This window comes from Pseudophryne corroboree, chromosome 12 (genome assembly GCF_028390025.1).
Source record: "Pseudophryne corroboree isolate aPseCor3 chromosome 12, aPseCor3.hap2, whole genome shotgun sequence".
NCBI classification, from domain to species: Eukaryota; Metazoa; Chordata; class Amphibia; order Anura; family Myobatrachidae; genus Pseudophryne; species Pseudophryne corroboree.
This window is the reverse complement of record NC_086455.1, coordinates 147958137-148246494: the sequence shown is the minus strand read 5'-3', so window position 1 is coordinate 148246494 and position 288358 is coordinate 147958137. Positions and strand designations below refer to the sequence as shown.

General features: G+C 45.0%; 1 protein-coding gene across 4 annotated transcripts; it reads right to left on the bottom strand.

Moving 5' to 3' along the window:
• Nucleotides 1-98177: 98177 nt before the first annotated feature.
• NOVA1 (NOVA alternative splicing regulator 1) lies at nucleotides 98178-221340 on the bottom strand. Of its 4 annotated transcripts, none has more exons than XM_063948159.1 (5): nucleotides 220395-221340; nucleotides 218434-218577; nucleotides 107199-107365; nucleotides 105248-105319; nucleotides 98178-102219 (listed from the first exon to the last, which is right to left on the bottom strand). In XM_063948159.1, exons 1-5 carry the CDS (start codon nucleotides 220528-220530, stop codon nucleotides 101212-101214), a joined length of 1527 nt encoding a protein of 508 aa, XP_063804229.1. In that variant the 5' UTR covers nucleotides 220531-221340; the 3' UTR covers nucleotides 98178-101211. The 4 variants fall into 4 exon arrangements, with proteins under 4 accessions (XP_063804229.1, XP_063804232.1, XP_063804230.1 ...); XM_063948162.1 differs by lacking the exon at nucleotides 220395-221340 and adding an exon at nucleotides 219571-219676; XM_063948160.1 differs by lacking the exon at nucleotides 220395-221340 and adding an exon at nucleotides 219413-219563.
• Nucleotides 221341-288358: the final 67018 nt, after the last annotated feature.

Genomic DNA, 288358 nt, shown 5'->3' with positions numbered 1-288358 from the left:
CCTACAAGATCTAGTGTGCAATCAACAAAGTTACCTGAAAGACTCAATGGCAGTACTCCAACTCATCAAAGACATGGAATGGTGCGAGAACTATATACTATGCACATGTGATGTTAAATCTCTCTACACATGCATTTCCCATGACATCGGACAAGAAGCTACCCGACATTTCCTATCTACCAGCACCAATTTACAAAATGCACAGATTAATTTCATCATGAGGAGCATAGAATTAATTCTACATAAGAACTATTTTTGGAATGAAGGTACCTTCTTCAATCAAGTAAAAGGCACAGCAATGGGTTCTTCAATGGCACCAAGTTATGTAAATCTCTTCGTCGCAAAATGGGAGGAAGAAAACATTTGGAGCAACAACCCCTATAAAGAGAATCTTTTCATCTGGAAAAGATATATAGATGACTTGTTGTTCATTTGGAATGGAACTGAAGAAAATTTAAAGAACTTCCTAGAACACATGGAGAAGAATACATATGGCTTGGAATTTACTTCTACATTCAGTAAAGAAATGGTAGTCTATCTGGATCTAGAAATTTTCATAACTCAACACACTACACACAAGGACCCACAGAAAAACGGTTAGCAGTAACAGTATTCTTGCAGGGAATAGCAACCATCACGCAAACTGGACCAAGAATATCCCAGGAGGACAATTCAGACGTATGAAAAGGAACTGCTCGAAAGAAGAAGATTTCATCACACAAGTCGACCAACTAAAACAGCAGTTTGCAGAAAAAGGATATAAGGACACAAGTCTTCAACAAGAAATAGAAAAACTCAGAAGCATAGAAAGAAATGATTTAATTCAATATAAACCAAAACAGGAATCAAATGAGTTTCAAATGGCATTTATCACTCAGTACAATAGCCAACATCGTTGTTTTGAAAACATCTTACATAAACATTGGCACATATTACAATTAGATACACAGCTTGCAGAATTCCTCCCCGAGAAGCCAAAGGTAATCTACAGAAGAGCAAGAAACCTCAAACAGGAATTGACCAAAAGTTATATACCGTCAACTACAACAAATCAAAGAATAGCAAAAAACGTGGGGCACAGCTTTTGCTTAAACTGTTCAGCTTGCAAGACAACCAATAGCACATCCACACGTTCAGAGAAACTATTTTCATCTAATGTTTCAAAAAAAACAATATAAAATAAAAGATGCTATTAGTTGTAATACAGAAGGAGTCATATATCTGCTGGAGTGCCCTTGTCACTTGCAATATGTAGGCCAAACCAAAAGAAAACTAAAAACTCGAATTATGGAACACATAAATAACATAAAGAAAGGACTACAAACACATAGTGTTTCAAAACACTTTCTGGACCACCACAACAAAAATTCTTGGGAATCCAAAAAATTCAACCATTTTGGAGAGGAGGAAACATCTCGGTTTCATTAAAAAAGAAAGAAACAGAGTGGATTTTCAATCTCCAAACCCTACAACCTGCTGGTCTCAATGTGGATATAGAATTTAATGTTTTTTTAAAAAAATAAAAAAATAAAAAATTCATAAAAAAATATATACTTTTATTATATACAAATTTTTTATAAAAAATGTTTTTTGCTAAAAACATTTATAATCTATTTTTCCATAATAAAATGAAAACCACATAATCCCGGTTTTTAATGCAATATGTCTTTTTTATTCTTTATTTTTCTTATATAAATTTTTTACAGCTTTATCACATTATTCAAGTGCAATACCTGATAATTTTTAACTGGGCCATGTGCAACCCGCTTTTTTCTACCTCATTTCCGGGGAGGGACTCCCGGTTTTTTAAACAATTGTTCAATAAAGTTTTTCTTATAAATAACAAGATAGGCTAAACCAGTGACATCCTCGATAAAGGGCGTGCAGCCCGAAACGCGTTGGAAGCAAACCACGGTCCGTGCACTCTCATCTATACAGAGCGCACAGAAGAAACACATCCACCCGTCCGTCTTACAAGCCGGGATCCCGAGCGGCCGCAGCAGTACAGTACGGCACACAGGAGACGCGGCTGAAGCAAGTAGCGTCTGCGGAGAAGAAATACCCAGCCGCCCGGAGTCAAGATCCCGTCCCACCACTGCTGAGCATAAGGTGGGTAGTTTAGGGAGAGACAGGGTTTTGGACCATCCCGCACAGAGACACTAGCGGGACAAAGAGCCGGCAGCACAAAAATCCGGCAGGACCGAAAATAAACAAATAAAGGGCTGTAAACAATTACTAATCCTTTTTTTTTTAAGGTATTGCACTACAGTATTGCAACATTTAATTGCTGCAAAACACATTACACATTGTCAATAGCGCCTTGTTCCTAACACATCTGTTAGTATCCATTTAATTATCTTTTTGCTCAGGGCAGCTTAAACACATAAATCCCGGCATCAGCGCGGTTTTTTCCTCTTTTTAAACAAAATATATCTACACTGTTGTGATGAACTTAAGACTGTGTATATGAAGATGGGATACGCCTTAGGGGGTAATTCAGACCTGATCGCTGCACTACATTTTTTGCTGCCCTGCGATCAGAAAGTCGCCGCCTACAGGGGGAGGGTGAATTCGTTGAGCAAGTGTGCGTTCGGATGTGTAGCAGAGCTGCACAAACTGATTTTGTGCAGTCTCTGCTCAGCCCAGGACTTACTCAGCCGCTGCGATTGCTTCTTGCTGATCGGGGCCGGAGCTGACGTCAGACAACCTCGCTTCAAACGCTTTGACACGCCTGCGTTTGTCCGATCACTCCCTGGAAACGGTCAGTTGCCACCCACAAACGGCCTCCTCCTTGCGAACACCCGTGCAATCGGATTTATTGCACCATCCCGTCGCTGACCGGCGATCCCCGTTGTTGCGGTCCGTCGCACCTGCGTGTTGCGGTGCATGCGCACGTGCAGTTCAGATCTGATTGCACGCTGTGGGAAAATACACAACATCGATCAGGTCTGAATTGCTAGTTTGGTTGAAAAGTGACATTTAGGAGCTGGTTGGTTGTTACTTTATAACCGTCCACTTTATCTCTCTCCAATACTTAGTAAATAGGCCCCTAATGCTTTCCATCATGCACATTTTCAAATATTATTATCCTTTATTTACAGTATATGGCGCCACGTGGGATCCGCAGCGCCCAGTTACAGAGTACATAAACAAATAAGCAAAACAAGAAAACAGTGACTTACAGTTTAAGACAATATAGGACAAGTACAGGGTATATAAACATAGCTGCGTCAGCAGACGACACTGAAACTGGGGGATTTGGTGCCGCCAAAGGGAGTATTGAAAAGAAGATTTAGTCAGAAATGGAAAAGCACATGAGGGAAGAGGGCCCTGCTCGTGGAAGCTTATATTCTAAAGAAGAAGGGGGCACACAGACGGGGGGCGGGATGTATTAAGATACATCGCCGCCCCTCGCCGCTTATCGCAGCGATGTTGATCGCATATGTACTAGCATATGCGATCAATATCGCAATGCGGTGATGGAGGCCCCCCGCGATACCTGTGAGGTGGTCTGCGGGGGGTCTCCGTCACCTCCCAGGGGTCTCCACACTGAGTGCATGCCGGGAAGCAGCAGCAGGCTGCCCCCGGCACCTCCCCCCCCCCCCCTGCAGCCGGAAGGACCTCCGGCTGCGTTGCTAGGGGGAGGTGCATATTACCTTCCGGTATGTGGAGGAAGGCATGCCGAGGGGGGGGGGAGGCATCTGCGGCGGGGGCGGTGGAGGCGGCGGTCGGCGATAAGAAGCCCATAGGCTTCTATAGGGTATCGCCATACAAAGATGGCGATACCCTGGTCGGCAAAAAACCGGCGGTAGGGTCTTAGTAAATTTAAAAATGCAGTAAAACTCCCATTTTCGGGGGTTTTACCGCATTTTTCCTTTAGTACATCTCGCCCAGGGTCTTTCTGTAGTCCCTTATTTTCACAGAAGTAAGCACAAACTGATTTTACATTGGCAGTTCCAAAAGCAAGGCATGCACCTTGTGTGCACGAGGCAGACAAATCATACTTGCAGCATGTTGCATGGACCTCCCTACGATATGGGTGTGATATAATAAATCAACACTGTTATGGTCGCCAGGCAATATGTCAACAACAAATGTTCAACATGCATTAGGCAGACAGGTACAAAAGTTTCAAAGATGAAAGGTCGACAGAAGTTAAGGTCAACATGCACAAAAGGTCAAAGGGTTCAAAAAGTCAAATGTAGACTGGTTACTATTCCCAATAGATGCCATGTGGATATGGGGCGGGGCGATCTATCGCAAATCGCATCATCGCCCCACCCACATGTCCTGTGTGTTGGGATGCCGCGGGAGTGTGGGTGGTGGTGAGTGGGGGGAGCAGCAGTGGGGGAGCAGGATGCGTGAGACTTGCCCACTCCCTCGGGGAGAAGGGAGTGCCACACGATTTTCGGGAGCTTCCCGACTTTCCAAGAGAGTAGGCAAGTATGCTTTACAGCCTTGTTGTTAATCTGTCTCTGGAAATAAATTAGGTCTTTGTGGCCCAACCAACTGTAAAATGTCGCAATTCACAACATACGGAATACACTTAAGAAATATGGTGGTGGTACTCAGTACCACCAGCCCACCACTGGGGCATAATTTATAAGGGGCATTTTTGTGTGTGGGACATAAAATGGTGTCAGTGGCATAACTGTGTGTGGCATAAAATGTAATAGGCATTACGATGTATGGTATAATATGTAAGACATTGCGGTGTGGCATAATGTGTAATGGGCATTACGGTGTGTGGCATAATGTGTAATAAGCATTACGGTGTGTGGCATGTGTAATGAGCATTACAATGTGCGGCATAATGTGTAATGGGCATTACGGTGTTTGGCATAATGTGTTAGGGGCTATAGATTGTAAGCTTGCGAGCAGGGCCTTCCTACCTCTATGTCTGTCTGTTTTTACCCAGTTTTGTTCTATTACTGTTGCTCTAATTGTAAAGCGCAACGGAATATATTGCGCTATATAAGAAACTGTTAATAAATTAATAAATTACGGTGTGTGGCATAATGTGTAATGGGTATTACGGTGTTTGGCATAATGTGTTAGGGGCATTATGGTGTGTGGCATAATGTGTAATGGGCTTTACGGTGTTTGGCATAATGTGTTAGGGGCATTACAGTGTGTGGCATAATGTGGCCATGCCCGTTTTGTCATGTAGCCACTCCTCTAGTTTCATGTTACCATGCCCCCTCATGACACGTGATCACACCAATTTTTACTATCAGTACCACTAAGAAAAGATTTCTCCTTGCACCACTGGCCACAATGACGAGATATCGCAGAGCCATGATCCCAGACCTGGGACATGGTTGTCAAAAAATCAACCAGAATCGGGCACTTTTTGCATTTTGCAAATGCCCCTTGGGGAGAGTCTGACCTACTAAACATACACCGCTTTTCTGATGGGAGGCTTTTGATATGCCGGCTGTCGGGATCCTGGCACTCAGCATAGCGGCGCCGGGATCCCCACAGCCAGCATACCGACAACTATTCTCCCTCTTGGGGTGTCCGTGCCCGCAGTGTGGCGAGCGCAGCGTGCCCGCAAGGGGCTCTTTTGTGCTCACCCCGCTGCCTGCACACTGGTGGTCGGGATCACTGCGACGGTATGCTGGGCACCGGGATCCCAAGCGCCGGCGTAACGTAGTAGACCTATTCTGATAACTACAGATGGGTCTATGTCACGAACCGGTCTCTCACCTTTGCGGGTTCTGGGGTTCATCCGTTGCCAGTGCGGTTGCTCGCGGTGCTGTGCGCCCATGTGGGGACACGGCGTGATCAATGGCACAGGTAATGCAGAGTCTGGGAACTGTGAGTGCGGGGACCAGATGGCCTAAGGCACTGCGGTGTGTCTGCTGTATAGGAGGTGGCCATGTTGGAGACCAAATAGCTAATACAGAGCACTTGTGAAAACACCTGTGGGCAGGTGTAAGCCAATCCCGTGCTTGTGCTGCCTTTAAGTAGGCTGGGATTATGTTACTCTGGGCCAGTGCTTTGTTGTATCAAAGCTGTGCTCTAGCTCTGAGCTCTCTCCGTGCATTCCTGTGTGATTCCCGTGGTCCAGATATCGCCTCCGTTCCCAGAGGTCCGTCTGCAGCCTTCACTGCTGAAAGATCCACCGGCTCTCCGCTGTGCTGTCAGTTAATTGCACTCCTATTGGAAATAGTTGGATTCCCAGTGTCCTGCATGAGGTTACCTTGTCAGTCTGCCTATCATTCAAAGTCTGGAGGATTCCGTTTCTCTCAGCTGTTCGTTTGTTCAACTCTGCATTTAACCCATTCATCACCTTGTCTTCTACTACAGTTTCACAGTGATCTCCGGAACCCGCAAGTAACCCAATTCAGTACTTTTATTTGCTATGTTGTCATTACAAGGATAATTCATCACAGTCTCTCAGTTAACTCTCAAAACTCCATTGCCAATTCTTACAGTTAATTCTCCATGTCTGCATTAACCAGTTAAACACAATCTGCAGTTCAGCATCAAAGCTTGTTTATATTTGCTATGTTGTCATAACAAGGATAATTCTTCACAGTCTCTCAGTTAACTCTCAAAACTCCATTGCAAATCCTTACAGTTATCTCTTCATGTCTGCATTATCCAGTTAATCACATTCTGCAGTTCAGCATCAAAGCTTGTTTATATTTGGACAATCCAACATTTATTCATCAGCTTGTTTTGCATATGTTTCCATGAACATTTCTTTTATTTATTTTTGAGTTTTCTCTTGCATATTATTCCTGCAATACTTCAGTATAATATGATGATTAACAACTTGTCAGTTAACCCTTTACTGAATTGTTATTTTGAATAAATATATGAATCGGAACTTTCTTCGTCCTCCCTGCTTTCTTCATAGCCCAGCACCTACACCTGTGGTTGGTTCCGGGTTAACGGATTCACAAAAACACCCGGACCTGACAGTAAGCACTGGCCACATGGATCCGTCAAGTGACCAATTCGCAGGAGGCGGTGCTACGTCAGATATCCTTTCCCGTCTGGAAAACCAGGAGTCTATACAGACACAAATAGTGCAGTTTATGCAAACTATGGCAGACCGTTTAGAGACTCTTCATACGGCTATTAAAACGTCCCAAGTCCAGAGTCTAACCCCGGATGTCCCAGTTACCACTACAGCTTCTCCTGTGACGCTGCCTACGTCCCGCTTGCAGTTACCCTCTCCGAGTAAGTTTGACGGAACTCCAAAACTTTGCAGAGGATTCCTGAATCAATGCGAGATCCAGTTTGAACTGATGTCTGCCAGTTTCCCATCAGCTCGTTCTAAGGTTGCATATATTATTGCCCTCCTCTCCGGTCAGGCTCTGGAGTGGGCATCACCATTATGGGAGAGAGGGGATCCTATCTTCTCTAATTACAAAGAGTTCGTATCTTCCTTCCGGAGAATCTTTGACGAACCAGGCAGGACCACCTCAGCATCCTTGGAGATTCTCCGTCTACGTCAAGGTTTACGTCCTGTCAGTCAATATACTATTCAGTTTCGCACGTTGTCTTCAGAGTTAAACTGGAATGAGGAGGCCCTGATCGCCGCGTTTTGGAATGGACTTTCAGAAAGAATCAAGGATGATTTAACTATCCGGGATGTGCCAATTAAACTGGATGAATTGATTTCTCTCTGTAACAAACTTGACCTACGCTACAGGGAGCGATGTTTAGAGAAATCCAGGGCAGAGCGATCCAGTCCACGTGATCATCCTAGACCTCGACAAGATTCTTCATCACAGTCTCTAGTAATGACTGAAGAACCTATGCAGATTGGGCGCTCTCGCCTCACAGAGGAGGAACGACTTCGTCGTCGACAGGGTAACCTCTGCATGTACTGTGGGTCCTCCGAACATTTAGTTAAATTCTGCAAACTCCGACCGGGAAACTCTCGCCTCCTAGCTTATTCAAGAGAGGTTAAGCTAGGAGTTACTTTAGAATCACGTTCTGGGAAAGAGCCGACCTTGTCTATTCAATTAGAAGTTCCAAGTTCTACAGTGAAAGTTTCAGCTCTCCTAGATTCCGGGGCAGCCGAGAACTTCATCTCCTCAGCCTTTGTCATACGGTCTAAAGTTCAAACCATGCCTCTGGAAGCAGCAGTTGCCGTTACAGCAGTGGATGGAAGTCGAATTCCAGATGGTATAATTACTCATCGAACCGTATGTCTCAAGGTGAAAGTTGGTGAGCTCCATTCCGAATACCTCTCCTTTTACGTGATTCCCAAAGCCTCTCAAGATGTGATACTTGGTTTACCTTGGCTGCAGAAACATAATCCTCAACTTAATTGGCAAACCATGGAAGTCCTTTCATGGGGGAAATCTTGTACCAAGGACTGTGTAGCTACAATTGTACCTCTTCGGTCAATTAGCCTTTCCGATCTACCTCCGGTGTATCAACCCCTTGCGGATGTTTCCAGTAAGCAAGCAGCAGACTCTCTACCTCCTCATCGTGAATGGGACTGCCCAGTCGTCCTGGTTCCGGGCAAGACCCCTCCTAGGGGACAAATTCATCCGCTATCCATCCCAGAGACGCGAGCTTTCCGGGATTGGTCCACTCCTACAACTCTCAAGGGGATTCAGCGATTTCTTGGCTTTGCTAATTTCTATAGGAGATTCATTAAGAATTATTCTACGTTAGCTGCTCCTATCACAGCCCTAACTCGCAAGGGAGCAAATCCTACGAACTGGTCTTCTGAAGCAATCAAAGCCTTCTCTGATTTAAAGCAAGCCTTTGTGTCAGCCCCCATTCTTCGACAGCCTGATTTGAATCGTCCCTTTCTACTAGAGGTGCATGCATCTACAGAAGCAGTAGGAGCTGTGTTGTCACAAGTCTTTGAAGATAAAAAGGTCCATCCCTGCGGATATTTCTCCCGTAAGTTCCTCCCGGCAGAACGTAATTATGCAATCGGTGAGCAAGAGTTACTTGCCATCAAGTTGGCATTTGAGGAGTGGAGATACCTTCTAGAAGGAGCTCAACATCGCATTACAGTTTATACTGATCATAAGAATCTTCTGTATCTGCAGTCAGCTCAGTGTTTGAATCCACGACAAGCTCGATGGGCGCTTTTCTTCTCACGATTTGATTTCAAACTCACCTATCGTCCAGGGTCTCAGAACAAAAAGGCAGATGCCCTTTCCCGGTCCTTTGCTTCTTCTGAATTAAATGATGCTACCACGAATCAAGCCATTGTGAATCCTACGTCCTTTATAATGACTCGAACCTCTCCAGTTCCTCCGCCTGGCAAGACCTTTGTCGCCACAAGTCTCCGAAAACGGCTGCTTACCTGGGCTCACTCTTCTTCTTTCATGGGTCATCCTGGGGTTCTAAAGACTCTCAAATTTATTCAACAGTCTTATTGGTGGCCACGTCTCAAAGCCGATGTCCAAGAGTTTATAGCAGCATGTCCTAAATGTGCCCAACATAAGAGTCCAAGAAGTTCTCCACCAGGGTTTCTTCCATTGCCAGCCCTAGAGGTTCCAGCAGCAGATCAAGAGCTTCAACGTCTATCTAGCATCTGAAGTTGTGTACGTAAGTCCTTGGTCAAAACTTTCGCTCGTTATAAATCTTTTGTAGATAGAAAACGTAAAACTGTACCGAATTACAAAGTGGGAGACCAAGTTTGGATTTCTACGCGCAATCTCAAGTTCAAAGTTCCTTCTAAGAAATTTGCTCCCAAGTTCATTGGTCCATTTCCCATTGTAAAGGTACTCAACCCTGTGTCATACAAAGTCAAGTTGCCACCGTCTTTGAGAATTCCTAACGCCTTTCATACATCTTTACTGAAGCCTTTGATTCTCAATAAGTTCCGTACTACCCAGTCCAAATCTCCTAAAGTTCACTCTTTGCAGAATGAGGAATTTGAAGTTAAAGAGATTGTGGACTTACGTTTCCGATATGGACGTTTACAGTTTCTGGTCGACTGGAAGGGTTACGGTCCGGAGGAGAGATCCTGGGTTTTCTCTGAAGATGTTCAAGCTCCAAGTCTGGTACAGAAATACTTCTCCAAAAATCCTGACAAGGTTCAAAGGTGTTCGGAGACCACCCGTAGAAGAGGGGGTACTGTCACGAACCGGTCTCTCACCTTTGCGGGTTCTGGGGTTCATCCGTTGCCAGTGCGGTTGCTCGCGGTGCTGTGCGCCCGTGTGGGGACACGGCGTGATCAATGGCACAGGTAATGCAGAGTCTGGGAACTGTGAGTGCGGGGACCAGATGGCCTAAGGCACTGCGGTGTGTCTGCTGTATAGGAGGTGGCCATGTTGGAGACCAAATAGCTAATACAGAGCACTTGTGAAAACACCTGTGGGCAGGTGTAAGCCAATCCCGTGCTTGTGCTGCCTTTAAGTAGGCTGGGATTATGTTACTCTGGGCCAGTGCTTTGTTGTATCAAAGCTGTGCTCTAGCTCTGAGCTCTCTCCGTGCATTCCTGTGTAATTCCCGTGGTCCAGATATCGCCTCCGTTCCCAGAGGTCCGTCTGCAGCCTTCACTGCTGAAAGATCCACTGGCTCTCCGCTGTGCTGTCAGTTAATTGCACTCCTATTGGAAATAGTTGGATTCCCAGTGTCCTGCATGAGGTTACCTTGTCAGTCTGCCTATCATTCAAAGTCTGGAGGATTCCGTTTCTCTCAGCTGTTCGTTTGTTCAACTCTGCATTTAACCCATTCATCACCTTGTCTTCTACTACAGTTTCACAGTGATCTCCGGAACCCGCAAGTAACCCAATTCAGTACTTTTATTTGCTATGTTGTCACTACAAGGATAATTCATCACAGTCTCTCAGTTAACTCTCAAAACTCCATTGCCAATTCTTACAGTTAATTCTCCATGTCTGCATTAACCAGTTAAACACAATCTGCAGTTCAGCATCAAAGCTTGTTTATATTTGCTATGTTGTCATAACAAGGATAATTCTTCACAGTCTCTCAGTTAACTCTCAAAACTCCATTGCAAATCCTTACAGTTATCTCTTCATGTCTGCATTATCCAGTTAATCACATTCTGCAGTTCAGCATCAAAGCTTGTTTATATTTGGACAATCCAACATTTATTCATCAGCTTGTTTTGCATATGTTTCCATGAACATTTCTTTTATTTATTTTTGAGTTTTCTCTTGCATATTATTCCTGCAATACTTCAGTATAATATGATGATTAACAACTTGTCAGTTAACCCTTTACTGAATTGTTATTTTGAATAAATATATGAATCGGAACTTTCTTCGTCCTCCCTGCTTTCTTCATAGCCCAGCACCTACACCTGTGGTTGGTTCCGGGTTAACGGATTCACAAAAACACCCGGACCTGACAGTCTACCTTTATCTTGACTTCTTTGCTATGCCTAAGTACACCATGGTTTATTAACATAAACCCTTCATCTATTGTTCTCAGATGCAATACAATACAGAGAACAATACAGCAGGGGATTAAGTCATTACAGCAGGGGATTAAGCCTGACTGACCTGGCTCAATTAATCCTATTAAAGGCCAAGATAAATGTGGACCCATCTGTACTGTCAGGATTCTGCTGCTCTTATGTTTCTGCCAGTTGCTGAAGACCATTAATGTCGATACTGAGAAGCCACTGTATTTTATAATCTGCTACTTAATCTTCTATATAAAGCTCTCTGACGTTAAAGAGACATTGTTTCCTAGAAGAGGAAAATAAAAGGACTTTTTGTTTGAATTTACTTGTTTTGTCCTGTCACCAATTATTTTGCCATGGCACACACATCCGCAATATACATATAACTAGAAGATTTATTTCCCTTCTAGAAAAGCATTTGAAATACTCTCAATACCGGCAGCAGCAGCTTCTGCAAAACTTCAGTGATGAAAGGCCGCGAGTTCCCAGGGAAACTAATTTTCATATAGATTTATAGCTGATCCTAGCTGGTATCTTTTATATTATCGCTCTGTTAAGGAGAAGCTATTAAATTGCACAAACCCACAGAACTCTTCCAGACCTGTATATTTTATTTGTGCTTGGGGAATGGCCTCATAATATCAACATGACAATAATGTTGCTTTATTTTGTGTATTCCTGCAGTGTCTTTGTGTCCTGAGATGTTTTTAAACGTGAGAGGAATTTAGAGAAGTATTTATCATAAGCAAATATTCAGTTTGATCATAATATGACATTATTTCCATCTGGGAATTATAAGATACAAGGAATATTACCACCCAAAGCTGAATATTCAGTGTTGGATTGAAGATCATATCCCAGCCCAAAAATGTGCTTTGCAACAATGGCATAAACAGGTTATGAGGAGGGTGAGCAAACGGTAAAAATGGGCGCCAACTGAGTCAGAAGGGCAGATTCACGGCTTATTCAGCATGGAACGCTTCTGCCCCAGCGTTCGCATGCTGGTGCAGTGTGCGCCCGTGCAGAAGCTTCACTGCAAGTGCGCACACAGTGAGATGCGGCGGCAGAGGATTTCGTGAGGTGGGAGGGGCATGGTGGCCGTGTTGGGGAGGTTTGCGGGGCAGGCTGTGGCAGCTGTATGACGTCACACGCAGCCCCTGTGACCAAAAAGATGGTAGGTTGCCGTCTGCCTTTGTAGCTAGGCTGCGTAGGCAGAGTGTAACCCTAAACATGCGATGCATCGCATGTTTGTGGGGGGGGGGGGCAGGACCTGGCATGTGCGGTGGACTTGCCCTGTTGCTGGGCTTCCCCCGCATGTCAGTGCAATGGGTCGTAGATGTGCCATTTTTCACACATCTACGACCCATGCTGAATTAGGCCCTCAGTTAGGCGCAGGGTTTGCCATTTAGGCAATACCTCAGTGTTTCACTACTGGAGCTATTTAATAACCCGCCATTTTCCCAGCGTGATAAACCATGGTTCAGTGCACAGGAAGACAGAAATTCCACGCAAAGTGCAGGAATCTATGGGTTTTCCCCGCATGTTAAAATGCAGAGTCTGCATTTTAATGCAGATATTCTCTCGCAGCTCCTGAGGCTGAGGGGAAAATCCATCCCTCTGGGGCTTAGCACGCAGGGTTTGTCACAGCTATTTGAATCAGACAAGGAGTTCAGCAGGGCTGTCTTAACAGCATTGTAGGCCCTGGTCAAAGCATAGCACTGAGGCCCGAGAACCCCCATTCACGGGAACCAATTATTAAAAATCATAACATTCCCCTCCTGTGGTCCAGTGCCATCTCTCCAAATGCTTCCATAAAGTAAATGGCTGTCAGCACTCTGATTGGTGGATAGCACCAGCAATCCACCAATTAGCATGCTGACAGCCATTTACTGTCTGGCTGCAGGCTGGGAGGCAGGTAGAATTGTGGGACCCTGGGCAGCTGACCAATGTGCCTATACGGTATCTATATCAAAAAACAAACGTCCAGGAAAGCACTGATAGTGTACTATTTTTGGCTATTAAAATACATGTATATGTGTATTCAGTGTTATTTTTCAGCAGCAACCAGCAGGAACTGAGTTCCTGAACCTCTCATTAAATATGACATAATCAGGAACTGAGTTCCTGAACCTGACCTGGGCCAAGATGTATTTTCCATAAAATAAGTTTTATTTTAAAGTCCATTTTGAGCCTTTTTTTCTAAAAACTATCTATCTGTCTATTCATCATCTATTTATCTAAAAACTTTTTTTAATAGTTCCACCCCCAGACCAGTAGTTCCTGACACTTTTTTCCAGAAAAAACAGTAAATCTTTATTTATGCGTATCTGTTTTTCATTCAATAGAATCTCCAATGGATTCCTTCACTAGATGCACCTGTAATATACCCACATACTAGAGAGACAACAGGGTAATGTAATGCCAATAGAGTATTATCTTATAATTCTAGACGTATACTGTAATATCTAGGTAATAAAATAAGCTTTATCTATTATTATCTGTAATATGTAATTCCTGCATACCAGATACACCCAACACGACCATTAGAAAAGCTAGTGTAGTACACAGGCGAGTCATATTATTATGACCACCAGCTAATAGCCAGAGTAACCGCTTCGTAGCCCCATACGCAGCAGGGTGTGCTGGACTGTCGTTTGCCCCCAGATTAATTTTGGCGGTGAGCTGCTCTACTGTAGCCTGTCTGTCGGCGCTCACACACCTACGTAGCCAACATTCACCTCTCACATCAATGGCACGTGGTGCTCTGCAGTTTCCACGTCAGTTATTCGCAATGGTGCCATTTGTCCAGTCACAATGCACCTTCACCACAGCAACACGCGAACAGGTCACATACTGCGCTGTTTCAGAAATACTGCCACCCTTGGAACGACACATACTTCATGGTTCATCGTTGCTGACGTCAAATGTAGGAGGTGGTCATAAAAATGTGACACGACCGTGTATAATGTAGTATATTGTTAATACAGGCATACTTTAAAAACATACTAAACAGCTTATCTGACACTGGTTGTAGTCCTGTACAAGTGTGGACCACCAAACCTGCTGCATCCAGTCCTGAGTGTGAGCTTCCAGCTGAAGATTTGTGGGGGTAATTCCAAGTTGATCGCAGCAGGATTTTTGTTAGCAATTGGGCAAAACCATGGAGGTCATTCTGAGTTGTTCGCTCGGTAAAAATCTTCGCATCGCAGTGATTTTCCGCTTAATGCGCATGCGCAATGTCCGCACTGCGACTGCGCCAAGTAAATTTGCTATGCAGTTAGGATTTTTACTCACGGCTTTTTCATCATTCTGGCGATCGTAATGTGATTGACAGGAAATGGGTGTTACTGGGCGGAAACAGGCCGTTTTATGGGCGTGTGGGAAAAAACGCTACCGTTTCCGGAAAAAACGCAGGAGTGGCCGGAGAATCGGAGGAGTGTCTGGGCGAACGCTGGGTGTGTTTGTGACGTCAAACCAGGGACGACAAGCACTGAACTGATCGCAGATGCCGAGTAAGTCTGGAGCTACTCAGAAACTGCTACGAGGTGTGTAATCGCAATATTGCGAATACATTGTTCGCATTTTTAAGATGCTAAGATTCACTCCCAGTAGGCGGCGGCTTAGCATGAGCAAATCTGCTAAAATCCGCTTGCGAGCGAACAACTCGGAATGAGGGCCCATGTGCACTGCAGGGAGACAGATATAACATGTTGTGCAGAGAGAGTTAGATTTGGGTGGGGTGTGTTCAATCTGCAATCTAATTTGCAGTGTAAAAATAAAGCAGCCAGTATTTACCCTGCACAGAAACAAAATAACCCACCCAAATCTAACTCTCTCTGCAAATGTTATATCTCCCCCCCCCCCCCCCCCTGCAGTGCACATGGTTTTGCCCAATTGCTATCAAAAATCCTGCTGCGATCAACTTGAAATTACCCCCTGTGTTCCTGGGTTCCAACCATGGTGGTCATTCCAAGTTGTTCGCTCGCTAGCTGCTTTTAGCAGCATTGCAAACGCTAGGCCGCCGCCCTCTGGGAGTGTATCTTAGCTCCTGGTTTGACGTCACAAACACGCCCTGCATTCGGCCAGCCACTCCTGCGTTTTTACCTGGCACGCCTGCGTTTTTTTTAGCACACTCCCAGAAAACGCTCAGTTACCTCCCAGAAACGCCCCTTCTTGTCAATCATTCACCGATCAGCAGTGCGACTGAAAAGCGCCGCACGAACAACAGCAAAACTGCTAAGTTTTTAGTTAAATAACTAAGCGCATGCACCCTGCGTACCATGTGCATGCGCATTTAGCAACAAATCGCAGCATAGCGAAAATCGGCAACGAGCGGACAACTCGGAATGACCACCCATACTTCCAGACAGAGAGGGCCAGCCAACATGTTTCATTGTTTACAACTTCCCCAGGGAATCCACCCTCGTCACATTGTGCTGCTCTTAAATAGGACATCATTCATGCACTAACCAATCAGATAAAAATGTTTTAACAGGATTCTTTGTTCCTTTTTCAAATATTATTTCAATTAACCCTGTTCATAATATATATATATATATATATATATATATATATATATATATAATGATTCACATCAAATATATATTGATTTTAAAATTAAACATCTAAATTAGGAAAATTACATTTATTCTATGGGGGTCATTCCGAGTTAAATTTAGCACAGCTACGATCAGGCACTCAGACATGCGGAGGGACGCCCAGCACAGGGCTAGTCCGCCCAGCATGTCAGCGTCTGGCATGCGCACAGCTAGCAATCGGATCGGAATGACCCCCTATATACAGTGTATGTATAGTGGTGAGTGCCATTTTCAAGGAGCCCTTAAGATGCGTACACATAGACACTGGCCATTTTTGCCCAGCGAGTATGCACCGTGATGATGTGAACATCGCTGGCAGGAAAATAGCTCAGTGCATACACACTGAGCGATTATACCTGTGCCAAGTGATGTTCACAGGTGGTGAAGCACTTTCCACAGTAGGAGACTGTGGAAAGTGCTTCACTCGGCTGTTTAAACAGCCCGACGGACGGCGGCAGGCCAGCGATGATGCGGGAGCACTCATTGCCTGACCACACGCACTGGCCGAGTTTGAGCTCAAAGTAGCTCAAAACGCCAAAAGTGAACTACTTTGAGCTCAAAATCGGCTAGAGTGTATGGGGCTTTAGAATTAAACTAATTTAAATAGACTTAAAAAGAATTACTAATTTTCATAATGAAGATATTTAATGAAGATATTTATTTTTAGATCCTCCGATCTTGCTACTAACTCATGATCACTCACACTGGGACAGAGCTAGTAGTCACCGTCACATTGATAGCACCCAGTCTAAGGGGAATGAAACAGACTGACCCATGTGAGGAAAGGGTTAACCTCATAGAATTCAAGTGCTGACTGCAGGGCCATCTTTTTGTATGGGCTCAATCGACAGATGCCCAAGGGCCCCACAATTCTAGGGGCCCGCAATGGTAGCAGGTCACTCGACGGCATAAACAAACTAGTAGCAGAGAGATCCTGCAGCGCTACTTAAGCAAGTGACAGGCAGCTGACAGTGTAGTGTCCCCCCCCCCCCCTCCCAATGTGAACGGCTCTAGCAGGGCTCCCTGTGGCATGGTCCTGACAGGCTATTGGCAGTGCTGTGGGTCCCCCACAGCCGCACTGCTGTTGTACCCCTGGCAGTGTAGTGTCATCACAACCCCAACATGATCGTCGATAGCAGGGCATCGGGTGGCATGGACTTAACAGGCTAGTGGTGGCACTTCAGGGACTTCTGCAGTGCTGCTGAAGTGAGTGTGTGACATTGCAAGTGGGCAGATTGGGCCTAAGGATACCTCTTTGAGAACAAACGGACACTAAAGAAAGCGCTTAGTTGGAGTGTGTGTCAGTTACTCATACTTGCCTACTTTTGAAAAGCATTTCAAGGAGACTGTGAAAGTAAAACCTATCAGCGCGGGCGTATACTGCTACATCGGAGAGGCATGTCATAAAAATGACTTACATCCAAATGTAAATGAGCCCCAAAGTTAGTAAGATCTACTTGTTGAAGAAAAGACACTGATATTTTTCAGGATTTGTTTGTATATTGGGGGTCATTCCGAGTTGTTCGCTCGGTAAATTTCTTTGCATCGCAGCGATTTTCCGCTTAGTGCGCATGCGCAATGTCCGCACTGCGACTGCGCCAAGTAAATTTGCTATGCAGTTAGGAATTTTACTCACGGTTTTTTCTTCGTTCTGGTGATCGTACTGTGATTGACAGGAAGTGGGTGTTTCTGGGCGGAAACTGGCCGTTTTATGGGTGTGTGTGAAAAAACGCTACCGTTTCTGGGAAAAACGCGGGAGTGGCTGGAGAAACGGAGGAGTGTCTGGGCGAACGCTGGGTGTGTTTGTGACGTCAAACCAGGAACGACAAGCACTGAACTGATCGCAGATGCCGAGTAAGTTTTGAGTTACTCAGAAACTGCACAGAGATGTCTTATCGCAACATTGCGAATCTTTCGTTCGCAATTTTAAGAAGCTAAGATTCACTCCCAGTAGGCGGCGGCTTAGCGTGTGCAAAGCTGCTAAAAGCAGCTTGCGAGCGAACAACTCGGAATGACCCCCATTGTGTTTCACAAGAGGTTCCATATACTGAAAGTGGCCACAAGAAACTTTATTTAAAATACATATAGCCATAGAGATTAATGTGCCTAAAACCAATGCAGGGAAGTGGCACTGACAAGCCCATCTGAATGTATGTATCTCTTCTTTTTTTCCCCAAGAATGTGACAGCTACATAATGGGGATAAGGTGCAATCAGGGAGATTTCTGGACTATTCAGGGAGTGAGGGAGATTGCTGCTATTTCAGGGAGTCTCCTGCAGAATGAGGGAGGGTAGGTAACTATGCAGTTACTGCATCTAATTAAAAAATCCTACTACCCTCTAAACGGGGACTGCTGCTTTCAAAAGTGAGGTGCTGATCCTCAGCACATGGAAATACAAAAAGCAGAAGGGAAAACGCTGTCCCAATGTTATGGGGTTTTTATTCACACAGATTTATCAACGCATAAAATTATCTTAAAATCACATGGATATTTCCAAGATTTATACCATAAACATATATTTTTTTGTATCTAAAAATTAATTATATAGCACATAGATGTGTTAGTATGGCGGCAAAGCAGACTTTTTGATGTTAATATCTGAATAGAGCACAGTTATTCCGTTTTATAGCTGTTTTATAGGGCTCAGTTTAAATCTGCAGCATGCAGTTAGCATTGCTGATATTGGGGGTCATTCCGAGTTGATCGTTAGCTGCCGTTGTTCGCTGCGTAGCGATCAGTGAAAAAAACAGCTAATCTGCACATGCGTATGCACCGCAATGCTCACATGCGTCGTATAGGTATTAAGTCCTTTGTGGTTTTGCACTGGTTCTAGCAACAATTCCAATCGTACAGCCGAACGCAAGGAGATTGACAGGAAGAGGGCGTTTCTGGGTGGCAACTGACCGTTTTCTGGGAGTGTATGGAAAACCGCAGGTGTGACTGGGCGTTTGCTGGGTGGGTATCTGACATCATTACCGTGTCACTCGTCGCAGCAATCAACGCACAGGATAAGTAACTACAGGGCTGGTCTTGTTTTGCACAAAATGTGTTTGCAGCTGCTCTGCTGCACAGGCGTTCGCACTCCTGTAAAGCAAAAATACACTACCCCGTGGGCGGCGACTATGTGTTTGCATGGCTGCTAAAAACTGCTAGCGAGCGATCAACTCGGAATGACCCCCATTGTTAGTACAGCTTGCACAATTTATATGGTAATAGCAGTCACAACGTTCAGTTATATCACTTCTAAGGAAACAGCCGGTGCTGACTGGCTCCCTTAAACTTACTAAGGCAGCTCCCACTGTTAAGTAAGGAAAATGATAATGGGTTGTGGGTGATGTGTGAGGTTAGGAGGATGATGAGGGGGGGGGGGGGGGTTTGAGGATGATGGATAGAAAGATGAGGCCAATGTATGAGGCTAGGAGGATAATTAGAAGAGGGGGAAGGCGTCCTAAGGAGGATGAGGTCAAAGCGTGAGGTTAGGAGTATGGTGGGGGGGGGGAATAAGGGAGGGAAAGAGGAACATGGACGGGAGGGTGAGGCCAATGTGTGAGGCTATAGGAGGATAACGAGGTGGGGGAGGGGGGAGGTGTGGAATGGAGGAGGAGGACATTGTGTGAGGCAAGGAGGATGATGAAGTGGGGGGGAAGTGAGGGAAGGAGAATGGAGGGGATGATGTGGCTGATATGTGAGGTTAGGAGGAGGATATTGAAGGAGATGATGGATAAGAGGATCATTCATGCCCATTTTAAGGGTGTGTAATTGAATTGTGTTTGTTCTGTGATTGAGAAAGAACCTAGAGGTAGATGTATTAAGTTTGAAGAAGTGATAAAGTGGAAGGTGACCAGCCAATCAGCTCCTGTCAAGTTAGACTGGTGGGTTTGAAAAATGACAGAAGCTGACTGGCTGGTGAGTTATCACCTTCCACTTTATCACTTCTCCAGGCTTAATACTGTACATCTGCTCCATAGACGGGTGAATCTCCATGTGGTATGTTGTAAGCCTGCTGTGCTATGATACTGCTATGCTGATACCACTAAACCTGTGGCACTATTATGCTGCAATACTGCTGCACCTCATCTGCTCTTTTTTATTGAACTTTGAAAAATGAGGAATAATAAAAAAGAAGGAACACCTGGCACCAATTATGATCCTACACAATATTCTGATTGCCTGCTACAGTACTTCCAATAATATTAAGGATACCACATCCCAAAAAAAACAATAAAAAATTGACTATATATAAAAAGAAAGTGCTGGGAAGCAGTAATAATTTATAACAGGATTAGTTCATTATCCCATATATTTAATTAGACATTTCACATCAAGATAAAAACTGCGGCAACCTGTTGCCGCCCCCCTCCAGTTCTTAAACTGCGTTCTGAAGGGAACGAAGTTTAGGACCTTGCACATGCACATAGCAGTGCATGCATAGATGTACAGAAATCGCTTCATAGCAATTTTTGCACATCAGAGTCAGAGTCTGAATCAGCCCCCTAGTTTTAATTAGCGTATTCTGTATAAATTATATTCTGCAACATTACTTATTATAATAAGTGTACTTTATATTTAGAATTTCTTTGCTAGAATATGGGACTGTGTACTTATATAAGGGTCTTTATGCAGTATTTATTGGTTATGCTTTATATGTTTTAATAAATTATATTTTCTCTGTTTTGTCATTTTTAGTTAGATTAAGAGAAAGCTTTGTTCTCGAAACACCTGCTGCTAACTGTAATCTTAATTTTTTTAAATTTATTTATTACAATATTTATTCCCTAGTAGATTCATTGGTCTATTTGTGCAAAAATGCATCTTGTTGGCTACTTGAAACTACCCCTATCTATGACACATGAGTCTGGGGGTGTGCAGATAGTTAGCTAGCCCAGTGGTTTCCAAACTTTTTTGAATCACGGCGCCCTAGAATATCAGAATTTTTTTCACGGCACCCCTAGGCCAAAAATTTCTTATTGAGAAATTTACAAAGAAATATTACATTATGTAGATTGCGTTTATATGTCATCTTTAGGGTCAGTTGTGTGGTGAGGGACAAGATTTGCTTCTGTTTGGCCACATATTTTATGACTGGCAGCCACTAGCACTGGTTTTGCCTATTATATTGACTATGAATAATTTGAATTGGTCCTGGACCACCAACCCAGGGCACCCCTGCAAGTGTCCCGAGGCACCCCAGGGAGCCACGGCACACAGTTTGGGAACCTCTGAGCTAGCCAATAGAGGTTTGTTGCCTACAGAGACTGGGAAGCAGGCTGATGCTCCAACATTGGGTTAGGCTGCGGGAAGAGGGGGTTAGGGTTAGGCAACACTAGAGAGGGGTTAGTAGGTTTAGGCACTAATGGGGGAGATTACGGTTAGGATTCAGTAAGGGAGGTTAGGGTTAGGCTGTGGGCGGCTAAGGTTAGGCTGCGGGAAGGGGGGGTTAGGGTTAGGCAACACCCGATGGGGGGGGGGGGTAGGTTTAGGCACTAAGGTGGGAGGTTACGGTTAGGATTTAGTAAGGGAGATTTAGGGTTAGGGGGTGGGGGGTAGAATACATACTTCACCTTAGTCGGGATAGTGACCATCAGGATTCTGGCATTGGTATTGTGACCCCCGGCATCCCGTCTATAGGGATCATATACCGATCCCCCTGAATCTGATATTGATTTGCATAGTCATGATGCAATGGCCGTGAAACCGATGTTAGGGGGACGTTGCATAAAGCTAATGTATATCTTCCTGGTACCCAACATGAAATGAGGTTAGAAAGTTTTAATGAAGAAGTACTGACTCTACCCATTGTGCCAAACTCTGATCTCAGAGCTGCCCTACAGGAATATCCAGCACTCAGTAGAGCTATTGAAAATGTAGTGGCTGTTGGTGGTCAATCTTTGGATAGTACAAAGGAAATTAAACATCCCTGTTTTGTTTTATGGAATTATATTTTGTATAGAAATGACCAATATAGCATTCAGCAATTGATAGTTCCCATATCTTTCCATAAGCATGTTTTGTCATTTAGACTATAGCAGTGGTTCCCAAAATCGTTCCTCAGGGCACCCTTACAGTCCAGAATTTAAGGAAATCCATGTTGAGCACAGATGGTTGAATCAAAATTTCTCTAACAGCTGTTTGCTGTACCCTAAGCTTATATAGTGTTTTTCACCCTTTGAGCATCTTTATGGAAAGATACCTCAGGGTGTACTGGATGGATTGTAGTCAGAATCCCAGCAAACGGGATCCTGACAGTCAGAAGATTGACAGCAGAATTCCACCGGACAGAAACCCGACAGATCCCACCAGCAAGCCGAGGGGTTGGGGTTATGCACTAGGGGGAGGGTTAGGGTTAGGCTGCGGTAGGAGATGATTAGGGTTGGTCTGAGGGAAGGGTGGGTTAGGATTAAAATACTTACAGGGATCCATCTGGATTTTGTCCATTGGGATTCTGCTTTCAGTCTTCTGACTGTCGGGATCCCGACTGCTAGGATTTTGTACTTAGCCTGTACTGAAGCTGTTGCATGAATCTTGGGAGGAACAGATTGTTATAGTATGTTAGATGCATGAAATCATTTTGATTTAGTTGGTCGATTTACAAGAGAGAATTTGTTAAACTCCCAACAGGCACAAGAATGGTTATTTATTCATTATGCCAGGGCTTAAGTGTTTGCAACAGGAAAGAAGGTCCTACAGCTATTAACTCCTCCAGTTAACAAAGTACTGACAAAATGTCAGAGTACTTTTGTAGTAAACTGTAGAGTAGGAGACGTAATTACGAAATTTCCCCATCAGATACCCTAAAGAGGAAACAGATTTATCATTATTATTGTCATTAACAGTTACTAATACAATGCCAGCTTACTCCCTTGTGCTCAGGGCCGAATTAAGCCTTGGGGGTGCCTGGAACACCTAAGACGGGGGGGGGGGGGGGCTTGGGGGAAGTGTGGTGGGGGGTGTATCTTAGAGGAATTAGATTATGTGCATACCTCCCAACATGACCCATTCCAGGAGGGACAAAATGTTCTCTACCAGGACTTCTCTCTTAATATATGATTGGTGTCATATGTGTTGAACTATTTAATTGATTAGAAATGTTTTTCAACATAGGTGATTGCAATCATAAACTATCAGTTTAGAGAAGAGCAACCAAATACTAGTGCAGCAGTTGCTGCCACCAGTCATGATCAAGATGCTTGATTAGCAACATCATCTACTAAAGCCAATGCTCAAGGGCATAGCGGGTCTAAGTCAGGGCATCTAAAATAAAAAACCCAGTATACACTGTTAACGAAAATATACCTCTTATAAAGGGAAGGTATGGTGCAGAAAAACATAAAATTGGCAACATGACATTCACCACACACAGTGGCAAGGAAAGGCTCGGGCCTTGGTCTTTATTTCTGGTGGTGGTTCTTCAACTATCAGTGAGGTATCTTCTTCTGTCTCTCATGACAATGCAAGACCTTTTCACTCAGAGTCTAGAAGTGGTGTAGAAAAATTGAAAACCATTAAGGCAGTAGAACAAACTGTGTGTTCAGAAACAAAAATATCCCAAATCCCTGGGGAGAGTCTAAGTGTGTCCAAGAGTGCTATGTGTGAGCCTGATTTTTGTACTCACAGAGAAGCTGCCGTCCACCATTTATGCTCCCTCTGCAAAAGTGGGGATAAGCAGCAGAAGTATAGCTGATGATATAGAAATTGAGGATGCCACTATTGAATTGCAAGTAGTAGTGGGAAAACTAAAGATTACAAGACTGTGATAGCTCAATGGGTGGATAAATCACCTTCAGCAGTAGAAACTGTATCTAACAAACAGCACCAGCTCATTCAGAGGCAGGCTACTCTGTGCATCACCAGATTCAATAAGAGGCATACCACTGATGACCTCTTAGAAAAACTAAGGGATGTCATAGAAACATGACTTACCCCACTTGGACTTTCCTCAAGATTTGTGATATCTGATAACATCACAAATATTGTGAAAGCATTACAGCTGGGTGAATTCCAACACATCCCCTGTTTTGCTCACGCAATCAACTTAGTGGTACAGGGCTTTTTTAAAAATGACGGGCATGCAGGAGATGCTGTCTGTGGCCCAAACAATTTCAGGATATTTTTGACATTTAGCAACAGCATGCAGGAGATTGCAGCACCTGCAATAACAGTTTAATTTGCCCTGCCATCAATTAAAGCAAGAGGTGGTAACAAGAACTCCACCCTTTATACGCTTCAGCGGATAGAGGAACAGCAAAAAGCCATCCATAGCTATACAACAAGCCTTGACATTGGGAGAGAAGGGGGAATGTACCTTAGCCCAGCACAGTGGAGAGTACTTTCTGTCTTGTGCAAGATGCTGAAACCCTTTGAAGTAGCCACCTGTGAAGTGAGTGCTGACACTGCTACTGTTGCTTCAGTAAAATGATTCTCCTAATTAGGCTTATGGAAAATCAGCTGGAGAAATTGAAGGAGGAGAGTAAACAAAGAAAATCCACAAAGTATGCCAGACTTTTAGATCAAGTCCTTTATTCATTTTGCCAAGATTCACGGGTTGCCAATATCTTGAAATCTGATCACTACATTTTAGCAAACGTACTTGAACTAGGTTTAAGTTGTGCACTGTGTCTTTCTTTCCAACTGATCCAGATCTTAAGAGATGCAAAGAGCTCCTGGTGAGCAAGTTGGCAGCTCAAGTGACACATGGCACTATGACGTCTCCTCATTTAGTTTCTTCAGCAGCAACCAGAAAAAAACTAAGCTTTCCCAAAAGACCCAGTGGTGATGCAGATAAGTCAAACCAACATTTTGACATCTGGTCTGGTCTAAAAGAATTGCCCAACATTAGTGACACCTCTACCGTAACTCCATCTGATACGATCACCATCCAAAGAATGGTGAATGATTATTTTCATGACATCATACAAATAGACATGTTACAAAGTCCCTTTGAGTGCTGAAAGGAAAAAAAAGGCAATTGGAGGCCTTTGTACAAACTGGCTTTTCATTACTTAAACTACCCACCCTCCAGTGTGTACTCGGAGAGAGTTTTTAGCACAGCCGGGAACCTTGTGAGCAAAAAGCACAGGAAGCTACTTCCTCAAAATGTGGAAAAGATGATGCTCATCAAAATTAACTGGAAATTCCATGAGGAAGGCCTTTCCCGGCAATTACCTCAAAGTACAGAGACCTCTGTAATGGTGGATTCCAGCAGGGATGAATTAATATTGTGTGTGGAGGATGTACACACTGATGAGGGTGAGGATGGCAATAACAATGACATCTAGCCACTGTAGAGCTGTTGCCTTAAGCCGATTGGTAGCTAGTTTTGTGGGTGCCCAAACAAATCAAGCACTTCAGCAACAAAAGCTGCAGTCCCTGTCGCTGGAGGACTTGGTTTGTTAAACTGTTCATGTCCTTTTTAATATTATATATATATATATAATATATATATATATTATATATATATATATATATATATCTTTCATTTCTGCCATTGACTGTATTTGGGCCGCTGTTCTGTAGTTTAGAAACCAACCAAGTCGCTGCAGCCTTTGCCCAATAATGGTGAAATTGACTAGAAATGACTGGAAGTTAATGTTATTGAGGTTAATAATACTCTGATTTCAGCTTTTTTTTTGTCAATTTAAAAAAAAAATCCAAATCCAAAGTCAGTCACGGCTGTTTGGCCAATCCAAAAACGAATCAGAGCCAAATCCAGCAAAAATTGTCCGGCGCACGTCTCTAGTTTGTAGATATATATCCTTGAGCACAGATGGTTAAGTCAAAACCACTGAAGTACTAATTACAGTAAGTCAACAAGTAAAGCTATACTGAAAACTGGACTATTAGTGTGCCTTGAGGACTGTGTTTGGGAACTCCTGATGTAGCATATAATTCAAATGCTTCAAATGTACTTGCTCAAATTAAACTGCATTTCTCTTACGTCCTAAAGGATTCTGGGGACTCCGTAAGGACCATGGGGAATAGACGGGCTCCGCAGGAGACATGGGCACTAAAAAGAACTTTAGGTATGGGTGTGCATTGGCTCCTCCCTCTATGTCCCTCCTCCAGACCTCAGTTTGATACTGTGCCCAGAGGAGACTAGGTGCACTACATGGAGCTCTCCTGAGCTTCCTGGAATAAAAGTATTTTGTTAGGTTTTTTATGTTCAGGGAGGCCTGCTGGCAACAGGCTCCCTGCATCATGGTACTGAGGAGGGAGAAGAAGACCTACTTAAATGTTAGGCTCTGCTTCTTAGGCTACTGGACACCATTAGCTCCAGAGGGAGTCAGAATGCAGGTCTCCCCTCGCTGTTCGTCCCGGAGCTGCGCCGCCGTCCTCCTCGCAGAGCTGGAAGATAGAAGCCGGGTGAGTATGAGAAGATAGAAGACTTCAGCGGCGGCAGAAGACTTCAGAGCTTCACTGAGTACTCCCACACAGAACACACACAGCGCACACTGTTGGGTGCAGGGCGCAGGGGGGGCGCCCTGGGCAGCAATGTTAAAACCTCTAGGTCTGGCTAAATACTGTATATACACTTGGTTGTGGTATATTTAAGAGATCCCCGCCAGTTTGTTTAAAATAGAGCGGGACCGAAGCCAGCCGCTATGGGGGCGGAGCTTGTCCCTCAGCACTCACCAGCACCATTTTCCTCCACAGCACACGCTGAGAAGCTGGCTCCCCGGACTCTCCCCTGCTGATCACTGGTGACAGAGGGTTTTAAAGGAGGGGGGGGGGGGCACTTATTTGGCGCAGTACATATATATAATAAAAAGTGCTTTATCTGGGTATTTTTTACCAGGGTTATTGGCGCTGGGTGTGTGCTGGCAGACTCTCTCTCTGTCTCTCCTTAGAGCCTTGTGGGGGAACATCTCCAGAATAGAGATTTCCCTGAGTGTGTGGGGTGTCGGTACGTGCGTGTCGGCATGTCTGAAGTGGAAGGCTCTTCTAGGGATGAGATGGAGCGCATGAGTGTGGTGTCCCCGTCGGGAACGCCGACACCTGACTGGTTGGATATGTGGAATGTTTTAAATGCAAATGTGAATTTATTGCACAAACGGTTGGACAAAGCAGAGACCAGGGAATGTACAGGGGGTCATACCCTGCCTTTCCCTATATCACAGGGGCCTTCTGGGTCTCAAAAACGCCCACTTTCTCCAGTAGTAGACACTGATACCGACACGGATTCTGACTCCAGTGTCGATTATGATGATGCGAGATTGCAGCCAAAATTGGCTAAAAGTATTCATTATATGATTATTGCTATACAGGATGTACTGCATATCACAGATGACCCCTCTGTACCTAACACGAGGGTCCACATGTTTAAAGAAAAGAAGCCTGAGGTTACTTTTCCCCCTTCATATGAACTAAATGAGTCATTTGAGAGTGCTTGGGAAACTCCAGACAAGAAACTGCAGATTCCCAAAAGGATTCTTATGGCGTATCCTTTCCCAATTAAGGACAGGATACGGTGGGAATCCTCCCCAAGGGTGGACAGAGCATTGACACGCTTTTCCAAAAAGGTGGCGCTGCCGTCTCAGGATACCGCAACCCTCAGGGATCCTGCTGATCACAAGCAGGAGACTACCTTGAAGTCAATTTACACACATACTGGTACATTACTCAGACCGGCAATAGCGTCGGCTTGGGTTTGTAGTGCTGTAATAGCGTGGACTGATACCTTATCTGCTGATATTGATACGATGGATAAGGAAACTATTTTAATAACCCTGGGTCATATTAAGGATGCGGTCCTTTATATGAGAGATGCTCAGAGGGATGTGGGCATACTGGGTTCCAGAGCGAACGCTATGGCGATTTCTGCCAGACGAGCCCTGTGGACCTGACAGTGGACGGGTGTTGCCGACTCAAAACGGCATATGGAGGTTTTGCCTTACAAAGGTGAGGAATTGTTTGGGGAAGGTCTCACGGACGTAGTTTCCACGGCTACTGCAGGTAAAACAAATTTTTTGCCTTATGTTTCCTCACAGCCTAAGAAAGCGCCACATTATCAGATGCAGTCCTTTCGGTCTCATAAATCCAAGAGAGCTTGGGGATCTTCCTTTCTTGCCAGAGGTAAGGGCAAGGGGAAAAAGATGCCAGCTGCAGCCAGTTCCCAGGAACAGAAGTCCTCCCCGGCTTCTACAAAATCCACCGCATGACGCTGGGGCTCCGCGGAGGGAGTCCGCCCCAGTGGGGGCACGTCTTCGACTTTTCAGCCACGTCTGGGTTCAATCACAGGTGGATCCCTGGGCAATAGACATTGTTTCCGAGGGTTACAAGCTGGAATTCGAAGAGGTGCCTCCTCGCCGGTTTTTCAAATCGGCCCTACCAGCTTCTTCCCCAGAGAGGGAGGTAGTTTTAAATGCAATTCAAACACTGTGTCTTCAACAAGTGGTGGTCAAAGTTCCCCTGCTTCAAAAGTGGACGAGGTACTACTCAACCCTGTTTGTGGTCCCGAAACCGGACGGTTCGGTCAGACCCATTCTCAATTTAAAATCCTTAAACCTATACTTAAAGAGGTTCAAGTTCAAGATGGAATCGCTCAGAGCGGTCATCGCCAGCCTGGAAGGGGGGGATTATATGGTATCCCTAGACATAAAGGATGCATACCTTCATGTCCCCATATATCCACCTCATCAGGCGTTCCTGAGGTTTGTGGTGCAGGATTATCATTACCAATTTCAGACGTTGCCGTTTGGGCTTTCCATGGCCCCGAGGATTTTTACCAAATTAATGGCAGAAATTATGGTGCTCCTGCGCAAGCAGGGTGTCACAATTATCCCATACTTGGACGATCTCCTGATAAAAGCGAGATCGAGAGAACAGTTGCTGGACAGCATATCACTCTCCCTGAGGGTGTTGCAACAGCACGGCTGGATTCTCAATCTCCCGAAGTCACAGTTTGTTCCAACGACCCGATTGCCTTTCTTAGTCATGATTCTGGACACGGAACAAAAGAGGGTCTTTCTCCCGATGGAAAAGGCCCAGGAACTTCAGAGCTTTGTCAGGGACCTGTTGAAGCCAGAAAAGGTGTCAGTGCATCACTGCACTCGAGTTCTGGGAAAAATGGTGGCGTCTTATGAGGCCATTCCATTCGGCAGGTTCCATGTGAGGACTTTTCAATGGGACCTTCTGGACAAGTGGTCCGGATCACATCTACAGATTCATCAAATGATCAGCCTGTCCCCCAGGGCCAGGGTATCTCTCCTGTGGTGGCTGCAGAGTGCTCACCTTCTAGAGGGTCGCAGGTTCGGCATTCAGTACTGGGTTCTGGTAACCACGGATGCGAGCCTCCGAGGCTGGGGAGCAGTCACGCAGGGAAGAAACTTCCAGGGTCTGTGGTCAAGCCAGGAAGCTTGTCTGCACATCAATGTGCTGGAGTTAAGGGCCATATACAACGGCCTTCGGCAAGCAGAGACCTTACTTTGAGGTCTACCGGTTCTGATTCAGTCAGACAACATCACAGCAGTGGCTCATGTAAACCGCCAAGGCGGCACAAGGAGCAGAGTTGCAATGGCAGAAGCCTCAAAGATTCTTCGATAGGTGGAGAGTCATGTCAGCGCTCTGACAGCAGTCTTCATTCCGGGAGTGGACAACTGGGAAGCAGACTTCCTAAGCAGACACGATCTGCATCCCGGAGAGTGGGGACTTCATCAGGAAGTCTTCGCAGAAATTGCAAGTCAGTGGGGTCTGCCTCAAATAGACATGATGGCATCACGCCTCAACAGGAAACTTACGAGATATTACGCCAGGTCAAGGGACCCTCAGGTGGTTGCAGTGGACGCACTGGTGACACCGTGGGTGTTTCAGTCGGTCTATGTGTTTCCTCCTCTTCCTCTCATCTCAAAAATACTGAGAATCATAAGACGAAGAGGTGTACAGACAATTCTCATTGCTCCAGATTGGCTTCGAAGGGCCTGGTATCCGGATCTGCAGGAAATGCTCACAGAGGATCCGTGGCCTCTTCCTCTCAGGGAAGACCTGTTACAACAAGGGCCTTGTCTGTTCCAGGACTTACCGCGTCTGCGTTTGACGGCATGGCGGTTGAACGCAGGATCCTAGCGGAGAAGGGCATTCCGGATGAGGTCATTCCTACTCTGATAAAGGCTAGGAAGGAGGTGACAGCGAAACATTATCACCATATCTGGAGGAAGTATGTGTCTTGGTGCGAAGCCAGGAATGCTCCTCTGGAAGAATTCCATCTGGGCCGTTTTCTCCACTTACTGCAAACTGGAGTGAATTTGGCCCTAAAATTAGGCTCCATTAAAGTTCAGATTTCAGCCCTATACATTTTCTTTCAAAAGGAATTGGCTTCTCTTCCAGAAGTCCAGACTTTTGTGAAAGGGGTGCTGCATATCCAGCCTCTTTTTGTGCCTCCGGTGGCACCATGGGACCTTAACGTGGTGTTACGTTTTCTTAAGTCTCACTGGTTTGAGCCTCTTCAAACAGTTGAATTGAAGTATCTCACTTGGAAAGTGGTCATGTTGTTGGCCTTGGCTTCGGCACGGCGAGTGTCTGAGTTGGCGGCTTTGTCTCACAAAAGCCCTTATCTGATTTTCCATGTGGATAGAGCTGAGTTGCGGACTCGTCCTCAATTTTTGCCTAAGGTGGTTTCTTCTTTTCATATGAACCAACCTATTGTGGTGCCTGTGGCTACAAGGGACGTGGAGGATTCCGCGTCCCTGGATGTGGTCAGGGCATTGAAAATTTATGTGGCCAGAACGGCTCGGGTTAGGAAAACAGAGGCCCTGTTTGTCCTGTATGCAGCCAACAAGGTTGGCGCTCCTGCTTCTAAGCAGACTATTGCTCTCTGGATCTGTAACATGATCCAGCAAGCTCATGCTATGGCTGGATTGCCGTTGCCACATTCGGTAAAGGCCCATTCCAGTAGGAAGGTGGGCTCTTCTTGGGCGGCTGCCCGAGGCGTCTCGGCATTACAGCTTTGCTGAGCGGCGACTTGGTCGGGCTCAAACACTTTTGCAAAATTCTACAAGTTTGATACCCTGGCTGATGAGGACCTAATGTTTGCTCGTTCGGTGCTGCAGAGTCATCCGCACTCTCCCGCCCGTTTTGGAGCTTTGGTATAATCCCAATGGTCCTTACGAGTCCCCAGCATCCTCTAGGACGTAAGAGAAAATAAGATTTTAAACCTACCGGTAAATCTTTTTCTCCTAGTCCGTAGAGGATGCTGTGCGCCCGTCCCATGGCGGACTAAATTCTGCAAGACTTGTAGATAGTTTTGGCTTACATAAGGGTTATGTTACAGTTTTGATCAGTCTCTGGCTGATGCTGTTTTGTTTCATACTGTTAACTGGTTCGTATATTCCATGTTATACAGTGTGGATGGTGTGGGCTGGTATGAATCTTGCCCTTAGATTAGCAAAAATCCTTTCCTCGTACTGTCCGTCTCCTCTGGGCACAGTTTCTCTAACTGAGGTCTGGAGGAGGGGCATAGAAGGAGGAGCCAGTGCACACCCATACCTAAAGTTCTTTTTAGTGCCCATGTCTCCTGCGGAGCCCGTCTATTCCCCATGGTCCTTACGGACTCCCCAGCATCCTCTACGGACTAGGAGAAAAAGATTTACCGGTAGGTTTAAAATCTTATTTTTCATGATCACCTTAAAATTGCTGCATAACCTGAGATTCAGCAGTCAGGAGGGCTGTATTATCACATAGAACTCAGCACTGTATGTGCATGCCCTGATTACTTATACCCCTTTCACATTGCACTAAAAACCCGGTATCGACACGGCATATTGCCGTGTCGAAACGGATCAGTGTGCGATGTGAAAGCTCCTTTTCAGAATTAGCGGGTCGCCTGACCCGGCAATTCAACCCGGTAAAAAAGAAGGGTTATTACCGGGTTGAATACCGGGTCAGGCGCAGTGTGAATGGGAGCCGTTCCGATGTGACATGGCTCCCATTCACAGCATAGGGAGAGGCTGCGCAGGAGATGAGCTCATCTCCCAGCGCCGCCTCCACCCCCGCCCCTGCTGCGCCCTCCGCTGCTATGGCAACCGACCCGGTATATTGCCGGGTCGGAAAGCCAGCAACGGAGCGCAAATGCCGGTTCCCACCCGGTAAGTACACGTTTCTCTTACCGGGTAGGATCCGGCATTTCGATCTGAATGCAGCATTAGTCAGTATGCATAGTCACCGCCTGTATCTCTACCTGGTACTTCAGTCTATGTTTTGCAGTACACACAGCCCTTCGGCTCTGTTTGCTCTGCATGCTGGTTGAATCCTAACCAAGTTCAGAGCATTTAACGATTCTGGGCTGTCTGCAATCCACTTGCAGTAATGAGCAGCTCAGGAGTATGCATAGCACGATTGTCCATTCACAGCCAGCATTTCACTCCTCCCATAAAGCCACTTCTGAAATGTATTTTTTTGGAGAGCTCAGAGGTCTCTGCCTGCAGGGACAGAGCCATGTGTTTTTTGGAGCGGGTGGGAGTGAAATAGGCACCAGTTGAAACAATCCAACACCTGTTCTAAGGAGCACACAAAAAAAGACAGGAAAGCAATTTAAATCTGCTTTGCTGCTTGTAAATGTGACCGAGGCGTGTAATTCAAAAGCTGCATATCCCGTGACGTTGCTCCCAGCGCTCTCTGCTGTTTGCCTAATTGGACAAGGGTTCATTTGCATACGTATGATGCCTAATGTTTAATTCATGAAGAGCAGCAAGCTCCCTGTATCTCTCCACTCCTTCCCCCAATGGCTTCACTGGCAGCATAATCATAGATCACGTTGATAGCAGGTCTTTACTATTAAAGCTTTAACCTCTTTTTGCCTGGCATTCAAGTCTTAGACCGAGTCCCTTCTGCTTAACAAAACCAGCATTTAAAGAAACAATATGAATCTTCCATCAACAATGCAGCTATGTATCATTGGTTATTTCAAGGGTGTTCCTTGTGTTTTGTATAACCAGTGTTTATATACAGTATTCATTTGCTTACTGTCTTAATTTTGTATCAGAAGATCCCCTGTTTCTACATTTAATATAGATTAAAGTCTGATTCCTGACATCTACGTAGTCTGCAGCAGAAAATAGCAAAGCTGTGTTCATTGGAGGTGATTCAGACCTGATCGCTTCTGCGCATTTTCGCACAGCCGGCGAACAGCAATAGACTGCGCATGCGTATGCACGCGCGTCGGCAAACAACAACAGGCATCGCCAGTCAGTGTCAGGCTGGTGCAAAAATTCCAGTTGCATAGCCATTCGCACGCTGATTGACAGGAAGAGGCCGTCTGTGGGTGGTAACTGGGAGTGTTAGGGAAAACATAATAACATAGTATCTAAGGTTGAAAAAAGACAATTGTCCATCGAGTTCAACCTATTTGTGGTCTCCCATGCAGTCTTATTATAGGACTAGTTATTTTTATGTTAGGACTAGTTATATTAACTATAATGCGTGCCTACGCACCATAACCCTGAATATCTTTATCCTATAGGAATTTATCTAACCCATTCTTAAAGGTGTTGACTGAGTCCGCCATTACTACTCTCTCTGGCAGGGAATTCCAAACACGTATTGTCCTTACTGTGAAAAAACCTTTTCGCCTCAATGTGCGGAAACTTTTCTCCTCTAACCTAAGCGAGTGACCACGTGTCCTCTGTGCTGATCTTATAGAAAACAGGTCCCTCCCAAGCTCTGTGTATTGACCCCTTATATATTTGTAGATGTTGATCGTGTCCCCTCTTAGTCTCCTCTTTTCCAATGTAAACTTGCCGAGCCTTGCAAGCCTTTCCTCGTATTCCATCGTCTCCATGCACTTGATTAGTTTGGTCGCCCGCCTCTGAACCTTTTCTAGTTCCAGGATATCCTTTTTGTAATATGGTGCCCAAAATTGCACACAGTATTCAAGATGTGGCCTCACTAGTGATTTATATAATGGGAGTATAATACTCTCGTCCCTAGCATCAATTCCCCGTTTTATGCATTCTAATATCTTATTAGCCTTCTTTGCTGCAGTCCTACTTTGGGTACTGCTGCTTAATTTGTTATCTATGTGAACCCCTAAGTCTTTTTCCAGTACAGAATCCTCTAATATTACCCCATTTAGTATGTAGGTGTTATTTTTGGTCTTGCCCCCACAGTGCATTACCTTACACTTGTCTGTGTTGAATGTCATTCTCCATTTTGCTGCCCATGCTTCTAGTTTAGTTAAGTCATTCTGAAGAGACTCAGCATCCGTCTTCCGTGCCCAAGCACTTTCAGGGAGGGTGTGTGACGTCAGCCTCGGACACGATCAGCCTGTTCTCATCGCACTGTAGGAGTAAGTTCTGGGCTGCGCACAGACTGCGCACACTGGTAAAACATTAGCTGGTAAATGAGGTGCAAATGGAGTTGCAGCTGTCCGGATTTTTAGCAGCTCGGCATACACATGTGATCGCACACTTGCACGGAGAATATACACTCCCCTTGGGTGGCGACTAACTGATCGCAGGACAACACTATCTGATCAAAATGTCAAACTAGCTGTATGAACAGATATGAAAGTCCATATTCCAGTGGTTCTAAAAATCGGTCCTCAAGGCACCCTGACAGGTGTGTATCTTCAAGCAACTGTGACACACACCAGTGCCAAAGCGTGGTTATCCTTAAATCCTGGACCGTTAGGCTTTACCCATTTGCCTCAGATGCGACCACACCAGCAAGTGCTTTATCTGACCTGGTGGCACAGGAGCTGACCAGTCAGATAAACAGTGTTGGCAGCGGCAGGCAAGGGAATCTTCCCTCTGCTGCTGCTGTCAGAGGCTCCAGAAGGTTCCTCTGCCTTCCAGACCCCAGTGGTGACATGCTGCCAATCATTGCTGGTAGCCCCGGGTTTTACAACCCGACGCTTTATAAATAAACCCCCTGATATCTAACAGCCACATACAGCTAAAGAGTCTCACGGCCAGCTGTAAGACGATACCTGGATACTCATACCTCCCAATTTTGATGAGGGAGAAACCGGGACCCTTGCACGGCGAAGCCACGCGCGACCCGAAAGGGGGCGTGGCTTAATGTGGGAGGGGCGTGACCTCACTTGAGTGGGCATGGTCGAGCGTCACAGACTAATTTTTTGCCATTTTGGGGGCGTGCCTAGCGCTCCACGAGCAGCTGGCCAGCCCCCTGCTCCCCCCCTAGCATCGAATATATGCCGTGCGGGTGTGCACGGCAGCTATTCAGTGATCACCAGCTGCTTTGCAGAGCAGAGCAGCGGGTGATCAAAGCTGCCCCCCCGCCCGCAGAACACTGCAACCCGTGGGAGGGACAGCGGGACAGTGTCCGAATAGCGGGACTGTCCCGCTGAAATTGGGACAGTTGGAAGGTATGAATACTAACACTGCATTGTTACAGTTTATCCTGGTTTTTCATTTTGCACTGGAATAACAAGAATAAACTCTGCATTATACTAGCACCATCAGAATGTGGGATCTGCACTGTACTGGGGTGAGCAAAAAAAGGTTACATACTGTATTGTGTTCATCAGAATAGGGGGCCTAATTCAGATCTAATCGCAGTAGCAAATTTGTTAGCAAATGGGCAAAACCATGGGCCTAATTCAGACCTGGTCGCATGCAGGCTATTTTTTGCACTGCTGCGACCAGGTAATCACCGCCTACAGGGAAGGGAGTAAACGCTGTGCAGAGGTGCAAAAGATTGTGCAGTTTCTGCACAGCCCAGGATTTACTCGGCCGCTGCGACGATCCGGGATGTTGCTGACGTCAGAAACCCTCCCTGGAAACGGCCAGGCACGCCTGCGTTTTTTACGGAAACTCCCAGAAAACGGTGAGTTGCCGCCCATGAGCGCCTTCTTCCTGTCAATCCTCTTGCGATCCCCGGTGCAAACGCTTTCTTCATTCGTTCGTCGCTGCCCGGCGAGGGCGTCCGACGCGCCTGCACATTGTGGGTCACACACATGCACAGTACAGACCCGATCGCACGGCTGCAAAAAAATGCAGCATGCGATCGGGTCTGAATGATCTTCTATGTGCAATGCAGGGCAGGGACGTGCAGTCAGGGGAGGCAGTGCCTCACCTGTCATAATGATTGAAGTAATACAGAGAAGATATTTATAACACATGTTCTGTGTCATAATTATCTTCTTTGCATTAGAGATGGCTACCGAGTTGCTGTCTCAACACAATGACTCGAATTATTTAGAAGTTGGAATGATTGGAGTCACTCACAGTTTGGTGTGGCAAGACAGCCACCAGTAGCCTCTCTCAGCCAGTCACAGTGATTGGGTGGCAGGACTCCTGGGTGACACCCACTGCATACCTCCCAACTGTCCCGATTTTCGCGGGATAGTCCCGTTTTTTGGGGACTGTCCCGCTGTCCCACCCGCGGACCGCAGTGTCCCGTGGTGGGGTGGTCAGTTGGGAGGCTCTGTCTCTCGCTGCCCTGCTTAGCAGAGCAGCAGTGAATAGACGCTGTGCGCATGCGCACAGCGTCTATTCACTGGAGTCAGAGGGAGAGGGGGCATGCCAGCGGCTCACAGAGTGCTGGGCATGCCCCCTCAGTGACGAAAACGGGACGTGGCTCATGGTCCTCCCGCGAAGCCATGCCCCCTTTTCTTAGGTCACACCCCTTTTTCGGGAGTGCGCGCGGCGAAGCCGCGCGTGTGTCCCTCTTTCTAAAGATGAGAAGTTGGGAGGTATGCCACTGAGAGGGAGCAGTGTGATGCTGCTCAGTGCTGCTGCTGTTGGTGTGCCTGACTTGAGACAGTGGAGACTCATTAGATTCATCAATGATTCATCTAGTGCAGCTGAATAGATGACCCACTCCCAGATGTCTGTGTCGGGTTTGAATCATTGGATTGACCCTGTATAGGTTGACAGTCACTAGGTCGACCACTGAAGGTTGACAGTGAGTAGGTCGACACTGACTGAAGGTCGATAGGTATGCAAGGTCGACATGGTCAGTAGGTCGACACGTTTTTTTTGTTTTTGGGGGGTTTCCTTGACCCAAATTTCCATCTGGGACCACCGACGGTTGAAATGCGTTCGCTCACATTGCTTTGGGCACGGCCTGAGAGCGCTGCCTCCCACTGACAATGATAAAGTGTCTGAGCGGGGGAGGGGGGGGGTGCAGGGGCGGAGCCAAACTGAGGGCAAGAAAAGCCCATTGAAAAAACATAGAGTAGAGGCCCCAGCAGAACTGCCTCAGTGACAGGGGCATGCCTGCATCCCACTTCAGAGCACGCCCCTGTCAGTGTGGCAGATTTGATTGGTCAGCGGCTCCAGCACTCTCAGTGCAGAGTCTGTCTCTCTTCTTCCCTCCCTACCTCCCTCCCTCTCCAGGTGCTGGTCGTGTACAGATGTTGAGGTAAGTAGATGAGGGGGCACAATCCCACACATCTATACCAGCTGCTGGGGTAGCATTGTTATCAGGGGGCTCTGGTTCCTAACACCTGGCTGTTACAATCACGTAAGATCAGGCTGCTGCTGCTGCTGCTGACAGGGTCAGGGCTATGGCAGGAGCAGGCTGCGTATCACTGTCTGCTCCAGCTGGAGGCAGTCAATTGACCACCTGTTGGCATCCTGGTGGTCAGGATGCAGACAATGGAATCCCGAAACCAGCTGAAATACCGGCAGTTGGAGTCCGGCTGGTTACCCCTCTTGGGTGGTGGTCCACGCCACCACCCGGAAGGGAATAGAATCCTGTGGCGACCGAAGGTCACCACCGGGCCCAAAGCATGGCGAGCCTGTGAGGGGACATGCCGCGCTTGCCGCCAGGATCCTGGCTGTCGGACTCCCGGCGTCTGTCTCCTGTCCACCGGGATCCCAACCACCGGGATCTCGTACTGATCCCGCTCCAACCTTTAGTTTCCCAGCCCTCAGCTACTGCCTGTGCATGGGAGTTACTGATAAGCAGTAACCTGAGTACGTCCCTCTCTCACATGCTGCAGCAGCAGCAGCACAGCGCTGGCAGGGAGTGGGAGGATGATGGAGGCTGGGGCTCTTCACTAATTCTGTATCGATTTGCTAGAGGTTCTGGTTGTTGTGTGGTTCCAGGAATGCTGAGTGATGACACTGAGGTCAGGCTCCGGCTCCCTCTCTGGGCTTTCACAGTGGCAGGGGAGGATAGCCACTATGGCATTGTCCTCGGTACTCTCCCAAAATATACTGTATGTGAGCAGACACCTAAAAAATGCTGACATCCTAAACTCCCACAGATACCACAGGGGGATGTGGTCAATTTACCTACAGTCAAAATCCCGATGGAGAACTTTAGCTGTCAACCATTTAAGATCCACTCCAGTCTGGGCCCATAACCTGTTGGCGTTGGGCGGTGGATTGTACCATAGGTGTGCAGCAGAGTTCTCATACATGAAGGATCATCACAGGAGGTACCTTACAATCAGACAGGATGAGTCTTGTAAAGGTAGAACTTCTTTATATAACACTGAGTAACAGGATCAATGTAACTGTGAGGAACATCAGCTTTTATCAGTAACAGCTTCTCAAACACATAGGTGGTCAATCCCACCCGTTCACACGCTGCTGTTTTTCGCAGCAGCGCCAACAGGTCGGTTCTGCGCATGCGCGGCGGTTGCAATGCACAGACGTGCCGTTGCCCAGCGACGGCCATCTCTGGGCAACGACAAGAAGAACGAAGAAAGCGATCGCTGCCGCGATCGCAAGAAAATTGACAGCAGGGAGGCGTTCCGGGGCGGCAACTCACCGTTTTCTGGGAGTGGTGAGTACAACGCAGGCGTGTCCAGGCATTTGCAGGGCGGGTGTCTGACGTCAATTCCGGGACCGGACAGGCGGAAGACATCGCAACAGGTGAGTAAGTTGAAAGCTACTCAGAAACTGCACAAAATGTTTTTAAATAGCACAGCTGCACAAGCGTTCGCAGCCTTGCTAGGCAAAAAAGCCCTCGCCCATAGGCGGCGTCTAGTTGATCGCACGGTAAGCAAAAAGTTGCTACGTGCGATCAACTCGGAATGACCCCCAATATGTCTGCTATAATGTGCACAGTTCTCTCTCTCTCTTTCGAAGAAGAAGACACATGGGAAAGAAACAAACAAGTACTTGAATATACAGCAGACACATAATACACATGCATCTGTAAATATCGCCATCTGCTGTCCCTCCAAGGTAAGTACATGCATATGAATAAGCCTTCAGTCTGTTGCAAATATTTCAACATGAAAGTGGTATAATGCTGTTTCTGAAGTTGCAGTGTTACTAATCGTGGAGACAGTTGGTTTTTAGAGCAGCTGTCCTCGCACCGGATCAAAAATTAAATGCTCCAATACTGAAGTACTGTATCCGCCACCGCAACTTGCAGAAAATTGTATACTTATTTATTATTGCTATGATGAAAAGGTCCGTAATTCTCTCACATATCCCTTCCATGCAGGGGCTCTTTATGAGAGGAGGCGAGGCCTGTGCGAGGCCTCCTCCAATCAGGCTCCCTCCTCTCTGCCAGCTGCTCTGAGAGTCTGAACTCTAGAGGGCTCATACTCTACTGCGCAAGTGCAGATCTCTGAGAAAATGTAGTAGCAGCCATTTTCCCATTGTTTTCTCTACTGCACATACGTAGAGCTCTGTGAAAATGGCCACTGCGACATTTTCACGATGATTAACCAGTGCTGCTGACATCTGCGCAAGAATCCAGAGGGGTGAGTATTCAAAAAATAGGTGCAGCGTGAGTCGTGTGCCCCCCCCCCCCCACCACCACCTGGACTCAGGGGCCAGTGTGCACTGCACACACTGCACCCATTATAAATACGGCAGTGCTTCCATAGTACCGAAGTACCTGCATAAGAAAAACAACCTTTAACAGTAAGTTTGTGTTAATACGACATTTAGGGGGACATTTACTAAGCAGTGATAAGAGCGGAGAAGTGAGCCAGTGGAGTAGTGGTCCCATCAATCAGCAGCTCTGTATGATTTTATAGTATGCAAATTATAGATGTTACTTCAGTGCTGATTGGTTGCCATGGGCAACTTCACCACTGGCTCACTTCTCTGCTCTTATCACTGCTTAGTAAATGTCCCCCTTAATATGATAAAATATAATATCATTATACATTTTTTACTAAAATGCTTTATTATAAAGCATTAATATATGCTTGTATAAAGTGTTAGGGAGAAAGTGCAATTTGTCAGCATGAGACACACAAGGAATCTATAAATGATGACACTAATTATTCCTCTTACTGTAAATCAACATTAATTGCCCTTGATTAATTTTACAGATGAGTGATATTTTCAAAACTGTTTCACAAAAAAAAAAAATAATCATCTTGTTTTACATTGGGCTGTGAAATTTTGTGCATTTTGTTGGGAAGATTTGGCCTAACAAGCAGCGGCGGCTCCTACCTGGATGGAGGATGGGAGCTGCCGCTGCCCGCGCTGCCTTGTCCCTGCCGCTTTTCCCTGCCATTTGCACAAAGTAGCTGACAGGTGCCAGGACCGGAACATGCCCGGTAGCAGCGGCGATACTGCTAATGCACAAAAACCCAGCTTCTATAGACTGCATCGGATGCAGCCAATAGAAGTTGGCTAGGGCTGAACAGCAGGGAGTGGCTTTCTACAGGAAGTCAGCTGTCTGGTAATCACAGCCTGGTCTGGCGGTCCCAGAGAAAGGAAACATCTCCCAATGGGACTGCCTGTCCTGCAGGTGACTGGCAGGTAGGACTTCCAATAGGAAGTCACTGCCAGTTACAGCGTAGCCAGTGCAGTTTCACAGACTGAATCTGGCTCACTGAGCTGAGGTGGCGGATTTTACTGAAGGGGGGCGGGGGTAAAGGGGCTGCAGTCCTACAGCCAGAGGTAAAATCTGGCTCTGAATAAGTGTTATCAGTTCTACCCTGCCACACCATCCGGCAGAATTAAGTCACTATCATCGATCCAGGAGATGTAGTTATGTGACCGGTGGTCAGAAGACCACCGGTCACAATACCTCCCCCTACATCCCACCCCCTTAGAATTCAGACAGTCGGCATGCCGACTAGCAAGTATTATTCCACTTGTGGGTGTCCACCACTCCCACAGAGTGGGAATATAACCTCGCCACCAAGCCCGCAAGGAACTTGTTGTGCTCGCCCCTCCCCCCCCCACCCCCCTGCCGGCCATCTCGCTGCTGGGATCCCGGTATTGGTATGGTGACCGCCGGTCATGCATACCCAACCCTCGTTCTAGTTCTATTCATGTACAAAATGCAAATTTACAAATACAGGGCATACAGTAACTGGCATAGCAAAAGTATAACTTTAAGATTATATGGCTGGAACTTTGTTTCTTTGTGAAGCACTGCAGCCACTGTGAAACCTGCTCTATGCTAAATTTGTCAGGACTTAGCTCATCTCTAATTAATATCAAATGTTTTACAGCAGGGAAATTGTCCCCTAGGGGTGGGAACATGTCCTTTTCACCTTGTGCTTACCAAAAGTAATCAGGTAAAAGTGGCTGAACTGTGAAGTGTTCACGGACAGTATTACCAGTAACATTAAATTGTCACTACTGATGATCAGTCTTGGATAGTCCTTGAAGCCAAAATACAAACAGAAGCATTTCTCCTGCTTAATCTTCCTTGGAGCGAGTCACAGCTAGCTGCACAGCAATTTTTCCAGTCTCTCTCTACCTCACATATTCCAGTGGAGAGACTGCTCTCGTTATTATGTTTTCCATCAAGCACTGCACTTACTTCGGGGTCTGATAATAAAAGCTGTGAGTGATAATTGCCATCCCAGGTTACACAAGCAGGTATTTGGCTGGAATTCCACCACTGTTTGCTACAAATGATAAACTACACAGATGTAGCAAACAATGCAATTTGCAACACTCAGAAGCCAACTATGCATCAACTAAAATGATACTCAGAATATTCATACAATGAATTCCATCATCACCTGCTTCATCTGGGGAACATTTCTCTCCTCTATTTATCCCTGTTTTTAATTAGATGAATACAATTAAATAATTTATATTTAAGGTACTTTAAGAATTGTATTAAGCAATATACAACACGTACGGCGGGATGTAATGGCGCCCGGGTTTGCCGGAGGTGCGGGAAGCAATGTATTAGGGGGAGAGCTGTGTAAGGGGATCTGAGTGAATGGGGAGAGCAGTGTGAGAAGAGTAGAGCAAAGTTGTATGGGGGGGGGGTGAAAGTGGGAGGGACCTGAGTGAATGAAGAGAGCTGTGTGTGGGGGTCTGGGTGAGGGAGGGGAGAGCTTTATTATGGGGGATCCATTTGATGGGAGATATCTGTATTGAATATGGAGCCCTGATGTGGTATATTTCCTAGGGCCATGTGGGGCCTTTATCTGGCACTAGACAGTCTCCACAATATTTGTCTCACTTAGGGCTGTAACATCAGCCCTAGAGGGCACCAACAGAGTCGTCCTCCATATGGCACCTGATTACCAGGGGTGGGGGTGGGGGGTTAGGTGCACTGCACTAAACTGTATCTTGCCTCCGGACAACTAGGATGAATTTACGCCACCGGCTTTTGAGTTCCTAGTGGTGGAGCAATTGGGGCCGATTCAGACCTGATCGTTAGGCTGCGTTTTCTCACAGCCTGCAATCAGATCTAAACTGCGTGTTGTATGCACCGCAATGCGCAGGCGCGATGGTCCGCAGACGGGATGGTGCAAAATTTCCAAAACGCACGGGCGATCGCAAGGAGATTGACAGGAAGAGGGCGTTTGTGGGTGGCAACTGACCGTTTTCTGGGAATGTTTGGAAAAACGCAGGAATGTTCAAGCGTTTGCAGGGAGGGTTCCTGATGTAAATTCCGGACCCGGACAGGCTGATGTGATCACAGTGGATGAGTAAGTCCTGGGCTGCACAGAGACTGCACAAAATCAGTTTGCGCAGCTCTGCTACACATGCGCTCGCACACTTGCACAGCTGAAATATACCCCCCTGTAGGCGGCGACTATCTGATCGCAGCGGTACAAAAAACGCTGCCTAGTGATCAGGTCTGAATTACCCCCAAAGTAAAGGGGTGGATAAGGGAAGTGGTTACTGATGGCGATGTGGATGAAAAGGTGGAGAAGGGAAATGTCAAAAGAAAATGGTAATACAACCAAGAAGAATTTCTGAAAAGTAGATATTATGAATATAATAAGGCAGAAGAATATTTGGAGATGAGAAGATGGGGAGTTATAGAACAGTGAAAATGGTTAGGGAGTCAAAAGGGGCACTGACCAATAAGAAGCATAATTGCAGAGGGGGGCAGGATGGGGTGAGGGTAGGGAGCTGGGGAGGAAGGATCTCTGCTGGACTACGGACTGCATTGCCAGATTAAGGGGGGACGCAGGGCATACTGTACCCCGGGCCCCCCTCTGTCAGGGGGCTCCCTGGCTGGAGCACAGTGACATCACTAGCTCTCCTTCTTGTGCAGCAGCAGAACCAGGCAGCTAGAATGTGAGCAAGACAGTATGCAGTGCAGGCACGGACACAGGAGTATCAGGTTTCATGAGCTACTGATGGAGCTTCCCAACCAGAGTAGAGATAGTAGGGGGGTGGACTGTAAGTAACCAAGGGATCCCAGCTTTTCCTCCTCCCTGCATGAGTCCTGCATAACCTGTTATCTAATGAGAGCATTTGAGTCTAGAGAGAGACACACACACAGAGTCCTCCTGATTCCTGTCCCAGTGTGTAAGTAGTACAGAGGCTGCTGCTATTCTACATGTGACACAATAGTTGATAGATTCTATTTTTCTGTTTGTTTGGTTGTTTAAGTTGTCTTTGTTCCACTACAAGAAAACTTTATAAAATAGTTGTCTCTCAATTAGGTGGAGCTATAAACAATGCCCAGGAATTATTAAACTAGTAGTTTAAACCTAATATACACCATTGGGTTAAATTTAGTATAAACAATCCATACCTCCTAGTCCTAATATGACCCATTCCAGGAGGTACAAAATGCTCTCTACCTTGACTTCCCTCTTAATTTCTGATTGCAATCACCTGTGTAGAAATAGGTGAAACAGGTCCAGGTATAGGTCATTTTGGCGGTCATGTTGGGAGGTATGCACAATCTAATATACACCCCACATTCACCAGGGCCCCGCTATCTTAAGTGCCCCCCAAAGGCTTAATCCGGCCCTGGGTACACCGTATCCACCCGTACCCGCCCACTTGCACCGCTGCCCAGAAGCTAAAGGATCAGTGTTGGACTCAGTCCTTTTCATTGACATTGTTACTAGCCTTTCAGAAAGTCTGGGAAGTAAAATGTCTATACATGCAGACAATAACAACCTTGTAGGGAAGGAGGTTATTAATACATACTGCAGAAAGACTTGAACAAAATGATGAATTGGACAGAATAATTGAGGTCATATGGTAATTGTGCTACATGTACAGTACATAACCATTAAATGGAACACGGGTGGGGAAATCTGAGGTAGAAAGGACAATAAACCGGGTGTCAGGTAGATAGAAGGGATGTAAGGAAAAAAAAGGGTTATGATGGCGCTGAGCAGACCTGTGTATGTGTGCACCCTGGGATTAGCTGCAACCTGGTGAGGGGGTAGCCAGCCTCCTCAAACAACAAAGCAAATGTAAAGAATTACCAGGTAAGTGCTCAATACCAATGATGAACACAAAGATATAAAAATAAACCAATTTATTAAACAAACTAAAAACATATAACACTTTAAAGCATATCAGACCACAGCAAAGTATTCATATAAAACTGAGGTTTCGGAAACCTCTGGAATGAGCAATGGTATGGACTAATTATAAGTACTTGGAAGGCAGTCACAATTAACCTTGAATAAGAGATAATTCTCTATTAGCTTTTATCTTTGTTTAAATACTCGCCCAAAAATAGAAGCACAAAGATTCTAACACGGCCGTGCATATGAGTGTCCTCAAATTTGTGTAAGTTCAATTCCAGTTGGAAAAAGTTCATCAACTTCCAAATCCACTAGATGTATGAACGGTGCAGAAATAGGAGTTGTATAATAACAGTTACTCACAGTCTATGTCGGCTTTTCCTCGCTGCACCACAGCTATTTGTTTGAAGTCGCTCCATATCACCCTGTGCACGGGTGAGACACCCGTCAGCGGCGGGATTCGTCAGTGGCGCAATCCGTCTGCGGCGCAAGCGGGGAACCATTCTCCACCCTCTGGCACAGTGTGGATGCACCAATACACCGTTCTCTACCCCCAGCACAGATGGAATAATGCTCACCAGGGCAGGATGTATGGTGTTCCCAATAAGATACAGGGAAATGAACGGTGCAGTCTCGCTGGAGATAAGCAGTTGCCGGCAAATGCTGTAATCAGCTGCTATGAGGACACGATCTTATTCTTGTGGGCAATTGGGTATTGGTGACCCCTTCTCTCTGTACCCTCAACGCGTTTCTCCGCACCACAGGCGGCTTCTTCAAGAGGCAGAGTGTGATAGAAGGGATGTCACTGATACCGCTTTCAGGGGTCTATTTACTAAGCCTTGAACGGAGATAAAGTGGATGGAGATAAAGTACCAGCCAATCAGCTCCTAAATACCTTGTCACAGGCTGGGTTTGAAAAATGACAGTTAGTAGCTGGTTGGCTGATACTTTATCTCCATCTAAGGCTTAGTAAATAGACCCACTCAGATCGCAAATGCTGGATCCCACCCGGTAAGAGAAACGTGTCCTTACCGGGTGGGATCCGGCATTTGCTCTGCTTTGGTGGCTTTCCGACCCGGCAATATACCGGGTCGGTTGCCATAGCAGCGGTGGGGGGCGCAGCAGCAGCAGGGGCGGGGGTGGAGGCGGCGCTGGGAGATAAGCTCATCTCCTGCGCCGCCTCTCCCTATGCTGTGAATGGGAGCCGTGTCACATCGAAACGGTTCCCATTCACACTGCGCCTGACCCGGTATTCAACCCGGTAATAAACCCTTCTTTTTTACCGGGTTGAATTACCGGGTCAGGCAACCCGCTAATTCGGCCAAAGTGCTTTCACATCGCACACTGACCCGTTTCGAGACGGCAATATGTCGTGTCGATACCGGGTTATTTGTGCGATGTGAAAGGGGAGTGTAGTTAGACTGTAGGACACTGCAGAGAGAGGAAGGCATGGAGTAATGGCAGAACCATTGATTGATGTAAAAGAAAACAGAGTGGACGCCTGTCTTACAAGTAACGATATCAATAATGAGCAAATGATGCAGCTGAAGTGATTGAGTCAGGGAATTCATCTCATTGACATATATTGGGTCATAAAGGATTTTCTTATCTTTGTAGATAGATTGGCTGATGATCATAGGGGTATGTTTTGCCTTTCCTGGATCAGTACGTCTGTAATGTATGAAATATGTAACTTCATGGACTTGCGTATTATTTCAACCTCCTTTGTAACTATGCAACTCTAATGTACTATATTAGTAGTGGAACCGATATCTTTTTACACGTAGTGTTGCAGTATCTATCCAAAATGTTACATCAGTCAGGATGAACGTTACATCAGTCAGGACATAACATGAGAATTTTAAGACATAGATATATCAGTTATAGGCTGAGATCTGAAAACTATTTAACAAACTACTCAAATTAATTACTCTGTGAAAATGTGTCTTATGTTTATGTATGTTTATGTACTGTCAATCATTTCTAGAACATCGCAACACGGATCAATAAATCTCATTGATTACATCTGTCCAGAGCCGGCCTTAGGCATAGGCTTACTAGGCAATTGCCTAGGGCATTTGGTATGCTTAGGGGCACCAGCAGCTTCTGCTGATTAAAATGATATGCAGCATGCCTATATTCTGGGTGTGACTGCGGCTGTATCTGCATACGAAATGTTACGTTGCAGTGTATTCCTGGAAATCACTGTAATGTAGCATTTTGTATGCAGATACAGCCGCAGTCGCACACAGAATATAGGCATGCTGCATATCATTTTAATCAGCAGAAGCTGCTTGTGCATCCTAGCCACATAGTAATGCAAATAAGATGATGCATTTTCATAAACAAAAGGCACCCGACGTTAGCAGAGCTGACAGCTGACTCATGCCAGGCATCTCCTGCAGAACTAGCGGCGGTGCTAGGGGGCACCAGCCGAAATCTTGCCTAGGGCATCATATTGGTTAGGGCTGGCTCTGCATCTGTCCAGGCTCCATTCACCATACAAAGATCACATATGCACTCAGACCGAGGAGAAACATATTTGCAATGCTAGGGTCTATACCAGGGACGTGCGGTGAAGTAAATGGCTCAGGGGACACTGGCTAGTACCAGACAGTGGCGTCACAAGGCGTGTGCGGGGTGTGTGGCCCGCACCTGGGTGTGACACCTGGAGGGGGGGTGACACCAAATGTCAGCTCCTCCGCAGTGACAGGAGCCAGGTGCTGCAGTGTGAAAGTCTCCTACAGCACCCGCCTCCTGTCATAGAAGAGGAGCCGACAGCGGATGGAGACTGTCTCTGGGGGCAGCCTGGCATCCCCGGGGGCAGCCTGCAGCCAGAGTGACAATTCCGGGATCCCTGAGAAGCCACGCCCCCTATATAAGGCCACACCCCTTTTTGCCGCGAGCGCACTGGGAGATCAGGGGTGTGCACCGGGTGTCACCATACCCGGTGACACCTCTGGTACCAGAGCCAGATTTACATACAATATATGATCCCAAGGGTGCATGTGGGCATTATACACAGGTGCAGCAGTATATACATGTGGGCATTATACACAGGTGCAGCAGCAAATACTGCTGGAAATTTGGTGAGATTTGATCAGAGATGTGCAGAAACGGACAAGCAGGAGGGCACTGCCTCCCCTGTCATAGACTGTATAATCCAAATTATTGAATATACAGTATCATAGTTGCTTACCCTCCCTCATTCTGCAGGAGACTCGCTGAAATAGAAGCAATCTCCCTGACTCCCTAAATAGCCCAGCAATCTCCCTGATTGCACTTTACCCCCATTATACAGCTGTTACATTCTTGGGGTAAAAATAAAAATAAATCAGAGATACATACTGTACATTCAAATGAGCTCATCAGCGCCATTTCCTGCATTGGCTATAAGGCACAATGATCCCTATGACTACATACATTTTAAATAAGGTTTCTCGTGGCCACTTACAGTATATGAAAACTCTTATAAAACACAATACAGGAACAATTCCTGAAAAATATAAGTGTCTTTTCTTCAACAAGTAGATGTTACTCACTTTGGGGCTCATTTACGTTTGGATGTAAGTCATTGTTATGACACGCCTCTCAGATGTAGCCGTACACGTCCGCGCTGGTAGGTGTTTTTCACATCTCTCTGAAATGCTTTTTCAAAAGTAGGCAAATATGGACTATACAAATGATTAGAATAATACAAAGAAGATACTGTATATATAGTAGATTCTTTGTATTTTTCATAAACTTTATATAGTCAAAGCTCTGGTTTATACGTTAGTATGACAGGAAAGGTTCTTACTCACCCCACCGCATGTCACTGGTGTATGCACACTTAAATTATTTTGGATATATCATGTCAAGGGTGTAATATTCCATAACAAAATATTTTTTTGGGGAGGAGGGGCAGCAAAGCAGGTCCAGCATTAATAGGCTCTGGCTTCCAAGCAAGCATGAGGAACGTTGCATGTGCACTGAAGCATACTTGCCTACCCTCCCGGAATGGCCGGGAGGCTCCCGAAAAACGGGTGACCCTCCCGGCCCCCCGGAAGAGCAGGCAAGTCTCCCGATTTCCGGGGGTCACCCCCTGCCCGCCGCCCACTTTGCGAGTAAACTGGGTGGTCCGGGCAGGCGATGATGCGAATCTTGTTGAATCGCGTCATCATTACCACGCCCCCTGTTGTATAATGCCGGTAATAGCGGCATTGCACAGCGGGGTGTGTGGCTTAAATGACGCGATCCAGAAGCCACGCCCCCATTCTGACTCTGGCCCGCCCCCGTTCCGCCTCTGGCCCGCCCACCTGTCACGTCACCTCACTGCCCGCCCCCCCTCCTGAGCCGACCGGCTGCTCTCTCCCGGAGAGAACAGCCCAGAAGTCGGCAACTATGCACTGAAGCCCCATTAGGATTCCAGTTATAAAATGGAACGGAGCTTCACTGCTATCAACCCAGAGTTTGTGCTCAGTGGAGCATAGTGGGGTTCCTGGAAGTAGATAGCCCTCCAAACCTCTGTACCTTAGAGCCACAGCAGTAGTTCTGCCACTGCATCAAGTAATAGCTTTCTTATATATGCCTGTGAAGATAATAATAAAAATAAAATCTGTTTCCTTTTAACCCAGCTGTTTAAAATATATTGTACAATAAATATCTGTCAGAGGCATGATTATCAGAGTTAGATTGTACTGCTGCTAATATTGTGGGTCATCCCGACCCGATCGCTCGCTGCAGTTTCTCGCAGTGCAGCGATCGGGTCGGAACTGCACATGTGCCGACGCCGCAGTGCGCCAGCGCATGCCAGACGTCATTGCCTAGCGATCGCCTCTGAGGCAGAGGCGGTCGCTGGGCGGGAGTGGGCTGGATGGCGGCGTTAAGCCGCTGTTTAGGGGGCCCGGTCTGGCCAAAGCAGGCGTGGCCGGACCGTTGGGGGGGCGGGCCGCGGCGGCTGCGTGACGTCACATGCAGCCGCTGCAGGCCGTGGAGCGACAAGTAGCTCCTGGCCAGCACGCTAAACCTGCGCTGGTCGGGAGCTACTCTTGAAGTGCAAAGGCATCGCTGTTGTGCAAAGCCTTTGCACTTCTGCGGGGGGCGGGGTGGCACTGACATGCGGGGCGGACTAGCCCTGTGCTGGGCGTCCCCCGCATATCAGTGTGAATGATCGTAGCTCAAATTTAGCACAGCAACGATCAACTCGGAATGACCCCCATTGTAAGGCAGAGGTGTATAGTGTTACATATATATATATATATATATATATATATATATATACTGTATATATATTTTCCTGCTCCATCCATTATGTAGTTAAGGTCTGTTTACCTACCACTAGGTGGAGCCTATAACTTGCAATTAGCAATACTATCTCAGCAATGCCCGTTATGTAACATGAATGACAATAAGCTTGTTACCCAGAGAAACAGAAAAGGAGGGCATGAGTTTTCCAGAAAAATATTTGACTCATAGCTGACTTTTACTTGGAGATTATTAGAGTGTAAGGCGAGAACTACAGAACTATGCAGGAAAAATAAACTTCTTGAAAGAATCCATACACATTCCCATTGTTAAATATATATTTAGTCACCAGGAACTGTATGGCTATGTAGAAACAATACTGTACCTGCACCAATGGGGGTATTATATAATACAGAAGTAATGGGCATGTTGCTTTTAAATATAATTTTTTCTATGTCATGTATTTTCACTTATAAAGTGTGTGTGTGTGGGGGGGGGGGGGGGGGGGTTGGGGGGGGCTACTGTATATATATATCATTAAAAAAAACCTTTTGTGTAGGATTACGTGAATGCGGTCATTAGAGTTTTTAATGTACAGTAAAACATATCTGTCAAAAATAGGGAGCAACTGTAACAATATGTATTTTGTTGATTATTTTGAAGAATGAAAAAGCTACAAAAAGGCACTTTTTAATTTTTTTTTTTAGTTCTTCCAATACAAAACTATTTTTAACATCACTTTCCAATTACTTTTTCTAGGCTATCTCCAATGTGGCACGTTACACCTGCAAACCACAAAAACGCTGTCACTGGTTTGACCCATATACGATTTTACATTTTAATTTCCAAGCTCTCCCTGTTTTAGGTCTAATACACAGGTTCTCAAACTCGGTCCTCAGGACCCCACACAGTGCATGTTTTGCAGGTCTCCTCACAGAATCAAAAGTGACATAATTGGCTCCACCTGTGGACATTTTAAAATGTGTCAGTGAGTAATTAATACACCTGTGCACCTGCTGGGTTACCTGCAAAACATGCACTGTGTGGGGTCCTGAGGACCGAGTTTGAGAACCACTGGTCTAATATATAGATATAAATGTACACTTACAGGGATGATCCAAAACAAAATGACAGGGGGGCACCATGACTGGGGAAGTGGAGGGGAGTGGGATAAAGTGGTGTGGTCTTGCAACAAGGGACGTGCTTTAAAAGTAATGCCGTCTCCATGAGCCACGCCCTAATTTTCCTCATGCTTCTTCCTCACCAAATCCCCTTATGCCAGCCTCCACAGCCACTCTCCAGCTCATGCCAACCTTTGCCTCCTCAGTTCTCATCCACCCCCCCTCATCAGTCATAGCCAAGCTTCTCTTCCCAGGCTCTGGGCTCCAAATGAAGGTCCTCTCTTCCCTCTCCTGGCCATTCTTCCTGCACACAGCGCTGCTCAGCTTGATCTCAGACTGCTTTTCTGAATACTGGGAGAGGCAGTCGGTGATGCCAGGGAATGGGCGACAGGGGGAGGTAGTAAGTGGGTAGGCAGTGGGTGACAGTAGAGATTGGTGACAGAGAGAGGCAGTGTGTGACAGGGAGAAGGGGTTTGGGAGAGCCATAAGTGACAGAGAGATGGTGATGGGAAAAGGCAGTGAGTGACAGGGAAAAGTAGATGATGATGCCTTGGAGAGGCAGAGGGTGACAAGAGAGAAAGGGTGATGGGGAGATAGTGACACAAGGGAGAAGCAGAGGTTGAGGCAGTGGGTGATGGGGAGAGGCAATGGGTGACAGGGGAGGTTGGTTACAGGAAGAGGCAGTGACTGGCAGTGGGTGATAGCAGGGGACAGTGGGTTACAGAGAGGCAGTAGGTGACCACAAGAGGTGATAGATGGCTGAGGGTGACAAGGAGAGGTAGTGAATTACTGGGTGAGGCAGTGGGTGACCGGGAGAAGCAGTGGGAGAAAGAGAGTGACTGGAGGACAAGCACATGATGCTCACAAACCACCGCTAACCCATCACACCACCCCCAGCAGCAGGCAGTGCCATAATAGCCTGAGGACTGCATGCCTTGGCGCCTCACCCCCCACCACTGGTGCCTCCCTCCAACCCCTTAATCCGCCTATGTACTTAAAATATTTTTCTTGACAGTTTTACTGTTAAAATGCGTTCCTGTGTGCAGCAAAGTTTTGTCATGAATTGTATTTGCAAAACTTTACATGTCCATGTCTTTGAACATGGGTCTATAGTGTAGCTGACTGAGGCATGTATATTTAAGAGGGGTATGGTTCATAGAGGGTATCGGTTATTAAAACATAAAAATACATTTAAGCAAAAGCAACATTTTCTTGATATAAAAGTCTAAAATAGTGGATTCTATCTTGAGTAGAGTAGACTATATTATGTATATGCATTTGGCCCTTGTATGGCTCACCTCCCATAATGTACCCTTCGTAGTGTGCCCAACATGGCTGCCTCATCTGGTAAGCTTGTGGATGGGATGAAAAATACATGGACCTGACAGTTTTGTTGGGATCCTACTTTGAGCATTAGAACAGTGCAACAACCCATTTTTGTTATCTCTTCTGGGGTTACCTATTCTATGCCGGGTAGTCCTACGCAGTGCACCCAAGATAGCTGTCTCATCTGGTACCTTGGGAGGGTGAAATACACAACCTGTGGAAGTTTTTACCCAAAATTCATGCACCAGTCCTGCAGTGTTCTTACTGTGCGCTCAAAGTTTTCTGTTTTATGCCTGTGCGGCTTGTCTATTGCTATATTAGTTAAAGCTTCTGTATCAGGGGAACTAATTCAGCGAAAAATCACACATCTACAACCCTATACTCTGACATGTGGTGGGATGCCCAGCACAGGGCAAGTCCGCCCTGTATTCCTGCCCTCCTCCCTCCCCGCAAACATGCGAGCACATTGCAAGACGGCGATGCTCTCACATGTTTAGAATTGCCCTCTGCCTACGCAGTCTAGATGCTAAGGAAGACGGTGGGCCGCCATGTTTTGGGTCGCAGTGGCTGCATGGCCGCCACGGCCTGCCCCGCAAATGGTCCGAAGATGCCTGCGTTGTCCGGACCACACCATCGGCTGCAGCATGCGAACGCTGAATTAGGCCCTATGGGGGTCATTCGGAATTGATCGTAGCTCTGCTAAATTTAGCACAGCTACAATCATTCACACCCCGCATGTCAGTGCAGCCCCCCCTGCAGAAGTGCAAAGGCATCACACAGCGGCGATGCCTCTGCATTTCAAAAGCAGCTCCCGGCCAGCGCAGCTTTAGCGTGCTGGCCGGGGGCTACTCAGTGCTCCCTGGCCCGCAGGGGCTGCACGTGACGTCATGCAGCCACTGCGGCCCGCCCCTCATTCGGTCGGTTCCTTGGCATAGATTTACAGGATAAACAATTCACTTTCCCACATTTGTGGAACCCTACAGGTCTTTCTGGGAGTCATGACTTCACTAATGTCGCCTCAGGCTTCTTACAGAAATGGCTAGGTACAAGTTTAGATCTCAGGTTCTCTGCCCCATAGGATTAATATTATCTTGAAGTAATTCATCTAACAAAAGGAGCAAAGTATTTTTCTTTATTATATGTTTAATTTGATCCGCACAATTATTATACTGAGTAGAAAAACACATACTTTTTTCATATTTGTTTTCTACCTTTTTTTGTGATACTAATCTCGGTTTTAATAAAACCCTTCTATCAATCTGCTCCACTTCCTTATATGCTTTTACTAATAAATCCGGTGGATATCCCTGTTCCTGAAATGATTCCAATAGAGTATTGGCTTGTATTTTAAATGTCTCTATGGATGTACAATTACGACGTATACGGATAAGTTGGCCCCGGGGGATATTATCCTTCCAGCATGTCTTATGTGAACTTTTATAATGTAAATATCGATTTTGATCGACTGGTTTAACATATGTTTTGGTATTTAATGCACCATTTTCGACAGACAGTTCAATGTCAAGGAAGGTTATAGTATTTAAACTATATTGTGACGTGAATTTCAATCCAAAAGTGTTCTTATTTAAACTCTCCGTGAATGATATTAATGATTGTATACCACCACCCCATATAATAAATAAATAATCTATAAATCGGCCATAGTATACCAGGTCCACGCCGAATCCTCCCCCCCATATGTGCGCCTCCTCAAATACGCCCATATAAAGGATAGCGAAACTCGGCGCGAACCTGGCTCCCATGGCCGCACCTCGTGTCTGTAAATAATATTGTGAATCAAAAGTAAAAGAATTGTGTGTCAACATAAATTGAATTGCATCCAAAATAAAGGCCCACAGAGAGTCTGACAAATCATCTTGCCATAAATAATGTCCAATTGCCTCTACCCCCTGATCATGAGGAATATTAGAGTATAGAGATTCTACGTCACAAGTTATTAAATAATAATCCTCCTTCCACACAATATTATTAATTATATTCAAAAAATGCTGTGTATCTTTAATATGTGATTGCAGACTCTCTACGTGCCTTTGTAAAACAATGATCTACAAAACTAGATAAATTATTAGTGAGTGATCCCACCCCCGAAATAATGGGACGCCCCGGTGGATATGTGAGTGTTTTGTGTATTTTGGGCAAATAATAAAAAGTGGGTGTGATAGGATGTGTACAAATCAAAAAATTCAATTCTTCCTTAGAAATGTGTATCCCGTATCGAGAAAATCATTATACTGTCTTTGAAAAAGGGCGGTGGGATTGTAAGTAAGTCTACTATAGAAGGAGATGTCACTCAACTGTCTAAGAGATTCCCTGACATAATCCCCAATTTAATATGACAGCCTTTTCACATTGAGCTTTACTTGACCTGTTTAATTGAATTTTAATTGTCTTCGCTCACAGCTTCTCCCACCAATGAGCTGCTGCTTCATGTCCTTCCCTAACTAGTGATTGGCTACAGTTATCTGTAGATGAAGGGTTTATGCTAATAAGTCATGTTGTGCCTAGGCGCAGAAAACTAGTCAAGATAACCGTGGACCCATCTGTATATTATAAATTCAGGTGTCTAGGCAAATTGGACAAAATGTGGGCATTGCATTAAGCTTGTGATTGGAGCACAATTTTTACTGAAAACTACTTGTGCCAAAAATAAAATAGTAGGACTGTCTGATACCCCTTTCACACAAAGTGGAGAACCCAGGTTATTTATGGGGTAAGCTGGACCAGGATCCTGGTCGACTCAGGTCGTGCATACCGGGTCCAACACGGCTTTGCTACCTGGGTTGCTACCAGTGTTATCCTATCCGGTTTGACTGCAGTGTGAGTGGTGCAACTCGGGTTACCTTTTAAAGCTGCTGATTGGCTGTATGTCTGGAGGCCTGCTTCAAGGGAGTGTCTAAAGTGATATGCAGGGCAGACATGGTACAAACACGGGATAAGTGTGGAATAACCTGGGTCCAAGGTGTAGTGCAAAAGAGGTCTGAGGACCTGTGACAAAGGTTGAAACCACTTTCAGTATTCTCAGTTGGACCAGGGTCGAACCTGGGATTTAGTTGTGAAAAGTGCAGTTTCTTGCAACGCACGAAGCGTCCACCGCGGCACTTTTGGTGACTCCTTCTACTCCCCGCTCCTCCCTGTCATTACTACTCCGGTCGGGTGCGGGCAGAAGAGAGATGCAGGCGGGAGAGAGATGCTGGCAGTTTGGAGATGCGGGCGGGCACTGTGCACACCCCTGACAACGAGCACTACACAGTCCTGGCAACTGGCATTACACACAGCCCTGGCAACTGGCATTACACAGATCCCTGGCAACTGGCATTGCACAGAGCCCTGGCAACTGACATTACACAGATCCCTGGCAACTGGCATTACACAGAGCTCTGGCAACTGGCATTACACAGAGCCCTGGCAACCGGCATTACACAGAGCCCTGGCAACCGGCATTACACAGAGCCCTGGCAACTGGCATTACACAGAGCCCTGGCAACTGGCATTACACAGAGCCCTGGCAACTGGCATTACACAGAGCCCTGGCAACCGGCATTACACAGAGCCCTGGCAACTGACATTACACAGCCCTGGCAGTGATCATGACACCTGTCCCAGAGAATGAAACCCCTGGCAACCAGCATGGATCCCAGAACATGAAACCCCTGGCAACCAGTATGGATCCCAGAGCATCAAACCCCTGGCAACCAGTATGGATCCCAAAGCATGAAAACCCTGGCAACCAGCATGGATCCCAGAGCATGAAACCCCTGGCAACCAGCTTGGATCCCAGAGCATGAAACCCCTGGCAACCAGCATGGATCCCAGAGCATGAAACCCCTGGCAACCAGCATGGATCCCAGAGCATGAAACCCCTGGCCTTTGCGCATTTTTTTATTTTTTTATATCTATGGTGGCATTTTTTTTATGTCAATGGGTTGGGGGGAGGCGCATTTTTAAATCTCGCACTGGAAACCAAATTGGCTAGAAACAGCCCAGGTTGTGAAAATGGTATGACAAAGCAGAAGAGGATATACAGGTTGAGTATCCCTTATCCAAAACGCTTGGGACCAGAGGTATTTTGGATATCGGATTTTTCCGTATTTTGGAATAATTGCATACCATAATGAGATATCATGGTGATGGGACCTAAATCTAAGCACAGAATGCATTTATGTTTCATATACACCTTATACACACAGCCTGAAGGTAATTATAGACAATATTTTTTATAACTTTGTGCATTAAACAAAGTGTGTCTACATTCACACAATTCATTTATGTTTCATATACACCTTATACACACAGCCTGAAGGTCATTTAATACAATATTTTTAATAACTTTGTGTATTAAACAAAGTTTGTGTACATTGAGCCATCAAAAAACAAAGGTTTCACTATCTCACTCTCACTCAAAAAAGTCCGTATTTCGGAATATTCCGTATTTCGGAATATTTGGATAAGGGATACTCAACCTGTACTATATTATGAGGGTGGGGTTGTGGTGGTGGTGGTGTGTGTGGGGGGGGGGGGGGATAGCAAACCTTGGAGAGAGGCAAAGTACCAACCAACCAAGTTCAGTCTGTGCAATGACAGTTAGAAGTTGTCTGTTGGTTTATCCCTCTCCAATGTTTGATACATCTCCTTCTCGATGAGTTGTAAACAATGCATTCTAATGTCAGAATGTAGTATTTCTACAAATAAAATGTATCTCTTGTTGCTTCTATAAAGCAGTTGTGTAATTTAGTTATGATGGCAGTAACAACATCATCAGGACAGGGGCTGGCTGCCAACTTTCAGCCTGGGGGGCAGACTCAAGCAAGTGACCCAGCTTTTCACAGAGAATCTGCAGTTAGGTGGCCGTGGAGCACTTAAATTGCACTGGCCTGGGGGGCAGATGGCACCCTGCCCCCCCTGCCCAGCCAGCCCCTGAACATCATCCTATATCCAGAGAGTTGCTTTATCCTTGCAGTTTGGCATAAACAGCTCAGATATTTAATTCTCATTTTCTAAATTGATCAGTTGAAGAAGAGTGAATTGCAGGATGCAGAGACCAGGACGACACACAGTAAGATGTACAATGACTCTTTATTGATCCACTATAATAAATTCAGAGTTCAATCTACAGTGTGACAGAGCTTAATGCATTGCGTCTCCTTGTTGAAGAAGTTCCATATAATTCAAGTTTGTTTGTTTTTTTTCTTTGCAATAAGTTTACAAATGTCAGTGCTACTATAAAGGTCTTTAAAAGCTTTTGGAAATGTGTGACCCTGGTGACAGCTGATGGGACTGTGATATATTTAGACGGCACACTATAGGCTCTCTTTAAATCAGAGAGGGGATCAGGGTGTATTTGTTTTGGAAACAATGAAATGCCTTTCGGGTTACCCTTTTAGCAAGACCACGCATGGCGGTGAGAGCCGAGAGCTGCATTCCCTCTGCCTCTCCGTGACAAAACTTCTACTCCATCTTCCCTCCACCTCCTCCTCAGCCCATTTTTATCAACCCAGCCACAACAAACTGTGCTAATGACATTCTGATTGGAAGGTATAATTAGTCGCAGCGAGGTCCTGCCTCACTTCCTTGTGCTGCTTATAAAACAGAGGAACACAACCTGCAATTATCTGGGATTGTCAGTGGATGAGGGGTCTGGATCAGAGCTTTCCCTGACGTGGATTTAACGCCTTCGCTTCACACGAACAAACATACGAAAACACATCTTTATATGTACGACTATTCTCAGATCTTGACTGCGCATTTCCAATCATTCTAGGAGAATTAAAAAAATGTGTATTTGTACTTGGCAAGAATGGACCTACTGTTGTAATTAGCCAGTATAGAATTCAGTATGAGAAGTCACATTGTCAATTGTATAATGTTACAGAATTACTAATGTATGTTATTTTTTTTTTCACATTACGTCCTATTGTGAAGAATTCAGCAATGCACAGTGCTACACTGTCCAATAAGAGCAATAGCGAATTTACCACAAGGCAAACGGGCCTGCTGACAAGGCTGTGTGAAGGGCATTTCCAGCGGACCGAGGTGGTCATTCCGAGTTGATCGCAGCCAGCAACTTTTTGCTGCTGCTGCGATCAACTAGTCCACGCCTATGGGGGAGTGTATTTGAGCTTAGCAGGGCTGCGATCGCTTGTGCAGCCCTGCTAAGCTAAAAAAAATTCAAGTAAAACTAGACCAGCTCTGGACATACTTACCCTGTGCGACGATCCCTGCGATGCTGGAGTCGGCTTTGACATTAGACATCCGCCCTCCGTTCTGGACACGCCTACGTTTTCCTTACCACTCCCCGAAAAACGCCAGCCAACGGTCCGGATCCGCCCAGGAATGCCTTCTGTCTGTCAATCTTCTTGCGGTTGGCTCTGCGACCGCTTTTCTCGTAGGACGCAATGTAGCCCAGCGACCCCTGTCGCTGGGAAACATCACACATGCGCAGTGCGGCCGCCGCGCAAGTGCATTCCGGACCCGTTCGCACTGCAGCGACAAACCGCTGCGTACGAACGGGTCGGAATGACCCCCCGAGAGTCCTGCCTAAATGGTTCGAGAGCTGGGCAGGCTGAATTCTCCCGGCAGGCAGTCAGTGATTAGACAGCTGTTGGGTGCCTGCGCCAGGACACGACTGTGTCTGCGGTCCTGCAGTACTGTGTGTGTGACCCGTCATGACACACATGTCAGATGCACAAGAAGAGAGGAGCCGGGATGTGCACAGAGAAAAACATGAGGTCTTCCAGTGTACTTTATTACAGTATTACAGTATTTTGTAAAAATTTTCTAGAACATCCACCTACTTCAAATTCCAATCAGGCGGAGGTAGGGAGGGGGGTGGACAGTGTAATTTTAAGTACAGTATATAACACCCGCTTGCTACAATCATAGCGGGGGGAGGCACATACTGACTGGTGATATATCAATATGCTATTGTACTCTATTTTAAGTGCTAATGTGTACAGGAGATGCCTGCTACAATCAGTGAGGCATCGCTGGAATACGAGGAAAGGCTTGCAAGGCTCGGCAAGTTTACATTGGAAAAGAGGAGACTAAGAGGGGACATGATCAACATCTACAAATATATAAGGGGTCAATACACAGAGCTTGGGAGGGACCTGTTTTCTATAAGATCAGCACAGAGGACACGTGGTCACTCGCTTAGGTTAGAGGAGAGGAGTTTCCGCACATTGAGGCGAAAAGGTTTTTTCACAGTAAGGACAATACGTGTTTGGAATTCCTGCCTGAGAGAGTAGTGATGGCGGACTCAGTCAACACCTTTAAGAATGGGTTAGATAAATTCCTATTGGATAAAGATATTCAGGGTTATGGTGCGTAGGCACGCATTATAGTTAATTTAACTAGTCCTAACATAAAAATGACTAGCCCTATAATAAGACTGCATAGGAGACCACAAATAGGTTGAACTCGATGGACAATTGTCTTTTTTCGACCTTAGTTACTATGTTACTATGTTACGATGATATATAATCAATACAGTCACACTGACTGAGGGGTGTAATAATGGGTATTATAAGGCAGGGGCGTCACTGCCCCTGATTACACCCGGTGCAGACTGCTACAAAACAGGGGCATGGACTTAAAGGAGGGGTGTGGCCTCTATCGGCTGCCACCAGGGGGTGCTGTGGCTGCAGTGCCGGCTCCTACAAGGGGCTTACAGTCATTAGATCGACAGTCATTAGGTTGACCACTATTGGTCGACATGCATTAGGTCAACACAGTCAAAAGATCGACATGGTCATTAGCTCAACATGAACACGAGTTTTTCAAAAAAATGTTTTCCTTTTTTGAACTTTTTCATGCTTTACGATCCACGTGGACTACGATTGGGAACGGTAACCTGTGCCGAGCCATGTGAGGGGGCACAATGCACTAATTGGGGTTCCCCAAAAGTCCTTCTGACTTTTTGGGTTATAAGCAGGAGGTATCAGAAAACAACACCAAAAAAAGTAAAAAAACCTCATGGGGACCTTTTTCCACGTCAACCTTGTTCACATCGCCCTAATTACCATGTCGACCTTTTGACCATGTCGAACTAATGCATGTCGACCAATAGTGGTCGACCTAATGACTGTCGACCTAAATCTTGTCGACTTAATGACCCATACCCCTACAAGGTGACAGGAGGCAGGTGCTGCGTGTAATGTTAAAGTTCAGCGACCGGTTCCTGTCACTGAGCTGGAGCCTGCATTTTGGTGTCACCTCTCGGCGGGTGACACCCGGCCCACACCCCCTACACCCCTCCTATGGTGCCACTGTTATAAGGGATGGGGGACCAGCCAAGGTGCTACAATCAGTAAGGGGGGGGGGGGGGCAGCACTCATATATTATGCAGTCAGCACGCAATAATAATACTTATTATTGGGTGTAACAAGTATTCTAAGGTATAGGTGCATTATATACCAGTGCCTTAACCCCCCCCCCCCCCTCCCTTCCCCACACTGATTTAGCATGCCCCTCATTCCTTAGTAGCAGCAGGTCATGCCTTATTATTAGGGTTGTGCGTCAGTGTCCGTCATGGGTTTTGGTTTTGGATCTGTACCTCATTCGTAATTTTAGATCTGTATTTGGTTTTGCCAAATCCGTCCTTGCGGGTTTTGGATCTGTTTTTTTTTTTTTAAACTTAGAAATAGTTAAAGTCACAGACGTTTGGCCTGTTTTATTTCTACAGTATTATTAACCTCGATAGCATACATTTCCACTTATTTCCAGTCAATTTTGACCACCTCACAGCTCACAATATTGCTTTCATAAGTATTATGCCAAAGGCTGAAGTGACCTGGTTGGTTACTGACCGACAGAACAATGGCACAAACATAAGGCAGTTTATAACATCTATGAAACATTGGGCCTAATTCAGACCTGATCGTAGCAGCAAATTTGTTAGCTAATGGTCGAAACCATGGGGGTCATTCCAAGTTGATTGCTAGCTGTACTCGTTCGCTGTGCAGTGATGAGGCAAAAAAAAAACGGCACTTATGCGTATGCGGCGCAATGCGCACGCACGTCGTACAATAGCAACGAACGATGTAGTTTCACTCAAGGTCTAGCGAAGCTTTTCAGTCGCACTGCTGGCCACAAAGTGATTGACAGGAAGTGGGCGTTTCTGGGTGTCAACTGAACGTTTTCAGGGAGTGTTCGAAAAAACACAGGCGTGCCAAGAAAAACGCCGGTGTGGCTGGGCGAACGCAGGGCGTGTTCGTGACGTCAAAACAGGAACTGAACAGTCTGAAGTCATCGCAAGCACTGAGTACGTATTGAGCTACTCTAAAACTGCACAAAAAAGTTTGCCGCTGCTCTGCGATCCTTTCGTTCGCACTTCTGCTACGCTAAAATACACTCCCAGTGGGAGGCAGCATAGCGTTTGCACGGCTGCTAAAAACTGTTAGCAAGCGAACAACTCAGAATGACCACCAATGTGCACTGCAGGGGGGGCAGATATAACATGTGCATAGAGAGTTAGATTTGGGTGGGATGTGTTCAAACTGAAATCTAGATTGCAGTGTAAAAATAAAGCTGCCAGTATATACCCTCCACAGAAACAAAACACCCCACCCAAATCTAACTCTCTCTGCACGTTATATCTGCTCCTCCTGCAGTGTACATGGTTTTGCCCATTAGCAAACACATTTGCTGCTGCGATCAGATCTGAATTACCCCCATTGCCACACAGCAGTGAAGAAATGAAAAGTGGTGAATGATGGAATTGTCCTTGTGCCCTCTCTCCCACCCCTATGTTGGATGTTAAAATGACATGCACAGTTTAACAAACCAAGCACGTCAGTGATAGGGACTGACACTTTTGTGGCTGAAGTGCTTGCTTTGTTTTGGGCCCCCACAAGACAATTTTTTGACTAATGAGTAGGTTGATGATGAGGGTGTTAATTATATTATAATCTTGTAAAATAATTTTAATGAACTACCTCTACTAACTTTGGCCTCTAATGGCTTTCTTTTTTATCACAGGCAAGAACTGCAGCCACTGGCGGCTGACTTACACAAACAACATCAACATCCTGAGTGTCATATAGTAGTAGTACACACATATTCCCCTCATCCTGTTTCACTTCTACACACAAATCCTCAATTTCTATTATGCCCTCATCACCATCTTTACTTGTACTGTGGGAACATATGCAGATGGTGCAGAAATTGTGGAAGGAGGTGAAAGAGGCTTCTCTATGAGGATAGTGTGAGCAATGTTAGACTCACACATAGCTAATGTGGACAACCCTAAATGTTCATCAGGAATGTGTGACAGTTTTGAACGCAGTTTGTTCTACTGCCAAAGTGGCTTTCATTTTTTTTACACCTCTTCTAGACTCTGGGTGAAAAGTTCTTGCATTGTCATGAGAAGCAGAAAAAGATGCCTCACTGGCATTTGCAGAACCACTACTTATAAATAAAGGCTAAGGCCTGAGTATTTCCTTGCCACTTCATGTGGTGAACGGCATATTACCAATTTTATGTTTCTCTGCAGTTAACTTTCTTTTTGATGGTTTTTTCTTTACCACTGTAAAATTATATTGCTTCTTTGATTTTACATGCCCTGACTTAAACCCTCTATGCCCTTGGGCATTGTCCTGAGTAGATAACGTTGATGGGCATGCATCGTCATACCTGGTGGCAGCAGCTGCAGCAGCAGCACTAGTATGTGGTTCCTGCTCTTCTCTCAGTTGATTGTCCTCCATATCAACAAATACGAACAAAGTGGGGTACGGCACATACCACAATTTATACAAACAATATATAGTTTTTTCAATCTTTGTTTACAAATGACATTGCAGAGTCACACCGCTTATGTGAATGCACATGACCTATAGCAACACAATACGTGTATGAATATTAAGTTGCGGTATGACCTGCAGCGTCACAATACTTGCATGAAGTTGGGGTATGGCCTGCAGCATCACAATACTAGTATGAATATTACACTGCAGTCTGGCCTACAGCATCACAATACGTGTTTGAATATTAAGTTGCGGTACGACCTGCAGCATCACAATACTTGTATGAAATTGGGGTATGGCCTGCAGCGTCACAATACTTGTATGAGTATTAAGCTGCGGTACGACATGCAGCATCACAATACTTGTATGAAATTGGTGTATGGCCTGCAGTGTCACAATACTAGTATGAATATTACACTGCGGTCTGGCCTACAGCATCACAATACATCTATGAATATCAAGCTGTGGTAGGACCTGCAGTGTCACAATACTTGTATGAAATTGGGGTATGGCCTGCAGCGTCACAATACTTGTATGAGTATTAAGATGCGGTACGACATGCAGCATCCCAATATTTGTATGAAAATTGGGGTACGGCCTGCAGCATCAGAATACTTTTATGAAATTGGGGTATGGCCTGCAGCATCCCAATAATTGTATGAAATTGGGTTACAGTCTGCAACATCAGAATACTTATATGAAATTGGGGTATGGCCTGCAGCGTCACAATACTTGTATGAATATTACACTGCAGTCTGGCCTACAGCATCACAATACGTGTATGAATACAAAGTTGCGGTACGACATGCAGCATCACAATATTTATATGAAATTGGTGTATGACCTGCAGTGTCACAATACTAGTATGAATATTACACTGCGGTCTGGCCTACAGCATCACAATACATTTATGAATATCAAGCTGTGGTAGGACCTGCAGTGTCACAATATTTGTATGAAATTGGGGTACGGCCTGCAGCATCAGAATACTTGTATGAAATTGGGGTACAGCCTGCAGTGTTGCAATACTTGTATGAATATTACACTGCGGTCTGACGAGCAGTGTCACAGTACTTGTGTAAAAAAATAAAATAGTATAGTACACTGTGGTACAACACCAAAAAATACATATATGAATATATATATATATTGTTTTATTTATATTTTTAGCTTTTATTTTTTTACACTGTAGCAGAGCTCCTGGATGGAAGGACATAGCACTCCTGGACACATCAGCTCCTAGATAGAGGGATGTATGGACTGAGCACCCCTAGGCAGACAGAGCACCCCTAGATGGACACAGTAGCCCCTTGATGGATGGAAAGAATACCCCTAGATGGACACAGTAGCCCCCCTGATGGATGGACAGAGCACCCTTGGAGGATACATCAACCCCTTGATGGATGGACAGAGCACCCCTATATGGACAGAGCACCCCTGGAGGACACATAAGCTCCTGGGTGGATAGACAGAGCACCCCTGGGGCACACAGAAGCCCATGGATGGACAGACAGTGCACCTTTGAACAGACACAGCAGTCACTTGTCAGGCACAGCAGACCCTTGATGGACAACACAGCACCCCTGGATGGACAACACAGCACACCTGGACGGACACAGCATGGACACAGCACCCTGGAAGGACACAGCATGTCTGCACTATACAAGCTCCACAGCCGGAGTGAAAATGGCGCGATAACCGGGGACCGTTTATAGAATCCTAATGTGGGAGGATGATTTTTTTGACTAATTTTAGGATCCAAGTCAGGCTGAAAAACCTGAGCCGAACTCTGATCTTGGCTCGGATCTGGAAATTTGGGTGGTTCGGTTCTCCGAGAACCGGATACGCTCACCTCTACTTATATTGCCCATTTTTGCATCCCTCAGTCAGTGACTGTATTGGTTATATATCAGTGCCTTTAGTGTGACTCCATTATACGTATATCAATGCCCCTTCTCTCTCCTCACTGATTGTAGCAGGTACTCCTACCGTATACATAGTAATTGAGGTTGAATAGAGGCAAATTGCCCATCGTGTTCAACCTGTATTAAGTTGTGATGATTCTGCATACCCGCTGAATAATGTTTTATGACTAGTTAACTACTATAACTCATGTTTCCCCTGGATTAACCACGTTGATATTTTAAATATTATAACCTTGGATATCATTTTCATTCAGAAATGTATCCATTCCTTTTTAAAATCTAATTACAGAGTCCGCCATTACCACCTTCCCTGGCAGGGAATTCCACATCCTAATTGCCCTAACTGTGAAGAACCCTTTCCTCCGTTGAGTACAGAACTTTCTCTCCTCCAGCCGCAGCGAGTGCCCACGTGTCCTAAACTGTGTTCTTTTAATAAATAATTCCTCTGATAACTCTGTGATGTCCCTTTACATATTTGAAGATATTATTAATATCTCCTCTTAGGCGCCTCTTTTCTAGTGTATACATATTCAACCTAGTAAGCCTTTCCTTATAATCCAGTCCCTCTAGGCCTTTAATCAATTTAGTAGCTCGCCTTTGAACCCTTTCGAGTTCACTGATGTCTTTTTTATACAATGGTGCCCAAAACTGAACACAATATTGTAGGTGCGGACGTACCAATGCCTTATACAGCGGCAGGATTACATCCGAGTTCCTTGTCTCAATTCCCATTTTTATGCACGCTAGCACCTTACTTGCCTTCTTTACTGCATTTTGACATTGTGTATGGTTATTAAACCTATTATCAATGAGTACCCCCAAATCTTTTTCCAACTCTGTTTCCCCTAGGCGTTGCCCATTTAATATGTAGGCTGCGAGTTTGTTTTTAGTCCCGAAATGCATAACCTTGCATTTGTCTGTATTGAACTTCATTTTCCATTTAGACGCCCAGAGTTCAAGTTTAAATAGATCATTCTGCAAGGACTCCACATCCAATTCTGAGTTAATTACCTTACACAGTTTAGTATCATCTGCAAAGATTGACACTGTGCTTTCCAGGCCTATTTCTAGGTCATTGATAAATATGTTGAACAGTAGTGGTCCGAGTACGGACCCTTGTGGTATTCTGCTGACTACTGGGGACTTCCCATTGACCACTACTCGCTGTACCCTGCTATCCAACCAGTTGCTTATCCATGTGCAAACAGTTTTTCCTAGGCCAAGCTCCTTTAATTTGATCATCAGTCTCCTGTGAGGAACTGTATCGAAGGCTTTTGAAAAATCTAGGAAGACCACATCCACTACTTTTCCCTGATCAAGATTATTGCTCACTTCCTCGTAGAAGCTAATTAAGTTAGTCTGACATGACCTGCCCCTCACAAACCCATGCTGGTTCTTGCTAATAATCCTAGCAGACTGTAGATACTCCTGTATGCTGTCCCTTAGAATTCCTTCCAATATTTTCCCCACTATAGATGTCAAACTAACTGGTCTGTAGTTTCCCAGAAGATTTTTGGATCCCTTTTTAAATAATGGCACTACCTCAGCTATACGCCAATCCTTCGGTACCATGCCTGATCTAAGTGAACTATTGAAAATCAAGTATAGGGGTCATGCTAGTTGTGAACTAAGCTCCATTAGAACCCTCGGGTGAAGTCCATCAGGACCAGGTGATTTATTAATCTTAATTTTGCTTAGTCTCTCCCGGACTACTTCTTAGCTTAAACAAGTATCTAACCATGAACCAAAACTGTCACAATTGTTATGCTCTACTCCCACCATCAGTTCTTCTCTGGTGAATACTGATGAAAAGAATTTGTTCAGTATTTCCGCTTTTATGTCGTCATCATTTATCAATTCTCCTAATTCATCTTTTAATGGACCTATATTCTCCTTTTTTAACCTTTTACCGTTTATGTATTTAAAAAACTTTTTAGGATTGGTTTTACTCTCTATAGCGATTTGCTTTTCATTTTCCATTTTAGCTGCTCTTATTGCTTTTTTGCGTTTCTTATTACGTTCCTTGTAATACTTGAAAGACTCCTCCTTTCCATTAGATTTAAATGCTTTGAAAGCCCGCTTTTTTTTTATCCATTTCTGCCTTAACCTTCTTGTTAAGCCACATTGGTTTGAGTTTAATACTCCTGTTTAATACTGCCCATGGGAATAAATTTATGAATATTGCTATCCAGCAACCCTTTTAAAACATCCCACATTTCCGAAGTGTTCTTGTTATTAAACAGAACCTCCCACTCTATGTCGTTAAGTGCACATCTTAGCATACTGAAATTAGCCTTCCTAAAGTTAAAAGTTTTGGTGGAACCCCTGTAGCTATGTTTCCTGAAACTGATGTCTAATGTGATCATATAGTGATCACTCTTACCCAAAGTCTCCCCAACTTTAGTGTTTGATATAATGTCCACATTATTAGTAATTACTAGATCCAGGGTAATTTTACCCCTAGTTGGGTCCTCGACTAATTGAGACAAGCAGTGATCCTTTAACATTTTTAAGAACCTGTTACCCCTTGCTTTAGCACATGAATCGTTACTCCAGTTTATATCCGGGTAATTAAAATCCCCAATCACAAGGATGTCCCCCAATCCCGCAGCCGTTTTGATTTGCTGCAAGAGTTGTTCTTCCTCATGTATGCTAATATCCGGCTGTTTGTAGCACGTGCCTATGACTAGTTTCTTTGTATCAATTCACCCACTTGAGATTTCAACCCATAGTGACTCCACATTATCACCAGTCTCCTCATAGATAACCTCCTTTAAGTATGGTTTAAGTGATGGTTTAACATAAAGACATACACCTCCTCCTCCTCTTTTGTTTGCCCTGTCCCTCCTGAAAAGAGAATACCCCTCCAAGTTTGCAACCCAGTTGTGAGAGTGGTCCCACCATGTTTCCGTAATACCTATAATGTCATACTCAGCCTTTGATGCTAACAATTCCAATTTCCCCATTTTGCCTGCTAGACATCTTGCATTTGCTAGCATACATTTTAGTTTAGCGGTTCCTTTATTCGTTTGTTTTTTTAAAGATATCCCATCCTGGTTTACTAGTGCATTCCTATAGTTACTGATACAGACTGTCCTTCTCGCTCCCTCCCCAATCCCACCGTACTTAGTATTGCCCACCTTACTTTTCTCTTTGATCAACCCAATGTTCCCGTCTAAATTCGCTGCCCTGACATAAGTATTTTCCCTTAAGTTCCATACATCATTTTCTTTAGGCTGTGATGATGACACATAATTGTTATTATTTAATGCTTTGGCAATACCTTTCTTAATACCCTTATTAGAACCCACGTATATACCCTTACTGGCTGCACTTTTCCTCCCCCCTTCTCCACCCCCTTTTATCTCACTACCACCATCCCTACTATTTGCCCCCCCCCCCTCCCCCCAGATCTCTCCATCAGGCCCGGGTAATTAGTACATGCTTCCCCTCTCTTGGTGCCACTGACTCTATGCATAATTGTTATACAGGTAGAACTACCTATAAGACAACTTTTCTATAGGAGTTTGTATGGGTTGGGGCTGTGAGACCAGCAGTCGAGATCCCGGAGGTCAGCTACCGACCCTAGGATCCCGACAGCAGAATGCCGGCAAGGGGAGAGAGATGAGCGCAACAGAACCCCTTGCGGGACACCCACGAGTGGGAATAGCCCCTGTTAGTCTGCATGTCGACTGTCGGGTGTTTGGTCGCTTGGGATCCCAGAGTAGGCATGGCGACTGCCGGGATCCCGACCGACGGTGACATGACCACATCCTGCTTGTATAGTGTTCCTGATAATTATAGAAAGCCATATCATAAATGGCTATACAGCATTCAAATTGCACTATGCTGAGACGATCCTGCCTTGTTGTTCCTGTGTCTGATTGGTGGGGGCTACATGCAAGTCATTCTTTTACAAATGTTGTGACGTAGTGATACATTCCTTTTATAAGAGGTTTAGATGATCCCAACATCACACTTGTATAGGTGACTATAGCAATCATTTTTATTTATAGCCAAATCAGTAATGATATTTTTGACTGATTAGTGCACAGGTTTTTGCAGCAAAATGTAGAAATTGTGGAATAAGCTGCCATTTAATTTCTCATGGCACTGCTAGCAAATGTTAGCTAAACTGAAAGGGGTACTGTATGCAATATTTTTAGTGCAATTTATTTTCAACTTTTCAGGTCTGATACAGAAGGTGGCTGTTGTTGTGTCCGCTCTAGCGCCCAATGGTGGAGCTGCGGAGGCGATATTATGCAAATGCTAGTTTCAGCCTTCCTCTTGTGCAGCAGTGTGCTCTGGAAAGAGTGAGAACTGAGGTGCCCATTTTCTGCGCCCCTTTGTGCAGCAGCACCGCCGTGTTCCAGACAGTCCACCATCAGTGCATCATCTCACCAGCATCAAAACTTGCACCTGCCCTATGGCAGGTGCAGTGTCTTCATCCGGACATTGGGCCTATTTCAGACCTGATTGGTGCTGTACGTTTTCGCACAGCAGCGATCAGTTCTGAACTGCGCATGTGCTGGTGCCGCAGTGCACCGGTGCATGCCAGACAGCCGACGGCCTTCTCAGCCCAGTGATCGCCTCTGCCTGATTGGCGGCCAGAGGCGGTCGCTGGGCGGGAGGGGGCGGGCCGGCGGGGTTTGGCCGCCGTTTAGGGGGCGCAGTCCGGGCAACACAGACCGTGCGGGGGGGCGGGCCGTGGCTGCTGCGTAACGTCACAAGCAGCAGCTGCGACCCTCACAGCGATGAGTAGCTTCAAGTACAAAAGCATCGCCGCTGCACGATGCTTTTGTACTTGTGCGGGGAGGGGGTGGGGCCTGACATGTGGGGCGGACTAGCCCTGTGCTGGGCGTTCCTCTGCATGTCTGTGTGACTGATCGTAGATGTGCTAAATCTAGCACATCAGATCAGATCTGAATTAGGCCCATGGCCTCTTCAGTAGCAGCTATGCATCTACTGGGCATGTATTATTGCATATCCTTCCAAGTCACCGCCAAGGAACACCAATCGCTTTACTACCCCAATTCTGATACCAGCGATCAGGGCAAAGCATGCACCCTAGGGGCTTCCATAAAAAATTGCGAATGCGCATTAGCAAATAATTGCTCAACTGCGCAAACATCAGCATTGCGCTCACTTACCGTCTAACTCTGAATCGGGCCATTAGCTCGCTGCCTGACAGTTGAAAATCATCACAAACTTATATTTTCTCTAAAACTAAAGATTAACTTTGTTCTATCAACTCCTCCAGCAACTGGCATGGACTGCGGGCGGGCTGCCTGCCAAATTCTGTTATAGTGAATGAGTCACAGCTTGCGGCAGGGCAGGGCGGGACGGGATGGGGGGGCGGGGGGGTCTTTTACCAAAAGGGTCAGTTGGATTTTCCTGCAGGCAAATAAATGTGTTAAAACATTATAGGGAAACAGAGAAATAATGTAAAAATTACATGTAAAGCCTTTTATGAATAGGGATACAGTATTAGTAAATATGTATATATATATATATATATATATATATTGGGTATACCTCAAGTGACCTTCCTTTTTTAAAGATAAGCACCTTTCTCTTATCTGAAATACTCTTATATACTTTTAATGTTCCAGTTATGTTTTTATGTTTTTATGCTTTAATTAAGTCCAAATTCATGTTTTAAACGATTGAATCCAACCCTTTTCATTTTTCTTAACCTTTTTTATATCATTCCAAAATATGTATCTTTTTTAATTGCTATTAAATGTCTGTTTTATAATAAATACCCCCCCATCTTTTAGAAATACGGTTTATTATCGTTTTTTCATATATATATCCTTTAAAGTGTAGACACTGTTAGTCGCTATTACCCCTACCCTCCCTTGCACATTTTTAACGAACAGGCAGCCTATCACTGCCTATCTTTTGGGGTCAGCTGACGCCTTTTATCCCTAAAGGAGTGTCTACACCTCTGGCAACTATATTTTATGTATATTAATTTTTTTTTTTAATTATATAGCCGGCCTACACACCGATACTTTTGGCGCCATACTCTCACTACGCCATATATATATATATATATATATATATATTGAGCTTGGTTCTATTCTAAATGCATTTACATTTGCTGCTTTAATAACACTTAGCAAGTAACAAAACTACTTTATGTTGATTAAGGTCCATAGTTGTGGGAAATAGCTACTCCCCTGCTGCCTTTTGTTAATTCTTTGGCATATAATGAAACTTGGATACAGCTGTGCACATCAAGAAGAATGATGACGGAATTAACGTACTCTATATGTCGAGAATCAAGTCCTCTGTGTGATACATTTAATTCTAATTTCAGTAGTGTACAGTATGTGGCGCTTACATGGAAAACTGTTGTCCGACAAAATTTAAAAAGGGAGTTTGCGGAGTTAGGGGAAAGCAGATTTAGGGACTGATTCAGATATGGGAGCAATCCCAATTTTTTGTAGCTAAGCGATTATTGTCTTGTCAATCTAATCTACAGTAAGTCGCACTGCACAAGTGCCACAGATGGTCACTCCGAGTTGATCGCAGCAGGAATTTTGTTAGCAGTTGGGCAAAACCATGTGCACTGCAGAAGAGGCAGATGTAACATGTGCAGAGAGAGTTAGATTTGGGTGTGGTGTGTTCAATCTGCAATCTAAATTGCAGTGTAAAAATAAAGCAGCCAGTATTTACCCTGCACAGAAACAAAATAACCCACCCAAGTTCCTGCTGTGATCAACCCGGAATGACCACCACAATGATCTCATAACGGCACTTGCAGAGGGGATTTATTCGGATTTACTCAGGATCTCAATAATCAACTGATCTGCAATGGAGACTGGGGGTCATTCCGACGCTGAAGTGCGCCGGCGCATGCTGGACGGCCGAAGGCCGTTCCGTAACGATCGCCTCTGCCTGATTGACAGGCAGAGGCGGTCGCTGGGGGGGAGGGGGCGTTTAGGGGGGGCGCGGTCCGGCCAATGCAGGCGTGGCCGGATTGTTGGGGGGGAGGGCATGGCGGCTGCACGAAGAGGTTCTCCCGGCCAGCCGCAAGAGCTGCGCTGGCGAGGAGTTACTCCTCAAATGCAAAAGCATCGCTCAGAATGACCCCCACTGTGTCTTTGTATGCAGCCGCTGGGATTTGTAAAGCTGCCGATGGCCATCTCAATACAGAACCAGGTGGTAGCAGCATTTGCATATTATCTCATAGCTGCTGTGCACAAATATGCTACTGCGAATGCATTAGTGTAAAAGTCCGAATCAGGACCTTAAAGTATTTGTTGATGATAGAGTCTGAATGACTGTTATAGCAGGTAAGTAGGATTCTGCAGCGATGATGGACACCTGTGTATTTTGTGTTGCCAAGAACAAAACGGACTTACACATACATTCAAGGACACAGTATTGGATCTTCCCCGACACCATCGGGTGGCTTGCGGAATCTATGGGGATGCACTAGCCGCCCGTTGTAGAAGCCAAGAAATCTCCATGCAGCGTCAGAGATCCTTGGCCTCTTCACTCCCCCTAAATGGTGGCAACATGCCTCTGATTTCACAAACAGAGCCCGTCGCCACCACCCCCCCCCCCCCTCAAACGGCATCAGACTGTCAACCACTGCAGTCTGATGCTGTCCGTGTGTCCTATGTTGCAGGACCCATTTGTGCACGCACAGAATGTGTCCTGCACATGTACAAAGTACCAAACATCAGCTTCTTAGTGGTGCAGGACAGCACTCTATCCACGTCTAAATCAGGTCCATTGTTTTTATAGGTTTCCGGATGATAGATAGACAGTGTTTAGGTCGACACCATATGGTCAACGTGCATTAGGTCAACAGGTACAAAAGGTGGATAAATGAAAGGTCAACGGTGCTTAAGGTCGACAGGTAAAAAGGTGAACTTGATAATTGTCGACACACCAATGGTCGACTTATGTTTTTTGGGTTTATTACATGTTTTCCCAACATTTGCTTGATTTTCTATCCATGTGGACTATGACTGTGAACAGAAACCTGTGGCGAGCTCAGTGGATGCCGAGCGAGCCACCTTGCCAAAAGCGCAATAAGTGGAGCGAGCCCATGGGGGTATACTTCTTTACTAATGGTGGTCACATATTAACAAACATACAAGATTTGACCCCCCAAAAATGAAAAAAGCTTGTGTCCACCATTTGTGTGTCGACCATTGTCATGTCAACCTTTTGAACCTGTCAACCTTTTGTCCTCATCGACCCTACCCACTGTCGACCTTTTATCTGTCGACCTTTGTACCTGACAACCTAATGCATGTAGACCATTTGGTGTTGACCTTTTGACTTTCCAACAAAGGGCCTAATTCAGAGTTGATCGCAGCAGCAAATTTGTTAGCAGTTGGGCAAAACCACGTGCACTGCCGGGGGAGGGGGGGGGGGGGGCAGATGTAACATGTGCAGAGAGAGTTAGATTTGGGTGGGGTGTATTCAAACTGAAATCTAAATTGCAGTGTAAAAATAAAGCAGCCAGTATTTACCCTGCACAGAAACAAAATAACCCACCCACATCTAACTCTCTCTGCACATGTTATATCTGCCCCCCCTGCAGTGCACATGGGGGGTCATTCCGAGTTGTTCGCTCGCAAGCTGCTTTTAGCAGCTTTGCACACGCTAAGCCGCCGCCTACTGGGAGTGAATCTTAGCTTATCAAAATTGCGAACGAAAGATTAGCAAAATTGCGAATAGACACTTCTTAGCAGTTTCTGAGTAGCTTCAAACTTACTCGGCATCTGCGATCAGTTCAGTGCTTGTCGTTCCTGGTTTGACGTAACAAACACACCCAGCGTTCGCCCAGACACTCCCCCGTTTCTCCAGCCACTCCCGCGTTTTTCCCGGAAACGGTAGCATTTTTTCGCACACTCCCATAAAACGGCCTGTTTCCGCCCAGAAACACCCACTTCCTGTCAATCACACTCCGATCACCAGAACGAAGAAAAAACCTCGTAATGCCGTGAGTAAAATTCCTAACTGCATAGCAAATTTACTTGGCGCAGTCGCACTGCGGACATTGCGCATGCGCATTAGCGACTAATTGCTCCGTTGCGAGAAAAAAATACAGAGCGAACAACTCGGAATGACCCCCATGGTTTTGCCCAATTGCTAACAAAGTTGCTGCTGAGATCACCTCAGAATTACCCCCTAAATACTGTAGATCTTCTATACCACACCCGTTTTAATGTGTTCTCTTTTAAAAACATGAGTGGGAACTGAACCTCAATCCATGACGTCTCTCCCATAGCAGTGCCGCACAGAGACACTAGAGGTCAATACTGACCTCTAGTGTCTGTCGCTGGAGCCGGCTGCAGCGAACGCCCACACAGCCCGCGGCGTCTGCTGCAGTCGAGGGAGCGGGGTGCGGGCAGGCGGCGGTGCCTGCGGGGTGACTGCGGCCGCGCCCCCCAGGCCGCAGCGCCCCGGGCGCAGGTACTGCTTGCCCGCACCAAGGACCGCTGCTGTTTGTACTGTACATCTAACTATTGGTAAAAGTTATTAATTGTACTTGTTTTGAATCTTTTAAGTAAATGATTAATTTATTGTAAATAGTTGTTTAGTGCTATTAGACGGAATGCTGTTTTAATTGCTATATTTTTATACTACCATTAAAGAGAAACTGGTTGTTGTGTAATGGGTGTCTGTTCAGTGGAACGCTGTGTGGATTGTAATTTAAGGTTAGCCGCCTTTATTCATGGGGATTAGGAATGCATGTTGCCATGGAGATCCTATTATCTAGCCATACAGTTCTGAGTTCACATTTAGTACATGAATTTGTGACGCAGTCTGCATGCTGAGCTTCATGTAACAGCATAGAGAAAAAGAATGAGGAGGGGGAAATCAATTCTCACAGCCTATCTATCTCTATAATGTATATTGCTAAACCAGTCAAGCAAGCCGCATAATAGTGAAAAGGAACTTTAAAAGCCATATAGCATGTCCCTCCAAATGTAATTGCTTTCATAGATTCTTATAAGTATTTTATACTGATTTTTTTGTATCTATCTATCTATCTATCTATCTATCTATCTATCTATCTATCTATCTATCTATCTATCTATCTATCTATCTATTTATCAATCTTTCTGTAAAGGTGGGTACACACTACCCGATGTTTAAATGCCGGCAGTGAACGACTATATCGTTGAACGATATAGCATTCAACGATATAGGGGGTCATTCCGACCCGATCGTTTGCTGCAGTTTGTCGCAGTGTAGCGATCGAGTCGGAACTGCGCATGCGCCGATCAACTCGGAATGACCCCCATAGTGCGTACACACCGAGCGTTATTGTCCAGCGATAACGATCAGTGACATCACTGCCAGCATTCCCGAACATGCAGCTCAGTCCAACATTGACGGGTTAAGTTTGCATGTCATCTCAATATTGGAGAACGCTTAATGACGTGCACGAGCGCTCATCGTTCACCAATATCACCCCCATACACACTGCACAATTTCTGGCTAAAAGTAAACGACAACAACATAAATCGTTTCCTTTTTTAGCCAGAAATTGTCTAGTGTTATCGATGAACCTCCTAATTATGACACTAGGGGTCATTCCGACCCGATCGCTCGCTGCAGTTTCTCGCAGCGCAGCGATTGGATCAGAACTGCGCATGCACCGGCGCCGCAGTGCGCCGGCGCATGGCGGCCGTTGTTGCCTAGCGATCGCCTCTGAGGCAGAGGCGGTCGCTGGGTGGGAGGGGGCTGGCCAGTGGGCGGGAGGGGGTTGGTCGTTTAGTGGGAGTGGTCCGCCCAACGCAGGCATGGCCGGAGCGTTGGGGGGGGGGTCCGCAGTGGCTACGTGACGTCACGCGAAGCCGCTGCGGTACGGGGAGCGATGAGTAGCTCCCGGCCAGCACGCGATGAGTAGCTCCCGGCCAGCAGTGCTGGGCGTCCCCCCGCATGTCAGTGTGAATGATCGTAGCTGTGCTACTATCAACTCGGAATGACCCCCACTACCACCTATGTAGAAATGACCCTATGAATCTGTGCTAGGATTTTATTGGCAGACAGGAAATAAAGGGTGCTCCAAGCAGGTGCAGTATATAAAGAAATGTCACTATAGGGCTATATATTCCAGGTATCGCAGCCTTCCTGTGAGAGCTATTCATTCTGAGAGTTATTACAGCTTGGATCTCTACAGGAGTTTTATCAAGCGGCAGCTAATGGAATCATGATAAACTGCCGTTCAGCCAGGCTTTTTTTGACGAGAAAATCAATTGTATTTGATCAACGAAATGTAGCTGGTGGTTGGCACGTCACCGGCTGCCAGGAGGGATCTCTGCGGAACGTAGAGTCAGCTCGCACAACCAAAGGATGCTGCAGAGATTAGTCAAAAAGGGTGTGTGTGTGACTGCGTCATGTGGAATGACATCATCCGAGTCATGTGATGGAAAGACATTTACCTACAGTACATATTCATTTTGATCATGTTCATTGTAACATGCAGTATCAATACAATGAGGGAGAGATTACAAACACTGATAGATTAGATTGGAACCGAGTATGACTATTAATCTATACTTGTGTAAAATAAAAGAGAGCAGCAGTATAAAGCATTTTGAAAATCTGCATTGGTGAGTGCGGTTTTCTGATGTCACAGTCTGGGAACCATGGCGGCACCTGAGCTATCAGTATACGCAAGGTACTAATGTATGAGCCGCTGCGGCCTCACTTTCATAATATTATCGTTATTATCCCAAAGAGTACAGACCAATAATAACTGCTGTCTGATAAAAGCATTGCAGGGTGTTTCAAATTATTATTTTACTGCAGAAACATTACAAGGGGTCCGGCAGTGGTACCAGACAAACACATTCAACTTATTTAAGTGTGTAGTAATAACTTACTGCCCTTTACTGTCGCTGCCTCTTCATAGTCCTCCGTTGTTTGCCAGAGCTTTGAAAGAGTAAACTAACTACTAACACATAAATGAAAATCTAAATATTTTAAGCATATTCTAAACAATATCACATGCGCACATGTACATACACATACGTAGGAAAAAAATAAAAAATATATATATATATATATAGATACACAAATCCGGCACTCTGAGGACAGTGTTACCTCCTGCAAACTTGCTGTTGTGCCATCCAAGAGAAAATTTCCCATAAATATTGAAAAACACAGGCGGCACTCCCAGACTGATAAAGGTGAAAAACTTTATAACAACGTTTCGGGGGGTCTCACCCCATCATCAGGCTGATGATGGGGTGAGACCCCCCGAAACGTTGTTATAAAGTTTTTCACCTTTATCAGTCTGGGAGTGCCGCCTGTGTTTTTCAATATATATATATATATATATATATATATATATATAACATCCAAATGGCCGGCACCTTCCTTCACAACAACCAACAGCCGCGGTGCATATATAATGATAGCTTCCAAATCGAGAAGATACCACCTGTTGGACTTCTCATAAAAGAACTCAAGGACACAGACTTCAGAGTGCAAACTTTCGGGCTTTAATGCCCTTCGTCAGGCAGTGTACACGGCCTGACGAAGGGCATTAAAGCCCAAAAGTTTGCACTCTGAAGTCTGTGTCCTTGAGTTCTTTTATAAGAAGTCCGACGGGTGCTATCCTATGGATTTGGTATATATATATATATATATATAGAAATGTAGCATGGATCGGCACTCCCATTAGAAAAACATCAGCGCTGGTGCCCTCAACCGAATACTGGATAAGTCTTGGGAAAGGAGGAAGCGGCACTCAGCTTTTTAAATAATCAAAGAAGTGTATTAAAACACATCAAACTCCAACGTTTCGGGGCTTGCACGCTCCTTTTTCAAGGTGTACACCTTGAAAAAGGGGCGTGCAAGCCCCGAAACGTTGGAGTTTGATGTGTTTTAATACACTTCTTTGATTATTTAAAAAGCTGAGTGCCGCTTCCTCCTTTCCCAAGACTTATATATATATATATATATATATATATAATAGCGTCAAATCGCATTTATTATTCCCACCAGGTAATTATCAGAGTAACCACCGTGATGGTCTGGGAGTGACTCAAACAGGATTCATGTGTGTGAGTGCTGGACATAAGGTAAGTGGTCTTTGCATGCTTTGGTTATTCCTGATGACAGTCTAACATGGACTGAAATGTTGAAGCTTTCCCTGTGTGACTTGTGTCTAATTTATAGAGATTGGTTAACGCCAGTATCCATAATATATAATTACCTGACGAAGGAGGATGGATGTCCTAGGAAACATTGACAAACGCAGACATGTGCAATTGAATTGTTTTGTCTGTCCCTTTTAGTTCGGTCCCCCCCCCCCCCCCCCCCCTTCCCATTGGATTTATTATGACAACCCTAGGTTTGGGCACCGGGAGCTGTTTTGACTACCTCTAAGAGGAGTGCTGAGCATACTATCTGATATATATATATATATATATATATATATATATATATAGATCTTGAATGATATTATATGTACATGTATGGTGGGAGCTGGCCCACCACTTAAAGGCGCTGCAACAGACAGTTGCAACACAGACAGCAGCACTGTGAAGCTAGAACGGAGATAATGGCTACTGTTAGCTACTGAGGGCTGAGAATGCTGCATTTGGGGGGTTAAGCAATAATTACTGAGCGAGGGAAGGATAAAGTGAAGAAGGGGAGAAGGAGCATATAGTGGAAACAGAACCCTACAACAATGGCCACAACAAGTAGCAACTAGCATATATGGGTTGGGTATGATAGGCCGGCAATCAGGATGCCGGCAGTCAGAAGACTGACCACAGCATGCCGATGTCGAAAATCCCTACAGGGGCTAGATGACTATACTTATCTTCCCCCAATGCACCCTAACCCTCACCTTCCCTTTTTGCAGCCTAAACCTAACCCCAACCTCCTTTGCAGCCTAACCCTATCTCTCCCCAGTGGTGCCTAAACCTAACCCCCCCCCTTCCTGCAGCATAACCTAACCCTCCCTCCCTCGCAGCCTAACCCTCCCCGGGGTGCCTATACCTAACCCTCTCCTCCCCCTAACCCTCCCTGGCGTGCCTATACCTAACTCTCCCCACAGCCTAACCTCCCCGGGGTGCCTATACCTAACCCTCCCCGGGGTGCCTATACCTAACCCTCCCCTCCCCCTAACCCTCCCTGGCGTGCCTATACCTAACTCTCCCCACAGCCTAACCTCCCCGGGGTGCCTATACCTAACCCTCCCCGGGGTGCCTATACCTAACCCTCCCCTCCCCGCAGCCTAACCCTTACCTCCCTTTCCTGGAGTGTAGCCCTAACTGTTCCCATGCGGCTTAAACCTAACTTCCTCTCGCACTCGTCTTAACTGTCCGCAGCCCCGGCAAAGCCTTGTTCAGGACTCCGTCACCAGGATTGTGATCAATGTCAGGATGCCGGCAGCGGCATTCCGAGCAGTGTCGGGATTCCGGCATTGGTTTTTAGATTGTTGGGATCCCGATTGCCAGGATCCTAACTATATATATATATATATATATATATATATATTGTGATAGAAGCATTGGTAAAGTGATATAGAGGAGATATGTTTGCCCCAGGTTTCTGATCTATGTATTTTAAACCCCCAGGAAATGACTGTTTCTGCTAAACAGACTTGATTAGAATTTGGGCTTTTAGTAAAAGCCGGATAATGGGTCCTGGGAGTACGAGATAGAAGGGAGGGCTCCACCCATAAAACCCATTTTAGGCTTTTTGGCATTCAGCCTGATTAATTAGTGTCTGCACCTGTAAGAGGCTGATGTAAGATGTGTCAGGGCTTGGGTCAGGATCTCACTACCTGGTAAAATAAGCAGCAGGCTTCTTATTAGACTATATATATATATATATATATATATATTATATACATATTTTATATATATATATATATATATATATATATATATTTACAGATGTGATTCAAAAGTCGCAGTACACCCTTTTGTTTCAAAAACTGTGGAGGAAATGGGAAAACTGAATATTCCAGAAAGGTATGGGTGAGGTTGGTTAACTTTTAGGGTATTTACCGAACATGGGCGCCATCTTGAATCTAAGTCAGTTTTTTCAAATGGGATGGGGGTCGTGTAACATGTCAAACAACATCAGAATTTGCTGAAAAGTTTATTGCTGCAAACAGATTGATTAGAAATAGCATTTATGGTTCAAAAGTTACAACACTTTTTTTGTCGCAGGTAACTGAAGATGGTTTTGACAAAAGAGGAGAGAATTGAGGTCATTTTGATGTCTAGAGAATGAAGTTTCCGTGTCATAGCTGCCGATGTTAACAACCGGCGTCCAGAAAGACCTCCAATTTCACATAACATTGTCAGGTGAATAATTTCCAAATTCCTAGAAACTGGGACTGTGGCTGACAAGTCACAGAATGGTCGACCAAAAAGTACTACTGATGAGACAACCTCAACAACAGTTTTGGCATCCTTCGTGAAGAGCCCACAACGCAGCACAATGCCCACACATTAAATTACTGTCCTTTATGGAGAACAGTTCCAACAAAAAAAGTGTTGTAGCTTTTGAACCATAAATGCTATTTCAAATCGGTTTGCTCAATACATTTTTCAGCAAATTCTGATGTTGTTTGCCATGTTACATGACCTCCTTTCCATTTGAAATAACTGACTTAGATTCAAGATGGCCGATTTAAAGATGGCGCCCATGTTTGGTACATACCCTAAAAGCCCACCTCACCCATACCTTGGAGTATTCAGTTTTCCCATTTCCTGCACAGTTTTTGAAACAAAAGGGTGTACTGCAACTTTTGAATCATACCTGTCACCTGCAAATCAAGATACACACACAAATATACTAGTTCAGTATATGTATTTCTATATACAATATATGTGTATATATATATATATATATATATATATATAGGGTGTAGTATGGTATGACCAGCATACCGGCACCGGGAGCCCAACCGCCGGCATACCGACAGTGTGGCGAGAGCAAAGGAGCCCCTTGCGGGCTTGCTGCGCTTGCCACGTTGTGGGCATGGTGGCGCGCCAAGCTATTTATTCTCCCTCCAGGGGGGTCGTGGACCCCCACGAGGGAGAATATATGTCGGTATGCCGGGTGTTGGGATCCCGGCGCCGGTATACTGTGCGCCGGGATCCCGACATTCGGCATACTGAAGAACACCCATATATATATATATATATATATACATATATTGTATATAGAAATACTGATACATATAATGAACTAGTATATTTGTGTGTGTATCTTGATTTGCATGTGACGTGAGTCTGGTTGATGTCATCATCCCATCTCTCTCTCCCTTACTTAGCACTTTGGGGGTCATTCAGGTTTGCTCTTTGTAGAACTTACTTTGTGCAGGACCCATTCTGCACGTGCGAGAATGGGTCCTGCAACATTGGAAGCAGGATGTAAGCTGACTGTCAGTGATATACAGTCTGCCGCTGTTTGGGGGTGGTGATAACCTCCGTTTGTGAAAATGGAAGCATGTTGTCACCATCTAGGGGGTGAGAAGAGGCCAGGAATCTCCATCGTAGGTTTCCTGGCCTCTGCGGCAGGTGGCTTGTGTGGCTCTATGGGTGCCGCAAGCCGCCCGATGGTGGGTGCTTTGATCTGATGCTGCATCCTAGGGTGCAGGTGGGATCACTTCTGCAGCAGAAGGCATCTGCATGTAATAGACGCCTCCTGCTGCATTAACATACAATGCTATCACTGCTGCGTCCGAAGAAGCATGAGCGATAGCATCGCCAACCACGCCTGAATGACCCCCTTTATCTTTTCATGTGGATGAGCAAGCAGCCAATTATATTTGACCTGGTGATCAATCCAATCAAAGCAGTGGGAAGCAATGCAGGAATGGCATAACGGCAACACCCTACATTGGTCTTCCTTGACCCCTGTGTCCGTCTAACTATCTCTGGTGCATCTTTGAACCTCTTATACCCCTTTCACACCAAAAAAGCAGGGTCTTACCCGGGAATACGGTCCCGGGATCATGCAGGGACATTCCCGGGTAAGTCACCTTGCATACCGCAGTCAGCAGCCCGGCATATTGCCGGGTTGCTGACGTCAGCGGTGACGTGGCAGGGGCGGCACTAGAGATCACATGATCTCCAAGCGCCGCCTGTACATAGAGAGTGAACGTGAGCTGGGGCGCATTGACCCGGCTCCCGTTCCCACCGCAAAGTGAGCCGGGTTGTCCCGGGTTCAACCCTGGTCAAGAGCCGGGTTGAAATGCCGGGGCATGGTTCCCGGGATTTTGACCCGGGACCCGCTCATACCGCACATGAACACGAGTTATGCGTGTTCATGTGCCAACAACCCGGGTTCAGAGGCGCTGGGGTGAAAGGGGTATTAGTTACATTTTTTAATTGTTTCTTTTCACTTTTTGAACATTTTCTGGCTGTGACTGAAACTTGCCAATGTCCATCTATTCCTCACACTCAGCTACCCTCAACTTTCATGTTGACGTCTGGGATCACCCACTGAGGGAAGAGGCAGCTGACTTGCAAAGGCTCTGGGATAACTGCCAGAAATGACTGAAGAACTAGTCTTATGATTGGGGCCAGAACACATGCATGTTACAGTAAGCGAGACATAAGATTCATAAATGGCAATAAGCTTTTCTTTTAAAAATAATAAATTGAAAGTTTAAAACTGGTTTATTTAAATTTTTTTGAGAGTAGCTCCTTAAGCCTTAACTACAGTAACCCAAGAAGTGAATGGTGGAAATATGGCATATACAGTCACAGAATAAGGGGTGCACTGCTCTCCAGACTTGTCGTGGGGTAACACCAGAACTCCTGAAGTGCATTGGAACTTGGACAGCTACAGCATGTGGCAGTGGTGCAAAATGTGCATCGCTAACTTCTAGGTTTGTTTTATTACAGTATGTTTAAAAGGTTGATAGCAAACATGACAGATATTTTGTCAACAGCGTGACTATAGCAACATGCAGTAAAATTAAATTATAACAATCCAACTATCATTCTCAATTGTTCATAGATATCTTTGTTTTCATCCCATTCGTCATCCTTTTCATCCCAATCGTCATCCTCGCATCTTATTGGACAGCAAACTTCTTTGTACACCATAGCAGCGATGTATTAGCTGGTAGCATGCATGGAGATCTTGGAAAAGTTTCTTGAAATGCCAGTTGTCCATCCAAATAAAAAAAATTGATTCTCACTCTCACTAACTACGTACCTGTGTTCTGTAAAGTTACCCAGTGGGCAGGTGTAACTGCAAAAACACCACCTAGAAGAATGTGCTTAAACCTTTAGATTGCATATGTAATAGTAGCAATTTCAAGAGTGTAAAAGGTTGTGTAGCCACAATTTGTATATTTACTAAGAGGCAACGTTTCAAACCTGCCATTTGTTGGGTATTCTGACTGCGTGATTTAAAAATGGCACCGCTATTATATGCAAAACACCTGGTTTTATTTTATTATTGTCCTTTTAAATAATTTTGCCAGAGTTGCCAACAAACGTCAGCTTTGAAAAGTCACCGCTTAGTAAGTATACCCCTAAATGTTACTGAATGTGTTTTACAGCTGGATCTTTGTAACGTCTTTGGAAGACATCAATCATTTTGGTGTTTACAATATATCTGCTTAGTTGTAATGTTATGCTGCTAAAATATACTTTATACAGTTATTCTATTCAGATTTGTTCAGATAATTTTACTTAAAAAATATGTAAAGTAGTCAGGAACTGTTGGCGTGTAGTATTTTCTATACAATATGAGGAATATGATGTAAAATGACTGTAGGAGATACAGTAGTTGTCAGTCATCCGATGCTGTAAAAGTAATACTGGAAAGATTTGTGTTTTGTATATAAAGAGCCTTTCTAACAGTTTCTATATACAGAATATCTTAGAATACTTATTTGTAACTACAGTACTACCCAAAGATCCCGTCTAAATACCTGTGCATGTCCTATCTAGTGTCTTCTGTAATTATCCAGAAGTACTGTACCTTTTGTGTTAAGGTGTAAGTAGCATAGGTACTGTACATACATATGTAAATTCACAAATCTGTTATGTAATATTGTTATTACGCACTTCATTAGGATGCATACTTTTACAGTACATGCATGTGAAGCATTTTAAGTAGAGATGAACGGGTTCGGTTTTACTCGGATTTACCCGAATCTCCTTATTGGCTATCGGACGTCACGTGTTTTGGATAGACAATAAGAAAACTCCAGGAAATAAGAAATGGCGATAAATCTGGCGTAAAGAACCGAGTAAATCCGAACCCGCTCATCTCTAATTTTAAGGTGCTTTCCATGTTTAACTTATTGTTACACTGTAAATGTATTCAATAGCAAACCAAACTACTGCATAACCATTCAATAATAGAATAGAATGTTCACGTATTATATAAACTATATATCAACATTCGTATGGTGTGTGTACCACTAGAGTGTCTAACTCTAACCTGTGGGGACTGGTGAGTGAGGCTACAGATATAGTGCCCATGGCAGACCACTCTATCAGTCAGCAGCAGATGAAGCTTCCTGCCCTTCAGGTCAATTCCTTCTTTTTCTACAGATATTTAGTTTACCTTCTCTAGTTTCCCATTATTCTAAGTCCTGGTGAACTCAAATGGACAGGAATGGTGACAATAGATTTCTATAGCTGTTGTGTCTTATATCAGGATGTACAGTGGGGGTCATTCCGAGTTGTTCGCTCGTTATTTTTTTCTCGCAACGGAGCGATTAGTCGCTAATGCGCATGCGCAATGTCCGCAGTGCGACTGCGCCAAGTAAATTTGCTATGCAGTTAGGTATTTTACTCACGGCATTACGAGGTTTTTTCTTCGTTCTGGTGATCGGAGTGTGATTGACAGGAAGTGGGTGTTTCTGGGCGGAAACTGTCCGTTTTATGGGAGTGTGTGAAAAAACGCTACCGTTTCTGTGAAAAACGCGGGAGTGGCTGGAGAAACGGAGGAGTGTCTGGGCGAACGCTGGGTGTGTTTGTGACGTCAAACCAGGAACGAAACTGACTGAACTGATCGCAGTTGCCGAGTAAGTCTGGAGCTACTCAGAAACTGCTAAGAAGTGTCTATTCGCAATTCTGCTAATCTTTCGTTCGCAATTTTGATAAGCTAAGATTCACTCCCAGTAGGCGGCGGCTTAGCGTGTGCAAAGCTGCTAAAAGCAGCTTGCGAGCGAACAACTCGGAATGACCCCCAGTATACAGAAGGATGTATTTTTTGGTAGAGAAAAATACCAAGTCACATAGGTGTATAAGTTTTTAATTTCAAAATGATGAAATCCCTAGGCTAAGGTTTTTTTTAACTGCAATCCTGAAAAATCACCAATAGATCATGGGGATTGGAGTTGAACACAACTGCCCTAGACTAAAGAATTGTGAGGATATACCTATAGCATATACGTCTGTGGAAAATGTCTTAAACCATACATATAGCTCAATGATTTACAGTGTAATAAATGCTAAATAGAAGACTGTACTACCCTTCTAAAACAAACTATATGCCTACTTGAAACAACCTACCGCAAGATCTATATCATGTAGATTAGAACATAAAGGAATTGTTATTCTTTGCCTTTTTTTGTCTTGTCAAATGCATTTGTACTTAATCTCTCTACCGTCATAGACCGTCTTTATTATACTAACGCTAAATATGTAAAATAAACTGTGCAGCTACCTTTGATGTAAGCTAAAATTGTTTTCAAGCAAAATAATTGGGTATTGATGCTACCCTAAGAAATATGAGTGTAGAGTATATTGTACCATTACCACTGTTTCTAGCGGGGTGTGAGGTACTTTCTGTTGCAGTCTTTCAGTATTATTGCTGGGTTGTAATAAAGAGTGCATTGTGCAGGCATACTGTAGATTCTGTACCATTAAGTACCTGTCCGTGGTGCTGAAACCTATATTTACTGTATTCAACTATTAGTAGTTACTCGATCACTGCACCAACACTGTGAGTGATTCACTACTTTGTATGTACAGTATTTACAGGAGGCACTTGCCTATGGGAATTCAAGTCTGTGTAAAATATGTACATTGGGGGTAATTCCAAGTTGATCGCAGCAGGAATTTTGTTAGCAGTTGGGCAAAACCATGTGCACTGCAGGGGAGGCAGATTTAACATGTGTAGAGAGAGTTAGATTTGGGTGTGGTGTGTTCAATCTGCAATCTAAATTGCAGTGTAAAAATAAAGCAGCCAGTATTTACCCTGCACAGAAATAAAATAACCCACCCAAATCTAACTCTTTCTGCACATGTTATATCTGCCTTCCCTGCAATGCACATGGTTTTGCCCAACTGCTAACAAAATTCCTGCTGCGATCAACTTGGAATTACCCCCATTGTTGGCAGAGCACATTTTAAACTAAACATACCAGCCAGTATTTTTCTTTAGTGTTTCAACCAGTCAATTTCCACTCAGTATAAATTAGCTTAGAGCTGTGTTGTGTCCAAATCCCACATCTTTGATCTATGAATAACAGAGGCATTGTGCAGCTGCCCGTAATTAACACCCCTCTTTTATATATTTCATATGGCACTGTCATAGTCCCTGTTGTTCACTTGCTGTTAATGTATTTATTTTTATTTATTTTAATTTCCATCCCATAGTTCACATGTATAAAGCTTTTGCCAATAAGCGGTTATAAAATCATGTAATATTGTAATCTGTAACAAAAATAAATCAGATGCATATTGTGAACATAAAGGGTCCATCCAATCGGGTGCGAGTTGGGTTCTGCAGGCCGTTCTCATGTCGAACTCCCACTGCAAGTTATATTTGCAATCCAAGTCCAAACTCACATTGATTTTCAAAATTACATGTTGTGCACACTCCCCTGAGCAAATGCAAAGGTCAGGAAAATCTTTATTTTAGGGGAAAAGTGTCAGTACAGTGCAGAACCTCTAGCGCACCCCTCCTAATGAATAATCATGCACTTTGAGGGACTTAAATAGTAGAACTTGGCCAATAAAAGATGTCAGATTTCAGGTAAATTTATCTAAAAAGCTCAATAATGGGTTAAATGATGTGGGACAGGTACCTGGAAGTGTACTGATGGGAGGTTTCTTGAACTTGCGGATAAGAGGTAAAAGTGTCCATTCTAATGTTTTACAAACTTGTATGAAAACACTGAGAAATCACTACACAGACTTTTTCTGTACTCCAAAATGCTGGACAGACTTTCATTTGATAAAAAGCACTAGCTGACTATGGTGGTCATTCCGAGTTGATCGCTCGCTAGCAGTTTTTAGCAGCCGTGCAAACTCTATGCCGCCTCCCACTGGGAGTGTATTTTAGCTTAGCAGAAGTGCGAACATTTTTATCTCAGAGCGCCTGCAAACATTTTTCGTGTAGTTTCAGAGTAGCTCAAAACCTACTCAGCGCTTGCGATCACTTCAGACTGTTCAGTTCCTGTTTTGACGTCACAAACACGCCCTGCGTTCGCCCAGCCACGCCTGCGTTTTTACTGGCACGCCTGCGTTTTTCCGAACACTCCCTGAAAACGATCAGTTGACACCCAGAAACGCCCCCACTTCATGTCAATCACTCTGCGGCCAGCAGTGCGACTGAAAAGCTTCACTAGACCCTGTGTGAAACTACATTGTTTGTTGTAATAGTATGTAGTGCGTGCGCATTGCGCCGCATGCGCAGAAGTGCCGATTTTTTGCCTCATCGCTGCACAGCGAACGAATGCAGCTAGCGATCAACTCAGAATGACCACCAATGTTCTGAAATATGATGTAGTTGGTTGGTTTTTTGTCAGATTACCCCACAAGCATAGTCATTAATGGTACCTAGTGAGCGTGACTGCAACAAAACCTATTTGTACTGGTCCTAAGGATTCCGGGGCAATTCAGAATAATTGGCTATTTGATAAATGTCCTGGAAAACACAGAAGGGAAAAGTATATATAAGTGGATCAAAATGCTCAATATTGCAACATCACCTTATGTTTACAGCAAAGAGGTTATTATAGAGAGGTATCGTGGGAGAAATGCAGACGTTAGACCAGAGGTTCTCAAACTCGGTCCTCGGGGGCGCACACAGTACATGTTTTGCAGGTAACCCAGCAGGTGCACAGGTGTATTAATTACTCACTGACACATTTTAAAAGGTCCACAGGTGGAGCTAATTATTTCACTTGCGATTCTGTGAGGAGACCTGCAAAACATGCACTGTGTGGGCCCCCGAGGACCGAGTTTGAGAACCTCTGCGTTAGACGTTATGTTCCTACAAGGTAATCGTGGGTACTACTGTTCTGTAGTTATAATAGACATGAGTACTTGATTGTCTATCTATGTTAGCCAGGCACAGCCAACAAATTAACAATTAGTTGGTCCTTTGTGCGCTGAGAACTACTATTGTGGTCACATGACCTCCTCAGATATTCAAAGTCATGTGTGTACATAGGGGGTAATTCCAAGTTGATCGCAGCAGGATTTTTGATAGCAATTGGGCAAAACCATGTGCACTGCAGGGGAGGCAGATATAACATGTGCAGAGAGAGTTAGATTTGGGTGTGGTGAGTTCAATCTGCAATCTAATTTACAGTGTAAAAATAAAGCAGCCAGTATTTATCCTGCACAGAAACAAAATAACCCACCCAAATCTAACTCTCTCTGCACATGTTATATCTGCCACACCTGCAGTGCACATGGTTTTGCCCAACTGCTAAAAAATTTCCTGCTGCGATCAACTTGGAATTACCCCCATAGTAAGAACATTAATTACTGTGATTGCTATAAAATCTAAATGGGATTGTGAGTTTACATAAACCAGATGTACTATTTTAATTAATATTCTTCAATTAATAGTAAGAAATTTTGCAAACTTTTTTTTTATTGCTCCCGTTATAGTTAAATATAAAATTCAGCCGCTCGAGTGTTTAAATGTTTTTCAACAAAGTAGAAAAAAAAACTTGTAAGTGGCCTGCAAATTTCTGTTGATGCGAAGTGAATGCGGGGTCCCACACTCAGTTGAACGAAATATCTAGGTCATATAGGTAAGAAATTATTTTATTATCCATTGGAGTATATATTTGTTTTCCCCACAGGAGTGTGCGGATTTGTGTGATAGTGATACAGCTTAGTTATAACTGTACCTAGGAGCAATAAACTCAAAATGAATTGCAGAACCCATTATAACACCACTCCCGTATACAGTAATACTAGTTAAGGATATTTTTTATTGCTTGTCCCCTAGTATGTGTGTAATATCCGCCATTAGCTTTTTAAAAAGTTATAAATAGATATGTTTAAGATTTAATAATAATTGTCTTTGGTCTTCTATAGAGTTTACAATAAACTAGCATTTGTTCATTATTATATTTGTGGTTATCTCAATGTCAACACTAATCAATCAATTCACTATCATGCAATCATGTTACTAATAATCTAATAATGTGTGTGCAAATATACACATATATATATATATATATATATATACTTACGTATGCACTGTATGTGCCCGGGAATTATATGCACATAGCTATAATATATATCCAGTAGGTAATAAAAAATATTTGTGCTTGTTGTAATCTCTTTGACGGCAGTGGCCCTGTCTCCTTTTGTCCATTTAATCATTTAATTATCAGTATTTATTTTTTGTTAACAATAAACTTTCAATATTATTCTGTAAAAAAATACTAATACATTTTGACACTACATAAATAAAAATAAACATCTACAAGCGTCAAAAATTATTTCCCACTTCCCACACACAGAACAATGGTGGTCATTCCGAGTTGTTCGCTCTGTAAATTTCTTCGCATCGCAGCGATTTTCCGCTTAGTGCGCATGCGCAATGTCCGCACTGCGACTGTGCCAAGTAAATTTGCTATGCAGTTAGGAATTTTACTCACGGTTTTTTCTTCGTTCTGGTGATCGTAATGTGATTGACAGGAAGTGGGTGTTTCTGGGCGGAAACTGGCCGTTTTATGGGAGTGTGTGAAAAAACGCTACCGTTTCTGGGAAAAACGCGGGAGTGGCTGGAGAAACGGAGGAGTGTCTGGGCGAACACTGGGTGTGTTTGTGACGTCAAACCAGGAACGACAAGCACTGAACTGATCGCACTGGCAGAGTAAGTTTCGAGTTACTCAGAAACTGCACAGAGATGTCTTATCGCAATTCTGCTAATCTTTCGTTCGCAATTTTGATAAGCTAAGATTCACTCCCAGTAGGCGGCGGCTTAGCGTGTGCAAAGCTGCTAAAAGCAGCTTGCGAGCGAACAACTCGGAATGACCACCAATGATACAATCTATACTGTAGCCAAACACCAAGAGATCTTCATTTAGCTACTGTGCTGTGTGTTCTCAAGTTTAACGTTCAAGAACTGTTTGGGGACACAGTGTCTGCTAATCAGCTAAGTCGCATATAAATTTGCCCTTATATAAGGAATACAGATACTGATGTTAACAAGATCATCGACCTCAGATGTAACCTTTTCTTTAAGAGGGTCTCTTCTTCCAGGAACATCCTCTTCATTGGGAAATACCTAGTGTTTGGATTTGAAACAAAATAGCATTCTGATACACAGAGGGGGATATCTATGAAAACTGATATATAAGTAGCAACCATCCAAAACAATGCTATAATCATCTAAGCCGACTTTTCAGAATTATTGGGGTGTCCCTAACATGACTGAAAAGTGGCATGCATAGACTGAATAGTGGCAGCACAAATATTAGGGGTGCTTAATCACTCACAGAGCTCCCCTTATGGCTGTAATCCTTGAATTGGGTACTATCACAAGGGGAGAAATTTATCAAACCTTTAACAGACTACAGGTGTAGAAGTTTCTTCTAGCAACCAATCAGTTTAGAGCTATCATTAAGTCCATTCTATAAAATGATAGCAAGAAGCTTATTGGTTGCTATAGGGAACTTCACTACTTGTCTCCTGTAGAAGATTTAATGCATCTCCCCCTAATTATCCAATTTCAAGTATAGGTTTGAAAGTGTAAGAAAAGACTGGATTGATTGTTATGGCTTACATTTTTATACAGTTACATGTCAGCCAGTTTTCAGAAATGTCCCCCGTTCTACCCTAAGAGTGTTCTCCAGAGACAAATTGTATGATCATTGTTGGAATTTTAATCTCGGTCACCCCTTCCATACACTGCAATATGTCTCACAGTTGGGCTCCGACTTTGTAGCCAAATTACTTAAATTTAACCATTTTTTTAATGCTTCACACTGTTTATTTTTTGTTTTCAAGTAGAAAAATATTTCTCATACATTCAAAGTGGTACACAAAAGAAAATGAGTGGGATAACTTTTTTCTGTTTTTCTTCGTTATTTTTCGCTCGTATTTTCCGATAGCACCATATCGATACATTCTTTACGTAAACATCCTGAGCACTTTCTTAGAAAGCGAGACCAGAATATATTCATTGTCATATATTTTAAATATATATATAAATATATAAAGAGAGAGGAAAAAAAAGAAAGAGAGAATTTGGTGACTCTGTGTTAGCCACTGTGATGGGATGAAATATTTTAGAGTACACTGAGGAGAGTTGGGCATGGCAGGATTTAATAACTGTGTTCACAGATGTAATGATAGACAGATTTGTGGGAAGAGCAAAATAGGGTCTGTAACGCTTTCATTGTGATGATTCCATGCAACACAAGGTGTTGTACGCCCCTTGTGACACTGAATGGTTTACCATATTATTAATGAGTAGGGCCACTGGAACTCACCTCATGTCTCCAGAGATACATCGTATCATTGAGGTAGGTTCCGCTGACCCTAATAACCTTTGAGAAAACAAAATAAAGTAAAAAGACAAAATGTGTATGTGTTGACATTAAAATATGAGTTCAGCTCCCCCATGAATTGTGAATGAATGGAACAATCTAAGACCTACATTGACAGGTGGGAGGGAGAGTCTGTGAACTTGACTGGATGGAGCATTTTGATTGGTTACAGTTCTGTTGTATTGTTGCTTTATCTTTTATTGGGTTTTTTTGGGGGGGAAGGGGAGTTAGGGTGGGATGGTAGAGCGTGTCTTACCAACCGTGATTAGAAGGGCTCCAGAATTGTTTAATCTCTGAATGACAAAGTAGTGAAAGGAAGAGCGAGGGTGTGGAGAGGTAGTAGCAGAGTGAAGTGAAATGGGATCTAAAGGGAAAGTGGATAGTGTAGGATTTCCGGTATCATTCTCAAACACTTTTACAATGGTTGCTGACATGTTTGTGCAATGGGCCTAAAACACATAGTTCACTTGTATGTTACATGTAGCCAATCCCAGGAAATCTGCAGCTCATTGCTTAAAGGTACTATATACATTACATGGCTACTGATGGCGGAATTATGCCCTGCCCAAGACTGAGGTAGCAATAGAACCTTGCTTTGAAACTGTGGCTCATAATTATATATGTACAGTTCACAAGAAATCTGCATCCCATTTCTCATTAACCTTATACAGCTAACCTGTGTGCAAACCTGATCTATAAAGGTACTGGATCAAAAAATAATGAAATATAAAAATCTTTCTTTTAAATAAGGGTGTAGCTTTCAGTTATGGTATAAATACAAGTACTATGCGTTCCATTCAACAAAACCTGAGGAAGAATTAACATGGAACACCGTTGGGACTGGTTTGGTCAGTGTCACGCTACCTATGGATGATCCTGACTAAATGAGTCTTCTAATTCTCTGTATAACCCTTCCAGAATGTTCCGTAATTTATGCACATGCTCCAACACTGCTGCCACTGAAGTCTGGACTCACAGGAAAACTAGAACCTATTGGAGTAAAAGATTTGTGTGCGTGATGGGCTGTCACCATTGGATATTAGGAGACTTTGTTTCTATCACCCAGGTGTCGGGATTCTGTCGCCAGTCTTCTGACCGCCAGGATTCCGACCGTCAGGATGCTAACTACATCCCCTACGTTCTCCTGACAATTCCAAATCCCTGAATGCTATATTTTATGAGACAAATGTGTGTCTGAAAACTCCCTGGCAAGGATTAAGCTAGACTGAGAGACAATGTGAGCATCAATGTGTTATCTGTGGCTATTTTATTCTGCAGAATCTAGTCTACTGCCTTGCCAACTTTAGTGCCATATGCAGTGGGGTCTCCAGCGCTGAAGCAGTTAAGGTTGGAGAAGAGATTGTGCAGCACAGAACCCATTCAATCACAGCAAAGTAAATGAAATATTGATTGAAAGTGTCCCTGAAAAGAGAAAGCCATTAAGGAGGCACAGGAGTCGAGGCGTACTTCATCCTCTGAGTTCCCTCCCCCCCACCTTCAACAAAGCATGAAAATTAAGTGTATTATTCCCGGGAGTTAGGCCTTTGTCCCTGAGCAGATACTGCTGGTGAGGACAGAGATAATGCTTCTGCAAGCTAAACCCCTTGAGTCAGCTAGAGCTGACTTCCATGCAGTTGTGATGACAATGGCAAAGCTGAAGAATTATTTTAATTGTTTTGATGGCTACAATTTGGTAACTAAATCTGCAAACCTTAAAAGTTGGCATTGGTGCCAGAACCCCTTAAAGACTTGTCTGTACCTTTTACTTAGAATAATTTTGGGTGCTTTGAATGTGAGCTTGGTGTCCTAGAAGTAGTCCCTGAGAGTAAGCACAATGGTGGTGCTTATTACAGAATTGCACTGAAAAGACAAGGGGGGATATTTACTAAAGCTTCTAAAAGTGAAAAGCGAGCTGTTGCTTATAGCAACCAATCGGGTGTAGTATGGTATGCCGGCGACCAGCATACCGGCGCCGGGAGCCCGACCGCCGGCATACCGACAGTGTGGCGAGCGCAAATTAGCCCCTTGCGGGCACGGTGGCGGGTCGTGGACTCCCACGAGGGAGAATAAGTGTCGGTATGCCGGCTGTCGGGATTCCGGCGCCGGTATACTGTGCGCCGGGATCACGACAGCCGGCATACTGAAGACCACCCCAACCAATCATATTCCATTATTTTCTAGGATGTAATAGAGAAATGATAGCCTGATTCGGATTGGCTGCTATGGGCAACACCCAAACCTAGTTGTCCCAAGGAGTTTACAGTACCTAGGAGTGTGCCTAGAATATAATTAACACTTTACAAGAAGCTCTGTTATATAATGGCTACAGTATGCTCTAACATACTAATTACTTTAAGCTGCGTATGTACTATTTCCATGGTTAAATGCCCCATCATCTGCGTGTACATCATAGCTAGCTGTAATGTACAGCAATATATAACTAGTGGGGCCCGTATTATCTACAACAGAACCTTTCTGAAAGATGTAGAATATACTAAGAAGCTAATTCCGACTCATTTCAACGTCTCTGTGTTATTTCATCTGAAGCCCTGACTCCCCAATCTGACCTTGATTGCTAGTTTAATAGATGTTACTTTTCCTTGGTAGCGCTGAAAAGATGGTCAGGCTATATTTACAGTCTGTGAGGCCCCAAGTTTATTGTGAATGAATAAACTCTAAATGAGTATCTGTGGCTCACACACCACTGTAATGAGCAATCTCCGCTACGCTTTTGAATAGATAAATTGGCAGTTGGCATCAACTAAGGGGAACAAATGAAGAAATAGAAAAACATCAAGAATTCTTTCATCTGATGTCCCCTAAATAGTGCAATCCTAAGCATGTAGTTAATTTGCCGGAATCCCGACTGCTGACAGTACCGACAGCCGGAATCTCGGCTTACAGGGGCTATTCCCACTCTTGGGTGTCCACCGCACCCATAGAGTAGGGGACAGAACCTTTGGCGAGTGCATTTCCGCTAAGGGTTGCTTGGCAAGTACAGCGTTGGATGCATCCTATTAATTATTGACAACCTCATTGTAATAGGTAAAAGGTGGCCGCCATGTTTCTACTGTTCTTAGTGGCTTAAACAGTAAATGGTACTTTTGCAAACCACTGATTTTCAGCAGTTTTGCAGCACTTTTTAAAGTGGCGTTATAGTTTAAATCAGAATGCACCATTTAACCCCCTAATGTTCATTTTTGCATAAACAGGGAAAATTAATTATTCTGTGATTGTATTGCTTTCATGTTGTGAAGCAAATACACACATAAAAACTGGGCTGCAATTGTGACAGTTAACTAATACAGAGCAGATGAAATGCAAGGTGTATAGGTGGTCATTCCGAGTTGATCGCTCGCTAGCAGTTTTTAGCAGCCGTGCAAACGCATTGTCGCCGCCCACCGGGGAGTGTATTTTCGCTTTGCAGAAGTGCGAACGCTTGTGCAGCAGAGCGCCTGCAAAAACATTTTGTGCAAAACAAGACCAGCCCTGAACTTACTCTTCGTGTGCGTTGATTCTAACGATGGAGGGTTGGCTTTTGACGTCACACACCCGCCCAGCGTTCGCACTGCCACGCCTGCGTTTTCCCTGGCACGCCTGCGTTTTTTAAGCACTCCGTGAAAACGGTCAGTTGAAACCCAGAAACGCCCCTTTCCTGTCAATCTTCTTGCGGCCACCAGTGCGACTAAAAGCTTCGCTAGAACCTGTGCAAAACCACAAAGAACTTTGTACCCGTACGTCGCGCGTGCGCATTGCGGTGCATACGCATGCGCAGAAATGCCGATTTTTAGCCTTATCGCTGCGAACAACGGCAGCTAGCGATCAACTCGGAATGACCACCCTAGACTCTGTAAAGTGTGTGGTAGAGACTGTCTAGTCTCATGCAATGAGTAGCCCATACAGTATTTTAAGATGTGATTCTTCTACACAAAAGACATTTCAGTCCTAGTTTGGCCTCAATGTCCTTTTTTTCTTAACTAAGTGAAATCTTTTCATCTCTCAGTGGCTGACATTAAACATTATAACTTCTTAAGCTTTGTGTATCACAGTATAACTGAAGTCTTTCACACACTGCAAGTACTATATAATATCAATGCATGTGAAACCCAGCCAAAGCAAACCAACACTGGGCTCTTCTAAACTGCAGGAGCTTGTAACTGAGGTCTTCTATTATCAGATAAGAGGTCGGAGCTGCTGAATGCATTTATTCCTTGTCAATCATGGTCTGAAATTACCATTAGCATTTAAATTCCCCTGTTTTGCAAAGGATGAATTGAGCATTCCGGGGGAACAGCTGAGCGGGCTGGCAGGGTCTCTGTATCCATGGCAATGCCGAGCCAGTCCCAATGGTCTATGTAAGGGAAATCATGCTTGGACATAATTAGATTGTGTCAAGGCATAATTGAGTGACTGGTTTACACCACAACTGTGAGCTACAGAACAGAACAACTGAACTACAGGGGTGGGGAATAAGTAATAGGGACTCATATCAACTTACTGTGACTTTTATTTATGTGTTGAAACCACCAATTACGGCCCTACGGCATGGTAACTCCCCACTGAATTTGTAAGCCTGACCCAAGATTATTTTAAAGCCCGCTGGGCTACGGAAGGCTTTTTCCAAACAAATATCTACTTCTTATTAATAAAAAGTTGCAAGATCTGGTCTGCTCACATCTACAGATAGATCCACAGTTATCTTGGCCTCTTTGCTGCGCCTAGGCACACCATGTTTTATTAACATAAATCCTTCATCTATTGTTCTCAGCTGCAATACAATACAGAGAACAATACAGCAGGGGATTAAGTCCGATTGCCCGGTCTCAGTTAATCCTATTAAAGGACAAGATAAATGTGGACCCATCTGTATATACTCAAGTGCAACTACTTTAAGATATCAAAACGCCAAAGGATTCACTTGAGAGTATGTGAAAGGGGGACGGTGCTGCTTTGAATCCCTTCCTTGTACTACAGTGCTAAGGGATGAAGGGGTAAGACTGTACAGGAGGTGCTGGGTGCAGGAGAATCTATGAGTGAAGCTTGAGTTAATGGTGATGCTGTAGAGAAGCACATTGTCAAGACATGAATGGGTCGGCATTCTTTTACAAGACAAAAGCAGCTTCCTGTGTTGTTCTCCGCTTCAAGACGTGCTGCTGGTTATGATTTCGAAATGACAGGCAAAGAAATCTTTCTTTGTGAACCACCCCCCTTGTGGTGAAGTTACAATCGTGGTTCCTTTCCGTCAGATTTTCTAGACTGAGGAAGGAAATGGATCCATTGGAAATACCCATGAGCTATACATAACAAAAAAATGGACATTTAACCCTCTCACTGCAGAAGAGGGGCTACAATGAAATGCCTTGGAGACCATCCTGCGTCAGAGATTAACGTACTGTTGACATGTTGCACACCTTTTAGAATGGCGAGAAGGCACCTAAACAATACCAGACAGCTGCTCCGGAATAACCGTTTCTGAAATTGATCACGTCACCAGTTATTCATTACGTCTTGGCGGCACGTGAAATGGGCAACGCATTTAGGTCACATGCTTTAACGACTTTACAGAGAGCAGTACATTTTGCAGCTTCTCTATTGGTGAAATCTATAATTCTGGATGTTTTTCCGCTATATCCAGGACTGGTGCGACTTGTAAGTCAAGTTTTGCAGAAAAGGCCACAACAGGTCTTGGTAATAAAATCTGTTCAAATAATAGTCTAGTATGAGGTATATGCCTTGTATTTGTAAGTCTGCTACTGTGAAAGTAAAGTGCCTTGTTGCCAGGTATGGTTTACAACATGCTAACAGCGATGGCTATAGGAGAATCCATGTAACAGGCTGGAAGGACGCCCAACTCTTGCCACACACAGTCTGAACCAGAGGGTGCAGAGATCTTACACTGTGAATGGAATGTATGATTCCCAGAGATTGTTGGAATAGAAAGATATGACAAAGGGTCTGAACATTTTCCCCCAAGATTCATATAAACAGGTCCCTAAGAAGCCATCTATCTGCTTCTCACAGCCCTTGGTCTCTTAAAGTCTGAAGCAGCGTTTCCTATTGTGTGATCAAATTGCTTTGCTGCCTTTTATTGCAAAATGAATATGCTGCAATGTGCATGGGTTCTGCGAACTCTGCTAGCTTCAGAGGCTTTTCTCTGTAGAGAATATATAATATCGATATTGAGGCGAGTAACCACCCTTTGACGGTTGTATGTTGTGTCCTGCCACTGCCCTCCACACAGTTAACCAGAAGCAGAGCGTTTTAATGCTGGGTGCCACTTACAACACGCCATAAGAGGGTGATGGCTGGGATCAAGGTAGCATCCGGTAAGTGTAGCAAATCTCTCTAATGCAGCATGTTCATTTTAAGGAGGAAATCTGAGCATGGAAAGCTGATGACCTGCAGCTCTGTGTTGGTGCACCTGCTAAAACCAGGACAGTGGGGAAAATAAATCTGATAGGTATTATTCACTGTTAATGTATTATAAATGAATTGAAACTAGTGACATGCAAGGAAAATAATGAGACGGGAGACAGTGATGGTACATGATGAACAAAGCACATTTATAATGATATGAGTAAATATATTCGCATCATCGGCTAACCACTAGTTACACTGTATTGTCATAAAAACTTACAGAGCTACAGAGACTATTAACGATAAATAACCATTACCAATTAAAACACAGTTGTACGACAGCTTTGCTCTTTCCATTTTAAAAACAAGCAATATCATTCCTTTTTTTTTTTAATATATATCAGTTTTCTCTTTTTGAAAATGTTTTTTTTTCTTTCTGTAATCAAAGAGAAAGTGAAAATGGAAAGAAAGAAAGAAAGAAGAAAGGAAAAAAGAAAGAAATTGACTTGATCATCAGATTGGAATGGCTAGATTCCCCCCAAACCTGAGGAGCCTGCAACACATCACGTGGCTTTGCTCAACAGTGCGTCATAGGCCTCTCGAAAATTGGGGAGCGGGTGGACTAATAAAAGTGAACAGAAACTGCACAGGAGTAAGGCAGGAAGGTTGTGGGTAAAGGAACTGACGGGAAGGATGTTTTAAATCAATACTCCATAATTATATTATATAACATGGTGATGAAGGTATTATATATATATAAAAAAAAATGTTAAGTTCAATGAACAACAAAAAAAAAAGTTAAACAAAAAATAAACAAAAAAAAAAGAAGAAGATCACAGTTCAGAAAGAGAGATGCTGGGCGAGAAACCACACGAGAGGACATCACAATCATTGTTCAGTTATCGGTTGCACAGGAGGAGCAGCGGAAAATGTCACTGAGTTGGTTATGATGGACGTTATCAATGGGTTGAAGTTAAGATGGAAGGAAAACTGTTGTTTGGGAATTTCTCAGCCTGATGATCCAGAGGTAGCCAGCATTTTAGTTTTTTTTTTTTAGTATTATTATTTACTATTTTTAATTACTTTCTTGTCCATTGATTTTTATTTTTATTTTTTTTGTGTTTTTTTTTTTTTACGACTGCATGCATAGCATGAGAAGATGCTGGGTTTATGAACAGCCACATTTTCAGCGGCTTGAGGTGGCCCAAATGCAGAGGTTAAACAGAATGATCTGGCTAAGTTGGCACTCAGAAACATGGAGGAGGAGGTGACAAGTTGGAGAACAAAAAGGCTTATTCTAAAAAAATAAAATAAAATGGCCCTTGGAGGAACCTGCGCTTGCGACAGGTAGACACACGCCGGAAATGAACACTACCTCAGCTAAACAAGCATGCAGGGAAGTACTGACTGAAGCCGACATAAAGATGCCCCACGGAAAAAGAACATGCAGCTAAACGTCTATCGGAGCCTGCAGTGGCTGACTGAGCCTTGCCCCGGAGAGATCAAAACAGCTAAAAATCACAGATACTGTTCACAGTAAAATCTACATTGACAACACTAAGAGATTGCTAGTGTTAAAATTATACACAATCAGAAGCGTTTTAAAAGGCAACGCCCTCACTAAGTCGTTGCAGATAATGAAACCTCATCAGCTAACAGTTGGCACTTTCATTGGTTGCGTGCGTGTGTGCTTTGGCTCAGAAAATGTCCAATACACACACAGCACAACACTAAGTCTAAAACGGGGAGGATGTCAATGGATCAACTGGTGCTTGGCTGGCCAGGCACGGAGGGGTCTACTTAAAACCCCAGTACTATGAACCCCAAATGAAAATCATTAACATTAATTAAAAGCGGTAACTAACAGTTTTGGTTATATCTTACGTTGGAGAAAAATCAAAGCTAGAGGTCGTTTGACAGAGAGGAATGCCTTTTCCGAATAACAATTTAGCTGCCACAGGCCCACACAATAGCAATGAATAGGTTAACTAGAACTGCCATTGTGAAATGTTGCTGAACGTATGACATCGGTTGTCTCTCCAGAGTACGATTGGAAACAAGGTCATCTAGGGGAGGAAAAAAGCATGGGTGATTTATAAAGCAATTAAAACAAGATGGGGGTGAGAGACTGGGGATTTAAAGGATTTCAGCATGAAGGGGGCGGGAGGGAAACCCAATGAAGGAAGAAAACAGACACAGCTCTTGTAAAAACCGAACTTCACCCGTCAGAAGAGGTAAATCTGATGGGATCCATGAGCCATAAATGATAGAAATGTAGCCTGGCCAGCCGGAATATTCACCGTCATACAGGTTGTTATGAAGACACTGATCTGTAAACTTACCAAAAAAGGTTATTTTTTTTTCCACAGTTTTAACCATTTTTAATATATATTTTACAGTGCTTTTTTTTGCAACTATATTGCTTTTAGATAATATATATATATATATCTATCTTTTTTGTTTTAATTTAAAACTATTTTTTTTTCTTTTTTTTTATTCCAAAACATTGTTTCCCTCATACGCTGCCACCCCAGGGCAGGAAGCATGAGTGAAGTTGGACAGTGCTTTTGATATTCCTTACTCCCTTTTGTTTTATAGGTAACTTACCCACCCAAACCCCCTGCTGTTTTCCAGCAAAACAGTAGTTCAGTTACAGCGTCACTTAGGACTAATACTGATTACTATGCGGTTCTGAGGGGACCAGCAACACCTGACACTGCAGTGCATTACCGGGCTCGTCAGGCCTCACAGAGTTTAAAACCTATGCGTCACTTCATGTTTACATTCAGTTCATTTTCGACTACAACAATGCTGGTAAAATGGCAGGCTTCAAAAAACTTTTACTTTTTGACGCGTAAACAATAAACCTCAACGAGAGAGAGAGAGAGAGAGATAATCTGTCAAAATCCTTCAAATTAAAAAATAAAATAAAAAAAACACTAAAAAATTCCCTCTCTAAAACATCCGCAGAACATGTATTATTTACAGATGCGCTTTGTCAACACTGTTGCGTTCATTTGCATAATTATATATTAATAACCCGACGCGCACTTCCCCCGCCTATAACAAAAAACGGAAACAAAAAACAAAAATTCTAATAAAAAATAAAATATAAATCGCTTCTGCAAAATACAGTACATCCATGAAAAGAAGAAGGGGTAAGGGGGGGGGGGGAACAATTAAGTTAACAACCAGGGAAGGGAAGGACGGGGAGGGCATTTAACCCACTTTCTGTGGGTTGGCCGCTCGAACACCTTGCTCATAAGTGACTCGTTGCGTGATTAGATATTGGGCAGCTTGCGTGGCGGCTGGTGTGCCTGTTATGGTTACCTTACGGTTTCTGGTGCCGGGGACAAACTCCCCTTTTTTGGAGATCTGTATCCTGGCGCCAGTCAACTCCTGATACTCCACCAATGTCTTGCCACCTTTGCCAAGAATGGCACCTACCAGGTTTTCTGGCACAGCAATTTCTACTACGTCCTTCGAGCCGTCCGTTGACTTCTCAGTGCCCAAAATGGCACTAGCAGCTAGAGGGGATGCAGCCCCAAAATATCCGTTGGTAGCTGCGGTGGCAGCAGCTAGGCTGCCTAGTGCAAACGTTCCAGCCGCTGCCCCTGCATTGCCACCACCGCCACTTGCTTCACTGGCGTATGTAGCCAGCAGGTTTGCTGCTGCAGCTGCGGCTGGGTTAGCGCTTGCAGCAGCAGCTGCTAGTGCTCCAGTGGCTGCTGCTTGACTCAGTCCCAAACCTAGAGTATTGAGGTTGTAGCCATAACTGGCAAGGGTGTTAAGAGCTGATGTAATAGCGACCAAATCATTGCCAGTGAAACCGGAGAGGACAGTAGGGAAAGCTGCCACCCCGGCAAGATTGGCATGTCCCAGAAGCCCTGCTGCAGCAGCAGCGGTAGGCAGAACTTCAGCAGTGTTGGCATAAGGGGATCCTGTGGGATTGGAGTTAGCTACAGGTCCGGTGACATTGGCATAGCTGATGTTCAAACAGCTACCACTCTGTGGGTCCTCTTGGATCTTCTGCACTATCAACTCTACTGCTTTGCGGTTTTGCTCTGGCTCCCCACTTACAGTCACCACTCGTTCCTGTAGATTAATGCCATCTGGTTTCTGGGAAAGCTGCACCCATGCACCAGACTGTTCCATTACTGCCTTCACAGTAGCACCTCCCTTCCCGATGATCAGTCCTGCAGTGCTGTTGGGGACGATGATCTTCACCTGAGGTTAGAAAAAGAAGAAGAAGAAGCCAAGGGGGGAAAAAAAAGACAGGTGGAAATCACATGAATTATAAATCAAGAATGGAGCTTAATGTGTTTATCTTTGATGGCGGACAATATCTAAACACGCATATCATTACAGGCAGAGTTTTAATACTGATAATTTATTTTACTAAGAAATACTGTTAAAAGGCATAATTTAAGGTTAGAGGTAGAAAAGCTGTGTCCTTCAAGCTCCTGTGGAGTAAGAAACTCAGCTTGCTGAGACTGGTAGTTCTACAACATCTGGATAGTCACAAGTTACCCAATTTGATTTTTGATGCGTCTTTCATAATTTGACCAAAACTAATCTTTACAATGATAGGATTAAAATATATTGTATGTTGTTAATCTCAGTCATTTTACATATACATTGTTCTTATTCTAATTCTGACAAGGTTTCTTAGCTAAAAACCTAGCAGTTATCACTGTGTGGCTTGGAGAAAACACCACAGTAAGTACAAGGTATCCAGCTAATCTTTCATTTCTCATATTGTGCTGCAATGGAGACAGATGTACATTTATGGAAAGGGTTAAAGGCCGAGCACTGCCCTGGTGGGGAACAAAAGGCAGCAAGAACTCCCGACAGGCGCTGCAGGCAGGAGAACACCCGTAAATTATGAAATCGCCGGCAGGACCAAAGAGCGCAGAGTGTAATTGACTGTAATGAAACATTGTAATTTAATGATTGATCTCATTAGCTCTGCCTGGTTATCAGTTGTGACCTCTGCATTGAGTGGGTGCTGCAACAGAACTTTTATAGCATGTAATGCTCATAAACAGACTGGAGACCCTGCAGTGCTGGATACTGTGAATCACTCTGTGCTGGCAAAAATGGCTGCTATTGGAGACGCAATGCACCGATAATTGGCACATTATGCATGTGCAGGACCCATACTGTGCATGTGCAGTAATGGACCTGCGTTGTTGCACATTATACCTGCGTTGTCGCACATGGACCTGCATTGTTGCACATTGTCGCCAAGTGATTGACAGCCTGCAGCCCTTTGGGGGGCGGTGATGGCAGCCTTTTTGAGTGCCAAGGAGAGAATCTCAGTCGGTACTCTTGGACAGAACTGCGGCAGCCAGGCTGCGTAACCTCACGGGTCACTCAGCCGGCCGATGGTGTTGCAGATGCGGCAGGCATCGACTTATACCTTCCTAGTAAGTAACAACGAAGCTCAGTACAACTACATCTGAATCAGGCCCATGTATAGGCAGTTTGGTGACCTTATCTAAAATGTAAGGAAATTGGACTTCCTGAAATCCTGGCCGACTGTAATTCACCAGTGATTCTCAGCTACATCAACTGGGACCCATTACCTGGACTCAGCTATTGGATCTATCGGGCTTGGTCACACGCGTCTGGCCATTTATGGGAAACTTTACAATGGATTGCTGAATCTGCTGGTTTAAAAGTTAATGTGACTATGTTTTAATTGATAAAATGTTATTGAATAACTCTCTTCTATGTATTTGTCTCAACTTTTAAAAATATTAAAAAGAACGAGTTGCAATTCGTCTAATATAAATAAACAAAACTTGATAAAAGAAAACATATCCTACATCTACGCAAAAGATAGTGAAATTAATGGATCACAACAATAAATGGTAGTTCTGGTGTGTATAATAAATTGTCATTCCTAAGCACTTGTGAGGACAAACGAATGTCCCTACATTAAAACCGCTATCTCTTCTTGGCACTAATCTAATACTCAAAAAGGGCCATGTTACGTTCCATTATTCTTATTCTGACATCCCACATATATCTGTTCCTAGAAGTGTTTCTAGAATAATAATACATAGTGACTGCATCACTGGCTCTCACATTGGCCTACTGTCTCCACATCTGCCTGAGCTGACGCTAGGTACTCGTACGGCCCTATTCTGAATGCTCAGATTACATTGGCCAGATTGCACTTGATTTTTCCAACTGCACTCGCTCTATGTTTTTCACTGTATTCTGAATTTAGGGCCTAATTTGGTCCTGATAGCAGCAGTAAAATTGTTCTCTAATGGGCAAAACCATGTGCACTGCAGGGGGGGGGAGATATAACATGTGCAGAGAGGGTTAGATTTGGGTGGGTTATATTGTTTCTGTGCAGGGTAAATACTGGCTGCTTTATTTTTACACTGCAATTTAGATTTCAATTTGAACACGCCCCATCCAAATCTAACTCTCTCTGCACATGTTATATCTGCCCCACCTGCTGTTTGTCGCAGCCGAGCGAACGGGTCTCTACTGCGCATGCCAGACGGCCGAAGGCCGTAGCAGGGCTGCGATCGCCTCCACCTGATTGACAGGCAAATGCGGTCGCTGGGTGGGAGGGGGCGGAACGGCGGCGTTTGGCCGCCGTTTCATGGGAGCAGTCCGGCCGCCGTTGCACGCAGCCGCTGCAGGATCGGGGAGTGATAAGTAGCTCCCGGCCAGCACGCTAAAGCTGCGCTGGTCGGGAGCTACTCTTGAAGTGCAAAGGCATCGCCGCCGTGCAATGCCTTTGCACTTCTGCGGGGGGGGGGGGGGCGGCACTGACATCCGGGGCGGACTAGCCCTGTGCTAGGCGTCCCCCCGCATGTCAGTGTGAATGATCGTAGCTGTGCTAAATATTTAGCACAGCTACGATCAACTCGGAATGACCCCCATCGTTTTGCCCATTAGAGAACAATTTTGCTGCTGCGATCAGGTCTGAATTAGGCCCTTAGCCTCGTTCTATCACAGATCATGAGAACCTGTGCTACAATGTGTATATGGAAAACAATAGCAAAACACTAGTAAAGTGCTCAGCATCAAAAGGCCAATTTACTGCCAGTGCTGTCACTATTCCCCCTAAATGAATTGCTAACTTTCACTATAGACCCCATCTGCTGTAAATGTAATTTAGCGATCGGCTACAGGGGCCTCTGTCCCCTTCCCCATGACGATGATCCTTGGTGGATGGCACTGCCCTGCTCTACGTGAGTAACATGGTATATGGAGAATGGTACTGTACCTGGCTGGCTCTGGAGATGGTCATGGGGTCGGATGGAGAGGACTTGGTGGCTGGTGGTAATGATGACAATGTCTGCAGAACAAAGCAGGGTCAGAAGCAGAATTCAGTCAGCTCTAGTAATAAACTTACCCCTTCACTGCCAGCATCAGTCTGTAGGGCAGCAATGCAGTCACAGTTCTGGCTGGCACTGAAGGAGTTAAACAAAAAAAAGGTGGGGGGGGGGGGGGGGGGGGGAGAAAATAAAAAAGGTAAAAAAAAAAAGCATTCCCAGGGAGAGCGAGGGTGAAGAGGAGGATGGATGAGATCGGTTTAGTGATAAAAAAAAGCAATTTTAGCAGGATAGTTAAATAAAAGTAAAAAAAAAGGTTTCACCATATGCCATATATAGAGGGCAAAGCAACCCAGTATCAGGCAGCTATATACGTGAACAGCACTGTCCTTTCTCCGGTAACAGAAACATTTACCCTGGCACAACGCTGGGTGAGAGGAAACATTTACCCTGGCACAACGCTGGGTGACAGGAGGGGCTTTTACACAATAAGGAGACTTGGATCACGTGGGCTAACTCTGTCATACAGTACATTCTAGCTGCGTACACACAGAAGACAATATTACTGACATCTATGATAAGAGATAGAAAAACAGGTTAAGTCAATGCATATTATCGCTGCAGGGGCTATATCTGCATCATAAGAACAAGTGTGTCTGACCTTTTACCCCGTGAGTGTGAGATTGTCAAGAGTCGTTTAAAAACCGTACAAAGATGTATTGGACAGAGCTCACAGCATATTTGTAGTCGCCGCTATAAAACCATGCTATATGTTTCTGCATTTCTAGTTCAGACAAGTATGTTAGTATGTGTATAGATATATATATATAGATATATATATATACTGGCTGCAGTAACAATGCTCCATGGTGGTCAGACTAAACAGCTATGAGCTGTCCAATAACTACAGGGGAATCATGTTAAGAGCAACACACAGCATCATACACTGCAGCAGCTGCCGTAGGGCTGCTTGGGGTAAATGTGTTATAAGCATTATGGTGGTCATTCCGAGTTGTTCGCTCGCTAGTAGTTTTTAGCAGCCGTGCAAACGCTATGCCGCCTCCCACTGGGAGTGTATTTTAGCTTAGCAGAAGTGCGAACGAAAGAATTGCAGAGCGGCTACAAAGTTTTTTTGTGCAGTTTCAGAGTAGCTCAAAACCTACTCAGCGCTTGCGACCACTTCAGACTGTTCAGTTCCTGTTTTGACGTCACAAACACGCCCTGCGTTCGCCCACCCACGCCTGCGTTTTTACTGGCACGCCTGCGTTTTTCCGAACACTCCCTGAAAACGTTCAGTTGACACCCAGAAACGCCCACTTCATGTCAATCACTCTGCGGCCAGCAGTGCGACTGAAATGCTTCGCTAGAACCTGTGCGAAACTACATTGTTCGCTGTGCCTGTACGACGCGCGTGCGCATTGCGCCGCATACGCATGCGCAGAAGTGCCGTTTTTTAGCCTGATCGCTGCGCTGCGAACTAATGCAGCTAGCGATCAACTCGGAATGACCCCCAATGTGAGGTTGCTTTTTGTAAATGTGTGCTTGCACTTAAATAAGTTGGGACTTTTTCATTACTAAGATTGTGGAATTGGGGGAATGAAATGCAAATCTCCATTTCAGTCACTGAGTGACACCAATTTGCCATAGTTAGTAATTATGAATTAATTAATTAAAGAGTAAACAAGCTTTACTGAAAGTTCCTTCAATTTGAAAAATATATTAATTTCAATATACATGTGTATGTGTGACCTGCCTCAAGAGGGTCTGCCGTGTTTCAAGTTTTAATAGAACAATCCTCCCTTCTAAACCAATTCCTAAAAAACACACACGGCTACGCCATGTGTGAGGCCCAGCGACAATAACATTTTATATAGACCTCTGAGGGATCTCCGAGATACATACTTGTTTGATGCGGTCAGGATTGACTGTTGTCTGTGGCTGCAGGATGCTGACTGGCTCCGTCTTGGCCACATTTTGTGGCATTTCTCGAATCTTCTCTGCAATAAACCCATGGACTGCATTAAGGGCCTCTACAGTGCCCTGGATCAGACAGACCCGTTCTGTGGTACCTGTAAAGAAGATTGACGGTATTAATGTTATTCTTGTTTCCCAATCTTGAGAGGAGAGGCAGACATACATCAATACTGCATTGGCAGCAATACCTGTAGGTCCAATGCACTACTAACACACACGTATTTACATAGAAATGTATGAACAGAGCTAATCTGCATTTGTTTATGCTCTATAATGCCTTTACTAGATGTATTAGAAGTTGTCAACTAGTACTACAGTAGTACTGCAGGCAAGTACCCCAGCACCATTAGTGCTGCAGGAAAGTACCCCAGCACCAGTAGTACTGCAGGCAAGCTCCCCAGCACCAGAAATACTGCAGGTAAGTACCACAGCACCAGTAGTACTACAGGTAAGCACCCCAGCACCAGAAATACTGCACGTAAGTACCCCAGCACCAGTAGTACTGCAGGAAAGTACAGCAGCACCAGTAGTACTGCAGGAAAGCACCCCAGCACCAGTAGTACTGCAGGCACGCACCCCTGCACCACTAGTACTGCAGGCAAGTACCCCAGCACCAGTAGTACTGCAGGCAAGTACCCCAGCACCAGTAGTACTGCAGGCAAGTACCCCAGCACCAGTAGTACTGCAGGCAAGTACCCCAGCATCAGTAGTACTGCAGGCAAGTACCCCAGCACCAGTAGTACTGCAGGCAAGTACCCCAGCACCAGTAGTACTGCAGGCAAGTACCCCAGCACCAGTAGTACTGCAGGCAAGTACCCCAGCACCAGTAGTACTGCAGGCAAGCACCCCAGCACCAGTAGTACTGCAGGCAAATACCCCAGCACCAGTAGTACTGCAGGCAAGTACCCCAGCACCAGTAGTACTGCAGGCAAGTACCCCAGCACCAGTAGTACTGCAGGCAAGTACGCCCAGCACCAGTAGTACTGCAAGCAAGCACCCCAGCACCAGTAGTACTGCAGGCAAATACCCCAGCACCAGTAGTACTACAGGCAAGTACCCCAGCACCAGTAGTACTGCAGACAAGTACCCCAGCACCAGCAGTACTGCAGGCAAGCACCACAGCATCAGAAATACTGCAGGCAAGTACCCTAGCACCAGTAGTACTGCAGGCAAGTACCCCAGAACCAGTAGTACTGCAGGCAAGTAACCCAGCACCAGCAGTACTGCAGGCAAGGACGCCAGTACCAGTAGTACTGCAGGCAAGTACCCCAGCACTATCAGTACTGCAGGCAAGGACGCCAGCACCAGTAGTACTGCATGCACGCTCCACAGCACCAGTAGTACTGCAGGCAAGGGTATCCGTTCAGATGGTCGACCATGTTAAGGTCGACAGTCATTAGGTCGACCACTATTGGTCGACATTGACATGGTTGACATGGATGACACATGAAAATGGTCGACACATGAGAGGTCGACACATGAAAAGGTCGACATGAGTTTTTCACATTTTTTTTCTTTTGTGGAACTTTTACATACTTTACGATCCACGTGGACTACGATTGGGAACGGTAATCTGGCGAGCGAAGCGAGCCATGCGAGGGGACACGGTGCACTAATTGGGGTTCCCCGTCACTTTACGCAAAAAAACGACACCAAAAAAAGTAAAAAAACACACACAAAAAAAACCCTGTGTCGACCTTTCCATGTGTCGACCATGTGTCCATGTCAATGTCGACCAATAGTGGTCGACCTAATGACTGTCGACCATAACATGGTCGACCATCCATACCGGAACCGCAGGCAAGTACCCCAGCACCAGCAGTACTGCAGCAAGTAACCTAGCACCAAATGTAGCATTGTATATTTGCAGACACCCATGAGTTCATGCAAATGGCCTACATACTCCTTCCAGGATGCGGGTAATTTACCGGCTGTCAGGATCTGGCATTCAGGATACCGATGCTGGAATCCCGACAGCCGGTGAAATGCCGGCGATCAGAATCCAAGATCGAAGCACGGAATTCCCACTCGGGTGGCGGTTTGACACGGCTTGATGTGTTTTGCTTTTACTGTTTCTTTACAAAGATACATAGTAGAAATAAACATGATACTGTCATACTGCACACGTACAGGACTCTGTATATTCAGTACACTTATATAGACAAAAGCAACTATCTATGAATGGGTAAGAAATAAGTCCATGTTCTATACTGCAATAGAACCGAGTCCTTTATTCTAACACTGTACAGTCACTGAAAATTGGGCTTTGCTGCAATAGTGACTGCTCCTTTACCAAGATATTCCTGTTTGTGTTTTAACCTTGTTTGTATTGTGTTTTGTTGGTTTAAAACTTGTGTCTAAAAAAAAACTAATTGATGAAGGATTATTTCTTTTCTGCATGGAGCTACCTTATGACCCAGAATATCCTCACTGTGAACACTAGAGGGAACACCCGTAATATTATTCTGAGATGCAATTATTCACCTATTATCTGGTACGTGAAATTAGATTGCACATTGATGGTTTCCGCGCTGGTTGAAATACTACACTATGGAGGTCATTTCGAGTTGATCGCTAGCTGAAAATGTTCGCTGTGCGCACGTACTTTCACAACGGCCGATGTAGTTTCACACAAGGTCTAGCGAAGCTTTTCAGTCGCACTGCTGGCGGCAGAGTGATTGACATGAAGTGGGCGTTTCTGGGTGTCAACTGACCGTTTTCAGGGAGTGTTCGAAAAAAACGCAGGCGTGCCAGGAAAAACGCAGGTGTGGCTGGGCGAACGCAGGGCGTGTTTGTGACGTCAAAACAGGAACTGAACAGTCTGAAGTGATTGCAATCGCTGAGTAGGTTTTGAGCTAGTCTAAAACAGCACAAAAAAACTTTGTAGCCGCTCTGCGATCCTTTCGTTCGCACTTCTGCTAAGCTAAAATACACTCCCAGTGGGAGGCGGCATAGCGTTTGCACGGCTGCTAAAAACAGCTAGCGAGCGATCAACTCGGAATGACCCCCAATATTGTTTCTCCTATCCTTGTTCTTGGCTTACTGTATATGAGCATAACTAAGGATTCCGGATACAAGAGGGCAGAGGTCTGGCCCATCCCATGGAAATCAGATGACAGATACACATGCGCCAAGTGTAGAGAACACAGCTGAACTGTGTCATATCACAGGCAATAAAGACAACAAATCTGCCTGATGATATAAACACATGTTAAACCACATTTACGTACAGTATGTAAACCAGGACGGTAAAGTAATGTATAGTACAAGCTGCAAGAGGATCCTGTAAAGGTGGAAAGGGATCCGGTCTGAAGATCGACAGTGTCTAGGTCGACAATGTTTAGGTCGACCACTATAGGTCGACAGTCACTAGGTCGACATGGATGGAAGGTCGACAGGGTTTCTAGGTCGACATGTGCTAGGTCGACAGGTCTAAGGGTCGACATGAGTTTTTCAATTTTTTTTTCTTTTTTCAAATTTTTTCATACTTAATGATCCACGTGGACTACGATTGGAACGGTAAAGTGTGCCGAGCGAAGCGAAGGCACCATGCCCGAAGCATGGCGAGCGAAGCGAGCCATGCGAGGGGACGCGGTGCACTAATCTGGGATCCCGGTCACTCTACGAAGAGAACGACACCAAAAAAAAAAATCCTCATGTCAACCTTTAGACCTGTCGACCTAGCACATGTCGACCTAGAAACCCTGTCGACCTTCCATCCATGTCGACCTAGTGACTGTCGACCTATAGTGGTCGACCTAAACATTGTCGACCTAGACACTGTCGATTTGATGAACCACACTCAGGTGGAAAGGGGCTTTGCCAACCTGACACAATAGAGCAATGATTGCCTATTCTAGTATTTCTCTACAGAGAAGGAATCCACCTAATACCTGTGGAATGGATAGTCTAGATGTTTGTATGTGCTTTGATTTTTCGACAGACAGACAATAAATATCTTTTGCTGGGAAATAGTCTGCGAGTGGAAGAAGAATGATCTGCCTTTATTTTAGTGCTTTTTCGCTGCCATAAAGTGGCACAGCAATTCTCAGCGGTGATCCGCACGCCCGCCTCACTGCCAGAGCTGTGGTTACCACTAGTAATAAAAAATAAAAACCGTAAATCAACAAACTCTGGAAAATTTTGTCATGTTTAAAAGCTTTCAGGCTTCATTAGTGTCTAAAAGAAACAGCAGGGTCCTTCATCATTGTCACGGAGCTGACAGGACAAGAGAGGAATATTATAATGCTGCTGAGAAGTGCTGGCATAAAAGCCCCCAAAAAATAAAATAAATAAGCCTTGATGATAAGTGCCTCTCGGACCACAATATAAATCAGTGCAAAACTCAGCATCTTCTGAAGATTTGCGGCCTTCCCTCTCTGCTGAAATGCCAAGATCACAAATTAAACAAAAACCATACGTAAACCCAGAAGAGGAAGCGCAGCAGAATACAGCTGAGACTGGTCACCTTGCCCTGCAAGACCCTTGTGTGCCCCTCAGCTTCCTAAACAACCCTAACAGTCTGTGTTGAGTTGATGAGTCAAGCTGTTCTCAATTGTATCTTACGCTGTCTGGCTTCTCGCACAGCTTTACCCAACATTACTTTTTATAATGTGTGCCGAGATGCCAGCTTCCCATTTATTGCGCTAAGAAAAGGACTTGAACCGCACGTTCTAATTCCATCCCCAATCAAGAACGCCCCAAGTGATCGCAGCCAAAGCAGCCTCATCCCCCCCACAGCTGCCTAGCCTCAGTACCAGCCCAGTGGGGACTGGCTGAGAGCTGCAGAATGCCTGAGAGCTCTGAGGTGCGAATACTCCGTCTTTATATTTAAATACAAATATAATGAAGTCTTAATGTGTTGCCCCCAATCACTAAAAAGACTATGTGGCTAATTGTAATAATTAGCAAGCAAATGAGATGTGCTAATTGTTCACAGTGGCTAATTGCTGGTGTGTGATTGTCACTGGGTGAAAACTGTATTTTTCATGCACCCCAACCCCCAGACACGTTCTCTGCATGATAAAAAGAATTTCAGGGCAAATCCTCAAAAACAGATCTCGTCAGATCTGATGCTCCGAGTAAATGTCTCTAGATTCTAGATCCAAAATGAGTTCATCTTCAAACCTGTGCTCTATGCAACTTCATTTCACTGCTGTATGCATTAGAAATTTTTTTATATTGAAATAAAAGTTACAGATCTCAGACAACAGCAACAAATCAAACCTCTGTGACAACCTGTGCACTTGTGCCTTGTTTTAATCCCCTCAATGCATATAAATCGTAAGCTGTAGCAAGCAGGGGTCTCCTCCTCTTTCTTATGTTCCTATAATGATTTCATGGTTTGTTTAGTGTGTCATCACCGTGATTGTACTACTGCAGTGCGGCAATATGAAGTGTAACAACAAAGAACAAAAAGGAGATGACAACAAAACCATGTTTACAGATAACTGCAGGAAATATTTGTACATAAATCTCAACCGTTGATGATTCTATAGAGATTATTGTTGTCAGATTTATTGCTCCTCCTTTTACGGGGTATCACCTTCAGGGAACACTGCCAATCAGCCAATGAATGGAGCCACAGTACTGAAGAACGGACTGTTGGACCACACAGACATAAGATACTGTAGTATGACGTGGGCAAGGAAAAGTCCTTTATGTTTAACTGAATCGTATTTATAAGGAACCGTTTATACTTGTAGGTCCATTCTAAAGCCCCATACACACTGAACGAGCCACCACCACGCCGATATTGGCTGCGGCGAGGACCCGGCGGGCTGCCGGCCAACGGCAAGTGCATGCACACTTGCCGATGCCAACGGGGAAGGGTGGCGAGGGGAACGTTAATGAGGACCTCCCTCGTCTGTACATGTTCTGACAAGGGAGGGGGTCATTAACGAAGCGTGGGAGCGCCCATCGTTAACGACATTGAGTGTACACACTAGACAAGATTGTAAAAGATCTCACACAGATTGGCCCTTCTGAGCGATATCTTTAATTCTCTCGTCTAGTGTGTATGGGCCGTAACTGACCTAATGGGCAAATGGTTCTGTTTATTTTTTGTTAAAGGCGACAGAAAACACAACACTAAATATTGCATATGACTCGGGTAAGGCACGTTCGGCACTCCAGCTGCAGTGGAACTACACATCCCAGCATGCCCTGCCACAGTTCTAGTGAGGCATAACAGCAAAACTGCAGCAGTTTGTTGGGATGTGTACTTCCATAGCAGCTGGAGTGCCGCTCATTGGGGGTCATTCTGACCCGTTCGCTCGCTGCGTTTTAACGCAGCAGAGCGAACGGGTCCCTGCTGTGCATGCGCCGGTGCCGTAGTGCGCCGGTGCATGCCAGACGGCCGAAGGCTGTAGCAGGGATGCGATCGCCTCTGCCTAACTGACAGGCAGAGGCGATCGATGGGAGGGAGGGGGCGGAACGGTGGTGTTTGGCCGCCGTTTCGTGGGTTTGGTCCGGCCAACGCAGGTGTGGCCGGACCAAACGGGGGGCGGGCCGCAGCGGCTGCGTCACGTCTCATCACGCAGTGGCTGCGGGACGGGGAGCGATGAGTAGCTCCCGGCCAGCACACTAAAGCTGCGCTGGCCGGGAGCTACTCTTGAAGTGTAAAGGCATCGCCGCTGTGCGATGCCTTTGCACTTCTGCGAGGGGGGTCCGGACTGACATGCGTTCCCCCGCATGTCAGGGAAGAAGATCGTAGCTGTGCTAAATTTAGCACAGCTACGATCAACTGGGAATGACCCCCATTGTCTACCCCTGATAAAACTGATACATTTAATGCCTGTCTTGGCCAATATGACGAGGTTCAAAATACATCCGGCATGTTCTTTAAAAACAAACGTCCTTGAAGGACTGATGAGACCATTTGGAAGATATTATCGTTTTAAAAGTGACGCAAACTAAGATAAACAAAAAACAAAACTGTATGAAAATAGTTTCCTTTACCAGAGGAAATACTTCCCTCCTACTGTATATCTTATAGAGCAGAGGTCTTTTTAAAATCATCTCTGTAAAGGTTTCTATTATCAAAGTGATCTGTGCTTTCAATGAAATTAGCTTTGTGGCCAAACCGTTCAGCACTTGGAAGCATTTAATATTCTTTATCTTTATAGCTATGCCTGTGGTAGGAGCAGATGTGCCTTCACAATATTTTACATGCCAGACCAAGGAAATAACCTGCGCTCTGCAAACTTGTTTTCAAAAGCTCAATTCAGACGTCATTTTTAAATATATTATTTGTTTCATCTGAGTTCATTGTTCAAGTATTGAGTGAATAGTGGGTACGATTCATGTTTGCAAGGAAACGTCTGTGCAAATCCGGCTAATTCAAATTCTAATGCAGCAGGAGGCGTGTGTAGCAGAAAGACGCAGCCTGTTTGTATTAGCCAGGATCCGAGCGCTGCGTCTGAGGGCGCATCCTCGGATCACTGTCGCAACAACCGGTGAAGCTTACTCAGCCTGGTTTTAGGATCCAGATACCGGGGTCTAAGAAGTGTGTGTCCGACGACACTGATCCTGTACCCGTCACGCCCCAGCTCTGCGGAATGTCAATCATACTGCGGCTGACGGGGGCTTCGTGTGACATCATAAGACCTGTACTGCACACGCGTCTTGTGCCTGTGCAGACCCCCAAACGACGAATTTGTACTCAAATCATTAGGTTTGTGTACAAATATGAATCATTGGGGGTAATTCCGAGTTGATCGCAGCATCAAATTTGTTAGCAGTTGGGCAAAACCATGTGCACTGCAGGGGGGGGGGGGCAGATATAACATTTGCAGAGAGAGTTAGATTTGGGTGGTGTGCGTTCAAACTGAAATCTAAATTGCAGTGTAAAAATAAAGCAGCCAGTATTTACCCTGCACAGAAACAAAATAACCCACCCAAATCTAACTCTCTCTGCACATGTTATATCTGCCTCCCCTGCAGTGCACATGGTTTTACCCAACTGCTAACAAATTTGATGCTGCGATCAACTCGGAATTACCCCCATTGTGCGATGCAGTTAGGGATTCTGTTACTTTCAGATCCCTGTATGTTGGCAGTGTAACGTGTACATAAAATAATAATTCTTGCATGAACTGATGGAATTTTCTGGCTATAAACTGAATATTGCAGTCATTTTGAGGAGTAAGCACGTATGGGCACGGGTGATGGGGGTAATTCCAAGTTGATCGCAGCAGGATTTTTGTTAGCAATTGGGCAAAACCATGTGCACTGCAGGGGAGGCAGATATAACATGTGCAGTGGGTTGATTCTCTATCGGAGTGGGAGAAGGGACCTTCTGACGTATCTATTGGAGGAGACACGTCACCAGGGGGAGGAGCTACGGGCGAACAAGGTACCCGAAAAGTACCCTCGCCACGCTTCGGGCTCGGTGGCTCGCTCCGCTCACCACCTGATTACTAAAGGTAATAGTTGGTGGCGTGGATAGTAGAGGAACTATCCCGCTGGCCTTGCTCCCCCCCCTTGTGTTGTGACTCCTCCCCCAGACGGAAAAGGTCCCTTAGCCCACTTGATTCTAGCATCTACCATGTGCAGAGAGAGTTAGATTTGGGTGGGTGTGTTCAATCTGCAATCTAATTTGCAGTGTAAAAATAAAGCAGCCAGTATTTACCCTGCACAGAAATAAAATAACCCACCCAAATCTTACTCTCTCTACACATGTTATATCTGCCTCCCCTGCAGTGCACATGGTTTTGCTCAATTGCTATCAAAAATCCTGCTGCGATCAACTTGGAATTACCCCCGATGAAAGACAATGCTAGTTAAAGTACAGACACACCTTTTCTCTTTAGCAGAGGACTAGAAGCGTATTTATGAATGGATCGCACAGCTCTCCTGCGGTTTAGTGCGTGATGAATTTAAAAATGGAATTGTCATAGAATTCCATTGCATTTTATTCAACATCAATATTGACACAAAGCAAACACTTGTCAGAAAAATGGTATAAGCCCGTCCTCCTACATTATCTTATAGTATCGGCAGCCAACTAATATATAGCAGTATAACTGCTCATACTGGGCTCGATTCAGGGATGTCAGCTGTAAGTTAGTATGCAGAGACTGGGTGAAAATATACAAATATAGCAGCTGCCGGTATTTGTTATGACACACCCACTGAAGGCAACTCAGATCCAACACTTGTGTACGAAGACGCAACCAGCGGACACACATCAGTTGATAAATGACTTTCGAAGCATCCTTTTGGTCACACAGCATGGCCGCAGGAACACACTGGAGCCATTGTAACGGCGTTTGAGTCGCCACTGCCCTATTACCTCCCACAAACGCTTCCCAACTATTAATCACTCTGCAAATAAATCCTCTCTGCGTCTGCGACCTCTGCCGCAAGACCTAAGTGGCACATTCACAGTGAGCAACATTGTGTCTTTCTCTGAATCATGCCACTGGCCGTGCGTACACGCCTTCAGGAGGCTAGCAAGTAATAAACCTAAAATGCTGCTAAATGGAGACTGCCAATACATTTACGTTTCTTTCAGTCTTGAGGAAATGGGTTAATGTGTCATTCTGCAGATGCGCATTATTAAACCCCACAGGTTTAAACCCTTTTCATGCTTTGAGTCCTGCTGCTATAATCTGCCAAATGCCTTGATAATCCCAGATCTAGAGGGGAGTATTATTATTATTTTTTTGCGGGATTAAGCATACACCACCCTTGAATGCTGGGACGTATATTAGAGATGCCACTGTGATACATATTAATAATTTATTACAAATTATTTCTCCACATGCTGTGTATTAAGTTGCTTCAAATGTGGTTAAACTATTATCAGCAAGAGCTGGGGATGCAGAATAATCCAGTGACGTCACCGATAACCTGACTATTGATTCTACCTAAATAATAGTTGCTGCCACCCTGCAATGTACTGTACATATATTGTAGAATGTGGTGGTGACCTATTACTTTACCTATTTACTAACAAAGCACAGATGTCGTGTGATCCTGAGCAAGTCTAATCAAAATAATGTTTCATAAGAACATGTAAAAATGGTGTGCAGGAACTTCTGTACATTCTAAAACATTCTTACCAGCGATTATACAGTAGAGCCAAGAATGTAGGGTGGGATGTACTAAGCGGAAAATGCGGTAAACTCCCTGTTTACCGCATTTTCCTGATGTACTAACCCCCGGCCGGCAGGACAGCGCCGCGGCTGGGTACGCGTACGTCCATAGAAGCCTATGGGCTTCTCTCCGCGGCGCTGTGTGAGGGATCCGATCGGATCCCTCCCAGCATGCCCTGCGGCCGCCCCCGTCACCCTGCGCATGCGCAGACTGACTCCTGGGGCCGAATCCCGGAAGTCAGGCTGCCGCTGCGCATCGCGGAGGACAGCTCTTATCGGAAGAGCTGTCCTCCGCAATACTGATCGCATATGTTAGTACATATGCGATCAGCATCGTGGCGCAGGGCGGCGATGTACATTAGTACATCCCGCCCGTAATGTATTAAACAAATACATTTGTTGGATTTGGTCATTAGAATGTTTTCTATCTAGTAAAAACGTCCCAAACGGCACAAATACACATTTTTATATTTATGTTTGGTTTGGTTCTATTTGTACAACAACACTTCTATATAACGGAATCATTTAAACGATTTTATTTGGTCATTTATGCCTTTCACCACTAGAAGGCGATAGAACACATTTAGTATGTTTATAAACTACATTTTCAGGGAATGCATCACGTAGTATTTTAAAAATCCCTAACCCACTAAATGGCATGGATGCTAAAATATTTACACGTATTTAGTTCTGTAGTGTTCTGTTATAAGTGAAGCAAATACATGGACTGTTTTCATTATTTTGTTGTACTGTTTGTGGAATATCATTGTTGGTGCTTACCAATGAAGGTCCTATCTAAACGTTATTATTGCTTAATTGTGATGTTCATAGATGTGATCACTACTACAAACTAGTTCTTGTTGTCCACCTGGATTTACACCTACAAAGTACAAGTGAAATTAATAGGAGAAAGTTTCCATCTGAGAACTATTTATCAATGAGTGCTCCAGCAGGGTTCCGGTATGAATGGTCGACCATGTTATGGTAGACAGTCATTAGGTCGACCACTATTGGTCGACATTGGCATGGTCGACGTGGACACATGGTCGACACATGAAAATGGTCGACACATGAAATGGTCAACATGAGTTTTTTTTTTACTTTTTTTGGTGTTGTTTTCTGCGTAAAGTGACGGGGAACCCCAATTAGTGTACCGCTTCGCTCGCCATGCTTCGGGTAAGGTGCCTCGCTCCGATACCGCTGCGCTTGGCACAGATTACCGTTCCCAATTGTAGTCCACGTGGATCGGAAAGTATGGAAAAGTTCCCCAAAAGAAAAAAAATGTGAAAAAAATCATGTCGACCTTTTCACGTGTCGACCATTTTTATGTGGCGACTATTTTCATGCGTCGACCATGTGTCCATGTCGACCATGTCAATGTCGACCAATAGTGGTCGACCTAATGACTGTCGACCATAACATGGTCGACCATCCAAACGGATACTCTCCAACACATGATGTGCCCTTCGGTGTAACCTCACCCCTAGCTCAGTGTAGGTGTAATACACTGGAGTCATGTAGATCCTTAGAGGTGTCCTGCCGCTCTGCAACACTGGATAAATCTAGATCACAGGTTCTCAATCTCGGTCCTCAGGACCCCACACACTGCATGTTTTGCAGGTAACCGAGTAGGTGCACAGGTGTATTAATTACTCACTGACACTTTTTAAAAGGTTCACAGGTGGAGCTAATTATTTCACTTGTGATTTTGTGAGGAGACCTGCAAAACATGCACTGTGTGGGGTCCTGAGGACTGAGTTTGAGAACCTCTGAGCTAGAAGAATCTAAAATTCGGTAGAAGACATGGGGGCAGATGTATTAAGCCCGGAGAAGTGATAAAACAGTGATAAGTGGAAGGTGATAATGCACCAGCCAATCAGCTCCTAACTGTCAATTTACATATTGTAGCTGATTGGCTGGTGCGTTATCACCTTCCACTTATCACTGCTTTTATCACTTCTCCAGGCTTAATACATCTGCCCCTTTATTGTACCATTATGCCCTAACTGTTAATGATATACTGTTTTTAACTTTTTATTAATCTGACATTCCATGGCATCTAAGGTAAACTGTAAAGGTATTACCCTCCCTATCCATTATATAGAACTGAAGTTATTCTATCCTTATCAGCATAGTGATATAGAACAGAAAGCTGTAACTGCAGTCACTTAAGCTGCTGTGACATCACTGGTCCAGCTCCTATGCATGAATTAACCGGGTGTGGTATGTTACATAGACAAGACTTAGGTCGACAGTGTCTAGGTCGACCACTATTGGTCGACAGTAAGTAGGTCGACATGGTTTCTAGATCGTCAGGGACTCTATGTCGACATGTACTAGGTCGACATGACAAAAGGTCGACATGAGAATTTAACTTTTTTGGGTGTCGTTTTCGCCGTGACGGGGAAACCCCAATTAGTGCACGCGTCTCCTCGCATGGCGAGCGAAGGTGCCTCGCTCCGCTGCCGCTGTGCTTGGCACAGGTTACCGTTCCCAATTGTAGTCCACATGGCTAGTAAAGTATGAAAAAGTTAAAAAAAGGAAAAAATAAATAAAATAAATTTGAAAACCTCATGTCGACCTTTTGTCATGTTGACATAGAACATGTCGACCTAGAAACCATGTCGACATACTTATTGTCGACCAATGTTGGTCGACCTAGACATTGTCGACCTAGAGACCGGATCCCGAATGAACCAGTCCCCCTTACTTCTGCAGAGCATGTCTGCCAGTCTGTCTCCTCTGTTAGAAGTGCACTAACATGGAGAATGCACTGAAGAGGTGTGAAAGAGAGCATGGCAGACACATGTAGTTACGGGTTACCACACTTCTTATACTTCATGTATATTATTCATCTCAGTTATATACTACCCCTGATATACAGGTAATTCATGTAAAATTTGGGCTTTACATGCATTTTACTGATCTGTGATGGATGTTCATAATGTATATTCAGTTTTATGACTGCTGTCAAGAGAAGTGACTGCAACATGTGTGACCTGGCTTCTAGAGATTACCTTCCCCTGACTGCAACATGTGTGACCTGGTTTCTAGAGATTACCTTCCCCTGACTGCAACAAGTGTGACCTGGCTTCTAGAGATTACCTTCCCCTGACTGCAACATGTGTGACCTGGCTTCTAGAGATTACCTTCCCCTGACTGCAACATGTGTGACCTGGCTTCTAGAGATTACCTTCCCCTGACTGCAACATGTGTGACCTGGCTTCTAGAGATTACCTTCACCTGACTGCAACATGTGTGACCTGGCTTCTAGAGATTACCTTCACCTGACTGCAACATGTGTGACCTGTCTTCTAGAGATTACCTTCCCCTGACTGCAACATGTGTGACCTGGCTTCTAGAGATTACCTTCCCCTGACTGCAACATGTGTGACCTGGCTTCTAGAGATTACCTTCCCCTGACTGCAACATGTGTGACCTGGCTTCTAGAGATTACCTTCCCCTGACTGCAACATGTGTGACCTGGCTTCTAGAGATTACCTTCCCCTGACTGCAACATGTGTGACCTGGCTTCTAGAGATTACCTTCCCCTGACTGCAACATGTGTGACCTGGCTTCTAGAGATTACCTTCCCCTGACTGCAACATGTGTGACCTGGCTTCTAGAGATTACCTTCACCTGACTGCAACATGTGTGACCTGGCTTCTAGAGATTACCTTCCCCTGACTGCAACATGTGTGACCTGGCTTCTAGAGATTACCTTCCCCTGACTGCAACATGTGTGACCTGGATTCTAGAGATTACCTTCCCCTGACTGCAACACAAGTGACCTGGCTTCTAGAGATGACCTTCCCCTGACTGCAACACGTGTGACCTGGCTTCTAGAGATTACCTTCCCCTGACTGCAGCATGTGTGACCTGGCTTTTAGAGATTACCTTCCCCTGACTGCAACACGTGTGACCTGGCTTCTAGAGATTACCTTCCCCTGACTGCAACATGTGTGACCTGGCGTCTAGAGATTACCTTCCCCTGACTGCAACATGTGTGACCTGGCTTCTAGAGATGACCTTCCCCTGACTGCAACATGTGTGACCTGGCTTCTAGAGATGACCTTCCCCTGACTGCAACATGTGTGACCTGGCTTCTAGAGATTACCTTCCCCTGACTGCAACACGTGTGACCTGGCTTCTAGAGATTACCTTCCCCTGACTGCAACACGTGTGACCTGGCTTCTAGAGATTACCTTCCCCTGACTGCAGCACGTGTGACCTGGCTTTTAGAGATTACCTTCCCCTGACTGCAACATGTGTGACCTGGCTTCTAGAGATTACCTTCCCCTGACTGCAACATGTGTGACCTGGCTTCTAGAGATTACCTTCCCCTGACTGCAACACGTGTGACCTGGCTTCTAGAGATGACCTTCCCCTGACTGCAACACGTGTGACCTGGCTTTTAGAGATGACCTTCCCCTGACTGCAACACGTGTGACCTGGCTTTTAGAGATTACCTTCCCCTGACTGCAACACGTGTGACCTGGCGTCTAGAGATTACCTTCCCCTGACTGCAACATGTGTGACCTGGCGTCTAGAGATGACCTTCCCCTGACTGCAACACGTGTGACCTGGCTTCTAGAGATTACCTTCCCCTGACTGCAGCACGTGTGACCTGGGTTTTAGAGATTACCTTCCCCTGACTGCAACACGTGTGACCTGGCTTCTAGAGATTACCTTCCCCTGACTGCAACATGTGTGACCTGGCTTTTAGAGATTACCTTCCCCTGACTGCAACACGTGTGACCTGGCTTCTAGAGATGACCTTCCCCTGACTGCAACATGTGTGACCTGGCTTCCAGAGATTACCTTCCCCTGACATAAATTACTGTCAGGGTGTACAACAGGGATGGGGAACCTTCGGCCCTCCAGCTGTTGTTGAACTACACATCCCAGCATGCCCTGCAACAGTTTTAGCATGGCCAAATAGCAAAACTGTAGCAAGGCATGCTGGTATGTGTAGTTCAACAACAGCTGGGGGGCCGAAGGTTCCCCATCCCTGGTGTACAATAACTTTTAACAGTAGCGGTAGAGAAATAATGAAAAAAATCCATAGGGTTTTTGTCATTTAAAAACCGGGCCTGCTAAAACAGCCTAGCGTGAACACTATATATAAAACTGGGCTATAATATATAATGGTATATGGAGGCACAGATATAAACACTGATAGAAAGGCTTGTTGTGTCCAGAGGCAGGCATTCAGTCATTTAACAATGGTATACCAGTCTAATTGTGACTACATGTAGAACCAGCTAAGCAATTCCATCATTTGTGACCCAGCTGATCTGACGGGATAACCATGCGGTCTGATTGTACAACTCCAGACTGATGGAAATCTACGTGTACCTTTTTTGAGCAGAGCAGAAAAACTACTCAGCCAAAGAGCCCTACCAATAAGTTCCTATGGTCAGTGGACAACCTGAAAGCAGAAAGTAAGAAGCCTAACCCCGCCAGGTCCAGATCTGACCTCACTATTGCAGATGTGATTACAGTATTTACTGAGCAACCAAGTGTTATCGGTACTATAAGCATTCAATGGAAGATTAAGCCCCCTACACAGGGTCTAACATCTAAGAAGGAAGACTTGGGGCCTGGTTCAGACCTGAACGCTGTTGTGCGAATTCTCACAGCGGACGATTATCGATTGACTGCGCATGCACCGCAATGCGCAGGTGCGACGCCAAACAGCAACAGCATGATGCAAAAATTTCGATTGCAAAGCATTCCCAAGGTGACTGACAGGAAGAGGACGTTTGTGGGTGGTAACCGGCCATTTTCTGGGAGTGTCAGTAAAAAACGAGATTTATGGTAAGAACTTACCGTTCTTAAATCTCTTTCTTTATGAGAGAAAAAACCCCACCTGTGCCCTGTGTCCCAGTGACTAGTGGAGCGGCTGCCCTTTACAGTGTCCACGCCAGCGCGCGCGGCCCGCCTCCCACGGCCGCGCCGGATCGCGGTTAACAGCAGGCCAAAGAGACTCCTTACCTCCCCTTGTACCTGCGGCCACGCGATCCTGGAGGGCAACGGCGGGTGTGTGTGACTAACAGGAGGACACCAGATCCTCCGCTGTAGTTACTCGGGCGCGGGAGTATACAGCACCGCTGGGGGAGTGATGGAGCTGCAGCAAAGGATGTCTTATGTGACATGCATAAAAGCTGCAGCCCTTGAAGTCTTCAAAAGTTCTTCTTTTCTTCTGATTAAGCTATAATATGGGCTGCAATGGCAGCCCCCCTGTTGATTGCCTGCTTACTGCATGGCGCCAACCTACAAACTGAGCTCCTGTGCACGGAGGCGGGGTTATAGAGGAGGCGGCGCTGTGCATCTTGGGAACAGTCAAAGCTTTGAGCCTGTTGGTGCCTCGGATCAAGATCCTACTCTACACCCCGATGTTAATCCTTGTGGAGCCCAGTGTACCCCGCAGCAGAAATGCATTTTCAGGGAGGGTGTGTGACATCTGCCCCGGTTCCGATCAGCCTGTTTAATGTAATCGGGCCCTTAGTCACTCAGAGAATAGACATGATGCCAGGGAAATGGAAACCAGCGATGCAGTGTTTTCCCAGTGAAGAGTTAATGCGCTCTCTCTATGTTCTGGATGGTCTGTCCTATATTTGTAGGTTCTGTAGCCTGCTGTGGAATGTAAAACCATAGGGAGTTTCAGGGCCTTAGTTTAAGCTGCAGAAAGAGAGGAGACAGCTGTTCTTTTCTAAGCAATCATCACAGCTTTTAAAATGAGGGGTTGTTCCTTATCGCCATGACACAGGCTTCATCCAGGCATTCACTCTCACTCCATCTGTGAGGGAGAGAGAGCAGCCTCACCGGTGACCTCTGACCCCTTTGCTTCTACCTTTCTGAACAACTGCAGATACACACTGAGGTAAATTTACTAAGATGGGAGTTCTATTTAAGATGGGATGTTGCCCATAACAACCAATCAGATTATACTTCTCATTTATCTAGCACCTTCCAGAAGATAATACCTGGAATCTGATTGGTTGCTATGGGCAACATCCCATCTTAAATAGAACTCCCACCTTAGTAAATTTACCCCACTGTCTTTATAGTGATGCAATTCTCTATATGTAATAATCCCATTAAAGCACCGCACAACAACATCGATCTTTTCAAGGGAAAAAGACTAGACTTTGCATTATAAATATGAACTGAGAATGATAGCAGAGACAGAGGAACACCAAGCCACATGCTAACACCAACTGGCATTTTATATTTCAGGAATAAAATCTGTAGCTGTCCTTGGGGAAATCATACTGCATTGTGTGCTGGGCAACCAGTGTTAAATGACACCTGAAGGATTACATTGATACTTACCAGAATTTCAAGCGAGAACACTATGGGGGTAATTCCAAGTTGATCGCAGCAGGAATTTTTTTAGCAGTTGGGCAAAACCATGTGCAGTGCAGGGGGGACAGATATAACATGTGCAGAGAGAGATAGATTTGGGTGTGGTGAGTTCAATCTGCAATCTAAATTGCAGTGTAAAAATAAACCAGCCAGTATTTACCCTGCACAGAAACAAAATAACCCACCCAAATCTAACTCTCTCTGCACATGTTATATCTGCCCCCCCTGCAGTGCACATGGTTTTGCCCAACTGCTAAAAAATGTCCTGCTGCGATCAACTTGGAATTACCCCCTATGTGATTAGTATAAACAGATACAGTGGCCCTCGGCCCTCATTCCGAGTTGATCGGTCGCAATGCGAATGTAGCAGAGTTACACACGCTAAGCCGCCGCCTACTGGGAGTGTATCTTAGCATCTTAAAAGTGCGACCGAAGTAATCGCAATAATGTGATCACAAACCTCGTAGCAGTTTTAGAGTAGCTTCAGACTTACTCTGCCTGTGCGATCAGTTCAGTGCTTCTCGTTCCTGGTTGACGTCACAAACACACCCAGCGTTCGCCCAGGCACTCCCACCGTTTCTCCGGCCACTCCTGCGTTTTTTCCGGAAACGGTAGCGTTTTCAGCCACACGCCCCTAAAACGCCGTGTTTCCGCCCAGTAACACCCATTTCCTGTCAATCACATTACGATCGCCGGAGCGATGAAAAACTCGTGAGTAAAAATACTATCTTCATAGCAAAGATACTTGGCGCAGTCGCAGTGCGAATATTGCGCATGCGCACTAAGCGGAATTTCACTGCGATGCGATGAAAAATACCGAGCGAACAACTCGGAATGAGGGCCCTCATTCCGAGTCGTTCGCTCGGTATTTTTCATCGCATCGCAGTGAAATTCCGCTTAGTACGCATGCGCAATATTCGCACTGCGACTGCGCCAAGTAATTTTACAATGGAGATAGTATTTTTACTCACTGCTTTTTCATCGCTCCGGCGATCGTAGTGTGATTGACAGGAAATGGGTGTTACTGGGCGGAAACAGGCCGTTTTATGGGCGTGCGGGGAAAAACGCTACCGTTTCCGGAAAAAACGCAGGAGTGGCCGGGGAAACGGGGGAGTGTCTGGGCGAACGCTGGGTGTGTTTGTGACGTCAAACCAGGAACGAGAAGCACTGAACTGATCGCAGATGCAGAGTAAGTGTGGAGCTACTCTGAAACTGCTAAGTAGTTGGTATTCGCAATATTGCGAATACATCGTTCGCAATTTTAAGAAGCTAAGATTCACTCCCAGTAGGCGGCGGCTTAGCGTGTGTAACTCTGCTAAAATCGCCTTGCGAGCGAACAACTCGGAATGAGGGCCAGTGTTGCTTGTTCTAAAACCACATATATCATTCTGCACATGGGGGCCTAATACAGACCTGATTGCTAGGGTGCGTTTTTTGCATCCCTGTGATCAGGTAGTTTCCGCCTACAGGGGGAGGGGGTAATCGCTGTGCAGGGGTGCGATCTCTTGTGCAGGGAGCTGAACAAACAAAATTTGTGCAGTCTCTGCACAGCTCAGGACTATGGAGGTAATTTCGACCTGATCGCACGCTATTTTTTGCAGCGCTGCGATCAGGGCAAAACTCGGCAAAACTACGCATGCATATGCGCCACAATGCGCAGGCGCGTCGTAAGGGTACAAAGCAGATTGATGCTGGGCGATGGATTTAACGAAGAATCCATTCGCACAGGCGATAGCAAGAAGATTGACAGCAAGAAGGTGTTTATGGGTGTCAACTGACCGTTTTCAGGTAGTGGTTGGAAAAACGCAGGCGTGTCCAAGCGTTTGCAGGGCGGGTGTCTGACGTCAATTACGGGACCGGACAGGCTGAAGTGATCGCAGCGGCTGAGTAAGTTCAGAGCTACTCAGAAACTGCACAAACTGTTTTTTTACCGCTCAGCTGCACAAGCGTTCGCACACTTGCAAAGCGAAAATACACTCCCCCTTTGGCGGCAACTATCTGATCGCAGCTCTGCAAAAAATAGCTAGCGAGTGATCAACTCGGAATGACCCCCTATTACTCTTCCACTGCGATGATCCGGCCCGGAGCTGACGTCAGGAACCCTCCCTTCAAACGCCTGGACATGCCTGCGTTTTCACGGACACTCCGAGGAAACGGTCAGTTGACTCCCACAAACGGCCTACTTCTTGCAATCGCTGGTGCGATCGCTTTCGTCGTCCATCCTGTTGCAGTCCGGCGCTCCCCGTCGCTGGCGGGGCCTCGCGCCTGTGCTTTGCGGCACCGGCGCATGCGCAGGTCAGACCTGATCGCTGATGTGTCAGGAGGCTTGTATCACTATACTGTGTGGGTTTAGGGATTACCGATAGGTAGCAATCACTGATGGTCTGATAGCCATGACAAATAGCAGTGTCCAATGGCTAATGGTGGCCATCGCCTGCACATGTGCAACCGGTGACCATTAATGGTTGACCCACTGAATGATTTTTCCCAAATGGTTTACACCAATGAAGGTTTTACTTGGATAGCCTGATGTTGGTTTAGCCCCTCCCCCTGCAAACTCTCAACACACACACAGGCATTATTTGAGTGAAAATAAGATTTTACGCACCGGTAAATCTATTTCTCGTAGTCCGTAGTGGATGCTGGGACTCCGTAAGGACCATGGGGAATAGCGGCTCCGCAGGAGACTGGGCACAACTAAAGAAAGCTTTAGGACTACCTGGTGTGCACTGGCTCCTCCCACTATGACCCTCCTCCAGACCTCAGTTAGGATACTGTGCCCGGAAGAGCTGACACAATAAGGAAGGATTTTGAATCCCGGGTAAGACTCATACCAGCCACACCAATCACACCGTATAACTCGTGATACTATACCCAGTTAACAGTATGAAATATAACTGAGCCTCTCAACAGATGGCTCAACAATAACCCTTTAGTTAGGCAATAACTATAAACAAGTATTGCAGACAATCCGCACTTGGGATGGGCGCCCAGCATCCACTACGGACTACGAGAAATAGATTTACCGGTGAGTAAACTCTTATTTTCTCTGACGTCCTAAGTGGATGCTGGGACTCCGTAAGGACCATGGGGATTATACCAAAGCTCCCAAACGGGCGGGAGAGTGCGGATGACTCTGCAGCACCGAATGAGCAAACTCTAGGTCCTCCTCAGCCAGGGTATCAAACTTGTAGACTCTTGCAAAAATGTTTGAACCCGACCAAGTAACAGCTCGGCAAATTTGTAAAGCCGAGACCCCTCGGGCAGCCGCCCAAGAAGAGCCCACTTTCCTCGTGGAATGGGCTTTTACAGATTTAGGGTGCGGCAGTCCAGCCGCAGCATGTGCAAGTTGAATCGTGCTACAGATCCAGCGAGCAATAGTCTGCTTAGAAGCAGGAGCACCCAGCTTGTTGGGTGCATACAGGATAAATAGCGAGTCAGTTTTCCTGACTCCAGCCGTCCTGGAAACTTATACTTTTCAGGGCCCTGACTACGTCCAGTAACTTAGAATCCTCCAAGTCCCAAGTAGCCGCAGGCACCACAATAGGTTGGTTCGCATGAAAAACTGATACCACCTTAGGAAGGAATTGGGAACGAGTCCACAATTCCGCCTTATCCATATAAAAAATCAGATAAGGGCTTTTGCATGACAAAGCCGCCAATTCTGATACACGCCTGGCCGAGCCAAGGCCAACAGCATGACCACGTGAGGTATTGTAGCTCCACGGATTCAAGTGGCTCAACCCAATGTGACTTCAGGAAATCCAACACCACGTTGAGATCCCACGGTGCCACTGGAGGCACAAACGGGGGCTGACTATGCAGCACTCCCTTAACAAAAGACTGAACTTCAGGCAGCGAAGTCAGTTCTATTTTGGAAGAAAATCGATAGAGCCGAAATCTGGACCTTAATGGAACCCAATTTTAGGCCCATAGTCACCCCTGACTGTAGGAAGTGCAGAAATCGACCTAGCTGAAATTCCTCCTTTGGGGCCTTCCTGGCCTCACAGCACGCAACATATTTCCGCCATATGCGGTGATAATGGTTTGCGTTCACTTCTTTCCTAGCTTTAATTAGCGTAGGGATAACTTCCTCCGGAATGCCCTTTTCCTTCAGGATCCGGCGTACAACCGCCATGCCATCAAACGCAGCCGCGGTACGTCTTGGAACAGACAGGCCCCCTGCTGCAGCAGGTCCTGTCTGAGCGGCAGAGGCCATGGGTCCTCTGAGATCATTTCTTGGAGTTCTGGGTACCAAGCTCTTCTTGGCCAATCCGGAACAATGAGTATAGTTCTTACTCCTCTCCTTCTTATTATTCTCATTACCCTGGGTAAGAGAGGCAGAGAAGGGAACACATACACCGACTGGTACACCCACGGTGTTACCAGAGCGTCCACAGCTATCGCCTGAGGGTCCCTTGACCTGGCGCAATATCTTTGTAGCTTTTTGTTGAGACGGGACGCCATTATGTCCACCTGTGGCCTTTCCCAACGGTGTACAATCATTTGGAAGACTTCTGGATGAAGTCCCCACTCTCCCGGGTGGAGGTCGTGTCTGCTGAGAAAGTCTGCTTCCCAGTTGTCCACTCCGGGAATGAACACTGCTGACAGTGCTAACACATGATTTTCCGCCCATCGGAGAATCCTTGTGGTTTCTGCCATCGCCATCCTGCTTCTTGTGCCGCCCTGTCGGTTTACATGAGCGACCGCCGTGATGTTGTCTGACTGGATCAGCACCGGCCGGTGTTGAAGCAGGGGTCTAGCCTGACTTAGGGCATTGTAAATGGCCCTTAGTTCCAGAATATTTATGTGTAGGGAAGTCTCCTGACTTTTCCATAGTCCTTGGAAGTTTCTTCCCTGTGTGACTGCCCCCCAGCCTCGAAGGCTGGCATCCGTGGTCACCAGGACCCAGTCCTGTATGCCGAATCTGCGGCCCCCTAAAAGATGAGCACTCTGCAGCCACCACAACAGCGACACCCTGGCCCTTGGAGACAGGGTTATCCGCCGATGCATCTGAAGATGCGACCCGGACCACTTGTCCAACAGATCCCACTGGAAGATCCTTGCATGGGACCTGGCGAATGGAATTTCTTCGTAAGATGCTACCATCTTTCCCAGGGCTCGCGTGCATTGATGCACCGACACCTGTATTTGTATTAGGAGGTCTCTGTCTAGAGACGACAACTCCTTGGACTTCTCCTCCGGGAGAAACCCTTTTTATCCTGTTCTGTGTCCAGAACCATACCCAGGAACAGTAGACGCGTCGTAGGAACCAGCTGCGACTTTGGAATATTCAGAATCCAGCCGTGCTGTTGTAGCACTTCCCGAGATAGTGCTACTCAGACGAACAACTGCTCCCCGGACCTCGCCTTTATAAGGAGATCGTCCAAGTACGGGATAATTATTTCGGCCATTACCTTGGTAAATACCCTCGGTGCCGGGGACAGACCAACGGCAACGTCTGGAATTGGTAATGACAATCCTGTACCACAATTTTGAGGTACTCCTGGTGAAGAGGGTAAATAGGGACATGCAGGTAAGCATCCTTGATGTCCAGTGATACCATGAAATTCTCCAGGCTTGCAATAATCGCCCTGAGCGATTCCATTTTGAACTTGAACCTTCGTATATAAGTGTTCAAGGATTTCAATTTTAGAATAGGTCTCACTGAACCGTCTGGTTTCGGTACCACAACATTCTGGAATAGTAACCCCGGCCTTGTTGAAGGAGGGGTACCTTGATTTCACCTGCTGGAAGTACAGCTTGTGAATTGCCGCCAGTACTACCTCCCTTTCTCCGAGGGCAGCAGGCAAGGCTGATGTGAGGTAACGGCGAGGGGGAGTCGCCTCGAACTCCAGCCTGTATCCCTGTGATACTACTTGCAGAACCTAGGGATCCACCTGTGGGCAAGCCCACTGGTCCCTGAAGTTCCCGAGACGCGCCCCCACCGCACCTGTCTCCACCTGTGGAGCCCCAGCGTCATGCGGTGGACTCAGAGGAAGCGGGGGAAGATTTTTGATCCTGGGAACTGGCTGTCTGGTGCAGCTTTTTCCTTCTTCCCTTGTCTCTGTGCAGAAAGGAAGCGCCATTGACCCGCTTGCTTTTCTGAAGCCGAAAGGACTGTACCTGAAAATACGGTGCTTTCTTAGGCTGTGAGGAAACCTGAGGTAAAAATTTTTCTTCCCAGCTGTTGCTGTGGATACGAGGTCCCAGAGACCATCCCCAAACAATTCCTCACCCTTATAAGGCAGAATATCCATGTGCCTTTTAAAGGCAGCATCACCTGTCCACTGCCGGGTCTCTAATACCCTCCTGGCAGAATGGACATTGCATTAATTCTGGATGCCAGCCGGCAAATATCCCTCTGTGCATCCTTCATATATAAGACGACGTCTGTAATATGCTCTATGTTAGCAAAATATTATCCCTGTCTAGGGTATTAATATTATCTGACAGGGTATCAGACCACGCTGCAGCAGCACTATTTATGCTTAGGCAAATGCAGGTCTCAGTATAGTACCTGAGTGTGTATATACAGACTTCAGGATAGCCTCCTGCTTTTTATCAGCAGGCTCCTTCAAGGTGGCCGTATCCTAAGACGGCAGTGCCACCTTTTTTGACAAACGTGTGAGCGCCTTATCTACCCTAGGGGATATCTCCCAACGTGACCTATCCTCTGGCGGGAAAGGGTACGCCAGCAGTAACTTTTTAGAAATTACCATTTTCTTATCGGGGGAACCCACGCTACTTTACACACTTCATTCACTCATCTGATGGGGGAACAAAACACTGGCTGTTTTTTCTCCCCAAACATAAAACCCCTTTTATGTGGTACTTGGGTTCATGTCAGAAATGTGTAACACATTTTTCATTGCCGAGATCATGCAACGGATGTTCCTAGTGGATTGTGTATATGTCTCAACCTCGTCGACACTGGAGTCAGACTCCGTGCCGACATCTGTGTCTGCCATCTGAGGTAACGGGCGTTTTTTGAGCCCCTGATGGCCTTTGAGACGCCTGGGCAGGCGCGGGCTGAGAAGCCGGCTGTCCCACAGCTGTCACGTCATCCAGCCTTTTATGTAAAGAGTTGACATTGTCGGTTAATACCTTCCACCTATCCATCCACTCTGGTGTCGGCCCCACAGGGGGCGACATCCCATTTATCGGCCTCTGCTCCGCCTCCACATAACCTTCCTCATCCAACATGTCGACACAGCCGTACCGACACACCGCACACACACAGGGAATGCTCTGACTGAGGACAGGACCCCACAAAGTCCTTTGGGGAGACAGAGAGAGAGTATGCCAGCACACACCAGAGCGCTATATAATGCAGGGATTAACACTATAACTGAGTGATTTTTCCCCCAATAGCTGCTTGTATACACATATTGCGCCTAAATTTAGTGCCCCCCCTCTCTTTTTAACCCTTTGAGCCTGAAAACTACAGGGGAGAGCCTGGGGAGCTGTCTTCCAGCTGCACTGTGAAGAAAAAATGGCGCCAGTGTGCTGAGGGAGATAGCCCCTCCCCTTTTTTGCGGACTTTTCTCACGCTTTTTTCATGGATTCTGGCAGGGGTAATTTATCACATATATAGCCCTGGGACTATATATTGTGATGATTTGCCAGCCAAGGTGTATTATATTGCCCTCAGGGCGCCCCCCCCCCCCAGCGCCCTGCACCCATCAGTGACCGGAGTGTGAGGTGTGCATGAGGAGCAATGGCGCACAGCTGCAGTGCTGTGCGCTACCTTGTTGAAGACAGAAGTCTTCTGCCGCCGATTTTCCGGAATACTTCTTGCTTCTGGCTCTGTAAGAGGGCCGGCGGCGCGGCTCCGGGACCGAACATCGAGGTCGGGTCCTGTGGTCGATCCCTCTGGAGCTAATGGTGTCCAGTAGCCTAAGAAGCCCAAGCTACCACCACTTAGGTAGGTTCGCTTCTTCTCCCCTTAGTCCCTCGCTGCAGTGAGTCTGTTGCCAGCAGATCTCACTGTAAAATAAAAAAACTAAAATATACTTTCTTTCTAGGAGCTCAGGAGAGCTCCTAGTGTGCATCCAGCTCAGCCGGGCACAAGATTCTAACTGAGGTCTGGAGGAGGGTCATAGTGGGAGGAGCCAGTGCACACCAGGTAGTCCTAAAGCTTTCTTTAGTTGTGCCCAGTCTCCTGCGGAGCCGCTATTCCCCATGGTCCTTACGGAGTCCCAGCATCCACTTAGGACGTCAGAGAAATACTCTGTGCTGCTGTTCTGTCAGTATTTTATGATTTGATATAGGTTCTTCTAATTCCTCCCATAAATTGAGGGAAGATGTATAAAGACACGGAGAGGAGTAAAGCAGAGTAGTTGCCCAAAACAACCAATCAGCATCTGTCATATCAAAGATTGTTCTAGCTAAATGACAGCTGATTGATTGCTTTGAACAACTACACTTGCACCTCTGGTGACAGGACATGGTGCACAGACTGCATGTGTGTCTCTGGTGACAGGACAAGGCATACAGGCTGCATGTGCATCTCTGGTGACAGGATATGGTGCACAGACTGCACGTGCGTCTCTGGTGACAGTGACAGGACATGGTGCACAGACTGTATCTGCATCTCTGGTGACAGTGACAGGATAAGGTGCACAGACTGTATCTGCATCTCTGGTGACAGTGACAGGATAAGGTGCACAGACTGCATGTGCGTCTCTGGTGACAGGATAAGGTGCACGGACTGCATGTGTGTCTCTGGTGACAGTGACAGGACATGGTGCACAGACTGTATCTGCATCTCTGGTGACAGTGACAGGATAAGGTGCACAGACTGTATCTGCATCTCTGGTGACAGTGACAGGATAAGGTGCACAGACTGCATGTGCGTCTCTGGTGACAGGATAAGGTGCACGGACTGCATGTGTGTCTCTGGTGACAGTGACAGGACATGGTGCAAAGACTGCATGTGTGTCTCTGGTGACAGTGACAGGATAAGGTGCACAGACTGCATGTGTGTCTCTGGTGACAGTGACAGGATAAGGTGCACAGACTGCATGTGTGTCTCTGGTGACAGTGACAGGATAAGGTGCACAGACTGCATGTGTGTCTCTAGTGACAGTGACAGGATAAGGTGCACAGACTGCATGTGTGTCTCTGGTGACAGTGACAGGATAAGGTGCACAGACTGCATGTGTGTCTCTGGTGACAGTGACAGGACAAGGTGCACAGACTGCATGTGTGTCTCTGGTGACAGTGACAGGATAAGGTGCACAGACTGCATGTGTGTCTCTGGTGACAGTGACAGGACATGGTGCACAGACTGCTTGTGTGTCTCTGGTGACAGTGACAGGATAAGGTGCAGAGACTGCATGTGTGTCTCTGGTGACAGTGACAGGATAAGGTGCACAGACTGCATGTGTGTCTCTGGTGACAGTGACAGGATAAGGTGCACAGACTGCATGTACTTCTCTGGTGACAGTGACAGGATAAGGTGCAGAGACTGCATGTGTGTCTCTGGTGACAGTGACAGGATAAGGTGCAGAGACTGCATGTGTGTCTCTGGTGACAGTGACAGGACATGGTGCACAGACTGCATGTGTGTCTCTGGTGACAGTGACAGGATAAGGTGCACAGACTGCATGTGTGTCTCTAGTGACAGTGACAGGATAAGGTGCACAGACTGCATGTGTGTCTCTGGTGACAGTGACAGGATAAGATGCATAGACTGCGTGTGTGTCTCTGGTGACAGTGACAGGATAAGGTGCAGAGACTGCGTGTGTGTCTCTGGTGACAGTGACAGGATAAGGTGCACAGACTGCATGTACTTCTCTGGTGACAGTGACAGGATAATGTGCATAGACTGCATGTGTGTCTCTGGTGACAGTGACAGGATAAGGTGCACAGACTGCATGTGTGTCTCTGGTGACAGTGACAGGATAAGGTGCACAGACTGCATGTGTGTCTCTGGTGACAGGATAAGGTGCACAGACTGCATGTGTGTCTCTGGTGACAGTGACAGGATAAGGTGCACAGACTGCATGTGTGTCTCTGGTGACAGTGACAGGATAAGGTGCACAGACTGCATGTGTGTCTCTGGTGACAGTGACAGGATAAGGTGCACAGACTGCATGTGTGTCTCTGGTGACAGTGACAGGATAAGGTGCACAGACTGCATGTGTGTCTCTGGTGACAGTGACAGGACAAGGTGCACAGACTGCATGTGTGTCTCTGGTGACAGTGACAGTATAAGGTGCACAGACTGCATGTGTGTCTCTGGTGACAGTGACAGGATAAGGTGCACAGACTGCATGTGTGTCTCTGGTGACAGTGACAGGATAAGGTGCACAGACTGCATGTGTGTCTCTGGTGACAGGATAAGGTGCACAGACTGCATGTGTGTCTCTGGTGACAGTGACAGGATAAGGTGCACAGACTGCATGTGTGTCTCTGGTGACAGTGACAGGATAAGGTGCACAGACTGCATGTGTGTCTCTGGTGACAGTGACAGGATAAGGTGCACAGACTGCATGTGTGTCTCTGGTGACAGTGACAGGATAAGGTGCAGAGACTGCGTGTGTGTCTCTGGTGACAGTGACAGGATAAGGTGCACAGACTGCATGTACTTCTCTGGTGACAGTGACAGGATAATGTGCATAGACTGCATGTGTGTCTCTGGTGACAGTGACAGGATAAGGTGCACAGACTGCATGTGTGTCTCTGGTGACAGTGACAGGATAAGGTGCACAGACTGCATGTGTGTCTTTGGTGACAGGATAAGGTGCACAGACTGCATGTGTGTCTCTGGTGACAGTGACAGGATAAGGTGCACAGACTGCATGTGTGTCTCTGGTGACAGTGACAGGATAAGGTGCACAGACTGCATGTGTGTCTCTGGTGACAGTGACAGGATAAGGTGCACAGACTGCATGTGTGTCTCTGGTGACAGTGACAGGATAAGGTGCACAGACTGCATGTGTGTCTCTGGTGACAGTGACAGGACAAGGTGCACAGACTGCATGTGTGTCTCTGGTGACAGTGACAGTATAAGGTGCACAGACTGCATGTGTGTCTCTGGTGACAGTGACAGGATAAGGTGCACAGACTGCATGTGTGTCTCTGGTGACAGTGACAGGATAAGGTGCACAGACTGCATGTGTGTCTCTGGTGACAGTGACAGGATAAGGTGCACAGACTGCGTGTGTGTCTCTGGTGACAGTGACAGGATAAGGTGCACAGACTGCATGTGTGTCTCTGGTGACAGTGACAGGACATGGTGCACAGACTGCATGTGTGTCTCTAGTGACAGTGACAGGACATGGTGCACAGACTGCATGTGTGTCTCTGGTGACAGTGACAGGATGAGGTGCACAGACTGCATGTGTGTCTCTGGTGACAGTGACAGGATAAGGTGCACAGACTGCATGTGTGTCTCTGGTGACAGTGACAGGATAAGGTGCACAGACTGCATGTGTGTCTCTGGTGACAGTGACAGGATAAGGTGCACAGACTGCATGTGTGTCTCTAGTGACAGTGACAGGACATGGTGCACAGACTGCATGTGTGTCTCTGGTGACAGTGACAGGATAAGGTGTACAGACTGCATGTGTGTCTCTGGTGACAGTGACAGGATAAGGTGCACAGACTGCATGTGTGTCTCTAGTGACAGTGACAGGATAAGGTGCACAGACTGCATGTGTGTCTCTGGTGACAGTGACAGGATAAGGTGCACAGACTGCATGTGTGTCTCTGGTGACAGTGACAGGATAAGGTGCACAGACTGCATGTGTGTCTCTGGTGACAGTGACAGGATAAGGTGCACAGACTGCATGTGTGTCTCTGGTGACAGTGACAGGATATGGTGCACAGACTGCATGTGTGTCTCTGGTGACAGTGACAGGATAAGGTGCAGAGACTGCGTGTGCGACTCTGGTGACAGTGACAGGATAAGGTGCACAGACTGCGTGTGCGACTCTGGTGACAGTGACAGGATAAGGTGCAGAGACTGCAAGTGCATCTCTGGTGACAGTGACAGGACAAAGTGCAGAGTTACACGTTAGTGACATCCAACATATTTCATTTTGCAATGTTTCACATTATTGTTACAATAATAAGCAACTACAACAGTTATAACACAAAATCAAATAGTTCAAAAAATGTGATAGTGTACAATCCCTGTATCTGATTATTGAAGTGCATTTTTAGATTATAGTAATACAGTTTGAGACTATGATATGAGACTATGAGGATATTTGACATTATTCTGAAATCTAGCCCTGACTCACACTATTGGCTGTCTCTCGGGTATAGTTCTCACAGAAAAGGCGTCAAGCCTAAGCCTGCCGTGTGCTAACAATGTGTAAGATGAGGACCACCTAGTCTGTCATGTGGTTTGTTCCTTAGTCATGGGACCAGTTACTACAGGATGAATAAAGCAGAAGATGCACAGAGAAATCACGCTAAGGTTAAGCAGACCCAGTGCAGCGGCTGAGAACAGCACTTTGTGGGTAAGTGCTTGGATCTGTCTCTAGGGCTTTATTGGATCAATTTTCCAATTAATAAAACACAAAAGCTTTGAGCATCTGAGATGCTCCGCTAACGAAACACTGCAATTAAACAAACTCTTGGTTTTAACCCATTTACTACCAGAACTGGGACTGCAGGGATATACTTACATACTTAGCTTAACATAAACAGAAAGGAGGATAGGATACAAATTTCCAAATTAAGTTACTGAGCTTAGTAATATCTCTGGATCTGCCTGCATAGGAGAAAAGGCATTACTGGAATATTTCAGGGTATACTCCCAATTCACAATCCTTACACTCATACATAAAATTACTCTGCACATAGATGTGGGGATTAATTGCAATGTGTGCAAGGTGGAAAACATGAAGCATGGTTCAAAAATCTACCTACAAACCTATGTGGACCACCCCATGCTTCATTTAAACTTGTATGTTTTTCTCTTACAATTTCCCTGTTAGGTTTAGCTTGCATTATTAATAAGACTTAGGCAACATCAAATTGTCTTTATTATATGTAAGTTTTTGTTTATAGTTACTTACTCTAGAAGAGAGGAGATTCCTGGAAGAGCATTACCTGCCACAAGGTGGACAATTCAAGTCATCAAGGTAAGAGATGTATATGACAGCACTAATTGTGCATTGACTAGGCAGGGGCTAATGGTGTATTTAGAAAATCAGGTATATTATGCACACTGCCATATTTCTACAAAAATCCATCACACATCACCATATCACTTATACCCCTTTCACACCGCAGCTTGTACCCGGTAATTTGCCGTTTTTGCTGGCTTCCTAAACGGTTCGAGCTGCGATGTGAAAGGGTCACCTTCAATTTACAGTTTACAAAATACCGGTATTTTGAAACGGTAAAAAAGCAGGGTTCTACCCGTTTCAGACCCGTTTAATTGTGCAGTGTGAAAGGGTCTGAAACGGTATTTGCAAGCCCCAGAAGGTGATAGGCTGTCTCCATGTGTGATCTCACCAGGCAGAAGCAGGAAATAAACATTTAAAATGACAACCACTGTTTTCTATGGGTGAAATGGGTTCAGTGTGAAAGGTACCAAAACGGTAATGAAATGGTAATATACTGGTTACAACATGCGATGTGAAGGGGGTTTAACTGCTCAGACCCGTTTTAAGAACCGTTTCAAAAGCAGGTTTTGCGATGTGAAAGCAGCATTAGTTTCTTCAGACAATAAATAAACTGACCCAATAACAGTGATGCATGTTGCAGCAACATTTTTCATTAATTTTATGAGGTTTTTTTTTTTTTTTTTTTACATATAACAGTTTCAAAATAAAGAAATGAGAGGAACAAAGCATAATGCACAAACATTCAGTATACAAAGCACAATATCGCTCACTGACAGATCTTGTTCGCAGGCCACTGTCATGAGTTGATGTGTTAGCGAGAGCATTACATAAACTTTTAAAACAACTACAGGATCTATTTATTTAAATCTGTTGAACATCGATCACTGTGATAACATATTGCTGCACTATGGGGGTAATTCAGAGTTGATTGCAGCAGCAAATTTGTTAGCAGTTGGGCAAAACCATGGGGGTAATTCCAAGTTGATCGCAGCAGGAATTTTGTTAGCAGTTGGGCAAAACCATGTGCACTGCAGGGGAGGCAGATATAACATGTGCAGAGAGAGTTAGATTTGGGTGTGGTGTGTTCAATCTGCAATCTAATTTGCAGTGTAAAAATAAAGCAGCCAGTATTTACCCTGCACAGAAATAAAATAACCCACCCAAATCTAACTCTCTGCACATGTTATATCTGCCTCCCCTGCAGTGCACATGGTTTTGCCCAACTGCTAACAAAATTCCTGCTGTGATCAACTTGGAATTACCCCCCATGTGCACTGCAGAGGGGGCAGATGTAACATGTGCAGAGAGTTAGATTTGGGTGGGTTATTTCGTTTCTGTGCAGGGTAAATACTGGCTGCTCTATTTTTGAACTGCAATTTAGATTTCAGTTTGAACACACCCCAAATCTAAAGGGGGGTACACACGGAGCGATGTTCACTTAATTTCTAAGCAATCTGATTTTTAGAAATTAAGAACGCATCGCTCCATGTGTAGGGGTGCCGGCGACAGCGATGCCGAAACCCCTACACACGTCCCCCCGTCACCTTTCCTTGCTCAACACACATCGCGTTGTGCTGAGCGTGGGAGAGATGTGTGCTGAGCGGTCTGTGATAGATCGCCCAGCACACATCTCCGGGAGAAATCTCCCGTGTGTACCCTCCTTAACTCTCTCTGCACATGTTATATCTGCTCCCCCCCCCCCCTCCCCCTGCAGTGCACATGGGGGGTTCATTCAGACCTGATCGCACGCTAGGATTTTTCGCTGTGCTGCAATCAGGTCAGAACTGCACACGCGTCTGCACCGCAGTGCGCAGGCGCGTCGCACGGGTACAAAGCGGATCAGTGCTGAGCGATGGATTGTACAAAGAATCCATTCACACAGCCGATCGCAAGGAGATTGACAGGAAGAAGGCATTTGTGGGTGGCAACTGACTGTTTACTGGGAGTGTTTGGAAAAACGTAGGCGTGTCCAAGCGTTTGCAGGGCGGGTGTCTGACGTCAATTTCCGGTCCCGGACAGGATGAAGTGATCGCAGCGGCTGCGTAAGTCCTGGGCTACTCAGAAACTGCACAAAACTTTTTTGTACCGCTCGGCTGCACATGCATTCGCACACTTGCAAAGCAAAAATACACTCCTCGGTGGGCGGCGACTATCTGCTCGCAGCGCTGCATAAAACCCTAGCGAGGTCTGAATTAGGATACTATGTTTTGCCCAACTGCTAACAAATTTACTGCTGCTATCAACTCTGAATTAGGCCCCATATCATGAACATTTTTGCATAGGCAGCTGAGCAATACTCAGCTGCCTCTGAGATACTGGCCTAGGGCAGTGAGGGTTAACCCATACTGTAGCTTTGCTGGGACAGTTTAAAAGGATATTCACACACCTTGCACTTAAAAAAATAATAATAATAATAATTGCAAAAAAAATAAGAATTTACTTACCGATAATTCTATTTCTCGTAGTCCGTAGTGGATGCTGGGGACTCCGTCAGGACCATGGGGTTTAGCGGCTCCGCAGGAGACAGGGCACAATAATAAAAGCTTTAGGATCAGGTGGTGTGCACTGGCTCCTCCCCCTATGACCCTCCTCCAAGCCTCAGTTAGGATACTGTGCCCGGACGAGCGTGCATAATAAGGAAGGATATTGAATCCCGGGTAAGACTCATACCAGCCACACCAATCACACCGTACAACCTGTGATCTGAACCCAGTTAACAGTATGATAACACGAAGGAGCCTCTGAAAAGATGGCTCACAACAAGAATAACCCGATTTTTGTAACAATAACTATGTACAAGTATTGCAGACAATCCGCACTTGGGATGGGCGCCCAGCATCCACTACGGACTACGAGAAATAGAATTATCGGTAAGTAAATTCTTATTTTCTCTAACGTCCTAAGTGGATGCTGGGGACTCCGTCAGGACCATGGGGATTATACCAAAGCTCCCAAACGGGCGGGAGAGTGCGGATGACTCTGCAGCACCGAATGAGAGAACTCCAGGTCCTCCTCAGTCAGGGTGTGCCCCTGACCAAGTAGCAGCTCGGCAAAGTTGTAAAGCCGAGACCCCTCGGGCAGCCGCCCAAGATGAGCCCACTTCCTTGTGGAATGGGCTTTTACTGATTTTGGCTGTGGCAAGCCTGCCACAGAATGTGCAAGCTGAATTGTACTACAAATCCAGCGAGCAATCGTCTGCTTAGAAGCAGGAACACCCATCGTGTTGGGTGCATACAGGCTAAACAGCGAGTCAGATTTTCTGACTCCAGTCGTCCTGGAAACATATATTTTCAGGGCCCTGACAACGTCAAGTAACTTGGAGTCCTCCAAGTCCCTAGTAGCCGCAGGTACCACAATAGGTTGGTTCATGTGAAAAACAGAAAACACCTTAAGGAGAAATTGAGGACGAGTCCTCAATTCTGCCCTGTCAGAATGAAAAATTAAGTAAGGGCTTTTATATGATAAAGCCGCCCATTCTGACACACGCCTGGCTGAAGCCAGGGCTAATAGAATCTTCACCTTCCATGTGAAATATTTTAATTCCACAGTGGTGAGTGGATCAAACCAATGTGACTTTAGGAAACTCAAAACAACATTGAGATCCCAAGGTGCCACTGGGGGCACAAAAGGAGGCTGTATATGCAGTACCCCTTTTACAAACGTCTGAACTTCAGGCACTGAAGCCAGTTCTTTCTGGAAGAAATTCGACAGGGTCGAAATTTGAACCTTAATGGACCCTAATTTTAGGCCCATAGACAGTCCTGTTTTCAGGAAATGTAGGAAACGACCCAGTTGGAATTCCTCTGTAGGGACCTTCTTGGCCTCACACCACGCAACATATTTTCGCCAAATGCGGTGAAAATGTTTTTCGGTTACATCCTTCCTGGCTTCGACCAGGGTAGGGATGACTTCATCTGGAATGCCCTTTCAGGATCCGGCGTTCAACTGCCATGTCGTCAAACGCAGCCGCGGTAAGTCTTGGAACAGACAAGGCCCCTGCTGGAGCAGGTCCTCTCTTAAAGGTAGAGGCCACGGTTCTTCCGTGAGCATCTCTTGAAGTTCCGGGTACCAAGTCCTTCTTGACCCATCCGGAATCACGAGTATCGTTCTTACTCATCTCCTTCTTATGATTCTCAGTACTTTTTGTATGAGATGCATAGGAGGGAACACATACCCTGACTGGTACACCCACAGTGTTACCAGAGCGTCCACCGCTATTGCCTGAGGGTCCCTTGACCTGGCGCAATATCTGTCTAGTTTTTTGTTCAGGCGGGACGCCATCATGTCCACCTTTGGTTTTTCCCAACGGTTTACAATCATGTGGAAGACTTCCCGCTGAAGTCCCCACTCTCCCGGGTGGAGGTTATGCCTGCTGAGGAAGTCTGCTTCCCAGTTTTCCACTCCCGGAATTAACACTGCTGAGAGTGTTATCACATGATTTTTCGCCCAGCGAAGAATCCTTGCAGTTTCTGCCATTTCCCTCCTGCTTCATGTGCCGCCCTGTCTGTTTACGTGGGTGACTGCCGTGATGTTGTCCCACTGGATCAATACCGGCTGACCTTGAAGCAGAGGTCTTGCTAAGCTTAGAGCCTTGTAAATTGCCCTTAGCTCCAGTATATTTATGTGGAGAGAAGTCTCCAGACTTGATCACACTCCCTGGAAATTTTTTCCTTGTGTGACTGCTCCCCAGCCACTCAGGCTGGCATCCGTGGTCACCAGGACCCAGTCCTGAATGTCGAATCTGCGTCCCTTTCATAGATGAGCACTCTGCAGCCACCGCAGAAGAAAACACCCTTGTCCTTGGAGACAGGGTTATCCGCTAATGCATCTGAAGATGCGATCCGGACCATTTTCCCAGCAGATTCCACTGAAAGGTTCTTGCGTGAAATCTACCGAATGGGATCGCTTTGTAAGAAACCACCATTTTTCACAGGACCCTTGTGCAATGATGCACTGATACTTTTCCTGGTTTTAGGAGGTTCCTGACTAGCTCGGATAACTCCCTGGCCTTCTTCTCCGGGAGAAAACATCCTTTTCTGGACTGTGTCCAGAATCATTCCTAGGAACATTAGACGTGTCGTCGGAAAAAGCTGCGATTTTGGAATATTTAGAATCCACTCGTGCTGTCGTAGAACTACTTGAGATAGTGCTACTCCGACCGCCAACTGTTCTCTGGACCTTGCCCTTATCAGGAAAGCGTCCATATTTCTTTTAGGAAGAATCATCATTTCGGCCATTACCATGGTAAAGACCCGGGGTGCCGTGGACAATCCAAACGGCAGCGTCTGAACTGATAGTGACAGTTCTGTACCACGAACCTGAGATACCCTTGGTGAGAAGGGCAAAATTTGGACATGTAGGTAAGCGTCCCTGATATCCAGTGACACCATATCGTCCTGGTTCGCTATCACTGCTCTGAGTGACTCCATCTTGATTTGAACCCTTGTATGTAATTGTTCAAATCTTTTAGATCTCACCGAGCCGTTTGGCTTCAGTACCACAATATAGTGTGGAATAATACCCCTTCCCTTGTTGTAGGAGGGGTACTTTGATTATCACCTGCTGGGAATACAGCCTGTGAATTTTTTCCCAATACTGCCTCCCTGTCGGAGGGAGACGTTGGTAACGCAGACTTCAGGAACTTGTGAGGGGAAGACGTCTCGAATTTCCAATGTACACCTGGGATACTACGTGTAGGATCCAGGAGTCCACTTGCGAGTGAGCCCACTGCGTGCTGAAACTCTTGAGATGACCCCCCACCGCACCTGAGTCCGCTTGTATGGCCCCAGCGTCATGCTGCGGACTTGGCAGAAGCTGTGGAGGACTTCTGTTCCTGGGAATGGGCTGCCTGCTGCAGTCTTCTTCCCTTTCCTCTAACCCTGGGCAGATATGACTGGCCTTTTGCCCGCCTGCCTTTATGGGTACGAAAGGACTGAGACTGAAAAGACTGTGTCCTTTTCTGCTGAGATGTGACTTGGGGTAACAAAAGTGGATTTTCCAGCTGTTGCCATGGCCACCAGGTCCGATGGACCGCCCCTTTATACGGCAATACTTCCATGTGCCGTCTGGAATCTGCATCACCTGACCACTGTCGTGTCTATAAACATCGTCTGGCAGATATGGACATCACATCTACTCTTGATGCCAGAATGCAAATATCCCTCTGCGCATCTCGCATATATAGAAATGCATCCTTAAAATGCTCTATAGTCAATAAAATATTGTTCCTGTCAAGGGTATCAATATTTTCAGTCAGGAAATCCGACCAAGCCCCCCCAGCGCTGCACATCCAGGCTGAGGCGATTGCTGGTCGTAGTATAACACCAGTATGTGTGTATATACTTTTTAGGATATTTTTCAGCTTCCTATCAGCTGGCTCCTTGAGGGCGGCCGTATCTGGAGACGGTAACGCCACTTGTTTTTATAAGCGTGTGAGCGCCTTATCCACCCTAAGGTGTGTTTCCCAACTCGCCCTCACTTCTGGCGGGAAAGGGTATACCTCCAATCATTTTCTATCGGAGGAAACCCACGTATCATCACACACTTTAATTTATCTGATTCAGGAAAAACTACAAGTAGATTATTCCCACCCTACATAATACCCTTATTTGTGGTACTTGTAGTATCAGAAATATATAACACCTCCTTCATTGCCCTTAACATGTAACGTGTGGCCCTAAAGGAAAATACGTTTGTTTCTTCACCGTCGACACTGAAGTCAGTGTCCGTGTCTGTGTCTGTGTCGACCAACTGAGGTAAATGGGCGTTTTTACAAGCCCCTGACGGTGTCTGAGACGCCTGGACAGGTACTAATTTGTTTGCCGGCCGTCTCATGTCGTCAACCGACCTTGCATCGTGTTGACATTATCACGTAATTCCTAAATAAGCCACCCATTCCGGTGTCGACTCCCTAGAGAGTGACATCACCAATACAGGCAATTTGCTCCGCCTCCTCACCAACATCGTCCTCCTACATGTCGACACACACGTACCGACACACAGCACACACACAGGGAATGCTCTGATAGAGGACAGGACCCCACTAGCCCTTTGGGGAGACAGAGGGAGAGTTTGCCAGCACACACCAAAAACGCTATAATTATACAGGGACAACCCCTTATACAAGTGTTTTCCCTTATAGCATTTTTATATATGTAATCAAATCGCCAAATAAGTGCCCCCCCTCTCTGTTTTAACCCTGTTTCTGTAGTGCAGTGCAGGGGAGAGCCTGGGAGCCTTCCTCACAGCAGAGCTGAGCAGGAAAATGGCGCCGTGTGCTGAGGAGAATAGGCCCCGCCCCCTTTTCGGCGGGCTCTTCTCCCGGAGTTTGTGAGATCTGGCAGGGGTTAAATACATCCATATAGCCTCAAGGGCTATATGTGATGTATTTTAGCCATAAAAAGGTATTATACATTGCTGCCCAGGGCGCCCCCCCCAGCGCCCTGCACCCTCAGTGACAGTTGGTGACTGTTGGTGAAGTGTGCTGACAACAATGGCGCACAGCTGCAGTGCTGTGCGCTACCTTATGAAGACTGAAAGTCTTCTGCCGCCTGTTTCTGGACCTCTGGACCTCTTCAACTTCGGCATCTGCAAGGGGGGTCGGCGGCACGGCTCCGGGACGAACCCCAGGGTGAGACCTGTGTTCCGACTCCCTCTGGAGCTAATGGTGTCCAGTAGCCTAAGAAGCAAATCCATCCTGCACGCAGGTGAGTTTACTTCTCTCCCCTAAGTCCCTCGTAGCAGTGAGCCTGTTGCCAGCAGGTCTCACTGAAAGAAAAAAACCTAACTTAAACTTTTATTCTAAGCAGCTCAGGAGAGCCACCTAGATTGCACCCTTCTCGGCCGGGCACAAAAATCTAACTGAGGCTTGGAGGAGGGTCATAGGGGGAGGAGCCAGTGCACACCACCTGATCCTAAAGCTTTTATTATTGTGCCCTGTCTCCTGCGGAGCCGCTAAACCCCATGGTCCTGACGGAGTCCCCAGCATCCACTTAGGACGTTAGAGAAATATATATAGATTTTTTTTAAATAGAGAAAAAAAAGATGACCAGTCAAAAAAGGGTGTAGTACTGCTGACCGGCGGTCAGGAGACCGCCGGTCAGTTTACCGACGCCGGGATCCCGGCAGCATACCGACGCCGGGATCCCGGCGGGGAGGGGCGAGTGCAGCAAGCCCCTTGCGGGCTCGCTGCGCTCGCCACGCTGCGGGCTCGGTGGCGACCTTTGGTCGCCACGGGTTTTATTCCCACTCTATGGGTGTCGTGGACACCCACGAGTGGAAATAGTCCCTGTTGGTCGGCATGCCGATCATCGGGATAGTAACCCGTCGGGCTGGTGGAGGAGGTCATGTGACTGTCGGTCAGCTGACCAGCGGTCACATGAATACCACCCGTCAAAAAATGCTTAATTCAACACCAAAACATTTATCACAATTAATTTTTTTCCTCCTGAGATGACAAGTAATGCTGCAGGATCCAATTTTTGCCAGAGATGGGTTTTCAGCCCTTAAGAAACTCCTAAGTGTTTCAATTACTGTAGTTTCACTTTTTTTGTTTACTATGGGGGTAATTCCGAGTTGATTGCAGCTTCAAGTTTGTTAGCAATTGGGCAAAACCATGTGCACTGCAGGGGGCGGGGAGAGATATAACAAGTGCAGAGAGAGTTAGATTTGGGTGTGGTGAGTTCAATCTGCAATCTAAATTGCAGTGTAAAAATAAAGCAGCCAGTATTTACCCTGCACAGAAACAAAATAACCCACCCAAATCTAACTCTCTCTGCAAATGTTATATATGCCCCCCACCCCTGCAGTGCACATGGTTTTGCCCAACTGCTATAAAATTTCCTGCTGCGATCAACTTGGAATTACCCCCTATGTCTGATTATATGCATTGATACTATTTTGACCCATTTATGTTGCATGTGTCACCATTGAATCATGCAACTCAGACTGTTCTGTGAACGGTCAGCTTGCAAAATACGTCTGTGCCATCACCAGATTGTCTCTCTGGTCATCCCTTGAGCCGACAAGGAGCCAGTGTGAAATTCTATGCTCTGTCCTTCTTACAGAGGCGGATTTCGTCACCGTCAGTCTCACGCTGCCTGCTCACACTTAGAAACAATGTAAGACTGCAGGAGGCTTTATACACCGCTTTTGTCTGCAATCTTATTTCTTTTAGTCCCAGCATGAGGAGTTGCTGTTGATTTTTTTTAACACTACAAGAAATGAGACAAAGTGAAGGCGGCATCAGGAATATTATCTTTATATGATGAGGTCCCCGCTAATGTAAATCATTTGTGTAGAACCATACTGCAGTGCAACCACGGGTGTATTGTGACCTGCAGAAAGTATGGTAAGTCTTATTCTGTAAACACCTGCAGTATGTGGCTCGATTACAGCTTGACGTAAAAGATTTTTGCGCTTTTCCTTCTGCACATGCATAGAAAACATTTTTACGCATCCTTAGCCATGTTGGCTGAGACCCATTTACCATTAATGACTCCTTGCACCAATGGGGGGCGCTATGGTGGTTGGAGGGGGAATGTAAGCTTAGCTAGGATACAGTTATGGTGTGTACACACGGTGAGATAAATCTGTAAGGTTTTGACTATATAGTCAAAATCTTAAGGAAAGTTAGTGCACATCTCAAGGTGTTAGGCAGCTTGCGATACCGATTCGACCCCGAGGCGCGCTCCCGCAGGGTCGGTATCGAAAGGCTAGATAGACTGTGCAGGCAAGTCAATCTTGACTATCTAGTGTACTATTTAGTATAAAGTATTGTCAAAATCATACACAGACAAAATCGAAAGTACAGATAGTAAAAATCTGTGGTTCTGGGCTCTGGGGGAGCTCAAGGGAAATCGCATATCAAAATCGGGCATAGCAAGGATCTCACCGTGTGTATGCACCTTAAGGGTGTTATGCAAAATGCATCCCATTCTGTGCACAGGGCAGATGTATCGGTGACTAACTGGAGGCGGTCGCTTGCAGGTGCACCACCCTTAATGCAAAATGCAAACTTCTGTTGTTGAGAGGCGGCACTTCTGATTGTGAATGCACCAGATCCTTCCCATTTATGCTAATACTGGGGGTCATTCTGAGTTGTTCGCTCGTTATTTTTTTGACGCAATGGAGCGATTAGTCGCTAATGCGCATGCGCAATGTCCGCAGTGCGACTGCGCCAAGTACATTTGCTATGCAGTTAGGTATTTTACTCACGGCATTACGAGGTTTTTTCTTCGTTCTGGTGATCGTAATGTGATTGACAGGAAGTGGGTGTTTCTGGGCGGAAAGAGGCCGTTTTATGGGTGTGTGCGAAAAAACGCTACCGTTTCTGGGAAAAACGCGGGAGTGGCTGGAGAAACGGAGGAGTGTCTGGCCGAACGCTGGGTGTGTTTGTGACGTCAAACCAGGAACGAAACTGACTGAACTGATCGCAGATGCCGAGTAAGTGTGGAGCTACTCAGAAACTGCTAAGAAGTGTCTATTCGCAATTTTGCTAATCTTTCGTTCGCAATTTTGATAAGCTAAGATTCACTCCCAGTAGGCGGCGGCTTAGCGTGTGCAAAGCTGCTAAAAGCAGCTTGCGAGCGAACAACTCGGAATGAGGGCCACTATTGTAATGTTAGTGCTGATTTATTTGCGTTGTTAGTGAGTGATTGGTCTGCAGCCACAAAGCATATTCCATGCCATCTTTTTACAAGGTGAAACGACTTCTGTGTGTATTGATGTGAAAGTTCCAAGAAATAATATCAAGAAAGGTAAGTACTGTATATCAGCCACTACGCTACAGAACACTGGGGTAAGCATTATTTTTTTAATGATATGATGGTACAAAAATGTTAATGGTGCTTATGGGACAAACATATTAGGGAACAGTTATAAAGGACCACCAGTATTTTTATTATGTATACCAGATACTCTCTTATTTCGTAGTACCAGAGATCATTTATTAATAAGGGGGCACAATAGGACATTATTTATTAATAAGGGGGCACCAGAGGACATTATTTATTAATAAGGGACACAGAAAACAATTTTACTAATTTGAGAGTTATATTTTAAACCCTGATACTTTGCAAAGGTGTGAGCATCCCCAGGTGTGGGGTCTGCACGGACGATGGCACTCCTCCCCCTAGAATGATGGCAGGTTTTGCTAAACTATTAGCGGTTTCAACCGCTTCTGATTTCGGATTTTCAAACCCACCACAAATCACTGTTTATCTGCACGTGAAACTTTCCAGTCACTAGGTAATAAGGGCCTAATTCAGCATAGGTTGTAGTTTCACGACAATTTGCAAAACTACAACTACAACCCAGCTTGTGTGTGGCGCCACCCCGCGATGTGTCTGCAATTAACTGCAAAGGCAGTCGCCAGGCCGCCGTGTTTTGGGTCGCAGCGGTTGAGTGTGACATCATGCGGCTGCCGCCAGCACTGCAAGCGGTGCAGACAAGCCTCAGTTGTCCGGACCGTATCCCCCCAAAGCCACCCACAAAACGCAGCTGACCACACTTAGACTGCGATCGCATGTAATCGCAATCTAAGTCCACACATAGCGATTTCCGCACTTCAGAGTTTCATGCTGAATTAGGCCCTGAAACCAGTGATTTGTTCTGATTTTGGAGTCACCGTGATACCTGCATGCACTCCATTAGATTGTCCACTAAGTGGAAGTGTTTTATACAGTATGTTGTACAGTAGAGGAGGGTGAACAGCTTTGTGTGATCATAAAACCATTCTGTTACCTGCCACACTCTGTCATAGATAGCAAAGCACTTTATTAGAAGCAAAGTATGATATATACCAGGGGTGCCCAACCAGTCAGTGACAAAGAGCCAAAAAACCTTGTTGGGTACGTCGAAGAGCCGACATCGAGCCGATGGCGCGCATGCAAAAATGGAATGTGGCCTTGTGCCTGCTAGACCACACCCCATGGTATAAAATACATTGAAAAAGCCAGCAGGACATAAAATAAAAAAATGTACGCCAAATCCATTGAAAAAGCCACTTTCACATAATAAACTTCAGCTCCCCCATGTGGCACTCCTGCTAGCACCCTCCTATGTCACTCCAGCCAGCTCCCCCATGTGTCACTCCAGGCAGCTTTCCCATGTGGCACTCATGCTAGCACCCCCCATGTGTCACTCCAGCCAGCCCCCCATGTGGCACTCCTGCTAGCACCCTCCTATGTCACTCCAGCTAGCTCTCCCATGTGTCACTCCTGCTAGCACCCTCCTATGTCACTCCAGCCAGCTCCCCATGTGGCACTCCTGCTAGCACCCTCCTATGTCACTCCAGCCAGCTCCCCATGTGTCACTCCTGCTAGCACCCTCCTATGTCACTCCAGCCAGCTCCCCCATGTGGCACTCCTGCTAGCACCCTCCTATGTCACTCCAGCCAGCTCCCCATGTGACACTCCTGCTAGCACCCTCCTATGTCACTCCAGCCAGCTCCCCCATGTGGCACTCCTGCTACCACCCTCCTATGTCACTCCAGCCAGCTCCCCATGTGACACTCCTGCTAGCACCCTCCTATGTCACTCCAGCCAGCTCCCCATGTGTCACTCCTGCTAGCACCCTCCTATGTCACTCCAGCCAGCTCCCCATGTGACACTCCTGCTAACACCCTCCTATGTCACTACAGCCAGCTCTCCCATGTCACTCCTGCTAGCACCCTCCTATGTCACTCCAGCCAGCTCTCCCATGTGTCACTCCTGCTACCACCCTCCTATGTCACTCCAGCCAGCTCCCCATGTGTCACTACTGCTAGCACCCTCCTATGTCACTCCAGCCAGCTCCCCATGTGACACTCCTGCTAGCACCCTCCTATGTCACTCCAGCCAGCTCTCCCATGTGTCACTCCTGCTACCACCCTCCTATGTCACTCCAGCCAGCTCCCCATGTGTCACTACTTCCAGCTCTCCCATGTGTCACTCCTGCTACCACCCTCCTATGTCACTCCAGCCAGCTCCCCATGTGTCACTCCTGCTAGCACCCTCCTATGTCACTCCAGCCAGCTCCCCATGTGACACTCCTGCTAGCACCCTCATGTGTCACTTCAGCCAGCTCTCCCATGTGTCACTCCTGCTACCACCCTCCTATGTCACTCCAGCCAGCTCCCCATGTCACTCCTGCTAGCACCCTCCTATGTCACTCCAGTCAGCTCCCCATGTGACACTCCTGCTAGCACCCTCCTATGTCACTCCAGCCAGCTCTCCCATGTGTCACTCCTGCTACCACCCTCCTATGTCACTCCAGCCAGCTCCCCATGTGTCACTCCTGCTAGCACCCTCCTATGTCACTCCAGCCAGCTCCCCATGTGTCACTCCTGCTAGCACCCTCCTATGTCACTCCAGCCAGCTCTCCCATGTGTCACTCCTGCTACCACCCTCCTATGTCACTCCAGCCAGCTCCCCATGTGTCACTACTTCCAGCTCTCCCATGTGTCACTCCTGCTACCACCCTCCTATGTCACTCCAGCCAGCTCCCCATGTGTCACTCCTGCTAGCACCCTCCTATGTCACTCCAGCCAGCTCCCCATGTGTCACTACTTCCAGCTCTCCCATGTGTCACTCCTGCTACCACCCTCCTATGTCACTCCAGCCAGCTCCCCATGTGACACTCCTGCTAGCACCCTCCTATGTCACTCCAGCCAGCTCTCCCATGTGTCACTCCTGCTACCACCCTCCTATGTCACTCCAGCCAGCTCCCCATGTGTCACTTCTGCTACCACCCTCCTATGTCACTCCAGCCAGCTCCCCATGTGACACTCCTGCTAGCACCCTCATGTGTCACTTCAGCCAGCTCTCCCATGTGTCACTCCTGCTACCACCTTCCTATGTCACTCCAGCCAGCTCCCCCATGTGTCACTCCTGCTAGCACCCTCCTATGTCACTCCAGCCAGCTCTCCCATGTGTCACTACTTCCAGCACCCTCCTATGTCACTCCAGCCAGCTCCCCATGTGACACTCCTGCTAGCACCCTCATGTGTCACTTCAGCCAGCTCTCCCATGTGTCACTCCTGCTACCACCCTCCTATGTCACTCCAGCCAGCTCCCCATGTGTCACTCCTGCTAGCACCCTCCTATGTCACTCCAGTCAGCTCCCCATGTGACACTCCTGCTAGCACCCTCCTATGTCACTCCAGCTAGCTCTCCCATGTGTCACTCCTGCTAGCACCCTCCTATGTCACTCCAGCCAGCTCCCCATGTGTCACTCCTGCTAGCACCCTCCTATGTCACTCCAGTCAGCTCCCCATGTGACACTCCTGCTAGCACCCTCCTATGTCACTCCAGCCAGCTCTCCCATGTGTCACTCCTGCTACCACCCTCCTATGTCACTCCAGCCAGCTCCCCCATGTGTCACTCCTGCTACCACCCTCCTATGTCACTCCAGCCAGCTCCCCATGTGACACTCCTGCTAGCACCCTCCTATGTCACTCCAGCCAGCTCCCCCATGTGTCACTACTTCCAGCACCCTCCCGCGTTACTCCTGCTAGCACCGTCCTGTGTCACTCCAGCCAGCTCTGCCATGTGTCACTCTAGCCCACCCTCATATATCACTACAGCCCCCCCATCAACTCATAGCATTGCAGCAGTCCCTAATGTGTTCTCTGTTTGCTGGTGGGTGTCTCGCCTCTAGAATCTGGCTCCTTCAGTTTTCAGTCCCTGTAGTGCAGCTGCGTGTCTGGCTGGAGTGCAGCAGTTTTTGCATCTGTTGTGGTCACATGATTTAGAGTGTTGGGAGCCACATTTGAATAAAGAAAGAGCCACAGGTTGGCCACCGCTGATATATACAGATGCGCCCTTCCTGGTCTAGCCTCCTTACGTAATGAGTAGCGGCACACAAGGCACATGAGAACTGCCGGCGCGGCACGGGTATAAGCTGTGTGCAAATACAGTATGGGTGGTAGTGGCAGTGGCACATCGTACTTGTGTATGCTTTCGATGCTTTTTGATGTAAAGGACTTTTGCCACTATAATCTATCGCTCTAGAGTGCTACATGCGACGTTAACATTTTAGAATGTAATCGTTGCAATATGACCGTTACTAACTATTCGGTTTTCAAGTGTTAGCGGCTGAAAAGCGCATTAACAGCAGATAACTTTTAGCCCTTGGAGCATGAGTAAGATTTTATTTTCAGCAGCCTCACCAGCAGATGATCATTTCAGGTCTCCCCTACTTCCATCTGCTCCCTCGCTGTCTCTCAGACATTCTCTGCAAGTGTTTCCTCTCAGATTAGAAGATGCCCTACATTCTGTCCTACTTGCCAGCTATACGCTGGATACGGCACAGGCTTTGCACTCAGCAACATACAGTACACGTGGGAGGTTCATTTGAAGTGCAATGACTGGCAATGGGTGAAACAGATGTTGCAATGATCGGCCTATGTTGGTCTTTGCAGAACCCTAATTCTGTTTACTTAATGGTTTAAGATAGAAAACCTTTTTCTCCAGAAGAATTCATTATATAGTAAATAATCTTGCATAATTAGTTACATATCAACACAATAACCATGCATCATACATATATATTATACACTAATAGCAGCGTTTTGTGGCTCAGCAAAAGTGAATATTACTCCTTTCATTGTGGCTTCTTCCATAGAAAGGTATTTGATCAATTTGTTAATCTCAAAGCATCTCTCTATAGTATGGTGGCCAATCCCTGGGATTTAGGGCCAAAAACGGATGGGCTCCAATCTCGGGGATTGAGGGATCCGCGTTGAGCGTCCACAGGACCCTCAGACGCTGCCCGGCTTCCTTCTTCCGGCTGCCCAGCGCAGCGTGAAAGGTCACGGTGCGCCATCACACGCCGCTGAGAGCCGCCAGGAGAGAGCGGAAGATGTTTCCGACCCTGGTATATGGTGAGTTATGTGTACGGGGCGGGCAGAGCGGGGCGAGGGGGCGGCCACATAGTTAAAAGCCAATCCCGGAATCCATTTTTCAATCCCGATACCCGGGATTGAAAAAATGGCCTGGGATTGGCTTCCCTACTCTATGGGGGTCATTCCGAATTGATCGTAGCTGTGCTAAATGTAGCACAGCTACGATCATCTTCCTCGACATGCGGGGGGATGCCCCGCATGTCAGTCCGCCCCCCCGCACAAATACAAAAGCATCGCACAGCGGCGATGCTTTTGTATTTCTGGAGTAACTCCCGGCCAGCGCAGCTCCTTCGGCTGGCCGGGAGTTGTTCGTCGCTGCCGCTGGCCGCAGCGGCTGTGTGAGACGTCATGCAGCCGCAGCGGCCCGCCCCCCTAACAGTCCGGCTTAACGCCTCTGTCTCAGAGGCGATCGCTAGGCAACGACGACTGCCATGCGCCGGCGCACTACGGCGCATGTGCAGTTCCGACCCGATCGCTGCGCTGCAACAAACTGCAGCGAGTGAACGGGTCGGAATGACCCCCCATAGGCTATATAGTACACAACCTCCTGCAACAGCTCTGCTAGCTGTGCTGTGTGTAGTTCTCAAGCAAACTGCTTCATAACTGCAGGCAAAACTTAAGGGTCATTGAGTCGACCCCTTATGGTCGACATGCATTAGGACAACAGGGTTAAAAGGTCAGCAGTAGACAAGTTTGATAGGTACAATAGGTCGACGGGGCCAAAACGTCGACATGGAAATGGTTGACACAAAAAAGGACAATAAAAGTCGTTGGTTTTTTTTTGTATCATTTTCTGTGTTTCATGATATGTGATCATAATTATTGCAAGTAAACCGTTGCGGGGTCGCTTCGGATGAGGTTACTATTCCTAATCGTTGTCCACATGGATGGTAAATCAAACAGAAGTTGAAATAAAGTGAAAAACCCCCCAAAAAACTTGTTACCATATACTGTATGTGTCGACCATTGTCATGTTGAGCTTTTAAACTTGTCAACCTTTTGTATCTGTCGACCTTTTTGGCCATGTCAACCGATTTACTGTCTATCTAGACCACGGATGGGAAACCTTCGGCCCTCCAGCTGTTATTGAACTACACATCCCAGCATGCCCTGCAACAGTTTTAGCATGGCCAAATAGCAAAACTGTAGCAAGGCATGCTGGTATGTGTAGTTCAACAACAGCTGGAGGGCCAAAGGTTCCCCACCCCTGATCTAGACAGTGTAGATCTATCATCCGGATACCTAAATGTAAGCCCATCAATGTGTTATATGTATCATTGTTCAGTCAATGTTCTTTTAAGGTCTATAAAGCTTTTTTACAAGAGAGCAAATCTGCAGGTCTGCAGAGCAAGTGACGAACAATGACACATACCCAAATTAAGAGATGAGATGTTGTTGTGCCGCATGTAATAAGTCAGTGGTTCTCAAACTCGGTCCTCAGGACCCCACACGGTTCACGTTTTCCATGTCACCCAGCAGCTGGCTCTGTGTTTCACCAACTGTCACATTTTAAAAATCTACAGGTGACCTGCAAAACATGGACCATGTGGGGTTCTGAGGACCGAGTTTGAGAACCTGTGTAATAAGTGAATGAAATTTAACAACACATTTCTAGGTCCACTTCAATCCATGTAATGCTAAAGCACAAAAGTGACACACGCAGTAGAAACGCTCCTGGTGTCTCTCACATGAGTCATCAACGAGGTTGGGAAGAGCGGTATTACATGAGAAAAATAGTTGTAAATAATGTAGGGAGTGTCCTTAAGTAAAAATAGACTTCCCCATACTACTCTTTTCATTATAAGCCAGTCTTACAAGCAAGTCCAATTAGGCGCAGAGTGCAATGTCAGAGGCAATTTGCAAAAGTCAGAATGTAGATCTGAACCTATTGTATGCAAGTGTGAGACAGATAAGCACAATTAAGGTGGTCATTCCGAGTTGATCGCTCGCTAGCAGTTTTTAGCAGCCGTGCCAACGCTCTGCCGCCTCCCACTGGGAGTGTATTTTAGCTTAGCAGAAGTGCGAACGAAAGGATCGCAGAGCGGCGGCAAAGTTTTTTTGTGCAGTTTCTGAGTAGCTCAATACCTACTCAGCGCTTGCGATCACTTCAGACTGTTCAGTTCCTGTTTTGGCATCACAAACCCGCCCAGCGTTCAGCCAGCCACACCTGCGTTTTTCCTGGCACGCCTGCGTTTTTCCGAACGCTCCCTGAAAACGGTCAGTTGACACCCAGAAACACCCACTTCATATCAATCACTCTACGGTCAGCAGTGCGACTGAAAAGCATCGCTAGACCCTGTGTGAAACCACATCGGCCGTTGTAAAAGTAAGACACGCGTCCGCATTGCGCCGCATACGCATGTGCAGAAGTGCCGTTTGTTTGCCTCATCGCTGCACAGCAAACGAATGCAACTAGCGATCAACTCGGAATGACCCCCCAAGTCCAATTAGGTGCAGAGGCAATTTCAAAAGTCAGAATGTTGATCTAGACCTATTGTATGAAAGTGTGAGACAGATAAGCACAATTATGTACATAGGACTGCACTGCAGAGTTTAACCTTCTTGTTTTCTTTTAAAAAGTGAAAGTCCCCAAATTGCATAAATATACAATATAAGTATTGCCCATCTGAACAGACCAGTCAGTTATTGGCCATGAACATAAATGTGCATTTAGATGCTCACATGTACTACTATCAGAGTATCTACAAACAAGACTACGGTAATATCAGATTTTGTTTTCTATACAACAGTTTTGTTGCAATATACAGTTTCTGCAAATGTGGGGAAGGAATGGCCATCGACCATCGATGATTCAAATGATGAAATTATTATTTTTTTCTCAAGGTGTTGGGACATATATCTTAGCTTCACCCCAGACACTCCCATGACGCTCCACCCCCCGAGCTCTCATTGGCTCACAGCCTAATGCAGTGTAAGGAATAAGTGACAATCAGTGGGTGAAACCATTGATGGTTTTATTGCACATGGTTTCACACCATTGAGGTTACCCATCAATGGTATCATCGATGGGTAACCCACCGATTGACAAAACTAATGCGGGGGTTATGCAGGAAAAGAGATTGTGGTGCTTGATGACACAATCTGTTATAGAGTGGGTGGGAAACATACCATCAAGCCACACCCACCTCAGTAAAGCGTGAATGGGCATTATGATGATCTGTGACAGTAGTGACTGCTCTCTAGGGTTGAAGAGGTCTCCCTGAATGAGAGTCTCCTGGACATTATTGGAAACTATGCGACTGTGGGGTCATGTGTTTGTTAAAGGTCCCCTGTGTTCCTTTGTGTGCACAATATAACACAAATGAGGTAATGTCACTGTAAACATAGGGAATGATTAATGAGTATGAACGGAGCAATGCACCGCAGATAATTTACACAAGCTTTGCTTTGCAGATAGTATGTACAGTTTGGTTTATTAGCGGCATACATCGTAAATAGTAACTCATGTTATCCCATTAGAACCTCAAGAGAGTGCATGAATTTAGACTTTATGGGGGTAATTCCAAGTAGATCGCAGCAGGAAATTTTTTAGCAGTTGGGCAAAACCATGTGCACTGCAGGGGGGCAGATATAACGTGCAGAGAGAGTTAGATTTGGGTGGGTTATATTGTTTCTGTGCAGGGTAAATACTGACTGCTTTATTTTTACAATGCAATTTAGATTGCAGATTGAACTCACCCCACCCAAATCTAACGCTCTCCGCACATGTTACATCTGCCCCCCCTGCAGTGCACATGGTTTTGCCCAACTGCTAACAAACTTGCTGCTGCGATCAACTTGGAATTACCCCCAATATAAGGATCATAGGCCCTCATTCCGAGTTGTTCGCTCGGTATTTTTCATTGCATCGCAGTGAAAATCCGCTTAGTACGCATGCGCAATGTTCGCACTGCGACTGCGCCAAGTAACTTTACTATGAAGAAAGTATTTTTACTCACGGCTTTTTCATCGCTCCGGCGAACGTAATGTGATTGACAGGAAATGGGTGTTACTGGGCGGAAACACGGCGTTTCAGGGGCGTGTGGCTGAAAACGCTACCGTTTCCGGAAAAAACGCAGGAGTGGCCGGGGAAACGGTGGGAGTGCCTGGGCGAACGCTGGGTGTGTTTGTGACGTCAACCAGGAACGACAAGCACTGAACTGATCGCACAGGCAGAGTAAGTCTGGAGCTACTCTGAAACTGCTAAGTAGTTAGTAATCGCAATATTGCGAATACATCGGTCGCAATTTTAAGAAGCTAAGATTCACTCCCAGTAGGCGGCGGCTTAGCGTGTGTAACTCTGCTAAATTCGCCTTGCGACCGATCAACTCGGAATGAGGGCCATAGATCCCTATCCTAAATACTTGTGGCTGTTTGTGCATACAGCGCCTGGGCAGATGAGAATCTGTGCATTTCTGTGTATGTCCGTCCTCTTCTCAGTTGTACAGTACTTGGGGGTAATTCCAAGTTGATCGCAGCAGGATTTTTTATAGCAATTGGGCAAAACCATGTGCACTGCAGGGGGGCAGATATAACATGTGCAGAGAGAGTTAGATTTGGGTGGGTTATTTTGTTTCTGTGCAGGGTAAATACTGGCTGCTTTATTTTTACACTGCAAATTAGATTGCAGATTGAACTCACCACACCCAAATCTAACTCACTCTGCACATGTTACATCTGCCCCACCTGCAGTGCACATGGTTTTGCCCAATTGCTAACAAAAATCCTGCTGCGATCAACTTGGAATTACCCCCCTTGGCAAAATCTTTCTTTCTGTGAAAAAGGGTATTTTCGGGACGGCAACTGGGTGGCAACAAGGCGAGGGCATGGAACCACCATGTCATGTAGGAGGGTATCCGGTCAGATGATCGACAATGTTAAGGTTGACACTCATTAGGCCGACCACTATTGGTCGACATGGACAAATGGTCGACACGTGACAAGGTTGACATGAGTTTTTCAAAAAAATTTTTTCTATTTTGGAACTTTTTCATACTTTACTATCCACGTGGACTACGATTGGGAACGGTAACTTGCCAGAAGCATGGCGAGCGAAGCGGTGCACTAATTGGGGTTCCCCGTCACTTTACGCAGAAAACGACACCAAGAAAAGTAAATAAATAAATAAAAAAACCTCACGTTGACCTTTTCACATGTCGACCTTTCACGTGTCGACCATTTCCACGCGTCGACCATGTCAATGTCGACCAATAGTGGTGACCTAATGAGTGTCGACCTTAACATTGTCGACCATTCATACCGGAACCATGTAGAAGTGCCGCGGGCATATATAACAGTGACTTACATTTCAAGACAACACAGGATAAGTACAGGCTGGGGTATAGCAAGACAACACAGGACAAGTACAGGCTGGGGTATATCAAGACAACACAGGACAAGTACAGGCTGGGGTATATCAAGACAACACAGGACAAGTACAGGCTGGGGTATATTAAGACAAGACAGGACAAGTACAGGCTGGGGTATATCAAGACAAGACAGGACAAGTACAGGCTGGGGTATATCAAGACAACACAGGACAAGTACAGGCTGGGGTATATTAAGACAACACAGGACAAGTACAGGCTGGGGTATATCAAGACAGGAGAAGGCCTGTGCGCACACTCCACCTGGGCCCCCTCGACTCTTGCCGGCAGTGTTGTAGACTCTGGGCACTAGGCTCTCTAGGGGACTCTAGCGCTGAACCAGAGTCTAGTGTGCATACGTAGGTCTCCGGGAAAATGGAGTGGTGGGCATTTCCCAATAGATGTTCTTACTGCGCATGCGTGAAATGCCGGAAAAATGGCCGCAGCGCCATTTCTCCTGGTGACTCCTGCAGCGCTGCTGCCGAAGCAGGACTCCAGGGGGTAAGCATTGAAAAAAAATAGGTGCAGGGTGTGCGGTGTGGGCCTCCCTGGACCCCGGGACCTGTGTGCAGAGCACACACTTCACCCATTATAATACACCACTGAGTACAGGGTATATAAACATACAGATGTAGCCATGTTCATCCTGGCTTCGCCTAGGCGCGGATGCGCCTCGTATGCCACGATGCACGCGCATGCCCAGCGTGCGTCTTAAGTCGCACCTGCGGCCATTCACTTTCCATAGGTGCCTAGTAGCACCAGGAGTGCACATGCAGCCGCTTCCCAGCCATGACGAACATGGCTACATCTCTAGCTGCATCAGCAGCCGACACTAGAATAAGTATCAGGGTGGCAGAAAACCTCGGGATTTGGTGACGTCAAAGGGAGTGGAGTAGAAGATGGAGCTACACTTCTGATTTATTTCATACACTGCTTTACCTTGCTTTCAGCAAATCTGGGTATTGAATCAAACAGGGTGCCAGGTCAAATATCTGATATGCTTTTGTGAATTATTAGAACAGTAACTGGAACCTGAATGTAATAAGAGCAAGTATTTAACTGAGCAACTGGCAACTCCCGGGAATTTCCACCACTATATGTGCTAATTATTTGATTTTTCCCCTCAAAAGATAATTTGCAACTAGATGCATTTGGGATAGTTACTGTCTGTTGGGCAGGCAAGCCTGTGTAGAATGCTTGAAAGTACTTATCATGGACATTGGGGGTCATTCCGAGTTGATCGTAGCTGTGCTAAATTTAGCACAGCTACGATCATCTTTCCTGACATGCGGGGGGACGCCCAGCACAGGGCTAGTCCGCCACGCATGTCAGTCCGGTCCCCCTCGCAGAGGCATCGCACAGCGGCGATGCCTTTGCACTTCAGGAGTAACTCCCGACCAGCGCAGCTTTAGTGTGCTGGCCGGGAGCTACTCCTCGCTCCCTGGTCCGCAGCGGCTGCGTATGACGTCACGCAGCCGCTGCGGCCCACCCCCGTTCGGTCCGGCCATGCCTGCGCTGGCCGGACCGCACCTACAAAACGGCGGCAATTTCACCCCCTCCCGCCCATTGATCGCCTCTGCCTGTCAATCAGGCAGAGGCGATCGCTGTCTTGCTACGGCCTTCCCGCATGCGCAGGCGCACTACGGCGCCGTCGCATGCGCAGCAGGGACCCGTTCGCTCTTCTGCGTTAAAACGCAGCGAGCGAATGGGTCGGAATGACCTCCATTGTTGTGTGTGTGTGTGTGTGTGTGCGCGTGTGACCATAATGGGATTAGCAGGAGTTGATCACCAATCCTGGGGGAAGGTTTACGGTCGCCAAATTTGCTAGTCCCACCCATCCAATTCAAAAGTTGGTCACATTGGACCCAAACTGACTTGCCTCTGAATGTGGCCGGATGCTTCATCCTATGCAAATGACGCAAAAACAGTACTTTTTACACCAGGCATACCAAAGTGTGTATGTACGCCTGACGGATGTGATTTAGTAGCCAATGCAGAAGTCCCATGGCCTTATTTCCACACAGCTAATTACAAGCAATTAGAAAGAGCTTCTGGTAATCATTATCATCATCAAGCAAAATGTGCAAAAGCCCTCCACCATCAAGACATAAGCCTGTATACCTGTATTTGTACTGGCCTGAGGAAGCAGACGTAGGGGGTCATTCCGAGTTGATCACTAGCTGCATTCGTTCGCTGTGCAGCGATGAGGCCAAAAAACGTCACTTCTGCACATGCGTATGCGGCGCAATGCGCACACACGACGTACTATTACAACGAACGATGTCGTTTCACACAGGGTCTAGCGAAGCTTTTCAGTCGCACTGCTGGCCGCAGAGTGATTGACATGAAGAGGGCATTTCTGGGTGTCAACTGACCGTTTTCAGGGAGTGTTCGTAAAAACGCAGGCGTGCCAGGAAAAACGCAGGCGTGGCTGGACGAACGCAGGGCGTGTTTGTGACGTGAAAACAGGAACTGAACAGTCTAAAGTGATTGCAAGCGCTGAGTAGGTTTTGAGCTACTCAGAAACTGCACAAAAAAACTTTGTAGCCGCTCTGCGATCCTTTCGTTCACACTTCTGCTAAGCTAAAATACACTCCCAGTGGGCGGCGGCATAGCGTTTGCACGGCTGCTAAAAACTGCTAGCGAGCGATCAACTCGGAATGACCATCGTAGGTTCTGCAAAATGTGTAGCTGCAACCACCAAGTGATATCTATTTATTTATTTTGTTTTTATTTTGATATTTTAATATTATTCGTTTGTATAGATAATCTTTATTTTATAATAAAGTCGTTTTTCATAAATTTTATCCATTGTGATTCAATAATTGGACACCAAGGGGCGGTAACATGGCCAATCTCCTTTCTAAAGTGATCCCCATTATCGCGCATATTGCGCCCATAGTAATCAGGTTTAGCTGCGTAAAGGGTTAGGGCGCCTCGCTACCCCGGGGGGTGGCGAGCTAAAATGATGGTACCACGCTCGTCGGCAGAAACAGAACGGGCGTGGAAAGGAGCGGAAAGAATATAATACCGCCCCAAGTCCGTTATAGACTTTGGACACCACTACAACTAATACCGGCAGAACCCGGATTTTGAAATAAATCCTAAAGAGGATGAGTATATTGTGTAGTAATTACAGCACAGAAATATTGGATACTCTTGGGATTCCATAGGTCGATACAATATCCACGTTGCCTATGCAATCACCACAGGACAACACTGTGAGTTTGTCCAATGCCTGATATTTATTCATCAAGGGTGTGTTTATATGTACTCTCTTTCTTACATAAAGTACCAGTACATTCAACACCATATTTTTTTTTTCACATATTATTATAGATAGTGCTGGGACCAGCCCCCTTAACCCCACAGACTACTTCTGAGGAATCTAGTTAAAAAGGTTCCTGCTGTTTCTGGCTGCACGCCTCTACACCTTGGCGCCAGTCACCAACATCTCCATTCGGTACTTGGCCTATGCTTGCTCATCCCAATCCTTTGGTGTACCCTTACGCAAAAGACAAACAACTCTAAATGAGGCCCATTATATTCACATTGACTGAATATCTGTATTTTTCTGACACTCTTATGCTCATTTCACATCAATAACCTGGGTCCAATCTGGGTTATTGAACACGGTTTCAAGTTGTGTCCAGCTGCTTGAAACTGCAGGCTGGACCCCGGTTACTGCTGGGTCGTTCCATTGCCTACGCTTGGAGATGACATCATTTCCAATCGCTGTTGATCCGGTTCGCTGCATACTTTTAGTGTCAGATAACCCGGGTTGCGTTGTTCAGGCTGAAGACTACCTGGGTTGGTTGCAACTAGGATCGAATTCCCGGGGCACAGAACCATTGTATTCCCTTTTACACCAAGCCAGCACCCGCATTGTCCTGGCAATATACCAGGTCAGAGGCTCGGTGTGAAAGGGGTAAGGATTGTTAAATAAACTAATTCATGCCTAAAGGTGGGCACACACTGGAAGATATATCTGCCGATCAATTGATCTGCAGATATATCTATGGACGGATCGAGCAGTGTGTTGAGCATACACACTGACCGATCCGTTGGGGACTGACGTCATGAACTGGGCGGGCGTGTACAAACGCCCGCCCAGTTCAGCTGTCAATCACCGCCGGCCGCCACAGCATGTGTACGGGCGGTCCGTACACACACAGCAACGCGCCAATATATCAGTAGATATATTTGCCGTCGGCTGTGCTGCAGGGCCGAGGCGATACGTCTGTGAACGACGGACTTCACAGACGTATCGGCCGTACACACTGGCCAAACGGACCCGCGATATATCGGCCGTTCAAGAGAACGGCCGATATATCGGCCAGTGTGTACGGGCCTTTAGTTCTTGTTGCAACCAAAAAACTTACAACAGAACCCCCACCCTCCCAAAATTTCCACCACACAAAGTGTCTTTTCTAGCATTCTTATACAGTATGTATCTGTTACTGCTGGTAAACTCCCAGCAGCTAAACAATGTATCATACCATAGAAATATGCTCATTTTGTTATTTATACTCACTCTCGTCCCAGTGAGCATTTTAATTCTGCTTCCCACTCTGAATTGTATCTAAGTTCAGATATGATGCCCAGACACAGAACCTCCATTCACACTGCATTCTGTAAAGAGTTTGGGAGAGATTTAGGGAAATGATTGATGACCAACCAATGGAGACTCCACAACGTTATCCGAGTCTAATGGCTGGATACAAATGATAGAGCTAGAAGATGATTGGTTGATTTTCAACTTCTCCACTATTTAGAAGGTTTGACACATTCCCGACTCCCCCCCCCCCCCCCCCCCCCTTAGTGCTGATCCAGGATATGATCCTCAAGAGCCATAATCCTGTTTACAAATCTATCACAAATAGGCTCTGAAAAGACCCCAAAAAAGTTTTAATTTCTTTTTGTATACATGTAGTGTTAATACAATAGTCACCAGTTAACGCTAATTTCATATTGCTTTTTAAAAGCATTAGAATATAGGGGGTCATTCCCAGTTGATCGCACGCTGCCGATTTTCGCATCAGGTAAAAAAACGGCAAAACTGCGCATGCACCACAATGCGCACGCGCATCATCCGGGTACAATGAGAATCGTTGCTGTGCAATGCTTCTAGCAACGAATCCATTTGCACAACCGATCGCAAGGAGATTGACAGGAAGAGGGCGTTTATGGGTGTCAACTGACCGTTTTCTGGGAGTGGTAGGGTATCTGACGTCAGTTCCGGGACCTCCGTCGCTGGAATCATCGCACAGGATAAGTAACTACAGGGCTGGTCTTGTTTTGCACAAAATGTTTTTGTACCGCTCGGCTGCACAGGCGATCGCACACTTGCCAAGCTAAAATACACTCCCCCGTGGGCGGCGACAATGCGTTTAAACGGCTGCTAAAAGTAGCTAGCGAGCGATCAACTCGGAATGAGGGCCATAGTTTCCATATTATATTTTTCATGATGCCTCCTCTTTATCTATACTTCAAATGAGACCGGGTAAGCGTCACGGAGAACCAGCTGCCTATTTGCGGCTTATCGTTATGACCATGACAGATCATGGTGGATCTGGTGAATGGTGTCGACAACAGTAATACGTCATTATATTTCATTTTGAATAGAATTCTTTTAAAACCTCAGCTGCAACTAATGAAGAGGTGAAACCGAAACCAATGGCCCTGGGGCATATCTTCAAATATTGAGTATGAATTTATTTATATTCAAATAGAGATTTATGAAACTGGGTGTTACTTAGGTGGCTACATTAACAAATTTTTAATATTTCATGATATTGTTTCATGCTCACGTTTCTCTGTCTTGCTCTGTATAAGTAAAGACAAGTATATATATATATATATATATATATATATATATATAGAAGTATGAGACTTCAGGAGAAATGGAATTTTCCTGAAACTGTGTGCAGTGAACAGGAGGAGGTTGGAGGTGCGCAGTCACACTGTGTAATTAGAACGGCATCCTGCCTCTGGCCTACATAATCCATATACCCAGGGAAATGCACAGAGATTTGAGAAGTAAAAAAAAACAATACTGTCACTGAAACTCTAAATTGGCCTGGTCCCCGGCGGCGGGAAGTACTATAAATAACTTTTTGGTTGGATTCTATGATTTTCGAGTGTACAGCAATGTTCGGTATTATAGCTGTGGGGGATGGTGGAAAAACCTTATGGCAGAGAGTAAATAACAAACACCAAGACTCACATGGGTGTTGTATGAGATTGCGCCAAGGCAGGGTAACATTGTACATTTTTCCACGTTTAATATTTTACTGAACCATACTATTACATTCAATGAAACATGAATATGCAATAATTGCCTTTAATATTAGGGAAATGCCAAATCCAGGATTAAACTTGGGATTCAGCTGAAGGTTTTTCAGAAGGTTTCAGCCAAATGCACACCATTCCGCAAACCTTGATACGGGTTGGGATCGATATGCCGACGTTCGGAATTACAGCGGTCAGAATACTGACCGCGGCATCCCGATGCTCGGAATCCCAACAGGGGAAAGTAAGTATACTCACCTTCCCCCAATTGCCTCCTAACCTTCCCTTCTAGTAGCCTAGATTAACAGCCCCCCCCCCCCCCCCCCAGCGCCTGCAGCCTAACCATAATCTTCTCTGGGGGGGTGCCTAAACTTAAAGCTCCCCATTCTGCAGCCTAAGCCTCCACCCGCCCGCATCCTAAACCTACCTGAGGGGAGCCTAAACCTACCACCCTCTCCCCCATACACTGTATATATATATATATATATATATATCACCTGTTTACTTGCAGATTATTACATAGTGTATACAATTTTACGTGCATGGAAGATGAGTGGATGTAAGGGAGCTTATGCAGAATTGAACACTTGCCCCTGCATTGGATACATGTAATGTATACATTCATCCATCTTATGAGTGGACCCCCCCATCGGTACACTTGGGTTGGCAGCCATCTCCATTATCAGTGTGTAATTACTCTAGCCCTGTCCCTGGTGCAGGAAATCTACCCCCAAATGCATAATTTTGTACCCGCACATCTCTACATAACTCACAATTCCCTCAAGACGCCTACTCTAAACTCGCCCGATGTGAAAAGACCCCGTTATGCCCCTCCACACCCTACATGTGGAAATGTATTCAGGTTGCAAACAGCTATGCACTGCCGGATCTAGAGCACATATGGGCCCTCATTCCGAGTTGTTCGCTCTGTAATTTTCTTCGCATCGCAGCGATTTTCCACTAATTGCGCATGTGCAATGTTCGCACTGCGACTGCGCCAAGTAAATTTGCTAAGAAGTTTGGTATTTTACTCACGGCATTACGAGGTTTTTTCTTCGTTCTGGTGATCGTAGTGTGATTGACAGGAAGTGGGTGTTTCTGGGCGGAAACTGGCCGTTTTATGGGAGTGTGCGGAAAAAACGCTACCGTTTCTGGGAAAAACGCGGGAGTGGCTGGAGAAACGGAGGAGTGTCTGGGCGAACGCTGGGTGTGTTTGTGACGTCAAACCAGGAACAACAAGCACTGAACTGATCTTACTGGAAGAGTAAGTCTCGAGCTACTCAGAAACTGCACAGATAAATCTTTTCGCAATATTGCGAATACTTCGTTCGCAATTCTGCTAAGCTAAGATTCACTCCCAGTAGGCGGCGGCTTAGCGTGTGCAATGCTGCTAAAAGCAGCTTGCGAGCGAACAACTCGGAATGAGGGCCATGGTTCTGACACTTGCCCTGAAAAACACATAACAGCTAAACTGACTTTCATTCAACTCTGCATCAACCCCTCTGTGTATTTGTGATATTGTCTATTGTATACAGCCCCAGGGCTCCTCAAAAAAAAAAAAAAAAAAGAGCTGATCTGGGGATACACCACAAGGCTACTGGTGTACAAACATGTTGCTATCATTAGACCACTTATGTCCTACTAAAGGCTAGTTGCTGAAAAGTGAAAACACAACACACCCTTCTTTAAATACTGCTGTAAAACTAGCCCCCCCCTCTGCTCCAACATACCACCCTGTTCTAGGGCACTTCCCCACAGCTTAGCTTCATATCCTACTCAAATAGGAGTTTTTCTGTTTTATTTTCCGCAGATTTTTCTTGAGCATACTTGCAGCATGATGTCAGAACTGTGAGCCCCATGAGAACGGAGGATGCTGGGTAGTGGACATGGAGCTCTGACTCGGTTAAAGGGGGAGGCCGTACAAAAAGGAGGGAGGCCAGCCACACACAGGAACAGTTAGTGCCAACATAATATGCTCTAAAGGTTAAAAATTCCAACCCACCCTTAACTCTGTCATTGCCATAAAGGGCTATCATCTAAAATTAGCTGGGCAATATACAGTCAAAGTTTTAATTGTACTTCTCATCTGTAGAAGAAAATGATGTATCTGGAATTTATCTGTAGCTCCGCTACATTTTGCATCTGCTAAATTCTACTGTTGCTCTTCACCTGGCGGTTACTGACGGGAGCAAGTCAGCTGACCCTGATCTCTGCGTCCTTGCCTTTCTCACAATCACTTCTCACTTTTTCCCATAAGGCCACCATTGTGTTGGCCTGTGTTTCATCTGGCTCCCACCCTGGAAACATACCTACCTGACACCTCCTCAGCCACAACTGTGTAACTATTCCCAATCCATCCCACACACTTATCCAGTGATTACCTTGTGTGACCTCCATAAACGTATGCACCTGAGTATTTCACCACTTCTTCTTCATCTCTGACAGTGATCTAGGACTATCACGGTGACATGCTGTACGATAAATAGGTCATAATGCCGAGCAATTCACGTAAGTGCATAGGGAGAAGCAGGACGCGTTTACTGCTCTGTAGGATGAAATGCCCTGCTTGTAAATTCATGCAATGCAGCCATGGTGATGTTAATGAGGGAGAGTGAAAACGGTAAGCAATAAATAGTGAAAGGAAAGCCGACAATGAGGCTGGAGACAAAAAACAAAGAAAAGGGATCGCCAGAAAGAGAGAGAGGGAGGAAGGGGTGCAGAGCCCAGATGAGGTAAGACGCATAGGGTCAGAAGCTACAGTTTTGGCTGATGGGATTTGGGGGAGGTGGGTGCAGGGAAAACTGAACAGGCATAGCCAAGATAATGAATCCAGAGGAAAGGCTTTTACTGACGGTCATGAAACAGGACCTGCGCCGCTCCCTGCCTGTGTTGTAGCAGCAAAGACAGGCCAAATGCTGCTGTCATTTGTTTGCACAGAGTCAGTGTACGAGTGTGCGCCTGTTTGTAATTGTGCTTGGCTTCATCTACGCGTGTGTATGTCTGTGTAATTCACAGAGACATGGGTGGGTGTGGATGTAGAAGAAGAGGGAATATGTGTCTGTACACTGTCCAACGTGGGTGTGCCTGGGTGTGTTAGGTGGTAGGACATCTCAGATCCTAGCCCTTTGCTGTGTGGCAGGGGCATTTTAATGACTCCATACATAGTATATGTGTCAGGGGGTCTTTATGCATATACACAAAGAGTTCAACCCTGCAACATTCTTGGTAACAGACCACGAAAGAGTTACACAATCACGTTTTCTGTCAGCGACACACACATCTGCCCACTGTTATGTAATAGCACAAACATCTGCCTGTTCTGCATTATCACTGATTGTTTTCTTTCATCGCTGCTCAGCCGATCTGCAGGATAAGAGCGTCTGCAGCTTAGAGACCCCTCGGCTAGGAGGGGGGGAGCACTCATTAGAGACTCCTACAACCGACGAGCGAGAGGTCACACAGCACTCTGCTTGCACCTGCCATCCAGTAAATGCACTCCACAGGACCAGCTCGTAGTAAACAAGGTATTCTAACTTCTGCGGGAAAGCACAGCACTTTCGGGGTCATTCCGAGTTGTTAGCTCGCTGTTTTTAGCAGTCGTGCAAACGCTATGCCGCCTCTCACTGGGAAGTGCGAACGAAAAAAGGATCGCACAGCGGCTACAAAATAATTTTGTGCAGTTTCAGAGTAGCTTCAGACCTACTCAGTGCTTGTGATCACTTCAGACTGTTCAGTTCCGGATTTGACGACACAAACACGCCCTGCGTTCGCCCAGCCACGCCTGCATTTTTTCCTGGCACGCCTGCGTTTTTCCGAACACTCCCTGAAAACGGTCAGTTGACACCCAGAAACGCCCACTTCATGTCAATCACTCTGCGGCCAGCAGTGCGACTGGAAAGCGTTGCTAGACTTTGTGTGAAACTATATCAGCCGTTGTGAAAGTACATTGCGCATGCGCATTGCGCCGCATACGCATAAGTGCCATTTTTTGGCATCATCGCTGCGCAGCGAACATTTTCATCTAGCGATCAACTCGGAATGACTCCCTTAATGTACAGTATCTTACCATCTTATCATACGCGGCTTATAACTAGAGATTTTGTTCAAGTTTCTAACATCAGCATTCTGCGTAGGCGTGGGAGTCATCATCTTCTGATTTTAATACATGGTACAAATGTGCAGGGCCTGACCAGAGCTGAACGCAGTGGTGATGTTGCACGCAAGCGGGCGTTGCTTGATGTCTGTGCATGTGTCCAAGTTGCATTGCGCATGTGTCGCGCTAATTAGCACTCAGACATGAAGACTGAATATGGACGCAAGGAGAGTGAATTTCACAGTGCTTTCCTGGGAGATAACCAGAGGGTGGCTAACCGGACACGGGCGAATCGTGGGCAAGATGCAGACAGCCACTGCGTTCAAAGATACAAAACCGCTCACACAGAATGCCATGTTCAGATGGAAAAACTGCCCCTGCCAGAGGGCTGGTGCGTGTTTCGATGGTGCAACCGATGTTATGTCGTCGTCGTCGTCCCCGACGCACAAAGACTCTTATGCATTCTCTCATTATCTTCTGCCTTGACTACTTTAACCTCCTACAACCCGGCCTTTGCCTTCTAAAATCTATCCTAAATGTTGCCACGAGACTGAATTTTATTTTTCACAGCCCCACTGTAAAATCCCTAAAATGGTGCTATATTCCCTCTAGAATAAAATTCACTTCTCACCAACTCAAAGCCCTCAACCCGTCCCATTCAGACACAGCGGCGCTCATGAGGAGAAACAATCCCTCTCCCCCACTGCCACCTGCCTCTAACCTATATAAAGATTGTAAGTTCTGACAAGCAGGGCCCTCTCTACCCTTTATCTCATGTCTGCTCCTGCTTTGCCAGCCTTGTCTGTATTCGTTCTCTTTTTCTATGCAATCGTATTTGTGTTATGATTCTGTAACTATGACTTGTTGTGGTGCAGAGCTTTGTGGTGCAAAATAAACACGTGTTCGTGTAATTAGACTGTAAGCTCTTAGGTGGCAAAGACTGATGTGAAGATTAAGATACTCTATGTACAGTGCAACGCAATATAAGAGCCACATTAAAGCTATAGGTCCTATCATAGTGAATCCTCCTAATTCCGCAGTCTCTCTGAGACACATCTATTAAACCCAAACGTAGCTCAGATGCACTACTAAATAAAAGAAGACGCTTTCTCACATTCTGTTAATGATTCCAGAATGAAATATGTGTCCTGATTTTTGACTGCCCATAAAAGCAATGGATCCAGCTGAAGAGAGGGCACAGTAAAGGGTAAGGAGGTACAAATTCTGGAGATAACAATATCCAGATAACAATAGCACTCAACTGAGAGATAACTGTACCACACAGACACGAACTGGAGAATACTACTTTTGTGGCCCCAAACTGCTCTTTTTATTAGTGCCCATGCAAGTCTTTTTGGGATGAACATTTTTTTTTTAATTATTATTAAAGGAAACTTGCACTTGAAAAAGGGTCCAGAACGGAGGTTGGAGAGGGTATGTGAATGCAGCCAAAGGGGGTCATTCCGAGTTGATCGTAGCTGTGCTAAATTTAGCACAGCTACGATCATTCACACTGACATGCGGGGGGACGCCCAGCACAGGGCTATCCCGCCCCACATGTCAGTGCCGCCCACCCCCCACCCCCCCCGCAGAAGTGCAAAGGCATCGCACAGCGGCGATGCCTTTGCACTTCCAGAGTAGCTCCCGACCAGCGCAGCTTTAGCGTGCTGGCCGGGAGCTACTCATCGATCCCCGGCCCGCAGCGGCTGCGTGTGACGTCACGCATTTACTGCGGACTGCCCCCCCCCCCCCCAATGGTCCGGCCACGCCTGTGTTGGCCGGAACACGCCCCCTAAACAGCGGATTAACGCCGCCGTCCAGCCCCCTCCCGCCCAGCGACCACCTCTGTCTCAGAGGCGATCGCTAGGCAACGACGGCTGCCATGCGCCGGCGCACTGCGGCACCGGCGCATGCACACTTTCGACCCCATCGCTGCGCTGCAAGAAACTGCAGCGAGCGATCGGACTGACCCCCAAAGTACAGTAAGGACATGATATGGGCATGATGGTGCAAACTGCAGCCAAAATGACAACCGAAAAGATGGTGAGGAAAGCTGCAGTCCTAGGTCGATAAAATTCGTTATAGTCACAGGCAATGCAACTGAAGTGAAAGTGCTGCGACAGGATACAGTTACCATTGTCAACACTAGAACGACAGACACCATGTTGACATCCTCAGGATATCAACATGTTCACAACATATGTAATCTCAGAATGCTGATGACTGGGCTTCGGTCACTGCCAAGAGGAGAAGGCACTTGGGGGAGATTATTGTTAGGCTGCGGGGAAGGGGTGAGGGGGGGGGGGGTTAGGTGCTAGGGGGAGAGTTAGGGATTAGGGGGAAAGTACTCACCAAGCTAAGCATGTCATCATAATAGCAATATTTCTCCTATGTCAGTATTTTCATGTTGACCTGAACTCTGCCGCCCTAACATCGCCAACTGTGACCTAAAATTTTTTGGAAAACACGTTTTGCAAAAATTAGGTATGTTTACTATTCTGTCTGGGAAGGAAAGGCTCATATTCAGTGGCCGATGCTGCCCCTGGGCTGCAGTGCCAACCACACATTGCAGGGGGGAGCTGGTCAGCATATATACATACTGTATGTGCTGGCTGCCCTATCCGGGGACCAGTAGTGCTGCTGTGTTTCACCGGCCTGCCGCAGCATAGGACGCAGCGGTCAGCTTGCCTATATTCTATAAGCCCACCCCCACAGACTCCTGTGAAACTAGCCAATTGGAGACTGGGGACGGGTTCGTGGCGATTCTACACACTACATGGATGCAGGGGCCGCAACAGTGTCAACACCAGGACCCTGAGCTCTGGCAATGGAACTCTCGCACACCCCTTCCTTTGCCCTGTCTGTGATCAAATACTGCAACCTCCAAGGATACACAGAATATTTATTTTTCTCTCACTTTCCATGAGAAATATTAACAGTCACAGAAGCATAAGACACATAAGTCTTATTTATAGAGATCTATTTACATGTTTTATATAAAGAGCACATCATTCTCTGTGTATTTCATACATCATGTGTTCTATACTGTATTCAGCCCTTACTCCAAGCTGATTTCCCTCTTCAGTGAGTTCCTGACATCTGTTCTTTGGTCTGATTGACTCTAGTTGCTATGGTAACACCATTAACAAATTGCCTTTTAATAGAGTTATTATCATAATGTTGCTGCTTGACTGTAAATAAAAATTCTAATGCATAAAATGTATAGGTAAATGTATTTCTACTTGTATGCTTTGTATAATAATGTTACTCAGTTTTGCAGAAAGTTTAAAGACAAAGGTGTAGACAAGAATTAATAATAGATGACGACTATTCATTGGAGGTTTGGTCTTTAGTTCATGGTCTAATAAATCTATCTTACTCTCCCTGCAGTCTCTTGAATACCTTTTTTTTCCCCTCGTAATACCATTTTCTACCACTATGTGCTATTCCCGGGTTACCGCTCACCTAGTACAATGGGGGTCATTCCGAGTTGTTCGCACGTAGCAACTTTTTGCTGCTCAAGCGATCAACTAGACCCCACCTATGGGGGAGTTTATTTTAGCATAGCAAGGCTGCTATCGCTTGTGCAGCCCTGCTATGCTAAAAAAAGATTTGTGCAGAACAAGGCTAGCCCTGCAGTTACTTACCCTATGCGATGGATCCAGCGATGAAGGTCAGACATCCGCCCTCCAAACGCCTGGACACGCCTGCGTTCGGATCTCCACGCCCGGAAAACGGTGAGTATCTGCCCCGGAACGCCTCCCCGCTGTCACTCTTCTTGCGATCGCGCTAGGGATCACTTTCTATGCATGTGCGCATTGCGGGTGCCGCGCATGCGCAGTTCCGACCCGTTCGCACCGCAGTGATGAACCGCAGCGTGCGAACGGGTCGGAATGACCCCCAATAGACATAAGGATTCTTTGGTTTGTTTTAGCAAGCATGGGTATTGAATGTTTATTTTATATAGTATACTGTTAAACTGTTGACCTAAAGGAAGTGTCATGTTTACTAAGAAATAGTACTTTAAAACAGGCTTGTTTTTTTCCAGAGCAAGTCACCCAACAGCTGCAAAAGTAAGAGTTTCACTTCAGAGATTATTCTCCACGGCCAGCGTATTCACTTAGTGGTTAGTGAGAGAGCTGCTAAATGCAGGGTCACATCAGCATCCATAGCCCATCAGGGAACATAAAACACAAACAACTGAGAATTGTATTCAAGGCAGTTGCTATAAGTCCCACTGGCATACAATCAGGACGCCGGCGGTCGAGATGCCAGCAGTAGAAATCTTGGTGCCGGAATCTCGACATGTGGGTAGAAGACCGGCGCCGGAATCCCAACATCAGTCGAAATGCCAACACCGGAATCCCGGCAGCCATCATCTTGGTTGTTAGTATGCCAGGGACCATTAGGGTTAGGCCGCTGGGGAGGGTTGAGGTGGGAGTAGAGTTAGGCACCACCAGGGAGGGTTAGGGTTAGGCTGCGGGGACGGGAGGGTTAGTTAGGGTTAGGCTGCGGGATGGGGAGGTAGGTTTAGGTATCATCTGGGAGGGTTATGGTCAGGCTGCAGGGGGAGGGGGGGTTAGGGTTAGGCTGCGGGAAGGGAAGGTTAGGGTTAGGAGGGTAGATGGGGAGGGTAAGTAAACTTACAGAACACTTGTCGGGATTCTCCCCCATCGGGATGCCCCTAGCTGTCACTGATCTAGGACACTGAGAACCAATGAGGATCAATGTGTCATTATTGTAAAGTCCGAGTTACCAACACAATGTATTGTTTGACAATGAGGAGTTTCCTGACTGGTATAAAGATGATGCCACTAAGATTTCACACTGGTACTTTATGAGAGTATACCATAAATTAGTATACACACACCTTAAACAGAGAGACCCCAATGGCCATTTAGGGGGCCAGATTAAAATTGTGAGTCAGAGGTGTGGTGTATATTATTGTATTATTATCGCCTATTTATCATATTAGAAACATATAAAGGCACAGCCCTTCATTTTATTCCGTTCACCAATGCGCATGTCAGGAAAAGTAAAAATGTCACTTATAAGACTTGCCGATCACTTTGTTTACCATTAACAAGTCACGCGTCGCCATTTTCTTTGTTTGAACTTTTTCTTTATCTGCTGTTCTACTCTAACTGGAAACGTTAGCTATCTTTATGTAAGGCAGGACATGCAAAACCTTGTAGATGGAATTGGTTCCGTTATGCAGACCCCAGGTCAGAAATGAAAGGTGTTGCACATGGCTTAATCTACCATCAAGTATTCAAAGGTCTTGGACAGATTCTTAAACACTCCCTGATGATTTACCCCTGTTGTTCACCCTTGTTGACCCTGACGTGTGTAGTGGAAATATGAGCTCTGTTGCTTGTAACTAGGAATAAAATCAAGTTTACATGCTCTGTTCCATGACTCAACTGCTGCCACATCGGCTAAGCATTTCACATTCCCACCGTCACTGTGGGATCACAGAACAATGCTTGTGTGTGCCACATTGCGGTGCGGCACAATGACATGTGCCGCAGGTGCCATTGGCTGCTCTAACCTTATAAGAATTAAATGCTCCATGATATAAAAAAAACATGCAGATATATAGTTTGCAACTCTATGTGATAAAGAGTATTGTGAGGGAGATGTATCAAAATGTCTAAAGAGTGGAGAAGTGGACCAGTAGAAAAGGTGGCCGTAGCTTCTAGCTAGCGTTTATCAAGTACATTCTATAAAATGATAGGTACTGTATAAGCTGAATGGTTGCTACGGGCAAATACTCTTTAGAAGCTTTGATACTTCTTCCCCAAACTGTCTGTAACGCAAGGTGACACATACAAGGGGCATGAAGTCCATCAATTCAGCTGTTGATTGGCACAGACAGATGGTGTGGCCTGCTCTTCTCACTATATAGCATCAGACGTAGGGGGAGGTTTATCAAATCCTGGAGAGAAATAAAGTAAATAATACCAACAAATCAGCTTCTGTCGTTTTTCTAACGCAGCCTGTATATATGACAGCTGGAAGCTGATTGGTTGGTACTTATCTCTCTCCAATATTTGATAAATCTCACCCTTAACATAGAAACATAGAATTTGACGGCAGATAAGAACCACTTGGCACATCTAGTCTGCCCCTTTTTTATCCTTTAGGTCATCTCGATGACCCCCATTGTACATCCCGCGGGAGCGTGCATCGTTAATGATATACACATTGGACGATGTGAACGATATATCGTCTGATCCGAGGGATCGTTGAAATATCGGGTGCATATAGCCAAGTGTTTAACCAGCCTAAGGGATATATACATTGTTGTATTCTCACAGCAGGATATGGCCAGAAATATCGCAGACAGTAAAGCTGGCATGCTATGCCAATGCAGCTATTTGCCCTATATCAAATCCGAAAAACCTATTGAGTGACATTTTATTTAGACACGAGATTTATACTGCTCTTTACAAGTAATCTGAAAATAGCCGTTTGGTTCAGCACTGATGTATAGTGCAGTTTTCTCATTTCTGTTTGTTTGTGCAAATGTTACACCTAAATGCCATGTTAGCATATGAATTACATTGTTTAACTTAAAAAAAAATGTATCAATACATGTTCAATATACATCAAGCGTCATTGTAACAGATTGCTGGCTCTTCAGTTGTCATGGAAACCATCTACTGCGAAACCAGGTATACAGAAACAAGCCACACACCTCACTTGCAATAGCAACTGGACTGTCAGTCAAGATGACGCAACATATAATGCCGCAGGGGACGGTATATTTTGACATGCCGAGATATTGGTACGTGGTTTTCCATAGAAACAAAAGGAAAGAAAGACATGCAGATATTACATAGAAGAAGACCTGCTATATCCTAAGACCATAGAGAGCCACTGGTTGTAAAATATTATTTGTATAAGTTTCACACAGCTAAGCTAAACATCTACTTTAAATTAGGGTGGTCATTCCGAGTTGATCGCTCGCTAGCAGTTTTTAGCTGCCGTGCAAACACTATGCCGCCGCACACAGGGGAGTGTACGTTAGCTTAGCAGAAGTGCGAACGAAAGGATCGCAGAGCTTCAGACCTATTCAGCGCTTGCGATCACTTCAGACTATTCAGTTCCTGTTTTGACGTCACGAACACGCCCTGCGTTCGCCCAGCCATGCCTGCCTTTTTCCTGGCACGCCTGCCTTTTTCCAATCACTCCCTGAAAAAGGTCAGTAGACACCCAGAAACGCTCTCTTCATGTCAATCACTCTGCGGCCAGCAGTGCAACTGAAAAGCATCGCTAGACCCTGTGTAAAACTACATCGTTCGTTGTAATAGTACGTCGCGCGTGCGCATTGCGCCACATACGCATGCGCAGAAGTGCCGAGTTTTTGCCTAATCACTGCACAGCGAACGAATGCAGCTAGCGATCAACTCGGAATGACCCCATACGTTAGTTTTCAATATGTCCTTTACTTCTTCTTGACAATTAAGAGAAAACACTGTAGAAACCTAACAATCATACACAGAATGCAGCTAAATATTTTATGAACAGTGGAATATATAGGTCAACTGAGACAGAAATTGCCCCTATTATTTTAGAACCAGAAAAACATTTGGTTGTCCAGCTATGTTAAGGGCCCCATACACTAGAACGATATATCTAGAGGCTGAAGTCGGGCCGATTTCCCTTGAACTCTCCCGGGAGTGTTTACATACGATTCCAAACGATTTGGTACAATGTGACTTTTTGGAGCATGCTATACATCACATAGGAGATATGTCAAGCGCCTACATATCGCATGGGATGTATAGCATGCATTCACAGGTACCCTCAGATACACCTGATGGGCTGGATTAGGGTGCTTCAAACTTCCTACTATAGATCACAAGCGATATATCGTGAGCACAAAAACCACTGTTCGATTCCATACAATTCCACTTGATCAAATAACGAGTGCAGCACCAACAACCTGGAGGAGTCGACCCGACGCTCACGGGGCCGCGCATCGGATTGGATCAGATTGGATACACAGCAAAAATGCACAATTTCACCCAATATATAGTCCTGAGTGACCAAATTGAGCTGAAATTGAGCAATATCGTTCTAGTGTAGCATCAATAGTAGTGGATCCTCCCACAATCCCAACATATAGCGATAGGTTAATCTGCTCGCTACAAAAATTAACCCTAGTGTATGTGTGTGTGTACATTAGGTAGGGATATAGGGGTATATTCAATTGAAGTCGGATCCATTCTGACATTCATTTGTCGGAATGGATCCGACCTGGGCTATTCAATGGACATCTCAATTCGACTTTTACAAAAGTCAAATTGAGATGCGAGGAGGGGGGGGGGGGAGCCGCGGGCAGACGGGGGAGAGCAGCGCTATAGCAGCGGCTATATAGCCGCTGCTGTAGCACTGCTCTCCCCCGTCTGCCCGCGGCTCTCCCCCGTCCCTCCTGTCTCACAGCCACTGCTCCGTCCCCCATCACAGCCGCCGCCGCTCCCCGTCTCCCCCTCTCTCACAGCCGCCGCTCACGGCAGCGTCCACCCGGCTCCAGCAAGCGGCTGTCCTCCAGCGCTGCTCACTCCGTCCCCGCATCAGCTCTTTCCGTCTCCGGCGCTGCAGTCCTCATCTCAGTTCGCCTTTTTTTAAAGGCGAACTGAGATGGTCGAAAAGGTTTTCGACACAAACACATGGAACGGCAGCTTTTCCGCCGATCCACGTGCTTTTCGACAAGTCGAATTCCACGACTTGTCGAATAGGACTGAATAGGTCGAATCACGATTCGACCTTAAAAAGTCTAAAACTGCTGTCTTTTCGACAGACAGCAGTTTTCGACACCAATTGAATATACCCCATAGACTATAAGCTCCAATGGGGCAGGGACTAATGTGAATGGTCAAATATTCACTGTAAAGTGCTGCAGAATATAGTGTTCCTGCTAGGATGCGGGCAGGGCAGGGAGAAGAAGTGCAGGGGCAGCATGGCTGTGTTTGCTCGGAAAGGGGGCACGGCTGGCCACGGGGCGCGGCCCCAACTGTGTCACCATTGGGGGCGTTGCCGATTCTTCCACATCACCAATGAGCTTCCTCCAAGCTCTCTCCTGTATGTGAATAGTCGCGGTGGCAGCACGGCAACGGGCAGGCTGCATTAGCAGAGCGTCGCAAAAATGGCAGCGTGCATTCTGCCCTTCAAAAATCGAGCAAGGTGCTGTGCCCTGATAAAACAGCCCAGCCGCTAAGAATATGTGTGCACTATAGAAATAGCTGTTTATAATTCAATACATAGAGTCCTTACTACTTTCTGTTTTGGTATGATATTATTTGTACAGTTTCTGCATCACACATCGACGTATATTATGTTGTCACTTAAACAATAATGATAATAATTATTATTAGCAGTATTACTACAATCAGAATAATATATTTTACTTCATTTGCATCCATTTTAGGATTCTACGAATTACTCAAAGAATTCTATAATTCTATGAATACGAGAAATAAAATACAATAAAACAATTCTATAATCCTTCAAATAACTGGCATAAAATAACAAGTATTTAATGTAATCCTTTTATGAAACAGAAATGTCACAGAAAACCCACACATGGGGGGGTCTTTTATGATACGTCCCTTACGAAAACGTCTACAAATATTCATGTAGTCTGAACAATTTCATCAAAAAGATGTCCTTGGAAGGTTTCCGCAGCAAATAAAATGAAATTAAATCAGGATAATTTTGTGGCGAGTTATTGTCAGAGATACCAAGCAGGTCCGCTGCATACTCTCAGCCTGTCAGCACTCACAGAACCGTCTCTGAGAGATTACCCAGCTCCAGTAATTAACTTACACGTTGGGAGACAATTTTACAGGAATCTACAGAAAAAAAGTGATGCACAGCTAACAGTATATTTGTTTAATCTTCTTTCCTTTATCTGTTATATTTCTCAATATGTAAATGTAAGCCAGCTTTATATAAGACAGGACATCCAAACCCTCATAGCATAGATTTACCTGGTTCTGGTATGCAAACCGCTAGGTCAAGAATAACAGTATTGTACATGGGTTAATGTACCATCGAATATTGAATTGTCAGATCCGTAAGCTCTCCCCAGTGATAGGCCACTACTAATTTATTTAAATAAAGGAAGAAGAGAGCGGACTCACAAAAGAAGAGATTAATAACCCACATTTAATTAATTCAGTTTGCATAACAATTGAGTTGCGTTAAAGGAGATGTCCACCCAAATTAAATATTTAATGTTAAACTACCGCAAGTAGCAGAATGGCAGTGGTCCAACGTCTGTAATCTCTGCCACTAGGGAGATACTCAGCCTCCATGGCTTATCTACAATGGCTAATTCTCCTATGGCAACGGGCAGAGGAATCTCTTCCTTACGCACAACACATAAGGCTAAACTTGTGTTGCTACTGGTAGCAATGGCTGAAAGACGGCATATGTCTTCCTCTAGCCAGGTGATGTTGCTAAAGCTGCAACCCAAAAGACTTTAAAAGAATCTAAATGGCATCTGGAACAGAACAAAAGGTTCAAACTGCAAATCACAGCATTTCAGTTATGTCCCTGTACAAAGGACATTACTGTGACTGTGTTTGATGAATGAAAACCAGTGAAGGAAAACCAAGAACTCTGTCAATGGCTTTTATGCTGCCCAAAAGTGATGGAAGACAGAGTAGCACCATTTTACTATACCTAATGCTAGCTACAACAATGCAATGTCACAGCTAGCATACAGTACACTCTTAGTTTAGTACAGTATAAACATGTAAGTGTTTTAGATGTTATTTAATTCAATAATATACAGGAATAACAGCATATATGTCTTGTTCACTAGTGGGTTTACTTTCTCTTTGTTTTATTTAGCAAACTCTTGTAATGTTATTACATAATTAATCATTGGGAATACTGTGTTATGTAAAGAATATAGGGGGTCATTCCGAGTTGATCGCTAGCTGAAAATGTTCGCTGCACTGCGATTAAGAAAAAAAACGGCACTTCTGCGCATGCGGCGGCGTACTTTCACAACGGCCGATGTATTTTCACACAAGGTCTAGCGAAGCATTTTAGTCGCAATGGCTGCCGCAGAGTGACTGACATGAAGTGGGCGTTTCTGGGTGTCAACTGACCGTTTTCAGGGAGTGTTCGAAAAAATGCAGGCGTGCCAGGAAAAACACAGGCGTGGCTGGGTGAATGCAGGGCGTGTTTGTGACATCAAATCCGGAACTAAATGGTCTGAAGTGATCGCAAGCGTTGAGTAGGTCTGAAGCTACTCGGAAACTGCACAATGATTTTTTGCCGCCGCTCTGCGATCTTTTCGTTCACACTTCTGCTAAGCTAAAATACACTCCCAGTGGGCGGCGGCTTAGCGTTTGCACGGCTGCTAAAAACTGCTAGCGAGCGATCAACTCGGAATGACCCCCATTATACCCTCTGCACTATAGGCCCTATTCATGTTTGTATGGAATTACACAGCCATAAGGTACCGGCTGTGCAATTCCGTCTAATTAAAATTCTAATGCAGAAGGAGGCATCTGTAGGAGATAGACGCCTCCTCTTGGCATTAGCGAAGGTCTGAGTGCTCCATCTGAGGACACAGTCCCGGATCAGCATCATGACCATCAAACATCGGTCACGATTATCGATGGATTTAGGCACTGAAGCTTATGCAGGCTGCCCGCCAAATCCGGACACCTGGTTCCCGGAAGTCTGTATCCGACGACGCAGACCCTTGATCTGTCATACCTTCAAAACAGGGGCGACGCCCTCAACTTCACAAGACCCCCAAACATTGTATTTGTACATAAGCCATTGGGTTTGTGTACAATTATAAACCTGGCCCAAAATGATTAATAATGGCAATAGCCATCACCAGATTTAAGTGTTTAACACTGCGCTTGTTAGAACTGACCGGTGCCAGGTCTTGCACCTAGGTAATATGAAGCGAGTTCAATGATCCATAAGAGTAGAATATGTATACAGAGAGATGGTGCCAGAGGATACATTTCCATGTTTACTCTATGATTATTCTGTTTGGGTTTTGGGAAATTACCTCACAGGAGATCCACGGATGCTATCAGCTGCAAATGAGAGATTTACTATTTTTTTTGCTGCATTGGACCCTTTCAGACTGGCTTCCCGACCCGGCAATATACCGAGTCGGGTTGCCATCGAGGCGGGGACAGAGGAGGCACTGGGGGGCGGGGCATAGGCAGCGCTGGGAAACACCGCCTCGGCCTATACTGTGAATGGGTTCCGGGTCACATCTACCTGGCAACCCGTTCACACCGCGCCTGACCCAGGAATAACCCTTCTGTATTCCCGGGTTGAAATACCGTGTCAGGTGACCAGGGAATTTGGCAGTGACCCCTTTCACACCGCACAGCGACCTGCGTTGACCCGGTAATATCCCGGGTCGATCAGTTAAAACATTGAGGCTGCCGGGATGGGTCCTGTCATCTTCTGTGTAGAACTGAATCTGACCCTAAATGTTTGTACTTTATAAGCAATAACTTATCTCATAATTAATGTAGTCTATTAGTATCAGACTTATTATATCACTATGAACCATTAACACTTTTAAGCCCCCTTATACATACACTCAACACTGTGTGATTCATCTGTGTCCCAAATTAACCACTCGCCTGGCATTGTCGCATCAGATGCTGGGCTTTCCCTGACATGGTCGCATCAGATGCTGGGCTTTCCCTGACATGGTCGCATCAGATGCTGGGCTTTCCCTGACATGGTCGCATCAGATGCTGGGGTTTCCCTGACATGGGCACATCAGATGCTGGGCTTTCCCTGACATGGTCCCATCAGATTCTGGGCTTTCCCTGACATGGTCGCATCAGATGCTGGGCTTTCCCTGACATGGTCGCATCAGATGCTGGGCTTTCCCTGACATGGTCGCATCAGATGCTGGGCTTTCCCTGACATGGTCGCATCAGATGCTGGGCTTTCCCTGACATGGTCGCATCAGATGCTGGGCTTTCCCTGACATGGTCGCATCAGATGCAACCTGTCAGAAAGCTCACTGTGCGGCTGCAGGAATAGAAGCTTCCTGCAACTGACGCTCTCAGAGGGACCTCGGCTTCCTGGTTCCTTCCTCCCCAGTGCATGCCGTGCTGCCGATAACTGTTGATTGGTCAGCCAGGAAGCACCCCCCACCCAGCAGGGGTGTGGATCATCAAATCGACAGTGTCTAGGTCGACAGTCACTATGTCGACAGGGTTGGAAGGTCGACATGTGCTAGGTCGACAGGTCAAAAGGTCGACGTGAGTTTTTTTTTGGGGTTTTGGTGTCGTTTTCTGCGTACAGTGACCGGGAAGCTGAATTAGTGCACCGTGTCTCCTCGCATGGCTCGCTTCGCTCGCCAATTCTTTGGGCAAGGTGCCTCGGTCTGCTACCGCTTCGCTCGGCACAGGTTACCGTTCCAATCGTAGTCCACGTGGACCGTTAAGTATGAAAATGTTCAAAAAAATAAAAAAATGTGAAAAACGACCCTTTGACCTGTCGACCTAGCACATGTCAACCTAGAAACCCTGTCAACCTTCCAACCCTGTCGACCTAGTGACTGTCGACCTATAGTGGTTGACATAAACATTGTCGACCTAGACAGTGTTGATCTTCAGACCAGATTCCCTCCAGCAGCTGCAAACACTAGCAGCCGCTGGGGAAATGTAAAAATAAGCAGCTCTCACCTTCCCTAAAAAGCACCGGAGGCTGCAGAGGATCAAGTGCAGGCGAAAACGAAGTTGCGATGTAACGATGTTCCGATCATCGACGGACGCAATGTTCTGACCACCGATGTTAGTATCGATGTATAAAAGATGTTTTTTTTTATTATAATTATTATTTTTTTATTAGCTCAATCATATAAAGAAGGCAAAAAACCATTACTGAGCGGCTTAAGTGTTTAAAGGGATAGTATGATAAGTGAATGCAGGAGTTACTACTGCCAGTGTGATTTTAACTCCACTTCTGGCGTATAAATTCTCAAAAGAACTTTGCACATATATTTTCTTGTGTATTAAGATAGCCACATTTCATGTAGAAGTTCTTGCAAACACAAAAATAACATGGCTGGTACATGAGCAGATGATGTGTCTCCAGGGATAGTTAGGGTTAGGCTGTGGGGAGGAGGGGTTAGGGTTAAGCCAAAGGGAGGGGGGGCTGAGCACGACATAAGGGAGGTTATGGTTTAGGCACTAAGGGAAGAGGTTAGGCTGCAGGGGGTTAGGTTGCAGGGAGAAGGGTTAAGTTTAGGCACACCGGGGGGGGGGGTTTAGGGTCAGACACTAAGCACTAAGTATTGCAGGCGGATTAGGATGAGGGCTAGGGAGGGTTTGGTGCCTTCCGGGGGGATTAGGGTTAGGCTGTGGTGGGGCGGGGGTGAAGTTAGGGGGTTAGGCTGCCGGAAGGGAGTGTTAGGGTTAGGGGGGAACACTCTTACCTGCCCCCTGTCGGGACTTCAACTAACGGTATGCCAGCGTTGGTATTCTGACCGCCGGCATCCGGTACGTCGGCAAATCATACTGTATCCCCTAGACAGTATTCCTTCATTCAATACGATACCCAGGTAATTGCATATTGCATGTAAAGTTATTGCAGACTCTATTTATCATCGCTACTCCCAACAAAAGACATCAGTCTGCAGATTGTAAACAACAAAGTGAGGGTCACAAATAGAATGATGCCAGAACCATCATTAACAACACAAAGAAGCACCTGGCAAGCCAAAGAGACGCTTTGTGACCAGCTGGGTATCACTGATTTGAGACAGCGTGTGAAACAGTCACTATTTATTTAGCTCCTATCTATTTCTTACACTGCAATAAGCTACAGTCTTACATCACGCTGCGTTCATTGCACTCTGCTGTATTAAAAGGTATGTCCGAGTAGAATAAAGTAACAAACCTAAAAGTTAATAGCAATGCTACGTTTATGCATTCATTTGTGTGGCCAAAATCCTCCCTGCAAATTGAATATGCCCCTTACTATTAGTGCAATGACAGTGTGAGGCTGATACTGCTAAAAGGCGTGACTTGTCTATACTGCAATATCAGCCAATCCAGGTGGTAAGCTTAGTGTGTACAGTGACAAGAAAATGGTGCAGGATAGCTGTTAAAACTCAGTATCACTCTATAATGTGATAGGATAAATTTTCCCGGAGAATATAAAGCTTTCCTTTAATTGGGTTAGTTAATTAGCAAGTAAAATGGCTGTAATCATCTGACACAGAATCTGATGAAGCTATAATTGCTGGCAGGGCTCTGGGTTTGTGTGTATTTATTAATTATTGTGTCAAAAGCAAACATTTGATTTGTCACACAGCAGATGGAATTTAAGCTCTAAATGCTGAGGTAAAGAAAAATAATAAAGACCTAAGGGGGTCATTCCGAGTTGATCGCTAGCTGCTTTCGTTCGCTGCGCAGCGATCAGGCAAAAAAACGGCACTTCTGCGCATGCGTATGCGGTGCAATGCGCACGCGCGTCATACTATTACAACAAACGATGTAGTTTCACGCGAGGTCTAGCAAAGCTTTTCAGTCGCACTGCTGGCGGCAGAGTGATTGACATGAAGTGGGTGTTTCTGGGTGTCAACTGAACATTTTCAGGGAGTGTTCAAAAAAACGCAGGCGTGCCAGGAAAAACGCAGGCGTGGCTGGGCGAACGCAGGGCGTGTTCGTGACGTCAAAACAGGAACTGAATAGTCTGAAGTGATCGCAAGCGCTGAGTAGGTCTGAAGCTACTCTGAAACTGCACAAAAATATTTTGTAGCCGCTCTGCGATCCTTTCGTTCGCACTTCTGCTAAGCTAAAATACACTCCCAGTGGGAGGCGGCATAGCGTTTGCAATGCTGCTAAAAACTGCTAGCGAGCGAACAACTCGGAATGACTACCTAAGTCCCTGCGCCATTTTTATATATGTCCAATAATAAGCTCAGCATGCATGCAAGGCAGATATCTGTAATGAAAAGTCAATATGTATTGGGGAAAGGTACACCACATCTCCTCCTTAGTGGGAGCCATTACTATACGGTACAGTATAATTAATGAGTGTTCAGTATAAGGGGTCTGTCAGTAGCCCCCGTCTCTTACCGAACAATTTCACCCCCTTACAAACATGAGCGTGGAATTTCGCACACAGCTAATTAGTGACAGTGTGTGAAAGGTTGTTTTGTTTGTTTTTTCTCTCCAATGAGCCAAACAAAAAAATAAACTTTGCGCTAATTGAGCAATTACTACTACAACATCAGCAGCAGCAATCTTAAATTAACAAGCCACACGCACACGGTGCCAGACTACTGTGCCAGAGACCAAGTGAGAGGGAGACGGAGATACTGTATGCGGGTACTGTAAAAACATCAACAGCAAATACATGACAGTGGAGTATGAGCGTTTCACGCTGGAAGGGTTCAAAATATGTCGCTCAGACAGGCGGTTCTAATTGCCAAGAACATCTACAGACAGGGAAATTGAGAATAAACCAATATGTGTTCTCATACGTTTTGGCTGTATGTAAACACATTGGCTCACATGATAACAATCAGTATTCAACTTAAGAAATCCTATGCAGCCAAAACCCCAGGGAGGCCCTGTAATCATGAAGAGCCACAGATACCACACAGTTTGTAGCTGGCCTCTCCTTCCCATACTGTGGCCACAACGTTTCCTTATTTTACAGCTGCGGTTTCTTAGAATGGTTTAGAAGGTCGATTAAACCTTTTTGTTACCAGTTGCGCTTCTCACTAAGCCAAGCAGTTTACACTACACATCCTACTGGGAAGCCTGGCTTGTGCCGCAGAGAGCATAGCGGAGATCGTTTGCCAGAATACAAAGTACACAGGCAATGCCCAGAGAAATAGGAATTATTGATCCCCATGCATAAATTATATAACCCACATGAAACAGCAGCTGACTTATCAGATGTAGATTGCATCACAGCGCAAGACTCAGGGACGTAGTTTAGCGTCATCTCCCTTTCCTTCAAATTAATCAGCAGCCTCTGAAAAACTATGGGGGTCATTCCGAGTTGATCGCTAGCTGCCGTTGTTCGCTGCGTAGCGATCAGTAAAAAAAACGGCTAATCTGCGCATGCGTATGCACCGCAATGCACACTCGCGTCGTACGGGTACAAAGTTCATTGTGGTTTTGCACTGGTTCTAGCGACGATTCCAATCGCACAGCCGAACGCAAGGAGATTGACAGAAAGAGGGCGTTTATGGGTGTCAACTGTCCGTTTTCTGGGAGTGTTTTGGAAAAACGCAGGCGTGGCTGGGCGTTTGCTGGGCGGGTATCTGACGTCATTACCGTGTCACTCGTCGCAGCAATCATCGCACAGGATAAGTAACTACAGGGCTGGTCTTGTTTTGCACAAAATGTGTTTGCAGCCGCTCTGCTGCACGGGCGTTCGCACCCCTGCAATGCTAAAATACACTCCCCCGTGGGCGGCGACTATGCGTTTGCACGGCTGCTAAAAACTGCTAGCGAGCGATCAACTCGGAATGACCCACTATGTCTGAGGACAGGAGGGTGTTTAAGAACCCTAACTATTCTGAACAGGAAATCAGGGTGTTCTAATGCAAAAATAAAATCAGTCAACATAACATTAAAGGGAATGAGAAACGCTGTTTAATGACCAAATTTACTTCTGACCATACTGTATTTATCAACATGTCCAATGAAGATCCGGAACCACTAGTGAGAGGACAGAGAGGGACACTCACACTTGTCAGGTGGGTCACATTTACATACATTTACATCGTTTTCGGGGGCACTAGTTATACAAGTCTTTGTTCCTTTATCGCTTTACCCTAGCTCTCACCTGTATTATTGCACTATACTAAAGGCATATAAGTACCTATATGTACACTGAAGGGTACAGTGCCAAATTTATACCAGTGCAGTAAGCTCTATCAGCCAATCAGAAACATCCTTTTATTACCCTATCTTGCACTACATAATAGGATCAAAGTTACCAACTGTTAGACTAAAGTGGCCCATTGCCTAATTTATGCTGTACTAGTTACCGGCTATCAGAATGATGAAACGACATAACAGTAATGTCAGCGCCACTGGCTGCGCGCGGCCGGAGGAAGTAACGCTTCAATTGCTTTATCGGCCGCCATCTAGTAGCTGCCGGTGCGCAAAACACTTGAATTCCCCCATAGAGGTGAGGAGCAATATATAGGATATCAGCTCATTATACTCCAGTACATAGCAGCATACATTTAAAAAAAAACAACAACATAAAAGTCAGAAATTTTAAATAACAACAACAACAACAAATAAAATGTATAGATTCACGACCACTATAGGATAAGCTGCTGTATAATATATAATAAAAGGTATGAGCTTTATAAAGGCATTATCTTGGTTCTTGATATAGTAAAGCAGATATAATATAATGCATAACATATTAAAATACTTCACTTTCTTTTCTAACGCCATGGGAATGCTACAACATCAACTATCTATATTATGTGCAGCGCTGTCATTTTTCTAGTGCTGCAAGTGGATGGGGGTGACAGGTTAGCTTAAAAAAAAACATTCTGCTGGTATGGCTCCTGCTCAGATCTGTGTACGGTAGCTGGTCCCTGCGAATGAAAGGCCAACATGTCTTCTATCGCAGCCTGACAGACAGGCTAGGTCCCTTCCTTCTGCACAAGCCTTGCCTCATTAGTTATATACCACACTCCTTGTTCTGTGTTCTGTCCCAGCTTCATCTGCAGCCTGCGCCTGGCTATTACTCCGTACCTTCCTCTGGATATGTCACTTGTCTTTATATTTGCAATGAGCTGCGTGTTTACAGATCACAGAAAGGCTTCGTTAAAATAAGCCGCAAGAGGAGACGAGAAAGCGTATTCTGGAACAATCAGCAAAAAAAAATAAAAAACAGCATAGTCCTTCTCAGCGGGGTGTCTATCTATGCCTTGGACATGTTAAACAATTACACTAGGAGATGAGGAAATAACTGTGTGTGAACCAAGAAAGAGCAGCAAAACACATTCCCAAATCTTGGCTAGGCGAGCAGAGACGCAATCTCTCCCCAGTGTTTGAAATGTGACACAACACAATTATAATTAAATCTTTAATGGCTTAAAATTAGGTACATGATTATTCACTGCCTTTGTTGCCAGTTTGGCATTGAACTGGTTTAATATATGGCCCAAATAGCAAGTAAACATTCGTCAATTACTGATGAATTTAAATAACTAAAGCATATCTGGATCGTGTTCATATATAGACTTAATTGAGACTAGGGAAATGTACTAAGCAGTGATAACAGTGGAGAAGTGAGCCAGTGGAGAAGTTGCCCATGGCAAGCAATCAGCTGCTCTGTATGCAAATTATAAATGTTACGTCAATGCTGATTGGCTGCCATGGGTAACTTCTCCACTGGCTCACTTCTCCCCATATGGGATAAATGTACTAAAGCTTCTTAAACAGATAATTGGTGATGTAGCCTATAGCAACCACTCAGATGTTGTCTATCATTTTTAAAAGGCAATAGAGAAATGATAGACAGCATCTGATTGGTTGCTAGGAGCAACATCACCAATACTCTGTTCATACCCTCCAACACTGAACACTCGAAAACCGGTACAAATTAGGGAAAGGTGCGTGGCCGCGGGTAAAAGGGGTGTGACCACGCCCCCTTTCCTATACTTTCTATGGCGATTTAGTGAGCAAAAAATCAGTACAAAGCCCTTTTTGGCCGGTACAGACCATAAAAAAACGGTACTGTACCGGCCAAAAATGTACAGTTGGAGGGTATGCTCTGTTTTAGAAGCTTTAGTAAATTTACCCCTCAGAAAGGGCAATATAGAAGGGTCAACAGGATCCAGGAGAAAATTACGTGCATTAAAATAAAATAAAATAATAATAAGGGGCATTTTGGAATAACATATACGTAAACATAGATTTCACACAAGTACTGGTGATGTATTACAAATATAGGGGCCCATATACCATCAAGTGATAAAACTTGTGAATTATAAAACTTCTTGCGTACGATAAACGCTGTTCCAACCAATCAGCAACCAACTGTCATTTTTCAAACACATGACAGGAGCTGAACACATGACATACTGGGGCAGATGTATTAATCCTGGAGAAGTGATAAAGCAGTGATAAGTGTAAGGTGATAACGCACCAGCCAATCATTACGGGTTTGAAAAATGACAGTAAGGAGCTGATTGGCTGCTGCGTTATCATTTTCCACTTATCACTGCTTTATCACTTCTCCAGCCTTAATACATCTTCCCCATTGAGCTGATTGGTTGGAGCACCATTTATCATACGTAACGAGTTTTACCATTCACAATGATTTGGGATTGCAGGTTATTGTTAAACAAATCTATTTAAAGAGAAATTTAACTGTAACAGTGAAAAGAGTAGAGAAGTGGACCATGGAGAAGTTGCCTATAGCAACCAATCAGATTTAATGTAGCATTTACCAAGTACATGATAGAAAATGATAGGTACAAGCTGATTGGTTGCTATGGGCAACTTCTCCACTCTTTTCCCTGCTTGATACATCAACCCCAGAGTCCCTTTATTCAAAGTACTCTAACAAACTACAATGCACATTCAGCCTCAGGGTGGAGGAAAAAATGTAGTCAGGAAAATGATGGAGGCCTGTAAAGAGCAGTGGTGAAACTACTTGCCCTTTTACTGGCATGTGATAAGAGAATGCAGAGAGGGAAAGGTCTGACGTAGGACAAGTACAGTAAAAAGCATTTTTGTAGGCCGACTTTGTGCTAGTTCATAGTGTGCGGACAGAGAGGGGACGTCTGCTTCTGACTGATCTTTTGGGTGCAAGTCCTGATACTAATGACGACACCCGCTGATGGAAAAATAGCACAAAGACCTTCTACATACAGATACATGGATACTCGGCATATATAGGCGGCAGGAGCATATCATGAGAGGAGGGGGCCCACGTCCAGTCCCTGTCCCGGCCCGCCCTCCTCTCTATCTGTAAACAATGCATGTGCAGAGGCCAGCAAAATGGCCGCCGCACGGTTTTCACAAGTATTTTGCAGCTCTGCCAAAAATGGGACTGAGGAAAGGGGAGTATTGAAGAAATGGTTGCAGGGTGTGCGGTGTGGACCCCCCTGGACCCAGGCACCCCCGACCCCTTTATAGATAAGACACTAACAGGTATTATCTTAGGGTAATGAGAAGGCTGCCGCAGTCGTACATAGAGACGCATGCAAAATGCTTTCGTCTCAGAATTAGCCAATTTATCTCTTAAAGGGCTGTTACAAACCTCTGCTTTGGTAAAGGTTATAATCTCAAAAAAATATTCATAAAACTGCATTATAGCGTGTATGGCGCATGGCCAGCTTATCATTGAGGGTTTTCTTACTATCATTGCTTGTCCATTGTCTGCAGCACTGGGGTGTCATAGGGGAATCCCTTGAGTATAGAAGTAGGGATGTGTAAACCTAGACAAAGTTTTCTTGCACTGTAGAAATATCAGATGTACGGTACCATGACTTTAATAATATTACATAGTGTTTGATGTATTTTTTTTTGTTTTGTTTGTTTTTGTTTTATCATATATCAGCTTCAGTTAGGGTAATGTTATATCTATGCAAATTGCTACTTCTAAGGGGATGCAGTTAATATACCGGCTGTCGGGATCCCGACGTTCAGAAGACCGATGCCGGTATCCCATAGGGCAGTGTTTTTCAACCTCTATGCCGTGGCACACTAGTGTGCCCTGAGCAGTCTCCAGGTGTGCCGCCATAGAACCACAGCCAGGCCCGTCAGCGTTTTGACGCTACTGAGGCCCTGGAACGATCAATACTGGTGGGTTTAGTGGTTGCAGAGCCAGTTCTAATTTTGGGCCCGGGCAGTGTTGGGCTCTTCTGGCTTTCTCAGACGTGGCTCAGGCGTTACCTATGGAGAAGTTGCGACATGACAACCTAGGAAACGCAACTGCACCATGCATCACCATTATATTTCAGTGTGCCGTGGCAACATTTAAATCTTGTTCAGTGTGCGGCGAGTTATAAAAGGTTGAAAATCTCTGCCGTAGGGGTTACCAGACATAACCAGCAACTCAATATCCCCCTTACACTATACTGTACATTTACTTTCTGAGTTATTTCATTGGGGCAGACCCTGAGTAATACATATTTAGTATCTCTGTGACCTGGAGAAATATCCAAAATGTATGCATTTCATATGGCTTTAGATGCAATTCCACGTGTTTCCAGCCGATGGAACACGCCTGTAGCAGTATAGAAATGTCTAACTGAAAAGCACTTAGAAAAGCTCATGTAAAGAGTTCTCCACCACGTGTTACTGCATTTACTGGGAACTCACTTATAGAAATGAATACAAGTTTTGGATTGAATTTATATTAGTCAGATGCACAGAACTGGAACAAAAAATGTTAAAAAAAACCCAAAAAAAAACATGCCAGTGAAACGAAAGTGAAATACACAGAACACTGCCAATATGTACGGCCTCTTTCAGTACAATGATTACTATTTTTTTCAACACTGGGGGGCAGATGTATTAACCCGGAGAAAGGATAAAGAAGAGTTAAAGCAGTGATAAGTGCAAGGTGATAACGCACCAGCCAGTCAGCTCCTAACTGTCATTTTTCAAATCCGTAATGACTGGCTGCTGCGTTATCACCTTGCGCTTATCACTTCTTTATCCCTTCTCCAGGTTAATACATCTGCCCCAGCTTTTGATTATAGTGTAAGCAGCTGTAAACACTAAAGGGTTAATAAAATAATCAAGAACTTTTTAAATTGTTCTGATAAAATTAGCTATAATGGCTGTGTTATTGATGAGGGAGAATAAAGGCTTGACGGTGATCACTGAGCACCACTTGACAATCAGCAAGTACAGACCTATACAAATGTATTGGCTAATTAGCATAGTACATCTCTGCATTATTCATAACTGTCTGCTGCTGAATTTTGGAGGGTAACCCACCCACTCCTGCAGTGAAGTTGGCAGTGACGTATTTAAAAAACGTGCTGTTAATCACACCATCGCTGACTCCCTCTGCAAAATGCCATGAATCATAGTATTTTGTAGCATGGGAAGGGCAGTGATATCGCTAGTTAAAGCAAGAACCCAGAACCTCCCCCTCCAGAATCTCCCAAAAAGGAAACTCACAGAGGGGGTCATTCAGAGTTGATCGCAGCAGCAAATTTGTTAGCAGGTGGGCAAAACCATGTACACTGCAGGTGGGGCAGATGTAACATGTGCAGAGAGAGTTAGATTTGGGTGGGTTATATTGTTTCTGTGCAGGGTAAATACTGACTGCTTTATTTTTACACTGCAATTTAGATTTCAGTTTGAACACACCCCACCCAAATCTAACTCTCTCTGCACATGTTACATCTGCCCCCCCCCCCCCCCCCTGCAGTGCACATGGTTTTGCCCAACTGCTAACAAATTTGCTGCTGCGATCAACTTTGAATTACCCCCATAGTCGGCAACTATGCATTCATCATACTTACCTACTTTGTATGTCTCCTCTCCGGGAGAAGCCCAGAGAGGACACACTAGTGGCCACTTCAGGTGACGGGGCCGGGCGGTAACGTCACTAAGCCTCGCCCCCATAGTGGCAAATGACGTGATTCGCGGATCCACAAGGAAAGAGCGGGGCTAAATGATGTGATTCCCTACATTATATTCCCATCCTCCTCGCTTCACTAGGAAACGGGCGGAATGCGGGAGATCTGGAGACTTCCGGGGGTTCAGGGGTCCATCCAAAAAATCATGAGTCTTCCGCAACTTCCAGGAGAGTAGGCGAGTAGGGCATTCATTTAATCCCACATTAAATCCATTTCATATCGGAATACTTGTGGTCTGGCACATATATTCTCTGTTTAGGAATAACCGAACACTGTATTCATTACAGCAACAAAAACATGGCTTCCCTGGAGAGGACACGTCAGCCTCTTCCTGAACTTCACAGACAGCAAAACAATGGACAGGAATCTCTGGAGAATGAACTAGAGAGGATCATTGTGGACAGCATGGAAAGGATTGCTAGACAGTGAGTGTAGTGCAAGCAGTTCACTCTGATGATCCTAGAGTCCTGTATCTAAAGTAGTGATGGGGAACCTTTGACACCCCAGCTGCTGTTGAACTATACATCCCAGCATGCCCTGCTACAGTTTTAGAATGGCTAAACAGCAAAACTGTAGCAAGGCATGCTGGTATGTGTAGTTCAACAACAGCTGGAGTGCCAAAGGTTCCCCATCACTCTAAAGCAGTGATGGGGAACCTTTGACCCTCCAGCTGTTGCTGAACTATACATCCTAGCATGCACTGCAACCGTTTAAGCATAGCCAAGGAGCAAAACTGTAGCAGGGCATGCTGGGATGTATTGTTCAACAACGGCTGGAGTGCCAAAGGTTCCCCATCACTGCTCTAAAGCATATCAATACAATGCAAGCATTGGTGTAAATAACACGCAGCACAATGCTTTATTGCTTATTCTTAAGCATAGTGTTTTGGATCGAGTTATTTATTTTTGCAGAGGAAGTGTTATTATCAATAGCGGAATACCATAGCAAGTTAATAAACAAAACTTTGACTATGGCCAGACTTTTACAACGAAGGTGACATAGCTATGTAACACTAACAGGCAAGGCAGTCTGTACCCGACAAAGGGGCAGATGTATTAACCTGGAGAAGGCATAAGAAAGTGATAAACCAGTGATATGTGCAAGGTGATAAAGGCACCAGCCAATCAGCTCCAATATGTAAATTAACAGTTAGGATCTGATTGGCTGCTGCCTTTATCACCTTGCACATATCACTGGTTTAGCACTTCCTTATGCCTTCTCCAGGTTAATACATCTGCCCCAAAATGAGGAATTCTACAGGACTTAGGGGCCTACCTGTTATTTATCAGAGATTCTTAACAGTACTTGCTTGTCGTGACGAAATGAGGCTGATCCAGCAAAGCATTTTCCACATCGCGCCTGCAGCTATCGAAGAGGGATCAGAAGATCCCCATCCAGCAATACAGTAGTCCATAGATTACAAAGGAGATGGGGTTAGTTAACCTGGCCAAATTCAGAAAATCAAAACTTTTTTTGGGAGCTTGGCAAGTAGGACAAGAGAGCAGTTCCCAAAGCATGACCAGGATTTATCTGAGGTGTCCTGTGTTTAGGCTTTGTTAAATAGGCTAGTTACATTAATCATAAGGACACTGATGTTTCTCTGTGGCTTCCGCAAGAAAATAGGTGAAATAAATCATACTATCAAGCCTTTTCTTTTATATGCATCAATCTCATAAAGAACAGAAAAATTGTGCATTAAAGTAACAAATTAATATACCGTATATACTCGAGTATAAGCCGACTTTTTCAGCACCTTTTTTTTGTGCTGAAAAAGCCTCTTCGGCTTGTACACGAGTGAGTATTTAGGAGGGACATGGGAGGGCACAGCGCGCGGCTCTCCTGTGTCCCTCCGGCGGCAGCGGCGTGTGTGTGTTAAAGGAGGGACACGGAGAGCACAGCGCGCAGCTCTCCTGTGTCCCTCCTGTGTTTCCGGCGGCAGCGGCATGTGTGTGTTAAAGGAAGTGCCGGAAACCGGCACTTCCTTTAACACACACACGCCGCTGCCGCCGGAGACGCAGGAGGGACACAGGAGAGCCGCGCGCTGTGCTCTCCGTGTCCCTCCTTCAGAAGACAGCGTGGGAGCGACGGGACAGCGCGGGAGCGACGGAGGGTAAGTAACAAACTGGCACTGTGGGGCATATCTGGCACTGTGGGGCATATCTGGCACTGGTGGGTATATCTGGCACATCTGGCACTGTGGGGCATATCTGGCAGCATGAGGGCATATCTGGCACTGTGGGGCATATCTGGCAGCATGAGGGCATATCTGGCACTGTGGGGCATATCTGGCAGCATGAGGGCATATCTGGCACTGTGGGGCATATCTGGCACATCTGGCATTGTGGGGCATATCTGTCAGCATGAGGGCATATCTGGCACTGTGGGGCCTATCTGGCAGCATGAGAGCATATCTGGCACTGTGGGGCATATCTGGCATTGTGGGGCATATCTGTCAGCATGAGGGCATATCTGGCACTGTGGGTCATATCTGGCACATCTGGCATTGTGGGGCATATCTGTTAGCATGAGGGCATATCTGGCACTGTGGGGTATATCTGGCATTGTGGGGCATATCTGTCAGCATGAAAGCATATCTGGCACTGTGGGGCATATCTGGCACATCTGGCATTGTGGGGCATATCTGTCAGCATGAGGGCATATCTGGCACATCTGGCATTGTGGGGGCATATCTGGCAGTATGAGGGCATATCTGGCACTATGAGGGCTGTGTATGGCTAGAGCTGCATTTCCCACCCTAGGCTTATACTAGAGTCAATAAGTTTTCCCAGGTTTTTGTGGTAAAATTAGGTGCCTCGGCTTATATTCGAGTCGACTTATACTCGAGTATATACGGTACACAGTCCTGTCGTATGGGACCTAACCTATTTGAACTTTGTGGTTAATATGGATTGTGATGCAAAAGCATTAAATGTTTCTATCCCGACGAACAGAATGTTGAGCATCCATACAGGCAGTACAAATCTCAATCTGTTCACGGGATAAACTGACTTTCCATACTGGACGCAGGGTTGTGAAAACAAAAAACAGAAAAGAGCTCTGTTGTGCTGGGGGTTTTTTTTTTCCCAGTGCAATCTGACCTTGATCCACACAATTGCTATTGTGCATTCTGATTGCATGTTAATACAACTCGCACACAGCTTATTTTGATTTCAGATCCCCCAGCTGGCGCTCAATGTCACTTCAGCTGTTCGCAGGCCCCCCTCGATTCCCCTGTTTCTCTCCCTCCACCCTTTATACAAGTAGCCAAAAATTACATTCTCCCAGCCAAGCAGGGAACCCACAACTTCCATGCACTGAAACACAAGTTCTAGGCCCACCCGTCGTCAGGCTTCCTGAGGAAATAAGTGTGAAGCAGGTAACCCCTCCAATGCCAAGATAAGATATATCCGTGCAGTCTGCTCTTATCAAACCTACTGCAGAACTACTTAGGAAGATGTGCTGAAAGCTATTTATTTTGCCTGATAAAAATATCGGCATTTACTTAAACTTGAACAGATTAGGCCTCATTTGGTTATCCACCTTTTTCACCGCCACCAATACCCTGCTTATTGCCGTGTTAACCCTTGTCACGGCTCGGCGTAAAAGGGTTAACCCGGGTCCAGTGACTAGCTTCCCGGGTTGGTCCGAGATGGTCCCGGGTTACAGGGCAGTGTAAACGGGTAACCCATATTCCATTCACTGCACAGGAAGAGTCGCATTCCCGGCGCTTGGAGATGATGTCATCTCCAAACGCTGGCAGAATTAAGCCCAGGTAATATCCAGGATCCACCCTGCAGTATAAAATGGGTACAAGCCACTGTGACACGGCTTGAAAACGGTGTTCAGATGTAGGTGCAATAGGAGTATTACTGTAAAATGGGACAAATCATCCAATTTGCACCTGGAAAACCATGTTGTGATGTTGCGCACATATAATTTATTTTACTTGCAGATAATGGCTACTTTTGCATGCAGCACACAAATAATGGGCAGATTTAAATCCATCATTATATTTAACGTTTCTCCTCTGCAGTACAAATGGTTTTGCTAAGGTGCAGGATTTACTGGGAGATGGTAAGGTGTAAATAATCTTGCTATACATAGGCCCGGACACTTTATTTAAATAACCCTATATAGGCTTCAGTTTAAGTGTAGCCATAGTTTAAAGCTCATGGGCTGAACTAGTGCTCAGGGGAATGCATCCTATCGCTTAACTCAGTGGTTCTCAAACTCGGTCCTCAGGACCCCACACAGTTCATGTTTTGCAGGTCTCCTCACAGAATCACAAGTGAAATAATTAGCTCCACCTGTGGACCTTTTAAACTGTGTCAGTGAGTAATTAATACACCTGTGCACCTGCTGGGATACCTGCAAAACATGCACTGTGTGGGGTCCTGAGGACCGAGTTTGAGAACCTATGGCTTAACTCATGCATCAAGTGAATTCCCATGTATATTGGTTCAGTCCAATAACAAACATCTGCTTACAATAAGAACACTGAAAATAAATCACAGGCTTGTACAGTGGCTGCGGTGCTATGTAGCAGGCAAAAAGTAAACCCTTAAAAGCCATTTTATTTCTTTACAGCATATCTCTGACAGTAGCCACTACTGTGGGTTGTGTACTCTAACTGTGCCCTTGGATTACAGCCTCGTTCACTGCAAAACCCTGCACAATCTTAGCTCCTCCCACTGTTCCAAACCAAGGCTTGCTGTAATCATTATAATGTCCCAGATAAGAGACTGGTGCTAACACTACTAAAAATATTGAAATATAAAGTGCCAGGTCCAAGCCACCATCAGGTTACCCCACTGAATAACTATTGATATTCATAATTTTACATTGTAAGCTCATTTGGTCAGAGCCAGCTTTAACTTCTTTCATGTTATTGTATATCATTTGTATTATAATACTATCACTATACAAATAAAGGGGAATATAATACCTACATTTGTAATGCTAGAAGCAACTTAGAGAGGAGAATTGCCTTTACTATCTATGGGGGTCATTCCGAGTTGATCGCTCGCTAGCAGTTTTTAGCAGCCGTGCAAACGCTATGCCGCCTCCCACTGGGAGTGTATTTTAGCTTAGCAGAAGTGCGAACGAAAGGACCGCAGAGCGGCTACAAAGTTTTTTTGTGCAGTTTCAGAGGAGCTCAAAACCTACTCAGCGCTTGCGATCACTTCAGACTGTTCAGTTCCTGTTTTGACGTCACAAACATGCCCTGCGTTCGGCCAGCCACGCCTGCATTTTTCCTGGCACGCCTGCGTTTTTTCGATCACTTCCTGAAAACGGCCAGATGACACCCAGAAACGCCCACTTCATGTCAATCACTCTGCGGTCAGCAGTGCGACTGAAATGCTTCGCTAGACCCTGTGTGAAACTGCATCATTCGCTGTAATAGTACGTCGCGCCTGCGCATTGCGCCGCATACGAATGCGCAGAAGTGCCGTTTTTTGGCCTCATCGCTGCACAGCGAACGACTGCAGCTAGCGATCAACTCGGTATGACCCCTTAAATCCTTCTAAAGACTGATAAGTGATGTGTTTGTGACTCCTCTAAATAACAGGAACAAAGAAAAATATGAAAGTCGAAGTCTAACAAGGGAAGACTTCTATATCCTTATCATCACCACACCACCATATATCCTATACGCAAAGCACAGCAGCTGACATAACACACACTCTACCCCAGCTTTGAGGTTGAGCCGTGTCAGGCTTACGGCAGCCTTCTGTTTATCAAATGCTTCATTTGTTGACTATATACATATATAAGATTTTGTTGTAGGTCCAAGGTACGCTAACTCGAAAATCCACCGTCTTCCCCTGAAAGTATTGTGAGAAATAGCATTACACAGGACGCGTGTGGCACTGATCACACGGGTGACATTGAGTGTATATTACAGAATGACACCGCATATACAGTATGCCTAGCATCATAATGTACCTAATAATATCCAGTCATTACCAAGTTGCTCAGTTTCATCTACTGTATTTTATTGTCTGGTAGTAGAGACAAAGCATATGGAGGGCTTCTATTGGGGAAATGTGTCAAATATTTAAAAGAATGGACACGTGAACAAGTGGATAAGTTGCCCATAGCAACTGTTTGGCTAACACTTAGCAAGTACATTTTATACAATGATAGGTAATAGCTGACTGGTTGCTATGGCAACTTAACCAAACGTAATTTCACAAAGTGACTGTAAAATACAGTCTACTGGGCACACGTGAAGACATCCAGCTGCACTGTAGACATTATTTGACTTATAGGTCTAGTCATGAAGCAGTGAAAAGAGTGGAGGAGTGAGCCTGTGGAGAAGTTGCCCATGGCAACCAATCAGCTGCTCCGTACAACTGTATAGTATGCAAGTTATAAATGTTACTTCAATGCTGATTGGTTGCCATGAGCAACTTATCCACCGGCTCACTTCTCCACACTTTTCACTGCTTCATGAATAGACCCCTTAGCGCTCTGTCTTGTGCTTGGCGCATGAACCCTACCTATGATCACTGCCATGGGAGTCCAGTATGTGAGCTGAATATTGCGTGACTGACACCCATTTTGTGTGTGTGTGTGTGTGTGTGTGTGTGTGTGTGTGTGTGTGTCTGTGTGTGCGTGTGTCAAACACTGTATGTACAGTATGTGTATTTTAAAGCATAATTTTATTTCTTCTCATCCCCCTCAGCTGCATCCCATTGACAGGTTTTACAATACCGCCTAATCGAGTGTAAAGTGTCAGACAATTGCTGTGTCTCTGTAGAGCTCGCCCTCTTCTGCCTTAAAGTTTGCGCATATACGGCCTAATTCACTAAGGGTTGCAATTGCAAAGCTGTTTTCGACAGCTTTGCGATTGCAATCCGTAGCAATGCAACTGTAGGAGAAGCATACCACCTCCTTCCTGATGCGATCACATCTGAGATTAACATCACGACCATCGACTACTCAGGCTTGCCAACACTGGCGTTTCTATAATGGGTGCAGTGTGTGCGGTGCACACGGGCCCCAGAGTCCAGAGGGGGCCCCCACCGCACACACCGCACCCATTTTTAAAATACTCACCCCTCCGAAGTCCAGCGCCAACATCCGCAGTGCTATTAGAACTCCGTGAAAATGGCTCAGCGGACATTTTCATGGAGTTCTGCACATGCGCAGTAGAGAAATCTCAGGGAAAATGTCCGCCACGCCATTTTCCCGGAGATCTGCGCATACGCAGTAGAGTCTGAGCCCTCTAGTGCTCAGACTCTACAGTGCTCCGGGCAGAGAGGAGGGGGCCCGAACGGAGGAGACTGAACACGGGCCTCTTCCTCTCTTAAAACGCCCCCGCTTGCCATCGCAGGTGGCCTTGCGAGGCCAATGAAACTGTGTCCTTGGCCACGCCGCTCTTGGAAAATAGGGGCCGTCCCCGCCCCCCGTCCATCCCTCCGAACACCTCTACCTGTCAATAGACCCCTATGTACTAAGCCTTGAAGTGAGATAAACTGGACAAAGTACCAGCCAATATGCTCCTAACTGCCATGTTACAGGCTGTGTTTGAAAAGCGACAGGAGCTGGTTGGCTGGTAGTTTGGGGTCTATTCATGAAGCAGTGAAAAGAGTGGAGAAGTGAGCCTGTGGAGAAGTTTCCCATGGCAACCAATCAGCTGCTCCGTACAATTGTATAGTATGCAAATGATAAATGTTACTTCAATGCTGATTGGTTGCCATGGGCAACTTCTCCACTGGCTCCCTTCTCTACTCTTTTCACTGCTTCATGAATAGACCTCTTTATCTCTCTTCACCACTCAGTACATGTGGTACTCCCTTAGACACGAGAGTGACACATCCACCAAACTGCTTTTGCATCATTGATGATTGCTATGCACAAGGGAAATAGCCTAAACTTCAACACCCAGAGACCAGAAAATAAGAATTTACTTACCGATAATTCTATTTCTCGGAGTCCGTAGTGGATGCTGGGGTTCCTGAAAGGACCATGGGGAATAGCGGCTCCGCAGGAGACAGGGCACAAAAAGTAAAGCTTTTCCAGATCAGGTGGTGTGCACTGGCTCCTCCCCCTATGACCCTCCTCCAGACTCCAGTTAGGTACTGTGCCCGGACGAGCGTACACAATAAGGGAGGATTTTGAATCCCGGGTAAGACTCATACCAGCCACACCAATCACACCGTACAACTTGTGATCTAAACCCAGTTAACAGTATGATAACAAAAGGAGCCTCTGAAAGACGGCTTCCTACAACAATAACCCGATTTTTGTAACAATAACTATGTACAAGTATTGCAGAATAATCCGCACTTGGGATGGGCGCCCAGCATCCACTACGGACTCCGAGAAATAGAATTATCGGTAAGTAAATTCTTATTTTCTCTATCGTCCTAGTGGATGCTGGGGTTCCTGAAAGGACCATGGGGATTATACCAAAGCTCCCAAACGGGCGGGAGAGTGCGGATGACTCTGCAGCACCGAATGAGAGAACTCCAGGTCCTCTTTTGCCAGGGTATCAAATTTGTAAAATTTTACAAACGTGTTCTCCCCCGACCACGTAGCTGCTCGGCAGAGTTGTAATGCCGAGACCCCTCGGGCAGCCGCCCAAGATGAGCCCACCTTCCTTGTGGAATGGGCATTAACATATTTTTTGCTGTGGCAAGCCTGCCACAGAATGTGCAAGCTGAATTGTACTACAAATCCAACGAGCAATAGTCTGCTTAGAAGCAGGAGCACCCAGCTTGTTGGGTGCATACAGGATAAACAGCAAGTCAGATTTCCTGACTCCAGCCGACCTGGAAACTATATTTTCAGGGCCCTGACAACATCCAGCAACTTGGAGTCCTCCAAGTCCCTAGTAGCCGCAGGCACCACAATAAGCTGGTTCAGGTGAAACGCTGACACCACCTTAGGGAGAAACTGGGGACGAGTCCACAGCTTTGCTCTGTCCGAATGGACAATCAGATATGGCTTTGTGAGATAAAGCCGCCAATTCTGACACTCGCCTGGCCGAGGCCAGGACCAACAGCATGGTCACTTTCCATGTGAGATATATCAAATCCACAGATTTGAGTTGTGTAAAACAATGTGATTTTAGGAATCCCAAACTACGTTGAGATCGCCCAGTGCCACTGGAGACATCAAAAAGGGGTTGTATATGCAGTACTCCCTTAACAACTTCTGGACCTCAGGAACTGAAGCCAATTTCTTTCTGGAAGAAAATCGACCGGTCGAAATTTGAACCTTAATGGACCCCAATTTGAGACCCATATACACTCCTGCTTGCAGGAAATGTAGGAATTAACCTAGTTGAAATTCTTCCGTGGAGCCTTCCTGGCCTCACACCATGGAACATATTTTCACCTAAGCGGTGATAATGTTGTGCGGTCACCTCCTTCCTGGCTCTGACCAGGGTAGGGATGACCTCTTCCGGAATGCCTTTTTCCCTTAGGATCCGGCGTTCACCCGCCCTGGCGTCAACGCAGCTGCGGTAAGTCATGGAACAGACATGATTCTTGCTGAATCAAGATCCTTTCTAGTATCTCTTGAAGTTCCGGGTACCAAGTTCTTCTTGGCCCAAACCGGAACCACGAGTATAGTTCTTACTCCTCTCCTTCCTATCATTCTCCATCCACTGGGTATGAAAGGCAGAGGAGGGAACACATACACCGACTGGTACACCCACGGTGTTACCAGAGCGTCCCAGCTATTGCCTGAGGGTCTCTAGACCTGGCGCTTCATGTGGGACGCCATCATAACCACCTTTGGTCTTTCCCAACGGTTTACAAACATGTGGAAACTTCCAGATGAAGTTCCCACTTTTCCGGGTGGAATTCATTTATGCTGAGGAAATCTTCCTAGTTGTCCACTCCCGGAATGAACACTGCTGACAGTGTTATCACATGATCTTTCGCCCAGCGAAGAATCCTTGCTGTCATTGCCCTCCTGCTTCTTGTGCCGCCCCGTCTGTTTACGTGGGCGACTGCCATGATGATGTCCTACTGGATCAGCACCGGTTGACTTTGAAGCAGAGGTCTTCCTAGGCTCAGAGCATCGTAAATTGCTCTTAGCTCCAGTATATTCATGTGGAGAAAAATCTCCAGACTTGACCACACTTCCTTGGAAATTTCTTCCTTGTGTGACTGTTCCCCAGCCTCTCAGGCTGGCATCCGTGGTCACCAGAACACAGTCCTGAATGCTGAATGTGCTGCCCTCTAGAAGATGAGCACTCTGCAGCCCCCACAGAAGAGACACCCTTGTCCTTGGAGACAGGGTTATCCGCTGATGCATCTGAAGATGCGATCCGGACCATTCGTCCAGCAAATCCCCCTGAAAAGTTTTTGCGTGAGATCCGCCGAATGGAATCGCTTCGTAAGAAGCCACCATTTTTCCCAGGACTTCTGTGCATTGATGCACTGATACTTGGCCTGGATTTAGGAGGTTTCTGACTAGGTCGGATAACTCCCTGGCTTTCCCCTCCAGGAGAAATACCTCTTTCTGGACTATGCCCAGAATCATTCCTAGGAACAGCAGACGTATCATCGGAAAACAGCTGCGATTTTTGGAATATTTAGAATCCACTCGTGCTGTCGTAGAACTACTTTAGATAGTTCTTTTCCGACCTCCAACTGTTCTCTGGAAACTTGTCCCTTTCAGGATATCGTCCAAGTAAGGGATAATTTAGATGCCTTTCTTCTTTTAAGAATCATCTTTTCGGCCATTACCTTGGTAAAGGCCCGGGGTGCCGTGGATAATTCAACGGCAGCGTCTGAAACTGATATTGACAGTTCTGTATCACGAACCAGAGGTACCCTTGTTGAGAAGGGCAAATTTGGACATGGAGGTAATCCTTGATGTCCAGGGACACCATATAGTCCCCTTTTTTCCGGTTCTCTATCACTGCTCTGAGTGACTCCATCTTGATTTGAACCTTTTTATGTAAGTGTTCAAAGATTTCAGATTTAGACTATGTCTCACCAAGCCGTCTGGCTTCAGTACCACAATATAGTGTGGAGGACTAATACCCTTTTCCTTGTTGTAGGAGGGGTACTTTGATTATCACCTGCTGGAAATACAGCTTGTGAATTTTTTTCCAATACTGCCTCCTTGTCGGAGGGAGCCGTTGGTAAAGCAGGCGTCAGGAACCTGCGAGGAAAAAATGTCTCGACTCTCCAATCTGTACCCCTGGGATAATACTTGTATGATCTAGGGGTCAACTTGCGAGTGATCCCACTGCGCGCTGAGACTCTTGAGACTACCCCCCCACTGGTGGAGGGCTTCTTTTCCTGGGAAGGGGCTGCCTGCTGCAGTCTACTTCCCTTTTCTCTATGTCTGGGCAGATATGACTGGCCTTTTGCCCGCTTGCCCACATGGGAACGGAAGGATTGAGGCTGAAAAGACAGTGTCTTTTTCTGCTGAGATGTAACTTGGGGTAAAAAGGTTGGATTTCCCAGCTGTGGCCGTGGCCCCCAGGTCCGACGGACCGACCCCAAATAACTCCTTCCCTTTATACGGCAATACTTCCATGTGCCGTAAGGGATCTGTATCACCTGACCACTGTCGTGTCCATGACATCTTCTGGGAGATATGGACAACGCACTTATCTTGATGCCAGAGTGCAAATATCCCTCTGTGCATCTCGCATACATATATATAGAATGCATCCTATTAAATGCTCTATATCAATAAAATATTTTTAGTCAGGGAATTCGACCAAGCCAACCCAGCACTGCATCTCCAGGCTGATGGCGATCGCTGGTCGCAGTATAACCACCGTCTGTGTGTATATACTTTTTAGGATATTTTTCCAGCTGCCTATCAGCTGGCTCCTTGAGGGCGGCCGTATTTGGAGACGGTAACGCCACTTGATAAGCGTGTGAGCGCCTTATCCACCCTAATGGGTGTTTCCCAACGCGCCCTAACTTCTGGCGGGAAAAGGTATAACGCCAATATTTGCTATCGGGGTAAACCCACGCATCATCACACACTTCATTTTATTTTATCTGATTCAGGAAAAACTACAGGTAGTTTTTTCACTTCCACATAATACCCTTTTTTGTGGTACTTGTAGTATCAGAAATATGTAACAGCTCCTTCATTGCCCTTAACGTGTGGCCCTAATGAGGAATACGTTTGTTTATTCACCGTCGACACTGGATTCAGTGTCCGTGTCTGTGTCTGTGTCGACCGACTGAGGTAAATGGGCGTTTTTTTATAAAAAACCCTTGACGGTGTTTCTGAGACGCCTGGACCGTTACTAATTGTTTGTCGGCCGTCTCATGTCGTCAACCGACCTTGCAGCGTGTTGACATTCTCACGTAATTCCCTAAATAAGCCATCCATTCCGGTGTCGACTCCCTAGAGAGTGACATCACCATTACAGGCAATTTCTCCGCCTCCTCCAGCATCGTCCTCATACATGTCGACACACACGTACCGACACACAGCACACACACCTGGAATGCTCTGACAGAGGACAGGACCCCACTAGCCCTTTGGAGAGACAGAGGGAGAGTTTGCCAGCACACACCAAAAACGCTATAATTACATAGGGACAACCTTATATAAGTGTTTCTCCCTAATAGCATCTTTATATATATATTTATATCGCCAATTTGTGCCCCCCCTCTCTGTTTAAACCCTGTTTCTGTAGTGCAGTGCAGGGGAGAGCCTGGGAGCCTTCTCTCCAGCCTTTCTGTGAGAGAAAAAATGGCGCTGTGTGCTGAGGAGATAGGCCCCGCCCCTTTTACGGCGGGCTCGTCTCCCGCTCTTTAGTGAAGTTTGGCAGGGGTTAAATATCTCCATATAGCCTCTGGGGGCTATATGTGAGGTATTTTTAGCCAGTATATAGGTTTACATTTGCCTCCCAGGGCGCCCCCCCCCAGCGCCCTGCACCCTCAGTGACAGCGTGTGAAGTGTGCTGAGAGGAAAATGGCGCACAGCTGCAGTGCTGTGCGCTACCTTTAGAAGACTGTCAGAGTCTTCAGCCGCCGATTCTGGACCTCTTCTAACTTCAGCATCTGCAAGGGGGCCGGCGGCGCGGCTCCGGTGACCATCCAGGCTGTACCTGTGATCGTCCCTCTGGAGCTAATGTCCAGTAGCCAAGAAGCCAATCCATCCTGCACGCAGGTGAGTTCACTTCTTCTCCCCTCTGTCCCTCGTTGCAGTGATCCTGTTGCCAGCAGGACTCACTGTAAAATAAAAAACCTAAGCTAAACTTTCTCTAAGCAGCTCTTTAGGAGAGCCACCTAGATTGCACCCTTCTCGGCCGGGCACAAAAATCTAACTGGAGTCTGGAGGAGGGTCATAGGGGGAGGAGCCAGTGCACACCACCTGATCTGGAAAAGCTTTACTTTTTGTGCCCTGTCTCCTGCGGAGCCGCTATTCCCCATGGTCCTTTCAGGAACCCCAGCATCCACTAGGACGATAGAGAAACATTGTTTGCAATCTCAGGAGCAATCAAAATGGCTTTCTGCCCCACAGTTCCCTATTTTTTCACATAAAAATGAAGTAAAAAAGCATGAAATCGCAAGAACAGGGACTTCTTTCCTCATGTGTCTTTCCTTTTCTCACTTACACTATCCTATACTCCATACTCTCTTTGATGGCACCTAACCCCGGGTTTTCTATACCTGTCCTATATTGTCTTGAACTGTAAGTGCTGTTTTCTTGTTTGCTCATTTTATTATGTACTGTGTAATTGGGCGCTGCGGATCCTTTGTGGCGCCATATAAATAAAGGATAATAATAATAATAATAATAATAATGAAATGTGTCATAGCTTCTTCTGTTATTCCACTGCTAAGTGAATCAAATGATGCTTGTTTTATGACCATGTCATCCTATCATTACAGTATGTGAGACACTTCTTTGCACTAACAGTTTATTTAGGGCCATTGGAATGGAGAAGCAAAGACATGAGGAGAATGCCCACAGAATGTCTCTGCCTGTTGGCAGGTGACTGGATAAATGCTCAGGAGCTAACTGTCCCTGTGAATGACCCACGGCTGCGAGATTACAGGAATATCCTCACTTCCAGGGTGGAGGGAATTGAAGCACCCTCAAATTTGGCTGGGGTCCAAACGTCTAAATGAGACACTGACTCTACTGCTCCAAGGGTAAATACGGATATAGATGGTAGATCTGTGCAAACTCTTAAGTGTCTGCAGAAGATTTGTTACACAGAGCAATCTGCTGCCAGCTCTTTAATAACGATTTATGACTCATTCATTGTGCCAAATGTAAAATGCTTTCAGTGCAATTTTTTTTTTTACATCATAGAAATGATGTTCATCAATAAGCTAAATATACGGTAAAACAAAATAAAGTTATCTGTTTTCTTAGCCTGACATTCCATTTCTCAATTGGAGAAGCTGCGGAGTCCAATGATAGGAACAATAATTTATTAGAACATGGGCTTATGCAAAGGATAATAGTGCTTCGGTTTAACCAAATACGTAAATTAACAATTTATACTCGTCTTAATACAAGATACTAACAGGTGTTATTTAATGTATTATTTAAATAACAGATTATCAAACAGATGTATTAAGCCTGGAGAAGTGATAAAGTAGTGATAAGTGCAAGGTGATAACGCACCAGCCAATCAGCTCCAATATGTAAATTGACAGGAGCTGATTGGCTGATGCGTTATCACCTTCCATTTATCACTCTTTGGGGCAGATGTATTAACCTGGAGAAGGCATAAGGAAGTGATAAACCAGTGATATGTGCAAGGTGATAAAGGCAGGAACCAATCAGATCCTAACTGTTAATTTACATATTGGAGCTGATTGGCTGGTGCCTTTATCACCTTGCACGTATCACTGGTTTATCACTTCCTTATGCCTTCTCCAGGTTAATACATCTGCCCCAATATCACTGCTTTTTCACTTCTCCAGGCTTAATACATCTGCCCCCATAGCACAGAACATGAAACATGAAAAACATATATATCTGTTTACTTTTGAATGATAAATAATAGCGGCTATAGTAGTCTGTTTATTTGACAACATATAATATTGAATATGTGACATTTTCCTAGCCACAAAATCTGATTGTACATTATACTTCAACAATAACTAGCGCCAAACATGAAAAATGCACAGTATAATGTACAATTTGGTTGCGGTACGTCTTTGTACTAACCCTGTTATGAGTGATGATGCATAGAAATTGAAACAGAGCCACTTTTGAATACTAATGCATAAGAGTTTGTGCTGCGCATATCTATGTGTCGTTTTATACTCATGTCACATTACTCTAATGAGAATAATACATAAATTACAGGGGGGTATGAGGCGAGGAGTAAAGGGTGCCAGTAGGCGGTTACTGCCCGCTTCCCTGTTGGACAGAGCCCCTCCTCCTGCCCCACAGGTCAGGGTAATTAAGCTCAACAGCAGCTGCAGTGAAACCAGAAACTGGTGTGGTTGAGTTCCTACCAGACGGGGCCCCAATTACCTGCAGCTTCCTTGTGACACATATCGGACCTCTTTCCTTAATGCAAGTCTTAGTAAAAAGGCCTGGTTACCGTACACCACTGCAAGAGGGGTTAACGTGAATGCCGCGCCCCTTATTCACAAACCACTTGTGCTCGTCTCTTCTGAAATGGATAATGCCTGTTAGTCAGAGCCTAAAATATGGAATCCTAATGAGTGACAATTTGCAATCTAAAATGATTCCTATTGAGATTTTCATGTTGCCATATCTCACAAAACACGTCTTGTCTCACTCAACATTCTGGAACCTACTGAAATCCAACACGTTCACCCTAAATACATTCTTTCATTTAGCCTCTCCCTCTTCATCTACAATTAACATATATTGTATAGACTTATATAGCTACGTGAAACAGCAAACAGGGAGAGGGTGAGATGTACTATGCTTTGGAGAGAGATATAGAGGACGGAGATAATGTACCAGCCAATCAGCTCCTGACTGCCATGTTGCAGTCTGTGTTTGAAAAATGACAGTTAGGAGACGATTAGTCGGTCATTTATCCCTCTGTAAGGCTTAGTACATCTGCCTCATATAATATTGTACACTTTTAGCCTTGACATTACTACAGGATAAATGCAAGGTTACTGAAAATTCTTTAGGTGCTCTTTTTGTGTGTAATTTAAGGCACGATTTACTATAACAAGTGCAATATTGTGACTGTAGAGTAACCCATAGCAACCAATTACATATTGCTTTCATCAGTCTAACTTGCACTTGACCGATCTAAGCTGAATTCTAATTGGTTGCAATGGCTACACATTCACACTACCTCAGACCTTCAAAACAATCTTTATTAAGATGTTTTTACTGACACAGAATTTATGTAATTATAAAATGTATCAAAAACCAAAAATAACACCTAAAGGAAAAAGGGGTCCAGGGGCTAAAATGTAATGAGCGTAAACATAAATTCTGACCCCAAACCACTGATGTGGTGAAGGTAATGTGAAATTTAGGGCTGTTAATGGGTGTCATATTTTTGGAATGCTACCTCACAGAGGGGGTGATTCCAAACTGATCACTGGGCTGCTAACTATGCTGCGTTCAGATAGTCGCTGACCTCAGGGGGAGAGTAAATTCGCCATGCAAGTGCGCATGTGTACGCCGATCAGCAAAAATCCACTGTGTGCAGTCTGTGCGCAGCCCAGGATTTACTCCTTCAATGCGTTGAGAACAGACAGATCGGGGCCGTAGCTGACGTCAGACACCCTCCCTGAAAATGCTTGGGCATGCCTGCGTTTTTCCGGACACTCCTAATAAACGGTCAGTTGCCACCCACAAACGGCCTCTTTCTGGCTATCACCTTGGGAACGCCCGTGCGATCGGAATTTTCACACCAGCCTGTCGCTGACCGGCGATGCCCGTTGTTGTTATCCAACGCACGTGCGCATTGCGGTGCATACGCATGCGCAGTTATGACCTGATCGCCCGCTGTGCGAAAACACACAGTAGCTATCAAGTATGAATCACCCTCTGAATTTCTTCCCTCGTTCTTTTGGGTGCATTCTACAGTAAGGGGCTAATCAATAAGTTTTATCATATGCAACGCGTTTTTTAAACTCGATGCCTATGATAAATGGTGTGCTAGCCAATCAGCTTCTTACTGTCATGTGTTGGGGGGGGGACAACTGGAAGCTGATTGGCTGGAGCACCATTTATCATACACACTGAGTTCTAAAACTCATTGCATATGAAAAAGCTTGTTGATAAATCAGCCTCCATATGTATAGATGGGATCCGGTCTGAAGATTGACAGTGTCTAGGTCGACAATGTTTATGTCGACCACTATAGGTCGACAGTCACTAGGTCGACATGGATGGAAGGTCGACAGGGTTTCTAGGTCGACATGTGCTAGGTCGACAGGTCTAAAGGTCATGTCTAGTGTTTGTACCTTTTTTCTGCATAAATTAATGCTTCACACACACACAGCTACAAACCGGTCTACATTGGGATCCGGTGTAACATACTGGAAGACGGGATGCTGGCTGTCACTATACCGACAGCGGCATCCTGTTTGCCGGAATATACCGGCAGTGAGTCCCCTTGCAGGCTCGTTGCATTCGCCATGCTGCGGGGCCCGGTGCACGGGATCTATTCACAGTCGATTGGTGCCGTGGACCCCCCAAACAAGTGGGAAATAGGGGCGGGTGCCGGGATGCTGTCTGTCGGCACCATGATGGCTGTTGGGATTCCGGCGTCGGGCTCCTGAACACTAGGATCCCGACCGCCGCCATTTTGACTGTATTCACTTACATTGTTTCCAGATTTTTTTTATTTTATTTATCTGTTTATTTTTAATTGCATAGGGTTTGAACTTAGAAAGGAGCTGAATGGAGTCCTGCTCATAGCACATAAATATATATACTGCATACAGAAGTGATCTTTTACCATGCTTTCCTTAGGGGGGGATTCAGGTCCGGTCGCAATCTGAAGCTGTACGCAATGTAACGGTGTTCAGTACATCGCACATGCGCTGGACCCGTACTGCGTATGATCAGTACAGGTCCCTCCTCCACCAGAAGTAGTACGGCTGCAGACGTCAGTGGGGAGGAGGCGGCAAAACCCTCTGTTTCACAAAACAGAGGCGTCATCTCCATCTATGGGAGTGCCAGGGCTAGGGTCTCCGTTTTCCGATGCAGATTTCAGCAACAGTGCCGCAGCAGTAGGCCTGTGTAACCTCAAGGGTTACTCAGCCAGCCAATAGTGTCGCAGGTGATCCGACGCTATCCTCGGACGCAGCAGAGGAACCCAAATGCATGCAGGGGGTGTCTCCTGCTGGATTACCAGACGCCTCCTGCTGGATTACCATATTTTAGCATCACTGCTGCTTCCAAGTCCACATATGAGTCACCCCCAAGGGGTGTATGTTTCATTCACTCTGCAGGGTCCACTACAACCAATCAGACAGTTGCTTTCATTGTCTGGCCTGCACTAGATGGATATAAACAAACTGCTGAGTGGTTATTCTAGAGTAGATTTGTGCAATGGCATAAATCTTATCAAACCGAAAGAGGACCAGCAAACAACCTTCTCCATCATTCTGCAGCCAGCAGGTCAGGACAGCTGTACAATATGCATAAATGAATATAAAAAGAAATTCACAGGGCCACTCGGACTGATCAACGGTGGAATAATACATGCTTAAATAATAATACATTTCTCATATGTCTATATATGAGAATGTAGACTTATACACAGAAAACAGTAATATTAATAGTTAATATGTTGCATTAAAAAATACAGCCCTCTCCTGTTATTATAGATGCTGTTATACTGTACCTTTAATCTAGTTCCTCTCACATGGAACTGTAGCATCAGACCCTGAGATATCTCCACACAAGACATGCGCACGCCCCACAGGAATAAGTAGAGATCTGCATGACGTCACAAAGTAGGGATCGGTGAACCATGAGCTTGATTTTTTTTTTTTTTTTGCCGCTAAACTAGTCTAAAGCCGCAATCCTCCCATTAAGGCACATATTTATTATAGTTTCGGACACAGTTATAGCCTGATGGTTCGGCAGCCAGCCCCAAACGACTTCGGAAATGAACGATGGCGTTATTTCCTCCATTATACACTTACCCACAGAGACACTAGCAAAACATTTAATTTAATGTGAGTCTGATTGAATGCTTATGTTATTTTACAGCCCAAAAAATTAGCCAGACCAACACTTAAGAAGCAATCCAATTACAGACACGTTATTAGATTAAATAATACCAAATTAGATTGCAATATCTCCGTTAGATTGCAAGCTCTCTCAGGAGCAGGGTCCTCCCTACCATTTGTTTTGTTGTCTGAATTGATTTGATCTACCTTGTATCTCTATGTATTAGTGTACCTATAACCTGTTTTTCCTTCTAGCCAGTGCTGCGTAGGTCTGTGGCGCATTACAAATCAACGAAAAATAATAATAACAGCATGAGACAGTAGTGTGAGGTGGTTATAGAACAAAAGTGTTTGGGATTTAGGAATGTGCTTTTACTACTCAAAATACAGTTAAGGGAGTTGGTGCTTTCACTTGTGACATCTAAGTAGGCCTGGTTCCTTTAACAAAGGCCTTTTCGGGGCCCATTCTTTGCAGAACCTACTGCTCAATCTCTACGTCCGTGACAAGCCACTTCTCACTCTCTGTTTACTGCTGGCCAAAGCCCAGAAACATGCACATAATCAGAGCAGGACACAAATAAATAGCTGTGACACAAACAAACAGACTCTCTGTAAATCTCCCATACCATGGCTAAAGACACGGGCGACTGCATTACAGAGTTGGCACAGTAAAGAAAGGAAAGTTGCATGTGGCTCTCACCAGAGATGAAGAAATAGAGTATTGCGGCGCAGCTTGTCAGTTGTATCTGCAGCCAAGTTTCATTCTCAGGTATAATTTTAACTAAGAGAGAAATAGTAGCTTTCTATTTTTTTTTTTTTTTTTTTTTTTCAATGAGGAATACGGCTGTGGGAACTCGTGATAAAAATACAGGAGTGTGAAACGGGGGAGCAATGAGGAGTACTGAATGGCTGTGCTTATCTTTGCTAACTGCTTCTGTTGTAGTACAGATCGGGAGCAAAGTAATTGTGTAACACGCTTCAGTGAGTCCTTTATTTATCTGTGGATATCACTTTTCATCTAGATAACAGCAAGTCAACTCTGTCCACAAACCTCTGCAGCCTGTAACAGGCACCCAATATCAACTACACCAAAAAAGAGGGAGAATAATCTGCAGGAAAGAGGAGTTATGGGTTGCGTATGGCTTACATTTTTGCTAGTCGCGCGTCTAGACTAGGAGTGGGCAATACCAGGCCCTCTAGCTGTTGCAGAGCTACACATCCCAGCATGCCCTGCAACAGTTATAGCATGGCCAAACAGCAAAACTATGGCAGGACATGCTGGGATGTGTAGTTCTGCAACAGCTGAAGAGCCGCTTATTAACCACCCCTGGTCTCGACTCTAGAGCCTGTTTTTGCAGTCTTCAAAAATGGTTGCTGCTGAATTCACCTGTGCGTCATTGAAACCAGTACGTCACTCCCACTACGTTTTGATTGGATGCGACTCGCAGTAAACCTCAGCTTTATGCAATTGTTGGCTAAAAGAAAAAAAATCTATAAATGTGTAATAATCGAGTGATGCGTAGACTCGATAGGGAAATTCAGAGTTCACTTATGCCTAATAGGATATTGAGCCTCATGCATACGTTAACTTCTATTGACCTGTACGAACTGGAAAGTGGCATTTGGTGATGGTAACGTTAAATAAAATGCCATTCATAAAATTAGAATTATGGAACTAGTCTTGTCATTAGTTCATAATGCGTATGGGATTTTAACTGCTGTTGGATAAAATAGCGCAGAACGGTGATCGTCTGATTATCGATAGACACTTGTAATAATACAATAATATTTTGTAATGATTGTTTGTTAGCAATGACTCCTCAGGAAAACATGTGCTGTCACTCCATGCTCTAAAGTTGCCACCTGAGGAATTTCCAGCGCAACAGTTAAAAAGATACATATCATTACTGCACATATATATTGAGGGCAAACATAGGCAGATTGGCTCATTTTCATTCTTTATTTAATTACATTCAGGATCAACCTGAGTTTATTGCAAATTTGCACCTTATTCCAAACCGCTACAATTCGTTAAGTAAAATAATACTTTCTCCTTAATTCTTGTTAGAGGATACGGTATCAGGCAGCTGGTGCAAGCGGCGACCTAGAGAGCTTACTATCGAAACATTTTCTATCGGTGACATTCCTAAGCACTCTCAAGGAATACTGTGCACATAATTAAATCTTGTCAAATGGTACGGTTTAGGTACATATGTAAAATGTGCTTTTTCCAGTGTCTTAGGCGGTTCATATTGTAATCTGCAACTATAAAAATAAAGTGCTCTAATACAACCATCTTAATACAAAGGCCATATCAGGCATTATAGCGAGGGGGGGATATAATATATAAAAAAAAACATTTTCATGCACTTTTGTTAAGAGACTATGAGCTGGTGAAAAGCAAAGGTGGGGTGGGGTGAGGTGGTATAAAGGGGTGTAATAACCAGGCAATACTGTACTGTACTGAAAAAGCTTTGTATTCTCAAAGCTGCAGTCTTAAGTAGTCCAGAGACTGTACAAATAGGTACAGTCCCTAAGCATTTCCCTCCAATATATAGCATTCACCTGCTCCCTTATCTACTCTGAAATCAGCAATACATGATAACTAGAAAATAACTATTACCTGCTACATAAAAAGCAAAGCATAATAATAAGCTACACCGTAGATAAGTCATTTACTTTATTATCTGCATTCCATTGTCTACAGATGATCATATAAGACAGTTACGACCACACACTGTAGCAAAGAGGAAAGTACTTATAGGCATATAATATTTTTGGCCCCATAACAAGCAAAATAGATCATTATTTTACTTGAACATCAAAGTGATGTTATGTGCTTAGCCGTTTTTGTATTTATGATACTGAAAGCAAAGGCGTCAATTACAACCAAATGGAGAAAAATAATTAATTAAAACACAAGACAGACAGAAATGTCCAGTGACAATAGGATTAAGTTGGAACCACCAACAGCTGCCACAGACGCATAACGTGACATAATTTCATTCCTGATTGTCTAAGTAATAGCATGCTGCAAGACATCTATGTAAAATCACAAATGCACTTAAATGTGTACATATTTACTAATATTGCAAGATCAAAACACTAACTGACAATTTAAAGGAGTTTTGTATCTGGATTAAGATGCTGACAGTTTCAAACGTCGTATGTAAATTAATTTCGACTTGCTGTCTAAAAATTTCAGGTATGGAGCCCTAAAATCTTAAACAGTACATTTAGGGAGAATACAGTAGTTTATAGAGGGAATAAAAATAATTTCTGGGCATAACGTATCTCATACAGTATCATTCCTACAGTCGTGCGGAAATTGCAGCTAGCAAGGCTGTAGAGAAAAGATAAGCTAGCCAGTTATAGGGTCCCTGTGTGGACCCTCAAATCATACCCTTATTATCCATCCAGCAAATTAACCCTAACACTGCCAATGCAATACCATTAATAGGAAAGGAAATATTTTTTTTTATATATTATGCTAATATTTTTGGATTTTCAACCTTGCAAATAACATATAGGTAGGAACTTTATTACAGCATAATAAAATCAATAAACAAAGACCTGGGCAGCAAGTATTAAAAGGATTACTTTCATACCTAGTCTATAAACCAAGCAAGGCATCCAATAGAAGTAGTAGTTGTAGTTTCAAATTGGTTTACTGTAAATATGTCAACAAGTTTTTAGGCAGATAACACAAAATGTTAGTTCTATAATTATAGATAATTGTATTTTGATTAAAACCATTATTTTACAAAATTAAATTTTAGGCCTGAAAGCCTAAATTAAACGAAATAATGTAATATTACAAAAAAGTTAAATACTCAAGGTTGATGATTGCGTCTCTACGGATAGGATTACAGTGTTTTAACGTTTATATAATTGTCCTTGTAACGTTATATTTTTAAGTATGAATCTTCAGGGTATCCCACAACCTCCTGGCAAGTACTGGTATAGCATGATGCCCCTGAAGATTGGGCAGGAAAAGGCAGAAAGAGAATCCAATTTATATTGTTCCAAAGCAGTACTATAATAAAAAAGGCACTGGGATACTGTATACTCCTGAATCCAATAAAGCACGTAGGTACCATTTGGAAATACAGTAGAAATAGCTGATAAGGTTACAACACACATAGCGGAGAGACTCCTTTACTCACTCTGCTACAAGTGTCCCTAGACAGCCAGCCCAAAACCAATTCCTCACCAATTCAAGCGCACTTGCATTACTGGCAAAACGAAACATCTTTTAATTAGTAATTTGGACTCTCTTTTCTAAACACTGGTTTCATATAATATTGCAGCACATCTAATACAACCTCATGTATAATTCAAGAAATGCTATTTCATTTTAAGCTGTTAAAGAGAAAATTCAATTTGGCTGAGCGGTTTTCTGCCAGATATATTACCTTATTAAATTTGAGCAATAAACCCCCCTTATGTTATTTTTTTACTGCTGATGCACTGAACTAAGATTTTATTTATTTTTTGCATTGAAATTTGTAATTCCAATTCACCTTTGTGAATTCAAACACAAAACAGAAAAAAATAAGAAAGTGAGTGCAGGAATGTATGCGTTTATCTCTCTCCCTATATATATATATATATATACTTGGTACGAAGGCATCAGTTAGCTACTATGTATTTGTGTCTTCGAAGGTTAGAGAATGCACCATAAATGTGTTTAAGCTGTAAATCCCATGCATGGTATCTACCCCTATATAACATAACTGTTTGCATACTTTTGTGTGTGTATGGCAAATGTATTATAAACAGCAATAATATACTTATACTGTGCATATAAAGGCTGGGGGGGGTATCATTGTAAAACTTGACCTGGAATTCCTATCCTAAAATGCTTGCTGCACTAATTAACTGCTCCATTACCAGTGATGCAATCACACTTAATGAATAAGGAAAGGACTAAAAACAAAGAAACTGGCAAACAAAAATATGTCGATAGAAAATAAAAATGTGTCAGTGTATAATAACAAGAAATCATATGGCACATACATAAAACAGACAAACCTCAGCTTTCTGAAATCTTACTTTCACTAACAAAGAATACGATAACAGTAGCTCATTAAAATGTTGTCTGATAGAAAATGAACACTAAATATTTGCATATATTTATATGAGTTTTATTTGCAAACATGGGCTGCGAAATTGGTTAAAACAGATGCCTCATGCACTTTCAATTTGCATAATATGTCATAGACCATTATATTACAAGATGACTAGTGCATTTCCAATCTATGGCATAACACGATGGGTAATCAGTAACACTATAAGTAGAGAAATTACAAAGGATTTTTCATTTTATATATATATATATATATATATATATATATATATATATATATATATATATATTAGCTTAATAATTGACTTTCGGCCTAGTGCCTTATTGTAGTCCCATTTTCCAGTGTAAGTGCAAGAATCTTTGTAGTGGGAACACCTAATTAGCTATCTGACCTTTAATACTATATTCTACAGGGTGACACCATTGCTTTAGCATCTCATTACAATCACTGTCTGACGATCTATTGATAGATATTGCTGTGAATAAATTACATACAAGTTCCAATATGCACATGCCTAAGATTATGCAGACTGGTAGCATTTACTGCTGTTTAATGGTAATCTAGCCTGTTAATAATAATAATAATAATAATAATAATAATACTACATGAAGAAATATTAAATGGAATTTGCTGCGCTATATAAGAAACTGCTAATAAATAATAATAATAAATATTCTATGAGTGCAATGTGACCTTTTTTTTCCTCTTCCATGTATTTGTGCTGTGTACACGAGCTATATAAGTAAGTATACACTGGAGTACAACATGAAAAACAGCTGCAATGAGATCCATTCATTTGCAGCAAACTGTATCACCAATAGTGCGTAGCTCCAAACCGATTCCTCCCACACAGCTACGTTGCAAGTCACCTATTTTGCTGCCCTTTTACCCTCCCTATATACCAAAATGAACAGTTACTTGGCAACAACCTTCCAATAAGTGACGTTCCACTACCACTACAAAGCATACAGTGGGCAATAACAGGAAGCTAGGTCAGCAACCTCTCAGCCAAGTACCAAAACATGGATAAAACAGGAAAAAAAAATCCAGGCACAGAACATAAGGGTACATTCCATCCTTATCATTTCAGGTGCAGTTATTCATTGATGCATTCATATCCTACTTCTCATGAGCCCTGACACATACTGGAAGAATTCCCATCCTTACCTGGATAAAAGTCTTTGGATTTAGACAGCTTAATCGTGGCTCCGGTCTCTTTCTGTAGCTGGACAATGGTCTGTCCACCTTTTCCTATGATAGATCCGGCAGCGTAACTAGGAATGAGTACCTTTAGGAAAAACTGGCCGTCTTCTGCGGAGTAAGGGGAAAAAAACAGAGCAACAGTTAGTGTCTGGCAAGGATAAAACAAATTTCTCAGGTGTTCATTGTTCTGCACCAATGTATCAAAGCGTAGAACATAACATGTCCAATTCACATTGCATTTAGCCCTCACCCATAGTAATGCCATTTATGAATCAACTAAATCAGATGAATTTCTTATTTCCCCAAAATTATATACATTTGAATTGAAGTTCAATCTACAATATTTGGAACAAAATACATTGGGATGGCTGAAAGTGCGCACTGTGTACAAATAAAATGAGACCATTTGAAAACAAAGCAATGGAACATGAACATACATGTATAGATGAAGCATTTGACAGGCAAAGCTATTTATAAATGTTTGCTCTGAATAAACCATTTTATAAAATATCACCTCTAAATTGCATTTTTCATTTGTAAGCATTAAGTGGTTGCCAAGAGAAAAAAAAACTCAGTGTAATTTGGAATGACTTCCAGACTAATCCCAATGTATTTCTTTAGCTTCTTTCAATCTCTCATGATCCTCCTATAAGCTTATTAATTAAATCAGTTTAAGAAGATTTTTACCCTTATTTCAAACTGATCTACAGCTTAAATCACTGTTATCTTGGGTAAGCACAGGTCATCGGAAATAGACCCAGATACCCTAGCACAGAACGTAAAAATAACTAAAACAAAAATAAAAACATAAAACAATAAAAGCCCACAAAAAAAAATATATAAAACATAGAAAGCAAATAATGCGGTAGACAAAACACTGTCCTGCTGAATGAAATGTCAGAAAATGTTGCATTTTTTTTTTAATATATAACAAGTCACTGACTTTGCATAACCTCAACATGTTCCAGTAAATATATATCCCTGTACAGTTTATGATAAAAGTGCAGGTCCATGTGTGATTCCTGTGCTGGGAGCATACATCCAAGCCAAGAAAAAACCCCACTGCTCTCGTCCTTGCAATTCCTCAGCAAATGCATTCACCTCTGCATCGTTGCATTGTTATGCCTCCAATAGAAATGAACGTGAAGATGCTGGGACACATCACCAGGATGCAGAAGAAGCACCCCCCCAGCTCCAGTGTGAGCTGAGCCTCTCTCTCTCTCTCTCTCCCTCTCTCTCTTCCCCCCACCCTCCCCCAAGCTCCCAATTAATGATTGGGGGGAAATAAAAAAAAAAAGGCAACACAGTATTACTCCCAAAAATCCAGGCAGCGGAGAAAAGGAAGGTTTGTCTGGCTAAATAAAAGGATGCCCAGAAACAATGAGAGGTGCAGCCACTGATGTGCAGCTGACTGCTCTAGTCCCTGCCTCCACCATGCATCTTCCAGCACTAGGAATTAACCTCTTAGTTCCTGGAGGGCTGCAAGTCATTTCAATGCTTGCAACCCTCCATCAGCACCGGGGTGATTCGTGCTTCAATCCTTCCCATGCATCCACAGCATCTGTACAGAGTGCACAGTGCCACTCATTCCCCAGAGCAGGACCCCTGACTGAACACCCCCCCTCAAACAATACGGGGTGTCTGCTTGCAACGCCTTTATAGAAAGTCTATTGCAATGAGAGCAGAGGACAGGTTGATGATTATGTGCCATAAAAAAAGAGCCACAATAACACCAGAAGACGCCATTTTGGCCGTAGATTACAATGGGCATGCCTGGTAAGCAGCCCTAGCCACTATGCAGGCAGAGCCCGGGGATGGTGCATGCACTGGTGGTACGAAGAGGGCCGGGGGCGGCCAGAAGCTGCCTCAGTGCCTCCATGCCACCCCCCCCCTCCCCTCTGCAGAAGGGCAGCCGGTGCACTCACCTCCGGTGTTGGTCCTCTTCGTGCTTCCAGCCTCCGGGGGGGCTTCCAAGGGTCTTTTCCTTGAGTCTGGGGGATCTAGGTCTATGGGGACCCCGCTGTGGGTCCCGTTTTGCTGGATGGGAGCTGCCGCCATCATGTTGGTAGGCTGCAGCAGGCTGAGAGCACGGGGGGGACACACGGGGTGGGGGGCGGGTTAGAGGGGGCACAGGCTGGGGAAGGAGGAGGGGAGTGAGGGGGGACCCCACTACCTGCACTGCAAGCACTGCAAAGGGGAGCCCCCTGTTGCACCTCCAAAATATACAGACACAGCAATACAAGAGAGAGGGAAACAGACAGAGAAGAGCAGCCCAAAATAAATAAATAAATGAGAAGCCAGGAGGGGGAGGAAAGGGATGGAGAGAGAGAGAGAGGGAGAGAGAGAGAGAAAAGAGGGGGAGGAGTGCAGAATGGTGGGGGTGGCAAGGAGAATGTGCAGGGGAGAGAGAAGAAGGGGGTGATATAGAAGGATTGGGGGAATGAGAGAAAGATAAAGGAGGGTGGCAAGCAGGAAATAAAGCAGGATGGTTTGGATGGATGGAGACACACAGAGCAGAGGGGAGGGTGCTGCAGAGTGATGGGCAGGGAAGGGGTGTGTGGAGGAAAAGGGGATGAAGAAGAAGAAGGGCTGAGGAGGAAAAAAGAGAGAGCGAGAGCTGGATGTGTATGTGAGAGGAGAGCGCTGCTGCTGATTGCAGCCTCTCTGACTCCTTTCTCTGCTGTCTCTCCTCCTCCTCCTTTCTCTCTCTTTTGTTTCCTAATAATCCCCCTGCCTGCTGCTCACACTGGCTCTCTGGTGGCTTCTGCACTCGGTGCCACAGCCTCCTGTCCTCTCCTGGCTGGGGTCTGAAGTGCCTGTATGTAGGCTGAGGATGCTGCAAAGCCCTGCATCTCTCTGCTACCTACTCCTACCTTCCTATATAGGTCAGCTGGAGTAGCATCAGCTCAGCGCACCACTGGGCTATTTTAGGCTTCAGTACTGGGACATGGGCATTTAACTCCTTCATATTTTGTTGCTGATGATGCCTTTGATGGGGGGAAATAGGAATTAGAAACTGTTTAACCCATTAACTGTCTGTATTCTGTATCATGGAGCAGATGTGGCATGTACAGGGATTTGTGTCCTGTGCATCTTAAGATAAAAATAAATAAATAAGCCAGCCCCCACCCCCAATCCACTTTTTTGTTATCAGCCCACAAAAGGAGCATTATATAATCATGACATCACTCCCAAACCCCTGTACTGTGTTACCCAGGGCCAGTGATACAGTAACAGGGTTGCAGTCGGTATATACACGCGATGCTGCAGCAATCAGAGGGTTTGTGTACAATATTAGGGCTTCGTAGTCCCTTACAGTACAGACGTTAGTAACACGCTGTAACCAAGCCTTGGTGATGACTGTTAGCCCTAGCAACAAGAGACAAGCTAACCCTACAGCACTATAGGGGCGGGCTTTCCCACGGGGAGCCGCAAACTGGTGACAGGAGACCTGCCCAATCAGCGGGGCGAAGGCGGGTCTAGCGCTGTTACACTGCGCAGCCAATGGGCGAGCGGGAGGGCGGGACCAGGATTTGGCGTTCTTAGTGACGTATTTGTCCCCTACAACAATACAAGGCTGACGTCTCTTAAAGTGGAAGCACCTGTCCTAGCAGCAGCAGCAGCAGCAGGGCTGTTTTGTTTTGTTTTTCTTTTGGAAGTGCCAAGGTCAGAAGGAAGTAGCTCCTGAGCAGCTAGCTGCAGGCTGCTCCCCTACTTCATGGACAACCTGGACAGATATAGTCCAGTCCCAGACATTATGAATGTCATATTTTGTGTTTAAAGGGTGTAAAAAGAACAATAATAAAAATAATAACAAAGTAGGCATTTCTTAAGCCAGTTTTCCTCTAAGCCACAGGTTCTCAAACTCGGTCCTCAGGACCCCACACACAGTGCATGTGTTCCAAGTTTCCTCACAGAATCGCAAGTGAAATATTTAGCTCTACCTGTGAACCTTTTAAATTGTGTCAGTGAGTAATTAATACACCTGTGCACCTGCTGGGTTACCTGCAAAACATGCACTGTGTGGGGTCCTGAGGACCGAGTTTGAGAACCTGTGCTCTAAGCCATCCTATAATCCAAGTATTTGTGTTATGTAATATGAATACATTCTGTGCTGTAACCCACTGCAACCAATCAGAAGACTGCATTTATTTTTAACCTGAACTAAATAAATGGCAGCTAGGATCTGATTACTCGCTAAGGGTTACAGCACACTCGAGCTGAGTACCCACCAGTGGTGGCTCTAGAGGTGAGGCTGCGGCGCAGTCCAAAATTCTAATATTATTTATTAACAGTTTCTTATGTAGCGCAGCATATTCCGTTGCGCTTTACAGTTAGAACAACAGTAATAGAACAAAACTGGGTAAAAAGAAACAGACATAGAGGTAGGAAGGCCCTGCTCGCAAGCTTACAATCTATAGTGGAAGCCACATAGGCCCACACCACATCAACTGCCTGGATTGCTGGTCAGCAATGTTTGGCTGCGATTGGAGTGACAATTGGTGTGGCTCCGCTATTTGAATTTTGGACTATGCTGCAGCCCCACCTCTTGAGCCGCCACTGGAGCAATGCGTACCCAGCCAATATGTCGACCCTATGGGCAGACGTACCAGAACCTGGGTAAACATTGAGCAATGTTAATAAAGGACTGTCCTTCATTAGCATACATGCAATATCGTCAGGTTTGAGCACATCAAACCTGATAACGTCGCTAGCAGTCACATACAGTATCACACACACACACTCACACACACACACACACACACACACACACACACACACACACACACACACACACACACACATTTTATAATGCTTTGTATTGCCAAACAGAAAAGTGCTGCAGTCAGAACTTTGTTTAGTGACACTGGACACATGAGCCCTGTTAAATCAATTGAAGGCTTAAAAAAAAAATTCCCCCAAAAAGTTGATCAGCAAGCCCTGATACAGGCTGTCGCCAGGAAGTAGGTTACATAGAAAATTAGAAAAAAAAGTAATTGGGTTACAAAATAAATTAGAACTTGGTGTACCATCATGTCTGCCTTTCTTTCTGTTTTTCTACATCTGTCTGTTGCATATCTGTGTCTACTGTGTCCTCTTTTATATGCACCCCTATGTTTTGCCTGTTTGTATGTCCAAAATGCCTCATTTTGCACGCCAAGGGGCAGTGGGAAGGAGAGGGGAAGGAGTGGGTGCAAAGTTTCTGAGCCTGTCTGGAGGCCTGGGCTGTTGAGGTGGCACAGTTTCGCTCAGAGGGTGTGACCAAGCCCCTATAACAAGCAGTGCAGCATGTAAAGAGGACCTCAGCATTCACAACTGGGTAAACCATACCCCCACATGCTGGGCTATGTCCGCTAATACCAGGGCAAGATAGACTTCCCAGCTGCTCTGCCCGGGGCATAACACTCAGTCAATGTTCCAGACAGGGACGGATCTAGACTTTTCTTTAGGGGGGGGCGATTTACTGTTTAATCTTGACTCCTCCCTCTACAGTCCCAACTCCTCTCATCTGCAATCCTAACTCCTCCTCTCAATTCTGACTGAACTTTTTGAGTGAGACTGAGATAGAGCTTTGTGATTGTTCTATGTACATGTGACTGTGCTATGGGGTAATTGTATATATTAGCCCTAGTACCCACACACCAGCAAGTGAGGGGCAAATGCTCTGTAACCCTTGCTTTCCTGGCTCCTCTGTGCTGCTGTGGTATAAGCTGCAGCACATCGTTCTGCCTCAGGCTCTCCCCGAAGAGCTCTCTTCTGCTCAAAAGTGGGCGTGGCTATGACTGTGTAAGGGGGGGGCGGTGGCCCCCTTCGCCCCCCCCTAGATCCGGCCCTGGTTCCAGATAGAAACATTTAAGTGGATGGCAGTGGCAGTCCACTCTGGAGACCTATGTTCTGCTCTGAGCTTGTGCGGGGGAGGTATGGCCTAAAAGCTTAAACAAGGATGTACTATGCATGTGCACTCTCAGATGAGCAGTGCCACCTCTGAAATCGTTGGACCAGCATCTTCGGGCCCTTGACCACTTGGCATTATAGTAGCCTCTTGGGCTGATCCAGTGGTAATATCACCATTGCTCTCCACGGTGTTTATTCCTGCTCAGATTTGCCCAATGTCATATATCTCTTCATGCTATTGCCCTTATTTATCAATGAGTGATAAATTTCACTGCGAGTGATAAATCTATAAAGCAAAAATTAAAGAGACAGACAAGGATAGTAATTTGTAAGACAACTGTTATTACAAGACTATGGGCCTGATTCAGACCTGGATGCAGCCGCATGGTCACTTTCAGCGGCTGCATCCAGGTGGTCTATGCAAGCGCGGCCGCATCCAGGTGGTCTATGCAAGCGCACCGGCAGTTGTGCACGTATGCAAGCTTACAGATTGCGGCCTTATTCCTGAAGGATATGGCCACAATGTGATTGGCAGGTCAAGGCATTGCGGGAATGGAGTTACGGCATTGCGGGAGCGGCGCCAGGAAAATTGGGGTGGGCCAGGACCGTTTTTGGGGCGGCTGCATGATGTCACAAGCAGCTGCTTCGGGGGAAAAAATGGCAGCTGACTGCCTGACAGCCAGGAGTCAACCTTAGATCCGATGCCTCTAATCTAATTGCGGACGCATCGGTGGGGCAGCATTACACATGCTGGGCGGCCTTGCCTTGTGCTGGGCGGAGATGAACGCAGATCTGGCTGCTTATGTAGCGATCTGCGCTCATCCCTGAATAACCCCCTCCCTATAATAAGATAAAGAGTGAGAGGCCTCAGTCTCAGTGGGGCAGGTGTACTAAGCCTTGAAGAGAGATAAAGTGGCCAGAGATAAAGTACCAGCTAATCAGCTCCTAACTGCCATTTTTCAAACACAGCCTGTGACATGGAAGTAAGGTGCTATTTGGCTGGAACTTTATCTCTCTCCACGTTATCAGTCAGTACATCTCCGCTAGAATGAAAGTTGCAGTCTGAAAAGGTTCAGTCTGTGAAGTGTGAGAAAAGTATATAGGGGAGAATGGGTTTAGTTGAGACAACTTTAACTTATGTTGTCCGCTAGTCAGGGGAAAACAGAAGTAAATCAAAAACATCCACCTTTATTTCAGGATGTCTCCTGTCAACTGAAATGATAAGGAAGCATCTATGACCAGGGCAGTGAAAATATGACTTCTCAAAGAAAAATGATCTTATGGCTCAACTTACTCCAGAGGGGCCACAACAATGGGTAAATTTAGCCATCTGGGGGTAAATTAATCAGTTGACATTTTCAGGTATAAACATGAGCATAATTAAAAAAATATATTTACTAATGCCTTTTCCTTTTCCAGTCTTATTTATTTTCTTAAAAGTAACTTCAAACAATATAAAACCAACCAAATCAAGTTTATCATTCAACAAAGAAACAACTTTATGCATCATCTGTTCAGCATTTCATTGACTATTCAACATTCTGCCTGTTTGGAATGGGCACATTTTACCCACAGACACCATTTTGGAAAAAAATAGCCTAGTTTAGTAATTCAGGCTAATCTTTAGCTAAATGATTCACATGGTTTTATAGATTGGTAAATTACCAACGTGCAATGGTGGGCTCGGGCGCAATTCCCCTACCCCTTGCTGAAATTTTGCAGTGTGAGGGTCGTCGGTGCACTCTGTATATATACATAAACCTGGCAGCAGGAAAGGACAATGCGGCCGGTGCTGTCTACCAATGTGTTAAAACCCAGGGGGTCGGCAAGCCCACTGTTTTAGCCCGCTACACTCAGTCAAAGTCAGCCTCAATCATGGAGCCTACCGCAACTGAGGATATGCCACCAGCACTGCAGTGTGTGCCCTGGCCCCAGTAGACCCCTGCTCTTTGCCTGTAATCTCCGGATCCCTGCCTCCTCCTCCTGACCCCGACACCATTACTTCCACCTCTAATCCACTGCTCCCCACATACCCACCTCTTCTTCCTGTCATTTGGCTTCTCTACCTCTTATTGCCGGCTCCCCACCTCGTCATCTTGTCCCCGACATCCCTCTTCCTTCTTGTGTCATAGATCCTCTTTAATCAAAAACTGCCGTCCATCCTCCTCCTCCTGTCCCTAGCTCCTACTCACCTATAATCCCTGGTTCCCTTCCGCCTTCAATCACTGGCTACCCCGTCAGCTCCTGTTACCAGGCTCTGCATCTCAGGAGACCAGGAGCTACTGTATTAGGACCTGCAGCCAGCTCACAGCCTCACACAGAATAAAAGGAGAAGAGTGCACAGCTTGAAGTAGGTATTTAGTTGAGCATTTTTATTTAAAGGTAATAGAAAATATTTTTAATATATTTTTTAAATGTATTGATTTGTGTACAGTATGTATTGGTCAGTATCGTGTTTGTTCGTAACAATTTTTTATATATTGGCTATTTAAACCACACCCACATTAGATAAACCAAGTCCACATTACAATAGCCTACAAAAAAAAAAAAGCTAGGGCCGCTTGCCTGTGTTTGTCACCCAAGCTGAAAGTTGCCAGCCAGCCCCAGTCAACATGCGGCTTATATATTTTAAGACCTGGATAAATTTGCTTTGACATAACAGTCATTATACCTGACGTGTAGAAAATTTACTTTGACAAGCAAAAAACTTTATCTTGTGACAAAGAAAAACCAGACCACTTTACCATGTACAGGGGGTGGGTCAAGTTACCCACTGGCTCATCTTACCCCACTCTCCCCTACAGGTCTTTTTTACTGAGCGGTGAAGAGCCTAAAGTTGGCAAAAATATTTTTGATCTTCTGATCACACTATAGGAGTAAGTTCTGGGCTGCGCAGAGACTGCAGACACTGGATTTTTGCAGCCTAGCGTACACATGGGATCGCACTCTTGCACGGCAAATTTACACTCCCCCTGGGCCAGCGACTGTCTGAACGCAGGACAGCAAAGATAGCAGCCCAGCCATCAGGTCTGAACCACCCCCCATAGAGTGGGCTCTGTTTATTTAGACCCCTCTGAAAAGATTTTCTATCTCACAATAGTAATTATCCTTTTCGGGTATTTATCACGACTTTGTCGCCAGGCAGCTGGGTGATTCTCAAGTTGCCAGATACACTATATGGCAGCTGTAAGAATAATCTTACCACTTGCCAGATCCGCTAGGTGCCAGGGAGTGCAATCATGAGCAAGCTTATTTGGCCCCCATATGAATTGGATTTGGAAGGTTTAGGTTTCAGATACTGCACTAGCAATGACAGCTGCAATACTTTCCAAAAGTCTCTATGGCGATACATCGCAGAATGCCCTTGGCAAACGTTATTGCCTGCTTTGATAAATAGGGAAAATGTCTTGTTTTATCAATGTATTACACCTTCTAGAGAGGACAAATGGAGATGTTGCCTGTAGCAACTGATCAGTTTCTAGCTATAATTCTAGAATCTGATTGGTTGCTATATGCAACATCTCCATTTGTTATCTTTGGAAAATGGCCTGATAAATAAGACCATTGAAAAACTTGAGAGTCTGTGGTTCTATCAGATATTCAGCTGACTATGGGAAGCGGCAAATTTTTTAAAATTGGGCCTGATTCTTAGTTGGGAGTAAAGCAAAGAATAGAAGTAACTGTGTAACTGGACAAACGTTTCGCAAATATATTAAATTTTTTGCATGCATGGTAAATACTGGCTGCTTTTGCATGTAGCTCATAAACGTTCAATAGCTTTATTTTTGCACTGTAGTTAAGATCTGAGTTTGGACATGACCTATGTCTAAATCTCTCTTCAAGTTTTAAATCTGCCTCAAATAGTTTCTCTTTAGTTATATGTTGCTTACCTTTGTATTGGGTTTTCAAAGTTCCCAACAATTTAGTAGTGCCACCATCACTGTAACAGATAGATAGGACAGGTAAAAATGATTGCTCTTCAACATAGCTTACTAGAATTGCACTTAGCTAATTTCGGGGCTAATTCAGGTTGGATCGCAAATCGCAACCGGAATTTTTACGATCGCCCTGCAGGCGCATGCGCAGTGTCCGTCCCACGCATGCGCCCGCATTTTCTGCGGGGAGCTGCAGAAAATGCGATCGCCTCTGCCTGTCAATCAGGTAGAGGCGGTTGCGGGATGGGGGGGCGGGCAACGCTCCGCTTCCAGGGAGGAGACGGAGCGTTGCAGGGGCGGTGCGAACGGAGGGCGGCCAAACGGGGGCATGTCGGGGGCGTGATCGTGGTGGCTGTGTGACGTCACAAGCAGCCGCAGCGTTTGGGAAGATGGTGGCTGGCTTCCTTATTTTTTGCTAACAATCAGAAATTGCGATGCGATTTCTGCTTGTTCAGCGGGGAAGGGGGGAGAGGCTCCGGTCAGCATGCTGGGCGGCCTGGCTCAGGAATGCGCTCAGCATGCGCTCCAAAGAATTGTAAATTAGCAATTAGCAGAATTAGCAATCCTTACTGAATTAGGCCCTTAGTTTCTAGTGTATTAGGAGATGATAGAAAAATATAAGTAATGCTAATTCCAACTTCATATCAAAGCCCAACTGTGGGTATTTGAAGGTCCTTTTCCGCTGTCCAGATTATAGGACTTTATCCCATTGTGGATACAGTTGGAAGGTATGTCCCACTGTTTGATACCCTTTCAATGCCATACATACTAGCAAGGCATTGAAAGGATATAGGGGGTAATTCAGAGTTGATCACAGCAGCAAATTTGTTAGCAGTTGGCAAAACAATGGGGGTCATTCCGAGTTGATAAGTAGCTGTGCTAAATTTAGCGCAGCTACGACCATTCACACTGACATGCGGGGGGACGCCCAGCACAGGGCTGTCCCGCCCCGCATGTCACTGCCGTCCCCGTCCCCCCCGGCAGAATTGCAAAGGCATCACACAGCGGCAATGCCTTTGCACTTCAAGAGTAGCTCCCAACCAGCGCGGCTTTAGCGTGCTGGCTGGGAGCTACTCATCGCTCCCCGGTCCGCCCCCCATTCGGTCCGGCCACGCCTGCGTTGGCCGGACCGCGGCCACGAAACGGCGGCCGTTCCGCCCCCCGCCCAGCGACCGCCTCTGCCTGTCAATCAGGCAGAGGCGATCATAGCGTACCGACGGCATTCGGCGCATGCGCAGTTCTGACCCAATCGCACCGCTGCGATAAACTGCAGCGTGCGATCGGGTCAGAATGACCCCCCATGTGCACTGCAGGGGGGGCAGATATAACACGTGCAGAGAGAGTTAGATTTGGGTGGGTTATATTGTTTCTGTGCAGGGTAAATACTGGCTGCTTTATTTTTATACTGCAATTTAGATTTGAGTTTGAACACACCCCACCCAAATCTAACTCTCTCTGAACATGTTACATCCGCCCCCCCCCCCTCTGCAGTGCACATGATTTTGCCCAACTGCTAACAAATTTGCTGCTGCGATCAACTCTGAATTTCCGCCATATTTAGGGAAGAAGGAAAGGGATTGAGGCAATATAGTTTTTCAGGCATGCACTATGACTTGCCACAATTTAGAATTTCACCATTTTGGGAAGTATGATTCAATGATGACCCAGAATTACAAACTTTGCTCTCATGTTCAAAAAGAGAGAGACTGCAGAGTTGTATGTATTGACATTGCAAATAGTGAAGACGTTAGTGAAGTGAGATCCTCCTGGAATGTGTGATGACAGATTAGCCTGAGATCATTTTGTAGCAGGAATTTACTATAGTCCTCTCCAACACATGCTGAGGGATCAAATTCAGACACAAATCAACTAGTTGCTTTAGGGAATCTATCGGGAGAGCATATGAAGGTGATTATGGTACCTTTGCAGTGTTCCAGCAAGTTCCCTAGTCGGTAGTAAGCTGATAGGTGTGATTGCAGACATGGGTGAAACTGTAAAGTAGGCTATGGAAGCAATAAAAATACTAAAGAATGATACATCACCATTAGTAGCTGCCTAGAAAGCTCAACCGAGGCTACTGGAGAGCCATGATCTTCTATAACTACAAAAGTGGTCTGAGACAGCAGAAGAGTTTTGACCAACTGTGAAATGCTTTTGGGGAGGAAGCATCATCCCGAAACCAATGTGTTTGAATGGCTTGCAGAATTTTGGCATGGGAGATGGTCCCAGGATGATGAGGAGTGCTGGGGCTGACCTGTATCCACCAACACTGATAACAAAGTTGCTGCCGGGCAGACAATACTTCAGTTGAATGGCAGGTTGACCGTGGCCCAGTTGGAGAAGGAGTTATGCATCTCATTTGGATCCATCAACTTGACACTCCACGAAAAGCTTGAGCAAAGTTTTTGCAGGCTGGGTGACACATTAGCTGAGACCAAACAACAGTCGGCCCAGTGGACCCCAGTTGGAGGTGTGTCGCCACAGAAGTTCCGAAGTGAGTGCAGTGTGGCCAATCAGATGGTGGCTGTTTTTGTGGCCAAGACTGGTCATGTAGCTACCATACCACTCATGCAGCAGAGCACCATCATTGGGGACTGGTACACCAACCAGTTGCTGCTGGAAGTGTTGGAAGCCATTTCCTGGCACCGTCCAAAAACTCATGCTCATGGGGCTTAGCTGTATCACGACAGTGCACCTGCCCACAAGTCCAGGGAAGTGGTGGATTTTCTGGCGCAGGAATGCATCCAGGAGCTTGGTCATCTGATGTACAGTCCAGACCTGGCCCCCTGTGACATCTTCATGTACCCACAACTCAAGCGCAAGATGCACGGGATTTTTTTTAATGTTCACTTTGTAAATAAAATACTTTTTGTGCATCCGGAACCTTATTGCACACCCCTATCAGCACACACTCTTAGTTGACCTAAGAGTGATGCTTCCAAAGCCTGACTTTACCCTATCTCTGCCAACTTTTGCCCTAGTGGCAGTCCTTATACTCCCAGCACAAATAATAAAAACAACTGATGGTATTTACCTGGCACGCCACCTCCATCTCTCTCTCTCCAAGCTCTGATGTTTTCTGTGACAGGAAGTTTCCTCTCCCATTCTTTCTCAACTCTTTATTAGAAACGGTCTGGCCAGCCCACTGTCTCTCTTCTCTTTACTAGTGAGTCCCATTGCGGCTGGAGATGGTGATATAAATCACTAGGGTGAGTGTCGGCCGGGTCACTGTATTCATGCTGCATGCCATTAATTTTGACCTTGTCGATTTTATCATGTTGATCTTATGCATGTCGACATGCAAACCATCGACTTAACATACCACACCCATTTTAAACTGTGCTATTGAAGGAGGAGTGTATGAGGATTTATTATCTAAACAGAGAACATCCCCACTGACACACCGAGAGGCTATAATTCACATGTCACATGCCCTTTGCACAGTGTTCTCTGATTTCTTCTCTATTACACTGAATGCTCATGGTGTTCTGACTTCTGTGGATGAAAGACTATGGGGTACTTGTACTAAGCAGTGATAAAAGTGAAGAAGTGAGCCAGTGGAGAAGTTGCCCATGGCAACCAATCAGCATTGACGTAATGTTTCTAATTTGCATACTGTACAATTGTACGGAGCAGCTGATTGGTTGCCATGGTAAATTTCTCCACTGGCTCACTTCTCCACTTTTATCACTGCTTAGTACATGCACCCCCATACCTCTAGTTTAATAAACTTTTTTTTTTACACTGTTTATTCCTTTCCATTAATAAACAACAGAAAAACAATACAGTGCATTAGTTATATTAATGCCAAGGTTATATTACTTCCTTGCTTCCTACTGGACTACATTGAAGGCATTGTGTGCTGACTTGGTGGGGTCCCACATCCTGGACTTGAACCTTACTGTTAGGGACCACCAGGTGAAGTTACCTGGACATTGGTTGGTGGGCCCATATTATTTGGCCAATAATTATACCAAGCACCTCGATTTAGCTCTGTGTTAGAATGCAGAGTTTATTATAATTATTCTGATTAGCAGTGCTTGGTTCTATAGAGTGTGCATCTGCATTTTTTTTCTGTAAGTCATTGTGAAAGCCAGGTAGCACGTCCCGGCCAAGCATGTGTACGGACCTAGCACCAGTGGTGTAACTTCAACTCAGTAACCTGGAGGCAAGATAGATGTTGGTGCGCCCTCCCCCCAACTTCCTGTTTGGCAGCTCTGGGTAGAAGAGTGGGAGGTTGTGATGCTGAAATGCTCACCTCAGTGCAAGGTGGGCTGGGGTTGAGGTGGCAGTATTCTTCTTCTGATGGGGGGCGTCTCAGAGCAGTTTGCTGACATTTCTACATAGAGCATCAGTGCAGTGCAACTTTCGGCTGCTTCACAGTATTGGGCGTCAGAGGAATTTTATCTCAATACCCCATGATTGTTAATATGTTCTGTAACATTATTGCATCCCCATTGTAATTCCTGCTGTAGTATTATATAAACCCTCCCCAGTAATTCTTCCCATAACGTTTTTCCATACTCATTATTTTCCACACCCCCTTTAATACAGTACATCCTATTGAATCATGCCACGGTGCCACCTGGTATCCCCTCCATGTAACATGCCTCCACCTGATATCTCCCCAGTTCAACATGCTTCCTACTTTTCCACCTGGTATCCCCCTTGTAACATTGGCATCCCTCCCTCTGTAATTCCCTCCTCTAGCATTAATACATGATCTCTCCAATCCTATCTGTATGGTCTCCTGCAGTAGCCTGCCGACACGGACCTCTTGGTATCTCAGATCTCCAGCTCCACTTACACGACAGCACGCCTTACACCATATTATGCCCCAAACAGTAATCCCCCTGGCACCATATTATTCCTACACAGTAATGTCCCTGGCACCAAATTATGCCCCATGCAGTAATGCCCCTTGCACCTTAATATGCCCCACACAGTAATGCCCCAGCACCATATTATGCTTCACAGAGTAATGCCCCTTGCACCATATTATGCCCTTACACAGTAATGCCCATTGCACCTTATTATGCCCCACGCATTAATACCCCTAGCACCATATTATGCCCCACACAGTGATGTCCCTAGCACCAAATTATGCTCTATGCAGTAATGCCCCTTGCACCTTATTATGCCACACACAGTAATGTCCCGAGCACCATATTATGCCTCACAGAGTAATGCCCCTTGCACCATATTATGCCCTTACACAGTAATGCCCATTGCACCTTATTATGCCCCACGCATTAATGCCCCTAGCCCCATATTTTGCCCCACACAGTAATACATCTTGCACCAAATTATGCCCCACACAGTAATGCTTCACTTAGTAATAATGCCCCTTAAAATTGGCGCTGTACCTGCTCGTTGTCAGAGATTTCATACCGCTGCTTCTTCCGCTTCAGCTGCCAACGCTGCTGCTGCCACATTTCTGGCATTGCTATTCCATTGTCTGCCTCCTCCCTCCTGGCTCTGCCTATTAAATGTCACTCTCAAAATGGCTGCCACCTCCTCCAGCTTCCTTCAAAACTGTCCTCTCTCAGAGAACGTCCATTTTGGGAGGAACGTTTTCACAGTATTCTATGCGGCCAGCCAGATCGCATAGAATACTGCACAATATCTCTCTTCAAGGTTTGCTACATCTAACCCAATGTCAGGGATAATAGATGGGGAGAGTGGGTACTGATTACCAGGGCTCCGTCTGCTGGGGGGGCCTGGATGGGGGCCAGAGTTAGCGGCCCAGGAAGACAAATGTCCCCCTTTGCAGCGTGCGGCTCTAATATTTTTTTCTTTTTTTGTGGGATGGGGACATAGCCTCCCCTCCTTGATTTGGCCATGCCACCCAGATATCTGATCCTTGTCAGTTCTTGACAGCATTGGTTAGTATCTGAGTAGTGGATAACATTACTACCTCACAACTCTAAGGTTATTCATTCAGGCTTCATTGCCGGTGATAGTTTCTTTTTGGAACCTTGTCATTTGGTCCCTGTTCCTGGCTGCTGATTGTTGCTTATGCCCTGTCAGTGTACGGAGTCTTACCGGTACGCTGGGGCCGCGGGGCCGGCTTCCTTGGCGATGTGCGGGCAGCGGCGGAGGTGGGCTGCTGCGCCGGATCCGTAAGCAGCAGTAGCGGCGGTGAGGGGGTCCGCTCATGGCGGCGAGACGCCGCTACAGTGGGTCGCTCTTGCTGAGCCGTTGCTAGGAGACCAGGGGCAGTGAGCAATGTGGCTTTGCAAAAAGGTCTGCATTACTGGGCGCCACCATGTTGGAGACCAAGTTTTGAGCATAGTTCCTGTTTCCTGTCTCTTCCAGCCAATCCAGGGGAAGCTCTCCCTATAAAAGGGGGCTGGTTTAGGACAGGGATGCCAGTGCTTCAAGTTACAACCCTGTTGTAGGTGCTTTAGCCTGTGCTCCCAGGATTCCTGCTGTATTCTGGTTCCTCCTGATCCTGCTTGGTCGGTTCTCTGTTGCTGCTGCAGCCCCGCCGTTTCTACCCTGCTATTGCCTGTGGAAGCGCCCCTGGAAAACCCGGTCCAGTAAGACTCTTTGGGCACAGTCGGCCCCGGGTCTTCTGCCTCGTCTTTCAAGCCACACTCCACAGATCTCCTTCCCCAGCCACGCCTTTGTACCACCGACCACCACCTGCAGATTATTATCTTCAGCCTCGTTTTCCAAACCACAGTCCACAGTCCTTGTCTCCAGCCACGTCTTCAACCATCATCCACAGTTCCACAGTTCATCATCTACAGTCTCGTCTTTCAAATCACAGTCCACAGTTCTTTGCCTCCAGCCACGTCTTAACCATCATGCTCCAGTCTCGGTTCTCTACCTCAGCCCTGTACCTAATAAATACTTTCCATTGACTCTCAAACCCCGTCTACGTTCTTCATTGCTCCGTGTCCCATGCGAAGGAACTATATCCAGCCCCCTCATCTGGTTCATTCACAGCCTGCTACCTTCTCGAGCAAATCTCAGCTGCCGGATCCTCAAACTCTGCTAGACATGACAGTAAGCACTGGACGAATGGATTCGACGGGTGATCAGGCCTCAGGAGGGGATTCAACTGCAGATATCTGGTCTCGCTTAAGTAAGCAGGAGGCCACACAATCTCAAATCTTGCATTTCATGCAGAGTATGTCTGAACGTCTCGATTCTCTCTGTGTTGCCATGACGGCCTCTCAAGTATCTACAGCTGCTCCCACACTAGCACCTCCGGTCCCGCTTCCTCCTGTACCAATACCACTTCCACGGTTGCATTTGCCACCTCCCAATAAATTCGATGTGAATCCAAAACAATGCCGCGGGTTTCTTAACCAGTGCGAAATCCAGTTCGAACTACAGTCGGCCAACTTCCCATCGGCACGAACCAAAGTAGCCTATATAATTTATTTACTTACCGGGCAAGCGTTGGAATGGGCTTCACCTTTGTGGGAGAGGATGGATCCCATCTTATCTAACTATCCAGAATTCGTGGCCACCTTCCGAAAAATCTTCGACGAACCAGGCAGGACTTCAGCTGCCTCATTGGAGATCCTGCGTCTGCGTCAGGACACGCGTACGTACGTACGTACGTACGTACGTACGTATGTACGGTCGGTCAGTACGTGATCCAGTTTCGCACCCTTTGCTCAGAACTGAAATGGAACGAGGAGGCTCTCATTGCAGCTTTCTGGAGCGGTCTCTCCGAAAAGATCAAAGATGACCTCGCAACTCAGGACGTACCTGATAAGTTGGATACACTAATTTCTTTATGCAATGAGTTAGACCTGAGGTACAGACAACGCTGTATGGAGAGGTTGCGGTCAGATCGCCCTAAGCCTAGAGTTGTTCTTCCACCAACACCATCATCACCAACTGCGGAAGAACCCATGCAGATTAATCGATCCCGCCTCTCCAATGAAGAATGTCAGAGACGGCGACAAGGGAACCTCTGCCTGTATTGTGGTGCATCTGATCACTTTGTTAAAACTTGCAATCTACGTCCGGGAAATGCCCGCTCCTAGTTTGTGCTGGAGAGGTCAAGCTAGGAGAATTCTCAGAATTACATATCAAGAAAGAGTCTGTCCTATTAACCAAATTGGAGCTCCCTTCTTCTTCTCTTCTCATCCCTGCACTACTCGACTCCGGAGCCGCCGAAATCTTCATTACCTCAGCTCTGGTCAAACGATCTGGAATACAAACAGTTCCTTTGGATCGTACCATTTCTGTTACCGCAGTGGATGGAAGTTATATCCCTGAGGGTATTATATCCTTTCGTACTATTCCTCTCAAGATGAAGGTCGGAGTTCTCCATTCAGAAGAAATCTCTTTCCTTGTAATTCCTAAAGCCTCTCATGAACTAATCCTAGGGTTTCCATGGTTAATCAGACACAATCCCCACATAGAATGGCAAACTATGGATGTTCTCTCTTGGGGACAAGACTGTTTTCAGAACTGTTTACCTTCAGTTAGACCTCTCTGTTCTTCCAGCCCTTCCAGCATTCCTGTGGAGTACCAAGCTTTTCAAGATGTTTTCAGTAAGCAAGGGGCGTACTTGGGATTGTCCCGTTGAGCTAGTACCGGGTAAGACTCCTCCCCGAGGTCGAATTTACCCTCTCTCTCTTCCCGAGACACAGGCCATGTCGGAGTATATCTGGGAGAACTTGGAGAAAGGGTTCATCAGGTCTTCTACATTTCCGGCCGGAGCGGGGTTTTTCTTTGTCAAAAAGAAAGATGGGGGATTGCGGCCCTGTATTGACTATAGAGGTCTCAATGACATAACAGTTAAGAACAGATATCCGTTACCTTTGATTCCAGAACTGTTCGACCGTGTTAAAGGAGCTACTGTATTTACTAAGTTGCACTTACGGGGGGCCTACAATCTTATACGTATTCGCCCAGGGGATGAATGGAAGACGGCATTTAATACCCGCAACGGCCATTACGAATACCTGGTAATGCCTTTTGGCCTATGTAACGCCCCAGCCGTCTTTCAAGAGTTCATTAACGAAATCTTCAGAGATCTTCTCTATGACTGCTTGGTAGTGTATCTGGATGACATCTTCATTTTTTTTCTAAGGATCTGAAGACCCATCGGAAACAAGTCAAAGAAGTTTTAACTCGTTTACGAAGGAATCAGTTATTCTGTAAGTTAGAGAAGTGCACCTTTGAAGTACCCACGATTCCATTCCTCGGTTACATTCTTTCAGGCCAGAAGTTACAGATGGACCCCACTAAAGTCCAGGCGATTCAGGATTGGGCACTTCCAGCTACCCTTAAAGGAATTCAACGTTTCCTGGGGTTTGCTAACTTCTACTGAAGATTCATTCAAAATGATTCTTCTGTCATAGCTCCTATAACCGCATTAACTAAGAAGGGAGCCGATCCTGCCAAGTGGTCTCCTGAGGATTTGGAAGCTTTTTCATCTTTAAAGGAGGCCTTCACGACTGCTCCAGTTCTTCGACAACCCGATCACAGCCGTCCGTTCTTGGTGGAGGTTGATGCCTCTACTGTGGGAGTGGGAGCAGTATTGTCCCAGCTTTTCGAGGACGAGAAGATCCATCCTTGTGCGTTCTTCTTGCGAAGATTCTCCCCCGCTGAACAGAATTACGCTATTGGGGAACAGGAATTACTGGCAATTAAGTTGGCCTTTCAGGAGTGGAGGTATTTGTTGGAGGGAGCTCAGCATCCAATTTCGGTGACCACGGATCACAAGAACCTCCTGTATCTACAGTCAGCCCGATGTCTGAACCCACGCGAAGCAAGATGGGCACTCTTCTTTACCCGTTTTAATTTTAAACTCAGTTACAGACCAGGTTCCCTCAACAAAAAGGCAGATGCATTATCTCGCTCCCTAAGTTCAGAAGAACCCTCTGACCGTTCAAAAGAGCAATTTATCCTGGAATCCACCTCTTTTTCTGCAACTAATACCTCTCCACTTCCTCCTCCAGGGAAGATCTTCGTTGCACCAAATCTGCGCAAAAAACTTCTTACATGGGCTCACTCCTCCTTCATGGGCCATGCGGGCGGTCATAAGACACTTAAATTCATTCAGCGCTCCTACTGGTGGCCTCATCTCAGGACTGATGTTCAGGAATTCGTGGCTGCCTGTCCAAAATGTGCTCAGCATAAAAGTCCCAAAGGTTCACCAGCCGGGTTACTCCATCTTTACCGGTACCACTAAGACCATGGACGCATATTTCTATGGACTTTATTACAGATTTACCTACGTCTGGTAGGCGGAACACCGTATGGGTCATAGTTGACTGATTCTCTAAAATGGCACACTCTGTTCCTCTGGCTAATCTTCCATCTGCATCCCAGTTGGCAAAATTGTTTATAGCAGAGATCTTTTGACTCCATGGCCTACCACAGGAAATCGTGTCTGATAGAGGTCCTCAATTTGTGGCCAAGTTTTGGAGATCCCTATGTTCTGCTCTTGGCATGAAATTAAACTTCTCCTCAGGATATCATCCCCAAACGGATGGTCAAACAGAGAGAGTGGACTTTTCTGCGTTTATTCATGTCCTCCTCACAGGAGAACTAGCTGGACTTCCTCCCATTCGCAGAATTTGCCCATAACAATCTTTATCACTCTGCCACAAAATCTTCTCCATTCTTCATTAATTATGGTTACCATCCAAGAGTTCCTGACTTCCAACTTCTGCCTACGCTTGAGGTTCCTGCCGCAGAGTCAACACTTCGACAATTTACTGAAGCCTGGAAACAAGTTCCCAAGACTTTGCTCAAGAATTCCAAGAGATATAAGACCTATGCAGATCTGAAATGAAAAGCTGTACCAAGCCTTAAGGTAGGAGATCGGGTTTGGGTTTCCACACGTAACCTAAGATTAAAGGTTCCTACAAAAAAGTTTGCTCCCAGATTTATTGGGCCTTACCCAATCGAAAAAGTGTTGACTCCTGTGGCTTACAAAGTGAAATTACCTCCGCAGTTAAGAATTCCTAATGCATTTCATATTTCTCTCTTAAAACCATTGGTACTTAATCGGTTCAGAGCCGCTCTGCCTAAATCACCCAAGATCCAATCAGCACATGGAGATGAATTTGAGATTCACAAGATCCTTGATTCTCGCAGACGTTATGGTCGCATCCAGTACCTTGTCGATTGGAAGGGGTACGGGCCAGAGGAGAGATCTTGGGTAGATGCAGAGGATGTCCATGCTCCAAGACTTCTTCGGACATTTCATGCAAAGTTTCCACCTAAACCACATAGGTGTCCGGAGTCCACCTGCAAAGGGGGGGGGGGTACTGTCAGCATCCGGAGTCTTACCGGTACGCTGGGGCCGCGGGGCTGGCTTCCTTGGCGATGTGCGGGCAGCGGCAGAGGTGGGCTGCTGCGCAGGATCCGTGGGCAGCAGTAGCGGTGGTGAGGAGGTCCGCTCGTGGCGGCGAGACGCCGCTACAGTGGGTCGCTCCTGCTGAGCCGTTGCTAGGAGACCAGGGGCAGTCAGCAATGTGGCTTTGCAAAAAGGTCTGCATTACTGGGCGCCACCATGTTGGAGACCAAGTTTTGAGCATAGTTCCTGTTTCCTGTCTCTTCCAGCCAATCCAGGGGAAGCTCTCCCTATAAAAGGGGGCTGGTTTAGGACAGGGATGCCAGTGCTTCAAGTTACAACCCTGTTGTAGGTGCTTTAACCTGTGATCCCAGGATTCCTGCTGTATTCTGGTTCCTCCTGATCCTGCTTGGTCGGTTCTCTGTTGCTGCTGCAGCCCCGCCGTTTCTACCCTGCTATTGACTGTGGAAGCGCCCCTGGAAAACCCGGTCCAGTAAGACTCTTTGAGCACAGTCGGCCCCGGGTCTTCTGCCTCGTCTTTCAAGCCACACTCCACAGATCTCCTTCCCCAGCCACGCCTTTGTACCACCGACCACCACCTGCAGATTATTATCTTCAGCCTCGTTTTCCAAACCACAGTCCACAGTCCTTGTCTCCAGCCACGTCTTCAACCATCATCCACAGTTCCACAGTTCATCATCTACAGTCTCGTCTTTCAAATCACAGTCCACAGTTCTTTGCCTCCAGCCACGTCTTAACCATCGTGCTCCAGTCTCGGTTCTCTACCTCAGCCCTGTACCTAATAAATACTTTGCATTGACTCTCAAACCCCGCCTACGTTCTTCATTGCTCCATGTACCATGTGAAGGAACTATATCCAGCCCCTTCATCTGGTTCATTCACAGCCTGCTACCTCCTCGGGCAAATCTCAGCTGCCGGATCCTCAAACTCTGCTAGACGTGACATGCCCTGACCATGCTTCAAGCCCTATTCCTTTCAGCTAAGTGCCTGTATATTTGTATATTACTACCAGTGGCTTACATGACTCAAGATACCTTATTACTGCTGCTTCATTTGTAGTTGCTGTTTGTAACTACTTGCATTTGACTTTGTATTGGTTCCATTCCCTCATGGGTGTGCTGCCTCTGTAATTATCTCCAAAGTTGATTCTATAATAAGCAGGTCTTTCATTCTAACAGTGCTTTGATTTCCACCAATTTTTTTTCCAATCATTTTTACATGAGACTCTCATAGACAAATCTGTTTGACTCTTGTTTGCCAGTGAAATATTCTATATACATCATTGTAGCCTATTACAGTGCATACGGAAAGTATTCACAGTGCTTCACTTTTTCCACATTTTGTTTTCCAAAATGAAATAAATTTATTTTTTCCCTCACAATTCTACACACAATACCCCATAACAGAGGTTCCCAAACTGTGTGCCGTGGCTCCCTGGGATGCCTCGGGACACTTGCAGGGGTGCCCTGGGTTGGTGGTCCAGGACCAATTCAAATTATTCATGGTCAATATAATAGGCAAAACCAGTGCTGGTGGCTGCCGGTCATAAAATATGTGGCCAAACAGAAGCAAATCTTGTCCCTCACCACACAACTGACCCTAAGGATGACATATAAACGCAATCTACTTAATGTAATATTTCTTTCTAAATTTCTTAATAAGAAATCTTTGGCCTAGTGGTGCCGTGAAAAAAATTCTAATATTCCAAGGCGCCGTGATTCAAAAAAGTTTGGAAACCACTGCCCCATAATGACAACGTGAAAAAAAGTTTTTTTGAGATTTTTGCAAATTTATTAAACATAAAGAACTAAGAAATCACATGTACATAAGTATTCAAAGTCTTTGCTATGAAGCTCAAAATTGAGCTCCGGTGCATCCTGTTTCCACTGATCATACTTGAGATGTTCCTACAGCTTAATTGGAGTCCACCTGTGGCAAATTCAGTTGATTGGACAGGATTTGTAAAGGCACACACCTGTCTATATAAGGTCCCACACTTGACAATGCATGTCTGAGCACAAACCAAGCATGAAGTCAAACAAATTGTCTGTAGACCTCAGAGACAGGATTGTCTTGAGGCACAAACCTGGGGAAGGGTACAGAATCTATATCTGCTGCTTTGAAGATCCCAATGAGCACAGTGGCCTCCGTCATCCATAAATGGAAGAAGTTCAGAACCACCAGTACTCTTCCTAGAGCTGTCCTACCATCTAAACTAAGCAATCAGGGGAGAAGAGCCCTAGTAAGGGAGGTGACCAAGAACCTAATGTTCACTCTGTCAGAGCTACAGCATTCCTCTGTGGAGAGAGGAGAAGCTTCCAGAAGGACAACCATCTCTGCAGCAATCCACCAATCAGGCCTGTATGGTAGAGTGGCCAGACGGAAGCCCGCCTGGAGTTTCCCAAAATGCACCCTCTCAGACCAAAAGAAACAAAATTCTCTGGTCTGATGAGACAAAAATTGAACTCTGTGGCGTGAATGCGAGGCGTCATGTGTGGAGGAAACCAGGCACCACTCATCACCAGGCCAATACCATCCCTAGAGTGAAGCATGGTAGTAGCAGCATCATGTTGTGGGGATGTTTTTCAGCGGCAGGAACTGGGGGACTAGTCAGGATTGAGGGAAAGATGAATACAGCAATGTACAGAGACATCCTGGATGAAAACCTGCTCCAGAGCGCTCTTGACCTCAGACTGGGGGGACAGTTCATCTTTCAGCAGGACAATGACCCTAAGCACACAGCCAAGATATCAAAGCAGTGGCTTCAGGACAACTCTGTGAATGTCCTTGAGTGGCCTAGCCAGAGCCCAGACTTGAATCCGATTGAACATCTCTGGAGAGATCTGAAAATGGCTGTGCACTAACGCTTCCCATTCAACCTGATGGAGCTTGAGAGGTGCTGTGAAGAGGAATGGATGAAACTGCCCAAAGATAGGTGTGCCAAGCTTGTAGCATCATATTCAAAAAGACTTGAGGCTGTAATTGCTGCCAAAAGTGCATCAACAAAGTATTGAGCAAAGACTGTGCATACTTATGTACATGTGATTTCTTAGTTTTTTTTATTTTTAATAAATTTGCATAAAATGTAAAAACATGTACTTGTCATTATGGGGTATTGTGTGTAGAATTTTGAGAGAAAAAATGAATTTATTCCATTTGTGAAATAAGGCTGTAAGATAAAAAATAATGTGGAAAAAGTGAAGCGCTGTGAATACTTTACGGCTGCACTGTATATTAATTATTCTTCTCCTCCAGCCTGTATCTACTTATCCTTCTTTTCTCTCTCACAATAACTTCTTTACTGGTTTATTTTGTCATCATTCCAAATGTAAAACTCTGTAACCTCATCATCACAGATGTACCAGCTAAAATGAAGACATTATGACATGAATCAATGTGTGGTCTGCTGATGTTACAGAGAGATATGGATGCTGCTGCATACTATGATAAGTCAGACTCTGCACCCATCCCACCATTCCTGGATCACTACTGCACTGCTCCAAGTATCCTTAGGATGCTCGGAGCGGCTGTATAGCCTGCAGGCTGCGCGGCCAGAATGTCCAAAGGCACTGCAGTAGTGAAACTGGCTGCATCCTGCTAGCCAGATGCACAGGCAGCGAAAGTGCCACCCTCATGGCAATCCACTCTGTGTGATGGCACCGGCCACACCGCCCATCTTATGGCACTGAGCGGTAGATTTATTATCCTTCTTTAAGGGGTAATACGCTATCTGCACACGTTATGTGCCGCAGATAGCGCATCCCCTGATGTATTATCCCGTTAAAGCGCTATCGTAAGCAGGGGCGGTATGCTGCCGCTGCCTTTTCGGAGCCTCTATCTGTTAGATAGAGCACCGATCACCTCCTTTACTTAAGAACGTTCGGTGTGCCCGAACGTTAGTCTCTGCTTCCTTTTCTCTCTTCGCCGCCCAGATCCGGCACTGCGGCTGTCAAAGCAGTTACTCTGTTGTTTTTTTTTCTTTGTCAATAAACTTTATTGTTTGCTTACACAAGCTCCGGCATCCACAAAATCAATCCGTGCATGCGCCAGCTTAACTCCCGAACTGCATGCTGGGAGTTGCTGGACGGCGCATGCGCCGAAGCAGCGACTGTGGCCGTAGTGGGCTCATGTTATGGGAGTACGTGTATCACCGGAGGGGTGTGATAACGCGCGTCCATAACGCACAGGCTAAGATTAGTAAATTCACCCGAAAGGAGGTCCCGCTTCACCACGATAATGTGGTGAAGCGGGACACTGCTAATAAAGAACCTTAAGGACATTTTAATAAATCTACCCCTGATTACATTATAAGGGTGCACCAAGTGAGGAGCTGCGAGAGGAAGGTAAGTGGTGTGTCATGTTGGGGATGGCTGGGTCTTGTGACAGAAGAGGGGGTTGGCATGCTGGAGAAACAAGTGGGAGACAGAATGGTGGCTAACGAGACACAAGGAGAGGCTGGAGCTGGAGAAACAGAAGGGGGGAGGGGGAGCTGGCTTGGGAGACAAAAAGGGGAGGCTGATGAGACAGAAGGGTTTGCTGGCTGGAGAAACAGAAAGTGGCTGTCTGATGAGACAGAAGTGGCCTGACTGGAGAGATAAGGGGTGCTGGCTGGTGAGGCAGAAGGGGGGCTGGCTGATGAGATGGAAGGGGCCTGACTGGAGAGATAAAGGGTGCTGGCTGGTGAGGCAGAAGGGGGGGCGGGCTGATGAGATGGAAGGGGGCAGAAAAGTGTCTGGCTGATGAGACAGAAGGGGCCTGACTGGAGAGATAAGGGGTGCTGGCTGGTGAGGCAGAAGGGGGGCTGGCTGATGAGATGGAAGGGGCCTGACTGGAGAGATAAGGGGTGCTGGCTGGTGAGGCAGAAGGGGGGGTGGACTGATGAGATGGAAGGGGGCATAAAAGTGGCTGGCTGGCTGATGAGACAGAAGGGGCCTGACTGGAGAGATAAGGGGTGCTGGCTGGTGAGGCAGAAGGGGGGCTGGCTGATGAGATGGAAGGGGGCAGAAAAGGGGCTGACTGAAGACACTGGTGATGGCTGGCACATTACCAACTCCTCCCCCCCACCCTCACCCCGGCCCAGCATGTGCTGCTCATGTGTCGAGGATGGGCACTGCAGTATATTTCACTGTGGAAGGAGGGCCCTGTCTGTCTTGTCAGTCCCGCGATCCACAATTTTTGATTGCATTCCTGCACCTACTGGGTGTAAGTGCTGAAGGGAAACATACCAGAGAAACTATAACAATACATGTATATAAAGTACTTCTTTTAATAAATGACACCTATCAATGATAAAAATCAATTTTGTTTATTCATGTTTGATTAAGCTAAAGGTTTATTTGATAGAACTATCAGCTGAATATTAGGACATCAAACAAACATTTGCCTGAACCTCTGAAGCATGGACAGATTTATTTACTGCAAAATATTAGACATCAATTTAATGAATTAAAATCAACTATATATATATATAAAAATAGGGAATATAAGCCCTTGAATACAAAATTTCTGCATATTGCTGTCTCCAGTGCCGTTCTTTCTTGGCTCCATGTGAATACTTTGTCCTGGCACGGAGCAAGTTGTGGATAGAGCTGTGGAGTGCCGACTGCTTTGCAAGTATATAGGGAATATAAGTGCATACTGTAGATGAGTGACGTCTTTTTTCTCTCCTCTTGCTGTTAATGTTGCTGTCAGCCCTCCCATTATTTCTCTATGTGTCACATGTAGTAGCGGTGCAAGTTAAATCGGGCAAAGTGCAGCTCGATAAGGAGTACAGTAATCCATACAAATGTGTTGCTAGCAGAGACCCGGGTACTGCCAGGATTGGTACATGAACCCAGGAAATTGAGGTCATTGCTTGTGGATGTGAAAGGCCTGTGGAGAGGTTTCCTATTTCCTGCAGCTTCACAGAAGCAGCAAACATTTTATTTGTAAAATAGATGCAGTGTGTCTGAGCAAAATGTGTTCAAAGATTTCTTTTAACATGTCAAAAATAATGTTTAAGCGCTAGCTATAACTCTGGGGGCATGATCCCTGCAGAAGACAGAGTAAAGAAGGGGCCGGCCGTGTCTGGCAGGTTGCACTCCAAATCTTAATTTGGGATTTAGAGGTCAATAATGTCTGAATTCCTTATGGTAGGATTCAAAGTAATAGATGGTGTTCTGTCCCCCCATGATTCAAAGTACTAAAACGGAGCTTAAAAGAGCTCTGGCAGCTGAACATCATGACTACAACCCCAGAGTCTGGCACCAGCTCCATAGAGCCAATGTTTATATTCTCCCATATTCTCCCAGTTGCAGAGTTGTGCACATCTTGCGGTACCCTCGTCAACCGTGTGCTCGCTTGGTTTGCTACTAATCATCATTATCATCAGTCAGGGCTTGTACCTAACTCAGACTGATAATGACATAGCGAACAAACTAAATTAGTTTTTTTAACGGTATTACCAGAGAGGACCAAATGCAGGGTCTAACACACAATCTCAATAATGATAATGTCCCACCGCTAAATGCTTATTTTAGTGAGGAGGTAGTCTGTGACCGATTGAAAAATGTGAAGATTAATAAGTCACCCGCTCCCTATGGAATTCACCCAAGAGTTCTTATGGAGCTGCACGCTGAACTAGCAGGACCACTATTTTTGATCTTCATGGATTCAGTTAAATCAGGTATGGTTTCCAAAGACTGGCATATAGCAGAGGTAGTGGCAATATTCAAAAAGGGGAGCAAAGCTGAACCAGGTAATTATAGACCAGTTTGTCTTACATCTATAGTGGGGAAAGTATTGGAAGGTATTCTAAGGGATAGTATTCAGAAGTTGCCATTAAGGTCATTAAAAGGAACCAACATGGATTTGTGAAGGATAGATCATGTCAAACCAACTTACTTGGCTTTTATGAAACAGTAAGTGCTAACCTTGTTCAGGGTAAGGAGGTGGATGTCATTTTTTTAGACTTTGCCAAAGTGTACGATACAGTACCACACATGCAACTTATCTTTAAGCTACAAGAAATAGGGCTAGGGAGCACAATATGCACTTGGGTCAGTAATTGGTTAGATAATAGGGAGCAGCGCGTTGTGGTTAATGGATCATTTTCAAATTGGACTAAAGTGCTAAGTGGTGTGCCACAAGGGTCTGTACTTGGACCACTATTGTTCAACATCTTCATTAACGACCTAACAGTAGGTACATACATTGGGGTGAGACCACCCACATGTACATACTAATTGGCAGAATACTGTTCCATGAATGTGCAGGTGGTCTGAGATGCAAAACTAAAAATCATGAGTGTTATGACTGGCTATCCTGGTTCGAGCCATGATGCCTACGTCCTCAGCTATTCATCCCTGTATGCAAAATTTAAGACGGAACAAATGCCAGAGGGATGGTTAATAAGTATGTAAAGTGTGATTTTTTGAAGCTGCTAATAGTACTTATTACTATATTGTTTTTTTTCCCTCCCAACGGGTGATTTAGGCTATGGTGTTGCTCCTGGCTTCTGACTCCACTGTCAGATCTGCAAACTTCTGCTGAGTAAAACAAGGCACATATAGCCATCCAATCCGTGATAGAGTGCACCTTTGGTCTATTAAAAACAAGGTTCAGGTGTATTGATAAATCGGGAGGCATATTATTACATTCTGCTAAAATGTCCGATATTGTGCTCTGCTGCTGTCTATTGCATAATCTTGCAGTAAATCAACTGCATCCACAAGATTATGCAATAAATAGTGAGAAGGTAGAGGTTTTGTTACCAACAATTGACATGGGGGTGTTTCCGAGTTGATCGTAGCACTATGATCATCCACACTGACATGTGGGGGGACACTCAGCACAGGGCTAGCCTGCCCCGCATGTCAGTCCCTGCCCCATAGCTGAAGTACAAAAGCATCGCACAACGGCGATGCTTTTGTACTTCAGGAGTAGCTTTTGCACGCTGGCCGGCTGCATGTGATGTCACATAGCTGCTGTGGCCCACCCAACACACGGTGCGGCCACCCTGCGTTGGCCGGACCGCGCCCACAAAATGGCGGCCAAATGCTGCCGTGCCGCCCCCTCCCTCCCAGGGACCGCCTCTGCCTGTCAATCAGGCAGAGGCGATCGCTGGGTGACGACAGCCGTTGGCTGTCAGCCATGCGCCGGCACACTGCAGCGCCACCACATGCGCAGATCTGACCTGATTGCTTTGCTGCGATAAACTGCAGCGAGCGATCAGGTCAGAATGACCCCCTGTGTAAGCACAGAAACTGGAAGGCAGATTAGGGCTACACTTATTGCCAATTATTTCAGCTGTACTGTAAGTATTGGTTGTAATTTCAATTAAAAAACAGGCAATTTTCTTCAAGATTTTGGTGTTTATGTTTAAAATACTGACTGTAGTCAGTCAGTTAATTTTTAAACGAATGTTGAATTTTGCAAAAGAAACCACTAATCACTTTATACTTATATGTTTGTCTTAAATTAAAGCACAAACATTACTGTTATATGTTTAGGAAAACAAATTAACGTGCATTTGAAACTGCACACCTTCAAACATGCAATCCTTTTTTTTATAAAATAATTAAGCAATGTTGTTAAAGAAAATATTTTTAATTTACACATATTGAAAGCACACATGGTGAGCAAAATAATATATTCATTTCTTTGGTAGTCAATGTTTCAATAAGAAATGTTTATTTTTTTTTAAAAACAATGCAAGAAAACAATATGTAATGGGCTTATAAACATAAATAACATCACTTATTTTTTCATTCTAGGATATGGTGCATGGGGAGGCTGATCTACAGGCCTGCTGCTTAGGTCACCATGTGTATGGAGGCACCATCTTGGTGGTGTGGGTGATGTTGCACTTTCAGTTGTGGTTCTGCTTGGCAAAATAGTTGTTTTTTCCATCGACAATCTTGCCAATATTTGTCTGCAAAGTTTGGTTTGTGTTATTGTTTTGATTTTATGTTTCAATAGCTGCACTCAGCTGCACTATGTGTGTACTTATTTCTGTGAACATTGAATTAGTCTACTAACTTGTCTGTTAGATTGTCTATTTTGTTGTGTTTGTTGTTGTAGAAATGCAGGTGGAGGTGATGTGTGTGGCAGTTCTTGTGGTTGTGGGAAATCATGCTCAGGCATTGGTGTTATGGTGTGCAAATGCAAGGTGATGCTCTCTCCATCATCATCATCATCATCATCATCATTATCATCATCATCATAATAATCTTGTATCAGCTGTGGAATGGGACACTCCTCCAATAGAGAGAGTTCAAAATCTACATAAAAAAACAGGTATAACTGATTGTGTTTTGCCACAAAAATGTAAAAAGGTTAAGATAATTTTGAACTGTAGAAAGTGAAAATAAAAACAAAAAAGATATAAAGTTACTTATAATATATCTATGGTGACAAAACTGAGCTTGCGGGGGATTTGTTTTTGGTAAGATCAACACAGAGGACACGTGGACATCCGCTTAGGTTAGAGGAGAGGAGATTTTGCACACAGAGACGTAAAAGTTTCTGCACTGTAAGAACAATACGTATTTGGAATTCCCTGCCTGAGAGAGTAATAATGGCGGACTCGGTCATTACTTTTAAGAATGGGATAGATAAATTCCTAAAGGATAAGGATATACAAGGTTATGCTGGGTAAATCATGTACTATCGTTAAAAAAAGAGATATACCTATACATATATGCCTATACATAACGACCAACATTCACAACAGATAAAATTGTCCTAAAAATAATACAGAGTAGGAGACCACTAATAGGTTGACCTCGATGGTCTAATTGTCTTTTTTCAACCTCAGAAACTATGTTACTATGTTGCTATAGTCCCAATGAGTACTGTTTTTCATTTTTGCAACAGGATGTTTTTTTTAATTTTCATATTTACTTTTTTAAAACCCCTCAAAAACATCTTAAATCATAGAATTTGGGGGTCATTTTGATCGCATAGTATTATTAACCTCAATAACCATAATTTTCACTCATTTTCAGTCTATTCTGAACACCTCACACCTCACAATATTATTTTTAGTCCTAAAATTTGCACCGAGGTCGCTGGATGACTAAGCTAAGCGACCCAAGTGGCCGACACAAACACCTGGCCCATCTAGGAGTGGCACTGCAGTGTCAGACAGGATGGCACTTCAAAAAAATAGGATAGATAAATTCCTAAAGGATAAGGATATACAAGGTTATGCTGGGTAAATCATGTACTATCATTAAAAAAAAGAGGAAAATACATAACGACCAACATTCACAACAGATAAAATTGTCCTAAAAATAATACAGAGTAGGAGACCACTAATAGGTTGACCTCGATGGACAAATTGTCTTTTTTCAACCTCAGAAACTATGTTACTATGTTGCTATAGTCCCAATGAGTACTGTTTTTCATTTTTGCAACAGGATGTTTTTTTTATTTTTATATTTACTTTTTTAAATATAGGATTGACGCCCCTTACCAGAATCCAACGCAAAAGCCGGAGATGTGCATAATTGTGTTGGTGACAGCTCCACATCACTTGTCACATGTAATGGTGGCACCTCAGTAGTGGTGTGCTGGGCCAATGCAGATGATGGACCTATTTTATGTTGTGGAATTTACATTGTTACTTATTTAATAATATGATTTGCAGAAAATATGCAGATATGTGTTATGCAATTTCAAAATAATCAATTACACCTTGTTGTGTTTGTTCCAAGAAAAAAAAAAAAAAAAACTTTATCTATTAAAACCATAACTACTTCTTAACAAAAGCCTGTGGTATAATGCTCATTATTGCCACATTTTTTTCATGGTTTGATTGTTAAACTAAAAACACAAAGACAAAATTAAAACACATATTGCTTTTATTTTGCTATTGTATCTCACCTCACACACTCAGGCAGTTATAGGTTTGATGGGTTTGTGTTTGTTTTTTGGGGGTTTTGTTTTGGGTTAAGGGGTTGCAGGCTATATTTTGCCTGCTAGTTGGGGTAGTTACCATAATGGTTCGGGGGAGAAAATTTAAAATATTAAGTATGTGGATCATGATTTGTATACGGACTTCGGTAAATATGTATTCTGTGGGGGAACAACGCACAGTATATTGTATAATGTCAACTATGTTTCCCAGCGTACACTGAAATGTCTGTACCATTAATTACTTTGTTGAATAAAAACACTCTATTAAAAAAAAAAAAACACATATTGCTAATAATTACCAGGACATTGATTATCAACTGGTGTGGAGTGTGGTGCAGAAGTGCTTGTTGTCAGCTGGGCTGGAAACAAACATTAATTACAGGTGCACAAATGGCAGACATGCCTGTGTACTTACAGTGAGTGCTTAAAAAAAATGAGTGTTTAATAATTAAAGAAACATACACAAATTTAAAAATAAAATAAAAAATATATATGTTAATATTGGTTTAAGCAGGGTATTTGCAAGTAACTCACCAGATTGTTGAGGACATGGTGATGCATTAGTGTCATGCACATTCATTCCAGACAGCACTTCTTGTGGAATTAAATTCTTATACAGGGGTGACTCCAGATAAGCTAGCTCTCAATCTGGATATATTTTGTATGTGCCATTATCATGTGGCCTTATGTTAAGCAAGTATATGACCCATAGTGGATATAATTATTATTGCTGTGTGTGAGTTTGGGGTGTGGTGCTCCCTGGATTTGGTGTGGCCGTGCTGCCTTGGGGTAGCACACCATAATATTTTAATACCATAATTTATTTAGCACTTTTGTAACACTCCTATTTATTTTCCACTAATACTACTCTTTTTTTGAGTATTTTACTAACTCCCTTATTTTTGTATCACTTTCTAACACTCCTGCTTCTTTCTTATTAACACATATTAACACTTTAGTATTTCAATTGTGTGCTGCCCTGGGGTGGTTGGGCCTCAGCCAGTTTTGTGGGGTCTGCACCCTGGACTTATATTTAGTATTAGGGACCTCCAGCAATAGAGATGCCTTGAAGTGGCCTGGAGGCTTATCATATTTTTTGCAAAATATATGTAGCCAAGATCTCTAAATTTTCTATTATCATATAGTGTACAGGTATTGTTGCTAATAGCCCTTAGGGTGCGTGGGAAAAACCCTTTTATTTTTTCTTGTCTAGAGTAACCCCCTCCCGCAGCACCTGAGGAATGTTACAAGTTCGATTAGAGCAGTTTGCCATTATATATTGGAATAAAAGCCTTCACCTGCTCCTTATATTAATTGAAGTGGATGTGCACAGGTATACCACCTACAGTACCACCTGCTACTCTCCTTTCCCTGACTTACCCTACTCCTATTACTTGTCATCCTCACAAATGCAGTCAAATACTCAAATAGCACTCACTGTTGCCTGAAGATAAATCACAACTCCCTTTCACATTCAATTACACTTTTATTGAGGATACACAAGTGTTTCCGATTTTCAACTCTGTTAAATAGTGTGCATGTGATACATTTGGCCCAATAGGAAGGAATGAGGAAGTTGAATTTGATTTTGCATTCGATTTATTTTCAAGGGGATTTTAGATTCGATTTGGTAAGGAATTTCATAAATTCAACTCAAAATCCCTTGCCAAAATCGATCAACATTGAATTTTATTTAAAAAACATATGCAAAATCTATTATCAGTAAATGTGACATTTTTGAAGGGATTTAGAAAATCAAAATCGATTTCAATCGATTTTTGAGATTCAGAAAAATGCTTTCAAAATCGAACTTTAGTAAATATAACCGCAGGTGTCAACCTATTGACCGTTGATCTACAGTAGTCAATTTTTTAATCCATATCCATTTATATAATAAAAGTAGAATAAAGTTTGAAAAAAACTACTCGCAACTACAATATGCGACTTAAAAAAAACCCTGCCTCATGCCTGCAACACATCAACATATGAGATGCAGTTCATTTGCTGGCAGTCGGAAAACCAGCGGTCTGGATACCGACGCCAGAATCCCGACTACTGACAATACCGACATCCGGAATCCCAGCTCACAGGGGCTATTCCCACTTGTGGGTGTCCACAGAGTGGGAATATATACGAGCCACCAAACCCGTAATGTGCCGTAGTGAGCGCAGTGAGCCCGTAAGGGGACTCTGCGCTCGCCCCACTGCCAGCATACTGACGGCCGAGATGCCATTGTTGTTATACTGAAAGCCAGCATCCCAACCGTCGGTAAATCATGCTGACCCTAACATACATTTATTCCCAATTATCTACTCTTCAGAGAAAATTATATGAAAATGTGTTTTTATTATCCAGATATCACTTTTTAAACACCTTTAAATTAATTATTATTACTCATTAGGAAGGATTCACCAGAGGTATTACACTATATGCTGACACTTTTACATGAAAATAATGATATATAAACAGTTATCACCAACTAAAAGCTGCAATTTCTCCCTTTGAAAGCTGCATTAACTTAAGCCGATTCTTTCATTGAATACCAAAAAGTCACAGCCACAGGTTTATAACCTTGTAAAAAGTTGCACAACCTAATTTGAGGCTAATTGAATATGTTCCATAATCTTGACTAGCTTGACTTAATATTTGACAATATTTTAAGGATCAGACTTTAATGAGATTCAGCCTGACAAACCAATCTTTATTCTAAAAGAATAGCTTGTTCATTGCTACTATATCATCAGAACCACATGTTCTGTATTCAATGAATACTAAAGGTTTTTAAGGTGATGTTGGACAACAGCTGGATTCCTTGGGTCTCCCAAGACGGGAGGATGCCCTACGACCCCATAAAGACATTCTCCAACTAACACCTATACATTGGGTACACAATGTATGATTTATGTATTTATAAAAAAAATTATGTTTCCAGACATTGATCTTCATCTTTATAGTTTCTTTTCTACATGTCCACCTACCATGGAGGTGAGACCTGTGGCTCCTATGTCTGTGATTGTGTATTGCAAATGAAAATACAGCTGTAGGATGATCCAGAGTTCCATTTTTAACTGCTTTAGACTGTTCTCACAGGGGCATCCCACGACTCAGTGCACATTTGTGGTGCGTTTCCGTACAGAAAGTATGAGGAAAGCAGCAAGGGACTAATGTCTGGAAGGTTAAAGTAAATAATTACAGTATTTATAGAGATGCACTGCAGACATGGCTTTAAAATAATTTGAGTACAGAGTTATTTTTGTTTCCTTGTTTGCAATCAGATAACTACATTGTTCTTAAAATGTCAATACATGTAGCGAACATTTTCTTTAGGTATGTAGCTGATAACTAGATACGGGTGGTCTTCAGTATGCCGCTGTCGGGATCCTGGCGCACAGTATACCGGCGCCGGAATCCCGACAGCCGGCATACCGACAGCCGGCATACTGACACTTATTCTAGCTCGTGGGGGTCAACGACCCCCCCGGAGGGAGAATAAAATAGCGTGGCGCGCGCAGCGAGCCTGCAAGGGGCTCATTTGCGCTTGTCACACTGTCGGTATGCCGGCGGTCGGGCTCCCGGCGCTGGTATGCTGGTCGCCGGGAGCCCGACCGCCGGCACACCATACTACACCCCTAGACACAGTATGTGTTCAGTTTCAGTACAGTCAGACTGCATAATTGCTGCAATATCCGAATGGAAGATAGACAGTAAGTAGATACTCCATAGGTTGACACCAGGTGGTCGTCAGTCAATAGATCGACAGGGCCGACAGTTAAATGATCGACATAAACTTAGGTGACAGGGGCAAAAGGTCGACAAGTTCAAAAGGCAAGCATGCAAATGGTCGACACAAAAAAAGGTTGATACATGGCTTTTCGCGATTTTCATGAATTTTGGGGTTAGGGAGCTGTGAATTTATGGGGAACCAAATTACTTAGGCATGGTGGAAGATGAAAACCAACAGTGGTTTATTGAATAGAATGGGTGATAAACAGCTCAGCACTAGAATATCACTTCGTAGCCTGGGAGCGGAGAATTTTTCCTCAGCTATCTGGGTCGCTCTATTTATACCCCCAGAATAGCAGGGGTGTGTTTTGCTTTCTTCTGTAATTTTATGATCAAAATGATTAAATCAGCCAGAGAGTCACCCCGTCTGGCCAGCTTTGGAACAAAGGAGGGGACACTACACAAAATTAAATCTCCTGTGGTTCGGGTAAACATAGATCCCTTCTGTTGAACGGTAGGTTGTAACCAGAAGGTACAATTGTACCTTGAATCACTGAACCTTTGAGTGTCCCTTGTGGTATAAGTAAACAATGGAAAACTAGAGCTAACATTAATAATATAAAGGTAAGGGGCCTTAAACTGCACACCTTAAGTACAAGTAATGAAAGTACAAGTGCTACCTTGCTGAGACCTGTAATGCTACGCACAAAAGAAGAAGAATGCAGGTGCACTAACATTATTAATTAGAATTGTAATACATTTACAATCAAATAGAGGTTTTTTGCATAATCTTGGCCAAAATTATGGGCTTACCTACCACATCACGGTAACCTCATAGTCGGGAAAGTCCCTAGCATTCTAAGGGTTAAAGTCTATGGCGTGGGACAACATTAATAATACATTACCTAGAGTGTAACAGATAACATAACACAATTGTATATATTACCAATATTAAATATTAAAGCTGGTTTAAATACAGTAAGGGGATGAGTAGCAACATGCTATGGGGAATGAACAAACACACATACTGAATATTGATAGTTGTATACTGTATGGGGACATTGGGATAACAAGTCAATATTCAAAAAGTTTTGTGGACGTGGGACGTGGGCTAGGCTGTTCGAGGGGATGGTAACAGTTATGCACCTTGTGGAAGGTTAGGGTTAGGCTGCGTAAGGCTAGACACCATGGGGAGGGTTAGGGCTATTCACTAGGGGCAGGGTTAGGTTTAGGGTTAAAATAACAAAAATCAATGTGGCAGCCTTTTCTGTGTCGACCATTTGCAAGTTGACATTTTGACCATGTAGACCTTGACCATTTAACTGTGACCTTTAACCCTCAACATTTTCACCCTGTCAACCTATTGACTGCGACTATCTGGTGTCAACCTATTGAATGTCTATATACTGTTGATCTCTTACTCCACACCCAGTAGCTGCACATGTTTATACTAGGGGTGTGCGCCGGGCCATTTTTTGTGTTTTGGTTTTGGATCTGTATCTCCTTCGTGTTTTGGATCTATATTGGTTTTGCCAAAACCGCCCTTGAGGGTTTCGGTTTTGGATCTGTATGTTTTTGAAAAATTATTAAAAACAGCTAAAATAACAGAACTTGAGGGTGTTTTTGTTCCTGCAGTATTATTAACCTCAATTACATTCATTTCCACTCATTTTCAGTCTACTTTGAACACCTCACAGCTCACAATATTGTTTTCATCCAGTTTAGGCCAAAAGGTTGCACCGAGGAAGCTGGACGACTAAGCTAAGCCACAGAAGTGGGCTGCACAGACACGTGGCACCGCTAGGACTGGCACCGCAGTGGCAGACAGGATATCAGTTTTATAAACTATGCCAAAAAATGTTCCATAGAGCACATAATGCAAAGAAATAAGGTGCAAGATGGAATTGTCCTTGGCCCCTCCCACTCACCCTTTTGTTGTACAGATGTAGCCACCTTTATCTTGAGTGGCCGCGGCGGTTGTCCCGTTCGACCATACGCAGCGTACTGTGGCGTAGCGAGGCGCGCCTAGCCACAGAGAGGCTATCTAATCGCACGGAGACAGACATTTGACGTTTGGCGTTACCTTTACGTGTAATACCTGCGATCAGCCACCAGATGTCGCTTTTTACAATCACCACTGCGCATGCGTGTGGTCTCCCGTAAAATACAATACTGACATACATAATAAGGACTACTTTACTAAGGCGTCTCATTACGCTGCATACAGCAAATACTGTACTCATTACGCTGCATTATTTAATACAGTACTGTACAGTATATACAGTACGACACCGACGCAAATACAGTAGTACAGCATACAGTATATGATCCATCTACAATACTTTATGAATACTGTATGTGAGCGTGCAAGTCCCGCAGACAAAACACAGTACTGTAAAACCAGTAGTGTACACTGTCGCAAATGGATGTGTGTTACAAGTTCACTATTGCCTCTCAAGATTAGGAATTTTCTACAGTGTTATCGTCCTAATCCCGTAGCCATTACAGCATAATCAAAACCAACGGATTTATACATTTGTCTGCGGCGAAGTGGTGAAGTGTTTCGCTTCCTATACTCAGAGTCCAGGGTTCGATTCCTTAAGTACTGTACGAATGCATGTTACTGTAGTTTTTTTCAGACACTTTATTATTTTTTTTATTCACATACTGCAAACCAGGGCATACAGTAGCTGCATGAGCGGTTCTATGCGATCGAGTCCGGTGTACCATAATCTGCAGGTTCTATGCAGGTTAAGGTACTATGCTCCGTACACAGTACACATACAATTCTGTAGCTGGGCAGACTGAATAGAAATGGCTACCACCTATGACTCCTTGCCCCACAGAGGCCCTAGGCTACGGAGCAAGTAATAGTCCAGATTGTACAGACTATGGGGCAATGCTGAATGAGCGTCACAATCCCCTAGCTAAAATACACAGTATGCATATTATGGTACACCGGACTCGATGACATACTGTAGCACACTGGCAAAATGGCCGCCGCCCCTGAACCCTTGTGCAGGTTATGGGGCTATGCTGAAGGAGCGTCACAATCCCCTAGCCAAAATACACAGGGGAGGGATAAGCTACTGTAGGATTGCATACAGTATTACGGTACACCGGACTCAATCGCATAGCACACTGTCAAAACGACCACTACCCATGAACCCCCACCTCCTGAACCCCCACCTCGTGGCAGGCAGCAGTTGGGTATGGAATGAGAAATGGCATAAGCTGTGCAGGCTACGGGGCGATGCTGAAGGAGCGTCACAATCCCCTAGCCAAAATACACAGAGATACTGTAAGCGAGGTCTATGCACATTACAGTACTGTACAGTACGTTACACCGGGCTCGGTCGCATAGCAAACTGACAAAACACAAGTTTTACAGTACATACAGTAAAGCAGGCCAAAGCTGCAGGAGAGTTTCTACTGTAAAGGTTCTATGCACCGTACGGTAATGTACACATACCTGTACAATTCTATAGCAGGGCAGACTCAATTGAAATGGCTACCGCCTGTGACTCCTACAGTAGCTCCTAGGAGGCACTCAGCTATGGAGCAAATAACAGCACAGATTTTGCAGGCTACGGGGCAATGCTGAAGGAGCGTCACAATCCCCTAGCTACAATACACAGGGGTGATAGAGATAATCGAGTGGCTGGAGGGGGGTCCCCTTGATTTAAGGGGCCCCCACTCCTCCAGGGTACTCCGGCCAGGTGTGACTAGTTGGGTATTTAATTCCATGGCCGCAGGGACCTGTATAAAAGTCTCCCCCGGCTGTGCATTATCTGTCCAGCTAGTGGAGCCCAGTGCTGATTCAAAAAATATGGGGAACCCCTACGCTTTTTTTGTCCCCCTTATTTTTTGCACCAGGACCAGGCGCAGAGCCCGGTGCTGGTTCTAAAAAGATGGGGGATCCCGTGTCCATTTTTTCCGTATTCCTTCCGGAATTCGACTGCAATTGCATATACAGTACTGTACCCCTTAATGTCACTGCTTACAGTATACAGTATTTAGACATGAGCTTGTGTACAGTATCTGTCATGAGGTGCTTTTTTCACTGACACTATAACTTTTTTCTATTGTGATATACTGTACTGTACAGAGGCGGCAAACTAGCCAAACGGGAATAATCAGCTTCTGCAGAATAAAATGAGATGCTACAGTACATGCCTATATTCTGTGAGTGACTGCGGCTCTATGAAATTAAATCAGAAAATTTAAATATGAAATGCATTACTAATGTGTGGCATTACTGTACTGTATGTGTATAAGGTGTACTACAATATTTTCTGGTGTAACATAAGGAAAGGGCACTACTGCATGGTCTAATGCAGTGGTTCTCAAACTTGGTCCTCAGGACCCCACACAGTGCATGTTTTGCAGGTAAACCAGCAAGTGCACAGATGTATTCATTACTAACTGACACATTTTAGAAGGTCCATACAGTAGGTGGAGCTAATTTTTTCACTTGTGATTCTGTGAGACCTGCAAAACCTGCACTGTGTGGGGTCCTGAGGACTGAGTTTGAGAACCTGTGGTCTAATGTAAATAAAGATGAATGTGGTGGGGTGTAATGTGAATAAGGGGCATTACTGTTAGGAGTAATGTGGTACTATGATATGATGTCATGAGAATAAGAGACACCACTGCATGATATAATGTGAATAAAGTTGCAGTACTGTGTTGTGTCATTTCATCTTCGGGTATTATTGTGTTACCATGCCCCTTCCCAGCAAGAACATACTGTACACTGTTTTGGGCTGGCACTAAATGTGCACATTGTTCTTATTTAGATTATAGGGGGTAGGAGCGCCAAAATGGGTGATGGTGCTGGGAAAGGGGTGCAGGGTTAGAGGCGGAACTACGTAGCATCTGTGCAAGAGGGCATCAGCCAAAATCTAGCCTAGGGCATCATGTTGGTCAGGTTTGGCTCTGATAATACTGTATACTGTACTCTTACTGTACTTTGCATTCAATACAGATACTGTTTGCACACAGGTTTTACATGAATCATTGGCAATGCTGCAGGAGTGTCTCATTAGGCAATCTAAAATATACCACGACTATGGGTGGGGATACAGTAGGGAAGTTCTGTCACCATAAGCTGTCTGCTGTGTATAGCATATTTCCATCTGAGATGCATTTGTGTGTTTGTAATAAGAAAAAAACATTTTACTGTACATTTAGTGGATACAGTATTTCTCCCCCATAATGACGTATCATACTGTACAGGTACCCTCATGTACTGTACCGTACCATACTGTAAAATTGAATATTTATTGGAAAAACATCAATATTAATGTAAAAATAAAGTATTACAACATCCGATTCCATGTACTGCACTGATCAAAATGTACAGTACTCTTATTCAGGACTTATAAAACTGAAAATAACTGTTCATACAGTACACATCAATAACATTACTACTGTATAATATTCTACATTAGTTTATGCAATAATCAGACAAAGGCAATTTTATCATTTTTTTTAATAATGCACCAATTTAAAATTTTAAACAGAAAATACAGAACTACATATTTGTGGCTTGACCATTTCTTTCAACTACAACAGGTAATACTTTATACAGGTGATTTATATAATTATTACAATGTTCAGGTGTGAGTACTTCTAGCCAAAATTTCTTTATCCCATCCACCAGTTGCTGTTTTGTTGTTGGCTTTGCAACACTCCTAACGTACCTCTTCAATTGAGCCCACACTAATTCGATTGGGTTCATGTCTGGTGATCTAATTAAAAAAAAAAAAAAAGCGTATAGAAAAAATTAATTACAGTACATTACAGTAAATAGAGAAAATTAAACATACAATATTGTACTGTTTATTAAACAAAATTTTTTTTTACAGTACTAGAGTGCTATCCAAAATTTTACTTGTACACTGTTGAAAGAATACTCACTCTGGTGGTGTGCGTTCCCAATTCATACCTTTCTCTTCCATAAATTTGGCTGAGGCGGAGTGTTTAGGATCATTGTCTTGGAATATCCTATGGTGAGTTGGGTAATATTTATTCACAAATGGCACCATACATTTCTCTACTATTGTTTCTTGGAAATATTTCTTATCCATGATTCCTACAGAAATCAAAAAATGTTGTTCATTAATAAGCAACTCCTTTTATTGTGCAGTTACACGTACTCTACAGTACAACATGTATTTTTACAGAACACAGGCACAGAATAAAGTATAGTACTGTACTGTACCTTCGAAAAATAATAGGGGACCAGCTCCTAATCGTGATATGCCTCCCCATACATGGATTTTCAATGGATGCTTTGGGCGTGGTTTTAAAGAGATATGGTTACGTTTCCTGAATGACATTCTGGAGAACCGCTCAAGGGCAACAGACGATTCATCTGTGAAAATGACATCATCAAATGTTTCACCACTCTCAATCCATCGCCGTGCCTGTTCCACTCTCTTTTCTTTATTCACATCTCTTATCATTGGAGATATCCTGTGAAGAGCCAAAAATAATGAAATCAGATACAGTTATGAAATTACAGATTTACAGATTACTGTATATACAGTAGACTGTATGTGCAGTATACTGTATTATATACCTACTGTATACATTAAACTGTACATACAGTACATTAAGTTACATACAGAGTAATATATATATACATACTGTACATACACACAAACACACACACACAGTATACAGTATGTAATCATCACAATAAGCCGGCAATGCTTCATTGCTGTCTCTGAGTGCCTATACAGTAGGTATCTCTTTTGGGATAGAATACTGTATATACAGTATATACACACACACATACTGTATATAGTATAAAGTACACACTCTGTATAATGATTTATGGCATTATTATATCACGTATCAAGGGATTATTAACAGTGCATTTACTGTATGGTTTATACTGCTTTCAGTATTTTACCTTGTTGCGCCAAAGGTCCATCCCATTTTCCGTCGCATCCTTCTGATGCTGGTGGCCGATATGTCCAGGTCATACTTGGAATGGAGAATTCGTTTTATTTGCAGAGCAGTACGCTCATCATCCTCACGAGTTAGTTCCTCCACAATTTGTTGCACTCTCCTACAGTACAATACAGTATGAAAAATATGAATTCATGAACAGCACAATCACAGTTACAATTGATGAAGTTTTAATTTTATTTCAAAAAAATTGTTTATGGTATAAAGCAAGTCATTTAAACATTACAGTAGTGTACAGTACGTACCATGTGCATTTTGTAGGAAATACAAATCTGGGCGTTGTTCTCTCGAATGCATGATAGCGCACCGTTTCTAAAGTGACTATAATGCCACTTTCCTTGAGCCATGCATGGATCTCTTTGATGGTTTTATTTTCTTTTTTCATGTTGGCGATTATCTTGCTCATCGTTTTGTTGATAGTTACTGGCATGTTGTCCAACTATAATTCCTGTATGGAGAGAAAACATTTGTGAATACTGTAGTCTAAAATTTACACATCTGAAAATGCATAAGAGTTTTATGATAGAAGTTAATACTGTACATGTTTACTATCCAGTACCTGATGTTCAAATTTAAGTATTGTATACTGTACAGTACTGAAAATACAACTTCAGTGTTATGGACTGCAATTAGTTTCCTGTATGAAACAGATACAGTACAGTAAATAACCCTCCTTGGAAGTGCATGGGCCCTGTGAGACTTACAGTAGTGTACAGCATAAGGGTCGACTGACATGATGTACAAGCATTACATACAGTACATGTCAGTACTGTATGTAAATTCTTCAATTATTGCCTAACAACAATGCTGCTTACTGTATATTAAATACTGTAGGCCTAGAAATGTGCATCTCAATATAGTAGTTAAAAACACAGGGGCCTATGTGGATAAGCGAGTTCTATGCACACAAAAAATGGCCACCGACCGTGAACCCCCAGCACGTGGCAGCGCTCGGATATGTAGTGAGATACAGTATGGCATACATTTCACAGTTCAGGGGGCAATGCTGAAGGAGCGTCACAATCCCCTAGCTCAATTACATTGGGATAAGCGAGGTCTACTGTATGCACATTACGGTATACCGAGCTGGATCGCTTAGCAACCTGACAAAATGGCCGCCGACCGTGAACTCCCAGCACGTGGCAGCGCTCGGATATGTAGTGAGATACAATATGGCATACATTTCACAGTTCAGGGGGCAATGCTGAAGGAGCGTCACAATCCCCTAGCTCAATTACATTGGGATAAGCGAGGTCTACTGTATGCACATTACGGTATACCGAGCTGGATCGCTTAGCAACCTGACAAAATGGCCGCCGACCGTGAACTCCCAGCACGTGGCAGCGCTCGGATATGTAGTGAGATACAATATGGCATACATTTCACAGTTCAGGGGGCAATGCTGAAGGAGCGTCACAATCCCCTAGCTCAATTACATTGGGATAAGCGAGGTCTACTGTATGCACATTACGGTATACCGAGCTGGATCGCTTAGCAACCTGACAAAATGGCCGCCGACCGTGAACTCCCAGCACGTGGCAGCGCTCGGATATGTAGTGAGATACAATATGGCATACATTTCACAGTTCAGGGGGCAATGCTGAAGGAGCGTCACAATCCCCTAGCTCAATTACATTGGGATAAGCGAGGTCTATGCACATTACGGTATACCGAGCTGGATCGCTTAGCAACCTGACAAAATGGCCGCCGACCGTGAACTCCCAGCACGTGGCAGCGCTCGGATATGTAGTGAGATACAATATGGCATACATTTCACAGTTCAGGGGGCAATGCTGAAGGAGCGTCACAATCCCCTAGCTCAATTACATTGGGATAAGCGAGGTCTACTGTATGCACATTACGGTATACCGAGCTGGATCGCTTAGCAACCTGACAAAATGGCCGCCGACCGTGAACTCCCAGCACGTGGCAGCGCTCGGATATGTAGTGAGATACAATATGGCATACATTTCACAGTTCAGGGGGCAATGCTGAAGGAGCGTCACAATCCCCTAGCTCAATTACATTGGGATAAGCGAGGTCTATGCACATTACGGTATACCGAGCTGGATCGCTTAGCAACCTGACAACATGGCCGCCGACCGTGAACTCCCAGCACGTGGCAGCGCTCGGATATGTAGTGAGAGATGGTATACATTTTAAAATACACCGGGATAAGTTGTACAGGCCATGGAGCAAAAATGTTAAATGTGAATGTCACGGGAACACATTAAAAATAAGGTTGGCACTTCCTTCCCATTGGTGTTGGTTTACAGTATGCCGTAGTGTACTCGGACGCTCATGTAATTGCATTTCAAAGGCACAGTATTTTCCATCGTCTCCCCCCTACCCCCATCGCCCTTCCCCCCTGGGGGCCTGCACAGGGAGGAAATTCAGGTCCTGTGCAATGCACAAACGCTGAAGATCTACAGTACTGTTTTGCTTAGTTGGTAGCGCCAGAATACAGTACACTCATTTCATTCACGCTGTTTGGGTGCATTTAGCGTAAAGAATCGCTCCTGCAGATGTACTTTGATTTATGTGAAACCTGTGTGCATCCTTCCATTGACTGTCTTACAATGGAAATAAAATAATACAGTGCATTATTACAGAAAAAAAAAAAAAAAAAAAGAAAGAAAGCACATCATGTCTCGAACCCTGGACCCCCAGTGAGGGAGGTGGGAGCCTTCACCCCTAGCCCACGACGCCTCATGAGAGATTTCTAATTTCATGTGTGAAAGTACTGCAAACAGCGCCCGGCCCTCGCCCCATTGCTGTTGGTTTATGCCTTAGAGGACTCGGACGCTCGCATTTGTAAAGCACGGTGTTTTCCTCCGCCTCCTGCTAGCCTGTTGCCCTTCCCCCATGGGAGCCTGCACAGATCATGCAGTAGACAGGGAGGGAATGCAGGTCATGTGCAATACACAAACGCCCACTGTGGTACTATTTTGCTCACTTACAGTACCGTACTGTAGGTTGCATTTAGCGTAAAGAATCGCTCCTGCAGATGTACTTTGATTTATGTGAAACCTGTGTGCATCCTTCCATTGGATGTACAGTACTGTATTGGAGAGAAAAAAAAAATGTTAAAGTGAATGTCACGGGAACACATTAAAAATAAGGTTGGCACTTCCTTCCCATTGGTGTTGGTTTACAGTATGCCGTAGTGTACTCGGACGCTCATGTAATTGCATTTCAAAGGCACAGTATTTTCCATCGTCTCCCCCCTACCCCCATCGCCCTTCCCCCCTGGGGGCCTGCACAGGGAGGAAATTCAGGTCCTGTGCAATGCACAAACGCTGAAGATCTACAGTACTGTTTTGCTTAGTTGGTAGCGCCAGAATACAGTACACTCATTTCATTCACGCTGTTTGGGTGCATTTAGCGTAAAGAATCGCTCCTGCAGATGTACTTTGATTTATGTGAAACCTGTGTGCATCCTTCCATTGACTGTCTTACAATGGAAATAAAATAATACAGTGCATTATTACAGAAAAAAAAAAAAAAAAAAAGAAAGAAAGCACATCATGTCTCGAACCCTGGACCCCCAGTGAGGGAGGTGGGAGCCTTCACCCCTAGCCCACGACGCCTCATGAGAGATTTCTAATTTCATGTGTGAAAGTACTGCAAACAGCGCCCGGCCCTCGCCCCATTGCTGTTGGTTTATGCCTTAGAGGACTCGGACGCTCGCATTTGTAAAGCACGGTGTTTTCCTCCGCCTCCTGCTAGCCTGTTGCCCTTCCCCCATGGGAGCCTGCACAGATCATGCAGTAGACAGGGAGGGAATGCAGGTCATGTGCAATACACAAACGCCCACTGTAGTACTATTTTGCTCACTTACAGTACCGTACTGTAGGTTGCATTTAGCGTAAAGAATCGCTCCTGCAGATGTACTTTGATTTATGTGAAACCTGTGTGCATCCTTCCATTGGATGTACAGTACTGTATTGGAGAGAAAAAAAAAAATGTTAAAGTGAATGTCACGGGAACACATTAAAAATAAGGTTGGCACTTCCTTCCCATTGGTGTTGGTTTACAGTATGCCGTAGTGTACTCGGACGCTCATGTAATTGCATTTCAAAGGCACAGTATTTTCCATCGTCTCCCCCCTACCCCCATCGCCCTTCCCCCCTGGGGGCCTGCACAGGGAGGAAATTCAGGTCCTGTGCAATGCACAAACGCTGAAGATCTACAGTACTGTTTTGCTTAGTTGGTAGCGCCAGAATACAGTACACTCATTTCATTCACGCTGTTTGGGTGCATTTAGCGTAAAGAATCGCTCCTGCAGATGTACTTTGATTTATGTGAAACCTGTGTGCATCCTTCCATTGACTGTCTTACAATGGAAATAAAATAATACAGTGCATTATTACAGAAAAAAAAAAAAAAAAAAAGAAAGAAAGCACATCATGTCTCGAACCCTGGACCCCCAGTGAGGGAGGTGGGAGCCTTCACCCCTAGCCCACGACGCCTCATGAGAGATTTCTAATTTCATGTGTGAAAGTACTGCAAACAGCGCCCGGCCCTCGCCCCATTGCTGTTGGTTTATGCCTTAGAGGACTCGGACGCTCGCATTTGTAAAGCACGGTGTTTTCCTCCGCCTCCTGCTAGCCTGTTGCCCTTCCCCCATGGGAGCCTGCACAGATCATGCAGTAGACAGGGAGGGAATGCAGGTCATGTGCAATACACAAACGCCCACTGTGGTACTATTTTGCTCACTTACAGTACCGTACTGTAGGTTGCATTTAGCGTAAAGAATCGCTCCTGCAGATGTACTTTGATTTATGTGAAACCTGTGTGCATCCTTCCATTGGATGTACAGTACTGTATTGGAGAGAAAAAAAAAAATGTTAAAGTGAATGTCACGGGAACACATTAAAAATAAGGTTGGCACTTCCTTCCCATTGGTGTTGGTTTACAGTATGCCGTAGTGTACTCGGACGCTCATGTAATTGCATTTCAAAGGCACAGTATTTTCCATCGTCTCCCCCCTACCCCCATCGCCCTTCCCCCCTGGGGGCCTGCACAGGGAGGAAATTCAGGTCCTGTGCAATGCACAAACGCTGAAGATCTACAGTACTGTTTTGCTTAGTTGGTAGCGCCAGAATACAGTACACTCATTTCATTCACGCTGTTTGGGTGCATTTAGCGTAAAGAATCGCTCCTGCAGATGTACTTTGATTTATGTGAAACCTGTGTGCATCCTTCCATTGACTGTCTTACAATGGAAATAAAATAATACAGTGCATTATTACAGAAAAAAAAAAAAAAAAAAAAGAAAGAAAGCACATCATGTCTCGAACCCTGGACCCCCAGTGAGGGAGGTGGGAGCCTTCACCCCTAGCCCACGACGCCTCATGAGAGATTTCTAATTTCATGTGTGAAAGTACTGCAAACAGCGCCCAGCCCTCGCCCCATTGCTGTTGGTTTATGCCTTAGAGGACTCGGACGCTCGCATTTGTAAAGCACGGTGTTTTCCTCCGCCTCCTGCTAGTCCTCCATTCCCATTATGCATTAGCGAACTCAGACGCTCATACAGTATATTTTATATTTTAAAAAGCACGGTGTTTATACATTGTACTGTACATTATTCCTTTTACACAATTACTGTAGTTGCGTCTCCATACACATACAGTACTGTACTCCATACTTTTTCCACCGCTTCCCGTTACGCCTACAGTATTGCCAGAGCTGTAGATCAATCCGCCGCTATACTGTACGATCGAAAGTACTGGATTAGTGGAGCATTAGCCACACAGTGGTGGAGATGTGTAATGCATGATGAGTATCTAGATCGTCTCAACGCGCCTGCCTGTGATTAAACTCAGCTATCGCCTTAGCGTGGCTAAACGCCCGTCTCGGCGGAGAAACAGTCAAGATAAAGTTGGCTACATCTGTATATTAAACAGGACATGCAAAGTTTTTCAAACCAATCATTTCTGCTACAGGGACTGTCACTTGTGGTTGAAATTATTGGTTTGTTTGGACCTCCACAAAACAAGCTGGCAATGGGCAGTGCACAAACTGACTTTAGTACTTTAAATAGGCACAATGTCGTCATCAGCATCCGATTCCTCACCCCCAGCAGTGTGTACATCCTCTTCTTCACAGACTATTAATTTGTCCCCGCTGGAATCCACCATCACAGGTCCTCTGTACTTTTTGGAGGTAATTTCTGCTAAAGGTAAAATGAGTCAGAAATATATATTTTTATAAACTGCAGTTTAGCTTCACCGACAGTTTTGCACAAATGAGTAAAAAATATGTAGAAGTATTTTTTATTTCACACACTGGCGGTTACAGTGTCGCACAAATGAGTCAGAAATGTATATATGCCTGTATATATATATATATGCACACTAAGGTTAACCTTAACCGACAGCGTCGCACAATACGTGTATGAGTAGGAAATAATATACTGTAGTCTGGCCGGCAGTGTGAAAATAAAATAAAAATTGTATAGTACACTGGGGTACAGCACATATAGATTTTTTTTTTTTTAATTATTTTAGACTTTTTGTTTTTAGCTTTTATTATTAAAATTTTACACTGGGGTGGAGCTCCTGGATGGACGGACAGATCACACCTTTCAGATACAGCAGACAGAGCACCCCTTTTTCAAATACAGCAGACAGTGTACCCCTTTCAGATATAACAGGATAGCAGCCCTTTTTCAGATACAACAAACAGAGAGCGTGCCCCTTTTTCAGATACAGCATACAGAGCGCACTCCTTTTTCAGATACAGCAAACAGAGAGAGCACCCCTTTTTCAGATACAGCAGAGAGAGCACTCCTTTCAGATACAGCAGACAGAGAGAGCACCCTTTTTAGATAAAGATATGCTGTGGACACTTTTCAGGTTTTGGTTTTGGATCTGGATGATTTAAAAAAAAAAACATAAAAACAGCTAAAATCACAGAATTTTGGGGTAATTTTGATCCTATGGTATTATTAATTAATAAGGTAACATTCATTTCCACTCATTTGCAGTCTATTCTGAACAGCTCACACCTCACAATATTGTTTTTAGGTCAAAAGGTTGCACTGAGATCCCTGGATAACGAAGCTAAGCGACATAAGTGGGTGGCACAAACACCTGGCCAATCTAGGAGTGGCACTAAAGTGGCAGACAGCATGACAGTTTTAAAAACTATGCCCCAAAGAGCACATAATGCAAATAAAAAAAGAGGTGCAAGATGGAATTGTCCTTGGGCACTCCCACCCGCCCTTATGTTGTATAACAACAGGACATGTACACTTTAGCAAACCGATCATTTTAGCGACAGGTGCTGTGCAAAAGTAATGTATTTTTATTAATTGCTTAATACAGGTTCTGGCGCTATGACTGTGCTGGTTCTCTAAGCTGCTATTAGGGTGAGAGACAGTCAATCTCTCATATGACTAGAAATTACAAGAAAAAAAGAAAAACAGCGCTAACAATAATCTATAAACAGGTGTTTTCATAAAATAGATCACATTTATTAATGGTACTCAACATATATCTAAAAAATATTTTAGCACATATAAAACCATAAAAAATAGAGCCTCTATAACCAGTCTCTGACCACCGACAATTGATGTGTGTAGGCACACCTGATAATAATGATGATGTCCCTGTGACCGGTCACAATATCAACAGGATCCTTAATATATCAAAGGTAAAGCTGCCAAAACGCCAGCGAAACGCGTAAGGGGACCAGACTTGACCCTGACACTCCAAAGCCACCTTTAGGACACCTTGACAGTCATTGCCACCTTGGACATTTTCAATCCTTGGACGTGGAAAATTAATATAGGGAAAACAACCAAACATCTGTGTTGGATCGGAGACAGCCTCTGGACCTTCACAAGGTGGGATACCCGGTCAATCCACTGAACATCTGGTAACTATACCACAAGACTGGATACATCTGCATATTTATATTAAGGATCCTGTTGATATTGTGACCGGTCACAGGGACATCATCATTATTATCAGGTGTGCCTACACACATCAATTGTCGGTGGTCAGAGACTGGTTATAGAGGCTCTATTTTTTATGGTTTTATATGTGCTAAAATATTTTTTATATATATGTTGAGTACCATTAATAAATGTGATCTATTTTATGAAAACACCTGTTTTTAGATTATTGTTAGCGCTGTTTTTCTTTTTTTTCTTGTAATTTCAGCGACAGGGTCTGCCACACGACTGTGGCTGAAATGATTGGTTTGTTTGGGCCCCCACAAAAAGAGAAGCAATTAAACCCCCACCAAAAAAGAAGCAATTAATCTCTCCTTGTACAAACTGGCTCTACAGAGGCAAGATGTCGTCATCCTCCTCCGATTCCTCAACCCTTTCAGTGTGTACATCCTCACAGAGTATTTATTTGTCCCCACTGGAATCAACCATCACAGGTCCCTGTGTACTTTCTGGAGGCAATTGCTGGTAAAGGTGTTCCTGGAGGAATTTATTATTAATTTTGATGAACATCACCTCCTCCACATTTTGTGGAAGTAACCTCCTATGCTGATCGCTGACAAGGTTACCGGCTGCACTAAACAGTGAACACTCTTTTGGAGTACACACTGGAGGGGGGGGCAACTTAGGTAAAATAAAGCCAGTTTGTGCAAGGGCCTTCAAATTGCCTCTTTTTCCTGCCAGTATACATACGGACTGTCTGACATGTCTATTTGGATGCTGTCACCCCAGAGCCGGCCATAGGCATAGGCAAACTAGGCAAATGCCTAGGGCATTTGGTATGCTTAGGGGCACCAGCAGCTTCTGCTGATTAAAATGATATGTGGCATGCCTATATTCTGTGTGTGACTGTGGCTGTATCTGCATACGAAATGCCACGTTGCAGTGTATTCCTGGAAATCACTGTAATGTAGCATTTCGTATGCAGATACAGCCGCAGTCGCACACAGAATATAGGCATGCTGTATACAATTTTAATCAGCAGAAGCTGCTTGTGCATCCTAGCCACAATAAGATGCATTTTCGTAAACAAAAGGCGTCCGACGTTAGCAGAGCTGCCAACTGACTCATGCCAGGCATCTCCTGCAGAACTAGCGGTGGTGCTAGGGGGCACCAGTCAAAATCTAGCCTAGGGCATCATATTGGTTAGGGCCGGCTCTGTGTCACCCATATAATCCTCCACCTTTCTTTCAGTAGTGAAAGCATCATATGCAGTGAAAGAAGACATGTCAGCTCCTTCAGCCCAGACCAAATCTCAACACTTGCTCCTGACTGCCCAGTATCACCGCCAGAGGGTGGGCTAGGAAATGTCCTTTTTTTTTGCGGCCACAGTTGTGGGAGAAAATGAAGGAGGAGCGGTTGACAGGTCACGCTCCACTTGAGTTGACAATTTTCTCACCAGCAGGTCTTTGAACCTCTGCAGACTTGTGTCTGCCAGAAAGAGTGTTGAATTCTACCTCATTACCACCTCTTGCTTCAGGTGATGGCAGGGCAGGTTCTGGAGTGTTTGCTGACGCTCCAATCTTCGGCACACAGTCACTGAATGCCAAAAGTGGCACGCATTTTTTGGGCCATCAACAGCATCTCCTGCACGCCCCTGTCATTTAAAAAAAAAAATTCTGCACCACCAAATTAATTGTATGTGCAAAACATGGGATGCGCTGGAATTAGCCAAGATGTAATGCACGCACAATATTGGTGGCATTGTCATACAGTATATCACAAATCCCCAGGAGAGTCTAAGTGGGGTAAGCCATTTTGCGATGATGTCTCTCAGTTTCCGTAAGAGGTTGTCAGTAGTGTGCCTCTTACGGAAACCGGTGATACTCAGCGTAGCCTGCCTAGGAACGAGTTGGCGTTTGTGAGAAGCTGCTACTGGTGCAGCTGCTGTTGTTGCTGTGGGAGGCAATACATCTACCCAGTGGGCTGTCACAGTCCTTAGTTTGCCCTGCTCCACTTGTCCACATGTCCGTGGTTAAGTGGACAAGGGGTACAACCGCATTTTTCAGGACACTGAGGACACTTTTCTTAATATCCCTGCAGGGCCGGTTTCGGGGCTTCTGGCGACCCGGGCGGCATTAGGGGGCATGGCTTCATACAGAGGGCGTGGTCATTTACGCCCCCTGTACAGACTGAAATGATGTGCGGTGCGCGATGACGTCATCGCGCACCGCACAGCAAAGGTCCTCTCCACGAAGGGAAACTAGACACATAGCGTCTAGTACCCTTCGTGGAGAGGACCTTTGCTGTGCGGTGCGCAATGACGTCATCGCGCACCGCACAGTAAAGGACCTCTCCACGAAGGGAAACTAGACGCGTACGCGTCTAGTTTCCCTTCCCAGCGGCAGCGGGGGGGCAGCGGCCAGCGGCAGCAGGGGGGCAGCGGGGGGCACACAGCAGCAGCGGATCTTGCCCTGGTGCGGCGCCCTCCGGAAGGCGGCACCCCGGGCAAAAGTCCTGCTTGCCCGTGGCAAGATCCCCTACTGTGTCCCTGTACAGTCCGGGAATCGCCTTCAGGGGAATCTAGATGGGATTTGGTACCCAGACAGAGGTCTGTCTCCCTCACTCTCCAAGTCTGGAGTGAAAATGATGGCGACTCGCGCCTGTTTATATGGAATCCAAAACCCGTGAGAATCCGACAGTGGGATGATGACGTTTTGCCTAGTTCTGGTTTCTGAGTCTGGCAGGAAGTCCCGAGCCGGACTCGGATTCTGGCCCAGAGCATGAAGTTCAGGTTGTTCGGTTCTCTGAGAACCGAACCCGCTCATCTCTACTTTTAGATACAGCAGAAAAAGAAAGTACCCCTTTCAGATACAGCAGACAGAGAGAGCACCCCTTTCAGATACAGCAGACAGACAGAGCACCCCTTTCAGATACAGTAGACAGAGAGAGCATCCCTTTTTCAGATAAAGCAGACAGAGCACCCCTTTCAGATACAGCAGACAGAGCACCCCTTTCAGATATAGCAGACAGAGAGAGCACAACTTTCAGATACAGCAGACAGAGAGAGCACTCCTTTCAGATAGGGCAGACAGAGAGAGCACTCCTTTCAGATACACTAGACAGAGAGAGCTCCCCTTTTTCAGATAAAGCAGACAGAGAGCACCCCTTTCAGATACAGCAGACAAAGCACCCCTTTCAAATATAGTAGACAGAGCACCCGCCCCACACCAGGCCAAACAACACAGTACTGGAGTGGAGACGGACACGTCCATCCAGTACACTCTCCACAGCCGGAGTGAAGATGGCGCCGATGCACAAGGACTTATATAGAATCCAAAACCCGCAAGAATCCGACAGCAGGAAGATGACTTTCGGCCTCGCTTTGAGATCAGAGTAAGGCGGCTCAGATCACAATGTTCGGGTGGGTTTGGTTCACCGAGAAGTGAATCCGCTCATCCCTAGTTTATACTGTCAAAGTCATTTCATGAGAGGACTTGACATTTAGTTTCCCTGAGATCCATGCATAAATATGCAGATTATCTGCTTCCCCTTTTACAGGAACTCTAAATTGACACTTGTTTGTTTAAATCTGGTTTCAATATAGCTTACATGCTTGCGTTTACAAGTCAGATGTATGATCTCATATATAAATAAACTGACACTACAATCTATATGTGTTCTTTTAACATGGGTGGTACACAGAGTCATACCACCGAGAGGCAATGGAGGCACCTGCCTCCGGGCTTCAAGCTCTGAAGGGGCACCTGCATGTACAGCAGCACCTGTTTGGTTCATACCACGTGTGACCACTGCTCTTCCAACAGAGATCTGCGGGGCACCCGCTGCAGAGTTAATCGGCTCTGTCCCAGGAGCACTGTTAACACCTGATATAGAGGACAGGATGGCTCCCACCTGGTACCGCTCAGGCTGCGCTGCAGCAAGCAATGGTGCACCTGCTTTGGACCGTCAGATGGGACATGCTGGTGAATTCTAATTGTGCATGCATTGTGCATGCAGATGGTTGAATCTCTTGAGTCTGACCCTGACCCATTGGCTGTGTAGCTGGAGTCCTGTCAATTCACTTCAGGCTCCTGTCCATGTAGACCAGATGTGAGCGATATAGCTCTAATTCTACATATTTAAATAATTTTCTAAATGCATATATATATATATATATATATATACATACACACACACACATTCATACACACCAAAATTGTTTTTTGTTTTTTAAATGTTAATGTTTTTTAGGGGGCCACCAAACTCCAACTTACCTCAGGGTGAGTGCGATGAACTTAAGCCCCTGGTGGCAAATAAAGGGGAGGCGGTTGATAGATAGACAGATACAAGGTCGACAGTCAATAGTTTATCTCTCCAATTATGCATTCGGACACCCCTGCACCAACTGGGGATGACACCAACGCGAAGTGGTCCAGTTGGCAAATTAGGGTCCCGATCGGACCTCCTGTTTGTGTATGCTGGGCAGAACTTTGACCCGGGGAGCCTGTACTGAGCCTTCCACTTGATGGAGTTGGACAAAAGCTTCACAGAGTGGTAACATTGGAGACAAAGGCCCTTTATTCCGAGTTGATCGCTCGCTAGCTGCTTTTAGCAGCATTGCACACGCTAGGCCGCCGCCCTCTGGGAGTGTATCTTATCTTAGCAGAAGTGCGAACGAAAGATTAGCAGAACTGCTCATAAAAAATGTCATGCCGTTTCTGAGTAGCTCCTGACCTACTCCTATCTTGCGATGACTGCAGTCTGTTTAGTTCCTGGTTTGACGTCACAAACACGCCCTGCGTTCGGCCAGCCACTCCCCCGTTTCTCCAGCCCCTCCTGCGTTTTTTCCTGGCACGCCTGCGTTTTTTAGCACACTCCCGGAAAACGCTGAGTTGCCGCCCAGAAACACCCACTTCCTGTCAATCATACTACGAACACTCGAGCGACTGAAAAAACGTCGCTCGAGCTTCTGTAAAACTGCAAACTTTTGTGCGAAAGTACTTAGCGCATGCGCACTGTGTACCATGCGCATGCGCATAAATGCCATTTTTTCACCTGATCGCTGCGCTGCGAAAAACAGCAGTGAGCGATCAACTCGGAATGAGGGCCAAAATGCATTGTGTGCCCAAAAGCAACATTGATAGCAGAAGGCAAACTTTAAACCTATCCTGCAATGTGAAGGTGATTGTAATACTGAACAGAAACGAAAGCTGGGGATTAGGGCTACTGGCTACACCACAAAAAAAAAAAAAAAATAACAATGGCCAGCCACCATAAGGGTGTGTTGGAGCTGTTACATCCAACTTATTGATAACAAAGGGGTCTATTTACTAAGCCTTGGAGAGAGATAAAGTGTATGGAAATAAACTACCAACCAACCAGCTCCTGTCATTTTTCAAACCCAGCCTGTAACATGGCAGTTAGCTGATTGGCTGGTACTCAATCTCCGTCTACTTTATCTCTCTTCAAGGCTTAATAATAGACCCCTTAGTAACTTGAACATTTAAACCAGGGCAATGCGGGTACTTCAGATAGTTTCAAACAGTTATAATCTGACAGAAAGATGCATCTATTAAAACCATTACCTGATAACCAGTAAAGCAGTGTTTCCCATCCTTGGTCCTCAAGACACACTAACAGTGCAGGTTTTAGTGATGTCCATGTTTGAGCATTCATGGTTAAATCAAAGCAACTGAGGTACTAATTAAGTCACCTGTGCTCAGACATGGCTATCCTTAAAACCTGGGCTGTTAGTGTGCTTGAGGACCGTGGTTGGGAACCCCTGCAGTATAGAATACAGAGACTGTACTAGTGACTAGCATACATTGTGTAGCTTTGATCATTTTACAAGCCAGAGCCCACTGTAATGACTATTGAATTATGCAGAGCATATTTCCCAAGAGTTTTGATAATCACCAGTAGGCACATTCTCTCAGCTTTTTGAACTTTTCTACATTGTTATTATTATTATTACTACAGGTTGAGTATCCCATATCCAAATATTCCGAAATACGGAATATTCCGAAATACGGACTTTTTTGAGTGAGAGTGAGATAGTGAAAACCTTTGTTTTTTGATGACTCAATGTACACAAACTTTGTTTAAGACACAAAGTTATTAAAAATATTGTATTAAATGACCTTCAGGCTGTGTGTATAAGGTGTATATAAAACATAAATGAATTGTGTGAATGTAGACACACTTTGTTTAATACACAAAGTTATAAAAAATATTGGCTAAAATTGTCTTCAGGCTGTGTGTAAAAGGTGTATATGAAACATAAATACATTCTGTGCTTAGATTTAGGTCCCATCACCATGATATCTCATTATGGTATGCAATTATTCCAAAATACGTAAAAATCCGATATCCAAAATACATCTGGTCCCAAGCATTTTGGATAAGGGATACTCAACCTGTATTATTATTTATAACGTGTCAACATATTTCATTAGGGTGTACATTATGCACTGCAATGTTTCCTTTGGCATCAGTAATGGAAAAACAATACACTGAGAGCATAGACAAATGCCAAGGGGGGGGGGGGGGATGTCCGGTTGCCCAGAAACCTCCCTTCCCCAGAGCTTGGCCAACGGCCACTACATGCAGTAGAAAGAGTGGAATGGAGCAGTGACAGCAGATTTTCCTACCAAGGGGGGAAACAGTTGTGCATGATAACTTATTACATAGAAACATAGAATGTGACGGCAGATAAGAACCACTTGGCCAATCTAGTCTGCCCCTTTTTTATATATATTTACCTCAAACCTTCTTTGATCTTTATTTCTTTGTAAGCATATCTTTATGTCTATCCCACACACATTTATATTGCTCCACTGCCTTAGCCTTTACCACTATTGATGGGAGGATATTCCACTTGTCTACAACCCTTTTTGTGATGTAATCTTTCCTCAAATTTCCCCTGAACCTATCTCCCTCCAGTCTCAGTGCATGTCTTCGTATTCTAATACTTCTCTTCATTTGAAGAATGTTTCCCTTCTGGTTTTTATTAAAACCCTTGAAATATCTGAAACTTTCTATCATGTCCCCCCTTTCCGATCTCTGCTCCAACTATACATATTGAGATATTTTTTAGTCTTTCTGGGTATGTTTTGTGATGTAGGCCATGCACCATTGTAGTTGCCCTTCTTTGTATAGTCTCTAATGTATTAATATCCTTCTGAAGAAATCCAGACTTGAACACAGTATTCTAGATGAGGCCATTACTCCACTGGTAACCTTTCCCTCCTGTGAATGGACTCCATTTACTACAACTCTCTGTTTTATACTGCAACCAATATATTATCCATTCAATAATCTTAGTCTCCAATTCAATGCTTTTGAGTTTATTTAACAGTCTGCAATGTGGGACACTGTCAAAAGTCTTACTAAAGTCTAGATTAGCTATATCTACAGCCCCACCTTTATCTATTACTTTAGTCACACAGTCAAAAAAGTCAATTGTTTTGTTTGACATGATCTCCCTCCAATGATTCCATGCTTTTTGGGATCCTTTAAATTGCTGGATTTAAGATAATCTTTATTTTAAGAGTGTTTCCATCAATTTCCCTACTACTGATATACGGTAGGTAAGTGCTTGCCTTTTCCTTGCTTCCACTTTTGTGCAGTGGGACTATGTTCGCTCTTTTCCAGTCCTCTGGAATAACTTCTGTAGCTAGTTACTGGTTGAATAATTCTGTTACTGGTGCTATAACCATCCCTTTAAGCTCTTTTGGCATCCTTGGATGTATCCTATTTGGCCAAATTGATTTATCCACTTTCAGCTTTGAGAGTTCTGTTAGGACCTGGTCCTCTGTAAATGTACTTGTTTTAATTTTTCAACAAATCCCTGCAACATAACTATGGTTCCTTCCCCCTCTTTCAGTAGTGAATACTGAGCAAAAATTATTATTAAGATGATCTGCTATAACATTGTCTCCCTCAACAAGAGTCTCTGTCTTTAGTCTTATTATTCCACCTTTTGCTGTTCTCCTTTCACATACAGTATATACCTTATAAAAAGTTTTTACCTCCTTTACCCACCGATTGGCCCATTTTCTCCTCAGCTTGTGCCTTTGCACATCTGATTACCTTTTTAGTCTCCTTCTGTCTAACAAGATATATCTCTTTGTATCCATTATTGCCCAATGGGTTTTTTTCACCCTGAATATTGACCCGCTTTTGGACAAAAACACACAGATACAAAATACATTTCTGGAACCCATGTGTTTTCACAGCCATGATCACAAAAACAGATCAGTTATTGGGGAGTTTTTTTCCCGCATGCCTCCGAGCAGGCAAATTTTTTTTCCAAATAATGATGGCTTATGGAGCTAATTGGAAAGCCCCAGTGGGCTCAATTTGCCATGGTAATTTACCAAGACTAATTGAATTCCAACCCAAGTCTGCTGTGTCTGTGGATCTGAGTGTCAATTATCACACCAGAGAGAATCTGTAAGTGACTTACCATAAGCATTGGGCCTGCATATGTGTGAAATACTGTAAGAGGCGTCATAAGGATGGTGCGGGGGGTGCAGGCCACACCGGGGTGTCACCTTTCCAAGGGGTGACACCAAAATGCTGACTCCTCTGCAGTGACAGAAGCTGGGTGCTACAGTGTGACATTATCCTGCAGCACTTGGCTCCTGTCACTGAGAAGAAGCCGGCAGTGCTGGAAGAGTCTCAGGGGGCACCCCGCATGCCTCCAGAGTGAGAATATTGGGGACTTCTTGCATGGCCATGCCCTCTTTAGTAATGTCAGCAGGGGCATCAATGTAGCCATGACCCCTTTAGTAACGTCAGCAGGGCTCCCATAAGACCATACACCCTGTTTGCAAAATCATGCCCCATTTTCAAGCACAGAGGTGCCGCCACTGAAGTACTGTTTATAAATTATAATAGCATCTTTGTTTTCTTTTCAAAGCCAAATGCAAGACAATAGGAACTGGAGGATCTTTTTACCACCATTAAAACGTCATTGGGGCAACTTAACGATATGCCAGGTCAGTTGTTACCAGCTTGCTGATTCATACATGTGTAGTCAACTAGAAGCCTGGACTTCGGCTTGCAGTGCCTTTTTAATTTAAGAGAAGTAAAAATAATAATAATAATAATAATAATAATAATAATAATAATAAAAATAATAATAATAATAATAATAATAATAATCACGTTTTAAAAAAGTAAAAAAAAGACACGAATCATTCTGTGATTGGAATAGTAAAAAAATGCTTAAAGCATTTTTTTCTGACACAATTCCTTTAAATATACTTCCCCATGTTTGCGTGGAGTAACTACCTTTGTAGGTAGCAAATGAATGCTATTGCCAGTGATATCAGCGATACCATCTAAAGCTACTGTTAGCAAGGCGGCTTATAACTAGGGGGTTGGTTATTGGTTATTGGTTAGGTTAACAGATCTATAAGTGTCAAAATAACATTTAAAATACAGAATATTGCATCAAAAATGTAGCTGTAATTTAAAAAATAAATAAAAAAAATCTCCATTACTTAAGTGATCCCAGGGATAAGAACTTAGATAACAGAAACATTTTCTTACAGTGGTAGGTATTTGGCCTTTACTAAAGATGTAAGAGGGTTTTGGTCTTGGTTTTGCCAAAATTGCCTAACTGGCAGCTGCGTCACAAAGGGGGGGGGGGGGGGGGGGGGTTACGGCCTGCAGAGAAGTGACACCAAAGTTCCAGCTCCTGCTCAGTGACAGTGCTGCATGTAATGTTGCAATTTAGCACTTGGCTCCTGTCACCGCATAGAAGCCAGCAGTACAGCCAACACAGATCCTAGGGGTAGCCCGCATCTCCAGGAGCCCCCGAGTGACAGAAACGGGAGTCAGGACAGGTAGCCACACCTCTGTCCTGCAAAGCCACACCCCATTTTATGCAGCCACATCCCTGCACCGTGAAGCCATGCCCCATTTTAGATGCCTGCCGCACCGGGTTTCACCACACCGGGTGTCCAAGGGGTAAGTGATGCCCCTGCTGACTAGTTTTGGTTTTGAATTTGGATTTAAATGTTTTTTTTTTTTTATAAAAACAGCTAAAATCATGTTATTTTTGCAATTCCCACCATATCCAAATTCTCAACCACGGGAAGACACGAACCAGGACTCGGTTCGGATCTTCTCCAGAGATCCGGACCAGGTTTTGGTTCAGTTCGGATCCACATGGAGAACCTAACCATCTCTAGTCTTTCCTAGACTTTAATGCGGTTCTCACTGAGGTTTAGACACTGGCTGGTGAGTCCGGGGTCCCCTATCAGATGTGCAGTGCATTAATGTGGTGTATATATAGACAGGATCACCATCATGTGCTTTATTATTATGCATATGTTACATTACACGGCTATCTTAGGACTATGGTGTATGCACTACAGTGCATTCCTGTTATCAGTCTAGTACATCATACTACATGCATTACCTGTATATTCTATACATATTTATAAATATGCACTGTAATACCCATATTCTCTGTAGGCTGTGTCCTCTCTAATGGTTAGCCAAGCCTCAGTTGGGACTGGCCACATACCTTCTGGTGATTGGCCTCTTAAGCATGAACCCCTATTACTGCTTTTCACTGGTGGGCCCTTCATGCTTCAGTCCAACACTGGGTGAAAGTGCCCATTTTCATTGGATTTAAGGATTTTCTTCCTATGGAGTCCCTGATGACAGTGGAACACGTATTCTAAGAAATAATGACTCTAAAACTAAAGTTTCTAATAACAATATAGAGTCTGTCCTTTGCAAATCAGCATACTGTACACTGGAAACATAATATAGCCACACCTACACAGGGCCGGATCTAGGCCTTGTGGCGTTCAGGGTGAAAAAAATAGGGGCGTGGCTTCGGAGAAGGGACGTGGTCTGTTATGCCCCCTGTAGCTGTGCCCTCAGCAGTTGTGCCCCCAGTACTATGCCCCCAATACTGTGCCCCGAGTAGCGCCGATCACCCAAAAAAATAAAAAATAAAAAAAATTACTCACCATCCCCGCTCCTGTTTTCCGACCGCTGCTGTCCTCCGTCTCCGGCGCCACTCCTCGGATCTATGGGAGAGATGTCATGACATCTCTCCCATAGCACAGCATAGACAATAGAGGTCAATTATGACCCCTAGCGTCTATGCGCCGGTCCCACAATGCCATGCGGTGCACGATGCTGTCATCGCACACAGCACCGGGGATCACCACCAGTAGCGGATCTTGTCATGGCGGCGGCGTCTCCCGAACGGCGGCGCCCTGGGCAAAAATCCTGCGTGCCCGTAGCAAGATCCGCTACTGCATCTACAGTACCCAGCTGTAACATGCCGCAGAAAATTCTCACTACAATATCCATTTCCTAACTGGTAAAAAGCTCCATTGTTTGCCAATGAATAAATGTCTTAACAGGTGCGTGCAGAAGCTCTGCCACATTAATTGCAATACATAATCCATCATGTCCATGTGAAGTAACTAAAGAATGATGAGTGTTATAAAGTTTATCTCACTCCAACTAGACTTTTAATCAAGCAAAGAGCTTCAAGATCTTCTGCTACATGTAACAATACACTGCCAGACCCTGCAAGGGACATCTTCACATATGTCAGTCACTTCAACAAATAAAAGACATTCATCAGTCGTAACATTTAATGAACTGCTAAATTGTCATATTAACCAAGAAAAGAAACAAAAACATCAACATTGCATCTAAATGGGCATATCCCTTACAGAGTCCGTAATTACCCTGCTGTCTGATGTTATCCCATGAAATGTGAATATAAAGCCATATATTCAAAACTGTTGTCTTGAAAGTATTGGCTGCCTAGATCTTGCCTTAAAAAAGTCATAGCATACCATGGCTGTACGATTGCAGTCTATATACTGTATTGGTACTTGTACACAGTGGACATCATTTACTAAGCACTCCCAGCAACACTTTGGTTTTTCACAAGCGCACCTGGATTGCCCAAAAAGCGTAATTCAATGTGATCTCTTACTTTCCTCTTGGCTCCAAAAACTCATTGTAAATCTAGAGTAATTGTGCAGAGAGGCAGAAAAATCTCCAGAGGAGCTTTGTGTAGATGTATAAAGGTAATATCAAAGTCCAATGATGAGCAACTTAAGTGTCACCCCTTTCCTAAGTTTCCTTTATATGTTTTCAGATTTTCTTTTAAAATAATTATTGTTTTATTATCACGTACTGATTAAATCCATAATGAGAATAGGAATTATTGTACTACTTTTGGCATATGTGTGTGGAGCACCTGAAAATGCACCATTCCTCAAAATGGCTCCAATTAAAAGTAGCGAAGCGACCTGAGGTCAGTCATCTGTAACCTGATGTAACTGCACAGCAAGAAACACATGTAAAACAGAAGCGTAAGTCCTGGAGGCGATGTAAGTGTTTGCCTCCAGAGAGTATATTTACTAAAATAAAATTTTGGGAAGGACTTCAAAATCGATTGAAATCGATTCCTTTTGGTGTTTCTAAACTTTTTGAAAAATCCCTTATTTACTAAAAATCGATTTTGTATTCGATTTTCAAGTCAAATTCGATGTGGATACATGTTTGGAAGGGATTTAGAATTGAATGTATGAAATCCCTTCCTAAATTGAACCTCAAATCCCCATTGAAATCCCCAGCAAAATTAAATGTAAAATCTAATAGAACACCCTCATTGCTTCTTATTGGTTCAAATGTATCACATGCACACTAATTAAAAGGGGAAATTCTCTCATTACACTGTTTTATTCATGAAAACATATTTAATGGGGAGTTTTTTAATAAATTTTTTTGCGTAATTATGCAATTGACGTCAGCAGTGCACAATGTCAAAATTTTTTGCAAAATGATATAAAAATATGCATTTTGATAAAAAAAATGTAATAAATAAAACAGAGATGCATTCTGTCATGTATTGGGTGGCTAAATGTGCCTCTTTATTAGATGCTTTATTAACACATACTGGTATCTTACACAACACCCATCCCTCCAGCATTTGACCAACAAGTTTTTTGATAGACAGGGATGAAATGCTGAGGATGTAGGCATCATGGGCAGAATCAGGATAGCCAGTTACTTCACTCATATTTTTGTAAATTTCAATATATGACTCAGCTAAATTGCCCAATATTGCCCTCTGGTGCTATCTATTGCATAACAAAATAATACGTTTGATGTCTATAAGTACAAATATGTGGTCTATTCAACAAATTATGCTGCTGATGGTGCTCAGATTGATCCTCCAGGGTTTTCTCAGTCAGGTGGCATTTTGCATTGTGTATGTAGGTGCACAACATACCATAGCCTTGGGCATCCATTATTGCTATTTCCACACTGCCCTATGTGTTTTTGGGTACTTAAAAATTCATCAATGTCAATTTCCTATCTTTACAATGGGTTTAGAAGCCAAAATTTAATGTCTAAGATCATTCTAAACATTTGGAGATTTGAGATTCAATTTGAGGTTTGATTTTGAGGTCCATTTAAAACTGAACTTTAGTAAATTAGGGGATTTCATGTTGGTCTATGGGAAAACATCAATGTCTTTCAGAAATTCAGTTTCTATTGGGATATGACTTGAATCTGCCTTTAGAATCGATTTGACATTCTATTTGGGCTTTAGTAAATCTGTTCAGCCCAAATCGAATGGAAATCGAATTGAAACAGAATGCCTTGAGTCACCAAAATCGAACTTTAGTAAATTTTGACCCAGGTGTGATGTGTATGTGTGTGGCAGCAAAGATGGGGAGACCTGCAGCCTGTGATGCTGACTGCATTCGGCGTCCTGGCAAGAAACCATGCCGGAGGAGATCTAGCAAGTGGGAAGTGAATCTCGCAGTAGTAGACTTCAAGTTCCATATTTGCCTAAGCACAGGGTTTCACTGGCCCACAAGGGTACTAGGGGAATCCACCTGTGTGGCCACATGATCTGAGGGACTACCCATTTCTATACAGGTCAAGTTCCAGACTAATTTTTCTTTGTTACTCTATTTAGAGAGTCAGTTATCTGGTAGATCATGAGCATGGCTAAACATGGCTGCTTGGTTCACTTTTATAGAAACTACACCAGCATTATCCCACCTGCCTATCAAAGTGGATGGTCACAAGTCACAACACAACCCTGTGTCCTCTTCATGTTGGCTGTAGGCTTTAACATAGTAAACACAGTTCCTGCCAGTGAGTGGAATGGCATTGTAGCTCTGCATTCATTCACTAACCAGCAATAAGGTCTTCCCAGTGATAAAAGCTTAGATAGTTACATTTTTATAATGGCATGCATTTCTCCTTTACTAGACCTATAGCAGTTCTCATTGAGCTTTAGACACTGGCCGGTCGGTGCTGGAATCCCCTATCACATGTACAGTGCATTAATATGGTATATATAGACATAATCACCATTATGTGCTTAATTATTATACATGCAGTATGTTACATTTTACTGCATTGCATTACCAGGACTATGATGTATTCACTACAGTATCAAGCTATATCCAGGCATGGCTCCCCATAGGGCTTCTCTCACTCTCCATTCCTCCAGAGTTCAGGACTGCTTCTGCCTTGTCTAAGTTCCCACCAAAATGCAGACATGGGGGCAGCCAAGTTGGAGGAAGTCATCCTCAGCATCAAGAAAGAAATCTGGAACATTATGTGGCCTCTCCTCACCTCTGCCATGAGAACACCAGGACCAATGCCTACTACTTCTGTGTCCAAGAACATCATGACTGCCCCCGGGACTACCCCTCAAGCTCAGCAGGGAACTGAGGGACGTGCGCATCAGGACCAGACTTTGCTGGGTCAGTTCCATTGGACATTAGTGTGCACCCCACATTCTCACACCCACCCGCACTGCTCTCATGAGACCAGGACATTTATCTTTTTCACAAAATAATGTTAGTACAGTTTTCCTGCAAATGTGTCTTTCTCTTCTCTTTCTTCTTACACAGTACTTCCACATCACTGTGTGCTATTCCCGTAATGTGTACCTCCATTGGTTGCACACCCTGCCAGCAGTAACCTATGCAGTGCGCCCCACATGGCTGCCTCGGATGGTTCCTCCGTGGGCGGGGTGTGCTTCATTTGGATCTTTCCATGCAGGGTATAGCATACTCCTACACACGTGTCAGTTCTCCCATACATGCATTTGGCCCCTGTATGGCTCATCTCCCACTGTGTAACCTTGTAGTGCGCCCAACATGGTGTTAGGATCTCCTGCCCTGTGCTGCCACGTCGTCATGGCAACCGGGAGACAAGTGATAGCGGAGTAACCTGAGCGCAGCTGATACTCCGGTTCGGGTCTTTTGCTGTGCAGTGGTTATAGGCTCTGTGCACGGCAGGGGATCCGGTGCTGGTTTTTGTGCTCACAGTCTGTGAGGTCTGAGTGGGGCGTGGACAGCACCTGCTTTATAAGGCCTCTTCTCAGTTTAAGCAGATGCTGCTGAATCTTTGTTGGTTAGTCAGTTCCTGAAAGTTAGCCAGTACTGTGTAGCTTTGTATTTGTTTGTTGCTTACTGCAAATAGGCCTGGGGATTTGGTATTACACTCTGCCAATCCAGACCTAGCAGTAAGACTGGAGTCAGTCGTTTAGCTTGCTGGGGTTCTGTTGCTACTCTGTGAACTTAGCAAGTTTGCGGCTGTATTCTAAGACTTGCCTGTCTAATCTGTGCTAGGTGTCAGGGGTCAGTTTAGTGGCAGTAAGCTGAACCTGTGCACTGCAAGTGAGAATTAGGATTGTGGAGACTCTCCTTGTGTCTATCATTCCATCTCTGACCAAGGAGTTTACTGCCACACCCGTTGGTAACCCTTTAGGGTTTTGCTGTTGCCCTTAGCAACAGCATTTCGGGTTCTCTACGTATTAAAACACAACATCTTGCTTTTCCCATCTGAGCATTTCTAATACAAGGGAGATACCCAGTTCCTTAGCCTCTGGGCTTCTCTGTTCACTTTGTGTGTATTTTGTTACCCTATCACCTTCTGTGTACGTTATGTCATATTCCCCAGTCTGTCTGTGAGTCCATTTGTTTTGCATACCTATCCGTTCAGACACCAGTACATTCCTGCAGGCACTGGTGTGCATAACACATGGCTGCCTTATCTGGTGCGCTTGTGGATGGTATGAAAAATGCGTGGACCTGATGTTTTTATTGGAACCCTACTCTGAACTTAAGGACTCTGCAATCTCCCCATTTTGTGTTCTCTTCTAGGGGTGGACTATTCCACCGTGGGTAATCCTACGCTGTGCGCCTAAGATGGCTGCCGCACCTGGTGCCTTGTGATGGTGGAATACACAACCCCTGGAGGTTATTACTCAAAATGCCTACACCAATCATGCATTATTCTTTCTGTGTCTTTGTCTGTGTGGTTTATCTTTTGATGTAATACTTAAATCTTCTGTATTATGTGCATTGTGTGAGTTCTAGTTGGCGCCGCGGATGGCTGCTTCGGTGCTGCTCTGCCAAGCAGCCTTAGTTTTTAGTCTTAAATGTATAATATGTCTACTGTACAGTTGCATATGTGCAGTATGAACTCATATGTGTAATGTTTGTAATGTATGCTACGTTTTTTCCTCCATGTTGCTGCTTGGCGATGCATTGTACCACAAAGAATTCCTAGTGTACGTGAGTACACCTGGCCAATAAAGCTGATTCTGATTCTGATTCTGATCATTCTCAGTCCGTGCAAATTTACACATGGTGCAGATATTTATAGGTCCTATTTGTGGAAAGGTCACCTAAGCCCTAAAGGCAGCAGAACTACAAGGCTGACCTTTGATGTTTAAAACATTTATTGGCATGAAAAAAATCAATTGTCGTTTTAAATTGCTGACAGCGCATTTATTTAATTTTATACAGATTGGACGTTGTGAACTCTATGGTTATTGGATGCACTGGCGTCACAAGGTGGGTGCCGGGGGTGCAGGCCGCACCCAGGTGTCACCCGCCAAGGGGTGACACCAAAGTGCCAGCTCTTGCTCAGTGACAGGAGCCAGGTGCTGCACTGTAGCATTATGTGCAGCAACCCGGCTTCTGCCACTGTGTAGGAGCAGGCAACAGAGACACGCTAATCTCCGGGAGCAGCCCGGACCTCCGGGGTGACGAAAATGCGGGTCAGGGCGCTTAGTCATGCCCCTCCCAGAAAGCCATGCCCTCCACGCCCCTCCTGTGAAGCCACTCCCCTTCCGCGCCCGCACCGGGTGCAAATGAGGTGAGTGACGCCTCTGATTGGATGAATCAACTTTGGTTGGTATAACAACTGAATCTGTTCCAGCCGGTGCATGTACTGAAAATGAATCACAAACGGAACTTTTGTCTTTATTTTGGATGTTACTTTGTGTATTCTGCAATGTGTCTGTTTAGTTCATTATATGTATTCTAAGCATACAATTGCTTGTACTTTTTATATAATATTTTGTCAGTTCATTTTGTAACTACTTAGACCGGTGTGCACTTTGTCTTGTAGCTATTATTTCCGGTATGTGCTTTAATTTTGAATATTAATTATGATGCAATCAGATCGTAGAAAATGTGTAAATGATTATAATGCTACAGCACTCATGTTATGTGCATAGCATAGTGCCAATTTGCTTTGTGTACAGTATATCTTGCTACGTGACACGTCAAACTGCCAGCTGGAGTATGGTAGCCATAACAATACAAAATAAAGCAATATTCTGGGAGCAAGTCTAACCAGGATGAGAAAATTGATCTGTAGCATGATTTTACTAGTCCAGTGCTATAATGGAAGAGAAAATGAAATGATTTCTTATATGACCCACGGACGTGGTGCCATTTCTTGCAGCTGGAAAGTGTTTATTCTCCAATGAGACTAATAGTTTTTCTTACAGAAATTCCATCAAGCTGCGTTTTACTTTCAGTATTTCAGGGGGTGACATATATGCATCTATCTATCCACATGAATTCAGCATTCAACTGTTTGAAGAAGAGATCACAGATACATGTGGGTATTATTATTCTGAGTGCCTGTGGGATGTGTGTCTTTGTGACAAGTGTGTCTGGTGTTGGAGGGGCTTGCTTTTTCCTTTTGTTTATAAGTGTTCAGTGTTTTGTGTTGTGATGGCGGAGGAAAGTGGTAGAAAGAGGGCTGGGAAGATGGAGTCTGATGTGGAGGACACTTCTGTGCAGCTGCCTTTGGTGGAGTCTGAGTTGGGGGATGATGATTGATGGCTCTGTGGTCAGGGTCAGGACCAAAAATGGGCGCAACGTTCGGTTTTCCTTTGAGGAGAATATGGCAATCGTGAATGGTGTGATGAGGTATTATGACCAGTTGCTTGGCCTCTACTACTCAAGAACAAATGGTCACAAGAAAGTCCTCATGTGGCAGAAAATTTTGAAGGAGGTGAACTGCTCTGGACCTCTGAAGTGATCTGTGGATGTGTACAAAAAGCCCTTCAGTGTCAAGCACAAAATGGCCACAGAGGCATGATGCCAGAAGCAGGCTGGTGCTGGCTCCTCATTCCAGCAGCGTTGGCTGGAATATAAAGACTCAGTGCACTCCATCATCCCTCCAGAGGTGGTTCAAGCGGTTGGGTATGCTTGACTGGCGGTCAGGAGACCGCCGGTCACCATACTGATACTGGAATCCCGGCATCAGGATGGCTGGCAGGGGGGAGGGGCAGCGCAACAAGCCCTTTGCGGGCTCACTGCACTGCACTTGCCACACGTTATATTCCCACCATATGGGTGTCGTGGACACCCACAAGAGGGAATAGTCCCTACTAGTCGGCAAGGGGGTGGGATGTAGGGGGAGGTATTGTGACCGGCGGTCTCCTGACCACCAGTCACATAACTACATCCTGGTTCAGGCTCTGCACAACCATGACTTGGATGCCCCACCCAAACAGAGTAATATCCTAATGTTAACCTTTGTTAAGATGCTCAGTGTGACATAATGTTATGCTTTTAAAAAAAATTACTTTCATCCAAATCTGTTAAGTACTGTACTTTAAAAGCAATCTCCTGTGTTTTGTGCAGACCTAAGTTAGTAATGTTAGCAAATATATGTTTCCACACAACCATTATCTTTTTGTTGCCAATGTTAAATCTGGTTTGGAAAGCACACAAAATGCAGCATTTATTAGTGCCAAAGAAAAAGGAATGTTTATTTGTTTGTGCCATTAGTAAATGCATTACATTTACAACTGTTTTTCCATGTGCAAAAGGCCATTAGGCCTCTTCTAAGTACAGATGCTTGTGTGCTCTGCTAATGGTTAGGCCAGGGTACATTGGATCCCGTTCGTTAATTTGTAGA

Excerpts from the sequence above, each read along its gene's own strand:
- NOVA1 (XM_063948159.1), bottom strand. The coding sequence starts at position 220,530 with ATGATGGCGGCAGCTCCCATCCAGCAAAACGGGACCCACAGCGGGGTC. Across the intron at positions 218,578-220,394 it reads GAAGAGGACCAACACCGGAG|AAGACGGCCAGTTTTTCCTA; the intron begins GTGAGTGCACCG and ends CTTACTCCGCAG. Across the intron at positions 102,220-105,247 it reads CCATCTCCAGAGCCAGCCAG|GTGAAGATCATCGTCCCCAA; the intron begins GTACAGTACCAT and ends TTCTAACCTCAG.